At 36.5% G+C, this 225,426-nt stretch overlaps 6 protein-coding genes, 1 long non-coding RNA gene and 1 pseudogene across 21 annotated transcripts; 3 read left to right on the top strand and 5 right to left on the bottom strand.

Moving 5' to 3' along the window:
- Positions 1 to 3,900: 3,900 nt before the first annotated feature.
- Positions 3,901 to 5,659, bottom strand: PIGBOS1 (PIGB opposite strand 1). 2 transcript variants are annotated; one of them, XM_047861192.1, is made up of 2 exons: positions 5,557 to 5,659; positions 3,901 to 4,254 (listed from the first exon to the last, which is right to left on the bottom strand). In XM_047861192.1, exon 2 carries the CDS (start codon positions 4,171 to 4,173, stop codon positions 4,009 to 4,011), a length of 165 nt encoding a protein of 54 aa, XP_047717148.1. In that variant the 5' UTR covers positions 4,174 to 4,254; positions 5,557 to 5,659; the 3' UTR covers positions 3,901 to 4,008. The 2 variants fall into 2 exon arrangements, with proteins under 2 accessions (XP_047717148.1, XP_047717149.1); XM_047861193.1 differs by lacking the exon at positions 5,557 to 5,659 and adding an exon at positions 5,356 to 5,544.
- A 96-nt stretch (positions 5,660 to 5,755) lies between these two features.
- PIGB (phosphatidylinositol glycan anchor biosynthesis class B) lies at positions 5,756 to 46,641 on the top strand. 3 transcript variants are annotated; one of them, XM_047861188.1, is made up of 13 exons: positions 5,756 to 5,895; positions 7,948 to 8,083; positions 8,513 to 8,630; positions 13,763 to 13,867; positions 15,956 to 15,986; positions 16,157 to 16,175; positions 27,689 to 27,829; positions 34,905 to 34,956; positions 36,552 to 36,763; positions 37,366 to 37,430; positions 43,734 to 43,947; positions 45,577 to 45,757; positions 46,268 to 46,641. In XM_047861188.1, exons 1-13 carry the CDS (start codon positions 5,763 to 5,765, stop codon positions 46,403 to 46,405), a joined length of 1,545 nt encoding a protein of 514 aa, XP_047717144.1. In that variant the 5' UTR covers positions 5,756 to 5,762; the 3' UTR covers positions 46,406 to 46,641. The 3 variants fall into 3 exon arrangements, with proteins under 3 accessions (XP_047717144.1, XP_047717143.1, XP_047717145.1); XM_047861187.1 differs by lacking the exon at positions 15,956 to 15,986 and having other exon boundaries at positions 16,045 to 16,175; XM_047861189.1 differs by lacking the exons at positions 13,763 to 13,867; positions 15,956 to 15,986 and having other exon boundaries at positions 16,045 to 16,175.
- On the bottom strand, positions 8,034 to 17,437 carry LOC125167288 (uncharacterized). The gene is made up of 3 exons (XR_007152741.1): positions 15,935 to 17,437; positions 9,253 to 9,447; positions 8,034 to 8,104 (listed from the first exon to the last, which is right to left on the bottom strand). It is a non-coding gene; the product is annotated as an uncharacterized LOC125167288 (long non-coding RNA).
- On the top strand, positions 28,532 to 28,626 carry LOC125169194 (uncharacterized; annotated as a pseudogene).
- On the bottom strand, positions 46,221 to 88,714 carry CCPG1 (cell cycle progression 1). Of its 7 annotated transcripts, XR_007152739.1 has the most exons (12): positions 88,577 to 88,714; positions 67,846 to 67,914; positions 65,458 to 65,578; positions 63,744 to 63,820; positions 62,444 to 62,642; positions 60,140 to 60,235; positions 58,059 to 58,310; positions 54,291 to 54,412; positions 49,642 to 51,050; positions 47,300 to 47,397; positions 46,627 to 46,753; positions 46,221 to 46,365 (listed from the first exon to the last, which is right to left on the bottom strand). XR_007152739.1 is itself a non-coding variant. In XM_047861185.1 (11 exons), exons 2-11 carry the CDS (start codon positions 67,903 to 67,905, stop codon positions 46,737 to 46,739), a joined length of 2,451 nt encoding a protein of 816 aa, XP_047717141.1. In that variant the 5' UTR covers positions 67,906 to 67,914; positions 88,577 to 88,714; the 3' UTR covers positions 46,221 to 46,736. The 7 variants fall into 7 exon arrangements, 4 of the variants coding, with proteins under 4 accessions (XP_047717141.1, XP_047717139.1, XP_047717140.1 ...); XR_007152738.1 differs by having other exon boundaries at positions 46,627 to 47,397; XM_047861185.1 differs by having other exon boundaries at positions 46,221 to 46,753.
- Positions 88,715 to 88,844: 130 nt separating this feature from the next.
- On the top strand, positions 88,845 to 96,001 carry PIERCE2 (piercer of microtubule wall 2). Its single transcript, XM_047861191.1, has 2 exons — positions 88,845 to 89,156; positions 95,503 to 96,001. Exons 1-2 carry the CDS (start codon positions 89,139 to 89,141, stop codon positions 95,848 to 95,850), a joined length of 366 nt encoding a protein of 121 aa, XP_047717147.1. The 5' UTR covers positions 88,845 to 89,138; the 3' UTR covers positions 95,851 to 96,001.
- A 2,944-nt stretch (positions 96,002 to 98,945) lies between these two features.
- Positions 98,946 to 169,571, bottom strand: DNAAF4 (dynein axonemal assembly factor 4). Of its 5 annotated transcripts, none has more exons than XM_047864658.1 (10): positions 169,147 to 169,566; positions 168,653 to 168,800; positions 165,346 to 165,479; positions 141,894 to 142,125; positions 126,786 to 126,931; positions 124,981 to 125,090; positions 109,876 to 110,029; positions 108,732 to 108,837; positions 106,298 to 106,426; positions 98,946 to 99,110 (listed from the first exon to the last, which is right to left on the bottom strand). In XM_047864658.1, exons 1-9 carry the CDS (start codon positions 169,432 to 169,434, stop codon positions 106,317 to 106,319), a joined length of 1,428 nt encoding a protein of 475 aa, XP_047720614.1. In that variant the 5' UTR covers positions 169,435 to 169,566; the 3' UTR covers positions 98,946 to 99,110; positions 106,298 to 106,316. The 5 variants fall into 5 exon arrangements, with proteins under 5 accessions (XP_047720614.1, XP_047720613.1, XP_047720615.1 ...); XM_047864657.1 differs by lacking the exon at positions 98,946 to 99,110 and adding an exon at positions 100,699 to 100,736; XM_047864659.1 differs by lacking the exon at positions 98,946 to 99,110 and adding an exon at positions 103,344 to 103,575.
- Positions 169,572 to 193,729: 24,158 nt separating this feature from the next.
- On the bottom strand, positions 193,730 to 224,908 carry PYGO1 (pygopus family PHD finger 1). Of its 2 annotated transcripts, XR_007153284.1 has the most exons (4): positions 224,717 to 224,908; positions 202,827 to 202,912; positions 198,709 to 201,761; positions 193,730 to 197,206 (listed from the first exon to the last, which is right to left on the bottom strand). XR_007153284.1 is itself a non-coding variant. In XM_047864080.1 (3 exons), exons 1-3 carry the CDS (start codon positions 224,763 to 224,765, stop codon positions 200,637 to 200,639), a joined length of 1,260 nt encoding a protein of 419 aa, XP_047720036.1. In that variant the 5' UTR covers positions 224,766 to 224,908; the 3' UTR covers positions 193,730 to 200,636. The 2 variants fall into 2 exon arrangements, 1 of the variants encoding a protein (XP_047720036.1); XM_047864080.1 differs by having other exon boundaries at positions 193,730 to 201,761.
- Between the last annotated feature and the right edge of the window lie 518 nt (positions 224,909 to 225,426).

Here is a 225,426-nt window from a genome sequence, read left to right as displayed (position 1 = left end):
AAAATTTAAAAATCAATGAAACGACAAACCTTTAGCTAGACTTACCAAAAAGAGAAGGCTCAAGTTAGTAAAACTAGCAAGACAGGTTATAACTGGTACTAGAGAAATACAAAGGATCATAAGACACTTCTATGGACAATTATTTGCCAATGAACTGGACGACATAGAAGACATGGATACATTCTTAGAAACAGATAATCTTCCAAGACAGAATCAAGGAAGAAATAGAAAATTGGGATAGACAAATTACCAGTAAGGAGGTTGAATCAGTAATCAAAAACCTCTCAACAAACAAAAGCTCAGGACCAGATGCTTCACCAGTGAATTCTACAAAACATTCAAAGATTCGATACCTATCCTCAAACTTTTCCAAAAACACTTAAGAGGAGGGAATGCTTCTAAACTCATTTTACAAAGCTCTAATACCAAAACCAGGTAAGAATGCCACAAAAAAAGAAAATTACAGGCCAATATCCCTGATGAATATAGACACAAAAATTCTCAATTAAATATTAGCAAACTAAATTCAACAATACATTAAAAGGATCATACACTATAATCACTGACCTTATGGAACCCTGCCTTAGACTGTTGTAACAGGATACCATAATATGGGTGACTTAAACAACAAATATTTCCTACAGTTCTGAAAGCTGGGGAGTCCGAAATCAAGGTGCTCATGGATTCGGTGTCTGGTGAGAAGGCCCTTTTCCAGTTTGTACCTTCTTGCTATAATCCTAACATGGTGAAAAAATTGATCATCTCTCCTGTATCTCTTCTTATAAGGGCACTAATCCCATTCATGAGGGCTCCACCTGCACAATCTAATTACCTCCCAAAGGCCCCACCTCCAAATACCATTACCCTGGGGATTAGGGTTTCAACATATGAATTTTGCCAGGGGTGTCACATTCAGTCCCTACCAAATCCTTATTGTAGAAAGAACCAACTGAAAGCCTCTGAATATGCTTTCCCTGGCTAAAACAGTAAATGAGAAGCAATTTAAGCAAAGAACTGCAAACATTAATGCCATCTTTAAAGATTTTAAGGATGTGGGCAGAGTCTCTATATCCCCACTGAATTCACCTCTCTGGGCCTGGCAAAATTTAAATGGAAAGAGTTCTAGAGAAAAATGGATGGTGATGGTTACACAAAGTGTGAATGTACTTAATGCCACTGAATTGTACACATAAAACCTGTAAAAATAATGAATTTCATGCTATGTATTTTTTATTACACATAAAAAACAAACTAGATGGATTGTGGCAGAAAGAATGAACTATCTCAATTGCAGCTATAATGGATGCTGTATCCTTGTTCTTTCTTTTTTTTTTTTAAGACAGCTTTATTGAGATAGCATTATTATAAAGTTCACTATTTTATAGTGTACAATTTCGTGTCTTTAGTATATTGACAAAGTTGTCACTGATCACCACTATCTAGTTCCAACACATTTTCATCACTTTGAAAAGAAACCCCATATCCTGGCAGCCACTAATCTACTTTGTTTCTCTCCATTTGCCTGTTCTAGACATGTCATATAAATGGAATTACAATATAGGGTCTCTTGTGACCATCTTTCATGTTTTTCCAAGTTTATTCATGTTGTACCGTGTATCACTATTTCATTAATTATGGCTGAGTAATATTCTGTGTGGAAATATAATTTGTTATCCATCCATTGATAGACATTTGTGTAATTTCTACTTTTTTAGTTATTATAATATTGAAGCTATGAATATTCATGTATAAATTTTTGTGTGGACATGTTTTCACTTCTCTTGGATATATACCTAGAAGTAAAATTACTGGGTCATAAGGTAACACTGCTTAACTTTTTGAGGAATTGCCAAATTGTTCCACAGCAACTGAAGTTTTACATTCCCATCAGCAGTGGATCAGTGTTTCAATTTCTCCATATCCTTGCTAACACTTATTATTTTTCCATCTTTTTTGTTTGTATGTCAAGTGGGTATCTTATTGTGACCTTCATTTAAATAGCTGCAATATCTTTATTAGAAAAAAAAATTAACTCATTCTCTGCCGCTTGGTATGTAAATGCTAAACTGACAATGCCATCATTCTCAGGAATATCAAAAGCAGTTCAATTTAAGTTGATGCTACATATATGGGTTTATCATTCCTTGGATATAACAGGATCATATATTCTTGCTCATTGTCATATGACTTGACTCTGTACCCTGTATGAAGTCTGTGTCCCTGCCCTTGACTCTGGGGTTGACCACGTGATGTCCTTGCTATAAACCAAAAGAATACGACAAGGCTTGACATTTGCCACAACTGAGCAGAAGCTTACAATTCTAAGTTTCCTCTGTCTCTCAGTCCTATATTGTCATATCCCAGAAAGGGGATGCTCCTTGAGCCTGGGTTCCATGATGAGAAAACTCATGCAAAATAATCTATCTGTAGTCAAGCAAAGCTAAACCTATCACATGGTAAATACTTGGTAGATGAATTAAAATTTTCATGTGCATTTTTAAGTTAGCAAGAACACCATGGGGGAGGGGAAGGAAAAAAAAAAAAGTTAGGGAGGGAGCCAAACCATAAGTGACTCTTAAAAACAGAATAAACTGAGGGTTGATGGGGGGTGGGAGGGAGGGGAAAGTGGGTGATAGTATTGAGGAGGGCACCTCTTGGGATGAGCACTGGGTGCTGTATGGAAACCAATTTGACAATAAATTTCATATTAGAAAATAAATAAATAAAAAATAAAATAAAATTATCATGTGTATTTTTATGTGCATAGAGGAAAAACAGTCACAAAAATTCACACTAAACTGTTGGAGGGACAGATTAAATCAGTATATGCATCAATAATTTTCACTTTTCATTTTGTTCATTTCTGTATCGTTTGAATTTTTAATGAACATGTACTATTTTTGTAATTTTTTCTTCACTCTTTTTTAAAAAAATTACCCATGCTGGCCTCCATTCAACATAGATAGCTTAGATTAAGTTATAATAAATTTACTTTTAAAGAAAAAGAAACCAACAATAAAAGAGTTGCTTTAAATAAAGCATTTTGTACGTGTGATTACATTGATAGCTCTCATTGAAAATATAAGCTTAAGATTAGAATAAAAATTATTAGTTCTTAGTGATTTCAAAAAGTTCTTTACATAAATAATAGATTCATAACAAATTAATTCCACCTTTATCACCATTATTAATGTAAATTTGCTTAGGTTAAACAGATCCTGTGTCATATCTGCCATCTTATATAACACTATCTTCTCTAAAACCCCACCTTGCTCTGGGCTACCCCAATTCTCAATTTATTCCTCCATTCTGCCTGGGGCTGAAAGACTGCTCAAGTATATTAAACCAGGCTAATTGTAGGCTACTTGAGGGACATTCTGCCTAAGGTAGTTAACTTGATCCACTTCATCTATAAACAGTGCTATAAACATCATTCTCAGCTATTTTAAAAATATAAAGGATCTTCCCATGATTCTGTATATGCTGCATTCCCAGAAAAATTAACCTCAACTAGGAAACAAAATACTCCCTAAGACATTCATTTTAGTTTTTAAAAAAATTACTAGGGTCACCTGGGTAGCTCAGTTGGTTAAGTGTCTAACTCTTGGTTTTGGTTCAGGTCATGATCTTACAGTTAGTGAGTTTGAGCCCTATGTCAGGCTCTGTGCTGACAGCGCAGAGCCTGCTTGGGATTCTCTCTCTCTCTCTCTCTCTCTCTCTGTCTCTCTCTGTCTCTCTCTCTCTGTCCCTCCCCCACTCACACACACCATGCATGCTCTTTCTCTCAAAATAAATAAATATACTTAAGACAATACTAATCTGTCTTGGTTAAAAGACATAAGATGGCAAATAAAAGTAAACACTAAAATCGACAATGTTTGTTTTAAAATCATGGCCTATGATTTATTTATGTTTAAAATATATTTGAGAAGTTCTTACTACATTATTTATAGTCAGTGTATAATTTCAATAGAACTTTAAACAATTGCAGTTCAACTCCATGTAGTATTAACTTTTCTTCTCTTCTGATTCTTGTGTCAATTTCAACTTTTTTTTAAATTCCATCTTATCTCGGTAGTACTGTTCAAATATTGGTTGATAAATATACATTCCTCCAGCAATTCCAAGGATGCTAGCAAAAAGCAGTTGTGGAAGAGTCAATCTCCCAAACATTTTTCAACAAATGCATTCAGTGCTTCTGCCACACAGTGGTTTTGAAAAATTATAGTCCACATCCAGGAAAGATCTTCAGATCTGTGTACAAAAATAAATGGGAAGCAAAGCAATAACTTAGCACAGCATCCTTGAAAAGATTCTATGCAGAGTGAATAGTATTTTCATCATAATATGTACATATCACTTGATTTAACTAAAGCACGAATAGAAATATATAGGGAGTATGGCAAATGAGGGTTGGGGATGGTGTGAGACAAAGCTAAATCCTATTACAGCATATTCTCCATAGTTTTAAATGGATAATTTTTAAAATGGCAAAAGTGAGGGGGCGGAGAGAGACATATTGTTTACACCTTCACATACTACATGAAGCTAACTACTGTAACAAACAGCTCCCAGAAGTTGAAAGTGACTGTCAATCCAATCTGAAGTAGAAGAAAGAGAATTGTTACTTTTCATTATTGCCCCCCCCCCCCTTTAAACTATTTTATGGGTTTTGGCAGTATGTGTGATTAAAAACAATTTTTAAAAACAGGCTAAAAGATTTTGTGAGTTCCCTTTGATGCTTTAGAAGGTACAAGTAGACATCAAACAAATAATTTCCATCCACTTTTGATAAAAATATAAAGGAGATCTGGGTTTACTTTTAAAAGCTGAGGAGTTAAAACTCCACTATTTCTCAGAAAGTTATACTTGAGAACACTTTAGTGTCTGGAGAAAACATGTTTGTGAAAGAAGAAAGCAAAGTAAAAGATTTTCATGTTTTCTCATAGCAATCTTTCCCCGTCACCTAGACCAGCCCCCGAGGTTACAAAAATTAGTGGCAGAACCGGTACTAGAAACCAGGTTGTCCTTAACATCGCTAAAATGGAGAAGAAATCTAAATAAATGACAGCTTACGAAGCATGCTATGGTTAATCGCCTGCTGAATGTAACAGAAAAAAAAAAAAAAAGCAAGTCAGCTGTTTGTAAGATAAACCAAGACCAAATAGGGAGATTCCCTCTTTTGCCGCTAGCTTGCTAAGTGACCCTATCCAAGTCACTTAACCTTTCCTAACCTCATTTCCCACATCTGTACATCAGCTTAAATCATCCTACCCTACCCACTTGGTTCGACAGTTACTGAGCGACCACCCAAATAGTGAAATGTCACGCAAACAAGTTTACTATTATCTTTACCACCAAAACGTCCCGAACGCGTGGCCGTGGCTTCGCTGACCCCGCCTCCTGCCTGCCCCAGCGCAAGGGAGCTCCGGATCCTTCCAGCAGCTTCCGGAAGAGAAACCTGGGCTCAGAGACCTAGAAGCCAAGTCCGGGCAGCAATCTCAAGAGAAGGAGAAGCCAAAGGAAAAACGCAGGCGAGCTCACGACAAAGCTTACCCGCGCCAGACAAACGTGCAATATTCCGAAGCATTCGCAGGCCGGCGTGAGGAGGCTGCCTTTTCCCAGGTATCTCCGCGCCTGCGAGCTACGGCTGCTGCAGTGGCCAAACTTAATGAGCGGAAGAGCAACGCGCGTTACTTCAGGGTCCTTCCGAGGGACTGAGGTGTCAGGGGATCCTCAGTAGATATCGAAATAGGTGCAGGATGGAGCAAGAAGGTGGCAACGGCCGACTCTTTTTCCGCGGTCTGCAGAACCGCTCCCACGAGAAGATGAAGCTGCGAAAGAGAAAGTCAACTTTGTACCTCAGGCCCCCGAATAGCTCCGAGCGCAGCGGAGGTGAGTGATGCGGTGCGGGCGCGGAGCTCCGAGGCAGTGGCGGGAAGCCGCGGACCCTGAGCTAGGGCTGCATCTGCTGGGTAGGGTTGCCAAGAAATCGTGCGATCGAGACCGGATTCTCGATCCCTGCCTCTTGCAGAGTGCTTTTCTGCATCAGTTAATTCTGCCGCCGCCGGCCGTGTGGAGTGAATTTACATGACGTTGCCACCCCCATTTTAGAAAGGGGGTACCCAGTCCGGGAGTTACCTGAGGTTTCGTAGCCGCGGAGGGGTTGATTCCTGGATGGGGTGGGACCAGGTCTGACTCCTAACCCATTTATTTTTCCCACCGCCCCCTCTGTCTTCTCTTTGGTATGTCGTGATGATGTTGACAGGAGAAAAATCACCCCAGCAAGTGGGTTTTTGATATGTCGGAGGGGGGTTTTAATATAAAGATGGACTTCTCATTCATTCAGTAAATATTTGAGCGCATTATATATACCAAGAACGGTATAAGTGGCTGAAAAGAATGCCGCGTTTGTCTTCTGGAAACCTGAGACCAAGAAAGGGGAGAATCATTTTGCTAAATGAAGAAGGAGGGTTGTGACGGGGGGAAAGGGAGAGGCAGCTGGACAAATAGTTGAACTTTTAGGGATTCAAGATCATCTGTCCAAGGGCCAGTTCTGTGTACTGTTTATTCTCCCCAGTCCACAGAGTAAAAGGGTTTTTTCACAAGGTATGCTTTCAGCAGATATATTTCAGTCGGGAGGTTTCTTTAAGTGTTTCTGAAAGGTGAAAGTTGAGATGGGGCACGTATGTTGTGTTGAATGTACCAATTGTCTGGAAAATGTTTAAATGTGATTCCTGGAGAAGAAAGGAGGAGAGTAGCAGGAACCTAGAATGATAGCAAAAGACTCAAAATGGATTAGAGTGCAAACACAAATGCTCAGGAGGCCAGACAGGCACGTCTAAATAAGTTAAAGCACCTTATATTTCAGAACCAGCCAGTTGCTGCCAGTTGAGCTCTGCGTCAGTTCTTAGTTTTGAAATGCGACAATATAGATCTTAATATAAAATAGGATTTTAAAATGTTGGCAACTAGATTCACATTAAAAAACAACAAACAAAAACAAAAACAAAAACCTCTGTATTCAGCCTGCAGACTGTCCACTTGTGGTAAAGAGCAGGGCTTTGGATGCAGCAGACAGACCTGTGTTGAGTCCTGGTTAGTCATTTACAACCTTTTTGACTTTGGACGAGACAGTTTAACGTCTTAGTCTCAATTTCCTAGGTAAAATGGGACCAATATCTACCCTTTAGCCTAGTTTGGAGGGAGGAATAAACGAGGTAAGGCGTGTGAAGGAATGAACTCAGCACCTTGCATAAACATCAATAAAGGCTATTTAAAAACATACAAAGGACCATTTGATATGCCACTGTTTGACATATATAGAAGAGTTGCTCCTTAGTACTTTGTTAGCTGGTTTCTTTCATTAGCTACCCATATAGGATATTACCTCATTAGCCTCAGGCTTTAGTTAACCCAGTCTCTTTTTCGGTATTTATCTTACTATTCTCTTTATACAGTTAGTTCCAAGAAAGATGAAAGGAGTGGCAATTGCCCAATGGTGAGACTCTGGCCCTTGTATAACTTTCAGCCCAGTTCTGGTTTTTGTTTTTTTTTTTTTTTTTTTAATTTTTTTTTTTCAACGTTTATTTATTTTTAAGACAGAGAGAGACAGAGCATGAACCGGGGAGGGGCAGAGAGAGAGGGAGACACAGAATCGGAAACAGGCTCCAGGCTCTGAGCCATCAGCCCAGAGCCTGACGCGGGGCTCGAACTCACGGACCGCGAGATCGTGACCTGGCTGAAGTCGGACGCTTAACCGACTGCGCCACCCAGGCGCCCCCAGCCCAGTTCTGTTTTGACGGGAGAGGCCAGAGTGTAGAGAGGCCAGAGTTCTCTACAGTGACTTAACAGAATCTAAGCAAGGGGCGAACCAGAGCATTAGTTCTGCAAGTGGAACTTGCCTGACTTTTATGCCACAATTACCTGTTTTGTTTTGTTTTTCAGATCTTCTTGGTGAAAACATTTATCTGGTCTTGTTTACTATAGCATTACGAATATGTAACTGTTTTTTAGTCCAGACAAGTTTTGTTCCAGATGAATATTGGCAGTCTCTTGAAGTTGCACATCACATGGTTTTCAAATATCCTTTGTAGTTTCTTTCCTATATTACGAATGTATATTCATCTTAGAAATTGTGTTAGCTTCTATTATGTACTTTTAGTCGATTTTCCATATATTCTCTAAGTAATTTTAACTTATCAAAGTATACCATTATTTTACACTAATATTTCTTCTATATCTTTCTTTGATGTTAATATACTTGACTCAGCCTTGAACTAGCATGTATTCCCATAGTGCTCAGTACTGTGGAGGATGTAGATGAAGTAAAAAAGCACATTCCCATCTTGAAGAAGTTATGAGTTTAATTGGTCGATTCTATTTTTAGTTTGAAAAACCAGTATAAAATGCTGTGTTTTTAAGCTTCTTTGTCAAAAAAAGAGTTTTATGTATAGAAATGAAAATAGGTTTTGTTTCAGTGCTATTTAACATTAGTCCTTAATATTACTAATTATGGTTATTTGACCTGGGAATGGACAGAACGATTGAGAGGTTACACTTATCCCTTAATCTTTGCAAGCATTTACAAGATTCTACACCTTTTGGGGAAAGATAGTGTTCAGCTGCTGGTAAGTTTAAATAAAAGTAATGAAAATAGTTATTAAAAGTAGACTTACTCCATCCTTTTAAAAAGGCTAACAATCTATATTAACTAACTGATAGTAATTAAAAGTAGATTTATTCTACCCTTTTTAAAAGGCTAATGTATTTTAACCAAATGATAGTGGTATCAGAATATTTGTTTTTAGAAAGCTACTGCTAAACTCTGACCATATCTAGGAAGCCCACAGTTCCAAAGACGTACTGTGATGTGTAACTCTTCATTACATGCTAAAACACAAAACTGAGCATGGAAGTGTCCTCCTTCAAGGAATCGTGTTAAGATATGCAGACTTTGAGAATGACTACATTGTATATTCATTATTTGGACTTTAGAAGTATTCTTCCTTCATGAAAGAATCACATGACAGCCGTGTTGTAGCTAGTTTTTTTGTTTTTTTTTTTTAATTTGCCAGCAGAAGACCATGTTATAGGAGCTTATGAAGACTGAATACATATAAACCTACCCAGGATTTAGTGTTGAAATTAAAACCTAGGGAAAATTAATTTCACAAGAATTTAATGATATACACAATCATTGTGCTATGTATGTAGTAATTAGGCAGCAGTAGTAAGTTAGATTGTAATTACCAGATCATGAATTTCTGGGGTCATTTGCCAAGAGAGGGTACAAAAGAAGAACTAATGGTGCCAAAGATTCTCTAAACTCATTTTCCTTTAAGCTGTCATCAGGTTAGACTCAGAAGTTTGGGACTTCCCCATTTTCTGTTAGGGAAGTGGCCCAGAATTCCAAAGGTAATCCAAATCCTGAGGGAGTTTTGGAGCCTGGAAAGAAAGACACATGGAAGGATCATGGCGAAGGAGAATTTACAGCAGTTGCAGAGTTTCTCCCATTGATACATGCAGAAGTTAGGAGCTGTGAATTCTCTTCTCCTGTCAGGGCTTCTAGATTGTGTAGGATAACTATAAAGTCTGGAAACACAGGCATATATATATTAAGGATATCTTATATGCCAAGAAGTAGGTTATATTATGAATGAAGGATTCTTCAAGATAGAAAACTTCCTATTCCTTCAGAACCAATCCACTTTCCTCAACGTGTAGCTGACCCACCTGGCCATTTTGTGATTTAAAGTAAGCCTCCTATAGTCCCCATCCCCACCCTGCTGTGTTCCCCAAAACCTCTGTCCTATCTGGAAATTGACCAGGTGGAGAAACATTAAGATGCTATCAGTTGGTCACTCATACTGTCATAATTTATTATTTTAAACATAGATTACATAATTTTGAAACTAGAAGTGGTCAGAGAAGTAAGGTAAATAGACCAAGGTCACAGCATGTCAAAAGCAGAGCTAGGGGAGCTAGGGTTGCTCAGTCAGTTGAGCGTCCAACTTTGGCACAAGTCACGATCTTGTGGTTTGTGGGTTCGAGCCCCGTGTCAGGCTCTGTGCTGACAGATCAGAGCCTGGAGCCTGCTTCAGATTCTGTGTCTTGCTCTCTCTGCCCCTCTCCTGCTCATGCTCTTTCTCTCTCTCTCTCAAAAATAAACATTAAAAAAAATTTTTTTTAAAGCAGAGCTAAAACTAAATCCTAGGTCTACTTATTCACAGCCTATTGCTCTTACCAGATAGCTTCTCTCCAAACTGCATAAAGTGTGTATACAGAATTAGGAATGGCTTAGAATTGCGCTAATATGGTAGCCACTAGCCACGTGTGTCTATTAAACATTTGAAATGTGGCTAATCCAAATTGAGAAGTGCTGTTAGTGTAAAATACATACTGGATATCAAAAAATAAGTATAAAGTAAAAATGTAAAATATTTCTGCAACTCTTTTATTTTGATGAAATGATAATATTTTAGATATATTGGGTTAAAATAACTAAAATTAATTTTACCTGTTTGGGATTTTTTTTTTTTTTTTTACTTTTTAATTTGGCAACTATACACTTTTAAATTATGTGGCTCATGTTATATATAGTTCTGTTGGACAGCACTGGCTTAGCACATGTGAGAGGAAAGGGATATAGAAGGGAGACCTGAATAGGTTACCACACTGGGGACTTTCAATAGTCAGAAGATGCACAAGGGCATTTGGCCTCTGGAGTTTAATGGAGGAATCAGGAATTTAAAGAACAGGAGAATGGTAAGCTGCCAACACAGCATCACACTCAAGGTTTACCCCTTGCATGTTCCTTCATACACCCCAGCCCACTACTTTTTATTTTCAAGGGCCATATGCAACTATTATTTAATTCTTCCCAGGTCCTTACTATAACCTAGAAAATTATGGTATCTTAAAAGTCTGGAGAGGGGGTTCTCTGTCCTGACAGCATAGAGTCTGCCTGGGATTCTCTCTCTTCCTCTCTCTCTCTCTGCCCCTCCTCTGCTCTGTCTCTCAAAATAAGTAAACTTAAAAAAAGAAGAAAAATAAAATGTCTAAAAAAAAAAAGTCTGGAGAGACTTCTAATAACTGAGAGTTTACGTCTCCATTTATTTTTGTGTTGTACTAAAAATCAACCTTCTTTTAAATTCAAGATTCCTACATGACAGCCATTCAAAAAGTTTTATTTATCCAGGATAAACGTCTCCAGTTTTAAGTATCATAATCAGATAATGTGCTTTAGACATCCTGTAATTTGTTAATATCTGTCTTAAAATGTAGGTTTCCAAACTGAATACATTATTAAAAGCTAGAGTAGGAGCACCTGGGTGGCTCAGTCAGTTGAGCATCTGACTTCGACTCAAGTCATGATCTCACAGTTCGTGAGTTTGAGCCCCATGTCAGGCTCTGTGCTGACAGCTCACAGCCTGGAGCCTGCTTCAGATTCTGTGTCTCCCTCTTTCTCTGCCCCTCACCCACTCACTCTGTGTCTCTCTCTCTCTCTCTCAAAAATAAACATTAAGGGGCACCTGGGTGGCGCAGTCGGTTAAGCGTCCGACTTCAGCCAGGTCACGATCTCGCGGTCCGTGAGTTCGAGCCCCGCATCAGGCTCTGGGCTGATGGCTCGGAGCCTGGAGCCTGTTTCCGATTCTGTGTCTCCCTCTCTCTCTGCCCCTCCCCCGTTCATGCTCTGTCTCTCTCTGTCCCAAAAATAAAAATAAATAAATAAATAAATAAATAAATAAATAAACATTAAAAATTTTTTTTGAAAAAAATAGAAAGAAAGCTAGTGTAACTACTTCAGAATACAGTGTAACCATTAACTCCATAAATACTATACTTCTGTCAATGCACAAGGATTCTTTCAGTTTTAGTGACTTCCTCATATTGTTGGCTTATATTATTTGTAGCCAAATTGGCTTTTCACATGAACTACTTTCAGTCCTGAAAGATAAGACATAAGCATATAGATCTTTATGCAGAGTAAACAAGGTATGTACATAGATGTCTTTTGCTGTATTTTACAGGACACAGTTTAAGTGAAATTATGAAGTACAGCATACCTTTAAGACTTAAACATTAATTTACAGATTTTTTAATTTACAGATTATTGACAAAGAAAAGGAACATAAAGTATTAGAAGCCACTGATACCTGATAGTAAAGCCACTCTAACTATAAAGTTAATAAAGACTGATCTAACAGAAATACAAATTTACATATATTTTTAGAAACACATCTTTTGAACAAACTAAGTTTAAAAAACCTGTTTTTAGGGGCACCTGGGTGGCTCAGTCGGTTGAGTGTCTGACTTCGGCTCAGGTCATGATCTCGTGGTCTGTAAGTTCAACCCCCGCATCAGGTTCTGTGCTGACAGCTCAGAGCCTGGAGCCTGTTTCGGATTCTGTGTCTCCCTCTCTCTCTCTGCCCCTCCCCTGTTCATGCTCTGTCTCTGTCTCAAAAATAAATAAAACATTAAAAAAAATTTTTTTTAAAAACTGTTTTTACATTTATTTATTTTTCAGAGGCAGAGCACGAGTGGGGGAGGGGCAGAGAGAGAAGGAGACACAGAATCTGAAGCACGTTCCAGGCTCTGAGCAAGAGTTCAGCACAGAGCCTGACACAGGGCTTGAACCCACGAACAATGAGATCATGACCTAAGCTGAAGTTGGACACTTAACCAACGGAGCCACCCAGGCACCCTTGAACAAACTAAGTTTAAATTGTGTTCTATCAGTGTGTTATTTTGTTAATAATAACTGACATTGTTTTAAAACTCTCAAAGATGCCAATGTGTAGCATTAGAATTACTAACTGTAATTAAGTTATAGTACATTTATTCTTTAGTTTTACTCTTAAATTTACTTTTTTTTAAAGTGTTCATTTATTATGAGAGAGAGAGAGTGTGAGCAATGGAGGGCCAGAGAGAGAATCCCAAGCAGCCACTGGCTGTCAGCACGGAGCCTGATCCAGGGCTCGATCTCACGAACAGGGAGATCATAACCTGATCTGAAATCAAGAGTTAGATGCTTAACCCACTGAGCCACCCAGGCTCCCCTTAAATTACTTTTTAATGTCATCTGATTACTATGTTTCTATAACTGTGGAATACTTGTCCTTTTATGAAAAAAAAAGTAATTTTATCATCTTTATTGCAGGATGGGGAAGTAATGTAACTTAGTAGTTAAGAGCACAGGCTTTAGAATTAGGCAGACTTGGGTTTGAATTCTGGTTTCCACACTAACTAGCTGTGCAGCCTTGAGAAAATTATTTAACCTCTCTGTACCTCAGTTTCCTCACTTATAAAGTAGTACCTATCTCACAGGGATTGTTAGCAGGACTGAATGAGCTGATATATATAAAGTACTTAGTATGATACCTAGCACACATTACTGTATATAGTTCATAAAAATTTAACAAAAACCACTAAATGTCCTTGTAACATAGAACCTTAACACAATGAAATGTTTTGCTGGCTATCTAAATTAAAAGTAGTAGTGTTGGAATATATAAATTACAGAGCAAGAATGAGAATGATAAAACTACCTTGGGCATTTCTCTGAAAAATTAATGTAATTTTTGTAAAAAAAAAAAAAAACAACAAATCTATTTTTGCAGAAGAATACTATATTGTCTATTTTTGTACTAAGAATGGCCTTTAATTGATAGTTGGATCAGTTTGTTGATTTCTTATGATAATTCAACATGAACCATTAACATGTTTTTAATATCTTTTTTTTTTTTTTTAACTGTTGAAGATTTGGATTCCTAGACTTGCCCAAGCACTTCTGTCTGCTGTAGCAGACATCAGGCTTTATTCATTAATGAAGCAACTAGAAAATCAGCAAATGGCAAAATGGGTGGTAAGTCCTAAACACTTTAGAAACTATATGTCACTTACTTCATTCCTACAGGCATGAAACACATGGAAAAATATCAATTCTCAAAACAGCTTCAAAAGATAATTTGTACAACTTTTTTGAGGTACTTCCATAATGAAGAAAAACAAAATACAAGAGGTGCATGCCATATATTTCCTTCTGATTGCACCTTGGGTGACAGAAGCCACTGATGCCCTCAAAACCTGTGAGAGTCTGAACCCTAGGAACAGCCTGTTTAAGGACCTTCACTCATCAAACCTGTCAGAGTCCTTGCCTCACCTTCCATAAAATTCAGTAGGAATTGCTAGGGGCACCTGGGTGGCTTGGTTGGTTGAACGTCCAACTTTGGCTCAGATCATGATCTCACAGTTTGTGGGTTCGAGCCCAGTCTTGGGCTCTGTGCTAACAGCTCAGAGCCTGGAGCCTGCTTCAGGTTCTGTGTCTCCCTCTCTCTCTCCCCCTCCCCTGCATGCTCTCTCTCTCAAAAATAAATAAACATTAAAAAAAAAAAACTCTTAGAAAAAGAAAACTCAGTAGGAATTGCCTACCTCACAGATCACATCCACTGTTTACAGGCTTCGTTCACTACCTCTAGCTACCTGAGACTGAGCCTAAGAAGTACATTTTCACTGAAGCATTCCTTTACCTCTAGCTAGAATGTTTGAAATAGACTCTGTAAGGGAGAGAATGTAGTGTAGAAAACTGTCTTTTGTCAGACTTTTTATTTCACAGTAGGGAGATTCCTGATCTCACACTCAATCTTGAATTCAGCCATTCAGTGGTTCCCATTGAAAGCATATTCTGAAGGGGCGCCTGGGTGGCGCAGTCGGTTAAGCGTCCGACTTCAGCCAGGTCACGATCTCGCGGTCTGTGAGTTCGAGCCCCGCGTCGGGCTCTGGGCTGATGGCTCAGAGCCTGGAGCCTGTTTCTGATCCTGTGTCTCCCTCTCTCTCTGTCCCTCCCCCGTTCATGCTCTGTCTCTCTCTGTCCCAAAAATAAATAAACGTTGAAAAAAAAATTAAAAAAAAAAAAAAAAAAAAGAAAGCATATTCTGAAGAGTGATTGGATTCTTTAATATTGTGGTTAACCTCACTTGGCTCTTTCCTAAATTAAATAAACTTATATGAGCCAGCTTAGAAATCTTACTACCTTTTTAATCCTGTCTACTAGAAAATGTGTTCCAAGTTCCAAGTGACCAATTAATCAACACATTTCTGGAATATAATTTATTAAATATTTATTAATAAATATCAATAATTTAGTAATCATTAATAAGACATCTGCTGGTAGGGTGTTTGTTTGCCTTAAAAAGACAGATTGGAGTAGTGATTGACTCCTTCCTAATTTGATTCAAGGATAAAATCAGTCTCTATATACTGTACATTGCTGAAGGCTCAACCTAAAATGGCAAAAGCATAATGCCTTTGAAATCCTTACTCCAGAGTAGCAGTACTAGATTCTTCTGGTTTAGGAAAAGTCTTTAAATCCACAAACAATTGGAACATTTTTTAAAGGCTACATTTCAAGAGACAGGAAGCTAGTACTGCATGTTTAACATCCTTACACCAGCTAACAAGTGTCTTGGAAGACATTTGCTTTGTAGACTTGACGGTTCTGTTTGCATGTTCTCCCAAAAACTGGTTTATTATTTTAGTCAATTTCCAAATTAAAATTTAACGATACATCCTGATAGTCATGTTTTTATTCTCTCCTGTGCTGTCTTAATTTTTCATCAAAATATAAGGCAACATTCCCAACCAAAGTCAATAAAAAACCGTCAAAATACTTGTCAGTAATAAAAGGCAATTTTCAGGAATACTGACTGGAAGAATCTACTTATGAACTTCAGTCTTCTATAAACTCTATCAATCTGTTTTATGCCTTCTCTTAGTGGGAAGTGAGACTTCAATCAAATGCAATGCCATAAGAATTTACCTGAAAATATAAACTTAACTTTAACATATATATATGTGGAATCGTCACAGACCTGTGTGTAATATAACTTCTTAGAAACAATGTTTGGGCATGTCTGTTTTCAATATCATTTACCTTTTGATGTGATTTTTGCAGTATGTTGACTTGCTGTTTTCCATAGAAGAAGGTAATACCGAGCTTTTCCACTTCCCATTCAATATATGTTTGCTTATAATTGTTCTTAGTTTTTTTGCCAGTTATGCTCTTGGTTCACGTGGTATTGCTGTACCAGAACTCTTACAAACACCATGGAAACTGTTCTCACTATAATTGCTCTTTTCTACTATCCTTTGGAAGGTTCAAAGTCTATGAACAGGTGAGATATATTACTGTTAATAATCATGTACAAAACTTGGAAAATCTTAAATATCAACATATGTAATGTCTGGTGGACTCCCTAATGTTCAAGTTTATTAAAACCACACATTTTCAGTTGATATATTTATTATAGTAGGAAACAGATATATGCAAACTAGGTAATGAAGGGCAGTTTAATAAAAGGACTATGTACAAATGTTTAGTCAGTGTTTAGAAAAGTCAATAAGGAGATAATCAGAGTACCCCCGGGCTAGTCACAGGAGGAGATTTCTGTTACTCCTTGGTCCCCAAGGAGAGGAAATTGTTACAGGAATCCATACAGAACTGTAACTTTCAGAGAGGACCCCAATAGGAGACAGGCACAGCCAGCCTTTAGCCATAGCAAGGAGAAAGCTGGGCGGGGGGGGGGGGGGGGGTTGGGGTTAAAATACTCTGACTCAACTCTTCTGCCCTCCAGTTAACCAAAGCCAACCAGAAGCCAGAAAGCAAGTGGGCTCATTGATGTAGTCCAGACAGGTCAGCATCCCTCCACACAGAATAAGTTTAGAGTAAAGGAAAAGAGATATGGAAGGGCAGACAAAAAAATTTATGGATCCAGGAGATTAGGTCCAATATGGCAGCATAAGAAGATCCTGAACTCACCTCCTCCCTCAAACATACCAACTCTACAGGAACATATGGATTATTGCCTCCCAAAAAAGATCTAAAAATGAGATGAACTGCTGTCCACAACAAAGGGTAAAGATAGGTAAAAAAGGCAGAGACACAGTCTCACGACCCCCCCCCCCCACACACACACAGTATGGCAGCACCCAATAGGGAGGGTTCTCACCAGCTAGGCATTTGTTACAGAAGAGCAAGGGATTGGTGCTACACATCAGGCACTCCAGGCCCTGGGATCTGTACCAGAGAAACAAGCGCCCAGTACATCTGGCTTGGAAAATCGACAAGGTTGATGTCCGGGGTCCCCAAGTGCTATCGGAAACTGTGATTCCCCACTTGGAAGGCTCACATGTAGGCTTGCTTACCATTTAGACCCAGTGGAAAAACAGTAGTTTGAGAAGTATCCAATAGTGACCCACAGCAGGAGGGATATCACAGGTGTAGAGGTCTTCTCTGTGGAGAAAGGGGATCAACTCCACATCAGGAACACCCCCTTCTTGGGGATCTGCATCAGGAATATGGGTCCCTATGATGTCTGCTTTTGAAATCAGTAGGGTTTAACTCCAGAAGACCCGAGGCCCATAGGAAATCTAGACTCTGCTGTTTAAGGACCTACAGACAGTATCACTTGATCCAAGAACCAGCAAAGAGGCAGCAGTTTGAAAATCACCTGAGCCAGACATAAGATTTATTGACAAATTTTAGGGTGTGTACTGCAGAGGCTGGGCACTTTCTTCAGGAACAGAAGTGCCAGTAGACACCATTTTTCTTGTCCACCTTCAGCCCAGCTAGCCCAACACTGGCAAGCAATAATTTAGTACTTTCCATTTACCTCGCTAGCATAGCTCATCATTCTCCTGCAGACCTGCCCCACCCAACCCACCCACCCTGGCAGGTGCCGCTCCAAAGCAGCTCCCACCCAGGGGGCACCCTCTGTTGGGACTGGTACCCCTTCACAGTGACTCCAGCCCTGGGGTGGGGGTAGACAGCCCTGCCCACCAGCATACCACACTAGTTGTGGCTGGGTTTCGGAGCCAGCCACACTGAGGCCTAATGCCATCCATCAGCATGTCCACAGCAGCCACAGCCAGGCCTCTCAGCCAGCTGTGCCAGGGGCTAGCCTGCCCACCAGCACGCCCACAGCATTTGTGGCCTAATCACAAGAGGTCACACAGCCCATACAGAGGATACCCCTAGAATGCCTGGTTCTGGTGACCAGGGAGAATTGTACTTCTAGGCCCACGGGACACTACCTTTAACACAGGACACATAGCTAATCTACCTAAAACCAAGAAACAAACACGGAGAGATAAAACAAGATAGAGGAATATATTGTAAATGAGAATAAGACAAAACCTCAGTTAAAAAAAAAAAAAGAAAACCTAAACTAAATGGAGACAAGCAATCTACCTGATAAAGAATTCAAAGTAATAGTCATAAAGATGCTTACTGAACGTAGAAGAGTGGATGAACTCAGTGAAAACTTAAGGAGATAGAAAAAAAAAAAAAAAATATATATATATATATATATATATATATATATATATATATATATATACCAGTTCTTTACAATACAATAACTGAAATGAAATATATACTAGAGGGAATCAACAGCAAATTAGAGGATGCAGAAGAGCAATCTAGAAGACAGGGTAGTGGAAATCATCCAAACAGAAGAACTAAAGGAAAAGGAATTTTTTTAAATGAGGAAAGGTTAAGGGACACTAGGACAACATCAAGCAGACAAACATTTGCATTATATGGGTCCCAAAAGAAGAGAGAGAAAGGGGTAGAAAATTTATTTGAAGAGAAAATAGCTGAAAACTTCCCTGACCTGGGGAAGGAAACTGATATCCAGGTCCAGGAAGCACAGGGAGCCACAAAGAAGATGAACCTAAAGAGGTCCAAAACAAGACACATAATAAGGAAGATGCCAAAAAGTAAAGTTAGAGAATATTAAAAAACAGCAAGAGAAGAGCAACTACTTACATACAACAAAACACCCATACAACTACTAGCTGATTTTTTACCAAAACTTTGCAAGCCAGAGAGACTGGCATGATATATTCAAAGAGCTGAAATGAAAAAACCTATAATCAAGAATGTGCTACCCACTAAGAATTAAAGAGAGATTAAAAGTTTTCCAGACAGAAGTTTAAAGTTCATTACCACCATGCCAGTGTTACAAGAAATGTGGAAGGAAATCCTTTAAGCAGAAAAGTCCATAACTAGCAGGAAGAAAATTATGAAAGAAAAATTTCACTACAAAAGCAAAATACAGTAAAAGTAGTAGATCAATCACTTAAAGCTAGTATAAAAATTCAAAGACAATAATTATTTTTTATTGTCTTTTTACTTGTAAAAGTAAAAAGACAAAATTAGTAAAATCAACCACATCTATAATAGTTAAGGGATACAAAAATAAAAATATGTAAAATATGATCTCAAATACATAATCATGCAGAGAATAATGTACTGTGCTTTTAGAATGTGTTCAAATATAAGCAACTGTCAATTTAAACTGTTGTATACATAGTGTTATACATGAACCTCATGGCACTAATAAAAATCAATAACAGATACACAAAAAAATAGGAATCCAGGGGCACCTGGGTGGCTCAGTCGGTTAAGCGTCCGACTTCAGCTCAGGTCATGATCTCACGGTCTGTGAGTTCGAGCCCCGCATCGGGCTCTGTGCTGACCACTCAGAACCTGGAGCCTATTTCAAATTCTGACCCTCCCCCGTTTATGCTCTGTCTCTGTCTCAAAAATAAATAAACGTTAAAAAAAATTTTAAAAAAAATAGGAATCCAAGCAAAGCACTATGAAAGTCATCAAATCACAAGAGTAAAGAAAGAGAGCTACAAAAACAAACAATAAACAGTTAACAAAATGACAATAAGTACATATCTATCAATAATTATATTAAATGTAAAGGAACTAAATGCTCCAACCAAAAGATATAAAGTGACTGGATAGATTAAAAAAAAAAAGAAAGAAAGAAAGAAAAAAAGACCAGTCTATGTGCTGCATAGAAGAGACTCAATTCAGACCAAAAAATATGTACTGAAAGTGATAAATGCAGATATTCCATGCAAATGAAAGTGAAGAAAAAAGTGGTGGTAATATTTAGACAAAAATAGACTTTAACACGAAGACTATAATAGGAGACAAAGAAGCACATTACATAAGGATAAAGGGATCACTCCAACAAGAGGATATAACAATTGTAAATATCAATCCAACATAGCAGGACCTAAATATATAAAGCAAATATTAACAGACCTAAAAGGAGAAATACAGTAGTAGGAGGACATTTTAATGCCCCACTTACAACAATGAATAGATCGTCCAGACAGAAAACAGTAGCTCTACTGACACATTAAATCAGATGGGCTTAACAGACATAGAATAGTTCATCTTCAAACACCAGAATACGTTTGTTTTTTTTTTAAGTGCACATGGAATATCCTCCACAATAGATCACATATTAGGCTAAAAATAAGTCTCAATAAAGTTAGGAAGACTGAAATCTTACCAAGCATCTTTCCTGATCACAACAGTATAACACTAGAAATCAATTACAGTTTTTTAAAAAATGGGGGAAAAAAACGTGAAGGTCAAAAACATGCTACTAAACAAGCAATAGGTCAACAAAGAAATCAAAGAGGGAATCAAAAAATACTGAGACAAATAAAAATGGAAACACAACATTGCAAAATCCTTAGAATGCAACAGAAGCAGTTCTAGGAAGGAAGTTTATAGCAAAACAGGCCTACTTCAAGAAATAAGAAAAATCTCAAACAATCTAACCTTGTACCTAAATGAAGTAGAAAAAACAAAGAAAACCCAAGGTTAGTAGAAGAAAACAATAAAAAATCACAATGGAAATTTAAAAAAAGAAAATATCTGTGAAACTAACAACTGATTCTTTAAAAGGGGGTGCCTGGGTGGCTCAGTTGGTTAAGCATTTGACTCTTGATTTCAGCTCAGGTCATATCTCATAGTTTGTGAGTTCGAGCCCCACATCAGACTCCACGCTGACAGAGTGGAACCTGCTTGGAATTCTCTCTCTCCTTTCTTTCTGCCCCTGCCATGTGTGCATGCCCCCTCTCTCTTTCTAAAACAAATAAACTTAAAACAATTATAAAAAAATAAATAAAAAATAAAAAGATAAGATAAATAATGTTGATAAACCTTTAGCCAGACTCATCAAGAAAAAAAAGGACTTAAATCAGAAATGAAACAGAAGTTACAGTCAACACCATAGAAATATAAAGGATTATAAAAGTACTACAAAAAATTATATGCCAACAAATTTGACAACCTAGAAGAAATGGATAAATTTGGAAACATGTATTCTTTCAAGACAATTAGAAAGAAATAGAAAATCTGAACAGACTGATTTCTATTAATGAAATTGAATCAGCAATTAAAAACTCCTAACCACTAGAAGTCCAGGATCAGATGCCTTTACAAACAAATTCTATAAAACTTTTACAGAAAAGTTAGTACTTATCCTCAAACTGTACCCAAAAATTGAAGACAAAGGAACACTTCTAAGTTCATTCATTGTGAGGCCAGCATTACCCTGATAACAAAATTAGACAAAGACACTAAAAAAAGAGAAGGAGAAGAAGAATATTATGAGCCAATATTCCTAATGAATATAGATGCAAAAATACTCAACAAAATATTAGCAAACTGAATTCAACAATACATTAAAAGTTATCATTTACCACAGTCAAGTGGAATTTATACCAGAGTTGCAAGGATCAATATAAGCAAATCAACATGATATATATACCACATTAACAAAATGAAGGTTAAAAAGCATTTGACAAGGGGCATCTAGTGGCTTAGTCAGTTAAGCATCTGTCTCTTAGTTTCAGCTCAGGTAATGATCCCACGGTTTCATGGGTTTGAGCCCTGCATCAGACTCTATGCTGGCAGCACAGAGCCTGCTTGGGACTCCCTCTCTCTCCACCCCCCCCCCCCCCCGCCTCTCCTCCGTTCACACTGTCTCTCTCTCAAGATAAATAAACTTTAAAAAAAAATTAAGAAAAGCATTTGACAAAATTCAACATCCATTTAGGATAAAAACTCACAACAAAGTGGATACAGAGGGAACATACCTTAACCTAATAAAAGCCTTATATGACAAACCCACAGCTAAAAGCTTTCAGCTTTTCATCTAAGATCAGGAACAAGACAAGGCTGTCCACTCTCACCACTGTTATTCCACATAGTACTGGAGGTCCTAGCCACAGCAATCAGACAAGAAAAAGAAATTGGTATGGAAGAGGTAAAACTCACTACTGCAGTTAATATACTACATATCAAAACCCATAAAGTCTACACACACACACACACACACACACACAAACACAAACTATTAGGACTAATGAATTCAGTAAAGTTACAGGATACAGAATTAATATATAGAAATCTGTTGTGTTTCTATACAAACAAACTAGCAGAAAGAGAAATTAAGAAAACCATTCCATTTATAAATGCATTTTAAAAATACCTAGGAATAAATTTAACCAAGGAAGTGAAAGACCTGTACTCTTAAAACTATAAGACATTCATGAAAGAAACTGAAGATGACACAAGTAAATGGAAAGATATACCTTGTTCATGAATTGGAAAATTAATATTGTTGAAATGTCCATATTACCCAAAGCTATCTCATCAATGTGCCAATAGCATTTTTCTCAGAAATTAACCCTAAAATTTGTATGGAACCGCCAAAAAGCCCTGAGTAGCCAAAGCAATCTTGAGAAAGAACAAAGCAGTAAGTATCGCACTCCCAGATTTCAAACTATACTACAAAGTTACGGTAATCAAAAAAGTATGGTACTGGCACCAAAATAAAAACATAGATCGATGGATCAGAACAGAGAGCCCAGTGCCTAGGTGGCTCACTAGATTAAGCATCTGACTTGATTTCATCTCAGGTCATGATCTCACTGTCATGAAATTGAGCCCTGCATCAGGCTCTGCACTGGGCATGGAGCCTGCTTGAGATTTTCTCTCTCCCTCTCCCTTTGCCCCTCCCCCATTTTGTGTGCTCATGCTCTCTCAGAAAAAAAGAAAGAAAGAAAGAAAGAAAGAAAGAAAGAAAGAAAGAAAGAAAAGAGAAAAGAAAAGAAAAGAAAAGAAAAGAAAAGAAAGAGAAAGAATAGAGAGCCCAGAAATAAACCCTCACTTCTGTGGTCAATTAATCTATGACAAAGCTAGGCAGGAATATACAATGGGTAAAAGACAGTCTCTTCAAAAAGTAGTGTTGGGAAAGCTGGATGGTTACATGGAAAAGACTGAAACTCAACCATTTTTTTCAAACCATATACAAAAAAATAAAACAGATTAAAGACCTAAATGTAAGACCTTTAACCATAAAACTCCCAAAATAGGTCGTAAACTCTTGGATGTCAGTTTTAGCAATATATTTTTAGATCTGTCTCCCCAGGCAAGAGCAACAAAAGCAAAAATAAGCTATTGGGACTACCTGGAAATAAAAAGCTTTTTTGCACATCAAAAGAAACCAACAAAATGTAGAGGCAACCTACTGAATGGGAGAAGATATTTTCAATGATATATCTGGTAAGGGGTTAATATCCAAAATACATAAAGAATACTACAATTAAAAATCACATGAAAAAAATGGGCAGAAGACCTAAATAGACACTTTTCCAAAGAAGACCTATAGATGGCCAACAAACATGAAAATATGCTAAACATAACTAACCATCAGAGAAATGCAAATTAAAACTACAGTGAGATATCACCTCACACTTCTCAGAATGGCTATATCAAATAGACAAAAAAATAAGTGCTGGCTTGGATTGGAGAAAAGGGATCCCTTATGCGCTGTTGGCAGGAATGTAAATTGTTGCAGCCACTATGGAAAACAGTATGGAAGTTCCTCCAAAAATTAAAAATAGAAATACCATACATATAGTCCAGCAATTCCACATCTGGGTATTTATCCAAAGAAAATGAAAACATTAATACACACTTCTATGTTTACTGCAGCATTATTTACAATAGGCAACATACAGAGGCGACCTAAGTATCCATTGATAGATTAATGGATAAAGAAGGTTTGGCACGTGTGTGTGTGCGTGCACATGCGTGTACACACACACACACACACACACACACACACACACACACAGTGGAATATTACTTAGCCATAAAAAAGAATGAAATCTTGCCATTTACAACAACATGGATGGACCTAGAGGATATTAGTGAGGTAAGTCAGACAGGCAAAGATAATTACCATATTATTTCACTTAAAGTGGAATATAAAAAACAAAACAAATGAACAAACTTAACAAACAGACTCACAAATACAGGGAACAAACTGATGGTTGCCAGATGAGAGGAGGGGTGATTGGATGGGAAAAACATGTGAACGGGATTATGAGGTACAAAGTTCCATTTATAAAGTAAATAAGTCAGGAAGATATAAAGTATAGCATTGGGAATATAGTCAGTAATGTAATAACTTTGTATAGTAACAGATAATAACTATATTTATTGTGGTAAGCATTTTATAATGTACATGTCAGATCACTATATTGTACACTTGAAACTAATAATACTGTGTATCAACTATACTTCAATTTTAAAAAGTAAATTAAAATATATATATGGGCCTGATTTGGGCTTATATAACAGGGGAAGCAAATGCCAAGCAAAGGGAACAACAAGAGCAAAAACACAGGCTGTAAAAGGGTTTTATCTTATCGTGGACAGGTTGTCCATTCTGCCACACACTCTAGTGTTCTCAGTTCTGTAGTGAGAAGAGAAGAATAAGGGATGAGTCAGAAATGGGACTCTGCCCTTCTGCAGAATTTAGACTTTATTCTGTAGGTTGTAAGAAACTATTGAATATTGAAGACTTTTGAAAAGCATGACATAACCAAATATGATTTAGAAAGAATTCTCTTGCAGTACCAGTATTTAGGATATAGTGAAAGGGGGAAAGCCAGAATTTGATCTAATTAAAAAACTAGTATCCATTCTTCCTATATAAAAAGGTTGTTGGGAGAATCAAATCAAATAAAATCGTTTCTGCATTAGACTCCTGATTGCAAGAACAGGCATTCAGTTAAGCATACCTATATGATGAGAGCTTTACTGTAAGGTTAAAAATAAAAATAAGGAAGGGGCGCCTGGGTGGCTCAGTCGGTTGAGCATCTGACTTCGGCTCAGGTCATGATCTCATAGTCCGCGAGTTCGAGCCCTGCGTCAGGCTCTGTGCTGACAGCTCAGAGCCTGGAGCCTGTTTCAGATTCTGTGTCTCCCTCTCTCTCTGACCCTCCCCTGTTCATGCTGTCTCTCCCTGTCTCAAAAATGAAATAAACATTAAAAGAAATTTAAAAATAAATAAAAATAAGGAAAAGAGGCACCTTGTAGCCAGGCGCAGAAGAAAATTATAGAATATCTCAGCCACATAAATGAAATGAATGAATTTTATAGAATCCAAGGCAGTTTTGAGGAAAAGTCTGTTCTGTTGTGTCTTTATAGCCTCGTCTGTGAATCTGTTTTGGTTGTCTAATTTTAAGCTTAGAGCTAGTCTCCATTTCTGTCCTCACTACCAACTGTCCAACATTCTCTATACACGTTCAGTTTGAGAAAATCTGATTAGGTCTGTTAAATGCATTATCCCTATTTGGACATAGTTTCACACTAGCCTGTCTTAGATTGCCTGGGTTCAGATGCCCTCCCCTGATTCAGTCAAGCAGGGAAGGTCACGTAGCACAGACGACTACTGCATAAGCATTCTTCCCTGGATAAGCATGACAGGTACTATTCCTGGCCTTAGAATATATGACATTTTGCAAACTTCTTTAAAAATGCAGTTATTACAGGAGCGCCTGAGTGGCTCGGTCGGTTAATTGTCCGACTTCGGCTCAGGTCATGATCTCACAGTTGGGGAGTTCGAGCCCCGCATCAGGCTCCTCATTGACAGTGCGGAGCCTGCTTGGGATTCTCTCTCTCTCTCCCTCTCAAAATAAATTAACTTAAAAAAATTTTTTTAATAAAATAAAATGCAATTACTATAAATGAAAGATTTAATGATGGTGTGAGAATACCTAAGCATTGATTTCGGTAAAATGATAATAAAACGTCTCTCATTAGAATTCAGTGAGAATCTATATAAAACATATAGCACAGGGTCTCTTACAAAGTAAGTGCTCAGTAAGTGTTGCTGATGACAATGATGTTAATTAAGTAAAGGGATATTTGAGGGCAATACAAAGGAAGGAAGGAAGGAAGGAAGGAAAGCAAGGAAGGAAAGCTTGACGAAGGGGAGGAGGGGGGAGGAGAGGAGGAAAGGAAGGAGGGAGGGAGAGGGAAGAAGGAAGGAAGGAAGGAAAGAAAGAAAGAAAGAAAGAAAGAAAGAAAGAAAGAAAGAAAGAAAGACAGACATAGCAAATATAGAAAATATTCCTGACAAGTGACAGAACTTGATGTAAAATGATGGGAATGGGAAGGAAACAAAGTGGATGTGTGGGATGAGATGCTGCTATTTAAGGGACTCTAAAATTTTAAGACTGAGAAACTGAGTGATACTATTAAATATTAGACACTGAACAGTTTTCAGAGAAGGTTTGGAGCTTATTTCAGACACTTTGATTTTGAATGCCAGTATAGATCTGTGTAGAAATACTCAGAAAAAAAGTAAGAAATACAAGTGTGAAAGTTTGGAGTGAGGTTAGGACTACAAGTGCACATCCATCCGGGGATGCTGTTAGTAGTTTCACTACAGCAGAGGTTGCATTAGGATGTATGCAAAACAAACCAACCTATGAATATATTTTATTTCACCTGCACAGTGGCTTTTGTTTTGTTTTTTGAAGAAACTACTTGGAAACATTTTAAAATTGGGAGATCTTACATAAAATCTGAATTTCTGGTTTCTTTTGAAAAAATGAGAGGCCCAGCAACATTTTGGGCAAAGATTCCTTCGTGTATCAGAGCCTCCCCATGGTCTGCATCACTCATTTTTATTATTTATGTGGTCTCTGTAGGCACTTGAATTTGAAATCCCTGCTCTTATATCCTCACCAACATCACAAATTTCTCTATAGCTACTTATTAGTTAATAGATATATAATGGTACCATAAAGTTGTTTTGTTTTCCCTGATTTAAATTTTAAGCAGGGCTAAGTGTATTTCCATGTAATAATCTGTCTGTAGTCCTCATGATTAAATTATTAGTCTCCTTTAGCCAGTTATTGAGAGAAGTCCTAATAATAAAAATCCACATTTCTATCCATGCTCTTAGAGTTTGTATAGTAGGGTTTGTTTTTTTTAATCAATTATACATACATATTTTTCATTTGGATAAAATTAGCAGCTTACTTTCAAAAGAAAATCGTATGTACTCGGAAGCTCATCATTGCCTAAATAATCCTAATGTTTCCTTAAATGCATTTATTTTCTTTTTCTTAGAGAATGGTTTTGTGTGACTTTCTTTTATCTCCTTAAGAGAGACTTGATCATTTTTCCATCAGGAAAGCAATTGGCAGAGTTGTATAGCTAAAAATTAGTATACCTTTCAGCAAACAAGACCAACATTAAGACAATGAATAGCTTCTTAATTTAAAAGACTAGAATTGGGATATCAGAGCTGGAAAAAACCTTAGATATTACCTCTTTTAATGGATAAGAAAAATTAAGAGTCAGAAGTATAAGTAACTTACCCAAGATCACACAGCTATTTATACCAAAAGGAAAATGCTATTATTTTTTTAAATGTTATATTACAGCATAAATTGTAGATCACTTCTAAACTTGTTTCCTATAACACATTTTCCTTGCTTATAGTGTCAAGTACTCATCCCTGGTGGCACTTGCCTTCATAATTCGTCCCACAGCTCTCATTCCATGGATACCTTTGGTCTTCAGACATTTCTGGCAAGAACAGAAAAAGCTTGATCTTATTCTGTATCAGTTTTTACCTATAGGGTAAGTATGGCTACAATCCATCTATTAATTTTAATAACCTAAATAGATTATGAACAAGATTTTACATTTGTAGTCAATTATTATATCTTTTAATGTCAATGAGAATTGTCAGACTAAGGAAACAATATTTCCAAATTTATATTTTATATTTTTATATTTATGATTATGGTTAATAGTAATTAATTTGCTTCAGTGGGATTCTTTGCAATTTTTCTAATTTAGAACTTTTTATACTTCATTTCCTAAATGTTTCTTAAATACATTTTAGAAATACGTGATTCTTTTATATTTGTGTAAGGCTTTATAATTTATAATGTGTATTTAAGTATTATTTCATGATCACAATTCTTGGATCTAGACAATGTAGGTATTTTTAGTTTGTAGTAGAGGAAACAGACAAAATTAAAAACGAGTTAGCTAGAGTCATTGGTTGGTAGCTGTGATAGAACTGGGATTGAAACCCATGTCTTCTGTGCTCAGTTCACCAGCATATATACTAAAGTTAGGGGGGCACCTGGGTGGCTCAGTCAGTTAAGCATCCAACTTCGGCTCAGTGCATGATCTCACAGTCAGGCTCTGTGCTGCCAGCTCAGAGCCTGGAGCCTGCTTTGGATTCTCTGTCTCTGTCTCTGTCTGCCCCTCCCCCACTCGCACTCTGTCTCTCTCTCTCTCTCTCTCTCCCTCTCTCTTTCTCAAAAATAAACAGTAAAAACAAAAAAGTTTATACTAAAATTGGAACAATACAAAGAAGATTAGCATGGCCCCTGTGCAAAAAACAACCCGTTTCTTCTAATTTTGAGCTCCTAGGATCATACGTATCCCAAGTATCTAGTAGAGTATCCAAAACAATTATTTATTGAAAGGGCTGCATGCATTCTGACTCTTATAACAGTAATTTTTTTAATATACTAGTATTCACTCTGTCTGAGTATTTTTGGGTAGGAATCAAAAAGGGCTAAATCATCTGGAAGCCAAGTTGCCACTGCTGTCATTTCTCAGATTAACATTGTTTTTAATGTATTATATTCATTCAGTAAATATTTGTTTAATCCTAGTATGTGCCAGGTACTGTCCCAGGTGCCAGAGATATAGCAACTTAACAAAGTCCCTGCCTTTATGAAATTTATATTGTAGTGGGAGAAGACCATTAAAAACATGAGTAATATATATTTGTCAATTGATAATACATGCTATAGGGAAAAATAACAAGAGATAAGCATAGAATGCTAGTGTAGGAGGGAAGCAGTTATTTTTTATAGGGTAAATGGGGATAAGGTGACATTGGAGCCAAAACCTAAAGGAATTGAGATAATGAGATAAGGAAAGAATATTACAGGCAGAGACCAGCAAGTGCAAAGACCTTGACATAAGGGTGTATTAGGCATTTTTGAGGAACAGCAATGAGACTGAGCTAAAGGAAAGTGAGTTTGGAAGAACATGATAAATGAGGTCAGAGAGACAGCAGAGGCTCAGATCATGTAGGCTTTTACACAGGGAGATGAAAAGCCTTTTTTCTCTCATCAGCAATACGATGTATAGTTTATTCATTCAACAAGTATTGATGTTTTGTATCAAGCATTTGATGATTCAAAAGTGAGGAAGATGCAGTGTCTGCTCCCAAGGTCAAAATTGGTGGGGGGGAAAGAGATATAACAATAATTCTTGACCAGCAATATAAAGTGTTCTAAGTAGTTATATAACAAAAATGTTATAGGAAAAAAGATAATAAAAAGCCTAATTCTGCTTGAAGGGGAAACATTATATTGGGAAACATTTATAAAGTAGGGGAAGTTTTAAATAACATCAAACATGAACATGAGTTTGCCAGGTCTAGGGAATCAGCATGCTTCAAGTTGTAAAGGCCTGAAGGAGCCTATTCATATAGATCAAATACTTGTTTATTTTGAAGGGAAATATAGGAAAGAACAAATGAGATAATGTATATGAAAATACTTTGAAATTGTACAGTGCATGACAAATATGATTCACAGTCCTAATTAGTCTTACACTCTCAAGTATTGGTACATAGAGTTTGGCCCTAGCCAAAAGCCTTTTATGTATTAAGGACACTTTATTTTTTTTTAATGTTTTTTTAAGATTTATTTTAAGAGAGAGGGAGAGAGAGAGAATCCCAACCAGGCTCCACTCTGTCAGCGCAGAGCCTGACATGGGGCTCAAACTCACAAACTATGAGATTATGACCTAAGCCAATATCAAGAGTCAGACACTAAACCAACTGAGCCACCCAAGCGCCTCATGCATCCTTTCAAAACCAGTTGCAGCGTGCCTGGCTGGCTCTGTTGGTAGAGCATGAAATTTGATCTTAGGGTCATAGTTCAAGCCCCACATTGGGGGTAGAGTTCACTTTAAAAAAAAAAACAACAACACAAAATTCATCTAATCTAAACACTCCCACTTTGTAGATGAGGCAGTGGAGGTTCAGGGAAGAAAATGATACCTGCAAGCTCTTTTGGCTGATCAGGGTCAGAACTGGGACTAGAACCAAAAACCTCTACACCTTGGGCTTTTTATTTTGAAAAAAAGAAAAGAAAAAACAAGCAAACAAACAAAAAAACAGTTGCATATCCAGACAAGAATAGTATCTCTAAATATGGAGAAAAATCTCTTTAGTCTTAGGAAAATTTCTAATATGTATGGACCTACTTCTTTTTGCCTTTTACATGACCTTGAGAATTTGGGACATCATTTTGTCATTCATTCTGTAAAATCAAACATAATTCAGTTGTCTTTCAGCTGCCACATTCTCTCACCAACAATTAGCAAGACAAAAACATAGTATGGGACATCATTATAGATCATGTAGACATTAAGGAGATAAGAGGATAATATGAACAACTTTTTGCTAATAAATTTGACAACTTAAATAAAATAGATGAATTCCTAGGAAAATACAACTTACCAAAACTGGCAAAAGAGAAAATAGTAAATATGAATAGTACCATATATAATAAAGTGAATTTGCAATTAAGAACTTAAAGAAATGCCAGGCTCAGATGGCTTAACTGGTGAATGCTACCATATATTTAAGGAAGAAAAAACATTAATCCACACAAAATATTCCACAGAATAGAAGAAAAAAAAATTCCCAACTCCTTTAATGAAGATCCCATACCCTTGATCCCCAAATCTGACAAGGAACCTTGCAAGAAAAGTCAATTATAAATCAATCTCTCTCATGACTATGAATGCAAAAATCTAAACAAATCTTACCAAATTGAATCTACTGATATATTAAAAAGGAGAATGAATACATAACCAAGATTGGTTTTAGCCCAAGAATGTGAAGTAGGCTTAGTATTTGAAAATCAATCAGTATGAGTCATGACATTAACAGAATAAAGGAAAAAATATATCTATCTTAGTAGGCACAGAAAAGCCATATGATAAAATTAAAAGCCTATTCATGATGGGAGAGAAGGGAAGAACCATTAGAAAATGTGTAATAGAAGGGGTCTTCATTAACATGACAAAGATTTCTATAAAATGTTACAGCAAAATCACACTAAGTCTTGAAGCACTGAAATCCTTTTTTCCGGAGACTGGAGACAATACATGTATGCTCATTATTTCCATTGCTGTTTAACAGTATATGTACTAGCTAGTGCTGTAAGGCAAGAAAGACAAATATTTGGAAAAAAAGAAGTAAAACTATATGGCATGACTGTATGTAGGAAATCCAAAAGAATCTAAACAATTAGGATTAGTAAATAAATTCAGCATGCTCACTGGATACAAGGTCAATATATGAATACTGATTGCCATTTGTATACTAAAACTAGTGGGTAGTCTCAATGTATCTTGCTATAAAATATGTATTAATTACAAAAGATAATTTTACAGTAGAGAAACTTGACAGATACTTCCTTAATCAAGTGATCAAAGTTAAGGGGCCCAAGGCTGGCTCAATCGGTAGAGCATGCAATTCTTGATCGCAGGGTTGTGGGTTTGAGCCCCACATTGGGTGCAGAGATTACTTAAAAATAAAAAATCTTAAGTAAATAAATAAATAAATTTTTTGGAAGTGATCAAAGTTAACATTGCCAGTAATTGGAGAGGTCAGTATCATGAAACTCCTGATTAGAAGCAGAGAAAACACCTTGACCCTTCTGTGGTATTACTGCCATAATGCATAGCCTGAATCTAATCATGAGAAAGCATCAGGCAAACCCAAAGTGACATACATTTTAGAAAATAAACTGACTTGTATTCTTCAAATATGCCAGTCATGAAAGATAAGGAAAGATTAAGTAAATATTCTAGATTAAAGGAGACTACAGACATACAACAAGTGAATACAAAAAATAATCAGGGTTTTCTTTTTCTTTGTATAAAGGACACTATTGGGCCAATTGGCAGAACCTGAACAAAGTGTAAATTAGATAGCCATAAAAATTTAATATTAATTTCCTGGTTCTCATTATTTGTGGTTTATGTAAGAGAATTTTCTTATTTTTAGGAAATACCACTAAAAGTATAGAGATGAAGGCGAATGATGTCTGCAACTTATTAAACAGTTAAGGAAAAAATGCATATTTAAAGAGAGGAAAGAAAAAGATAAAGCAAATATGTAAAATGTTAATTTTTGGGGAATCTAGGTGAAGTATATATGGGAATTCTTTATACTATTCTTGCAACTTTTCTCACTCAGAATTATGTCAAAATAAAAAAAGGAAAACTATAATTTACAGTGGCATCAAAAAACATCAGATTTCTATGAATAAAATAATGAAAGGTGTACAAGAACTCTACACAGGAAGTTATAAAACTTGGGGAGAAACTAATGAAGACCTAAATAAATGGAAGAGTATATATATTATCTTCATGGACAGAAGACTCAATATTTTAAAGATATCAGTTCTCTCCAAATTGTGATCTATATATTAAGTGCAATTCCAACTAAAGCCCAGTATGGGGTGTGTATGTGTATGAAGAGATAAAGCTGATTTTAAATTTTTCAGTGGAATGCAAAATACCAATATTAGCTAAAAGAATCATAGAAAAAAAATGTTGGAAGACTTACACTAATAGATATTAAGACTTATTACAAAGTTACAGTAATTAAAATAACTTAGAATTATTGCAAGGTAAAACAAATAGACTGGTGGAACACAATAGTCCAGCAACAGGCCTAGACATATAGTCGCTCATTTATAACAACAGTGATAAGGCAGTAGAGAAAGGATAATTTTTTTCAATAAATATATAATTAGCTGGATATCCATTTGGGAAAAAATTAACTTTAACTCCTCTTCCCATAAGCAAATAAATGAATGAATAAATATCCAAAAGAATTATAGATCTTAACGTAAAGGTAAGAGAGTGGCACTTCTTCAGGATATGATAGAATATCTCCATGAACTTGAGGCAGGCAAAGATTTCCTAAATAGAATATAGTTAAGTATTAAATATAAAGGAGAAGATAAATACATTTGAATACATTAATATTTAAGACTTTTGTTCATCAGATTCACCGCTGAGAGTGAAAAAGCAAGCCACAGACCAGAAGATATATGCAATACAAAAAACATCACCAAGAAAAAAATTCCAATCAATTATATACAGAACTTGTAAAAATCTGCAAGGTAGCAATAGAAAATTGATTAAAAGACCTGAACTTCAAAAGATAAAATTTAAGTGGCCAAGAAGTATAAAGATACTCACCTCATTAGTCATCAAAGAAATGTAAATTAAAACCATCATGACATGCTAGTGTACATCTACCCAAATGGCCTAAAAAGATACAGAGCCCTTACATATTCCTGTGGGAATATAAATTGATACAACCACTTTGGAAAACTGTAAGAATTTATTAAGGCTGATTGCACCTAAACCCTAGGGTCCAGTAATTTCAATCCTAAGTATATACTCAGCAGAAATGTATATGGGAAACAAAAGTTGCATAAAAGAACATTCATAGCACTGTTAAAAAAGGGAAGCATAGTGTTCATCAACAGAATACATACATTGTGGTATGTTATTCGTATTCAGTGGAATACTATATAGTATTGTAAATGAATGAGCTACTGAAATATACAAAAAACTGTGGCTTAATCTCATAAACATAATGATCGAAGGAAACTGGACATAGTACATATAGTGTGATTTCATTTTTGTAAAACTCAATAAAAGGCAAAACATCTACACTATCAGAAGTCAGGATAGTAGTTACCCTTGGGAAGAGAGTGGAGATTGGTTGGAAAGATGAAGAAGCCTTTTGAAGTGCTTCTAATGCTCCATATCCTGTAATCTATATGACAGTTACACAACTGTGTTAACATAGTGATGATTCATGAAAGCTTATATTCATAGTGTACTTTTCTGTGTATATGTTTATGGTAGGCAGCCTCTGAGATGGCCCCCATTGATCCCATGCCCTTGATATTCATGTACTTGTGTAATTCCCTTCCTTTGAGCATGTGCTGGACATTTTGACTCCATTCTGACAAGTAGAAATGTGGCAGAAGGGATGACACTTCCAACATTGGGTTATAAAAGGACTGTGGCATCCAGGTTGGTGCCCACCTTACTCTGTCTTGGCTGGCTCACCCTGAGGTGCCGATCTCCATGTTAGGAGGTAGTCTTAAGAAAAAGGTCACATGTGGGAGACTGATCCCTGATCTCGACAGCCATGTGAGAGAGTGTGGAAGCAAATTTCCCCACCAGGACCAGTGAAGCTTTCAGATGAAACTGTAGCCCCAGCCAACATTTTGACAGTTCATGAAAGACTCTGACTCAGAGACACCAGCTAAGCTCCACTTGGATTCTTGACCCACAATACTGTAAGATAATAAATGTTCATAGTTTTAAGTTGCCAGGTTGTGGGCTAATTTTGTACAGCAATAGATAATACAGTGTTTATTAATTTAGAAACTTTCCTTAAATACAGCCACTGTCAGTGGAAGATCTTTCAACATGTGTAAATCCACATTCAGTTGGCAAAATTATAAAGCATTTTTAAAGTGACTTTTGATGCCAAGCATTTGCGAAGCCATATGCCAACATTGGATTTTCAGTAGGTTCAGAATATTAATCACTCTTCTGTTTTGTTTTTCAGATTTATCACTTTAAGTTTGTCCCTGATAATTGATCGGGTTTTTTTTGGTCAAGTAAGTAAAAACATATTAAACTAACAGCTATTTTTAATTTAACCATTTATTACACTAAAAACTCAACCTGACTTCTTAATCTGCGAATATTTGGGAACACAGGCAAATCACTTTTTTAAAATTTTATGGGATACATTAAAAAAAAGCTATTGGCATATACCTTTCATTCAATTTGCTGTGCTTTCTATAAAACATAATTTTGTATTCCTAGTTGAAGTTAAAAGGAGTCTATTTTATGACATTTTTGTCAAGTTTGTACAATTAAGTCAGGTTTGTTAACAATAAAGGTTAACTTTTTAAATGATTTTAATTGACCCCAAGTTAATCATTCAGAATTCCAAATTAATCCAAATACTCTCTATTCTTCAAGCATTTTGTTTGACATTTTTTTTTAAATTTTTTTTTTCAACATTTATTTATTTTTGGGACAGAGAGAGACAGAGCATGAACGGGGGAGGGGCAGAGAGAGAGGGAGACACAGAATCGGAAACAGGCTCCAGGCTCTGAGCCATCAGCCCAGAGCCTGACGTGGGGCTCGAACTCACGGACCGCGAGATCGTGACCTGGCTGAAGTCGGACGCTTAACCGACTGCGCCACCCAGGCGCCCCTTGTTTGACATTTTAATGTCATGACTGTTGGTAATGGCCTTTGGTTGTTTTAAGTTCCTTGATTTTAAGTCACTTAGGGGCTCTGGAATCAAACGGACACAGTTTGAAAGCTAGTGCCCTCATTATTACCTATGTGACCTTGGATAAGTTATGTACCTTTCTTGCCATATTATGTACCTTCCCTATCTGGAAATAACTGTGGTATCTGTCTCATAAGGCTGAAGAGTTAAATGAGATACTGCATGTAAAGGCTTACTTACTTACAACAGTGCCTGGGAGAAATGACCACTTACTGTTACCTGCTGTTGTTGATGTTACTATCTTCTTTGTGCTTTAATTCAAATGGTAATGTTTTCAAAGCTTTATCTTAATAATGTGTGATATCATAAGGTACTAAAGTTTTGAATATCAGTAACACACATACTCATATAAAAACTATTTTTGAGGATCTTTATCTATTATTGCATGTAAAACTTATATTATCAAAATACACATCAACATTTAATCATGCTTTCTTAAACTGCAGAAACTAGCTTATAAACCAAAAGAACATATTAAAACTTGGAATTTAAAAAAATGAATAAAGAATGATTTCATGGGGCACCTGGGTGGCGCAGTGGGTTGAGCGTCCGACTTCAGCCAGGTCATCATCTCGCGGTCCGTGAGTTCGAGCCCCGCGTCAGGCTCTGGGCTGATGGCTCAGAGCCTGGAGCCTGTTTCCGATTCTGTGTCTCCCTCTCTCTCTGCCCCTCCCCCGTTCATGCTCTGTCTCTCTCTGTCCCAAAAATAAATAAACGTTGAAAAAAAAAATTAAAAAAAAAAGAATGATTTCATGTGGTCATTAGTCAAAATTATTAGTATAAACTATCATCTTTTTTTTAACTTCATTCCTGATTTAATGCCAAGATTCTGCCAAATTCTCTAATGCCAAAGATTCATACCTGGCACTAATACAATTCTATTTCTTTTTCCATCAACTATCCCAGTGGACCCTGGTTCAATATAATTTTTTGAAATTTAACGTGCTACAGAATTTGGGAATGTTTTATGGTTCTCATCCATGGCATTGGTACTTCAGTCAAGGATTTCCAGCTGTTTTGGGTACTCACTTACCATTCTTTATTCATGGCTGCTTTCTGGCCCCAAAGAGGTACCGAATACTTTTGGTAACTATACTGTGGACACTGCTAGTTTACAGGTGAGATTCTATTTGTGCAAATAATTAGACTTTTTTAATGCTACCAAGAAATTAACTAAATTCTTCAAAAAGTAAACTGTCTTCTGGAGATGTGTTAACTCATGATTCGTTACTGATATTATTTAGCAGACAGAAAAGATAATAATTATGCTGATGCTCAGAATGAATACTTCTGATATCTTTAGTTCACTTGTCAAGGATTACAATCAATTTTTAAGAAGTTGAAAACATTTTATTTGCTTCTAAAAACTGAAACTACCAAAATTTTAAGTACTGAAGGACCAGAGAAATTATATTTTTCAATGAAAATGTATATATCTTTATTCCAAATTTGAGTAATAGGACTTAGTTGGATTGGTAATAGAAATCTTTTTTAGAATGTAATTGTACTTTAGAATTTCACAGTGACATCAAATGTTAGGATTACTTTTAACACATCATCTCATAACTAAAAAAGAGACTGCTTCCTGAGGCATGAAATTCAGTCTCAGTATTTAGAAAAACAGATGTTAACTATATTTCATTTTAAATATATTTATTTCTCAAACTGTCATGTAATATGAGAAAACACTATTTTCTCTTAATATCTGTTTTTATTATAGCATGTTGAGCCACAAAGAATTCAGGTTTATCTATCCAGTTTTACCATTTTGCATGGTGTTCTGTGGTAAGTATTTTTATTTAATATAGAAAAAGTTGTATTTATATAGAAATAGTTAAGACAATAAATTTTCCATAAAACACGAAAATAGTTTTTAACTAAGCTAAATGAGAAATTCCTAATTACAAATTATACTACTGCAGTATTCCTTTTGCAGCCTACTTTTTCCTGTGTCCTGTAATGTGAAATAAAAACAGGATTTAATATCCAAAGCCTTTGGGTGGTAATATTTCTGGCTGTTAGAAATCTTTCCCTATAAAGTAATGGAATAGGTCTATTTAGCATTTTAAGTTTATGATTAGACTATGAAATTCTTCATTCCATAAATAAAAAATATATTTATAGCTGTTGAAACTACTTTTTAATGTTTCTTTGTACACATCTACCCCTTTAAGACTCACTCTAATGCCTATGCAATTTTTAAAGTGATGCATACCTCTGATTTTATTTTTGACCTTTTCTCCATTTTTCCACTAGGTCTTTGCAGTAATTTTTTTTTTTACATATGACTTGTACAAAGTCTTCTATTCCTCAACTCTGGAAAATGTGAATTTTTACATTGGTTGGTTTGGAAAAACTGAAATTGAAACTACTAACTGCAAGTTTAATTCAGAATAAATGACTGTTGGCTTCTTTCAAATCACTAAAAAAAAAAAAAATCACTGAACTAGGGAGGGAAGAAGTAAGTAATCAACTGAGACTGGAGGCTGGGAAAAACTAGGTAGTCAATGGCATCAAACTTTTTACTTAAAAAACAAAACAAAACAAAACCAAAAAACAGCAAACCACCCAAGGTTAAGCAGCCACCTTTGACCAAGTATACATCATGTACAGATCTCAGATGTACTGTCTTCAGTTGATAGACACACACACACACACACACACACACACACACACACACACACAATCTAAATATTTGATACATCTGAAGTACTGAAACCAAAGGTCATTTGTGTCTCTATAGTCTTACGTCATATAAAAATGCAGGCACAAAAATATAGGCATCAAACAGAACAGCTATTTGGCAAGTCTTAAGAATACTGGGGCCATTCACCAGAGCAAATCTGTTTATGAACCACTATTCAGATTTAAATTTTTGCTTTACAATGATGTGAATTGGAGTTAAAGTTATAAATTGTTTGGTTTTTGCCCAGGTATATTGCCATACTGGAGGACAAATATTTGTGTGTGGTGTTGTTGTTTGGTTAATTTAGGAATTTGGTTTCATTCCATTTGTATAATTTGAGTTTTTCCAGCATTCCACTTCTGTGCCTTCTGTCTTTAGAGAATGTTTTAGAGAAAGACTGAGTTGTGTGAATCCTCATTCCCAGTCCAAAACAATGAATTGTTTAAATGGCAGGTTCCTCGTGACATTTCCAGTCCCAGAGATTGAGATAAAATGCTGATGAGGGCTGAAGAGATCCCCTTCTAATGAACGATAATCAGCCTTTGTGCCATCCTGTGTCCACTCAGAAGGATCCCTAAAGGACCAGGAACTAGCAAAACCCCTCATCTTCTCAGAGAAGTGATCTTTTCCTGTGGATACATGTATCTACAGTCCTTGAATTAGACCTAAAGATTCTAATTCCTAGGAGACGTCTTTTCCCACTAAGAGTCCATAGTGAACCAACAGACATTAATCTTTGGATGTTCAGGAACAGTAGCAGGCAGTAGTTCTCTTTGGAGTTGTTTTAAATGGTCCAGTCTGTGTCATGAAATTTTGAGTTTTATTATATCTCAAATCTCAGTTTTTGTTCTTTTGTGACCTCTTTTAACCTGATTTTTATATAAACACAACTCCATCAATTGCTATGTAACAGCCACCTTTTAGTGGCTTAAAACTTCACTTATTATGTCTGTAGTTGGCACACTGTCCATTCCACCACATTCTTTTGGTCAAAGCAAGTCGCAAATCCAGGCCAGATTCGAGAGGAGAGATAAACTTCAGGCTCAGGTAGGGACTGGACACATGAAGAGGAAAAACTGCAGCCATTTTTTCAATCTCCAATAATTTCTCTTGCCTAATTTGAATTTCCCTGAGTACTGTTCAAAATAGGACCTAACTCTGGAAAACATATCTTCTATATTTGGCTCTTATCCTTAGTGATCTAACCTTGTGCGTCAGTTTCCTCATCTGTTAAGACAGGTGCCATCGGCCTAGTAACATTGAAATTTTTAGTTGAACCTCTGTCATTTGTGCTGATGAGGTTCCTAACATCTGCTACTAATTCTACATTGAGTATCTGCTTAATTTGTTTCTACCAAAGTGGCCAATGCAAACTTGCTGATCTCTGATTAGGCCACTTTGTTTCTCCATATACTATTTTTGTCAAAATTGCACATGCCTGTTGTTTCAAAAGCCATTCCCTGAGTTTGTTTTAAAAAACAATGGTTCCCTTCCCACCCTCCCAGTTCCCCTTCTCAGAATTACTTAAACTCTTTTAGGTGGTTTGATATTCATCTCTTTAAATAAAATGCTCATAATGCCTTTAAACATCTTTGTTTTTGGCATTATTTAGGACTTCTCGCCATGAAGATGAAAATAGCTTTATTTCCTCAGCAAAGTAGGAAAACAAAATTCTTCCTGATACCATCCTCTGTGCCCAATATTCTTATTACTCTTATTCTTAATAAAGTCTCCTTTCAAATAAAAATAAAGCCTCTCTTTCCCAGGCCCATTCTCCTGTATGTTACATTACAGAATTAAACCACCCTTTTTCTCATGTAAACACTGAATTTAAGTTAACCTAACAGCTTTCCTAGAGTATTTCAAAATGAAAAGTTCAACACAGAGAAACACCTCTGGTTGGTAGAACCTGGTGGATCAGGAATATACAGCCCCTTACTTTCTCATCCTCTCCATTACAATGAACCTTACCTTGGGAAGAAGGAACTCATCAGTTACTGCTTAAGAATACAGATTGTAACATTAAGTATCCAAAACTTAAAAAGTAATTGTGTATATCAAGATAAATCATGTGATGATTAGAAGATACGTCTGAGTAAAAAAAGAACCAACTCATGCAGGGCCTTCTTTGCATATTCAAGTTTTTAGATTTTATCCTGGAGAGTGGTCAACTGGGACATAATGGTTTAACAATAGTCTGATAGTGATTGGATAAGAACCCAGTGTGTGTATTATAAAAATATACTCATGGTACAAAAAGACAAAACCCTATAGTTGTCACCCTCTGAATAATCTAGCCCCATTTCCCAGAGAGAATTTTCACTTTCTTATAAATTCTTACAAAAACTTCCTGTATACCCTTTTTTATGTACCTTTGTTGGCATAGGTAACAGAAGAAAATTAAATATTCTGGGATGTTATTTAGCACTGAGTTAGAATTTATGGTAGGCCTGCCCCTATTCATGGCTCACTTTCCACAATATCAGTTACCTGCAATAAACTGTGGTTCAGAAGTACATGATCTCCTTTCTGACCATCCTGAGGTCAGTAGTAGCCTAATGCTACGTCACAATGCCTGTGTCATTCACCAGACTTCATCTCATCACATAGGCATTTTATCATCTCACATCATCACAAAGAGGATGGCTACAGTACAATAAATTTTGAGACCACGTTCATACAACTTTTATTATAGCATACTGTTATAATTGTTTAGTATTAGTTATTGTTAACTTCTTACCATGCCTAATTTGTACGTTAAACATCATAGGTATGTAGGTATAGGAAGAGTATAGGGTTCTCAACTATCAGCAGTTTTAGGCATCCAGTGGGAGTCCTGGAATGTATCCCCCGCAGAGAAGGGAGGACTACTGTATGTGAAGTGAAGGAATCTGTATCCTGACAAGTAGTCACTGGGTTCTTACCACATCTTTATTCTCGTAGAAATTACATGATAGGCTGACAGATTTCTGTAAGTGGTTTATAGAACAGATAGAAAGCTCCCAGAATCTTCAGTAATTGGGAGAGAGGTCTCACATTTCAGGTTAGGTAATGCTTACTTACATTACATTGTGAGGATTATTCCTTTCAGAAGCTAGTTCACTTTAGGGTGGATCCTTTCAATGAGAGCCGCATCTCCATATTATTTGTACATACAATTATGTAAACTTACTGGGCAGCAGTTACTAGGATCTTGTTAATTGCCTCTTTAAAATGGTGAAGAAACCATAGTACTTCCCTGTAAGAAAACCATGGATCCTAAGCTTCTCCTGTGGCACAGACTAGCACTGTAGCTATACTATATTTCCAACTCTCCCTTTAACAACTCCAGTTTCAGAAATCCCCTTGGAAATGTTCAATGTCAGTTTGAAAACCCTCAGTATTCAAATTCAAGTCTGTTCAACGGTTCATTCTTTCCTTCTCTTCCCAGCATTTTCTATGTATTATTTCTACAAATAATATGGAGACTGAATTCTCTCTGAAAGAATCCATCCTAAAATCACCACAAAGAAATAGAAGCATTACCTAACTTAAGACTCCTCTCCTTACTGAAGAAGCTGGAAATACAAGCACATTTTCTTCCAGCATTCTACCTCAAATGCCATTTTTACAACATTCACCACCATGTACTCCAGTTTTGTATCAGTCACTCATAACATTGTCTCCCTAATGCCAGTTTCTGAAAAACTTTAAGGAACATTTAGTGAATGAACAAATTGTTAACTAGTGTACCACTTCCCAGATGCCCAAGTTATACTTTATTTGAATATTCCTGAGGGCAAGCTGTCTTCTAAAGTACCTTGCCAGGATAGACTTGATAGCTTTTTGTAATCTGAGGCACTAGGTGACAGGGATGTGTGATACTCCAACTGATGAACAGAATGAACTACAGCTAATGTTATCTAAAACATTTCCTTGAGGAACAAAATTGGGTATCTAAGATTTCCTGCACAAATTTGATTCAGCTATCAAGTAAGTGGCAGGTATCAAATGTCTTGGAATAGATGAAGTTATTTTCATTATTATTTTCAATAGCTGTATTTTCAATTATATTGTTTATATGCATTGTTATCTATAATCTTCAAAGCAACGAATACAGATAAAAGAAAAGCTATTAAGGCCCCGTATCTAATTAACATTTAAGTGTACAATGAAAGGCATCTTCAGTTTTTCCTAAACTGAATGTTAACAGTTTTCTTAATCTGCAACAATGGTAACTTGAAAGAATGAGTGTCTTCAGTTAGTGTCAAGTACTAGATGTGATTCAAGTGAAATGCAGATCTTAATTTACTCCTGTTTTTGAAACAATCCCTCCTAGGCCAACCTTATGTTAATGTCCTTATATGGGAATAGTTCAAAATTAATTTTATTCATGTTCAATTGTTTTTAGTGATTGAGCCAAGGTGAAACAGCTGATAACAGTCAATTAGGTGATAATCATGGAAAACAGTGCCTTGGCCCCAGTGGGAATTAGTGCTAAAATTTCAGGCAAGCCACAGACTAGATTCTGGGTACCCAAATTCCAAAAGAACAATGATCTAATTCCAGGAGACAGTACATGTGGATGGAGAATGAACAAAATGGCAAGAAAGCTTTTTCTTTCCCAGTGTAAAGGCCTGTTATTTTATGGTATTTTCATCAGATCCTAATGTGCTCATTATCAATGATTATTACTGGGGAGCAGGACTATAGGAGGAGGACAGGGGACTTCTACTTTTCATTTACTCTGTTCTGCTTGGGGTTTTTTGCCACATGCAAGAGTTATTTTACAAATGGAAAAAGTGTTCAGCATCTCCAAATTGCCCAACATTGTAGCAAAAGACATAGTTCTTTCAGAAAACGATATCCATCCATGCCACCAAACATATAGGAACTACTGAAAATCTCCCCAGTGGTTTATTTTTCTAAGAGGATACTCTGCTGGTCTTCGTCCAGAATTACTGAGACTATATGTATGCAATCCAATGCTAGTGCTTGGGAGATGAAAGAGAAGAGATAGGTAAACAAACTACTATGTACCATGACAAGCACAGGACATACATTTTTCTAATACTTGGAAAAGTTACTGTTATCCCATTTGCAGATGGGAAACCTAATGCTCAGCAAAGGAAAGCAATTTGTGCCAGAGTTAGAATTCAAATCTGGGTCTGTTGGACTCCCTAGCCATACTTTTTCCACTATCATTTTTTCTAGAAAAAGGTCAAGACCAGAGGGCAATGATAGTGAATGGTTTAGAGAAATTATAAAGATCACCTATTGCTTATTTCTTGTTTGTCTATGACAGCATTATAGTTTGTGCTACTTCCATTAAAGATTACAAACGTATCTGCAGTTAACATTTGCTTAGCTATCCTAAAACAAGAGTGCCAGTATTATGGTTCAACATGTCTATCTTCATACAGGGTACTCACTAAACCACCTCAAAACGTGGAAGAAACCAGCACTCAGTTTCCTGTTTTTATCAAATATGCTCCTCGCCTTCTATACTGGTTTAGTTCATCAACGAGGTACTCTTGATGTCATGACTCATATTCAAGAACTCTGTTACAATAATCCCAATATATCTTCAGCCTCAGTGTTTATAATGATGCCTTGCCACTCTACTCCTTATTATAGGTAATACAAATTGTTCCACTATATGCTATTAAGAAAATGAAACTGACTACTTAAATTCCTCAGATTCCTGAGTTTAAATTAACTGACCACTGATCAAGTGATCTCTTTTCCTATCAGTTGTCTCACCTATAAAAATTAGTTAATTCAGTTAGATGATATCCTAATGCTTGAATTAAGTGTTTCTGAGAAATATAACACTAAAATTGCCTTAATTTTGCAGGACAGTTTAAAAGATATCCATTTGGTCCTATGCTTCTGTTCTAAGCTGCATTCATTACCAAATGCCCAATAATGGTACAAGAGTAAACTGCTTTCTTTTAAAAAGTTATACACCTACTTAACCTGGCTTTAAACAATCTCAAGTTAATTTTCCATGTGCATAGTCAACTAAATATCAAAGTTGATATCATTTTAAGGTAACTTAACACTTTTGCAATACTCTGCTTAACTGAATCACCAATGCCGGATCATTGATACACAATTTGGAAAGTTGGGATTGGCTAGCAAAAGCCACCAGTTTGATTTAAGACCCCAAGTATCCCTTCAACTTGAGGCTCACCTACTATATAAAAAAGACCAGAGCTGAGAGTGGGACATTCACTATCTATCCATGCTCATGATAGCAGTAATGCTGCAGACAACAGGAATTCTAAAGGCACCAAGATGCTTTTCATACATGGTTGTAGCAGTTGATGTCTTAGGCTTTGAATAGTTCACCAAGTTCTTATCTTACATTTTTCAAACTGCACAATGGAGCAAAAAATGTCTAATGCCTACTTTGGAGTAGAAGGCTGGCAACTTTTTCTCAGGTGTTTCTATTTTCTCCCTGAAGCAAGATTTTCATCTCCTAAATTATAAAAGTCCATGAAGTGTTAGGTCTTGTGTAAATTTACTTGTATGCATTTCATAGATAACAAAAACCTCTATCACACAGTTATTTTTCCTGAGGCTAAGTTATAAACATGGCTTTTGCATGGTGCAAGCAACTGGCTTAAGTTGTCCTAATTCATCATTCCATCTTTTTTACATGCACTGTAGTCTTTCTATTCCACAATAAAACCATTACTTATTTGGATTTTAATCAGTGAACATATGTTGCTCGGTTACTAAAGCTTATTTAAATAAATCTAAAACAAACAAAAAACAAAAACCACACAGGAAAAAACTTATTTAAAGGATGTGATCCATCCCCTTTCAGAGCAGAAAGGGAAGAAAGCGAGAATCCTTTGTGGTTCATGAAATTTTCTACCTTGCCAATTAAGCCTATGGGGAATTACTCTTATTAACAAGTAACCTACCTGGTCCCAAAGGCCCCTTCCATTCTTGCAAGAGCATACTGTTACAGAAGATGGAGTCTCCCACACTACTTACTATCCCACCTTGAAGTGCCGTTTCATGCTTTAGTTTGGACTTGATGGTTATGCTGCTGCGGCAACAAGCAACATGGTGTAAGAATCATATTGTCCATCTCTGAGAAAACTACATTAAAGGCTTGCTTCTTCACCTCAATTGGAACCCATTTAAGATTCAGATTTCACATTTTATGTGAACATGATGGATTTTAAGAGTACTTGGAAAAAAAAAAAATTATTACTTCTTGTAACTTTTAACTTAACTTTCTCTTCACAGCCATGTCCACTACCCACTTCCAATGAGATTTCTCCAATGTCCCCCAGACCTGACTGGAAAAAGTCAGTATCTTGATGAAGCAGATATATTTTATCTAAATCCCTTAAACTGGCTTTATAGAGAGTTTCACAATGATTCAACACTGCCTACTCACTTGATCATCTTCAGCATTTTAGAGGAGGTAAGGAAACATGAAAAAAGGGGAAACTTACTATTTATATTTCACCTCAAGTTTAGCACTCAAGTAAATAGACAACATAACTTTTTTAAGGTCCCTTCCAACACCCATATATTTTTTTAAATGTTTTACTTATTTTTGAGAGAGCATGAGCAGAGGAGGGGCAAACAGAGGGGGACAAAGGATGTGAAGTGGGCTTTGCACTGACAGCAGCAAGCTGATGAGGGGCTCGAACTCAAACCGTGAGATCATGACACTCAATCAACTGAGCCATGCAGGCACCCCACCATCCCCCATAATTTGTAATTCGTCTTTTCCCTGGTGAAAATCCGTCCCAGTTCTATAACTATCAAGATACATATGTTACTTAACAAGTTAATTCTTTTATTAAGGAACTATATTGTTTTATTAAGAAAAAAGTGGTAGAGACGCAAATGAGGTCATTCTAAAATTCTTGAAACAGTGCTCAGCAAAATGTAGCCTTTATTTATTTAAACGTTTATTTACTTCTAGGAAATAAGTGCTTTCCTAATTTCAAGCAGCTACGAGAGAACTGCTGTGTTCTTCCACACTCACTTGCCAGAAGGTCGAACTGGAAGTCACATATATGTCTATGAACGGAAATTAAAAAGGAAACTCAACAGAAGCTGAAATTCTCAACTGTGTTTAAATCTTTTCTAGAGAAACAGACATTGCTGGGTAGAAATATTCAGATGCTGCGTAAATACTCCTGTAAATACTGGGTAAAATTTATGAACTAGCAAAACACCACTGAACTGATTTACCAAATATCACTACTGAGGCAATGTATGAAAAATATCACAAAGTATAAAATCATATATTAATACAAATGCCAGATTTTAAATAAAGACCTTTAGTTTTCCTCATGGTGTAGTTTTATTGTTTCTTCCACAATATTCAGATGTGCAAGAAATTTCACAAGAGAACAAGTCAGCAAGCTCATAAGAAGGCAGCAAATTCTTCACAAGTCAACGGGCTCTTGAACCCACAAAAAGACAAGAAGCAAGTGTAAGATTATAAAGTGTTAAAGATGAAATTCCATCACAAGGTACTTTTTCAAGCTCTACTGCAAATTTAACACAAATATCAGTGTTAATTACACTTTGTCATAGGATTTGAGCTTGCTTTAAGCTCATACACTGAAAGGAAGACTCATTTCATGCACAAAATCTGTTGCATGCCTGGCTTCCTTGAAACTACAGTTGAACATTTCCAGTGCCAAAAAAATTTCAGCAAAACTAAACTACAGGAAAATGCAAGTTAGTAAGCTTTTGCTTGATGCTTCTGAGTAATAATGTAAAGTCATCAAACTGATACTTAGAAATGATAGAAAGACATTATCTTGATAATTTCATTTTAGTTTCAATACCAAACATTGTAGATACCATCCATGTTTCTGTTACCATTTTCTAATTTAACTTAATCATGACAATCAATATTTAGGGTCAAAAGGTAACTGCCCCAATTCTATTTCAAGATTTGCCATGTGTCTTCCATTAGTGCGACCATATTTATGCCATTTACCTTCCCTTTTATAAGGTTGTGGCTGAGGGTGCTTCTGCTCTTGTTTTCGATGCCTGGAGTTTTCAATATTTACCATACGTTGCTTTTTATCTGGTCGACTGAAAGCAGTAAACACATTTTTCATCTATGTTAGAGTTAAATTTAAACAAGAAACAATTTTAATGTTTTTCTCCATTAATTATCTGAACACTGAAAAAGGATGTTAAATTAACCTGAAGTATAATCCTAATACAACCATACCAAAAAGATTCAGTATTATACTTTTATCCTACAGGCAGAAAAAATAGACAAACATAACTGTAGTGGCAACAAAGGGGAAATACTCAACAAATAAATAGAAATGTGACAATAAAATAATGAGATGTGTTTCCATTATTTTTCCTTTCCTGCAAAACCAATCCCTCCCCATTGGCTTCACCCCTCAGCAGGAATATTTATACATCTCTTACAAACAAAAGAAAGTCTTTTTTTTTTTTTCCTCTTTACAGCCGCAGCTAAGGTTCATAAACAAAGGTCTGTATTTACGGTTTTCCTCAAACTCCATAATCAGGCTTCTTCACTACCTCACTAAAACAGTCCGTAATGCCATTCATGGCCACCCAATTCCCCAACCAAGAAATCCAGTCTCTTTTGTTTAATGTTTAAAGCATTTGACACACGTCTGTATATTCCTTTCACTTGAGATGATCTTTCAATTTTCATGATGCTATTCTATGGTCTTCTTCTCAGCCTTCATTCTCCACAACCCCTTACGTGTTAGTGTTCCCCAAGATTCTGATAAACACCCCCAGCCTAGACTATCTATATGCACACAGAATTTGGACTAGAGTCATGTATCTAATGGCCAACTAATTTTTTCCATGTGACTGTCAATAGTTACCTCCAAGCCCAATTCTCAATTCCAATTCCCCTTACTCAAAATGCCCTCGCATCCCTTACCTTAGTGATGCCACTATCCAACTAGTGATCCAACCCAGAAATCTGGAAGAAATGTTATTTTCTACTTCTCTTTCACAAGAAATACCACCAATTTTTCTTCTTACATATTATTCATATCTCTCTCCCACTCATACTATTAACCTAGTTAATCATCAGCTCATGTCTGTACTTTTTCAAAGACTACCTACCAGCTTCACTCTTTCCAACTAATCTTCCAGGCTATTGCCAATGATCCAAAATACAACAAGTCTTTTAGCATAAAATGAAGTCCTTCTGATCTTCACAAAAGATCTGTATCTTTTCATACCCCAGCACTACCTTGCCTCCTTAAAAGGACATGTCTTCACATCTCCAAATGTGTGCAAATGAAGTTCTCTTTGAATAGAATGTCCTACTCTATCTGCTTGACAAATTCTCATTTCTCCTTCAAAACCCAGTTTAAAGAAGTTCAGTTCAAAGACCACCTCACTCATGAAGCCTCCCAAAACATCTCCAGGTTGAGGCCACCACATACAATATCTCCATTCCTCACTTCATTTCTTATATTTACCTAACTCTCCAAAAGCTTGTGAGCTCCTTGATGGCAAGAGTTTTTCATGTTTCATCAGGGCAGCCTCACACTGTTTTGCTCATTGAGGCACTAGATATTTAATGACTAAAGATACCAGAATCAGTCTCATTATTTTATAGACACATTACATTTATTCAGAAAGATAATATATAACTATCTTAAGGATAAAAAAATAAAGCTAACATTTGAAGATTAGGTGAGTTTCAGGTTACAGAATATAAAGCTAATAAGCAATGAATAGTTTTATTTAGAAATTATGCATATAAGCCACACATATTATAACCTGTAGCTTGCTAAGTTTGCCTCTACCTTTATCAAAGATAATTTTGTACTAACTATTAAGTATCATAATTTAGTTGGTAAGTGGAATTAGGTAAGTAAGTGGGTCAATGCAAACTGTTACACACGAGTTCTTCCAATTTCAGAGTGAAATCTGAATTTACTCACCCAAAGTGAGTAAAAAAATAAAAGATTAAAGGAAAATAATTTCACTTAATTACCTTTTCATATAAACTATAATGAAAAGAAACAAGATAGGCTAAAATAGGATCTTTTTTCCTTAACATATTTTTAAGGCAGAAATTAAACCATTTGCTCGAGTCAAAGTGATCATATGAAATTTTCAGTTTGTAATAGCTATTAAAATTTTATCTTTCCATTTAATTTATTCTAAATTCTCTAGCAATAAAGTACTTTTACAAATAACACTTTTTTTTCTTTATAAAAAGTACTTTATGGATAGTAACATTCCACGATGTTAAAATGATAAAAATGCTACCCAATCTATAAATGTTAAAAACTATTATAATAACATGGTGCTATGTAAACCGACCTGGGTCCATATGGAGGGGAAAGAGTGTGACCAAAGAAGTGTCTATATATATATCCATCCAACTTCTCAAACACTCCATCATTATCTACTTGATATTCCTTCATGTCTTTAAGATAATCTTTAACATCATTAACAAAGTCTGTGAAGAGCTTCTGATCATGTATAAAGACACCATTTAGGAAAAACTTATTGATGAACTGATCAAGTTCTTTCCAGTGATGAAAACTATCCAGTTTTTCTAATAAATACCTTTCAATTAACTGTCTAAATTCATCTATCCTTACAGGATTCAACACTTTCATATTAAAAAGGTTAATGGATTCCTGTTGAGCACATTCAAATACACCAGAACAAGACTTTCTGAAAGAATCAAAATTTGCACTACAGTCATGCTCAGAACTGCATTTCTGTGATTTTGTATTTTTTCTAAATTCTTCAAAGTGAATTGGCTTTTCTTTCCTTCCCTCTCTTTGCATAGTAGGGCCTCTATTATTCTGGTTTTGTGTACGTGACTTATACTGTGGGTGTAAATATTCACTAAAGACTGTCGGTTTTTTAGCTGCTTCTTCTTTTGTTGCACCAAATCTTTTATTGCCCTTTTCATCAAAGATATTCTTGGTGGTATCTTTGAAATGCCTGAAAGTGGATTTAACTGAATCTGAAAACTTTTTCAGATTTTCTTTCACAGCTTCTTTAGCTTGTTTAATTTTTTCTTTATGATGTCTCACAAACTCCTTGGTAGAATTCTTCATGGCATCAAATGTTTCCTTAACTGAACCCAAAAATGTTTCCTTTGACTTATTTTTAGCCCTGTGGTTTCCTCTGCTCCCTTTCTTTTTTCCATCAGTTTCTTGTTTTACATTTTGATCTTTTGCCTCAATATACAGCCTTTCCCACAAATCAGAACGCTGCTGTTCAAAGTTTAGCTTCTGCTCCAGCTCAGTGAGTCTTCCCCGTAAGATTTCTATTTCCTTTTTTTCAGTCAATACATTCGGAGAGTCTGGGTTGCCATATGATTCACTAGAGCTTAACTGCTGGAGTTCCACCTTTAAAGCCATGGTTATCAGTCGTTCTCTCTCCAGTTCCTTCCTTAGCATCTTTGCTTCTGCCAAAAGAGTCTCCCTTTGATTAAGGAAGCTGTGTGTCTTCAGCTTTTCTTCTTCCAGATGCTGCTTAAGTTTCTGATTTTCTGTAACTAATTCAGTACCTGTCCCTTTATCTTCCAATAGCCTAATCTGTTCTCTTAGTTTCCTTAACTCTTCCTGTAATGAAGATAAGGCTTCTTCTTCCTTCTCCAGAGATATTCTTAAATACTGATTTTCTGTATCAAGGTTCTTTTTCTGAGTTTCAAAGGCCACCTTCTCTTCTTCAGTAAGGGCCCAACATCTTGCAAGGTTTTCCTTCAATGACTAAATTTTTTGAAAGAGAAGAAAGAAAAATGTCAAATGCCTTATTTAAAAGCTCAATTTAAATCTGTAAGATGAAATCATATATAACCAATACTCATAAATTTTTAGTATCTATTTTTTTTAAGATTTTATTTTTAAGTAATCTCCACACCCAATGTGGGGCTCAAACTCACAACCAAGATCAAGATCCAAGAACCAAGATCACTCTACCGACTGAGCCAGCCAGGAGCCCCACGTGTCTATTTCTGCAGACTACCCTTTATGCAGTATATGTATTTGTAGTGTATATGTATGTATTTCAAGATGTAAAAATAAAAAGGTTCATATGGAAGAAAATGCACAGCACAGAGCTACATCAAAATAATAACATAGCTGGGGCCCCTGGGTGGTTCAGTATGCAAGTGACCAATCCTTGATCTCAGCTCAGGTCTTGATCTTGGAATCATGAGTTCAAGCTTCACACTGGGCTCCATGCTGGGGTGTAGAGCCTACTTTAAAAAAAATTTTTTTTAATGTTTATTTAGTTTTGAGACAGAGAGAGACAGAGCATGAATGGGGAAGGGTCAGAGAGAGCGGGAGACACAGAATCTGACACAGGCTCCAGGCTCCGAGCTGTCAGCAAAGAGCCCGACAGGGGGCTTGAACTCATGGACCATGAGATCATGACCTGAGCCGAAGTCAGAAGCTCAACTGACTGAGCCACCCAGGCGCCCCAGGGGTGTAGAGCCTACTTAAAAAATATATATAAAATGAAATGTTTCATTAAATATAAATAAACAGCAACAACAACAACACAGCATGTTGGAAGAATTTAAAGACCGGAAAAAAATTAGCTATAGCCTAGTTTATCCCTAGTAAGATTTCTAAAATAGAACTAGGAGTACTTCTGATTAGTGTTCATTAGTGATTACTATTTCCCATAATCATATTAAAGCCTTAATGGTTTCTAGGTCCACTTACAAGTTAGAAGAAAAGGAGACAGGTCTTCTATCTTTTGACTACAGGACTCTAATCTCTCCTGAGAAGTCTCCTAAAGAGAATTTAGGCAGGACTAGAGGCTTCTCGGACCCTTAAGTGAAGATAATTTTTTATAAAAATAAAATTATAGCTAGAAGTCAGCACCCTTGATAGAGAAAAAAAACTATGTTCAATTAGGTTTACAGAATTTTGCTGCATTTCAAAGTAGCCTTGAATGATCTTTCTTTCAAGATGTTATTAGTAATAAACGTTCACCAAAACAGCAAGAAACTAAACAATATGCTTAAACAAGTTAATTGTTATAGCATTATCTAATCAGTTAGAGTATCTTATGTATAAATCAGCAAATGACACTTAAATTTTACTTAATTTACCACAGACATTATGGTTATTCATTTGAATCAGACAAAAAAAAATCCGATATACAAAAACAAAAAAAAAAGTCCTTTAAGAGAATAACAGGGGGCACCTGGGTGGCTCAGTCGGTTGGGTGTCTGACTTCGGCTCAGGTCATGATCTCACAGCTTGTGAGTTCGAGCCCCACATTGGGCTCTGTGCTGACAGCTCAGAGCCTGGAGCCTGCTTCGGATTCTGTGTCTCCCTGTCTCTCTCTGCCCCTCCCCTGCTTGCACTCTCTCTCAAAAAAATAAACTTTAAAAAAATTTTTTTAAAAAGAGAGAGACAGAGAGAGATAGAGAATGACAATATTGGGGTGCCTGGGTGGCTCAGTCGGTTAAGCGTCCGACTTCAGCTCAGGTCATGATCTCACAGTCCATGGGTTTGAGCCCCGCATAGGACTCTGTGTTGATAGCTCAGAGCCTGGAGCCTGCTTCGAATTCTGTGTCTCCCTTATCTCTCTGTCCCACTCACACTCTGTCACTCTCTGTCTCTCAAAAATGAGTAAATGTTTAAAAAAAATTTTTTTTAATAAAAAAATTAAATAAAGAGAATGACAGTATTTCCACTTGAAAGATAACCATCTGAAATGGACAGTTCACTGTCTTCAGTCTTCGAAGAACAAATTAAAATTTAAAATTTCATTATCATCATTTTATCTGCTCTCCAAATGAGAGAGAAAACAAGTTTCATGTATGCAATGGAAGTGGACCACAGGGTAGTACAGGGTAATGTAGCATTATCTTTAAATGCAAAAGCATAAGGGGCCACAGAATGACTGCAGGGTATATTCTGTATTCAGTAAACTCCAGTCTTGAATTAAGTGCCTGATAAGCAAATCCAGGGTCAGGTCTCCCATGAAGATCTTCAAAGCCACATTTAACAGCTGGAGATAAGAGATCTGCAAGAACTGACTCAGTGAAGATCTATGCAGGGTCAGTCTCCTAAAAGTCAACATCATCCTATGGAACCAGAAACCACGATGGTAAAGAAGAAAATGGCTACTCTTTTTACAACATCCTTTGATCCAGGTAGGAAAAACTACACTATTAACAAATAACTTGAGTAATCCCTGCCTGAAAGAATTCAGATGTCAAGTGGGATTCTTTTAAGGAAATGTAATGTGACCCTATAAGGGATACACACATCAACTGAAGGAAATTTAAAGGAATGGAAGAAAAAAGCAACAGTTTACTTTTCTACCCTGAGTTCTGCAAGCCCTATGCCCTTCTTATGGATGAACCAGATAGGAGACCAGCTATCGCGCTGGTCCTCATACCCACACAGGTATTAAAAGAGCTGCTGGGTGGTAGGTAAGTTTTAGGTGGGAAGTAGAACATGCTCTCTCTTCCATCCGATCCAACAAGAAACCAAAGAAAAAAAAGGACTGGCTGATTACTTCATTTCCCTTGATGAAGGAAAGATCTTAGAGAGAGGCTACAAACTCCTCTTTCTCACTGATTGGAAATGTTTTGTTCAGTTCTATAAAAATAATGCTAATAATAACAATGTTTTCTATATATATCAATTAAAAATGTTAATTATAATAATCAGAAATAACATCTTTGGTGTCAGATAAATTCAGCTCTGCCTTGCTAGCCTTGGAAAAGTTAGCTTTTTTGAACCTCTTTCCCACTTTCCCATCTATGAAATGAAGTTAATACTTGCTTAACTCACAGAGGTGTGGAAAGCAATAAGAGTAATACTGTATGTGAGGTACTCACAGCAGTGACTAGGACACAGTAAGTAATCTACAATTATAATAGTATATTTACTCACTAATAATCTTCTTTGTACTTGTATCTGAACAGCACAATAATTATTGGCTAACAAGTCTTTTTTATAAAGTTTGTTAGTAGTACCTACCTTATAATCTATAAAAGATTCTTGTTCCTGTTGACATTGGGAAAGATAATCCTTCATATCATTCAATTCATCTTCATGTATCTTTCTGACTAACTGTTGACGCTTCTGAATCTGAATTGTGCCTGAAAAATGAATAAGTAAAATCTCATGATGTCATTCATCAAATAGTGGTAGATAAATGTTAATATAAATCAGGCCAAGTAGGTTAATGCATTTTTTTTTAATTTAGCACACATCCACAGATACTTAAGCAGTTCACTATCCTTTTGATTAAAACAAGCCAGTCTACCATAACAATGGCGCTCAAGTTTGTTGTTTTTGAGAGATGGCTGAGATATAAAAAAATGTTGTCTTCAACGGAAACAAACAAACCATGAAATCCATTCACAGGATATAAAAATAAAAGGAAATAAAATAAAAATAAAGGAAAAATAAAAATGTCTATTTTTTCTCACTACATTTTTGCCTAAATGATGTAACACAGCCCAAAAGGTATAGCAAGGAAAATAATTGGCTGTGATTACCTACCCTTCTCACAGCCAAATCTTTTAAAAATTCTGCATTAGTTAGGTCTGTGCTAGAGTGCCACCATCCCCATCCCAGCAGTGAAAAATCTTAAGCCAACTAGGAGTCTCTAAGTTTTCACCCTAAAAACCAAAATGTTAATTTGCCAAGACATGCTGTTCACATGCTGCTACATTCCTCATGCATGAGAGAGAAAAAAACAAAATAAAACACTAAGTCAAAAATAAGGCAAAAGGGGTGCCTGGGTGGCTCAGTCAGTTAAGCATCCAGCTCCTGATTTCAGCTCAGGTGATGATCTCACGGTTTATGGGACTGAGCCCCATGTCGGGCTCTGCGCTGACAGCGTGGAGCCTGTTGGGATTCTCTCTCCTCTCTCTGCCCCTCCCCAGCTCATGCGTGCAAGTGCGCGCGCTCTCTCTCAAAATAAAGTAAACATTAAAAAAAATAAGGCAAAAGGCATTTGGCAACCATGACATTAACATCTACAGTGGAATTCTATTATGTAAAGACATCACAGAATTTGGAATGAAAAGATGTAATGATAGTTTACTACTTCTTCCCCTACTGCTAAAAAAAAAAAGAACCTTTGATTTCTTCAATAATCTTGAGAAATAGTAAAGAGAAAACTTTTGCCAAATTATAAACAACTGTTACCAGCTCTGATATTCTTCTGTTAGGGTTCACTTCCTCTCTTTTAATTTTCCAATTTATAAAAGCATGGTAAATTTGTTTCAATATTACTCAAAAGAATTTCAGATTTTTTAAATGTTGAAAATTCATTTGTAGTTCCCCAAATAACCGAAAACCTCTTTGTTTTCAAACTGCTGACAGGATGAATTCCTTCACCCCCTTGGAAAATAACCTAAAACTATGTGTTGAGATCTGAATTTGCAGTACTATTACACAGTACGCGTTGGACATCTGTCTTAATGTAGCCTGATTTACCTCCTCTGCTATAGTCCAGCCAGTCTTCTCACTGCTCCCAAACCCAGCAAAGTTTACATTCAGATTATCATGTTCTCCGTTGCTGCAACAATCCACTTTCCTTCTACCTAGCATAAGCATAAGACCAGACCCGGCTCAAATCCTACCACCTCCAGGATGACTCAGTAAGTATAGCCTTTGAGCTATAATTCTTGTCTGTGCCACACAACTTAGTACTTAGTTATATTCTGTTACAATGTCTGAAGAGCAGGGTAGCCTATCAATACTTAAAGCAACTCCATGAGAAAGTCGAATCAACTGAACTCCACTGTTGATTTAGAATATGGATAGCCGACATGTATAAAGAGTAAGGAAGACAGGTGCTTCAAACACGAAAAATTTTTTTAACTTTTGTAAGCACCTTCAGACCCTAAAGCAGTACCACATTATCTGTAGTACATTGTTTTACTATCCTCACTCCTGCTAGTTTTCCTTTCCTTCTAGGAATGGTCTGATTCTCCAAGCTCATACAGAGCCAAGCTTGGTGAATGTTCGGAGTGATTCACTTAATGGGATGTTTTGTTACATAATTAGTAACCAAATGATAGATTATGGAATGCAATGACTAATTTCATGGTGCATGAGAAATTCAAACTGGCTCTGAAATCAACTCAAAAGAGCTCTTAAAGTGTTGAGATAAGTGCCAGAATTAAGAAAAAAATGTGATGTCCTTTAAATAGTGACCTTGAAAAACTGTCAGAGAAGTTTTTATATGTTCACCGAGCTAATCTCTTCACGATGCAGACCTATTTCATATTACCCAGGCCTTTCATATTCCAAAAAGATGCTTTTAAAAAGTATAAGAAAATGTTTTATTAAATATAATCATTAAAGTAAAATTTACAAGTAACCAAAATTTTAAACAGAGCAGTAGTTTCTTAATTTTGAAGGCACTCGTTTCTAAGTTATTCTTTCCACTAAATACTTAAAGGTCATGCAACTGGTGGGGTTTTAATGCAATTTGGATTAACATTAAATCACTGTCCAATTTTTTTAGTAAGAAAAAAAAGATTAAGAGAAGACCTTCTCCTTTGTTACCTCCATGTTTACCTGTGGGGAAAGAAATCATGCTCAAAAAAACATTCATACATTTGTTCCAGCTAGAAAATAACAAAATTAAGCATATATTTCAAGTCAAATCTCATTACAACAAACTTCAAGGGAGGATACAAATTACAGTATCTCAGTACTAAATTCAAGCAGATATCCACCAAGAGTCTAAATGTTAATTTTTTAATATAAAGTTAGACAAGAAGAAACACATTTTATTGACTCTGACTTTAAAGAAGTATTGACTGTCTTACTTATTCTAACATTACACTGTGCTGAATAATGTATCTTTTCCAAAAATTAACACATGGTGCATTTTGCATTAAGGTACACATTGTTGAAAGGAACTAGCACAACAGGAATATTCCAAAAGTTAAACTGTGGATCATATCAGCAAAACTCAGAAGTTCATGTAAGGCAAATTGAAATCTATAAAAGTGACAAGATCTAAAACATTTGCTTCATGTGTTTTTTTTCAAAATTCTAATACAGCAAAGAGTGTGAATGCTCAGTTCTCAAACAGTCTTATCTTTGTAGAAACAATCACATAACTAAGATTCAACAGTTAGGCTCCCAAATGAAAAATAACACCATATGGAATTCCCTCCTCTTTTCATCCAAAACACTTTTAAGGGCTTTGCATTAAAGATGATCAATATACATAAACACTAACAAGAACAACAATGAGAAAAGTATAATAATAAATTATAAAAAAATAAATTCTCAATTCATATGGATCATGGAAGCAGCAACAAATGTCACAAAATATAATGTTTGCATAAAACCTGAGGGGAAAAATAATGAGCACCAATTATTATGACATTTCAAATATAACCATTTCAACTGAGATTTAAATAATCTTCCAAATAAAGCCACAATTAAAGCTAGTTTGTGATTCTAAATTAAAATGATGTCCCTTGTGGTAAGCACTTCAGATTTTTAATCTTTTTCTTTAAAGAAAAAAAAAAAAACATGGATGCTACATTTCTTAAATAAATACCACCAAACTTCAGTGAAAAACAGCTTTGTGAGATAGGCAGCACTATCCCCATTTCCAAATGAGAAAACTGAGGCTCAAACAGATGGCAAGCTTTGCAAGGTTATATATTTAATGAGGACACTGAAAACAGATCCCAGAATTCCTCACTCTTAGTAAGGGTCCATACACTAGACCATGAATTTTTATATAACCAATTTTCAAATACTTACCATAGAAATGTCCAAATCCCATGCTGATTGCAATCACCAGAGCAAGTATAACACATTTATTGAGACCACTGCTGAACTGGCGTTTATGCAACTCCTTAGAGGGTTCGGTTTCTTGTTCGGGGAGTAGCCGTTCTTCAGAGTCAGAACTAGAAACAGTCTTCTTCCTAACACGGCGTCGTCTAAAGGCAGGACTAGGCTGATGACTGGTCTCATCGCTACTTGATTCGTCGTCGCTAGGCTGGGATGAAAATACTATTTAAAAAAGAAAAACGTAAATATTAAAAATTTTAGAATAGTTTTTCTAGTAAATATGATTTAGAATAATCAATGCCATCCCTACATGCCCTTTTACATAAGACAGCCAAAAACAAAAACAAAAGAACACAAACACTCAAGTTTTCAAGTTTATCAACATAAAGCCATAAACATCAAAGATTTCAACTGTGATACACAAGAATCAACCATAGTCTGTGCCTTTGAGGGTCTATCTGGTTTTATTTTTCAAACCTCTCTTAAAGTTTATACTGTTAGAACAATCATTCTCATAGTCTATTAAATTTCTTTGCTATTAGAACCATAAACAGATACTGTTTCTGGAAGGAAAAAAAAACTGTCAATCTCTTCTTTCAATTTCAAATAGAGGCAATTTAAGCTCAACTGTTGAAGGGACACAGGGAGGTATACAAACAGTTCCTGTGACTTACAAAGTACAACAACTACCTAAAGTTTTCTTGGGTGTATCTGGACCCTAGTTTCATTTCCATTCCTTGAGTCCTCAATCAAGGTTCAAAGCACTATAGTTTAACACAGGTATCCAGAAGTCAGATGAGCCCTTCCCTTCGACTGCCACTCTTACTAGAAGGTTATTAATTTTACCCTCTAGTAAATATGTCAGCATGAGGAAGTGACACAACAGCTATCTCCGATATTAAGGACTAGTCTGGTGCTGCTCCTTTATGAAAAGAATAGTAAAGAACAACAACAACAACAAAAAGCCACAAGAAATCTCAAGTCCTGGTATATCCACTAAAAAAATCACCTTTGGTTTTTTCAAATTTATAATTTGTTAACACCGCTCCATCAATCAATAAACTATATGTTAACACAGAAGGTTAGATAGCTTGGTAACAATTTCCACAGGCCAGTTAGAGGAATTAAAAAAAAAAAAAAAAAAGCACCAAAAGGATAAATGTGAACCTCAATGTTATACAAAGAGCTCCAAAATAACAAACATTCATGCTTCAAAAAAGTAAAATGGTTCTTCAGAAGACAGGATAACCATGCCACAGGAAAGTTGTTGACTTAGGTTAGGCAATACTTTTTAAAGATGGATCACAGAGGAATTCAGGTAACTTTCACACTGACAACAACAAACACAAAGACAAAAAGAACTACTGAATGAACGAATATTCCTAATATTTAGTGATACAGATGCCACTGAGAGATCTTTGGTCATGACCCTTATGCCCATCATGTTTATCTGGTTATTCTTGATCACTAGTTTTTCCCAGATGCCGTCGCCTCAGCTGTGAGGTTACATTTCTTGGACAAAGAGAAAGAAAGGAAGACTTAAACAAAGCATTACATAATACAAAGGCATTCAAGATCATGGCTGGAGCATTTAAGTCAGACTCTCTGGCAATATGTATTAAGATGGATAAATGCAAAAACAATTTGTCAAGATTCCTTTCAAATTTCATTTGAAATGTCACAAAATTAAATTTATTTAATTCTACATTAGCATATCACCATCATTATATATTCTAAGTAAACAAGGCAGCCTAATCTATATTAATAAATTCACCTCCTTATCTAATGCTTCCATCTTTTTTAACCCATACATAGGACAGCTAAAATATTTTGGTTTTAAATTTCTTCCAAAGCTTAATTTGGCCCACAGTCCAAGATGCAGGCAACGCAAAGGCATGCAGTAAGCTCAGCCAGCTTTATTACAAGACCAATTTGAACACCTGTTTAGAGTATCACAGATGACAACAGATATCTTTAAAGCACTAAGTAAATAGTAAATGTGACTAGGCACACTCAGCTCTGGAAAAGCTGATCAGATTTAGTCACACCACCTTGGAAAGCGAGTTGGCTAGGAACATGGTGTTTCAGCTGATCATCCCATCCCCTTATGCATTCAGGAATCTTCCACAGCTTCTCCCACCACCTTTCTTTTGTGAATAAACAGGAAAAAAAGATGTATAAAGCTTTGTTATAAAGACTAAAAAGGAAAAAGAGAATTGAAAATACTTATTTTAATTATCACTTAACATCGTTATTTGTGCTCCATCAAAATTTTACAATCAAGCCTTTTAAAAAAAACATATGCAATACAAACTTTTCTTTTTTTTTTTTCCAACATTTTTATTTATTTTTGGGACAAAGAGAGACAGAGCATGAATGGGGGAGGGGCAGAGAGAGAGGGAGACACAGAATCGGAAACAGGCTCCAGGCTCCGAGCCATCAGCCCAGAGCCTGACGCGGGGCTCGAACTCACGGACCGTGAGATCGTGACCTGGCTGAAGTCGGACGCTTAACCGACTGCGCCACCCAGGCGCCCCACAATACAAACTTTTCTACAGCTACCAACTTTGCTTTCCTGGGGGAGAATCCTCTGGCAGCAGTGGACAGTATTCTCAAATAAACAAAAAGTATATTGTCCCAAGAATCTAATTTAGAAGAAGAAAAAACCTGAAGATGAAATCCTACAGAGATGGAGAAGGGAAAGGAAAATCAAAATAACCAGGAAATAGGTAGTCAGGAATTAAACCAAGAAAAATAGGAGATAAGAGAGAGAAAACAAGACTCTTAGCAATGGATTTCTATATAGTATTTTCAACGTAATCCAAAATGTCCTTTTTTCTTATTACTTTGTAATACTTTATTGAAATAACTTACTCCTTTTGGAGATAGCAATGGATAAAAATACTCCTAATAAAATATTTCTCTTAACTGAAACTGTAAAATCCCCAAGAAGTCCAAGTTCAGAATGGAGATATAAACTAGAATAATGTGCTTTGAAGTGTCCAAATTCCTGAGAAAAATTGTTTATAGCATCAATTTCTTAGATGTCTGATTGGACTCTTCTGCTACTCCTGCTTCAATGTGACTACTTTTTCTGGCCCATGAATATTCTCAAATTAAACCAGCATCTACAGTTTTCCAAAAAAAAGGAAGGATGGAAAGAAAAAAGACTACTTGAATACAGCATGAATCCTGGATTTAAACAAAATAAAATCTGATGAACAAAAAAGGTTCTAAAATCATTTCATTAGTCCTTGTAATAAATGTACTACGTATACATTCTGGCAAAGGCTGACCACCACTAAGAATGCCAGTTGAGTATTTAAATATTTGAATGAAAAGCTCTTGTATACTAACTGAAAATAACTACCATTAAATGAGATAGCTAAAAATCTCTACTTGACATTTTTTTAGCTTAAAGTGGAATAAGAGAAATTCCATTTGTCTGATTCTGGCAAATGTTAAGTATTAAAGAATGGTAAATTCTAAGAAAATGATCCAAAATAGACACGTCCCTATTTTTCCATCAAATTAGGACATTTTGGAATCCCTTAGCAGTGCACCAACTTGTCTTTCCCACAACTCATCCTTGAGCTACTGCTCAAGTTATTGGTTAATAAGTGTGAGTTAATTCCAGGTCTGTTTATCTTCCAGTAACTTTGTGTCTAAATATTTATGTCCATGTGAAAAGACGTTATTATATACATCCCTCCAAATGAGCCAAAGAAATATAGAAAGGAATTAGCTCAGTAACTCACATTTTAACTTCCAAATCATTATCTGGACAGTAGGCATGAACTGCATTAATAATATGACTTAAAATAGGAACCTTTCATAACTCAATCTAAAATGAAAGATACAAAGGTCAGAGGCTTTGGGATGCTGCTGTGCTGCCAGCTCTTTGAACCCTGTTTAGCACATAGTAGCATCCAATAAATGTTTGTTAAATGATTAATAACTGAAAGGATCTAAAAGACTTCAATTAATAAGCTTATTTCTAGAATATAAAATTTGTACCACTGTAAGTAGAAACCTTAACTTTCTCCTGTTTTTAGTTACAATGGCACAATCTCCCACCCTTAAAGATCTAAAAAATGTATCAAATGCATTTGAGTGTTTCAGACAGTAACAAATCTCCTTGAAGATATTTTTTTCATCTTTCACTTAAAAGATGTTGTTATTTATTGTTATAGCAATTGTACTCTAAGTCCTACAATGTAAGAAAACACCAGATTTAATAGTAGGTTTTACAAAAAAAATCTCAAATATATTAAAAACTTGACCATTATATATATAAAAGGTGGTCACAGGAGAACTTAAGTCTGTCATCAGTGTATTCTTTATGCAGTTCTTACCAGTTTCTGGCTGACAGAATGTATACTGGCTGCTAGAAGAAGAGCCCATGTTAAAGTCTTCTGGACTCTGTGCTTCTTCAACAATTATAGCTTCCTGATTTCCCATTTCTTCTAACTTAGGTGGCTCAAGGGTAACAATATCAGAATCATCACTGACAGTTCCAAAATAGACATGGTCTTCCGACGACTTTTCTTCTCTCTGAAGAATAATTTTAAAAACAGTAAATTTAACAATTATTTAAGAGCCTTATGTTTTCTATGCAGTTCAAAGTGTACAACAGTTCTTAAGTGCTATGGTAATTTAGGCTTAAAATAAAAGATAGGAGTCCTGCCCAAAAGACAAAGATTACTCAGGAGTAGACTCATCTTTCAGATTGAAAACACCATCAACCCCCTTGACAATTATCTCTGTCAGAATTAGATCAAACTGCTGCCTAATTTTCATGGGCTACAGAAACTAAAAAGCTCACCTTTAAAACACAAGAACCATGGAAAAGAGGATTCATTTCTCACCAGTTCCATGGGTTTATTCGAGCATAATTCTATAGTCAGGAAGCCCGTAAAAGACTGATTACAAATTTCTCTGGTTGCATATGTAATAAATTTCAATAGCTATGCCATGTAAAAATCATATAAACTAGTTTTATCTAGAAGTCAAGTAAAACACCAAAAAACAAGATTTTGTTTGTTCTCAAATTTAAAAACTAATCTTCATTTTTAGAGATCAGTCCTAATAACTTAATTTCTCAGTATAATTCAAGAATGTAATCTACTTCAAAGTAAAATTATATTGGAGAGTAAATGAACAGATCTTTCACACATTTCCAAGAAACTACTTTTGTAAATTAAAAGGCATTTCACGGGGCGCCTGGGTGGCGTAGTCGGTTAAGTGTCCGACTTCAGCCAGGTCACGATCTCGCGGTCCGTGAGTTCGAGCCCCGTGTCGGGCTCTGGGCTGATGGCTCAGAGCCTGGAGCCTGTTTCCGATTCTGTGTCTCCCTCTCTCTCTCTGCCCCTCCCCCGTTCATGCTCTGTCTCTCTCTGTCCCAAAAATAAATAAACGTAGAAAAAAAAATAAAATAAAAAAAAAAAAATAAAAGGCATTTCACTTAAGAGTTGAAACAGAAGCTAACGCTAATCATAAAAGTGACCAATCTGTGGAATCTCAAAATTTTTAATAAATGTTGCATAATTCAAAGAGGAATAAAAGTATAACTAGAAAGGGAAACCTTAATTATTCCTTAATATTCCCTAAGGAATACTGCTTACCATATATCCACAGAGTAAAACATATGTTTACCTCAAGTGCCGACTTCGTTTCCTCCAAAGCTGGATAAGCAGTTTCTCCCATTAACACTGTGCCATTTTGGCTACTCTCTGATATAAAGCAAAGATCAATTCAATCAATTATACTTAACTGACTTTTTATAGGCCACATATATTATAATCTGAGTACATAAAATCTATTCCTAATTTTGTAAGTGGATTTAATGAAATGTCATATACAATCATAACATCACTCTACTGGTGCTAAAAAGATCTCTGTATTTCAAATATAATTATTTGAAATTGTCAGAGGATAATTTTAGATACTGAACTGAACTCATTTAAATTCTACTAAAAAAACAATACAATCTCTAAGTAAACAACATAATCTCTACTGTACAATACCAAAGTACTAAATTTAAGGTGTTTGTAAAAATCTGTTAATATGGGAAAACATTTTTCAGACATCTGATGGTACATTTCCTGAACTCTTAGTTTATTCAGAATTCCTAAAAGTAGCACTATTCTAATGACTGTCAATACCTGGTAACTCAACAAACAAAACTACAGCTTCAAATTATGAGTTCTTTGCCATGAAAAGGACTATAAAAAATAAGGATTCAAAAGAACACAGAAAAACAAAATGTCACTACAGGAGATATATTTTATAAGTAACTCCTCAAAGAAAAAAATGTACAAAAAAACCCCTAGAGTTCATACAATTCTATTTTTCATACAAAAGGCTATAAAATTTTCATAGAAGTTAAAAATATTAAAATAATACATGATAAACATAAATTTTATGCACAGCCAAGAACATATACCAAACGTTATATGCATTTGCATATTTTATTACATTAATTTAAGATTATTATTAATTTTATCAATTTTTATGTATAGCAGTTATCTCCAGATAAAAAGAATTAAGGGTGACTTAAAATTTGTTTTGTTCATCATTTTTTTCTGTCATTAATGTGTGTATTTCTCATAGAATTTAGTCCCTCCAAAAAAAACAGAGGAGGAAAAAAAAGAAAAACTTTGCCATCTGTATGTGTTACATAGCCCCTAATAGAGTATTAATCTGAAATTAAGTCTTTCAGCAAAGGTGGACTTAGGTCCAAGAACTCCCAAGGAAGTCTGGAAATACTTTTACATATGTGAGTATGTGTATTTCTTGGGAGAAAAATCTGACCTATCAAAGATGAGGATCACTGTTCAAATGAGAATAATCAATACACAGGCTGAAAACAAGATTAACAGGTATAAACCATCATTACTTCTAGACATGATGCATCCACTTTATTCTCCTGAGGAGAATATGTTCTATTTACATTTTAATACAATTTTTTAAAACTGTTTAAGAAGTCATTTAAAAATGAAGAGTAAAGCAGTTAAATGCCTTTTTTTATCACCTCTTACCAAAAGTAATTTGAAGTGTGATGCTAACTAGAAAAGAGTTTAGTAAATCTCTTGTATTTTGTACATCACTAGTCTTAAAATTAGTAGTGTTTAGTTACTGGTTACACTTGCATTATCAAAGAGTTTATACGGAGGCTGAAATACATACTACAGCTGCAAATAAACCACTGGTTGGTGTCACTACCCAATCCACACGAAAATTTTAGTCATTTAGTGACCGTATCTGATTAGCCAGAAAGGCTGCCTGACTAGAAAGAATGCAAGATTCACACTATTGTTCACACATCCTATTTGAAAAAAATAAAATCAGACTCCTTTTAACATCGTACCTCCTTCCTCTGATTGCAATACTTGTAGCTCCTCTTGCTCTAAAGATGTGCATTCTGGAGCGAGCTCACAGCTGTCACTGGCTGTGCCATGTTCAGAATTCACCATCTCTATATCAGACCCCTAGGGAAAAAATGATCATCAGTTATATGTCTATCAAATCAAGCTCAAAGCTGGGTTTCACTACATGGAGATGCTTCCATTGTTAAAAGTCCTGGATGCTGCCATACTTCAAAGGGAACAGTATCTAATCTGACTACCTTTTATTCAATTTAGTCCATAATGGCCTATGTCAGGGAAACAGCAGAATGGAATCACAGGGTTAGATTCTAAGAGAAGTCAGCCAAAAGTCAAATGCTGTACTCTATTTTATAAGCCCAAGCAATTAATTTGATCACAGAGGGTAGGTTTTTAAGCTTTGCTATTTCTATTAATTTACTTCTACTCAACATTTACGAAGGTACTATGCAAGGCACTTTGCCATGTGTTATGAGGTATAAAAACCTCAATTCCAAAATTCAAATTTGCAACCTATTCAGAGAAATTTCCACATGCAAATAACTATTTACTATGGCAATGCACAACTAAAAGTCTAAAGGCAAGGATTAAAATGTATCTATAGAACTGATGGAGTAAATTTTCTCTATAAAATTTTAGATTATTCTTTATTCTTCCAAGGTTGTCCTCCCTACTTTGATGTCAACTACCTTCTCTTTAAGAAAATAGTGGATCTTACAGTTTTTTCTCATATCTTAATTAGTAAAATAAAGTTAACCACTAAGTTGATTCTACCTATCCTCATGCCCCTCTCCCAATTTTTTGTGATTTACTGATCCATGAAACTGAAAGGTCTAAGTTCTCCTAATATACATAACTCAAAACAGCAAAAATTAAAAGAATTCATTAAAGGAGTAGGTTTTGAGTTTAGTCCTAAGGAGAATTCTGAATGTTAAGACTCTGGGAATGCCTAAAAGTGGTAGGGAAATGACAGAAACGGGGTAGGGCTGAATTGGGGACTGCAAGGGACACAGGTTCTGGCCTAAAACAGAATGGTAGCAATGGAAAAGGAAAGGAAACACATGTAAGAGACATTAGCAAGAAAGAGTAGAACTGGATAACTAGATACAGAGGGAAGAGGGATGAAAATACGAATCTGATTTACTCTGTGACAAGATTATCTCCAACAGAAGCACCCTAATGACACACTTTGCTAAGTGCATGAGAGGCTTCCTGCCTTGCTTCACAATGCAGAATCCTAAGACTCCCACAGCTTCCTTGTTCCTATAATGTTAATTATCCTTGAAGGAAAAGTTACTGCTATGGGAGCTGATCTAAGCTTTGTATAAAACAGGTTAAAAACAGAAAAGTCACTTATTTAAAAAAGAAACCACCCCAATCTCAATTGGTACAGCGGCTATTAAATTTTCCAACTATACTACAGAAAAAAAAAAAATCCTTCTTTGGTTAATAGTGATTTTTAGAAGACAGGAGTAACCAACTGTCTAAGCCTTAAATTATCAAAGTAATTATAAAAAATACCATCTAAAACTTTTATTAGTCAAGGAAAACAAGTCAAGCCTTAAGAGATCTTAAAAACAAATAGGAAAACTGTAGACAAATCCATTAAAACTTTAAATATAGATGACTTTTAACTTATTGCTTCTATTTATCAGTATTTTATGATTTTTCTACAATGAACATATATTACCAATGTGGAAAAGAAATTAATGGTTATTATATACTAGTCATATAACATCATACTTTTGTAAGAATATTCATTTTTTTAAAGAGTTCTGGCCATAGCCTTGTTTCTGTCAAGTTCTGCTAATAACATAACATAACATAACATAACATAACATAGCATACCAAAAGTAGAACATATGTTCTCCATGCTCCTTTCTGGTAGGTTTTAATGCAGCCAACATTTCCTAGTTATAAAATTTGGCCAAATTACTTAACCTCTCTAATCTCTAGTTTTCTCAACTATGAAATGAGAATGAAAACAATCTATACCACAGACGGTTGTTTACAATTCTATGAGAATGTAGGTAAGGTGCAGGCCCTACACAATAATAAACCTTCAATAAATATTTGCCTAATGTCTCAAAGCTGAGGAAAGCAATGTACTATAATGCAAAAGATACTGCTCGTTAAGAGTTTTCAGTAGTAAAGTTTAATATGGGTGCAAAAGTGTCCAAGCTATGGACAATGGAACCTTAGGCTTCAACATAAAAAAATAATGGCCTTCAAAAAGCCCAGCTTACACCACTAACACTGTAATATTACAAATTGCCTTATTTGTATTAAATAGCATTAAAAGTATTAATAGCATATTAAATATTAAGGTATTAAATAGCATACCTCATGTATTGAAGTATTAAATAGCATACCTCATGATTGATGACAGTCCAACCACAAGATGAATCACTGTCACTGGAATTTTCAGACATTTTTCAGGTCTACAAATATAAAAATATATTGACATGTGGGGTATATTTTTAAAAATTCTATAGGAAGCACTACATGTGATCTAGTATGAAAAGTGGCATGCTGCCTTCCAGGTGAAACTGAGACAACCCACCCACAGAATTATCATACAGGGCATATAACTGCATATTTCTATGAACAAATACAACCAAACTTTTAAGACAAGAGAACCTCCTCAGTTAGACTATACGGACAGTCATATTGTTGGAATAAAGAAATAAAGTCTGAAAGAAAATGTAGGATTTGGCCAGGCAGAACTGAAGGGAAAGGAGAAGCCAATTTGACTCTGTGAGTAAATCAAGGGTTGAGAGACCAAATAGCGGAAGAGCTCCCAGGCCAAGCAAAATGAAGTCTACTGTGTTGGCAACATGAAGCAATATAGATTTTTCAAGCAGGGAAAGAATACGATCAAACAGTTTTTATGAAAATAACTATGTTAGCAATACTCCACCTGAATTAAAATAAAGCAGGGGGAGGGGGGAGACCAAAAATGGGTTAGAAACTTGAGGTCATTGACAATAACCCAGACTCAAGTCCTAAAGCAGTATATATATTGGTCACTCTACCTGGTTTGTTCTCCCCTTTCTATCTGAAACTCCTATTTAAACTTCAAAACCAAGCTAACCAAATGATATTTTACTGACTTCGTTCAACATATTTAAGTCCTATAAATGCTCCTATTATTGTACATACACTGAGAACACATTAAATTCAAGTTGAATTAGCATTTCTAACAGAACGCTAATGCAGATAGTTCAATATGGAAACAGTGCTCATTTACAAACAGGCCAAAAAATATTGGTCTGAATCTTCTATTAGTGATTCTGGAAAAATTAACATTTTAAAATGAGAAAATATAAAGAGGTGCTTGGCCACTAATAATATAAAAATTAGCATGTATTCAAATTACTCAAAACCTAAAATGAGATACAAAGATGACTGTGTGACTTATACTGTCATGCTAGAGCATTTTCTAGTAAGTCACCTGATTATTTGATTTCCTACTTACAACTGATTAGGGCCCATGCAGTTTATAACTCCATAAATGTAAAGGTAAACTATTCCAGTAGAGACGATTACCCCAAAGGCTATAGCACTCCATATTAAGCTATTATACAATTCCCAATTCCTCATTGAACCAGTTTTTATGAGTTTAAAAAAAAAAAAAAACTTTGATACATTACTATTTGTACTTGAATTCTTTTATAACAATTTGAAAATTATGAGCTGACATATGAGACTACACAAAAACTGAGCAATTAACTTCACAGGAGGAAAGAGGAATGGTCAAAGTCTTTATGAGGTTACAATGTTTTTTAGACATGGGAGACAGCAAGTTTTAACTGAATTAGTTGCTAAAATTTAAAAGTTGAGAGATTTCACAAAAAAATAAAGTTGTTTCCCCTTTAGAGATGACACTGGATGTCCCAAAAGAACAGAAAAAGCATTACAGAGCAAAAACAAAGGCAGAAAACAACTAAATATGAAAGTTCTAAGCAAGGCAATTAATCTAGCATGAGTGGAATGTTAAAAGAAATCAGGTATGAATCTTTAAAAGTGCATATATTAAGATGAGGTAGCAAGCAATTAAAGAGCCCTAGACCTGGGAGATGCAAGCCATCAGAGCAATACTCCCTGGAGAAGATGAGTATACATTTAACCAGGATTCATGAACGGGAGGGAACAAAGAAAGGACAGGGTTAGGAAAGATTTGAAAAGACATCAAAGATTTTTGTTTTAAAGGATTTAATAACCAAATACAGAAGGGAGAGAGTGTTGGTAGGATAACTCCCAGGTTTCTGGTTTAAGTGACTGAGTAGTTGGAAAAACCATGGAACAAGAAGTAGGATAAAGAAAACTACCTGAAGCCTAAACATTCTTCCTTCCTGTGAAAGCTTCTAACCTCCTTTATAACCCACATTCTCAATACTGCTTCATCTCACCTCTGAGACTTACCAGTGCTTTACTTTCTTAATAATCTTCCAAAACTTGTGGGTTGATTACCAAACCCAGAGATATTTAGTGTGTACATATCTCCTACTTTTCTCTAGGTAATTTCCATTTAAACGGCTCTTTTAAACAGGTAGTTCCTAGCTTTCGTTTTCTAACAAAGTACTCTAGTAGCTCAGGTGTTCAAATTAACAAAGCCAACATTTCAAAATAAAGTTATATACATTGCTAAACTGGAACAACTTGAGCATATTTGAGATTTTCAAATCAAGGAACCCCATTAAATCAGGCCCCAGTTTAATTCTTAGTTTACTCATCTGGAAGGAAGGACAAATTTGACATCCAGTCCAAATGAGAAAAAAAGATTCCCTACTGGACATAACACCAGAGAAACAGTTTGGTTAAGTAGAATTCAGAGCCTTACTAAAGAACCCACTTAAGTCAGCAATTCTCAAAAAGTTGGGTGCACTGCAATTAAAGCAAAATTTTAAAAACTGAGCCCCACCCTAAATACACTGACTCTAAAAGGTGCCATTGTATATGAACCTCCTCATTCATCAGTGACCTTCCTAAGATGATAATTTTATTATATTATTCCTTTAACATGCTAAGATTTTCATACTGTCTTCAGGGTAATGCCCAAAGGTACTGAATATCTAATGTTTCATCTCTAGCATCTCATCCTCACTCCATTCATTCCCTCTTTGCTCAGACTTTGATACCCTAAAAGGCTTGACATTGCAGATATTCTGATCAGTTCCCTAGCCCCTTACCTCAACCCAAACTCCTGTGCCCGTCCTTCCTATCTCATCCCCAAAGACTAGTATTTTCCCTAATCTACCACTTAAGAGAATGCTGTGCTGTAATTGCTTATTTACTTGCCTATTATATAATCCCAACACACAAGCACAGTGCTTGACACATATTAGGTACTCAAAAAGAAGAAAGGCAGATTGCTGGATGATGATGCAGTTAGTAACACAAGTCTAAACTGTTCAAGGAAATCAAAATTCCGCAGGGACCCATGAAGTTCCTCTCCCATTATTTTGACCAAAGGTAAAGGCACAAACTCCTCCCATTTTAAGAGCATTACTAATAATTTAGAAATATGCAGTTTATGGGAAATTACAAAGGCATAAATAATCATACAAAGTTATAAAGTTAAGGTACTTTATATGAAGATGATAAACTTGAAGCACTTTTCTAGACCCAGGCTTCCTTTCAGTCTTAAGTAGTTTCTTTCTCATACATTTCCCATTGCTTAGGCTTCTTGGGCATTTCAAATATAACATCTACAAGACTTAAAATCATCTTCCTGCTGTTCTTCCTATTTTTGCTATCTCAGAGAACAGCATTAGCCAAAAACAATCTGGCTATAAGGAAAAGCCACAAAATATCAACCCCTAGATTTAGGATAGCTAAAACTTCACCTTGACCCCAAAATCTACTCTTACCCCAACTTCATCATTTCCCACTTCAGTTAAGGTAACAGCTCCCTCATGGATCTCTAACATGTGATCAATTCCCTTCCAGTCACTCCTTTACAAGGCTGCCCACACTAAGTTTATCCAAAAACATAAATCTAATCATTTGAACTACTCAAATCACTTAAAATTAGTCTCCACTGCCTTCCAGATAAAACCCAAAGTCTATAATAAGAGATTCCAGAATAGGAGACATCATTTAAATGGACTCTCACCTCGCAATATGTTAAGATTTTGTATGTAGAACTCTATTGAAGAGAATTTGACAGTAAGTATTACAAGCACATGGTATCACCAGAGAATACAGCACAAGCTGGTGATGATAGGATGTAAATTTACTCCATGGAGTCTCATCTCATTTATGAAGCTACTTACAGCAGAAAGACCAATTCTACATGGGTATAATTACACATTTTTCAGCAGACAGGAGGCCTAAGGTGATTACCATTTTAAATTCATTCCTTTACCCATCTGTTCAACATTTATCAAGTATCTAGGCACTTGCTAGGTATTGAAAATACCATACACCAAAGTACAAAACAGACAGGAGTCTTGCCTCCTGGGGCTTGAATTCTATTCATAGTTGAGTATTTTGAACTGCATCTGAGCCCTGTGATGGAGGAAAGCAAGGAACACTGAAAAATCTCCCAATCCTGTTTTGTCTTCTGACAAATGACTAAATGCAAAAGGGCCAACCTTCCCTCACAAATCCCAGGTTAAGAGTCACTTCCACCTCTCCTCGTGATTCCCTTGTTTACTTGCCCTTATAAAACCCCTTGGTTTCCTCTCTCTTTGAGATGTTTCTCATTAATGAACTTTCTCTATATTGCAATAGCCTGAATTAAAATCATCAATTATACTGTGCATTTCATCTTCCACAATGGAGACATTCAATAAACAATACATAAACAGCTAAAATACACAGTATATTTGATGCTATATTTCTAACTATGAAGATAAACAAGAGAGGAGTACAGAAAATCCAAAGTTGGAAGGGACTGATTTTTAAAAACATAGTCAGGAAAAGCTTCATTAAGAAAAGTATATTTGAGCAAATATTTGAATAGGTGAGGCTATCCTTATGTGGTTAACTGGGGAAAGAGCATTTCTGACCAAACTGCAGGTACAAAGTTGGAATGAACCCTGCCTCCATCTCTGAGGAACAGCAATGAGGCCTGTGTGGTAGAGAAGAGTGGCCTGAAAAGAAAGCAGGAAAAGATGAGGACAGAGGGCTAACAAGCACGTAGAGCCTTCTAGATCCTAAGACTTTATAGCTTTTTACTCGGAGTTAAACTAAGAGTCACAGAAAATTTTTGAGGAAAGAAAGAAAACACTCTGGTAGCCTTCTTTAGACAGCACTGTGGGGGAGAGCAAAGGCAGAAGCAGGAAGATCATTTACAAAGCTACAATATCCAGCTGAGAGATTATGGTGGTTTGGACCAGGGTGGTAGCCATAAAGACAATCAGAAGTGGACAGATAACACAAATATATTCTGAAGGTACAGCTAAGTAACGACACTTCCCAATATACTGAACATAGGGTGTGAGAGAGGAGTCCTGGCCTAAACAAATATAAAAACCAAATTGCCACTGAGACAGGAAAGACTTCAAAAGCAGTAGGTTATGAAAAGAAAACTGGTGAACTATTTTGGGGCATGTTAAATTTGAGACAGCGATTATCACATCCAAGTGGAAACATCAAACAGGAAGCTGGAGACTGAGTTTAGGGGAGTTATGGGCTAAAGACGTAAAACACTTCAGGTGGCAGTTGTCAAAAGTAATAACAGCAACGTTAATTTTATCTCAGAAAGTATAACTGGATTGAGTGTTACCTGATATGATGGTGCCCCTCATCCTTCCTGAGTAGCTACATTTTACTATGGAAAAGGGTAAGGTTTCCTATCACCATATCTTCTAGAATTAGACATGATGGAGAAGAATGGGAGCATTATTCTCCCACAGGTCTATAATTCCAATGTAAGCCAACCAATGGGCTGTCAGCAAAGGTCTCAAAAGTGCTGCTGTGCTGTAAGTGGGATCAAAGATAAGGCAGTCTAGATAGCTTTCAAGAATCTATTTCAAAAATGTTTTTCAGGGGCGCCTGGGTGGCTCAGTCGGTTGAGCGTCGACTTCAGCTCAGGTCACGATCTCACGGTTCGTGAGTTCGAGCCCCGTGTTGGGCTCTGGGCTGATGGCTTGGAGCCTGGAGCCTGCTTCCGATTCTGTGTCTCCCTCTCTCTCTGCCCCTCCCCCATTCATGCTCTGTCTCTGTCTCAAAAATAAATAAACATTAAAAAAAAATTTTTTTTAATGTTTTTCAAAGGCTCTGGAACTTTCACCTCCCCAAAAGGATATCAAAATGCCTGCTTTAAACCAGACTTCATCATGAGAAAGGGAAGAGGATCCAACATCCCAACTAATAAAAAATGTTTAAACACCCTTTATATTTAATTTTTTCTCCAATAACAACTCTTCAGAAATATTTTAAATGAGCCTATCTTGATCTGAAACATAAGTATTTCATTCATTGAGTCAGCATATACTTCTTGAGCAAGTACTATGTGCCATGCATGAATTATTCCAAGTGATGGGGATACAGCACAGCAGGGTGGCAAAACACCAGGACCTTCCCTGAAGAGTTCATATTCTAGGGCTACACACAAGCAGAATATATGGTAAGTCAGTTGGTGGCTAATAACTGTGGAGAAAAATAAAGCACGAAGGGGGAAAACTGAATGTAGGGATTGGAGGATAGGGATCAGAATAAGATTAGATAAGGTTAGGGAAAGTCTCCTACCAAAATATGAGGGCAACTATTTCTCCATAACCTCAAAAGGCTAACAACCATCATTAATGTCTGATCATCTCCTGAGCAAAAACTATCTTATTTTAATGCACATTCCCCAGATAACTTAGTGGGGTTGTATATCTTTCCCAATGTTTACTGACTATCCTTATTTCCTTTTCTGTAGATTATCTCATGTTCTTATGTTCACTTTCTTATTGGATTATCTTTATTGATCTGAAGTTCTTTAAATTGGGTCACAAAATAATTCACTATTACACCCATCACAAATATTTTCTTCTAAAATGCTTCAGTTTTTTAAAAATACCTTCTATCATAAATTTTATGCAGTCAAATACAGAGGATGGAGAACAGGGTGTTCTTTAGAACACCTATATTATATATCTTGCTTGCTCTTAAAAAGTCTTTCCTAATCCAAGGATGACAAAACTATTCTCCTATATTTTCTATTAGGACTTTCTCAGTTTGGGCTTTACATTTAACGGTTTAAATCTATACATCTGGATTTTTTTCCCTTTTGGTGTGAGAAAATATCCCGATTATGGAAATTTCATACTTTTTCTATGATTTGAAATGCCAGTTTTTATTATGTAAAGTTCTATAGGGACACTTGGGTGGCTCAGTCAGTTAAGTGTCTAACTTCAGCTCAGGTCATGATCTCATGGTTCGTGAGTTCAAGCCCTGTATCAGGCTCTGTGCTGACAGCTCAGAGCCTGGAGTCAGTTTCGGATTCTGTACCTCCCTTGCTCTCTGTCCCTCCCCCGCTGTCACTCTGTCTCTCTTTCAAAAATAGACATTAAAAAAAAATTTTTTTTAAGTTCTATACATTTATGAATCAATTTCTGTAGTCTCCATTCTGTTCCACTGATCTATATTCCTGTACCAATGCTGTTTTAATTATTATGGTACTTGTCACTTTCTCTAGTACCATTTTTCAACACTTTTCTTACTCCCTTCATAAACATATATAAACACCCAAAACAATTATATACAGGCAAAGATGAAACTGACGGCAGGTTACATACAATACTTACTCCAATCTGACCTTGAGAATAACTATTCTCTACAAACAGTCAAACCCTTTACAGAGAAATTCAGAAACTTTCACTATCTGGCAATCACTTAAGTCTCCCTCCTGAACTATCTCACCTGGTCAAAGTAATCTACTTACTATGTCTCCTGAATACAGAATGGACACTCATTCATCCATGTCTTCACTTACTCAAGTTACACTTCCTGGAATGCTTTCCTCCTCCTTTCTTCTCATTTCTATACTTAATGCTCAGCTCTCCTCCATGAAATTTTCCTAGATCAGTTTCTGACACAATGGTCTCTACTCCTGAGTCTTCAGCATTTACGTCTTACTTCTTAGCACAACTTGCCTAATGTAGTTTGTGTCACTTTTTTCCTTGAGTTACTCTGCTTGTTAGTATTATGTTCAAGGCTTTGTTTGATAAAGAGCTTCAACTTTAGCTCCACCCCTAAACTTGCCTGTGTTAAACTGAGCATAGTTATGAGTATTTTTTTAATGCTGTGTATTTTCAAAAGGGATTTAGAGCCACTAAAATCACTACCTACCACAGTGAAGAGGTCGAAACAGAAAAGCTTAAGAAATCCATTATCATCTACCAATTTCACCCACTCTTCAACTTCCAAATGAAGTCTCTAGCAGCAAGGAAAGAAAATTTGATGAAACCTAATGCCACATCACCCCAGTGGTCTGACCATGTTACTGTACTTCTCAATTCTAAAAAGACCTCTTACAAAAGCATAGCAAAAATCTATTGTAAAAAATGAAAGTCTCCAGCTGGAGCTGGCTTCTGTATCACTTCATCTTACTTTCAGCAGTCAGAGACAAAACTCTTGTATCTATCAGGAGACCAGCCTTCCTGGTGTAATACTGAGGATGCTCTCAATTCAGTCTTAAAGATAGTGAAGCCTAGTTCAGATCTACGCAAAGGCATTTTACTCTAACTCTGTAGCACAGACAGCCCTCATAAAAGTGCCACACCTTAACATTACCAACATCAACTTTGCTTTGTTGTGATGCCACTGATGTACATTAAGAGTCACTTTATTTTTTTTTCAGAAGTTTTTAAATATTTATTTATTTCTGGAAGACAGAGACAGAGTGCAAGTAAGGGAGGGGCAGAGAGACAGAGACACAGAATCCGAAGCAGGCTCCATGCTCCTAGCTGTCAGCACAGAGCCCAACACTGGGCTTGAACCCACGAAGTATGGGATCATTACCTGGAACAAAGCTGTACACTTAACCGAATGAGCCACCCAGGCACCCCAAGAGTTGCTTTAAAAAAGTCCTACTGAACTCATTATCTTGTTCCTTGAAATTGTTAGTAAGCACATACTTCACTACATTTTCAAGCATCTTCTTTACAAAAGAGATCAGTAGAAATTTCTGACTTTAGTGTTAGAAGAACTGAGCTTATCCTGAACAGGTGGCTTCAGTAACTGAAGAGTTTTCCCTCTTGATACCTAGCCTTGGTAAATAACATAGACCTCATAATGTATATTTTGAGTAGAGGAATATCTTCATCCCTGGTTCCATTTCATAATTCCTACCATTATGCTGTCTCATTTTTCTCTTCTACCTGTGTTACCTTCTTCTATTTTGTCTACCTCAGTAAGTTGCTTCAGCCCTCTGGCAACAAGATAAATTCATTCATTCACGTTCATTCAGCAAATATTTATTAAACATCAACTATATGACACTGTTCTAAATCCTTTTGTTTTAAATATTATCATTTAGGGGCTCGAAACAGGTTTTGATTAGGCAAAATGCAAGGTGAGTACAAACAGAAGCAAAACATGCAGATAAGATGGGGAGGGTATTTCAGGCAAAATGAAGAGCATGTACAAAGGCAATAAAAGGAACAGGCAAAGAAAATCTTCCTCAACAGTGGTGGTACATACAGTTTATATTTGCTGCAAATTTCATTTTTTAAGTTTTACTTTTAATTTATATCCAAGTTAGTTAGCATACAGTGCATTGATTTCAGAAGTACAATCCAGTGATTCATCCCCTAATGTAACACCAGTGTTCATCCCAACCAGTGTCCTTAATGCCCCTTGCCCATTTAGCCCATCCCCCTACCTATGCCCCCTCCGGCAACCCTCAGTTTGTTCTCTATATTTAAGAGTCTCTTGTGTTTTGTCTCCCTCCCTGTTTTTATATTATTTTTGCTTCCCTTCCCTTATGTTCACCTGTTTTGTATCTTAAATTCCACCATTCATGAGTGGAAGAGATTTTCTTTCTCTAATTTCACTTAGCATAATACACTCTGGTTCCATCCACATTGTTGCAAACAGCAGGATTTCATTCTTTTTGATTCCCACGTAATGCTTCATTGTATATATATTCCACATCTTATCCATTCATCCTTCAGTGGACATTTGGGCTCTTTCCATACTTAGGCTATTGTTGATAGTGCTGCTATAAATGTTGGGGTGTATGTGCTCCCTCAAAACAGCACACCTGTATCACTTGGATACTTACTGCAATTGCTGGATTGTAGGGTAGTTCTATTTTTAATTTTTTGAGGAAACTCCATACTGTGTTCTAGAGTGGTTGCACCAGTTTGCATTCCCACCAGTAGTGCAAAAGGGTTCCTTTCTCTGCATCCTCACCAGCATCTGACAGGTGTGAGGTGGTATCTCATTGTGTTTTTGATTTTTATTTCCCTGATGATGAGTGATGTCGAGCATCTTTTCATGTGTCTGTTAGCCACCTGGATGTCTTGGCTTTGGAAAAGTGTCTATTCATGTCTCTTTCTCATTTCTTCACTGGGTTGTTTTTTGAGTACTGAGTTTGATAAACTCTTTACAGATTTTGGATACTAACCCTTTATCTGATATGGCATTTGTAAGTATCTTCTCCCATTCCATCAGTTGCTTTTTAGTTTTGCTGATTGTTTCCTTTGCTGTGCAGAAGCTTTTTATCTTGATGAGGTCCCAATAGTTCATGTTTCTTTTGTTTCCCTTGCCTCTGGAGACGTGTGGAGCAAGAAGTTGCTGCAGCCAAGGTCAAAGAGGTTTTTGCCTGCTTTCTCAAGGATTTTGGTGGTTTCCTATCTTACGTTTAGGTCTTTCATCTGCTTTGAGTTTATTTTTGTATATGCTGTAAGAAAGTGATCCAGGTTCATTCTTCTGCATGTCACTATCCAGTTTTCCCAACACCATTTCCTAAAGAAACTGTCTTTATCCCATTGGATATTCTTTCCTGTTTTGTCAAAGATTAGTTGGCCATATGTTTATGGATCTATTTTTGGGTTCTCTATTCTGTTCCATTGATCTGTGTGTCTGTTTTTGTGCCAGTAATATACTGTCTTGATGATTACAGCTTTATAATACATCTTAAAGTCCAGAATTGTGATGTCTCCAGCTTAGGTTTTTTTTTGTTTGTTTTCAGGATTGCTTTGGCTATTCGGGGTCTTTTCTGGTTCCATACAAATTTTAGTATGGTTTGTTCCAGCTCTGTGAAGAATGCTGGTGTTATTTTGATAGGGATTGCAGTGAATATGTAGATTGCTTTGGGTAGTATCAACATTTTAATGTCTGTTCTTCCAATCCATGAGCATGGAATATTTTTCCATTTTTGTGTGTTCTTCAATTTCTTTCAAGAGCTTTCTATAGTTTTCAGTGTTGTTATCCATGGATAATATATACCCTACAGTAGTTTACACCGAAGTGAAATTGAGGCCCAAGAGAGAATCTTTGCTTTATTAATTTTCCAGCTTCTGGATCTCACTCTCCCAGCTTTTCTCATGCAACAATAAAGCAGACTAAAAGTAATTTCTCTCCCTGCTTTCAGTTTTCAGGATGCCCCACAAAAGATCGGGAAAGAACCCCCTCTCGTTAAAAATAATAATGGTATAATTATAAAATGGTATAATAATAATAAATGCTCAGCAAATAATGCAGTTAGGTTTCTCCCCCAATACTATAAACATGGAGGAGGTCAGAAAAAGGCGTTGAGGGTCTTCTGAAACTGATTTTTCCATCACCATTGCACAACTTCATTTAACAGACCACGGAGTTAAATCCTTTTGGAATGACGAAAAAAGAAAAAAAAAAAGATTTTTCACCTCTTTGGTTAGGTTTACTCCTAGGTATTTTATGGTTTTTTTTAATGGTTTTTGGTGCAATTATAAATGGGATCAATTCTTTGATTTCCCTTTCTGCCGATTCATTATTGGTGTATAGAAATGCCACTGATTTCTGTGCACTGATTTTATATCCTGTGACTTTGCTGAATTCATGGGTCAGTCCTAGCAGTTTTTTAGTGGAGTCTTTTGGGTTTTCCATATAGAGTATCACATCACCTGAGAAGAGTGAAAGTCTGACTTCCTCCTACCCGATTTGGATGCCTTTTATTCCTTTGTGTTGTCTGATTGCTGAGGCTAGGGCTTCCAATACTATGTTGAACAGCAGTGGCAAGAGTGGACATCCTGTCATGTTCCTGACCGTCTCTCAGTTTTTCCCCACTGAGGATGTTATTAGCCATAGGTCTTGAGGTATGATCCTCCTATCCCTACTTTCTTGAGGGTTTTATCAAGAAAGGATGCTGTATTTTGTCAAATGCTTTCTCTGCATCTACTAAGAGGATCATGTGGTTCTTATTCTTTCTTTTATCAATGTGATGTTATCACACTGACTGATTTACGGATATTGAACCAGACCTGCATCCCAGGTATAAATCCCACTTGATCATGGTGAATAATTCTTTTAATGTATCGTTGGATCCAGTTGGCTAGTATCTTGTTAAGAATTTTTGCATCCATGTTCATCAGGGAAATTGGTCTGTAGCTCTCCTTTTTAGTGGGGTCTTTGGTATTGGAATCAAGGTAATGCTGGCCTCAGAGAATGAGTTTGGAAGTTTTCCTCCATTTCTATTTTTTGGAATGCCTTCAAAAGAATAGGTGTTAACTCTTCTATAAATGTTTGGTAGAATTCCCCTGGAAAGCCATCCAGCCCTAGACTCTTGTTTTTTGGGAGATTTTTGATTACTAATTCGATTTCTTTACTGGTTATGGGTCTGTTCAAATTTTCTGTTTCTTCCTGTTTCAGTTTTGGTAGTTTATATGTTTCCAGGAATTTATCCATTTATTCCAGATTGCCCATTTTATTGGCATATAATTGCTCATAATATTCTCTTATTACTGTTTGTATTTGTGCAGTATTGGCTGTGATCTCTCCTCTTTCATTCTTGATTTTATTTATTTAGGTCCTTTCCTCTTTCTTTTTGATCAAACTTGCTAGGGGGTTATCAATTTTGTTAATTCTTTCAAAGAACCAGCTCCTGGTTTCACTGATCTGTTCTTTTGTTTTGGTTTTGATAGCATTGATTTCTGCTCTAATCTTTGTTATTTCCTGTCTTCTGCTGGTTTGGGGTTTTATTTGCTGTTCTTTTTCCAGCTCTTTAAAGTGTAAGGTTAGGTTGTATATGTGTGGCCTTTCTTCCTTCTTTAGGAAGGCGTGGATTGCTATATACTTCCCTCTTATGACCGCCTTTGCTGCATCCCAGAGCTTTTGGGCTGTGGTGTCATCGTTTTCATTGGCTTCCATGTACTTTTTATTTCCTCTTTAATTTCTTGGTTAACCCATTCATTCTTTAGTAGGATGTTCTTTAATCTCCAAGTATTCGTTGTCTTTCCAATTTTTTTCTTGTGGTTGATTCTGAGTTTCATAGTATTGTGGTCTGAAGATACCTGCAAATTGTAAATGTACCTGGGATATATCCTTCCAAACATTTTATATAAGCATTGGGGTCAAAAAGTATCCTGTTTAACAAACTTCTTAATGTTTAAAAATTATTCAAAAATGCCTTTAATGACTAAAAAATGTAGTGTTATATTTATCATAGTTTATTATCCTATTAATGGATGTTTAAGTTGTTGATGGGTTTTTTTTATCATCAATGAAAAAGAGTGATGCAAGAAAAAAGTCATCTAAGGCTTTTAGTGTCTAATAAAGATGGTTCTGTCACTATACTTTATGGTAATTTGGCAGATTCACATTTTAAAAAGTTACACTGACATAAGTATTTCTGTAGTTAGATGGTGAGAAATCTCTTTCAGGAACTAAGTAGTCTTCAATAGGTTCACTGTGGGAGGAATGAACTCTCCACTGTATTTGCTTTCTTTTTTCAAAGTAGTCTAACCTTAAGTGATGGGTCAGTTTACACTTTTACCATCTACAGTGTCGACCTCATTTTGGTCCCCAAATTCTAGCAATAAATAAACCTAGCTTAGGAGACCAGTTCAGCCAGTAAGCCTTTGTGCTATGGGAAGCAGAAGTACTACCCTAAGGGAAGTTGATTTCAAGGCTTACTGGCTAGAATGGTCAGGAAAACCTTTTATTTGAAAAAGACTTAGAAAAAAAAAAGAAAGAAAAGAAAAAGGAAAAGACTAAGTTTCTGTAGGACTTTTAAACTGTTACAGCCGATAAATCTTGCAACGTATTTTCAGCAAGCAAAGGCCAAAACTAAGTGGCTTTCCAAAAGCATCAAGGAACAAAAAATTTGACAGGCAATTCTGAATATGGAACTAAATGCTGGCTATCATTCTGGATGCCCACAACACAGCACAGAAGCTTCCCACTGTTGATGTAGAAGGTAGAGGATCAAAGAGACGCAGAAATACAGCCACTTTCATATAAAATATTTCCAAATTAAAAAAGAAAGCAAATTTCATTGTTCTCCCTATCCTGCATCCCAAAGGAAAAAACTCAGTTTTTGCCAAGTTGCATCATTCAGGAACACAACCTCCACGTTCATAAACATGATGTTACAAAAGACTTTCAATGTCATCTTTTGTTTCCCTTGTAAAAGATAAGCATTATTAATATACAGCTTCTTAAAACTTTTAAGACCACCTGGTAAAATAGGGCTAAATATTTAAATGTACAAAATGAAACAACAAAAAGAATCAAAGAAATTGGAAAACAGCTTTATAATCCAGAGGTAAAGATGATCTTTTTCTGGGGCACCTGGGTAGCTCAGTCGGTTAAGTATCCAACTCTTGATTTCAACTCAGCTCATGATCTCACAGTTCACACAAGTTTGGGCCCCGCATACAGCTCTGTGCTAACAGTGCAGAGCCTATTTGGGATTCTCTCTCTTCCTCTCTCTATGCCCATTCCCACTCAGGTTCCTCTCTGTCTCAAAATAAATAAATGTTAAAACAAAACAAAACAAAACAAAGATTATCTTTTTCTAAGCTTTACACAAAACCCAGAAATTGTAAAGGAAATTATATAAAAATATACACTTGTTTGCCAAAAGTAACTATATGTAAAAATGAATGATATACTGGGAAAATATCTGAGACATGTATGCAAGAGTTTTCAAAACACTTCAAGTGCACCAATAACCAATAAGAAAAAAGGTGAAAGCACTGAGTGGAAAATTTAGCAAGGAACATGCTCAAGGAATTTTTAAAACACATAAAGTAGTGTAAAAAGAGAAACAAGATTATTTTAATGCCTAACAAATTAACAAAGACTAAACAGGTTAGTAGGTTGGATAAGATATCGGGAAATAGGCATTGCACACAGGGGAAGTGTATACTGTTATCTTTCAGTGATGTTTTTAAAGTTTTAAAAGTAATCTCTACATCCCATGTGGGGCTTGAACTCATGATTCTGAGACCAAGAGCCGCATCTTCCAACTGAGCTAGCCAGGCGCCCCTCCTTTCACTGATAGGCAGAAAACCTGTGACCCACCAATTCCATCTCATTTCCTATTATTTCATTTCTAGGAACTTATCTGACAGAAATGCTAACATGAGTATGAAAATATATACACAAGGGGCATCTGGGTGGCTCAGTCAGTTAAGTCTCCAACTTTGGGTCAGGTCATAATCTCAGTTTGTGAGTTCCAGTTCCACATGGGGCTCTCTGCTGTCAGCACCAGGCTTGCTTTAGATCCTCTGTCCCCCTCTGTCTCTCTGCCTCTCACCCACTTGTGTGCGCACATACACACAAGCTCTCTCTCAAAAATAAACATTTACAAAATTGTTTAAAAATTAAAAAATATATATACACACGTGTAAGAATGGTTGACGGGGTAATTTTTACAATATAAAATTAGAAAGTAAAATGCCCACCAAGAATGAATTTATTAAAATTAAAATTTGTAGCATCTATAATTAACACAGCCATTAAAAAGATCAAGTAGATCAACATGCCTTGGCATGGAGAGGTATCATTAAAAAAAGCGAGACAGAATAATATGTATAACAAAATGCTATTTATATTAACCTATGTGCAACATTAAAATTTCAGAGTATCTTTCAAATCTAAAAAAATTAAAATTATATGTAATATATCTGCTAAATTTTCAATGACCATTATTACCTTTATAGTCAGCAGAAAATAAACACTTTTTTAAAATGAAAAGACAAACCCAATTTTAAGCATAGTATATGACTGATACAAATCCAATCATCTTCTGGATGACCAGTTTCTTCAAAACAAGTTAAAGGGCTTAAGGGAGTCATAGAAAAATGTTTACTATCTGAGGTATGAGAAGTTTACTGTGGAAAACTGACACTAGAGAAGACAGCATTACTCAGGGCTTTTGATGAGTCCACAGTGCAATAATTACACCATTAAGATGTGGGTCCTATGGCTGCCCTGACTCTTGGTTACTATATTCATCGTGTGAGTGGATGCAAAGATAAACATAACCAATCTTTGTAAGTAACCCTCTCCTAGTTCTAATGGAATGGAATTTCATTTAAAACACTGAAATCTATCACTAAAAATAGGTATCTGGGGAAAAATCTAGAACAGAGTAGTAATTTCACATTATCCACATCCAAAAAGAGGCACCAACACTGTTACATACAGCAGAGTACAGCAGATTAACCTTTGGATCTAGAAAATAAATTCTCTAAGAAGTGAATCAATACACAGTTTCTTCACAAATTTCCTTCTATGATGTAACATCCCTCAAACAGGGAAACAAAAGCAACTACTGCCATATTCAAAGATAAAAGTATTCTATTTTTGCCTCAATCTAAAAGAAGCCACACCTTTGATAAAAAGTTTGAAATGAGGTAAACATTATGAATTCAAACTTCAACACTATGATGAAATTAAGATGTCTGTTAGCATGTAAACATTCCCTTCACCAGTATTCTCATTCTAAGAAAAAAATCTGAGATTGTTATATCTTAATTCTGGAAGAGCCCAAAAGAGCCAATAAATACATAAACTTGACCAGGCTCCATACTCACTTGGGGACCATGAGCCTCTGGTGGCCCCTTTTTCCCTTTTATGAATAAATACATAAATAAAACTGTTGGGTTTTGTCTTTTTGTTCTCCTTTATTCTCAAATTTTTTAAAAAATAATTTATTTTTGCTTGTTAAAAAATAAATATTCATCATAAATCTATACTTTTTCTTTAATTTGTCCTAATTTTATGAAAAACAAAGGGACTTTACACTTTTCTTGTTTTCCATTTTAAAAAATATAGAATTAAATATACATCCATTGTTACTTTTTAGTAGTAATATTAGAAAATATTAGTAAAGATACTGAGTTATCAACTAATCATATAAACAGCTGTTACCAACCCAGGATACATAATGTATTTCTTTGCCTTTCACTTTCATATATATTTACTTACAGTCCTTAAAAAGTTTCTAAAAGACTTTTTTGCTTTAATATTCTATATGTCCATCTTACTGAAGTTAATCTCAAGGGTCAGATGCTATAATAGGCACTGCTGATTTCCCAAGAAGGTGTCTAAGCTGTAAACTATTTCTGAAAGACCAAGGCTTACACATGCAATGTATCTCTCAGAGGACCTACGATTTCATATACAGTGTAAGCTCACTGTTATGAGCCTGTTATGAAATCAACTTAAACCAACATTTTAGAACATTAAACACATTTAGAACATTAAAAACATCCACTTCCTACTGTTAGAAATTAGAATGATATGATGTGCAATTAAAAAAAAAAAATCAAAACCAAAATTAAAAGCCCAACCATAAAAGCACACTAAAGTTTCAGGACCTTTAATGCAGAAGAGTGCAAAGTCACAGTCAGGACAAGGGCCAGGTTTCCTTCAACCTAGAAAAAGCCAAAAGTTCTACCAAAATATCAAAGTAATACCCCATTTGACATTTTCCATCAAACTTCCCTGTCAAAAAATACATTGTCACATTATCATCACACTTCAAATGCATTATATATTTTTATGTAAATGTTACTTTATGTAGACCAATAATACTATGCATGCATAGATCACTGTGCCACTTACAAAGTAATGTCTTTTTCATATCTGATTTAATCTTCACAAATACCCTAAGAAGTAAGGCAACCAGCTATTATGTACAATGTACACAGGGAAACAAAAGAGACTCATAAATTATGTTTATGTGCTCAACATCATTAAACATCCCGACTCCCAATCCAATGCTCTTTTTACATGTCATCACATTGGTAACATGAACTAGAAGGTTTTAGGGTTGTGATTCACGGACAAACACTAAAGAAAAATTAGATATCTGATTTACTGTAATGAAGGAGGAAAATCTTTGACTCACTTTACTCATTTTTTAATACTTCCTTCAGAAAACCCTACTGGCCCTTCTTTAAACACACACCAGAAGCCCTTTTTTAAAAAAAGAAAATCCCTAAACTTACCAGTTAACTGCAATCCTTCTCACATTATAGGGCTAAGTTTCATCTTAGAACTCAAACTGTAAACTTCTTTCAAGTTTATCTGATGCAATACATTGGACATATCCTTTGAAACACATTCATATCTCTAAATTGTTTTAATCTAGTCAAAACTGTAAAACTGCCACAAGGAAGTTCTTGAAAATAGAAGTTATCACATACATTATGGCAACTTCCTCACCTAACCACACATAACATGCAAACAATCCAGCCTCTAGTAGTTCTGCATTGTTAGATGAGTCTGCATTTTCTGTTTTAAGATATCCTGGGCTTAACAGGCCTTGCTGCTGTGTCCATGTTCTTTACATGTCAGAAACTACTGCTCTAGGATCTTAGCAGTTCATACTCACCTAGCTTTTTTAAATGTTTATTTAACTTGGATAAGAATACAACTACACAGTCTAGACTACAGTACCGTGGAAGCAGTTAGTAACTCAAACATGTTAATCAATTATGTTTCTTATGTCCAGTACATGGACCCAAATATCTAGTAAGATATTGAGGCAACACAATACACAAAATATACAAAATTAAAAAGTACAAAACAGTGAAAAGGATTTGGAATTTGAGGAGGAAGCAAAGCTCCAAAGAACAACAATCTAAGGAAATAAAATATGACTACTATAGCTTGAAAAACAAAAAGCTTTAGAATGGAGCTTTTATTAACAGTTAATGGACACTTGGAGTTGAGGTTAAATCTCAATTTTTCAGGACTGATCATTGCAAACATAGATAGAATATTCCTATAGAAGACCAATGTGACCCTTTCCTTATGACAGAAAACCAAATGTGGGCTAAATAATGTGCTTCTTATCCATGCATAACAGACATATCCATAATAGAAAATAAAACAAAAGTAAGCATAATCCAAAATATCAGACATATTAAACATGGTACTCAAAGTGATTCAATGAAAACAAGCTTTAAAAGCCCACATTTTGTTACTGTTTAACTTCTTTATTTCCACTGGCAAATGCTTACAAATAATAAATTCAAATTTTCCCTATCTCCAGATCTTTTCAGATTAGTATGCCCATCTTTTGTCACCTGATAGATTTACAGGAATAATCAAGATTGTACTGCCTTAACACAAGACTAAGCACTTCTGTCGTTGATTTTATTGTAAAAAATGAAAACAGATTTTAAAAAAAAGATGACATGTATAAATAAGAAGAATTATTGTCATATGTGAGGGGTTTTTTTTCCTTTTAATCCACCTAACGCCCCTTCTGCACAAATAATTTACATTCAAATTGTTACTCATATAGTCTGTGGATGCAATAGCAGGAGCTCTGTGTATGTTTTTTGTTGTTGTTTATTTGCTTTTTAAAGTAATGTTTAAAAGGTTAACTGGAATTGCTGCTTAATTAATTTTTCCATAGAAAATTTGGAAAATACCAGAAAGTATAAAGAAAAAGTCATTTGTAGTTTCACCATCTACTCACTTTTACAACTATCCTTTGAGCTTATTTCTGATCACTTCTAGCTTTACAGTTTACACAATTAGAATTATACTATTTTCTAATCTGTTTTCATTTAAAAAGTAGTATTTCCCACATCCCTGGATATTATGAGTATGATTTTTTAATTGCTTCTTTAATTAGAATCCTATTCTTAGTGTAAAGGGTTAAAAATTATGCTTAAAATAATACCTTACTCCCGTCCTTCAACTTTACGATGAGAGCTCAGCAAAGAATAGTAAACCATTCACACTAGCGTTTAAGGTGGGATAAATTAGATCCCTCTGAGAAATGTGGGACCTAATAAGATTCAAACCTTAAACTATGAAGCACTAACAAGGATTTCAAGCGTTATCCAATGGATGTAACCTTAGCGGAGGAGGCAAATCTAAAATTCGCAGGACTCAAGTAGTTACCTTTCTTGATACAAGAGCCCCACGTCGTTTCTACATAAAGCAATTGTGAAGCAGTGCAAATTTCACCCACTCAACAAAGTACCCTAATTGACTGAGTTCATTAAAATTGGCGCTCCCAATGGCAGAGCTGGATTCATTAAATAGAGATAAATATGTAACGCACACAAGGAATTGTGTGGACAGCTGCTACAGGGGAGTTATCCATTAGGAAGACCATACTACAGTGGGTTGGTGGATGGGGAAGAGGGTAAGAAAGGATATCTGACCACTGTCAGCCTGGCGTATAAGCAGAAATCTCAGCCGCATTATTTAATATTTAATCTTTCTATTCCTGGCATCACGGGGCTCAAACGTCACCAAAAAAGATGGACCGAATGAAAAACCCGGCCGGGTGACGCACGTAACATCTTACCATATGGATGCTCAACAATGAAGACCGAGAAGCGCCCCAAGCCAGCCCGGTGAAGGAAGGAGTGTCCCCCGGGTTATAAACTACCCCACGCCCCGGACACGCCGTTCGGGTCTGCCAGCGGGCATCTGAGGCTGCAGGACCTCGCCACCCGACGCCTCAAAGGCCGGCTCAGGCCCGGGGGGCTGCGGACTCGCGTTCCGGGACCACGCGCGCGCCTGCACACACCAGGCTCCAGGAGTCGGCCCCCGCCGGAGCGGACCCCAGTCCGAGCAGCCCCAGCCTCACAGAAGACCCCGCCTCTGCCTCCGGCAGAAGAGGGTGCTGGTCAGAGGGTGCTGTGCCGGACCGGTGGCCGCTACTCCTCTCCTGGGGTCCCAATCCGCCCAGGGCCGTACCTGAACGAGCAGTGCCACCTCCGCCCGACTGCGCTGACTGTCGCGGTGGCGGCGGTCACAGCTCCGAGCACAGTGACGCCTCTCTTAAAAACAACAACCTGCTCGCAGGCGTCCGCAGCCGGGAGGTGGTGGCCGGCGGAGCGACGCAACGCATGCCGGGACTCGTAGTCCCGCCTGCTCCTCATGTCCGGCGCCGGATGAGGGAAGAACTACGACTCCCGAAGAGAAGTGCAGCCCGCCGCTGCCAGGCTGCAGGAAGCTAGGCGGGGCAGCAGCGATCCTCACAACATCCGGGCCCCGGCGCTGGAGAGGCGCCGCGGCCGGTTGCTAAGGAGACGGGCTGCTCTTACCACTCTAAAGGATTCGCGGTTTCACCCCGAGAGCTACTCCCTGGATTAGGCGGATTAGTCGGTACATATTGATTCAGCCAGCGGATCACGTTCTCTTCGCTGCTTTAACTGGATGTAGTAAAAGGCCGCGTCCCCTGGATGCTCGCTGGTCTTCTTACCATCCGCTGCGGGGAAAGACTACGTTTGCCGAAAAAATAAGGAAGATACCGAGAATGACCGAGTACGACTGGGTGGGTTTGGGCAGAGGGCTGAATGTTTTTGACGGCTGGTACTCCTTGCTGTAAATTTGAGCATCGCCCCCCCCCCCGCCCCCGCAAAAAAAAAAACACACCTTTTTAGGCAACCACTGGGCTATACAGATGTAATTGTGCATTGCATTGAGCCAGAATTGCCTCTGAAAATATAAAAATGATTGGGGATGGTATGCAACTCGTACCCCATTGCAAACTGTGCGGTGATGGCTGTAAATGAGAAAAATGTACCTTGTTAATTTTCATTCTTACACTGTGCCTTGTTCAAAAGGGATAGGACCAAAAAAAGGATATGTTGCCCTTGTGTTTACTGTTGGTGGAAGCAGTAGAAAGTTAAGGTTTAAGGTTAAAGTTAAGGTTTTGTCCCTCAATTGTGGCAAAAAAAAAAAAAAAAAAAAAAAAAGATTAACAAGGGAGATGATGGGCCTGGGCAGAAAGAAAAAGGTACCCCAAAATTTGACTTTTGGAGGGTTTTTATTCGTTTGCTTTTGATGTTGCTCTAGTTAACATCACTTGTGACACAACACCAAAAAAGAAAACACAAATTTTAATTTTACAATTACAGCTTCCATAAAGGGCATTTTCATTATCTCAATGACTTATTCTTATTTATCTTTTTTTAAATGTGCATGTGTTTATAATGAAGAACTTTGAAAAGTCACAGTGGCTTGACTTTCTGTAATTCCAGGGGAGACTGAAAAGTACATTAGTGAGAAAGCTAATATCTATCTATAGATTTTTATTCTTTTCAAGGCAATTTCACAGTATAATTTTAAGACAATTTTAGAAAAATCATTTACAATTTTAATTAACCTTTTTATCCTTAAGTAATATTTGCTGTGTAACCTGGCAGAGCATTTAAAATAATCCTTTTGTTATTCTTTGTATGAGGCTGTATGTTTTTAATTGTATCTAGTTTGAACTCTATATTTTAAGAATATCAGATTTGAAGAGGGTGAAACCCAAATAAGAAAACTACAGTGAGGCCATGAATAAAGTAAAAGCCATGAATGTTTTTTTTTTTAAGATTATTTATTTAGTTTTGAGAAAGAGACAGCAGGGAATGGGCAGAGAGAGAGAGAGAGAGGAAGAGAAAGAATCCCAAGCAGGCTCCACACTGTCAGCACAGAGCCTGACTTGGGGCTTGATCTCACAAATGTGATCATGACCTGAGCAGAGATCAAGAGTCAGTTGCTTAGACTGAATAAGAGTCAGAGGTCAAGAGTCAGACTGAGCCACCCAGGCACCCCTTGAGTATTTTGTTTCTAAGTCTATAAACATTTGTTAATTATCCTGGAAGTCTAAAAACATTTAGGTAGACACTTAACATTTCCAGATTGTGTGGTACAAATTATGCCAACAAAGTTTGTCTTCTAGTTTGACTGGATTTGGTTTTCTGTATTATATTTTGGGCCAATGATCAGAATTTAGTAGCAGGTGATTTGATGAAAGAGTACTCTGTGACTGAGGTTGCTATGGGCAACCTGACTGGGTGTCCATAAAGTATATTAGGGTTGCTACTGTTTTGTACAAGTTACAGGGCAGCCGCCTTCCAACTAAGAAGCTTTTCCTGTGCTCCAGAAACCTACACACTTTTTTAAAAAATGTTTTTAAATTCATTTACTTATTTTAAGAGAGAGCAAGCATGAGCAGAGGAAGGGAAGAGAGGAAGAGAGAGAGAATCCCAAGCAGGCTCCACACAGTCAGCATAGTGCTCGCCTTGGGGCTCGAACCCATTAACCAGGAGATCGTGACCTGAGCTGAAATCAAGAGTCAGAGGTTTAACCAAGTGAGCCACCCAGGCACCCCCAGAAACCTACACATTTTGAGAAAAGCTGACCTGTTGAGATACCATAGGATTCTGGTGACTTGCTATTATCCAGTCTACTGTGATATTTTTAAAAAACACTAATAGGCAGTGTCACAAAGAATAAGTAGCAAGATCTGATGAGGTCTACTTCTAGGTTTGCCAGCTTCCTGCAAGATTATGAATATACTGGGGCACCTGGGTGGCCTAGTCAGTTGAGCATCCGACTCTGACTCTTGATTTCAGCTCAGGTCATGATCTTATGGTTCATGAGATCGAGCCCCTCATGGGGCTCTGTGCTGACAGAGTAGAGCCTGCTTGGGATTCTCCCTCTCTCTGCCCCTCTCCTGGGATTCTCTCTCTCTCTCTCTCAAAAAAATTATGAATATGAAGTATTAGTAAACTGTACTATACAGTTTATATATACTATACAGAAATGCAGAATCTCTGCCCTACCCCAGACCTGATTCAGAATCTACTGTTTAACCAGATTCCTGTGTATTTCATATGTACATAAAAGTTAAGAGAAGGACTGTACAATGTAGTGTTATTAACCTGTAAACTTTAGAACTGAATTCTGGAACATCATCCATATGCACTGAGGTATATCTGAAAGAAATGATAAAAACTGATTCCATTTATATCACTTCAATTGTATTTCATTTTCTCTCCATAACCACAGGAACTATGGCAATTTTGTTTTGTTTTTTATTAATTTATAGATGATACATAAACAATCTCCTATTTAACACAACCTTTAAAAATCAGAGTACCCTGTCAACTACCATGAAGTTATTTAGATATAATAATGTAACTTCCTATCTGGAAGGATTTAGATCTTACATGTTCCAGAAGCTGCCAAATATTTTTATTTTTATATTTTTAAACTACCAAAATTTTTTGCCTATTTAGATACCACAGAACATACTTATTAACTTATTATAACTTATTAACTTGTCACAAATAAAGGGCCTTATCATGAGTAAATATGCATATCCCTTTATGCTTTTTGAATAACAAAATCACTTAGATCTGTTAAAAAGAAAACCTGGGGCCAAGGTGGAATCACTTGTCCCCAGGATAGCAAACCAAGACTTAATTGCAGTTTAAGCCACTCCATAAGAGGAATTTAAAACCAATCAATCTGGAATTTTATAGTAAGCACCAATCAGGTGATCTGTCACCTTGGCTCACCCTCTCCCTCCCCCAAAGGAAAATGAGGTAATCTGCATGATAAAACCCTCTGTCCTTTCCCCTAAAGGAAGGTGACCTTGCCTGAAACAATCTTTTCTTTTGCTAGTAACTTATCCTTCCTATGAAAACCTTCCATTTTGTACCACTCCTCAGAGCTACCCACCACTTACTTGATGGGATGCTACCTGATTCATGAATTGCTTAATAAAGCCAATTAGATCTTCAAATTTACTTTGTTGAATTTTGTTTTTTAACAGTTGCTATTGCTACATTTGGAGGGTCCTGATATCTGAGTCCTCAGATTAGAAAACAACCATCTAATCCAGCTCCTTCATTTTATATTTATAGACAAGGAACTTGAATCCTTGTAAAATAATTTCATCAGTCATCTAGCTATTAGTGCTAATATCAGAACACAGAACTGGTGACACCTAAGAGGTGCTCTTTACAACTCTTGAAGCAAAAGGTACACAAGTAGCAAGTTTCCCAACTAGTCTGTTGGGAAATAAGCCATGCAGATATGATTATGGCCCTCTCTCTACCCACACTCCTTTGCCTATCTCCCAGAGGCCTCTTTAACTCCTAACTATGGCTTAGCCACAACTTTCATAACATCATCTAGGGATCAGCAGCTTAAGCATCTCCTGGGACTTTGTTAGAAATGCAGAATCTTTGCCCTACCCCAGAGTCAGAATCTACTGTTTAACTAGATTCCTGTGTATTTCATATGTACATGAAAGTAAGAGAAGGACTGTACAAGAGAACACTACTATGGATAAAGAACTTCTAGTTTCAGATAACTTCTCCATGTTATTAGTAGGTAGTAAAGCACTACTAAGATTTTGTTCCTGATGAGACAAGTCAAGAAAGAAGCAGGCCTTAAAGGTGGCTGGGTCAGTAGTAGCTGGAGGTTCCAATGAGATAAATATTCATAAAATAACGGTCTAATTCCCAAGAACTGACCAATGAAGTTTTTCTGAGGCCAAATATTAAAGTCTTTCAGCTCAAGGTACCAAGACAATAGAACAATAACCAAACACTTCAGACCTTTGTCAATTACAGTATCAGTCTTTAAAAAAATGAATAGTTAACCTGGAGAACTTAAGAAAAAAAAAAAAAGACCAGCAATTTCATTTCTAACACCTATGTTTGCAACAGGGAAATTTACAGTAAGAAAAAGGCTTTTCCCTTTATTCAAATACAGCAGCAAAACAAGTGCTCTTGGATTGGATTTTCAGGAAGACCCAAGAGTTCTCAAAATTATTTAAAGAAGCTCTTCTGAAAAGTTACTTTGCTTATGAATGTCATTAAAACAGGCATAGCATGAGAACATAGTATACTAATTTGTGATACTACCTCATTTTATAAACTATAAATTTACAAACTTTTCAAGTTCTGTGGGATAAATGGAGTCATTAGATGATAATTAAAAGAACAAATAATCCAGGCTCTCTTATTTTACAAGCAGGAAACTGAAGCATAGAGAATCAGACTTACCCAGGTTCTCACGTTCCTGGCAAGTCCAGGAGGCCAGACCCAGCATTCCAGTGCTCTTTTCACTAAACTTGATTCAGATTTTTAAATCCCTTATTCACAGAAAAATACTTCCAAAAAGTTTATTAAGGGCTCTCTTCGAGTAGAACATTAATAGTTGACTGAAAAGTTGATTGAATATGATTTATAGTACTGGTTACATACAAAGGTAGCTTTTAAGGATGTTATTATGAGGAAAAGATTTTAACTCAGGTTAATTTCAACTTGTAGCGCCTTTTTATTTTTCAAGATTATAACCAGTCACAAGTACATCTATATTTTTAATGTTTATTTATTTTGACGATCACTTCACATAATTAAGATTATTTTTGTGGCAAGAACATTTAAAATCTCTCTTACCAATTTTCAAGTATATAATATAGTAATGTTAACTATACTCACCATTCTATAATTAGATCCCCTGAGCTTATCCCTCTTATAACTGGAAGTTTGTACTCTTTGACCAATATCTCTCCATTTTCCCCCATCACCCATCCCCTGGCAATCACTATTCTGTTTCAATCAGTTTGACCTTTTTATTTTTAAAAAAATTTTTAAGGTTTATTTTTGAGAGAGAGATAGCAAGCAGGGGAGGGGAGAGGAGGAGACAGAATCCCAAGCAGGCTTCATGTGGTCAGCACAGACTCCGATGTGGGGCTTGAACTCACGAACCGTGAGTTCACGACCTGAGCCCAAGTCAGCCCTCAACCGACTTAGCCACCCAGGCACCCCTCAATGAGTTTGACTTTTGTAAACTTTTAGATTAATATATATGTGACAATCTAGTATTCTTTATCTGACTTAGTTCATTTAGCATAATGGCTTCCACGTTGTCCGAAATGGCAGGATTCCAAATCCTTCCTTTTAACGGCTGATTAATATTCATGTGTGTATGTATACATGAGAGTATAGTATACTACATCTTTAGCCATTCATGCATTAATGGGACACTTAAGATTGTTCCCATTTCTTGGCTATTGTGAATAGTGCTGCAATGACCATGGGAGTGCAAATATCTCCTCAAGATAGTGCTTTCACTTCTTTTGGATATATAACCAGAACTGGGATTGCCGGATCGCATGTTAATTCAATTTTTAATTTTTTGAGGAACCTCCATACTATTTTCTATAGTGGCTACACCAATTTACATTCTTACCAATAGTGCACAAGGGTTCCCTATTCTTCACATCCTCTCCAATATTGTCCAATATTTTTGACACTAGCCATTCTAACAGTGAGGTGATATCTCATTGTGGTTTTAATTTGCATTTCTTTGATGATTAATGATGTTGAACACCTCTTCAAGTACCTGGTGGCCATCTGTGTGTTTTATGTGTGAAAAATGTCTATTCAGGTCATCTTCTCGTTTTTTAATCAGATTCTCTTTTGCTATTGAGTTGTATGAGTTCCTTGTATATTTTGGATATTAACCCCTTATCAATATGGTTTGCAAATATTTTCTCCAATTCCGTAGGTTGTCTGTTCATTCTGTTGCTTCTTTTGCTATGCAGAAGCTTCTTAGTTTGATGCATTGTCATTTGTTAGTTTTGCTTTTGTTGCTTATGCTTTTGACGTCATATCTAAAAACTCTGCCAAGACCTAAATCAGAGCTTTTCCCCTGTGTTCTTTTCTGGGAGCTTTATGGTTTTAAGTCTTACATTTAAGTCTTTCATTCATTTTGAGTTAATTTTTATGAGTGGTATAAGACACTATTGTGTTGTTTAATTTTGGTGGGTTTTTTTTCCCCCCAAATTTTATAATTGACAATAATTTCATATCTTTATATTTTAGGACAAGAAAAGTGCTTCAGCTTCAAATTCAGACACAGAAATGAAACCTGAACAACTTTCCCCTTGTGTGAACCCTGGAAATCCTGTGTTTTCATGTATGTTGGACCCAAAGACACTCCATACAGCTACCTCACTATCAAAACCTAAGATGATTATGTACAAAACCAGTTCAAGTAATTATGGTGAATTTTTACCTATGCCACAGTTTTTTCCCTGCAATTATAGTCCAAAGGAACAAGTATTTTCAAGCCATATCAGAGCTACTGGATTTTATCAAAATAATACTCTAAACACTGCACCTGACAGAACCAGAACCCTTGATTTTCCTAATTTTCAACACACTCTATGAAAATATATTCCTGTGTATATTTAAGAGAAAATATACTCAGGAAAAGTGAGTTCTAAATCTAAGGCTAGAATACCAAATTTGGACTAGAAAAGCATTTGTATTAGTTAAAAGAAAACTTTTAAGAAATAAAGCATTTGAACTGATAACTGAATGGCAGTGACTTCTTCTTAAATTAAAATGTGTTCAAAATAGAATAAAAGGTGGATGCGTTTTAGTACAAAATAGAATAAAAAGTAGACACATTTAGTACATTATTTAGTACATATTCTCCAAAAGTTTCAAAAGGCTTTAAGGATCTCACGTGTCCACTGAATATATTTAACAAGACAAAGGAACACAGGAGCACTAAGAAAAAAAATTGAATTAAGGAAGACTGACCAGTAATTTCCCAGTTTTCTGTTATTTCAACTAATGGCTTAGAACCTGGGGGAATGAATGTTAGTTTCCACTGCTCTGCGGGTAGAAGAAAGGACCTGCTATTCATTCATTCATTTGGCAGGTATTTATAGAACACTCGCTAATGACAGTCACTAATGCAAATGGAACACAGAAATAAGACAGTACCTTTATTGTTTCAATGAGTAATATTTTAGGGGAATGAGATTAGCAAATCAATAAAATGTGATAATTTATGTAAATTTTGCAAAAGGTCTTTCAGACACAAAGACAGAATTGCTCAAATTGAGACCAAGGACATCAGAAGAAGCATCCTGGAAAAGGTAAAACCAAATCAAAGGAAAGATCAGTAGAGGAAGAAGAAGCAATACATAGAAGTACAAAGATCTAAGAGACGCAGTACTTTTTTATAAACGCAAATAATTTGATATATCCTTAACACAGTGTAAGCAGTGGTGGATGACAGACTATTCTTTAAACTATGTAATTCCACTGTATACAGAGATTTATTTATTTCAGCTGCCATCTGTTGAAACCACACTTGAGTCTGAGTACCTTTAATGAAAAAAATCACGGCTCATATGTTTCCCTATTAGTGTCAGAGTCAGGATATTAACATCAATTAAAAAATAATTTTGAGTTGCTAGGAGATCAGAAATGTGTATCTTCTATTTATAAAAAAAAGGTTTGATGTGAGAAAATAGTTCAAACTCTGCCTCATAAGATTTTTCCAAACACCTGAAAACTTATTTGATAATGACATAAAAAGAAAAATTAGTTTTGTTCACCTCCTCTGAAACACCAAAAATCAGGGCATTGCACAAGATATTGAGGTGAATACTGCAAATTTAAAAAAAACTTGAGTTTAGTTGCCTTTTCTCCACAAAATCTATACAACCTATTTTCCCCCTTCACTGTAGGTACTCAATTTGTGGCAAGTGAAGTCAATTTTTTAAAATTTAGAATCTATATATTAACCTAAAGATTCTTACTATAGCAGGTGGTTAGGCCCTTTTTTGTTTGTTGCTAAAATTCTCAGGTAGGATGAGTATCTCAGAATCAAGCACATTGTCTGGAATAGCCACTATGTAGTCATTTAGTGCCTGTTAAAGTCCAGGGATTTTCTAGGCACTAAGAGCATGTCCTCATGGAGCTTAGATTCTGGTAAATTCCAGTAGGGAAAAAGAGACCAAAAAACATATGTGTCTGGGTGGCTCAGTAGGTTAAGTGGCCCACTCTTGATTTTGGCTCAGGTCATGATCTAACGGTTCATGAGTTTGAGCCCCATGTTGGGCTCTGTGTTGACAGTATGGAGCCTGCCTGGGAGTCGTTCTCTCTCTCTCTCTCAGAATAAGTAAATACTCTCAAAAAAAAGTATAGATATATATGTGTGTAAGTACATATATATATAGGCATATATTTACATTTACATACATGTATAAATGTACATATATAAATGATGTATACATAGTTACATGTAAATATTTATGTATGCCTATAAATATATATAAAATATGCCAAGTGATAAATGTTATGAGGAAAAAAATAAAATAGGGTTGGGGGAAAGGGAGTGCTTAAGCAAGGAGTTATTTTTGGTAGACTGGTCTGGGAAGGTCTCTGATAAGTTGATGTCTGACCAAACCCCTGAAGGAAGTGAAGAGAATCTCTGGGGAAAGTAGAGCTGTTGTGAGACAACTGAACATGTAGTCTGGAGTTTAAGGGATAAGCCCATGTTGAATATAATCAATTTGAACAACATCCACACGAAGATATTATTTAAAATCATGAGGCCAGATAAGACTATAAAGTATTCATAGAAAAGGGACCAAAGGACTAAACTCTAGGGAACTCCAACATTTAGAAATCATGGGAATGAATATAAATAAACAAATGAGATCAAGAAGTGATTAGTGAAGGAGGAAGAAATTAGCAAACTGATGCCCAAAAGCCAAGTAAAGAATCTGTTTCAAGAGGCCAGCTGTGTGAAATTATCTTGAGAGGTAACACATGGATTGAGATCTGAAGGTACAAATAGGCAATGCAGAGAACATTAGTCACCTCAAGGAGAAGTGTTTTAGTGACGTCACAGAAAGGAAAACTTTAATGGAAGAGGTTTAAGAAAAAATGGAAGTGGTACTTTTTAGTAGTTTTGCTGTACACTGAACAGAGAAATAGACTGGAAGCCGGAAGTAGACATATGGGGCCAAAGGTTATTTTTTAAAAGATAGGATAATATAGCCTATTTGTATTCTGATGGGATCACTTTTTGTGAACTACTGACCTGTACTAATCAGCTCTAAAGATAAAATGTAGTTGAAGACAACTACAGAGTAATGTTTCTTTAATATAGACTAAAAAAACTAAACTGTATAAAATCAAAAGCATGGATAGACAATATACAGAATTATTCACCAGCTTATAGTATATTTAGAATCTGGATACAAACAACTTAAAAGAAGCTTTAGAGTTTGGACTGTGAAATTCACCACTTTGTGAGATATACAACATAAAACAATACATTTTTGGAATATGCTAAAATGTAAGTAAGTAAACAAATACACAAATTTGTAACTTACTTTACAAATAAGTAAACAAACACAAACGAGTTTGTAATTTTTCCAAAAAGAAGGATTTCATTTCAGAAAACAGTTTGAACAAATCATTCTTGTAAAAAATATTTAAACATATTAGGTAAAAAATTCAGAGGGGCCCGTGTGTGGCTAAGTAGGTTAAGCATTGGGCTCTTGATTTTGGCTCCGGTCATGGTCTCGTGGTTGTGAGATGAACCCCACATCAGGCTCCATGCTGAGCAGGAAGCCTGCTTGGGATTCTCTCTCTCCCTCTCTCTCTGCCCCTCCCTGGGTCTGAAAAAACAAAAACAAAAACTCATATACTTTAGGCAAACTTTCCTACCTTTATATGATTATCAGAATTGTTGACATTTCACTTCCATTTCTTGACTCATCATTACTGCAAATACAGCATGAGCTCTCAGCTTCAAATAAAACGAAGTTTACCTTCCCAAAGTAATATTTTATCGGTGAGTTTAGGTCTGCCTCTCTTTTAGCTATAAACTAAAAGACTATCAGAAATCTAGTTTACCCAATCAAAAATCTAATAAATATATTTGAATAAGTTGATTGGTTTTTACCATGTATAATAGCTAAAAATTATTGAGTTTACTATTTCTATTATTGTACTGGTTTTTTTGTTTACTAAACAACAAACATGTTTATTAGGTCATAAAAAGGATAAAATGTCAAAAGTAGTTCCTTAAAGAGACTATTTTAAGATGGCCATAGGGTCATCATATGCCTTTAAAACATTTTAGAAAAAACAATAAATTAAAAAATAAAACATTTTGGAAAGGGGAATTACATTTCAAAAACTATGGGTAATGACAAAGAGAAGATGCTGGTAATGTGGTCATTATCTGAAGCATAAACCTGGTTTTATTGGAGAGTTAGTTACAGTGAGGTATGCCTTAGGGTTTATAAACAAACCTTATAGGAAAGAGGAAGCCTGCTGTGTACAATTGGATGCATGATGCCATGAAACATTCTATTCAAACTAATTCTCCTTGTTCTGATTCTATGTGTTAAAAAACAGAATTCAACTGAGTGAACTTGAAAAATTTAACCAGCTTTATTTAACAGTCAGGCAGGCAGCATCCCATCTAGTCAGCAGAAAAGTGCTCTGAGAGGCTAAACAAAATGGAAGATGTTTATAGGCAGAAACAGGGTGGGGCAAAGAAGCTATTAACAAAAAAAAAAAAAAAGGGGGAGGGGGAGGGGGAGAGGGGGAGAGAGGGAGAGAGGGAGAGTGGGAGGGAGAGGGAGAGGGATTGTTTCAGGTTTCAGGCAAGGTCACCTTCCTTTGGGGGAAGCATGGGGTTCTAGCAAGCAATTTACCTCACTAGTGCTGATCAGAAAATTCCAGATTGACTGGTTAAAGTTCAGATTCTTGCAATTATATCCTGATTTGCAGCAATGGGGGCAAGTGACTCCATTTTTATTTTACTTTTTTAATTTTTTTTAATCATTTTTAAAATTCCAGAATAATTAACATACACTGTTATATTAGTTTCAGGCATACAATACAGTGATTCAACAATTCTACACATTATTCAGTGCTCATCACAATAAGGGTACTCTTAATTCCCTTCACCTATTTCAACCATTCCCTCCCCTCTGGCAAACACCAGTTCTCTATATTTAAGAGACTTTTTTTTTGTCTCTTTTCCCTTTGTTCATTTGTTTTGTTTCTTAAATTCTACATAGGAATGAATTCATGTGGTATTTGTCTTTCTTATACTGACTTATTTCACTTAGCATTATACCCTCTAGAGCCATCCATGTTGTTGCAAATGGCAGAATTTCATTTGTTTTATGGATAACATTCCATTGTAGATACATACCATACCTTCTTTATCCATTCATCTATCAGTGCATACTTGGGTTGCTTCCACATTCCAGTTAATGTAAATAATGCTGCAATAAACATAGGGGTACATATATCCTTTCAAATTCTTATTTTCATTTTCTTTGGGTAAATAGTAGAATTACTGGGTCATATGGTAATTGTTTTTCATTTTTCAAGTAACCTCCACCCATTTTCCACAGTGGCTGCACCAGTTTGAATTCCCACCAACAGTGTCCAAGGGTTCCTTTTTCTCCAAGCCTCACCAACACTTGTTACTTCTTGTCTCTTTGATACTATCTATTCTGACAGGTGTAAGGTGATATCTCATTGTGATTTTGATTTGCATTTCCCTGACAATGAGTGATGTTAAGCATCTTTTCGTGTGTCTTTGGAGTAATGTCTGTTCATACCTTCTGCCTATTTTTAATCAGATTGGTTTTTTGTTTTGTTTTTTTGTGTGTGTGTTGTGTAAGTTCTTTATATACTTTGGGTATTAACCCCTTATTGAACATATTATTTGCAAACATCTTCTCCAATTTGGTGTCTTTTTGTTTTGTTGTTTCCTTTGCTATTCAAAGCTTTTTATTTTCATGTAGTCCCAATAGTTTATTTTTGCTTTTGCTTCCTTTGCCTTAGGAAACATATCTAGAAAAATGTCAGAGAAATTACTGCCTGTGCTCTCTTCTAGGACTTTAGGTGTCATATTTAGGTCTTTAGTCCATTTTGAGTTTATTATTGTCTATGGTGTAAGAAAATGGTCCAGTTTTTCCAAAACCATTTGTTAAACACCCTTTCTTTTTCCCACTGCATATTCTTGCCTCCCTGGCGTAGCTTTATTAACCATTTAAGTGTGTGTTTATTTCTAGGCTTTCTATTCTGTTCCATTGATCTACATGTCTGTTTTGGTGCCGGTACCATACTGTTTTGATTAATACAACTTTGTAGTATATCTTGAAATCTGGGATTGTGATACCTCCAGTTATGTTCTTCTTTTCCAGATTACTTTGGCTCTTCAGGATCTTTTGTGGTTCCATAAAAATTTTAGGATTTTTTATTCTAGTTCTGTGAAAAATGCTCTTGGTATTTGGGATTGCATTAAATCTGTAGATTGCTTTGGGTAGAATGGACATTCTAACAATATTTGTTCTTCCAATCCATGAGCATAGAATATCTTTCCATTTGTGTCATCTTCAATTTCTTTCATCAATGTTTTATAGTTTTCAGAGTACAAGTCTTTCCCCTCTTTGGTTAGGTTTATCCCTAGGTTTTATTATTTTTGGTGCAATTGTACATGGGATTTTCTTAATTTCTCTTTCTGCTACTTCATTATTAGTGTACAGAAATGCAACAGGTTTCTGTATATTGATTTTGTATCCTGCAGCTTTCCTGATTCATTTCTCAGTTCTGAAGTTTTTTGGTGGAGTCTTTAGGGTTTTCTATATATATATAGTATCATGTCATCTACAAGTAGTGAAAGTTTTACCTTTCCTTACCAATTCCAATGCCTTTCATTTCTTTTTCTTGTCTAATTGCTGTGGCTAAAACTTCCAGTACTATGTTCAATGAAAATGTTGAGAGTGGAAATCCTGTCTTGTTCCTGCCCTTGGGGGAAAAGCTCTGTTGTTCCTCATTGAGGATGATGTTAGCAGTGAGTTTTTCATAGATAGCCTTTATTATGTGGATGTCTACTCCCTCTAACCCTACTTTGTTGAGGGTTTTTATTATGAATGGATATTGTACCTTGTCCAATGTTTTTCTGCATCTATTAAAATAATATTTTTTTATCCTTTGTCTTATTTTTTAATGTTTATTTATTTTGAGAGAGTGTGCACACACATGAGCAGGAGAGGGACAGAGAGAGAGAGAGAGAGAGAGAGAGAGAGAGAGAGAGAGAGAGAATTCCATGCAGGCTCCCCACTCAGCATGGAGCCTGATATGGGGCTTGATCTCACAACCATGAGATCATGACCTGAGCCCAGATCAAGAGTCTTAAGCTTAACTGACTGAGCCACCCAGGCAACCCTATCCTTTTTCTTATTGATGTCATGTATCAAGTTGATTGATTTGTGAACATTCAGCCACCCTTATATCCCAAGAATAAATCCCACTTGATTGTGGTGAATGATTTTTTTTTAATGTATTGTTGGATTTGGTTTGCTAATAATTTGTTGAGGATATATGTATCTATGTTCATCAGAGATATTGGCCTATAGTTCTCTCTTTTTTTTGTAGTGACTCTATCTGGTTTTGGTGTCAGGGTAATGCTGGGCTCATAGAAAGCTTTCCTTCCTCTTCCATTTTTTGGAATAGTTTGAAAAGAATAGGTATTAACCCTTCTTTAAATGTTTGGTAGAATTCACTTATGAAGCCACAAGTGACTCCATTTTGGACCTGTTTCTTTTAACATGTTTACCAAGCAATTTTATGATGTGATTTACTATATACATCTGTTTATAAGGAAAGGTGAATTGTAATATAACCTATCATCCCCATGCAGATGCTCAATTTCTAATTATGAATTAATAAGTAGGCAGTCTGTTTTGCTGGGTTAATAATTAATAAGTAGGCAGTCTGTTTTGCCCAGGCAGTCTCCTGAGCTGGGTTAATGTGAATCTGATACTCAGAGATGGATCAGCTATTGATAGGTCTTTGAGAGTGAGACTGAGCCAGATCAGATCAATACGATAATGAAATACTCCTGTTGTCAGTCTTTTTGGGAGATCACCTACTAACCCTTTCCCCAGATGGTATGTGCAAAAATCCTTTGTCCTTATTTGCCACATGGATGAGTTCACTGGAAAGTACTTGGCTTGCTGGTGACAAGTGGTCTCTCCTTCACCAAACTCTAAACAGGTTCCTTTAGCCACTTTCCAACTGGGCCTCATCCTTGGGCCTTGTCAGGTTCAGCTGTTAGCAAGAATAATGCTAAGTTGGATTAGCCAGAATCCCCACCATTAATTTCAATCACTCTCAACATTTGACCAAATTCCTCATCCCTCATCATCCCTAGGTAATGCCCAATCAACCTGGCCTGCCTTCAGCAAGAATCCTGTTAGATTAACATAGCCAGAATCTCCCTACCCCTGATGTTTCCTCTTAGTGATTTTCTATCCACTGACAACTCCAACCCCCACCCCCAACTTGTTCCTTAGCTATTCATCACCACTTGTCCATTGCCCATGCTATATTATGAAAAGACCCCAATTCTACACTGAGATCTCTTTTCTTATCCTGTAATAGTTCCCAAGTGAAATCTGTTTTTACTGCTCTAACTACTGTCCAGCTCTGGTTTTCTTTGACTCTGGAAAACTGGACAGGATATGTTTATACAAACATATGTGTTTACTTTCTACTTAATTATTAGATAGCACCTATCTATTAGGAATAATATTTTTACTTCTGTCAGTAAAGAGCTAAAATGCATTAAAAAAATTATACCAAACCTGGTCTGGGACAAACCACTTTTGCTTAATGTAATTCACAAAACTCTTTCTGGGAAGAAAGAGATGAACTTTCCTCATAAAATGCTTAAGCACTTTAATGACATAAAAACAGGTTTAATCAAACTAGTTACCCATCCACCCTGACTCTCAAGTGACTATCAAAGGGCAAGTGAGTGGTATATTAAAATATTTTTTTAATTAAGTCTAACAATAACTATTTTCTATTCCTGTAAAGCATCCACTGCAAAAATGGGCTAAGTCTGATCTTTCCTTTGTAATCAATATTTTGATATAGTTTTGATATTTCTTCATAGCCAAATTTGTCAAAAAATCATCTTTAATTAACATGTATACTATGTATTTATGTGTATGGTAATCACATAGTAGTGGGGGATTAAAGATCCCTTCAGATGATTAAAGACCCCTTCAGTTTACATTTCTGTAACAGCCACATTTAGTTTGTTATCCATTTGGTATCTTGAAATTAATTTCAATTAAATAATTGACATTATGAAAAAAATCAAAGGACTACTATTAGAATTTTTTTATCTTTTATTCACAGGCCTTAATTAGCACTATTATTTGGGAGGTATGTTTTTATCATAAAAGAGATGGGCATGTTGTATCAATATTTCAACTCTGTCACTACTTCAATCTAAGACAAAAGTCCCTTGTAAACCATAGGAGATTGCTCAAAAGAGGTCAAGTATTTCGTAAATACAAATTCTACTGTTGCATTTAAACCAAGACTTTACTTAGAGGATAGGGTAAAAAATATTCACACACAACTAGTTAAGACTATCTCTTCTTCTATTCCTCCAAGGATAGATCTTTTGCCCTTAGGGCAGCTATTGGGCCCAGTCTTTTCGAGAGGGCAGGGGGAGAGGGGGAGAGGATGGTAATAGGAAGAGCCTGAAGCAGCACTAGTTTGGTTAAATATTTTGAACATCAAACTGGTATTTGACACACATGAAGACCCATCTTCATTTTGGTAACACTTATTTTTTAAAAATAAATTGACAAACCAGTGTTGATTATAAGCAAAAGCAATCCTTATTAGAAGCAAGTCTTATTAGAAGGTCTAATAACTGGACAAGGCTGCTATGTAAGTTATCAAAAGTTGCTTTATAAAAGTCTCAAGGTTGCTGAACTAACCTTATCTGTTCCCATTCAAAAAAAATATTGAGTTAAAAAAAAAAGAATGAAGCTGTCTTATGGTCCATTTGAATGATATCAGATGACCAAATGCTATAAAAACTTACTCCTAAAAAATTGTTTGATTTTTCTAAAAATCCTCTAAATATAAACAGACAATTGTGATAACTACTATGTGCAAAAGGGAAGCTATACTGTTTTTGCTTAATGCTTGCATCATGACAGTGATACAACACAAGTGGTGGTGCAATCAAATGCCAGTATCATACATAATATTCTGTGTTAACATTTCACCCTTTGCTGTCTTTTTTTTCTTTTTCCTATTGTACTTGAAGGTACTAGAAAACTTACCTTCATCAGATAGTATGAAATATGATCAAGGCTTTGGGGAACACTGCCTGTACCTGAAGTTGAAAACAAGGTTTCCCAAACAGTTGTTTTGCTAGATTGAACTGGTCTAACCTCCCACACAGGTGGTGGAGAAGTATGAAAGGGAAAAAAAAGGTTCTGTGCATTGAAAACTAAGTGAACATCAGTATTGATTATACCAAGGTCAATCATTCAGACAACTAAGTAGTATATATAATTAAAAAAAAATTTTTTTAAGGTGGTCTTTTGTTTTCAAATTTTACCTTGTCAAAAATGAATCCATGTCTTAATACTCATCACACCGACAAATATTTGGTTAGTTTTAAGGGTAAGTTGAATTCAGTAACAACAACAACAATATATATATACATATATACATATGTATGTATATGTAGGTACATATATATGTATAAGTATATATAATTAATCTGTGTATTGAAGAAGAATTAAATCATTCTTGTTTTGATTTACTTATTCAGAAACCATTCAAGTCACACATTTAATTTTCCATAGATTTGTAATATATAAATCTATAGATTTTGCCCTCTACAGAACTAGAGAACTAAAGAGAAAGTAATTCTGCACAATCAGCCATATTTACAAATATTCCTAATGTCTCCAGTTATTTTTTTAAAAACTTGAAACAATATCTAGTACAATACCTAGTTGCTTCAGCAGTCATTAAGATTTTAGTTCTGTTCCTTGAATTATATTCCGAATCTTCTCAGCATCATTTTGCACAATTTCATTGGACGGGTCAATCTTAAGTGCAGCTTCATAATCCTGTAAGCCTATATTTATATAGCAGTGATAGTCAATAAAATCAGTATTTTATACATACTTGTGTTATCTAGACAATTTTTTTTTTTTTTACTAAAAATAACCAATAAGAACATGGTTCAGGACAAGTACCAGGTTTTCAATTAGATTCTCATTTTCATATATGCATCTCTATGTAGTATTTCTAAAATACTGCAGAAATTTTTCAGTAATTTCAGAAGTAATTATACTCACTTCACTCAGGATTTTGTAAGAAGCAGTTTTTTTAGGGTTTTTAAAAATTCATTTAAGTAATCTCAACACCCAATGTGGGGCCAAGATCAAGAGTCACATGCTCTTCCAACTGAGCAAGCCAGGCACCTCAGAAACAGTTATTTTAAATTCAAGTACAAATAAGCTAACAGCTTAAACTCATTAAAGCATGAACAGACTCATTTTTGAAAAATGCCATCTTATTTAGAAATTCTAGATTAGGAGAGCCTGGGTGGCTCAGTCGGTAAAATGTCCAATTTCAGCTCAGGTTTTGTGAGTTCGAGCCCTGCGTTGGGCTCTGTGCTGAAAGCTCAGAGCCTCGAGCCTGTTTCAGATTCTGTGTCTCCCTCTCTTTCTGCACCTCCCCTGCTCCTGCTCAGTGTGTTTCTCTCTCAAAAATAAATAAACATTAAAAAAAATTTTTTTGATTCTAGATTAAAAAAATAATTTTGGTAGACTCAATCCATACTTTATATAATCCATAGATTATTGTTTATGTTTTTTTCTATAGCTATCATACCTACAGAATTCTTTTGAGGAAATTTGGCTTAAAAGGAAAGCATTGTGGGCTGGTTGTTACATATATACACAAATGAGTCTAAATCTTCACCAAAATAAGCAGTAGGAAAATTTCTTTGAGAATAAGGAAACTTGAGTTCTAAGTGCTACTGATTTGCCATGCCATTGAGGTAAAGCACTTAACTTCTCCAAGCCTCCATTTTCTCATCTTTAAAATGAAGAGTACTTTTAGCTCAGAAAGTCTATAGTGCTATCATTTCTAAAGAATGCTTTAAAATCTTTCATTTCCTGCATTCATAATTTTTATCTTCACAAAGCTGGATGAGACACTTAAAAAACAAAAACAAAAACAGGGCATATAAATCTCATATGGGTGCTTTGGTTGGAAAAATCTCTGGGGTACCTGGGTGGTTCAGTCAGTTGGACATAGGACTCTTGATTTCACCTTAAGTCATGAGATCGAGCCCTGCATCAGGCTCTGCAATGCACGTGGAGCTGCTTAGAATTCTCTCTTGTGCACACATGTGAGCTCTCTCTCAATAAATTAAAAAAAATTTTTTTAATTTAAAAAAACGAAAAAATTAGAAATCTAAAAATGTCAGAAACAAATTTAACAACAAAGTCAGAAATAATAAAACCATATAGACTAGCCCCTTCCCTGGTAAGGCATCATCATCAAGGAGTATACCTTTAGGCCTTGAATAAAGGAAAGCTGAATGGTCCTCTGGGTACAGAAGTATGGGAAGAAGAACATTAAGACACTGACTACTAAAAATTTTTGCCTTTGGAGCAAAATGAGTAACTGCAAACCAGTCCCCAAACACATTAAAAACGAAAAACAATAAAAAATCAGTGTTATGGCTTCTATCCACCAGGCTGAATTACAAACCTTAGCACAGTCCCACAAATATAAGCAATGATCATATACGGTAGTACATCAGTTATTTCTGAGCTTGTGTGTGTGTGTGTGTGTGTGTGTGTGTGTGTGTGTGTGTGTGACCAAAGCAGTTCATTTTAAATTTCCATCATATCTTAAATGACTCATTTAAAAAAAAATTTTTTTAATGTTTTTTTATTTTTGAGACAGGGAGAGACAAAGCATGAACAGGGGAGGGTCAGAGAGAGGGAGACACAGAATCTGAAACAGGCTCCAGGCTCTGAGCTGTCAGCACAGAGCCCGACGCGGGGCTCGAACTCACAGAACATGAGATCATGACCTGAGCCGAAATCGGCCGCTTAACCAACTGAGCCACCCAGGCACCCCTTAACTGACTCATTTATAACCTTTATCACACATCTTTCTATGTAAAAGTTGTCTGATGCTACAGCATTTTCTGAGACCTAAACCGGTTGTTCACTCCCTTCTACAACAATAAATTTTTTAAGTATTTCAAAATCATTTTTGTCAGATACATTGCAAAGAATACACTAAATGCTAAAAATATAAAACAGCGGAGTCCTAAAAAGTTATGATTTTAAATAATCCCATTGATACTTTTTTCAGAGTATAATTTGTAACTTAAAACATTTCTATCAATTTCTTACCTTCTACATACAATTCTAGTTGACAGAATGCTGTTCCACGTCGTATATGTGCCTTCATTCTTCCATTAGCATTGTCTGCAACAGGTGGTGTCAGTAATTCTAGTGCCTTACAGGATAAAATGAGGGAAAGACAATTTCCTAATTTAAACTTGAGCAAAAACATGGTACAAATATTAACTTTGAAACAAGCCTCATGTCTTCACCCACCAAAATTTTGGGCTTAACTGATATAGAAATGTATCAAATACTTATATTTGGGTTGAACAATTTAAAGAATTGTTCAATTGTTCCTATACAAGATTCATACCCTCTCTCCCAAAGTCATCTCTGGTTTATCATTTGAAACCTCTACATTTTTACCTTTATTAACAGGAATGATTAAAGAGTATTGGGCATTTCAGTTCATTCAATCATTCAATAAATATTTGTGGCCAGAATTGTGCTAATAAAAGGAAAACTGGATCCTAAGAATATTGCCAGATCTTTTAGTAGCTTAATAAGATCAAAGTATGAGGATCTGGTTATTTCTCCCATATTTTCAATCTCAAGGGGCAACCTAAGAGATTTTGCATGTGATTTTCCCTGTAGACAGGTTACTTGGATATGGAAAAAAAGAGAAAAAAACTAGTTTATTAGTAATGACATGATATTAGTAATGAAATTAGGATATACTAAGTTACTCTGAAAATCGGGAAATTACTAGGGAGCTATCCTACCGTGCAAGTGGTAGTGATAACAAGGGAATACCAAGTTTTCTTCCTTCAACCTTGCAGTAAGTCTGCAAAACTTTAATAAGAAAAAGGGTAAGCACAACTGACAAACATTTACTAATTTCCTTGTGAATTTCAAAGGATACATCAAGGAAATATAGGAGCAATTGATAGGGGATTTCTAATGAAACTTGAAATCTCAAAAAAAAAAACAGTTTCTTATCTACTCAAACACAGAAAAATCTTTTTTTCAGTAAAAAAAAAAAAAAAAAAAAAGCCCAACAAGATGACTCTTATAATCCTTGCATCTCAACTACATAAATTTAAAAGAAAACACATGAGGGGTATCATTTAAACCAATAAATAAGGATAACAATTTTAAACCAACATACACACACACACACACACACACACACACACACACACACACATACCTTAGAAGAATCTTCGATGGCCTTGTGTAAGTTTTTTAGTTTTAGGTGGCAAGCAGCCCGATTCAAATACAATAGTGGAATCTTGTTATTTAGTCTTATGGCTAAGTTATATGCATTAATAGCTGCCAAATAGTTTTCTGTTGCAAACAATTTGCTAATGAGACAAAAAAAAAAAAAAAAAAACAATATAACATTGAAATAGGAACACAGAAATACTATCTAGTAACATCTGGCCGAGGAGATGGTTTACCTCCTTTCCTATTCCCTATACAATGGTTTGTAGGCTACACTGCCCCCTACTTTCCTCCACATGTATCAACATATATTCTGAATGGGACTGACCTCACCCCCACCTCCAAAGGTAGCTATGGTAGTTTAATCCCTAAGCATATTTCTATCCTCTTGGCTACAATGACTGACTTGGGGATAAGCTTGTGACCTAAATTGGTCTATTCAGAATGAAGCCTGTGACTTTGTTTCCAATGTTGGAGAATGAAAAGTTGGGAAAACTCCTCTTGCTGGATACAAATGAAGACAGCATACAGCCCTAACTGTGGTGACCATTTTTTTTTAAATTTTTTTTTTCAACGTTTATTTATTTTTGGGACAGAGAGAGACAGAGCATGAACGGGGGAGGGGCAGAGAGAGAGGGAGACACAGAATTGGAAACAGGCTCCAGGCTCTGAGCCATCAGCCCAGAGCCTGACGCGGGGCTCCAATTCCCGGACCGCGAGATCGTGACCTGGCTGAAGTCGGATGCTTAACCGACTGCGCCACCCAGGCACCCCTGTGGTGACCATTTTTAACACGATGGAAAGAGCCAGCACTAGAATGAAGCTGATACCATAGGATTATGAAAAGAATAAAAAGGCAGACAGAAGCAGAGTCCTTAGTGATACAATTAAGCTGCTGCATCAAGCTTTACCTGAAATATAACATACCTTTAGCTTTTTAGTTACATAGCCAATAAATTCCTTTTAACAGAGTTTAAAATTGTTTAAAAAAATTTTTTTATTACTTGCAAACAAAAGCATCTAATAGTTTAAATCTTCCAAAATTCTCTTCAAACAGATGTACATAATTAAGGGTTTTATTTAAAATGTAAAGTGGTTTTTATTTTTCATGTACAATTCCTAGAATTTTGGAAAATGCACAAACAAGGGAAAAAATAAAATACCAAATATAAAACTGCTATATAAAGAACACTTTGTATTTATTTCCAGTTGACTGTACTGCATACTGTACCGTTCTAGAACTTGATGACATCAAAATAAAAGCACCCAGTAAACCATTAGTTAAAGGTAAAACAACACTACTGTGACATCTAACGTAATCCTGATTCAAGTTTAAAATAACTTGCACAAACTAGAAAAGCTAATTCTCTGGTAAAAGTTTATGTTTCTGAAATGCCTCATATCAGCTAGGATGTTTTGGAATGCAAGTAACAGGATCCCAACTCAAACTGGCTTAAACAAGGAAGTAAATGATCTCACATTTAAAAAGTCCAGAGAGGGAAGCCAGGTGGCTCAATCAGTTAAGCCTTAGACTTTTGATTTCAGCTCAGGGCATAATCTCACGGTTTGTGAATTCGAGCCCCACGTAGTTCTCTGTGCTCACACGGCAGAGCCTGCTTGGGATTCATTCTCTTCCCCCTTTCTCTCCCCACTTCCCTGCTTGTTCTCTCTCTATCAAAATAAATAAGTTTAAAAAATTAAAAAGAAAACAAACAAACAAAAAAACAAAACAGAAAAACAACTCCAGAGGGAAAGGCTCCATGCCCAATGAAATCAGCAACTTGAACATATTATCAAGGCCTAAGGTTCCTTACACTTCTCCATTATACTATACTCACAAGCTACTTCATCCTAGGGCTGGTTTTTCTCATAGTATAAGACGACTGCATAGCTTAAGGTGCCACATTCAAAGCACGATATTCATTAGAATAAAATGGGACGGTATCTTCTGGTATATGCTCCTTGAGAGCAAAAAAAAACTTTTCCAGAAATCTCCTGGTTCACCTCCTTTCCCATCTCATTAACCAAAAGTACCCACCTGAAAAAAATATTAAGCCTTGGGGTACCTGGGTGGCTCAGTTGGTTAAGTGTCTGACTCTTGGTTTCTGCTCAGGTCACCATGATCTCACAGTTCCGTATCAAGTCCTGTATCAGTTCCACACTGAAAGGGATCCTGCTTGGGATTCTCTCTCTTCTCTCTTCCTTTCCCTCCCCCACCTCAATCTCTTTCTCAAAATAAACTTTAAAAAATATATATTTTGTCTTAATAAAACCACCAGTCACTCCCTCTCTTCCTCAATCTATCTCCCCATCTGTCTCTCTGTCTCCCCACTTTTACACCTCAGTACTACATATTGCTGTTTGGGAGCATTTAAGAAAATTCAACAATATGATAATCTTTTCATATTAAGAAAATTGGAGATACACTATATTTAAAGATTTTTTTTTTTTAAGCAAAGTATTCTCTAATTTCTGCCAGGATTTCTGAAACCAGTCTCCTCCTAATGATGGACATTTAGGGTTTTTGTTTCCTAATACTCTGCTTTTATAAACATTATAATAAAACATAGATCTAAAAACAAAACAACAACACAAGCAAATAAACCCACCAGCAGTGCAGTGAAAACCCTGATTTGTTGAAGTCAATCAGAATTTATCTCAGGACTTAGTCACATGGGTAATACGGTCTACACTCCTAACCAAAATAAGGTCTCAGCCAATAAGGATAAAGAGAGGGCATACATTTTGGCTGGATAACCTATAGGGTCTACTACAAGCTCCCCCTCCCCTTTTTAATTATGGCACAATATACATAACATAAAATGTACCATTTTTAACCATTTTTAAATGTATAGTTTAGTGGCATTAAGTACATTCACATTGTTGTGCAATCATCATCAACGTCCAACTCTAGAAGTTTTTCATCTTCCAAAACTGAAACTCTGTACTCATTAAACATTAACACCCCATTACCTCCTACCTTTGACGACCACCGTTCTATTTTCTGTCCTATGAATTTGACTGCTGTAGGTACCTCATATAAGTGCAATTATACAGTCTTTTTCCTTTTGTAACTGGCTTGTTTTAATTAGCATAATGTCTTCAAGGTTCATCCATGTTGTGACGTGTAACAAGAGTTTCTTCCCTTTAAGGCTAATGAGAATACACCATTCACAAAAATAAACTCAAAATGGATAAAGGACCTGAATGTGAGACAGGAAACCATCAAAACCCTAGAGGAGAAAGAAGGAAAAAAACCTCTCTGACCTCAGCCATAGCTATTTCCTACTTGACACATCCCCAAAGGCAAGGGAATTAAAAGCAAAAATGAACTATCGGGACCTCATGAAGATAAAAAGCTTCTGCACTGCAAAGGAAACAATCAACAAAACTAAAAGGCAACCAACAGAATGGGAAACGATATTTGCAAATGACGTATCAGACAAAGGGCTAGTATCCAAAATCTATAAAGAGCTCACCAAACTCCACACCCGAAAAACAAATAATCCAGTGAAGAAATGTGCAGAAAACACAAATAGAACTTCTCTAAAGAAGACATCCAGATGTCCCACAGGCACATGAAAAGATGCTCAACGTCGCTCCTCATCAGGGAAATACAAATCAAAACCACACTCAGACACCACCTCATGCCAGTCAGAGTGGCTAAAATGAGCAAGTCAGGAGACTATGGATGCTGGTGAGGATGTGGAGAAACAGGAAACCTCTTGCACTGTTGGTGGGAATGCAAACTGGTGCAGCCGCTCTGGAAAACAGTGTGGAGGTTCCTCAGAAAATTAAAAATAGATCTACCCTATGACCCAGCAATAGAACTGCTAGGAATTTACCCAAGGGATACAGGAGTCCTGATGCATAGGGGCACTTGTACCCCAATGTTTATAGCAGCACTCTCAACAATAGCCAAATTATGGAAAGAGCCTAAATGTCCATCAACTGATGAATGGATAAAGAAGTTGTGGTTTATATATACAATGGAATACTACTTGGCAATGAGAAAAAATGAAATATGGCCTTTTGTAGCAATGTGGATGGAACTGGAGAGTGTTATGCTAAGTGAAATAAGTCATGCAGAGAAACAGAGATACCATGTTTTCACTCTTTTGTGGATCCTGAGAAACTAAACAGAAGACCATGGGGGAGGGGAAGGAAAAAAAAAAGGTTAGAGAGGGAGGGAGGCAAAACATAAGAGACTCTAAAAAACTGAGAACAAACTGAGGCTTGAGGGGGGGTGGGAGGGAGAGGAGGGTGGGTGATTGGCATTGAGGAGGGCACCTGTTGGGATGAGCACTGGGTGTTGTATGGAAACCAATTTGACAATAAATTTCATATTAAAAAAAAAGAATATTCTGTTGTATGGATATACCACATTTTGTTTACCAAAATATCCATCAATGGGCACTTGGGTTGCTTCTACCTTCTGGCTATTGTGAATAATGCTACTATGAACATGTGTACAAATATCTGTTTGTTTCCCTGCTTTCAATTCTTTTCTGTATATACCTTAAAGTGAAATTGCCGGATCATATGGTAATTCTATTTTTAATTTTTTGAGGAGGCTCCATACTGTGTACAATTTATATTCCCACCAACAATGTTCAAGGTTTCTGATTTCTCCACATCCTCACAAACACTTGTTATTTTCTGGGTTATTTTGTTATTTTGATAATACCCAGTGTAATCTATGTAAATTAGTATCCCACTGTGACTCTGATTTGCATTTTCTAAATAATTAGTGACATTCAGCATCTTTTCATGCACTTTTGTCTTTGGAAATCCTCTTTGGAGAAAAGTCTATTCAAGTTCTTTGCCTAATATATATATATATAGATATATAGATATATAGATAGATACATAGATAGATATCTATATAGATATATAGATACATAGATATATATAGATATAGATATATGATAAATATATAAATATTTATACATTTATCATTTATACATATATTTATTTTCTTTGCCTACTTTTTAAGATTGTTTCGTTTTTAAACTGTTGAGTTGCAGAAGTTCTTTAAATATATTCTGGATATTAACCCTTTATCAGATACATGATTTGCAAATATTGTCTCTATTCCATGGGCTGTCTTTCCATTCTGTTAATGGTGCCCGTCATGTACAAGTTTTTAATTTTGATGCATTTCCACTTACTTGTCTTTTGTTGTCTGTGCTTTTGATGTCACATCCAAGAAATATTGCCAAATCCAATGTCATAAAGTACTCTGTGTTTTAGTCAAGAAATTCATTGTTTTAGCTCTTCTGTTTAGATCTTTTATCTCTTTTGAGTTAATTTTTGTATAAGGTGTTAGGTAAGGGCCCAACTTCATTCTTTTGCATATGAATTTCCAATTTTCCCACCACCATGTGTTGAAAAGACTGTCCTTTCTCCACTGAATAACTATTGAAAATCATTTGATCATAGAGGGGAGAGCTATTTCTGGACTATCTATTCCATTGGTCTGTATAACTGTACAAATCTTATATTAACCTATACATTTGAAGAACAATTCCATTTTTCATCTTTAACATAAGTTTATAGTTTTATAATATAAAAGTTCTTTCAGAAAAATTTTTCCATGTCTGAAGGGAAAGGAGTTTAAAATGAAAATTATTTTTAAACTATTTTTAACATTTATTTTTGAGAGACAGAGAAAGAGCATGAGCAGGGGAGAGGAAGAGAGAGGGAGACACAGAATCTGAAGCATGCTCCAGGCTCTGAGCTGTCAGCACAGAGCCTGATGTGGGGCTTGAAACCACGAACCGTGAGATCATGACCTGAGCTGAAGTCGGATGCTTAACTGACAGAACCACCCCAGCACCCCTACAATGAGTGTTATTAAAAGAACCATTGTAGGAGGCATAATAGCAAGAAATATAAAGTATTAAAATATTTTTAAAGTTTACATATACATATTAAAATATAAATCCAAATGAACATTACTTTTTTTTAACTTTAATGTCACTACAAAAATCCAAAAATCTGCCGTATGGCTTTCAGAATGATTTTGAACTTGGAAACAGCCAAATTTCAAAAGGAAAGGGAAAAAATTAAACCTGTATCCAAAGGGCAGTAACCTTTGAACAATTTAAGCAGAGAAGTTAATAACCATGAAGTCTTCATTGATGCTCGAAATAAGGCAATGCCAGTGAAAAGAATTATGCAAAAGTACTCATTAATTCAACACATACCGAGTGCTTATTATACTGAATGTATAGTGAGAATAAAAGAGACATGAACAATTGCAAACAATCCTGTCATTTTTATTTTTTTATTATTATTATTTTAAAAAATTTTTTTAATGTTTTTATTTATTTTTGAGACAGAGAGAGACAGAGCAAGAGCAGGGGAGAGGCGGAGAAATAGAGGGAGACACAGAATCTGAAGCAGGCTCCAGGCTCCGAGCTGTCAGCATAGAGCCTGACACAGGGCTCGAACTCATGGAGTGTGAGATCATGACCTGAGCCGAAGTCAGATGCTCAACCGACTGAGCCACCCAGATGCCCCAAATTCTGTCATTTTTAATGTTTATTTATTTATTTATTTATTTTTTTTACGTTTTTTTTTTATTTATTTATTTTTGGGACAGAGAGAGACAGAGCATGAACGGGGGAGGGGCAGAGAGAGAGGGAGACACAGAATCGGAAACAGGCTCCAGGCTCTGAGCCATCAGCCCAGAGCCTGACGCGGGGCTCGAACTCACGGACCGCGAGATCGTGACCTGGCTGAAGTCGGACGCTTAACCGACTGCGCCACCCAGGCGCCCCAATGTTTATTTATTTTTGACAGACAGAGAGACAGAGTGAGGTGGGGAGGGGCAGAGAGAGAAGGAGACAGAATTTGAAGCAGGTTCCAGGTTCTGGGCTGTCAGCACAGAGCCCAACATGGGGCTTGAACCCATGAAGTGTGAGATCATGACCTAAGCCAAAGTTGATGCTTAACCGACTGAGCCACCCAGAAGCTCCAACAATCCTGTCATTTTTATGATGACTGACGGGTATGCCTTTGTAAAGAAAGAAACATTCTGATTAGCAATAGCCAAAAGGGCCCAAGATTTTGTACAAGACTGGGAGAAGCAACCAGAGGCAGGAATAATAAGAAAGAAGTGATGTAGAGAGAAGTAAAGAAAAGGGCAGAAGAGAGCTAGGAGAAATCAGTAGTGGGGCTTAGCAACAGCAATAGGGCCAGGAGCAACACATATTCCAACAGAAGACAGAACGGCTCTGTTTTGTGGGCAATAGGAACTGTAACAGCCACCTGCCCCTGAACAGACTTCAAAAATTGTTGTCTCTTTCAGCATCTTATCTTTCAGCATAGAAAACATTATTGGGTATCTCTAGAGCTTCTAAAGCTGAGTATCAGTATGCCTTTGTGAAGGCACATCAACCACTACAATTTAGCACTCAGGATGGAAACAGGAAAAAGAAACTACATACTAAACAAAATGACAAGTTAGGCCATAACAGGTAGTGTATTGCAATAGAATCTTACGGGCTATAAAATGCATACAAACAAGCAAATGAACAAAATGATAATTACATCAAAGAAGTCATCTTAGAATAAATATGGATTCTAAACTTCTATAAGTCAGGCAAAAGGTAGAAGTATAAGAAAACTGTCTTATCTCCAGAAACATAGTTTTTAAAATGCAGAAGAGGGGTGCCTGGGTGCCTCAGTTGGTTAAGCATCCAACTTCAGCTTAGGTCATGATCTCAGTTTGTGGGTTCAAGCACCTATGTTGGGTTCTGTGCTGACAGCTCAGAGCCTGGAGCCTGCTTCAGATTCTATGTCTCCCTCTTCCCAGCTCCCACTCTCTCTCTCTTTCAAAAATAAATAAACATTAAAAAAATTGTTTTAATAAATAAAACGCAGGAGAGCAAGGCATATTTGGCAGATCTGTCCTGAAAGAAGGCAGGTGCAAAGGACTGTTGGAAGATGACTCTTCATGGGAATTTTATGTTCATGCATATCTTATGTCAGATGCACAGACGGCTTTTATTTGGGACAATCTTTTCAAAGATGTGCATATAGAACATAGCCTTGGAAAATATAGTGTCTCCCTCTGGGGCAAAGAGCAGATTTATCTGCTGTTCAGTATGAAAAAAAGATAGTATCTCCTTGTGGGTCAAAGGCTGGACATATTTGCTTATAATCCTCTCATGAAAAATTATGTTCTTTAAGCATGGTGTTCTCAGCTGTGGTTCAAACCTAGGCCTGCCTATGCATTGGCCTTGTGGGACTTGAGGCGCAAAGGGAACCAATATGAAGGTCACACTGATTGCTGTGCCTTGAATAACATTCCTTTGTCTCTGACCCGAGTCTCATGTCTTCTCCTGGTATCCATGAAACTGTGGTAGGCTAAACCTTCACAGTTCTTGCTGGGGCATGGACCCAAACCTAAGTATGTGGAAGAAATTCAGTTTGGCAAGTAGAATTATATACTGTGTTGGGAGAAGATGGTCAATAATCAGCGTCAAAAAGTCCAACATGAAGTAAAAGACATCCAGCAAGGCAGATCGAATCCAGACACAGAACATACGCAAACAATAAGGATACGGAAATACAGACTGGCAGACTAGGTTAGTCTGTTAGCAGATAGTGGGCTCCTACAAACAAAGTTGGGGCTCAGAGTAGAATTAGCCCGGTGGCAAAAGGGAAAGCAAAAGCAAAGGACATCCTCAATCTTAAAAGGAATGGGGTACTAGGCAGGCGACAAAATCTGACATGACACTTAGGCCAAGAGAATAAAAAGAAAATTCAGACCCAAGAACCAGGGTAGACAATGATTTTATGTAATAATAGCAATACAATGCTGGATTGTAGCATAACATATCCTTGATTCCCTCCTATCTAACATTGGACTTGGCTGTAGAGAGTGAGGTATGCAGATGGGATTCAAGTGGCCCTAGCGTGGGGAAAGAAGGTATGTAAGCCTAAAGTTAAGACAGGGTCCAAAAGAACTTACACTAAAAGTCAAGCACAGAGTAATGTCCTTGAGACAGAACAATGGTCCATTTACAGTCCATTTACTTGTAGACATTTACAAGTGTCTAGAAGGACAGCTATTAAATTTATTTACAGATTCTGAGTCATGTAAGGCTGTTAAATAACATTATACATACCATGCATATACCTATATTAGAGCATCTAGACTCTGTTTTATGAGATGTTCTCAGTGAAAAGCTATCTGGTACATAATGTTAATTGGAAAAGGTAAAATGCTTTCATGAGCAAGTAAAATTACCTAAGCTTATGTATTTTCCCAAAAGGTAGAGATTTGGCATTTAAAACTAAGATACAGTAGTGGGAAGCTAGGCAAAAAACATGAAAATAATCTGTGGCTTTTTCTAAGAAAAAGCTATTGGTTTTTGAAAGGCTTGTCCACCTCTACCCTTTTGTGAAGCAAGTGTCCCATGAGTTTTAGCACAGTAAGAACAGTTTTGTCCTGTGTAAATATAGAAGGCTATCATGAAACAAAGCCTCTGGAGATGAAGGTATTTCATCCTTTGGCTTAAAGTCAACTAACCGCTTCTGAATCAGTTCTATTATGTCTGTTTCTATCTTTTGTATTGCATTACATTGCTAGTGAGGATATTCTTCTAACAAGTCTTACCTTTCCTTTTATCTATTTGTACTTGGCATTTTGATTAACTGTACTTTGTTTCTCTGGGTGTTATTAGCTACTAAGTTTTCTTCCATCTCTCCTCATTCTCGGCTCTCTTCCTCTCCTCTTGTTTTGCTTCTCTTTCTTTTCCTACCTAATTGGAGGTAGTAAGGCAAAGTGGCACAAAAACAAGAGACTAAAAGTAATTATAATCTACCAGTCATGCCCAAGTGCTGCAAAGTATACTTTTGCACTAGGTTGCTGCCAATTTGTTGCTTTTGCCAGCAATTTTATTTCAATATTTTACTTTTAAAAATTTTTATTTAATTTAAAAATTTTTTGAAACATTTTAATTTTATTTTTTGAGAGACAGAGAGAGAGAAGAGCACAAGCAGGGGATGGGCAGAGACAGAGGGAGACACAGCAGGTTCCAGGCTCTGACCTATCATGACAGAGCCTGACACGGGGCTCAAACCCAAAATGCAAGATCATGACCTGAGCCAAAGTTGGACGCTCAACCAACTGAGCCACCCAGGCACCCCTAATTTTTTATTTTAACTTAATTCACACACACACACACACACACACACACACACACACACACACACACACACACGTGTGTGTGTGTGCATCAGTCAAAATTCTAACCCTGGCTCAACGATCTCATCTGTCCTTTCTACTCTTAAACCCAAATCACATCTTAAGGGTATCAGAGGAAGACCAAACCAACACTCATAGGACCTTTAGCCAGTCACAGCATCACAACACCTATACCAAAGACCTGTCTCACTGTGTCAATCAACCCTGTTATCTTTGAGCACTGATGTAAAAGCACCCTTTTCCCCTGTCTTCGTGTTGCCGTTCTTTCCTACTCCCATCCCCCTCTACTCCTTTGCACTTTCTTTTTATTTTTAATTTTTTGTTCTAATGTTTATTTCTGAGAGAGAGAGAGAGAGAGAGAGAGAGTGTGTGTGTGTGCCTGAGCAGGGGACAGGCAGAGGGAAAGGGAGACACAGAATCCAAAGCAGGCCCCAGGCTCTGAGCTGTCAGCACAGAGCCAGATGCGGGGCTCAAACTCACAAACCGTGAGATCATGACCTGAGCCGAAGTAAGCCGTTTAGCCGACAGAGCCACCCAGGCACCCTTGCAATTTTGTTGTTGTTGTTGTTAAAGCAATCTCTACATTCAAAGTGGGGCTGGAACTCGAGACCCCAGATCACGAGTTACACGCTCTACCGAACAAGCCAGCCAGGTGCCCCTCCTTTGCACTTTCTTATTCCGGGTTTTGCCATAACTGACTCCACCTCTCATTCCTTTCCTATAACTTTAACTTTTCTTAAAAATCCCGTCTAAAATAAACTTGGCTCTGTCCTCAGGGCAATGCTAATCTCTACCACCCTCTCCACTGCGTCCCTTCCTGAGTCCCCACATCAGGGGTTAGGACTGTAGAAACTGGCATTCTTCAGACTCTCTTCTGCTAGATATAAGATCAAACTCTCTCTTTATACACAAGTCATTATCCTTTGAGATTCCTGACATCTTTCCCCCTACAGCCTTCTAGTCACTGTCATCTCCTGTCTTTTTAAAAGTCACTGTTCTCCTGGGACACCTGGCTGGCTCAGTTGTTAGAAGTGTTCAACTCTTGATCTCAAGGTCATGAGTTCGAATCCTATGTTGGGCGTGGAGCCTACTTTAAGAGAAAGACAGAGAGAAAAGTTAAAATCACTCTTCTCATATTCATTAAGGCCTTTGAAACTGGTTCCCAGCATCTGTCTCTATCCCGACTTCTGCCATGATTCCAGAAGATTCCAAAATCAAGAGTCAGATGCTTAACCAACTGAGCCACTGAGTTGCCTGGCATCTCTTCCTGTGTAACCCAACGTGGATTTTGTGGCTAAATACCTGAGTTATTTTTCTTTTTCTTTTTTTTAATTTTTTTTTTTTAACATTTATTCATTGTCTGAGAGACATAATATGAATGGGGAGGGGCAGAGAGAAGGAGACACAGAATCCGAAGCAAGCTCCAGGCTCTGAACTGACAGCACAGAGCCCAACAGGGGGCTTGAACTCACGAACTGTGAGATCATGACCTGGGCTGAAGTCGGATGCTTAACTGACTGAGCCACCCAAGTGCCCCAACTGAGCTATTTTTCTATGAGCAATCTGGTCCCTTGCACTACTAGTCTTTTACTGTACTTGTCAGTTAAAATTCCCACTCTGGCCCAAGATCTATTCTTAAATCCGAAAGAAGACTAAACCCTAAAGGAGATAAATCACACAGCTGTACTGACATCTCTATGAATTCATGTTCTCAACGTGGCAGAGCCAACAGTATTCACTAATCAATTTCCCTTATCTAGACATATACTTGTCTCCACTATTCTTCCCTCCAATCTCAGAAAATGAAGTATCTCTGTCTATTCCAAGTCAATCCATCAACATTTTCTAGAGCAAAGTAATCAATCCAACAGGACAGCCCACGCAGTTTTGCCCATTTTAGCATTCTCAGGCTGCAAGGAGGAACAATTCATAGCCAAACCAAACTCTGTCTTCACTAAGGCTAACCAACTGGATAAAAAGGACAAAATCAAGACAATCCATCCAATTCTTGGCTTTGACCCAATTTTCTCCACTCTGCTCAGGAGGATTTCAATCATCTCTTCTTTCTCTTGTCTCCAAATCTATTCAAATCTTTTATATTCTTAAACAAACAAAACAAAAACTGTTTCAACTTTCTGCTCCATTGGCTTCTGGGAATATTTTTGTGTACTCCTTCCTTTTGCCAGACCTTCAAATGTTGGTAGGTCACAGAGTGTTATCCTCAGGCCACTACTCTCCAGGTCTACACATTCTTTGTGGATATCTCAGACACTTTTATAAATTTAACTACAATATAAATGTTGATAAGCTCCAAATCTATTTCTACAGTACTGGCTTCTCCTGTGAGTTTCAAACTTGCCGGACAGTGTCACCCAGAATGGCCCAGAGACATCTCAAACTCAATATATTAAAAACTGAACTTACCTGCATTCTCTCCTGACGAGCCTCTCATCTAGTATTCCCTAATTTAGCTGGTGACAGCATGCAAACAATCATTCAAACTAGAAACTGAGAACTCCTCCTTCTTACTCCCTCCAAATCGATCAAGAGGTTCTGCCTATTTTATCTCATCATTATTTCTCAATTTGCCCTCCTCTTCACCCCTACAACACCACCTACCACAAGGCCAGTTCAAGGTCTTTGCTGTGTTTTCTGCAACACATTTTTTCCCTCTCCTTACAAAATAAAATCTAAAAAAAAATCTAAAAAAAAAACCACCTAGACTCTTAAGTATAGTGAACAGACTAGTAATTGCCAGATGGGAGGTGGATGGGGGGATGGGTAAAATAGATGAAGGGTATTAAGAGTAACTTATCATGATGAGCACTGAGTGATGTATAGAAATGCTGAATCATTATATTTTATACCTGAAACTAATATAACACCAAATGGTAATTATACTTGAATTAAAAAATAAATTTAAAAAAAGAATTTTAACCAAACATACAAGGCACCTGATGATTTTTCTAGGTTCATTTGTCATTACTCCTAGCCTCAAATTTTATGTTTTGGCAAAAAATAAACCACACATAGTTCCTGACCCATATATCACACCATTTCTTGTCTCTTGAGCTTTTGTTCATATTTTCTCCAATACTTGAAATGAATGCCTTTATTTCCCTTTCTCTTAAAACTTCTACTTATCACTAAGGATCTCAGGTGCTACATTTGCTATGAAGTTTTTCTGAACATACCTTCCTTCCTTTAGGGGTAAATGTCCCTCTTATGTACTCTCATTTTACTTTGTTCTTTTCTATGTATTGTACTTCTCACAAAGTATTATAAGTATTTGTATAAGTATGTCTCCTTCACTGATCTTTGTAGCTCAGAGGCTAGTTGGTAAATAGCAAACAATTAATAGATGTTTATTTAATGGTTGAATAAATGGAGAGGAAGGGAGGCAGGGAAGGGGAGAAAGAGGAGGAAGGATCATGTAAGACTTTAATGTTAGAAGTAAAAGAAACCAACTTGTCAGCCCCAGGCCTCTGACCTTCAGAAAAATTGTCACTTCAGTTCAACTCTACATATTAATCCCTGGTGGTGTAACAGGCAAAAAGACCAAGAAAAAATAAGAAAAGAAAAATACAGATGCAGACATTGTGGTAGACAGATAATGGAGACGACCCCACCAAAAGATGTCCATATCCTAATCCTCAGAATCTGTGACTGTGTCACCTAACATGGCAGGAAGGATTCCACAGACTGGCCTAAATTAAGGTCTTGAGGTGGGAGATAATTCAGGATTAAGCAAAGGATACTAATGTAATTACAAGGATCCTTAAAAAAGAAAGAGGGAAGCAGGAAAGTCAGAGTGAGAGAAGGAGATGGGATTATGGAAGCAGAGGTTGGAGTGATGCAATTGCTGGCTGGAGGCCACATGCCAAGGAATGTAGGCAACCTATAAACTGGGAAACGAAAGCAAATAGATTCTTCCCTATAGGCTCTAGAAGAAACACAGATGATACCTTGATTTTAGTCCAGTGAAACCCATTTTGAACTTCTGATTTCCAAAACTGTAAGATAATAAATTTGTGTTGTTTTAAGCCACTAAGTTCATGATAGTTTATTATGGCAACAATAAAAAAATAAAAGTCTATGTCATGAAATACAATAAGTAATATCTACAACTGCCTCAAAATATGAAATCAAATTGCCATTCATAATGTATCAGATTGTACTGTTTTTGATAACTGTATAAAAATATTCACACATAGGGGCGCCTCAGTGGTTCAGTCGGTTAAGCATCTGACTCTTGATTTCAGCTCAGGTCATGATCTCATGGTCATGAGATTAAGTCCCAAATTGGGCTCCATTCTGATCATGCAGAGTCTGCTTGGGATTCTCTCTCTCCCTCTCTCTCTGTCCCTCCCCCCACTTGTGCGCTCGCACGTGCTCTCTCTCTCTCTCTCAAAATAAATAAATAAACATTTTAAAAAATATTCACACACAGAGCAACATATAAATAAATAAAAGGATTTCATGGATATAAAATGAAAATTTATAAGATAAATTTGGTAATCTTTTAAAGATGGAGATGAATAATCAAAGAAGTTATAGTTTCTGAAAAACACATTTCTAGGAAGGGCTTATGTTAAATATAAGTGATTTTAAAAGGGATTTTAATAAGTGATATGTTTCATTTCTATGACATTTAAATGCAAAATCAAATAAAAATAAGAGCCTTATTTGTTATACAATCTGACTTTTTAAATATGGAGGCCCTGCCTATCTAATTGGCTTATTTGGATTATCTTTCCCCAACAACATACACACATAAGCACCTATGTCAAGATACCTAGAAAATGTAGTTAGTACTACGGTCTACCTAAATTTATTATAAATCTCATAGCCAGAGTCCAAACAACGTACTTTCCTTTGTCCTTCAGCCATTCTGGATTCTTTTCTTCTTCTTTTAAATCAGAAAGTTCAGGAATATCAGTATTCAATGCTCTCCGTGCTTCCGCTTGTTTGTGCAACCACTGAAATCAGAGAAGTCTAATGAAGGACACAAAAATTTTATTTTTATTAACAGCTACTTTGACATTTGCCAGCTTCTATATAAAATGGAAATACTATTTGTTATGGACTGAATATTTGTGACCCCCAAAATTCGTATGTTGAAGCCCTAATCCCCAGTGTGATGGTATTTGGAAGTAGGACTTTTGGAGGTAATCAAGTTTAGATGAGGTCATGAGAATGGGGCCCGCATGATGGGATTAGTGTCCTTATAAGAAGAGGAAGAGACCAGAACACAGCTCTCCTCCCACTACTCCCTGTACCCTGATCTTGGACTTTCCAGCCTCCAGAACTTTGAGAAATAAATGTCTGTTGTTTAAGACACTCAGTCTAGGGTATTTTGTTACAGCAGCCTGAGTAGACTACTATACTATTTGATAATACTGATTTTTTTTAAACTTTCAGTTTTTATCCTTTTTTGTTTAACATTACCAGATAGTTAAGACCAAACATACAAAAATTTCTAGTCCGAATTTCATACAAATGGGAGTTTGTGGGAGTTCGTGGGATTATTATTTTATTTTTCTTATCTATAACACATTTGTTTTTCTATATTGAAAAATACATAAATGACTTTTATTTTTTCTTTTTAAAAAAATTGTTTAATGTTTATTTTTGACAGAGAGAGAGACAGAGCATGAGTGGGGGAGGGGCAAAGAGAGAGGGAGGCACAGAATCTGAAACAGGCACCAGGCTCCGAGCTGTCAGCACAGAGTCCGACAGGGGGCTTGAACTCATGGACAGCGAGATTATGACCTGGGCCAAAGTCGGACGCTCAACCAGCTGAGCCACCCAGGCACCCCATAAATGACTTTTAAATAATTATACTTTTATAATTCTAGAAATAACTTTATAAATAATAAAATTTAGAATATATTGTTTAATAAGAAAATAGTTAATATTTATAAACTGTCATTATGTCTTAAGGATCTTCAATCATTTCCACAAGTTTTGAATTTGAGAGGCAACACTTAACACCTAGTAGTAAAAAATAATGCAGTTCTTAGAGTCTATATACCTAAAGATAAAACACTCAAAATGCCAGGGCCCAGGTATTTATAAATGAATGAGAGATATTCTAGAATGTCACATTAGAAATACCTAACGTTAATAATGAGTAATTGTTGTATTAACAATAAATGTCCAAATCCATTACCAAAACACAAGTTTACAAATCTAATATAGAAAGTGATGTATGGGGTGTATGGGTGGCTCAGTTGGTTAAGCTTCCAACTTCAGCTCAGGTCATGATCTTGTGGTCCGTCAGTTCAAGCCCCATGTTGGGCTCTGTGCTGACAGATCAGAGTCCGGAGCCTGCTTCAGATTCTGTGTCTCCCTCTCTCTGCCCCTCCCCTGCTCACGCTCTGTCTCTGTCTCTCAAAAATGAATAGATGTTTAAAAAATTTAAAGAAAATGATGTATTTGATAAAATAGATGGCAAGTGTTTATCTCCTGGAAAAAGCAATAATACTGCATACTGAACCTGGAGACAAAAAAATTCTGCAAAATACTTTTCCATAAGGAAATACTAAAATATATTCAAGAAGTAATATCTTTAGTCTAATGAATACTTAAATTCAGAACCAGTACTAGTTTTAAAAGATGAAATAAAAAATATTTTCATTGTGATCACTGTAACTCACAGCAAATATACTTACCTCCTCTTCTTCTGCTACTTGTGATTCCCGGAGAGCAGTTGGAAATACTCGAGGGGTAAAGTTGATTTTAATACTGCCAACAGAGCGAGGAGCAGGAATACTATTTTCCTTTAACTTCTCCAAAAATATATTTTCTGAATTTCTTCCTTCAAAAGCAGTATTAGCAAGTGAGTTCTCTCTCATTTTCTAGTTAACAATCAAACTGACTCTTCAACTAATTACACAGCAAAGCTACCTCTAAAATCCTATACAAATAAACTGAAGATAACTTCTGCTAGAAAGAATGTAAAACCCATCATCAAAAGTGTGGCAGCAAGTTATCTGTCCTTTAATCAATGACCCCAGCTACTTTTCTAGGGTTCTTTTTGTTAAAACACAGTGTCTAATTTACATTCAATCTAGGGAAGGGAGGGCACTCTAGGCAACTCTACAACCACTTTCCATTTTAGAAAGCCATCACTGGAAACACTACCTCTATTTTCCTTAAGCTCCTACAGCAATATCTTCTATAAGCTTCCTTATAAAAGTTATGGTATAAAAGTGATGGTATAAAAGTTTTTCAGCCATCAGAGATAGCTAATGAAAAGAGGCAAAAAAAAAAGTAATAATGAAAAGCTATACTTTTTTTTTTTTTATTTAAAAAAAATTTTTTTTTTTTCAACGTTTATTTATTTTTGGGACAGAGAGAGACAGAGCATGAATGGGGGAGGGGCAGAGAGAGAGGGAGACACAGAATCGGAAACAGGCTCCTGGCTCTGAGCCATCAGCCCAGAGCCTGACGCGGGGCTCGAACTCCCGGACCGAGGGATCGTGACCTGGCTGAAGTCGGACGCTTAACCGACTGCGCCACCCAGGCGCCCCGAAAAGCTATACGTTTTAATAAAGATAGTTACATGTAATAATGGTTCAACCAATATAAGAGGAGAAATTAATCTACGTGTTAGAATATAATTTTTTTTTATTAACGTTTTTATTTATTTTTGGGACAGAGAGAGACAGAGCATGAACGGGGGAGGGGCAGAGAGAGAGGGAGACACAGAATCGGAAACAGGCTCCAGGCTCTGAGCCATCAGCCCAGAGCCTGACGCGGGGCTCGAACTCACGGACCGCGAGATCGTGACCTGGCTGAAGTCGGACGCTTAACCGACTGCGCCACCCAGGCACCCCTACGTGTTAGAATATAAAGTATATGATTAAAAGGAAGGAAAATTAGGTTTAAAAACTGCAAAAGTACCAAAAGCATGATACACAGAAAAGGCAAATATCAAAAATTTAAAGAAAATCAGATTTTTCACAAATATGACAGTAATATCTTTGTTATAAAATACAAACAAATAAGAAAAAAAAAACCTTCTAAATTAAAAAATTGGAAAATGGCCTAAATTGACATTTCCAAGAGAGGGAGGAAGGGGGCAAGGAGGAAAAAAATAAGGACTCAAACAAACAAGAAAGCAACATTAACAAAAATTTGACTGCAAGTTTTCTATAGATGTCTGTAGTTGAGACAGCTATCTTCCAGTATCCTAGCCATTCTCTCCTCTTCCTTTTAGAAATAGAATTTGAGTTCTAGGCTAGGTACATGACTATGTCAGGCTAGAATCGATATAACCCAGCCTCCCTTAAGATTAGATGTGATTGGAGCTCCTGGTTTACTCAGTTGGTTAAGCCTCTGACTCTTGATTTCGGCTCAGGTCATGATCTCATGGTTGGGAAGTTCAAGCCCTGAGCCAGGCTCCACGCTGACAGTGCGAGGCCTGCTTGGGTTTCTCTCTCTCCTCCTCTCTTTACTACCCTCCCTTGTTCACATGTGAGCTCTTCCTCTCAAAATAATAAAGTTAAATAAAAATTATGTGTGACTATATGCCAAATCTGAGACAACAAAATCTGAATAGAAGTGATGTATACAACTTATGGATCGTCATCTTATAGGTACATGTGCTTGCTGTGGACTTCTCTTCCCATTTCCCACTGGCTAAAAAACAACGCCAACTGCAGCATCCAGAGATTGAAGACAAATGAGGTAATAACAGAGGCGGCCCCACCAGCCTGGATGGCCACATAGAACAAAGTCATCTATCAGGCCTACAAGGATCACTGTTACATAACAAGTATTAGATTATGGAGAACTATATTTCTGTCTTATTTGATCTGTAACTTGGATCTCCTTATTACAACAATTAGCTTTAACTATCTAATACAATGTCCCAAGAATTTTATATCCAAGTAAATTATTGTTTACTTATAAAAGCAAAAGATGTTCCTAGATATGTAGAACTAAGTGAATATATTACTTAGCCATCTTTTCCAAAGACAGTAAAATCTTGGTTTGTGAGCATAATTTGCTTATAATCCAAAGCACTTCTATATCAACACAAATTTCCCCCATAAAAAATAATGGAAACTCAGATGATTCATTCCACAACCCAAAAATACTCATATGAAAATGATTATAATACCATAATGTAATACAAAATAATAAATAAAATATACAATAAAAAGAAAAATAAATTAACCTGCACTTACTTTTGAAAACCTTCGTGGCTAGTATAAGGGAAACAAGAGAGAGGAGGGTTATTGTGTAAGACGACTTTCACTATCATTAACAGAAATCACTGCTATCTATTGGCTCAATGGAATCTTTTTCTGCATTGGGGCCATTGTATATACACATATGGATGTTGACTACAGTACAGCATCGACAAACTCTTGTCATGTACTGTATTTAATGTAACTGGCAATAAGGCAGCAGAGGAAAGGGTCTATATCTGCCAGCAGCCTGACTTAGAATAAAGCAAAACATTCCTAAGTTTACGGTTGTATGGAAAGCAAAGGACTGTCTGTAGGTGCTTTGAAGTGAAGAAAAATACACAAGTGCCAGTTGTGGGCACCTTGCAACATTCTGAAAAATCTGATTTCTGCCAAACACTACTGCATGAGATAGAGCATCTGAGCATGGTAGACAATCACCCACAATTCTGCAGCCAGAGAGGACCATTGGCTCAGTTGTGATCATGTGACATTCGGCATCATGTACAACTCATATTGCAAGACATCACTCATGTATCACGTTAAAATTTATTAGAAATGTTTGCCTGTCTTGCAGAACACTCACAGAATAAGTTATTCACAGTCTAAGGTTTTACTGTAATATATTCAAAGAAATGTTCCAGAACATGGAGAAATGAAATTAAGAACCCAAACATAGGGAACTTAATAGTAAAAATGGAAAGCATGGATTTTCTAAATAGTGGAGAAAACATTAAAAATTTATGAATAAGATTCTTAAATGTTAGTACAACAGAAGGAAAGCAGAATAAAAAGTTAAAATGAAGCATCTAACTTCAGTATAATACTACTAATGATTACTAGAATACTGAACATGAAGGAAATAAGCACTCTTTTCCATAATGAGAAATTAAAAAATATTTTCTTACTAATTTTGCTAAAATAAAATTTTTTTAATGTTTATGAAAAACATTAAAGTGACCACTAGTTACCTTTTTATTTTTTTTCCTGAGAGAGAAAGAGCTCCATGCACGGAAGCAGGGGGGAGGAGCAGAGACAGAGAATCTCAAGCAGGCTCAACACTCAGCATGAATGCAGAACACAACTCCACAACCCTGGGATCATAACCTGAGCCAAAAATCAAGAGTCATATGCTCCTCTGACTGAGACACCCAGGGGCCCCAACCACTAGTTAAATTAAAAATAGGGTATCCATTATAAAAATAGGGTATCTAGCCTCCAAAATCTTATGGTAAAATAAGACAAATAGTAAAACAACAAAATAAAAAGAAATTAGCTTTCTGTTTATAGAAGCATAAGTTAAAGGCTTTAGACACTTCTACAAACAATTTCCAGATAAAATGTTATATACACATAAAATCCTTGATAAAAGTATAACAAATAAACAAAGGTTCAAATATACAGTTCAGTTCAAAAAGTAAGCAAAGAAAAAATCTTATCAGAGATTTATAGTCAGGTAATTCAAAAGCTGACAAAAAGCTGTTTGGACCCCCTACGTTCAGGAATAAGAGAAGGATGTCCACTCTCATTATTACTATTTAACATAGTATGGGAAGTTTTAGCTTCAGCAATCAGACAACAAAAAGAAATAAAAGGCATCCAAACTGGCAAGGAAGAAGTCAAACTTTCACTATTTGCAGATGACATGATACCCTATGCAGAAAACCCGAAAGACTCCACCAAAAAATTGCTACGTGAATTCAGCAAAGACAACAGGATATAAAATCAATGTGCAGAAATTTGTTGCATTTCTATACACCAACAACAAAGCAGCAGAGGGGCACCTGGGTTGCTCTGTTGGTTAAGCGACCAACTTCGGCTCAGGTCATGATCTCATAGTTTGTGAGTTTGAGCCCCATGTCCGGCTCTGTGCTGACAGCTCAGAGCCTGGAGCCTACTTCAGATTCTGTGTCTCCCACTCTCTCTACCCCTCCCCTGTTCACGTTCGGTGTCTCTCTGAATAAATAAATGTTAGAGAAAAAAATGTTTACATACAATGGAATATTTTATTACTTACCATCAAAAAGAATGAAATCTTGCTATTTGCAATGACGTGGGTGGAGCTAGAATGTATTATGATAGGTGAAATAAGTCAATCAAAGAAAGACAAATACCTTATGATTTCATTCATATGTTGAATTTAAGAAACAAAATAGATGAATATATGGGAAGTGGGGGGAAGATGAGAGAAGGAAAGAAATCACAAGAGACTATTAATGATAGAGAACAAACTGAGAGTTGCTGGAGGGAGGGAGGTGGGTGGGAGATGGGCTAGATGCATGATGGGTATCAAGGAGGCCACTTGTTATGATGAGCACTGGATGTTGTATGTAAGTGATGAATTGGGCGCCTGGTTGGCTCAGTTGATTAAGCATCCAACTCTTGATTTTGGCTCAGGTCATGATCTCATGGTTTGTGAGTTTGAGTCTGGCATCAAGCTCTGTGCTGACAGAGCAGAGCCTGCTTGGGATTCTGTTTCCTTCTCTCTCTGCTGTTCCCCTGCTTGCTCTCTAGCTCTCTCTCAAAATAAATTAAAAAATAAACTTAAAACAAAAATAAGTGATAAATCACTGAATTCTACTCCTGAAGCCAATATTGCACTGTTAACTAAAATTTAAAAAAAAAAGTTGTTTAGAAATATATCTATATCTATATCCAAAATACATATATAAAGACTAAAAGCTGGAAATTTAATGCTGATATAGTTACAGAAGTAGGAAGCTGGAAATGAAACTAGAAGCTTAGAAGGGCTGCATTCTTAGTGTAAAGGATACTTATAGGGGCGCCTGGGTGGCTCAGTTGGTTGAGCATCTGACTTCGGCTCAGGTCATGATCTCACAGCTCGTGAGTTCGAGCCCTGCGTCAGGCTCAGAGCCTGGAGCCTGCTTCTACTTCTGTGTCTCCCTTTCTCTCTGACCTTAACCCACTTGCATTCTGTCTCTGTCTCTCTCAAAAATAAATAAAAATTAAAAAAAATTTTTTTTAAAAAGGATACTTATAAAATCTCCATCCACTGGTCTAGGAAAGCAAAGCCTGTTCTTCCTAGGGCTTTGGACAGGAGGAGAAAAAAAATGTCTCTTGTGAGAAATCAAAACTCCAGGTATTCCTGTGAACAACTCTTACTTCCACAAACCACAACACTTGAGTTTTTTTTTATATGCACCCATTGAACAAAAAATCCTTACTGAAGATGAACACATAAGTCACATAAGGAAACAATCCAGTATGAAGGACAGTTACCAGACACAACAAACAGGAGGAATGGCTTCCTAAGAATTTGAAAAAATAGAATAATCCGGAAGAGATTAAAATAATAATTTTAAACATGTTTATTTAAAGACCAAAAACAAGCTAAATCCATAATGAAAAACTAAGAAACTAATGACAAAAGCACAAACAAGAAACAAAAATGACAAAAGAATAAGCAAAACAAACAAAAAAAGGAACTTCTAAAATGAAAAATATTGTCACTGAAATTTAAAACATTTAGGACAAGTTTAGCGGCACATTAAGCACAGGTGAAGAAAATCTGCAAACTCAAAGAGATCTGAGGATAACAGAGCAATTAAGAAATATAAAGAAAACTGAGAAAGGTGATATTTGAAGACAATAACTTAGAATTTCCTAGAACTGACTGAAGACATACATTCTTTAATAAAAGTAAATTCCAAGTTCTGACATTATGAAACAAATATAAAACTGCACTGAGACTAATAAAATTGAACCACACCAAAGTGAAGAATTTTAAAGCAACCAGAAACAAAAGATGGATTACCTTATAAAGGATCAATAGCTAGATCAAGAGCAGACTTCTCAGCAACATTAGAAGGCAAAAGGTAATAGAAAAATATCTTTAAATTACTGATGGAAAATAACTACGATGTGGTATTCTACAACCAGCCAAACCATCCTTCAACAAGTAAAAATATAAAGATAATCAGTGCGCCTGGGTGACACAGTAAGTTAAGCATCCCACTCAGGATCTCGGCTCAGATTATGATCTTGCAGTTCATGAGTTCAAGCCACACATTGGGTTCTGCACTTACGGTGTGGAGCCTGCTTGGGATTCTGTCTTTCCTTCTCTCTGCCCCTCCCCTGTTTGTGTGCTTGCTCTCGCAAGCGCCCACGTGTGTTCTCTCTCTCTTTCCTCCAAAATAAACAAATTTAAAAACATTTTTTAAAATATAAAGACAATAATTGAACTTACACCTATAAATCTTCATTAAAGAACTACTAAAGGATTTACTTTCATATAAAGGTTTTTTTTCAATGTTTCATTTGTTTTTGAGAGAGAGCGCAAGTGAGGGAGGGGCAAAGAGCAGGGGACAGAAGATATGAAGTGGGCTCTGTGCAGACAGCAGTGAGCCCAATGTAGGGCTGGAACTCAGGAACCATGAGATCATGACCTGAGCCAAAGTCGGACACTCAACTAGCTGAGCCACCTAGGTGCCCCCAAGGATTTATTATCAAAGGGAAGGCAGTTTGACCCACAAAGAAGTGAAACACAAGAAGCAAAGACAAATAAAACATCAGTAAATATGCATCAATCTAAATAGTAATGACTATTAGTGGAGAAAAACCCACACTAACAGTAATGACTAAATTTAGGGATTTAAAAATATAGTGAAGTCAACTGATCCCCCTGCCTCTCAAAAAAGTGGACTAAAATATTTAGACAATAACATAGAAGATGTGTATAACTATAATTTGCATACTAAATTTCCTTGTAATATTTACAAGTATGGTAGAGATTAACCTTAAAACTTTGTTTAGTATGCATGTTAAAATATAGTAATTGGAATTATATCTATATGCCAAAACATATACAAAAAAATTAATATTAATCATTCAAAGAATGAAAATAGAATACGTACCTTTCAAATTAGGAGAAAGAAAAGAAAGTAATTAAGAACACTTTTTAAATCCAAGGCAGAAAAACAGAAAAAAAGAACGAAAAAGAAAGTCTGGTAAATATAAATCACGAAGATAGAAGAAAATCCTAAGACAAAAGTGTATTTTTATTTATAATAATAAATCTAAGTGTCCCATTGTTTATTAAAAGAAAGCCTCAGGATAAACAAAAATAGAGGTGCCTGGGTGGTCAGTCAGTTAAGAATCTGAATTCAGCTCAGGTCATGATCTTGCAGTTTGTGGGTTCAAGCCCCACATCAGACTCTGCTGACAGCTCAGAGCCTGGAGTCCATTTCAGATTCTGTGTCTCCTTCTCTCTCTGCCTCTCCCCTGCTCATGCTCTGTGTGTGTGTGCGTGTGTGTGTGTGCGTGTGTGTGTCTCTTTCAAAAATTAAAAATTAAAAAAAATTTTTTTAAACACCACAAATACATATCATAAACTATAATTTATAAACAATGATTCAGAAAATTTTACATATGAGAATTATAGTCACTTCCATTCTATACATTTGGAAACTAAAACCAAAACAAAACAAACAAAAACTCCCTTGTAACTCAAGGGCCAAAGGAAAAAACAATGATGAGTTACAAAATATTTGCAATTAAACAAGAACAAAAACACAAGATTCCAAGACTTGGTGACTTGGTATTAACATAGTATTTAAGAGGGAAAAAAATTTAACTTAACATGCATGTATTAAAATATTACAAAATTAATGGAAACAAGTTGGACAAAAAATAGAGAAAACTAAAGAAACTAAGAGAACACACAGGAGTTAATGGGATAGAGAACAAAGAAACTATAAAAAGGATCAACAAAACCAAAAATTGCTTTTTTGAATGGACTAATAAAGTTTACAAAATGTTACAACAGTAGATCAAGGAAAAATAAAATGGTGTTAGAAATAAATAGAGATAATTATGTTATAATTAGAGATAGAGATAAGTAAGAGAAACCTTATGCAAACAAATTTGAAAAGGCGATAAGCACAATTTCCTAGAAAAGAAATTATCAAAATTGACTTCAAAAAAATAGAAAATCTGGAAATCACTAACTATTATAGAAACTAAATGTACTTCTATGCCTAGACATATTAGGGGTAGTTTTACTAAACGTTTGAGCAGCAGATATTTGTTAGTGAAAGCAAACTATTTTGAAGAATAGAAAAAGAAAAAAGGTATAATTCCCAGTGTATAAATATTTTAAGAATTTACATGTCTGAAAAGTTTTTATTTTTGCCTCATGCCTGATTAATAAGCTGGGTATAGAATTTCATAGTGAAAATTATTTTCACTTAGAATTTTGAAGGCACTGATCCATGTTTCAGGATTCCAGTGCTGAGGTTGAGGACAGATGCCAACATTTCCAGTCCTTTGTGCATGATCTGCTCCTCTTCTCTGGAAGCTTGCAAATCTTTGTCTAAAGGGTGCTAAAGTTTCTGGTAATGTGTTCATCAGTGCTTTGGCATGAATATTACAAAATCTACCATGCTGGACCTGATAGACTCTTTCAACATGGCAATTCATTAAAGTTTTCAGAATTTTTGTAACATTAAAAAATTATTTCCTCTGTCTTTCCCTCTCTCTTCCTTATACCCCTATGATTTGAATGTTGAACATCTTGGAAGGACACTCTGATTGTTTTATCTTTTCTACTTTAAATCTGTCCTTTTGTTCTACTTTCTGAAAAAAATTATAAAGTATATTCCAACCACTTGATTACAATTAAAATTTTTATCACATTTTAAATTTCCAAACTGTTGTATTCTCTTAGTATTCTTCACTGTAGCCTCTTGTTCTTGTTTAATGATTAAAATTTGTTTTGGGGATGCCTGGGTGGTTGAGTCAGTTAAGCATCTGACTCTTGATTTTGGCTCAGATCATGATCTCACAGTTCATGTGTTCAAGCCCCATGTCAGGCTTTGTGCTGGCAGTGCAGAGCCTGATTAGGATTCTCTCTCTCCCCCTCTCTCTCTCTGCCCCTCCCCCCACTCTCTCTCTCAAAATAAATAAATAAACTTTAAAAAATATATGTTTTCATTTCTTTGAAGACATTATAGTGAAGTTTTCTTCTGTTCCCTGCATTACTTGGCTGTTCCAAGTTGCATTTTTCTTTGTCTTGGCTGTCACCATCAATTAGAGATAAAGTATAAAAATTCTGACTGGAAGGTCTGTATACATCTGTTGGCTAGTCAGCTTTAGCAGGGTGAACTAGCTGGGCCATTACAAATGGCGGGATTTTTTCATCCTACACTCACTAGCTTCCCTGTAGAGGAATTCTCCAATCTGCATCCCAGGTACACTAGGCTTGTGCATGCATATGTACATGTGCATGGGGATCCCTTGAATAAGTACTAAGATTTTCACAATGCAGGTTTTCACTCAATCTCTGCATTTTCAATGCAGAAGAATCTTAGTCTACAACTGTGCAGAAAGGAAACCCCCAATCTTCTGTCATGATGAGGAAGAGATCTGGTAGTGAAACTCTATTTACACACTTTCAACCAATCTTTTTTTTTTTTCCAGACTTACATTTGCCCTACCTTTCCAAGTTGAAAAGGGACAAATTAACCTGGCCTCAAGTCTCATCTCTCCCTCTACAACGCGTTTAGTAGCTTACCGAGCAAGTCAAAACTACATCAACAGAACAGGCTGATTCCAGTAACAGAACTCCTTCTAACAAGATAAGGAAGTCCCCATAGTTAATTAATTAGACGTTCAATGATTCCCTTTCCCAGTCTCCTATAAATACAATAGTATGAGGGCCAGGACCCTCAAATGGAGGCTTCACTATGTCTGGCCATAAGCATAACTGAGGAATAAGAAGAACTTGAGAAAATCATGTGCACTTTGATGTTTTTCTGCCTAGAAGTATTTCCAATATACTCTATTCAATTTTACTAAGAAATAATTTATGTACAGTAAACTGTACTAATTTTACAGTGTATTAATTCAATGAGTTGACAGATGTATGCACCCATGAAATCACAATCATAATCAAGACAGAAAGTTTCTATCACTTCCAAGAGTCCCCTATGGCCACTTGAAGTTCATCCCTTCCTTTTACCTCTGGCCCCAGATAACCACTGATGTGCTGTCAGTTATTATAGAATGGTTAATATTTCCTACAATTTCATGCAGTATGGACTGGTTTGGTCTCTCTTTTTTATTGCAGAGTAGTATTTCATTTTTATGAATGTATGAGAGTTTGTTTATTCACTCATCTGTTGATGAACATCACTTCCAGTTTCTTGCCACTGTGAATAAAGTTGCCATAAACATTTGAATACAAGTCTTTAGGTGTATACCTCTCTCTTGTGTAAAAACTGAAGACAAGGATGTCTGAGTTACATGATAGGTATGTACTTAACTTTTAAGGAAGGAGCCAAAAACTTGTCCAAAGTAGTCGTACCATTTTATAGTTCTACCATTGGTGTACAAGAGCTACAGTTGCAGCATACCCTCAATAACACTTGTGTTGATGGTCTTTAATTTTCTGTTTTAGTCATTTTAGTGGATATGTGCTGTGTACTGTATCTCACTGTGGCTTTAAAATTTACTTATTTTGAGAGGGGGAAAAAGACAGCAGGCACACATGCGCATGTGCATAAGCATAGAGAAGGGGCAGAGAGATTGACTCCCAGGTGGGCTCCAAGCCGTCAGTGAGGAGCCAGACATGGGGCTCTATCTCACAAACTGTGAGATCATGACCTGAGCCAAAATCAAGAGTCAGAGGCTTAACAAACCGAGCCACCCAGGTGTCCCTCTCATTGTGGTTTTAATTTGCATTTCCTTACTAACAAATAATTTGAATATCTTTTCATATGTCTATTGGCCATTCATATGTCTTCCTCTGTTAAAAGTTCATTCAAATCTTTCATCCAATTGTTTATTGGATTGTCTTCTTATGTATGTGTTATGTACACAGTGAGGTAAGAGTCTACCCTCATTTGTTTCCATAAAGATATTCATTTGTTCTAGACCTTCCTTTACCTATTGAATTATCTTGTTACCTTTGGTTAAAATAATTGAACTATACGTGTGTGGATCTATTTCTGGTCTCTGTATTCTGTTCTTTTGAACTTGTGTTTGTCTTTCACCAATTTCATCTTGTCTTGATTACTGTAGCTTGACGCTAAGTCTTCAAATCAGGTAGTGTGAGTCCTACATATTTGCTCTTATTTTTAAAAATTCATTTGGCTATTCTAGGTGATTTATATTCTCACATAAATATTAGAATCAGCTTGTCAATTTCTACAAAAAGATTACTGGGATTTCTACTGGAATTGCATTGAATCTATAGATGAGTTTAAGAACTGATAGGGGCGCCTGGGTGGCGCAGTCGGTTAAGCGTCCGACTTCAGCCAGGTCACGATCTCACGGTCTGTGAGTTTGAGCCCCGCGTCAGGCTCTGGGCGGATGGCTCGGAGCCTGGAGCCTGTTTCCGATTCTGTGTCTCCCTCTCTCTCTGCCCCTCCCCCGTTCATGCTCTGTCTCTCTCTGTCCCAAAAATAAAAACGTTGAAAAAAAAATTTAAAAAAAAAAAAAAAGAACTGACATCCGAACATTGAGTTTTCCAATTCAGGAACATGTTCTATCACTACATTTAGCTAGGACTTTTAAAATATCTCCCAGCAATCCTTCTGTAGTTTTCAGTGATGTGACCTTACACTTCTTTTGTTAAATTATTCCTACATATTTTCTCTTTTAATGTTATTATAAATAAATTAAAATGTAATTTCCCAGTTGTTTGCCTCTGGTAAATAAAATTTTAAGTGACTTATATCCTGAATTTATTAATTCACCTATTAGTTCTAGTCGTCATTTTTCATATTTCTTAGGGATTTCCACATATACAATTGTGTCATCTACAAATAAGTTTTACTTCTTTCTGTCTAATCTTCATGCCTCTCATTGCTTCTTCTTGTCGTAATGCAATGGTTAGGACCTCCAGTACAATGCTGAAAACAATCAGTGAAACTAGACATGCTTGCCTTGATCTTGGACCTACAGGGCAGGGCAAAGCATTCATTAATTCACCAATAAACATGAAGCTTACTATACATTTTTTTGTAAAAGGACTTCATTAAAGTAAAATAGTACCTTTCTACTCCTAATCTGCTGAGAAATTTTTTTCATAAATGGGTGTTGGATTTTATCAAATGCCTTTCTGCAATAGTGAAATGATCATATGTTTTTTCCTTTACTGTGTTAATATTCTTAATTACATTGAATAATTTTCAAATGCTAAACCAAATTTGCACATTATCCATTTCTATCAGTCAAAAGTTCTCTAAGCTGTGTGAAGAGAAAACACGACTACAGTTGATTAACCAAGAATGAGTTTTTGTTTTTGTTTTTCACTTAACAAGCTTGAAGGAAGGTAAGAAGGTAGTCCAGTGCAGAGGTACTGGCTTTCCAATGTCTTTAATGTTGCAAGCTCCTTCTTCTTCCCTATTCCATCATTCTTAGTGTATTTTGCCTCTTTGTGGTCTCAAGATAGCTAATGAACTTTCTGCAAAGACCTTCATCTTACGTAGGAAAAGGAAAGGAGAAGCAAGCAGAAAGGAGTAATACTTTTCTATAAATCTTTAGCAGATTTCTTTTTGCATATCATCAGCCAGAGCTTGTCACCTGGCTACATCGAGTTACAAGACAGGCGGGGGAAATGAGGTTTTTTTGTTTTACTAATTTAAAATTACTTTGTTTATAAAAATAATTCAATATGCTTTGTTCCTTATTTTTTTATAATAAAAAATTTCAAGCATATATAAAAGTAGGCAGAATAGAATAATTAACCATCATGCATTCATGACCTGACTTCAATTATCAACTCCTGGCCAATATCACTTCATCTTCTATCTAGTTTCACATATTATTTTGAAGCCAATCTCAGACATATTTTTTTTAACCATACATATTTCAGTAGGTATCTCTATGAGATAAGGGCTTTCTTTTTTTTTTTTTAATTTTTAAAAAATGTTTGTTTATTTTTGAGACAGAGTATGAGCAGGGGAGGGGCAGAGAGAGGGGGAGACACAGAATCCGAAACAGGCTCCAGGCTCTGAGATGTCAGCACAGAGCCCAAAGTGGGGCTCAAACTCACAAACCAGGAGATCATGACCTGAGCTCAAGTCAGATGTTTAACCAACTGAGCCACCCAGGTGCCTCTGGAAATTTTTTACTTCTATAATCACCTTAATATAAAATACTAAGTAGTTTTCAACAAAATGACATCACCCAATATTGAAGTTCTAGGTCCAAGAAGAGCATGGATCTCACACACACATTTAACTCCTATGCCCTGCAAAGTAACTGAATCACAGTATAGACTCCTAGATTCACATTAAGAGATAAAATTAGGGGGATGTGCTTTATAATATGGAACTGGTAATTAAAACCTCCAAGGTTTTGCTATTTCTTCATTAGTAATATTTTGGTCAAGCACAAACTGAGTCACTCTTCAAAGTTATTTTAAGGCTTTGGGATGCTAGGCAACAAACATTTAAAAGGTATTATTTTTTCAAACCAGTATTATACACTTTGAGTACTTCTTCCCTAACACATTTCTGATTGCAAATGTCTCCTTCATACAAACAAACCCTGCCAAAATATGTTATGAATCAAATAATGAACATGGCTAATCTGCCTGTTTTATCTGTGTAGCAATATAACACAACAATGGTCTTAACCCACTCTGGAGCCTGATCACCTGAGTCCAAATTCTGACTCTACCATTTATGAGCAGTGTTACCTTGGGCTAGTAATACTCTCTATGCCTTTTCTCACCTGGAAAATGGGAATAATCATGGTTCTTAAATCATAGGATCATTTAATGACTTTTCAACACACTCAACCTCACTTAAAGTGAGGTAAAGACATATAGCCTAGAAGAAAGAGTATAGAGCTCAAATCCCACAAGTTAACTTATTGGGTAGTTTATCATTTCTGAATATCTATTTCCTCTAATAAGAATAGCAGCACTTAGCCCAAAGTGTTGCTGTGAAGACTGAGTCACACAATCAATAAAAATCACCTGGCATAGAGAAATCACCCAATAATGGTTAATTATTGTTATTACATAAGTGATTTTGCTACAAAATGTTCCTTTTACAAAATATACGAAATATACCCAAAGCAAAGTTTAATATTCTAAAATCAGATAAAATCAAACTCTTAGCTTTCAATAAAGAAATATGTTCTTTTACCTATTTCTAAACACATCAGGATCGAAGGCCAGGAAAACCCTTGTTTGCTTACAACTAAATTTGTGTAAGGGTACTCATGTTCCTCAGTCATGTGACGAAAATGTATTTTAATGAGATTCCTAGTTTCTTATCTCTAAAGAAATAAATGAATGCTCCTGGTGCTGCTAGTCCACTCCAAGTCTTTTTGGACCTGAGTTAAACACGTATTTAACAACACTTGCATGTATTTCAAAATGAAGCACACAAGCAAAACCAACACTGAATCCTTGCTCATTGTATTTTGAAAATGTCACTACTTCCTAAAAGAAGAAATAGATCTTTCACCTTAGCCTTTATATTATAGTACTTATTCTCTATATACCAAAATAATGACCTAATAGTGTAAATAGATTATGAAAATAAAAAGTGACACATACACTTCACCAACAGGCCCCACTTTCCCAGAAAATATTAATCACTGTACCTTTAGTGGCAAGATTTCTAGATGCTGAAATTCTAGTATGGCTTTTATGTTTTAATTTTTTTCTCTCTTCTTCAATTTGCTTTTCTTGTTCACAGAATTTCTCTTCTCTATGAATTCTTTTTTGTTCTTCAGCTTTTCTTTGACATTCTTTCCAGGCTTCCAATTCTTTAGTTGCTTTCATTCGTTCATTTTCTTTCATATCTTCTATTTTTTTCCTCTCCTCTTCTTCAATCTGTAAAAATTACAATTACCAAAACTTTAAAACATGTAAAAAGCAACATTTTAAAAATAAAAACTGCATTATAATAGTCTTACCTCTAAATTCTTGTCATTGAATCTGCAGCAATTGTTAGTAGTGAATAAAAAATTAAAATGGGAATAGCAAATGATTTAGTATGTCAATGAACACAGGTTTTGGCTCCAGATTTACCATTAACTATTGATACCATCTTGAGCAATCATTTTCTCTAGCTTCAGTTTACTTATACGTAAAATGGGGGCAGGCATTCAATTAAATGATATCTAAGGGCTTGGTAAAAAAAAAATTGTTTTTTTCTAAAAAACAAGTCACTTGTTCCAAAATTTACACACACACACACACACACACACACACACACACACACACACACGCCTTTCTATGTATGCCAGCCTTACCTTGTCTTGGGACTGAAGTTGTGCCTACATTCACCTGAGAAATAAGGGAATAGTAAGAAAGGAAACAGGAAGGATGAACTAGGGAATTTGTCTCTGGTGGGTAGAAATCTTTGAACTTTGGATGCTGTTGCTGGCGAATATGTTTGCAGTAGCAGTTACTTGAAGCTTCCACAAGAAAAGCTAACTATCAGATGAATCTGAAAGCAGTGCATCATACAGGAGTGTGCTCTTTTTCCCTCTTATAAAATTCCTTCATATGGGCAAGAAAGAAAAAAAAAAAGCCTGTGAAAGCCTAACTGGTTGGTGTAAATGACTGACCATGTATCTCTGACTTTCCTATGGTTACAAAAATATCCTGACTCTATTGTCTAAAGAAGCAATATCTAACAGAACTTTTCTCAATGATGGTAATGTTCTGTGCTATTCAATACAGCGGCCACTAGCTGTATGTGGCTAATGAAGTACTTAAAATGTGGCTAATGTGGGGTGCCTGGGTGGCTCGGTTGGTTAGGTGACAGACTCTTGGTCTCAGCTCAGGTCATGATCTCACAGTTTTTGAGTCTGAGCCCTGAATCAGGCTTTGCAATAACGGTGCTGAGCTTACTTGGGATTCCCTCTTCTCTCTCTCTGCCCCATCCCCGACTGCATTCTCTCTCTCAATAAATACGTAAACTCAAAAAAAGGTTTTTTTATGTGGCTAATGTGACTGAAAAACTAAATTTTTATTTTATTTAAGTTTCATTAACGTAAATTTAAGTTAATTTACATTTCTTTTTTTAAATTTTTTTTTAACGTTTATTTTTGAGACAGAGAGAGACAGAGCATGAATGGGGGAGGGTCAGAGAGAGAGGGAGACTTAATTTACATTTAAATACTACATTTGGCACAGCTCTAGAATAACATGCTGAGATGGAGTTTCCTAGAAGCTGAATTATTTCAGAATACAGAATAAACATTCTAAGTATGAAACTGCACTGAAGAGGTATTCTGTAATATCTCCATGACCTAATACCTTCTTCTGGAAGACTGTTATTTTCCTACTGGATCGTGGAACACTGACTTCAAAATAAATTTCACGGAGTACTGAACAGGAGTTTCCTATAGTCCGAGAATTGCACATAAGGCCTAAACTAAGCACAAAAGATGGTAATTTTTGCATGTTCTAAGTTCAGAGAGCTGCCAAAAGGTTGGGCCAGGAAGGATCTTACGTGTGGCAACGAGCCAGCCTTTAAATGACCGACAACAGGGCATGATGACCAATCACTGTTAGCCAGAGACAGCCACAACCCAAAAGGAGAAGATGACAACTTCACCCAGTTAAATATTATGTTTGCCTTTTTTCCTCTCCTTCCTCTCTGCCCCAACACAAGGAAGAAGGGAAAAGTATGTGCAGTCAGAACGCCCTTAATCCCTCAGAATCTCTACAAGTGAAGTGAATTTTGAAAAGTTTTTAAAAACATGTAAGACTAAGCCTTAACTACCAAAAATGAGACTACCCTTATAACCAAAAGTAACAGGAAAATTATGGTATTATAGCAAAGATATAACTAAGAGAACTACATATGTATATACATATATATACATACATATAGAAATACACATACATACATATATACACATATACATTTATGATTTAATTTATAATACACTATACTTTTTAAAAAAGGCTAACTCTTCAGGGAGAAATGGGGAAGAGGAAGGGCCAAGAAAGGCTTTACAGAGCAGGTGACAGAAGGGACTAGAATGAAGAGAAAAACATGAAGAACACCACAAAGCTTACAATAAAAGGAAAAGAGAGACTAAATATATCAAAGAGAAAGACAAACAAATGTTAAACAATCCTTGAAGTTCCTTTGTTAAAAAAAATATGATATGGGAAACATACCTCTTAAAGAAAGGCTTTAATAATAAACTATAGTAAACAGAAAAACTCAGAAGGGGACTGAAGATGGGGACATCTACATTTCTTTTTTTTCCCCTAATGTGTATTTTATTTATTTATGTTTGAAAAAGAGAGAGAGAGAGACAGTGCATGTGAGCATGAGTGGGGGAGGGGCAGAGAGAGAGAGAGAGAGAGAGGAGAATCTGAAACAGGCTCCCTGCTGTCAGCACAGAGCTTAACTGAGCCACCCAAGCGCTCCCATCTACATTTCTTTTAATTTGGAATGAATGTCTGGTTTATTAAGGCATTGTTCTTTATAAACCAATCTCTATTATGAATTACATGCAAAAATCATAAAATTAGCAAACTGAATTGAGGAAAATATTAAAATTATAATGCATCTTGATCAAATACCATTATTTCTTATTTATCATACAAGGAAATGAAAAAAGAAAAAACAATTTAATTTCATTACATGCCAAAATATCCGTTGATACTAGGCATAAAAGAAAAATTTTACTTAAAAAGGACTCATATAACATCACACTTCATGGTAAAGCATTAGATATATTTCTAGCAAAGTCACTAAGCCAGCATGACTACTATTGTACTATTTTCCTAGAGATCGTAGCCTATACAATAGAATTTTAAAAACAAGAAATTTAAGTACAGATTATAAGGAAATAAAATTGTCATTATTTGCAAATAATTAGATTACCTGAAAGAACCAAAATAACAAACTGACAAACTATTAGAACTATAAGGAAAGTAAGTTCAGCAAGACAATTATACACAAGATCAACTAATACAAACTCATAAAAACTAACCTTCCTACAAACTGGCAGTAAACGATTAGAAAAATACATTGGAAAAAAACATTGCATTAGTAATTGGCAAAAAAACTTTAAAAATCCTAAGAATAAGCTTAACAAAGAAGCTATTTACTAACAAAGTATTTACTAACAAAGCTATTTACTAACAAAGTAAATCCTATATGTATGTTAAATAATTTTCCTGAGAGATAAGTCCAAATAAATGGAGATAAATGCCATGTTCCTAGAGAGAAATCTCAATGTAAATATGTTGATATTCTGAAAATTAACTTATAGAGTCAATGTAGATCTAATCAAAATACCACCAAAACTTCTTAGGGAGCTTTGTAAGTAATGTAAAAATTACCTGCAAAAAAAAAAAAAAAAAAAAAAAAAAAAAAATATATATATATATATATATATATATATACATACATACATACACACACACACACACATACAATTCCCATACACAAACATCAAGTATAAAGCTGGACAAATCTATCCAAAACAACCATTCTGGAGCACAGGAAACTAACCAAAGACAGCCTGCAAATTGAGAAGTGTTTGCTCTAGAATAAATGCTAAAGTTACAGGTAAGAACAGTGGGAGGCTAGACCTGTCTGCCTGAGGTTGCTCCAGACCACCCACTGCCAGCATGAATAATGAGACTGGCAGTTCTGCCAACATAAAGCTAGCAAAAAGAATGCAACAGCTTTGTTGGCAAAAAGGGTGGACTCATTTCAGGGTGGGGCAGCAAAAACCCATGGATTTGGTGGATAAAAGTGATGGACTTCATTGTGAATAAAGAGGGAAATTTTGAAGTTGGTAGAGGTCCTGGTTAGGATAAGTGCCTAACTAGTCAGAAAATTAATAGGAAGATCATGTAAATGAGAAAACCACAGAAGGTCTACGAAAAGCTTACAAGTCTGGCTAAATGGAAAGGTATGTATTTATTAGGAAGACCTGAGAAAGCCTGGCATAAAACAAAACCAAGGTGAGGTGCCTGGCTGACTCAGTTGGTACAGCAGGTGACTCTGGACCTCGGGGTCCTGAGTTTGAGCCTCACATTGGGTGTAGAGATTAAAAATAAAATTTAAAAAAAAAAGTGAAACCAACAAAGAGTTGAAAACTGGCTCCGACTTTGAATGTATTCTAAAACCTACCCACAGACCAATCAGCAAAGGGTGGTAGCCTTTACCACCTCTGCCCATATCATTAGCTAACAATTAAGCTATGCAGACACAGGAAAGACTTCTAAGGAAGCCAGCCTAAAGAATAAGAATTAAAAAACTTAGCAGAGACATCAGCAATTGTGTACTACAAAGGAGACCAGACTGATTTCACAGTTAAAGTACAGGCAAGTTACTAAAAAATAAACAGCCCTCAATAAATAAACTAACAAACAAACAAAAAAATACAACAGGACCCAGAATTTCTATAATCTATTAACTAAATGTAAAGGGGTTTTTTTTGTTGTTGTTTTTTGTTTTTTTGAGAGAGAGTATGCTCACCCACACGAGTGGGGGAGGGGCAGAGGGAGAGGGACATAGAGAATCTCAAGCAGGCTCCATGCCCAGAGCAGAGCTCAATGCAGGGCTCCATTCCACAACTGTGACACCATTACCTGTGCTGAAATCAAGAGTTGGATTCTCAACTGACTGAGCCACCATAAAATGTATACTTTTCAATCAATAATGTTTCAGAAAACAATTGATAAAAATTTCTCAAATTTGATGAAAACATGAATCCATAGCTCCAATAAGTTCAACAAACCAAAGTAAAATGAACACAGAGATATACCTGAATACAACTTAGTGAAACTGCTAAGTTAATACAAGAGCCAAACAAAGGAAAATCTTGAAAGCAGCAAGAATAAGACAGCTCATCACGTACAGGAAATGACAATACAAATAAGGCTAATTCCTCATTAGAAATGATGGAGGACATGGCACAAAAACAGACACATAGACCAATGGAATAGAATAGAAACCCCAGAACTAGACCCACAAACGTATGGCCAACTCATCTTTGACAAAGCAGGAAACAACATCCAATGGAAAAAAGACAGCCTCTTTAACAAATGGTGCTGGGAGAACTGGACAGCAACATGCAGAAGATTGAAACTAGACCACTTTCTCACACCATTCACAAAAATAAACTCAAAATGGATAAAGGACCTAAATGTGAGACAGGAAACCATCAAAACCTTAGAGGAGAAAGCAGGAAAAGACCTCTCTGACCTCAGCCGTAGCAATCTCTTACTCGACACATCCCCAAAGGCAAGGGAATTAAAAGCAAAAGTGAATTACTGGGACCTCATGAAGATAAAAAGCTTCTGCACAGCAAAGGAAACAACCAACAAAACTAAAAGGCAACCAACGGAATGGGAAAAGATATTCGCAAATGACATATCGGACAAAGGGCTAGTATCGAAAATCTATAAAGAGCTGACCAAACTCCACACCCAAAAAACAAATAACCCAGTGAAGAAATGGGCAGAAAACATGAATAGACACTTCTCTAAAGAAGACATCCAGATGGCCAACAGGCACATGAAAAGATGTTCAGCGTCGCTCCTTATCAGGGAAATACAAATCAAAACCACACTCAGGTATCACCTCACGCCAGTCAGAGTGGCCAAAATGAACAAATCAGGAGACTATAGATGCTGGAGAGGATGTGGAGAAACGGGAACCCTCTTGCACTGTTGGTGGGAATGCAAATTGGTGCAGCCGCTCTGGAAAGCAGTGTGGAGGTTCCTCAGAAAATTAAAAATAGACCTACCCTATGACCCAGCAATAGCACTGCTAGGAATTTATCCAAGGGATACAGGAGTACTGATGCATAGGGCCACTTGTACCCCAATGTTCATAGCAGCACTCTCAACAATAGCCAAATTATGGAAAGAGCCTAAATGTCCATCAACTGAGGAATGGATAAAGAAATTGTGGTTTATATACACAATGGAATATTACGTAGCAATGAGAAAAAATGAAATATGGCCTTTTGTAGCAACGTGGATGGAACTGGAGAGTGTGATGCTAAGTGAAATAAGCCATACAGAGAAAGACAGATACCATATGGTTTCACTCTTATGTGGATCCTGAGAAACTTAACAGGAACCCATGGGGGAGGGGAAGGAAAAAAGAAAAAAAAGAGGTTAGAATGGGAGAGAGCCAAAGCATAAGAGACTGTTAAAAACTGAGAACAAACTGAGGGTTGATGGGGGGTGGGAGGGAGGAGAGGGTGGGTGATGGGTATTGAGGAGGGCACCTTTTGGGATGAGCACTGGGGGTTGTATGGAAACCAATTTGTCAATAAATTTCTTAAAAAAAAAAAAAAAAGAAATGATGGAGGACAAAAAAAGTCAAACGCCATGTTCAAAGCACTGACAAAAAATATATAAACTATGAATTCCATGTCCAGCAAAACCACTCTTCATAAATGAAGATGAAATAAACACATTCCAAGATAAATAAAACTGACAAGATGTGTTGTTAGCAGACCTGCCCTACGAGATATGCTAAAAAAAGTTCTTCAGCCTAAAAGGAAATGGCACCCAACACTAACACAGATCCATAAGAAGGAATGAAGAATATGGGAAATGGTAAATATGTGCATAAATATAAAAAACAATACGAATGGATAAACAAAATGTGGTATATACATAACAGACCGTTATTAAGCTTTAAAATGGAAGAAAATTCTGACACATGCTATATGTGGATAAACCTGAAGACATTATGCTAAATGAAATAAGCCAGTCACAAAAGGACAAACATGGTATGATTTCAATGACATGAGGTACCTAAAGTAGTGAAATTCATAGAAACAGAAAGGAAAATGGGTATTGCCAGGATCTGAGGGAATGGGGGAATGTGGAGTTATTATTGTTTAATGGGCACAATGTTTCAATTTTGTAAGATTAACAAAGCTCTGGAGATGCATGGTGATGATGAGAGCACAATATTAATGTATTTAAAGCCACTGAGCTTTAAAATTAATGATTAAAATAAAAATTTTATGTTACATATATCACAACTTAAAATAAATTTAAAAAGATAATGCAATTCAACATCCATTTATGATCAAAATTCTCAAAGTGGGTACAGAGGTGACATACCTCAGCATAATAAATGCCATGTACATCAAGCTCACAGCTAACAAGATACTTGACGGTGAAAAGCTGAAAGCTTTTCTTCTACAGTCAGGAACAAGACAAGGATGCACACTTTCACCACTTTTATTCAACACAGTATTAAAAGTCCTAGTCAGAGCAAGAAATAAAAGGCACCCAAATCAGAAAGGAAGAAGTCAAATTGTCACTATTTGCAACAGACATGATATTATATATAGAAAATCCTCAAGACTCCACCAAAAAACTGTTAGAATAAACAAATTCAGTAAAGTTGCAGGATACAAAACCAATGTACAAAAATCTGTTGCATTTCTGTACACTAATAATGAGCTATCAGAAAGAGAAATTAAGAAAGCATGGGGTGCCTGGGTGGCTCAGTTGGTTAAACATCTGACTTCAGGTCATGATCTTATAGTTCATGGGTTCGAGCCCCATGTCGGGCTCTATGCTGACATCTTGGAGCCTGGAGCCTGCTTGAGATTCTGTGTCTCCCTCTCTCTCTGTTCCTTCCCCATTCACACTCTGTCTCATAAAAGCAAATAATACTTAAAAAAAAATTAAAGAAAGCAATCCCATTTATAATTATATCAAAAGAACAAGGAGGTAAAAGACTTGTACACTGAAAACCATTAAGACATTAATGAAAAGAAATTGGAGAAGACACAAATAAATGAACTAAATTAATTGAACCAAGGAGGTAAAAGAATTGTACACTGAAAACCATTAAGACATTAATGAAAAGAAACTGGAGAAGACACAAATAAATGGAATATTCCAGGCCTATGAATTAGAAGAATTAATATTGTTCCAGTGTCCAAACCATGCAAAGCAATCTACAGAGTCAATGAAATCTCTACGAAATTCCAATGTCCTTTTTCACAAAAATTGAAAACAACAATCCTAAAATTTGTATGGAACCAAAGAAAACCCTGAATGACCAAAACAATCTTGAGAAAGAACACAGCTGGGGCAGCAAGCCCACAGATTTCAAACTATATTACAAAGCTACAGTAATTAAAACTTACAAGTATGGTATTGGCATGGTGCCTAGGTGGCTCAGTCAGTTAAGCTATCCAACTGTTGGTCTCAGCTCAGGTCTTGATTTCAGGGTTGTGAGTTCAAGCTCCACACTGGGCTCCATGCTGGGCATGAAGCCTACTTTTTAAAAAATAAAAGTATGGTACTGGCATAAAAACAGACACACAGATCAATGATCTAGAACAGAGAGCCCAAAAATAAACCAATGCATATACGGCCAATTAATTTATGATAAAGGAACCAAAAATATATAATGGGGAGAGGACAGTCTCTTCAATAAATGATACTGGAAAAACTGGATATCCACCACATGCAAAAGAATAAAATTGAGCCATTACCTTACACCATACACAAAATTTAATTCAAAATGGATTAAAGACTTGGATGTAGGATCTGAAACCATAAAATTCATAGAAGAAAACACAGGTAGTAAATTTCTCAATAACTTGTCATAGTGATTTTTTGGATTTACACCAAAAGCAAAGGCAAGAAAAGCAAAAACAAACAAGCAGAATTACACCAAACTAAGAAGCTTCTGCACAGCAAAGGAAATCATCAACAAAATGAAAACAAAAATTTACTAAATGAAATATTTGCAAATTAAAATATCTTATAAGGGGCAACTCAACACCAAAAGTACAAACCATCCAATTAAAAAAAAAAAAAGAGGATCCGAATAGACATTTTACCAAAGAAGACATACAGGTGGCCAACAGGTACATTAAAAAATGTTGAATGTCACTAAATACTAGGGAAATGCAAACGGAAACCTCGGTGAGGTATCACCTCACAGCTGTTAGAATGGCTAGTATCAAAAAAGACAAGAAATAACAAGTGTTGGTGAGGATGTGGAGAAAAGGGAACCCTTGTACACTGTTAGGAGAAATGTAAATTGGTGCAACCATTATGGAAATCAGTATAGAGATTCCTCAAAAAATTAACAATAGAACTACCACATGATCCAGTAACTCTACTTCCAAAGAAAATGAAAACACATATTCAAAAAGATATACAATGCCCCTCCCCATCTTTACTGTAGCATTAATTACAACAGCCAAGGCATGGAAACAACCTAAGTGTCTACTGGTGGATAAATGGATAAAGAAAATATGAAATATATACACAACAAGGTATTGTTCAGCCACAAAAAGGAATAAAATTTTGCCATTTACAACAACATGGATGAAGCTTGAGGGCATTACGATAAGTGAAATAAATCAGAGAAAGACATACCATGTGATCTCACTTTTATGTGGAATCTAAAACAAACAAACAAACAAACAAAAAACCCTCAAGCTCATAGATACAGTGAACAAACTGGTGGTTACCAGTGATGGGATGCTGGGTTAGGCAAAATGCATGAAAGGGGTCAAAAGGTATAAATTTCCAGTTATAAAACAAACAAACCATGAGGGGAAAAAAGTACTGCTGATTTATTACATTACATTGTTTAATCAAGAAAAAAGACAATACAGACTTTTTTTGGCCTTTATTCTCTTGATTTATTTAAAACCCTAAGATTTTTTTTTTAAAGCATTAAGTTTTTATTTAATTTTTTTTCTTCCAAGTCTTTATTTAAATTCAAGTTAGTTAACATGTAGTGTAGTATTGGTTTCAGGAGAATTTAGTGATTCATCACTTACATACAATACCCAGTGCTCCTCAAAACAAGTGACCTCCTCAATGCCCATCATTCATCTAGCCCATCACCCACTAATCTCTACTCGGGCAACCCTCAGTTTGTTCTCTATAGTTAAAAATCTCTTTAAGATGGTTTGCCTCGCTGTTTTTATCTTATCCTATTTTTCCTTCCCTGCGTCTATGCTCATCTGTTTTGTTTCTTAAATTGCACATGAGTGAAATCATATGGTATTTGTCTTCTCTGACTCATTTTGTTTAGCATAATACACTCCAGTTCCATCTACATTGTTGCAAAAAGCAGGATTTCATTCTTTTTGATTGCCAAGTAATACTCCGTTGTGTGTGTGTGTGTGTGTGTGTGTGTGTGTGTGTGTGTATGTGTATATATATATATATATATATATATATATATATATATATTTTCTTTATCCATTCATCTGCCAATGGATATTGGGCTCTTTCCATACTTTGGCTATCGTTGACAGTGCTGCTATAAATATGGGGGTGCATGTGCCCCTTCAAAGAAGTATTTTTGTATTCTTTGGATAAATACCTAGTAGTGCAATTGCTGGGTCGTAGGGCAGTTCTATATTTAACAAAAAGCAATAATTTTTAAAGTACAGTAATATGTACTGTTCAGTTATAACAAATACATATACCTAAATGGCAAAGCAGACCAAAGAGAGGAGGAGATAACAGAGTTTTATTTGAACAAACTTGCTATATTTTACTGGAATAGAATCAGTGCTTACTTGAAGTAGATTGTTAGAAGTTAAAGGTGCATATAGAAACCACTGAAAAGTTTTACAACTATATATACATATACATATATACATATATATATACATATATATATATATATGTAATAAAGGAGCTCTAGTTCCAGTTTTGACATGCAGAAAGCTTAGAGGTTGTTACTCCAATCCTTACAACAACAAAAAAAAGATGGACAAAGTGAAAAACAACTAGTTTTCTTGGACTCATTAGAGAAGTGAGTTGCAGGGCAAACTGTTAGCCTGAAATCTGGACAGACAGGTGTATCCAAAACATACAAAGATGTAATTGCCTGTAGCAAAAATAACTAGGGCTATAAACTAGTAGGAACACTTAAATGGGTCATTTTGACAAAATACTAGAACTGAAGGGTGGACTAGCAGGACTACTGATAAAGTGTTTGAGGCCATAGTCTTGAGAAGTGCCTGTATATTTTTGTGGGCTTCACCTTCAGAAACCACATTAGGCTACATTGATGAAGCTCTGAATATTAACTTTGTGTCTCTGGCAGAGGGAGGGGAAGAATAATCATTGTGGATTACAGAAATACCCAGAGCACTCTCCTTAACAAAGATCTACTAGCCAGAGTCAAGGACCTTGCCAGAGCGGAAGTCCCTTATCTCTGCTGGGAAAGAAAATCCCTCCCACTTCAGTCTTCTCCAGCTTTCCTGTCCCATTTATGGGGAGAAGGAAATAGTCAGTAGTCAAGGATTCAAGAAAATAGACCAGGAACAGTGCAGTCAAGGAAGGGAATAGGAGGCAGTGGGAAAAAGCTGTCTCACTGGAGGAAAACTTGAAAGATCACAGCTCCAAGATACAGGCCCATGGAAAAAGTGATATTTAACTGAAAGTCTATGAATGCTTCTCTTCCCTTATAAATTTACTACCATACCTAGGGGGTTCCAGGATAATGAGAGTAGATTATATAAGAGAGAGTCTTATGATAAAAACTCTTACAGAAGAGGAATAGAAGCCCAAAGTCAAAGGGGAGTTCAAAAAAACAAAACAGACACCAGAGGCCTCTGATACCAACAGCTACAGCTAACATTAAACATAGCCTAAATCCCAGCCACATTAAAATAAATCAGCCTAATAATATATATATATTTAATGTTATGTGTGTTACAAAGTTCCCATTTGACTAGACTTCAAATTCACGGGAACAAAACTAAAAGAATTGATGAAGAAAAATTATTTCTCAAACCAGATTTGGACTAATGGAAATGAGTTAATATATTTTTATATCCTACCCTTTATGTTTTCCTTTCTGCTCAGTAATAATCTTGTTCATTTCTGATAACAGCTTTTACAAACAGTTTCCTTTTTAGAGATGCCTAAGTGCATTCTGCTACTTCCATCTCAAGACTTTGCTGTTGAAAAGAGTAAGTACCATCTAACCATTTCAGTTCTTTCCATTTTTCTCTCAACAAAAGTATTTTTGCTTCCACACACTCTTCTTTCCAAGGCTAACAAATATCCTAGTGGGTAGAATGAATGAATGAATGAATGAATGAATGAATGAATGAATTTTAACCACACATCTGGAAAAGATGAAAAAGTTTGAAGTAAACAAAAAAATGGACATGCATGATTGCTGAAAGTATACTTCTATACAGATGTTGTGAATCTGGGATACACTTACACAAAAAGGATGTAGGTCAGCACACCTGACAAAATGTACATATAAGAAAAGCAGTGTCAGAGATACTGTCTTTTCTGATGACTACCTTTTAATAGCTAAAGTTAATTTCTCATATGCTTAGAAATTTGGTAGATTTACACAGAAAATTAGTAAATTGTTATTACAGAAAAAAGAAATTAAAGGTAGAAACAGTAATCATCAGAAGGTAAGTGTTGCTCCTTTTTAAAAAAATGTTTTCTTATTATGAAAAATATGCATTTATTATGGTGAGAACACAGAAAATACAAAAGAAAAAAGAAAAAAGAAAAAAAATTACTAGTGATCTCACTATTTTCTATTCATTTTCTATTTTCTATTCATTTTTTAATTATAAAAATAAGATTTTATATAATGATCTTTTCAAACTGCCAAATAACACACAGATATGCTACAATAATAACTGAAATGAAAAAGCCAATCTTTAAATCAAATAGAATTGCAAAGGCCCCAGAATAGCCAAAATATCTTGAAAAAAAAAAAAAACTTGGGGGGCTCATACTTTCTGATGACTATAAACAACAAAATGAAAAATAACAAGTTTTGGCAAGGATGTAGAAAAATTGGAATCATCACATATTGCTGAAGAGAATGCCAAATGGTACAGTCATTATGGAAAATTGTTTGGTGGCTCCTCAAAAAGTTAAATGTCCCAGCAATTCTACTCTTAGGTATATACACAAAAGAATTGAAAACAGGTACTCAAAAAAATAATTATAAGTGAACGTTCATAGCAGTGCTATTTACAATAGCTAAAAGGTGAAAAGAACTTAAATTTCCACCAACTGATGAACAAAGAAACAAATTGCGGTATATCCATACAATGGAGTATCATTCAGCTATAAAAATGAATGAAGGTCTCACCTATTTTACAAAATGAAAGAGGGACACCTGGGTGGCTCAGTCGGTTGAGCATCCGACTTCAGCACAGGTCATGATCTCACAGTCTGTGAGTTCAAGCCCTGCATCAGGCTCTGTGCTGAAAGCTCAGAGCCTGGAGCCTGTTTCCGATTCTGTGTCTCCCTCTCTCTCTGCCCCCTGCCCTGCTCATGCTGTCTGTCTCAAAAAGTAAATAAACATTACAATAAATAAATAAATGATCTCAAAAACATTATGCTTAGTGAAAAAAGGCAGATACCAAAGGTCATATATTGTATGTGAAATGTCCGGAATAGACAAATCCATAGAGACAGAAGGTAGATAGGGACTACAGAGGAGGACAGAATAGTGAGTGACTGCTAATGGGTATGGGGTTCCTTTCTGAAGCGATGAAAATGTTCTGGAACCACATAGTCATGATGGTTGCATAACTTGTAATTAAGCTAAAAGCCATAGAATTGTATACTTTATTTTTTTTAATACTTTTATTTATTTATTTATTTATTTTAACTTTTTTTTTTTTTTACATTTATTTATTTTAGAGAGAGAGACAGAGCATGAGCAGGGGAGGGGCAGAGAGAGAGGGAGACACAGAATGTGAAGCACGCTCCAGGCTCTGAGCTGTCAGCACAGAGCCCTATGTGGGGCTCGAACTCACAAACCATGAGATCATGACCTGAACCGAAATCAGACACTTAACCGGCTGAGCCACCCAGGAGCCCCCAGAATTGTACACTTTAAGAGTGAACTGTACAGTGTATGAAGGAAATCTCAAAGCTGTTATTTTTAAAAAAGGAGTAAGTGTAGGGCAAATGATGGGATAAGAGAGGAAAAGACCAACCAAAAATAAAGGTTCTGCTTACCAACATCTGAAAGAATTAAAAATGGAGGAAAGGGGAATGGGTAGGTTTCAAAGATACATTTCAAATTAAAATGGCATTGAGGACCAAATCAAAACCACCATGAGATACCATCTCACACCCATTAGGATGGCTACTATCCAAGACAAAAAGTCATAAAAGAGTTAAAGAATATTCATTAGCTCAAGTATATTTTCTGACCACAATGGCATGAAAGTAGAAATCAGTATCAAGGAAAACAAAAATTAACCAGTATGTGGAGATTACACATTACTCCTGAACAACAAATGGGTCAGAGAAGATATCAAAAGGGAAATCAAAACATATATTGGAACAAATGAAAATGGAAACACAAAATACCAAAACTTATGGGATGAAGCAAAAACAATTTTAAAAGGAAGTTTATAGTAATAAACTCCTACCTTAAGAAAAAAGAAGGATCTCAAATAAACAACCTAACTTTACACCTTAAAGAGTTAGAAAAAGTAGAATAAATTAAACCCAAAGTTAGTAGAAGCAAAAAAATAATAAATATCAGAGCATAAAGAAATGCAGTAGGGCCTAGAATGATAACAGAAAAGATCAGTGAAACTAAGAGCTGGTTTTTTGAAAAGAAAAATAAAATTGAAAACTATTAAGCTAAACTAAGGTAAAAGGAGAGAAGACTCAAAAAATAAAATCAGAAATAAAAGAGGACACATCACAACTGACAACACAGAAATACTAAGGATCATAAAAAAGTAAAATGAATAATTATATGATAACAAAGTAGAAAACCTAAAAAAAAATGGATAAATTTATAGAAATGTACAACTTACAAGACTGAATCATGAAGACAAAATCTAACCAAACCAGTTATAGGAGAATGAATCAGTCATCAAAAACCTCCCAACAAAGAAAACTCCAGGATCAGATGCCTTCAGTAGTAAATTCCACCCAACATTTAGAAAAGGATACATACACATCATTTTTGAAAACCTTATAAAAAAGTGAAGGGGGGGAACACTCCCAGACTCATTTTATTAGGCCAGCACTACCCACATACCAGTCAAATAAGAACACTACATGAAAAGAATACCATAAGCCAATATCCCTGATGAATATAGATGCAAAAATTCTCCACAAAATATTAGCAAACCAAATTCCAGAGTACATTGAAAGGATTATACACCATGACCAAATGAGATTCATTCCTGGGATGCAGGATAGTTTAATATATGCAAATCAATCAATGTCATAAATCAGTTTAACAAAATCAAGGATTAAAATCATTTGGTCATCTCAATAGATGTAGAAAAGCATTTAGCAAAATTCAACATCCTTCCGTGATAAAAACTTTCAGCAAATTAGATCTATATGGAACATAGCTCAAAATGAGGGCCATATATGACAAACCCAAAGCTGACATCATACTCAATAGCGCAAAGTCAAAAGCTTTTCCTCTAAGATCAGGAACAAGACAAGAATGTCCATTATCACCACCTCTACTCAACATAGTACTGAAGTCCCAGCCAGAGCCATTAGGCAAAAAAAAAAAAAAAAAAAAAAAAAAAAAGTAAGAAAAGCCATCCAAATTGGAAAGGAAGACATAAAAGTGTCTAGATTTGCAGGTGACATACAGAGAAAACTCTAAGAACTCCAAAAAAGAAAAAAACAAAAAACAAAAAAACCCTGTTAGAACTAATAAATGAATCCAGTACAGCTGCAAGGCACAAAGTCCATACAAAAAAAAAAAAAAATCAGTTACATTCCTACACTAACAACAAACTATCAGAAAGAGAAAATAAGAAGAAATCTCATTTACAACAGCATAAAAAAGAATAAAATACTTAGGAACAAATTTAACCAAAGAGGTGTAATATCTATACAATGACAACTACAAAATGCTGCTGAAAGAAATTGAAGACACAAATAAATCTTCAAGGATTGGAAGAATATTGTTAAAATGGCCATGCTACCCAAAGTGATCTACAGATTCATTACTACCCCTATCATAATTCCAATAGCATTTTTCACATCAATAGAAAAAACAATCCTAACATTTGTATGGAACCAAAAAAGATTCTAATTAGTTAAAGCAATCTTCAGCAAGAAGAACAAAAGCTGGAGCGTCACACTTTCTAATTTTAAACTATATTACAAAGCTAGAGTAATCAAAACAGTATGGTATTATTAAAACAGACATATAGATCAATGAAACAAAATAGAGCGCTCAGAAACAAACCTATGCATGTATGATCACCTAATTTTTAACAAAAGCACTAAAAATGTACAAAGACGAAAAGATAGTCTGTTCAGTAAATGGTGCTAGAAAAAAATGGATATTCACATGCAAAAGAATGAAACTGGACCCCTACCTTACACCACACACAAAAACGAACTCAAAATGGATTAAAGACTTGAATGTAAGATCCAAAACCTAAAACTCCTAGAAGAAAATATAGGTGATAAGCTCCTTGACATTGGTTTGGAAATGGTTTTTTAGATTTGACACCAAAAGCAAAGGCAACAAAAGCAAAAATAAGGTGGGACTACATCTTAAGAGCTTTTGCACAGCAAAAGAGAACACCAACAATATAAAAAAGTAATGTACTGAATGGGAGAAATATATATAAACCACAGAACCAATAAGGGATTAATATGCAAAATATAGAAGACTCATAACTCAATAGCAAGAAAATAAATAAAAACTTTTAAATGTACCAAGGACCTGACTAGTCATTTTTCAAAAGAAGATATACAAATGACTGACAGGTATATATATTCAAAGGAAATGAAGTCACTATCTCCAGGAGATGTCTACACTACCACGTTTAGTGAGGCATTATTCAAGATAGCCAAGATATAGAAACAATCTTCAGAATCCATTGACGGATGAATGGATTGAAATGTGATATATGTATATATACACACATGCACATTCATTCTGTTCATTATACACACACACATTCATTCTGTTCATTATATACACACACATATATATACATACTATGCATGTTATATATAACATATATACTGCATGGTATCATTTATACATCAAATTAAAAAAAAAATTGAACTCACAGAAACAGAGTAGAAAGAATGGTGGTTGCCAGGGGCTAAGGGTCAGGGTAAATGGGGAGGAGTTCATTCATCAACTTTCATTCACTTTCAGCTATAAGTGCTGAGATCAAATGTAAGGATAACTGTATGAAGTGATATATGTGTTAATTAACTTCACTAAGGGATTCCTTTCACAATGTTTATGTATGGCTAATGTTCACATTATATACTTTAAATATATTAGAATTTTGTCAATTACACCTCAGTAAAATTAAAAAAAAAAAAGAAGCTTAAAAATAAAGCAAAGCCACCATGGTACACTTTGAAGGAGAAACAAACAAAACAAAGTGTATTTGGTCTGTAAAACTTGTCAATAAGAAATATCAAAGACAGGGGTGCCTGGGTGGCTGAGTCAGTTGAGCGTCCAACTTTGGCTCAGGTCATAATCTCTCAGTCTGTGAGTTCAAGCCCTACATAGAGCTCTGTGCTTACAGCTTGGAGCCTGGAGTCTCCCTGTCTCTCTGCCCCTCCCCTGCTCACACTCTCTCTTTCTCTCTCAAAATTAAATGAACATTTAAAAAATTTAGGAAAAAAAAAGAAATATCAAAGACAGAAAAGGTGAAAAATAAAATTCAAAAGGAATAGTGATACAAAGACTGGGTATATGAATAGCATAATTAAGTGTCTTATGATGGCAATAACTGTCAATAACAAATAAGGTAAGAGAATGAAGACTTCACATATAAAGAGTTGGTCAAAGGAGTTAGAACAGGAGTTACCAAAAGCACAGAGCCCTAAAGATGGGTTTATAGGGAAAATGCTAATTACCTAAAAGGAAGAAACAGGATTATGAGAAAATCAATAGGGCTAACAGGGTACTGACATATACTGAAAGGAAAGAAGATGCAGAAAAAGGAGGGGCTGGGGGATACAAAAAATGCTAGGAACATTAAAATTACTAATAAAAAATAGAATAAAAGTGGCCAAGTAGTTCCTTGTGGTATTTTTGTACATTGTACACTCTTCCAATAAATAGCATATGTGGTTCCACAGATAAGAATTTTTTTTAACATTATTTTAGATAGAGAGGCACAAGTGAGCAGGAGACAGGGATGGATGGAGGGATGGAGGGATGGAGGGATTGAGGGACAGAGGGAGAGGGAGAGGGAGAGGGAGAGGGAGAGGGAGAGGGAGAGGGAGAGGGAGAGGGAGAGGGAGAGAGAGAATATCCCAAGCAGATTCTGTGCTGTCAGCACGGAGCCCGACACAGGGCTCAATCCCCGGGCCCCAGGATCATTACCTGAGCTGAAATCAACCCCCACAGATAAGAACTTTTTAAGGCACTATAGTATAATCTAGACAACTCCAGAAAGCAACTCATACTTCATCTGCATGATTAGGCAACATTTGTTTCACAGGTTGAGATTTCTGGGTTTTATCTTTAAGAAAAAGAAGAAAGCACCTCAAAATTGATCTACCTAGGTTAAAAGTTCAGAGGACAAAAGTCAAGTAGTACTTACCCTGAAGTAGAAAACAAAAGGAAAACTCAAAAGAGAATAGGGCAATCTATAAAACAAAATAGTAAATAAAATAGGAAAACTAGGCAATAGCAGTCAACACTGTCCAATAGAGCATGTTTCAGATTAGTTTGGCATCTGTATTCCAAACTTTCATTAGTCACCTCAAAACCTATAACTCTGCCTCAATCTCTTTCCCTCTTGCCTCCTTCATCCTGAGGGAGGAAGGGGGGCAAAAAAAAGGGGGGGGGAAGGATTCTTTTAACTATCTGTGTACTTAAGAATTTTCCAAATACTTAGTTATTCCTTAGCCCTGCCCTCTAGTGTCAAAAGATAAAATATCCCGCAGGGCAACTGGGTAGAGCAGTCGGTTAAGCATCAGACTCTTGATTTTGGCTCAGATCTCATAGTTGATGACATCAAGCCCCAAGTTGGGGGTCTGTGCTGACAGTGTGGAGCCTACTTGGGATCCTCTCCCTGTCTCTCTGCCCCTTCCACTTCTCTCTCTCTCCTCCCCCCGACTCTTTGTCTCTCCAAAGTAAATAAATATTTAAAAAATATATCCTGCTATTACTTAAGAGTAATTTTTTCACTGGTTCACCTTCATCCCACCCATTCCATTATCATCAATTCCTTGCTTTGGTTGTATTATCAACCTTTCCTTTACTGGCCTCTTATTCAACATGTAAATATGTTCAAAGTCTTTCCATCTTAAAAATACAAAAGTTCTGCCTCCACACTACAAGCACTTCACACTCAATAGCCAGAATGAACTTTTCCAAAATACAGACCCTATTAATTTGATATTCTTGCTGAAAATTGCTAAAGAGTGCCCCATTACCTTCAGGAAAATTTTCAAAATATTAAGATTTTATTTCTGACCAACAAATGTTCCCTCACTGTGCCACTTTCTGTCATGTGCTTATTCAAGCTGTCTGTAATTTTTCCATTTATTCTCCAGGTACCTGTGACTCATTCTCCAGTATTGGGCACAAACAACACTGCCTCATATTTCCTGCCCATACTCTCAGACTGAGATACCAGTCTTTTGTCAGTGTTCTCTTTTTATCCTCCCATGACCTCTCATGCATCCTCTGGTGCAATCTGTTTTTCTCGCCTGTCACTTTCTCTGTACCATGAGTAAACTGAAAGTGAAGACTGACTTGTTCAACTCTGTAGCAACACCTTTCACAGTATTCAACAAATGACTATAAAGTGAACAAATGATAGATCAGCAGCAAAGATAGTGAAGAGCTGATCCTGTAAAATAAGTTTGAAGCAACAAAGACTTCATGATTCATGTGAACAGGTGTCAAACTGATTATCATTTCTAATATCACTTTATAACATCTAAAGCAATTGTTTTATGGGTTTACAAGGGAGCCAACAAAATAGCCTGTCTTCCACTGGGCCTTGTTATATGCCGATGTAGATCATCAGCCTAGGATAAAATAGACACAAAGAAAATGCAGTGCTAAAGATGATGCAGACAGATGGAATCAGAGCCTTGAATGAACTACACCTGATCACTGCTTTATCACTGAACTTGCAAAGTGGCCCCAAATTCCTCCCATCCCTATATGCATGCCCCTTTACAATGTGATTTAATCACTCTTTCCTAGAAGAGGTGTAGTCTTTCTCCAGCCCTTGAATCTGAGCTTGCGATATGACATATTTTGGCTAATGAAACATTAGTATATATGATACAGCAAAGCTTTAAAAGCGCTTATTCAAGCTTACCTTCCAGGCAAGGTTTCAGACACTTGAGCGAGGCCATTCTAGAGTATCCAGCCATAACAAATCCAGCCCCAAACCACAGAAAATGTCTCACCAACATACAGAATGTTGAGAAATAAGTATTTGTGCCTTTAAGTCGCTAAATTTTGGATAGTTTATTACACAGTGTTATTGACTGGGTGTTTCTGTGCCCCCAAATTAATCTGTGGAAGCCTTAATCCCCAGGGTAGCTATATTTGGAAAACAGGCCTTTGATGAAGTAATTAAGCTTAGATGAGGTCATAAGGGTGGGGCCGGATAGAAGAGAATTAGTGTCCTAGTAAGAGGAGACACCTGATTTCTTTCTTTGTCTCTCTGTCTCTGTCTCTCTGTCTCTGTCTCTGTCTCTCTCTCTCTCTCTCTCTCTCTCTCTCTCTCTCTGCCAACTGCAAACCAGAATAGACTCCTCACCCGAAACTGACTTTGCTGGACCTCAATCTGAGACTTCGAGACTCCATAACTGTTAGAACTGTCTGTTGTTTAAGCTTTCCAATCTGTGGTATTTTGTTATGGTAGCCCAAGCAGACTAATACAGTACAGTGAACTGACATTATAATGAGTCTTAGCACCAGCCCTGCTAATTATTTTTAAAAGATTACTACTAAAAACTGTTCTTTTTCGAGATGTAATTCAAATTTTAAGTTAATTTTTTGGTTTCAGCTAATAACATGTTGCCTTTTGTTGTTGTATCTCTTCATCTATTCTTACTGAACCATGAAAGTTCTTTTCTGAATGTCTAACATCAGACAGAGTAAAAATAAAAATCTGTGTCTATCCATCAAACTAGAATGTTGCTACTGTCACAGGGTATTAGAGCAAGGTATTCACATTAATTAATTCAAATTTTTGAGTGCCTACTATTTAACTTGGCAATGGCTATAATAAGGAAGAAAGAAAACATAATCCCAACTCTGAACTCCATTGAAGGAAAGAAACAAACAACATGGACAGTTTGGAGTAAAGACTATAGACTTACCATAGGTTCTATCCACTTTAACATTGTGGATGTGCTATACAGCTTCACATTTTATACACTAACACCCCTAAAACCATCTTTCCAAATACCAAAGTCAGGCTTTCAGATATCAGTATACTAATAACTTCGAGACATAACATGGTGGTACTGCTAGGTTTATTATTTTACCAATACAGCAGAATGCATACCATTATTTTAACTATTTTATTAGTTCAGTAAATATTTGTCCGTTACCACAAATTTTATATTATTTTGCTTTTATTTTTTAAAATTCAGGAAAATGATAAAATCAAAAGGCTGATAGCAGCAATAACACAATAAAGAAAAGATGGAACTCAAATATACTGAAAGCAGGAATCTTTGGTCAGCTGACCATGTGTTCAGTTTTCAAGTAAAAGACAAAGTATATAACCATAGGTGCATGCACACACGTGCTCTCTCTCTATATATATATGTATACACACACACACATATATATAAAGTCAAGTAGAAGTAATGAAAGAAGTGGAGAAACCTTTGGAATTATAAACTGTTCATTATGAATAAAATAGTAATCCAAATACAAAAGAAGAGACTTGGATCCACAGAGCTCTTCATGAAATGCTAGTTATAGATTCCTTAATAATTTCAAGATGTCAACATGAGAATAGAGATAAGAAATTACTTGTAAAGGGGTGCCTGGGTGGCTCAGTTGGTTGTGCATCAGACTTCGGCTCAGGTCATGATCTCACAGTTCATGGGTTCATGGGTTCGAGCCCCTTGTCAGGCTCTGTGCTGACAGCTTGTCAGAGCCTGGAGACTGCTTCAGATTCTGTGTCTCCTTTTATCTCTGCCCCTCCCCGTTCATGCTCTGTCTCTGTTTCTCAAAAATAAATGTAAAAAAATTTTTTTAATAAAAAAAATTACTTGTAAAAATTAGTCAGAATAGGTAAATCTATAAAGACAGAAAGTGGATTACTGGTTGCCTGGAGCTGGAGTGGATGGGAGGAATGGTGAGTGACTCCTAATGGGCACACGGTTTCTTTTTGAGGTGATAAAAATGTCCTAAAATTGATTGTGGTGATAGCTGCACATCTCTAAATATACAACAAACTAATAAATTATAAGCTTTACATGAGTCAATTGTATGGTATGTGAATTATATCTCAAAAAATATATTGATTAAAAGCTTTAACTTGAAAGCCTCAACAGTTAAAAAAAGATACTAATATGTCAATATTTAGTGTTTAACTGGGCTCTTTTTTAAAATTTTTTTAAGTTTATGTATTTATTTTGAGAGAGCAGTGGGGGAGGAGCGAGAGAGAGGAAAAGAGAGAGAATCCCAAGCAGGCTCCCCACTGACAGCACAGAGTCCAGAGCCTGATGCAAGGCTTGAACTCAGAAACTGTGCAATCATGACCTGAGCCAAAACCAACAGTCAGACCAAATAAGCCACTCAGGCACCTCAAGACTCTTCTTGTTTTAAATAATCATGTCCATTATTTCAAGATTTAAAAATAAGTAAAACACTTCTATCATACAACCTTACCATTTTTTTACTACCTTGGAAAAAGAAAATTCTTCCTGAAACAAGTAAATCTATTGTTCAATCTTTATATCCTCCATTTTCATATAGATTTTCAGGAACACATGTAAGTGTAGATAGCCTACATAACATCATAAGTCCTATAACCAAAGCATAAACAAAGACTTGAGGAAGTACAGTGATTGTAATAAATTATCCTTACACAGTTTACTATTATCTCTTTAATTAGAGGACTTTCCTATCAATCTGCAACTTACCTGCATCATAACATTTAGTGCATATTTTTGATCTTCTCGCCTTGCTGCAGCTTTTGCTTCTGTAGCTTCTTTTGCTCTTTCTTGTGCTTGTAAAATAGATTTTTCCCTTATTCTTTGCATCATCTCTTTGTCAACTAAAACATAAGAAATATCACTAAATTAGGATTATGATGAATGATTTATTTAGGAAAAAACTGTCTGACATACTGATCCAAGATGAGATTTTGGGAGGGACCCAACTTCACATGGAAAAATGAAAACATTTTTCAATATTAAACTGGCCAAGAAGCTAACATTAAAAGTCAAGCAAGCAACTGTAACAGCAATAAATTACTACAGAGGGAGATAATGATGGGGTGTGGGGGAGGAGGATGAGAGAAAGTAGGAACAACAGAAAAGGTGAATAAGATGGGAACGATGAGGATGGGGAGAGGGACATAAAAGGGAGAGAAAGGGTAATGAAATGAGAGAGGGAAAGAGGTGCAGAGAGGGGGAGGGGACAGGATGGAGGGAAATGTACATATTTATCCCCCTCCCTCTCTGTCAAGAAACCAGGACTATTTGCTTATAAACCTAATCACAATAAATATCACATGAGGTCTCCTACAAGAGGAGGGTTTTTTTTGTGATGTACTAACATGTGCTTCTTCATTAATGCATTAAATAATATATAACAACAAGTGTAATAAATACTATACTCTCAAAGTATTTTAATGAGTATAAAAGATAAAGGTACTTGTGATATAAATGTATTTGTGATATTTGTATTTTTGATACAACTGTTGTCTGTTGCCTACATTCATAGTTGAAGGGAATGCTAAATTTCAGTGGAGGTTCAATTGAATTAGGGGCAATCCTCTCTCTCTGCAAAGATAGCTTTGCTACTATTCTTCCTTTCTAATCTTATATTTTAATAAACTTTTGCCTGTTGTTCCAAAAAAAAAGTATGGAATTAAAAACAAATTTTAAGTCTACTTATTTACTGGGGGGATGGAGACACGGAGGGGGAGAAGGGGAGAGGGGGAGAAGGCGAGAGGGGAAGAGAGAGGGGGAGAGAGAAGGGGGGAGAGAAGGGGGGAGAGAAGGGGGGAGAGAAGGGGGGAGAGAAGGGGGAGAGAAGGGGGAGAGAAGGGGGGAGAGAAGGGGGGAGAGAAGGGGGGAGAGAAGGGGGAGAGAAGGGGGAGAGAAGGGGGGAGAGAAGGGGGGAGAGAAGGGGGAGAGAAGGGGGAGAGAAGGGGGGAGAGAAGGGGGGAGAGAAGGGGGGAGAGAAGGGGGGAGAGAGGCGGAGGGAGGGGGAGGGAGGGGGAGAGGAAGAATCCCAAGCAGGCTCCACACTATCAGTGCAGAGCCCAGCACGGGGCTCAAAACCATGAACTGTGAGATCATGACCTGAGCCAAAATGATGACAAATCAGATTTTTAACTGACTGAGCCACCCAGGCTCCCCTGGAATTTTAACTTTGAAAGAAACTGTCTTAAAAAGAAAAAGAAAAAAAGCATGGCATTTTTATTCATTCAAGATCTTGACTAGGGCTTAAGGACTAAAATTAAGTCTGAAGCCTCCCCCAACCCACTTCCTGTTTAATAACAGAGTGGAGACAGCTGGACCGGCTTTAAGGGCAAAAATAATTAAAAGAACCTACTTTCACTTCTAAAAAATGAAAAATATACCAAGAAAGAAGTCAGGAGGAAAAAATGGAGCAAATATGTTTTGAATAATGAGGCAGGCTTGACATATAGACTGCAGTTCCACATAATTTATGTGAAAACCAGTATTTTTAAAGAAATAATTTCACTGAATCACATGTGTAACTGAGTTTGATTTCTAAAGGAATCTCAAACCTTGTTTCTGAAGTAAAATCAGTGTTCATTACTTGTTATATAAGCTAGTTTTAAGACTGTTCTGATTAGTCTAAATCAGAGGTTGGGAAACTATGGCCAAATCTGACCTGCTGCCTATTTTCCTCTAGCACACAAGCTAAGAATAATTTTTATATTTTTAAATAGTTGAAAAATAAAAATAATATTTTGTGACATATAAACAAGATAAAATTCAAATTTCAGTGTCAATAAATATGAATGGTCTATTGGCTGCTTTTGAGACCATATGGCCCATAATATTCAAAATACTATCTGGTCCTATATAGAAAAATATTTAAACCTTGGTTTAAATGGTCAAAGTGTGGAATGGATGACCATCAGACCATGAAAAAGAAGAATCAAGTAAATGTGCAATGAAAGCAGATGTAAAAAACAAAGAGGAAGATCATGGTTAGGAAAGAAAAAAAAAAACTCTTCAGTTAGTCTGGCAATCACTAAAGAATTAAAGTAACCTCAGTATGGTAATCTACCTTAACCAGTATTTTCTGAGCTGAACACCAGACTTTAGAGAAAAATCTACCTGGTCCTGGGGATTACAAAATTAAATTCCACTGCAAAATACCAAGAAAAGAGTAATATCAAGAATGATATTCATCTCCCCATTCTCAGTAATTCCTACTCAAGGTTTAACGCCAGAGACCTAAGAGAAATTTCAGGCAACAGACATAAACCCCTAGAATATAAGACAACTACAACAGGGAGGAAGGAAATAGAGGTAAAGCAGTAGAGGGCAATTACTGACCCACAAAGCCAATCTTGGTAGAAGAACAGAGTACTTATTAAGGGAATAGAGAACAGGAATCTCAGCTTTGTACATTATAATCCCTGGGAAGTTTTTTTGAAACTACCGATACCTGTGTCGCACTCCCATAAACTGATTTGATTGAACTAGGCTGAGTTTCAGACATCTGTGTTATTTAAAAGTTTTGCAGATGAGTCAAAGAATCACTGCTCTAGAGTCAAACTGCTAGGGCTGCAGCTCCAGTCTGCCACTTACTTGTTGTGTGACCTGTGCCAATTATTCAACCCTTCCGTGCCTCGGTAGCCTAACCTTAAAAAACAAAACAAAACAAACAAACAAACAAAAAACTGGCAGGGCAGGGGATGGTAACCTAATAGGGTGTTCCTAGGATTACCAGATGTGTTAATGCCTACACAAAATAAGGTCATATCAAGAGACCTTAGCCTCTGAAGATACAAGTCCACATCTGCTTGAGAACTAATACAAATGTGCTCTAACTTTTGAATTATTCAATCTTTAAGTAATTTATATTAAGTGTCAGCTGAAGCACTATATCATTTAAACCATGTTCATGTTCCTATTTTTCTTCTACTAGAGAAACAAGTGTTTTGAAAGAGAATTTTTTTTAAAGGTATAAAATACAAAACACACAACCAGATGAACACCTTTGAATAAAAACACTTACCACCTGACAGTGAAAGGGTTTCCCACATGGCCACTTCTTTTTTATATAAGGTGAATATAATAGTGTCATTCCCAATCTTGGCTTTGCTGTTCTCATCATCTATGGGCGCACAGAGAAACACTTCAAATAAAAATGGAGGAAAGTTGACCTATTCAGAAGGGGGGGGGGAGGTAAACGGAGGTTAATTTAGTTACACAAAATAAAGACTAAGCCTTTAAGAAAAAAAAAAGGGGGGGATAGGGGCCAAAATCATTTTCTGACATGCCTGCTATAAATTTATTCGAGGTCCCATAAGATTAACAAGGCATATGAGGAAATCCTAGATAAGAATAAGATCTGATCTGATGACATCTGTCTAAAGATGAGTGTCACCTGATGGAATTCGGTTTGAAAAAAACAGAACTAAATTTTAGGACGCTTATTTGCAACAACGCGCCCATGGAGTCTTCGGATCACGTCCCCGAGGGCCCTTCAGGCACAGCTCGAGTTCCTACCTTCAGATAGTTTTCCGTGCAAAACACGTCCGCGTCTCTGACGGAGACGCCTCGGAGGGGCACAGAGATAAACACCGAAGTCTTCGTCTGCTGCCAGGTGTAATCGCTAACCTGCAGAGGCATCTCGGGAGGCGGTAGTAACCGAGGATTCGGCTGTTTAGGACAAGCACCTGCTCGGTTGCTAGGGAAGCCGGGGTTACCAAGCGCCAGCCCTTCCGGGTCAGGCCCGGCTGCGGCGCCCCGCGTTCCCAGCGTGCCCCGGGCGCGCCCCTTCCACCGCGTTGTCATCGCCCCGTGAGCTTCTCTTGTGACTGCCGGGGCATCTTGCCGCCGGTGATGCCACCTCTCTGGCTCTTATCCGGTACCTGGGGTCTGAGTGAATCACCAAAGAAATAGGCCTAAGTCTTAAGAAAAAAGCCTTGCGCCTGTGAATGGAAAAAAAGGGGGGGGGGGGGGGAGGAGGAGCCTGGGTGGCTCAGTCCCTTAAGCATCCCACTTCAGCTCAGATGATGATCTTAGGATTCATGGGGTTCGAGTCCCCGTGGGGATCTGTGCTGATAGCTAGAAGCCTGGAGCCTGCTTTGGATCTGTGTCTTCCCTTTTTCTGCTCCTGCTCTGTCTCAGTCTCAAAAATAAACATCAAAAAAATAATAAATAAATAAATAAATAAATAAATAAATAAATAAATAAATAAATAAAATTAAAAAAAAAAAGAAAGAAAAAGGAAAGAAAAAGATGTGCCCTTACTGGAAAGAGTGACCTGGGAGAAGCAGGTGTGAGCCCATGCGTCTTGCAGCACTGGCCTTTTGTTACTATGGAGGCTGTCAGAGCATCATTTGGTGTTCCTGTTTTGGAGATTTCCTGATCAGACTGATATCCTGGCCTGGGAGCTTGGCCTTACTCTTGTAGTGCTCCAAATCCTATCAACCTTAACGCCACCAAAAGAGCGTAGATCGGGTTCACTCCATGGTTTGAGACCTAGGGAGAAATAACTCTATGACTCATGTGACAAATGCTTGGCTGCAACTAAGCTGTAGGATAGCGTGGATTTGCATGGGTACATTTTACAATTGCTTAAGGAGACTTAGAACTTTAGCTCCGGAAGGAGATATGAAAGTGATGTAGTTCATCCTGCATATTTAAGGAATCTGAGGCCCACACACTTAACCCTCTGCCCACATACATGAGTGGCAGAATTGTGATTAAAATTATGATCTCTTAACTCCTATTCCAATTATTTTTCTCCAGGCTACTTTCTCTAAACTCAGTTTATAAGTTACTGGAATCTGATGATTAAAAAAGAAGAACACAATGAACTTACATGAAATTTAAGCACCTATGAACTACTTGCCACCTACAGATTTGGAGTTTAAAGTTTATTTATTTTGAGAGAGAGAGCAGGGGAGGGGCAGAGAGAGAGGGAGAGAGAGGATCCTAAGCAGGCTCCACACTGTCGGCACAGAGTCTGATGGGCTTGAACTCATGAACCATGAGATCATGACCTGAGCCATAACCAAAAGTCAGACGCTTAATTGACTGAGCCGTCCAGTCACCCTGGATTTGGATTTTTAACTTTTTACTTTTGCAGGCTTTTAACACAAATTTCAAGCCTCCTGAAAATTTCCCTGAGGAAAGTTTAGAAGCAGCAGACTTGAGAGAAAAAAAATATAATCTTGTCCCCCAAACAGGACACCCCTCAGTACCTTACCCAATTTTGTGAGGGGTTTATCATCTCAAGGTTCTCTAACTTTGAATACTGGTAGCCATTCTTAGATTTATTTTCCCTCGTCCTTACTTTTGGCATTCTCTCCCCTTTGGTTCTATTCTTACTCTTACCATTTTGTTTCAGACTTTCTATGCTCCAAAAGAGAGGATTTATGCATTTCTTTCATATAAAATTTTAAAGTCTAGATTCTCTGACTATGTAAAAATACAAGTGAGAAAATGTATGTATGGAAGATAGTAAAAGGGATACTTTGTGTTGTTTGGGGCTCTAAAAAAATCTGTTAGCAATCACTTTGTTAAGCACATACACACCTCTGCAGTTAAATTGTTCTCCAGCCTACCACAGTCTTACTAAACTTTCTGCACTGTGAATGAATTATCCTTTAAAAAAACTTGATAAGTTTATTACTGAATGATTGCATCAACAGATACCAATAAAACATTAACTTTTACACATTGTTTTATGTACTTATATAAACAGTATTTCACAAGCCTTGAAACATTCAATCTTAAAGTCTTAAACTATTTCTTATGACATTTTTTTTTAATTTTTTTTTTCAACGTTTATTTATTTTTGGGACAGAGAGAGACAGAGCATGAACGGGGGAGGGGCAGAGAGAGAGGGAGACACAGAATCGGAAACAGGTTCCAGGCTCTGAGCCATCAGCCCAGAGCCCGACGCGGGGCTCGAACTCACAGACCGCGAGATCGTGACCTGGCTGATGTCGGACGCTTAACCGACTGCGCCACCCAGGCGCCCCTCTTATGACATTTTAAAAACAGAAAAGCTCTAATTTAACCCATATATAAATAGAAGTTTGATATATGGCAGAGATGGCCCTGCATGCAAGTGGGGAAAAGCACAGAAAGGAATGCCTATTGAATACATTGCTGCTAGGAGAAATGGTTACCACATGGGAAAAAATGAGATTAGATTTCTACATGCATATGGCGTCATACATACAAATGAATTTCAGATTAACTCAAGACAAAAGTTTGAATATTAAAAATATATATCCATATGATCTTAGAGTAAGACGGGAATTCTTTTTTTTTTTTTTTAATGTTTATTTCTGAGACAGAGAGAGACAGAACATGAGCAGGGGAGGGGCAGAGAGAGAGAGAGAGACACAGAATCCGAAGCAGGCTCCAGGCTCAGAGCTGTCAGCACAGAGCCAACGCGGGGCCCGAACTCACAAATCGTGAGACCATGACCTGAGCCAAAGTTGGTCACTCAACCGACTGAGCCACCCAGGCGCCCCAACAGGAATTCTTAAATATGACATAAAAGCACCAACTATAAAGGGAAAACATTGAAAACTTGAACTAAAATTAAGAACTGGTATTCACCAAAAGGCACAACAAGGAATGTTAAGATATTTTATATATAACCCTTCAGCCAAAGACCACAGAGGCCCATGTACTTGAACAAGCTGAGTTCATTACTTACTTAGCAAGGTAGAAGACACACCATTGGTGTCTCAGGAAGAGGATGTTAGAATTTAGGGAAAGGTCTAAGGGAGGGAGAGTTCCCTCTAGACTGAGTCCTTTCAAAAAGCAAGGTTAATTCTATGATTAAAGAAGCAGCTTTCATAGCAATTTCCTAGCAAAAACCTGAGAACAAGCCAAATGTCGTCCATCAGTAGTTATATTCACACAATGATATCACAGAACAGTGAAAATGAATTAATTATATCTATACACTGGATGGATGAGTGAAAAGAATAAATCATGAGACCCTTAATAAATAATGCCATTTTTATAAAACTTTTATAAAACTAAATCTATTGGTTAAGGATTCCTACATATATGATAAAACTATAAAACCAAGTAGAGGAGAATAAAGGACAATGATTAACTCCTAGGTGAAGCTTGTGCCAATGGGATCCTTTGTGGTAGACAACAGAGCTGATTTCCACATAGACACAGTGCATGATTTAAGATAGAGGTTCTCAGAGTGTGGTCACCTAACCATAATAACAGTATTATGTGGGAACTTGCTAGAAATGCAAATTCCCAGACCCCATTGCAGGTCTACTGACCCAGAAATTCTGGTAGTGGGACACAGCAATCTGTGTTTTAAGAAGCCCATTAGGTAAATCTGGCCCACACCAAAGTTAGAACCACAAGGCTAGGGCGCCTGGGTGGATCAGTTGGTTAAGCATCTCACTTCAGCTCAGGTCATGATCTCATGGTTCTTGAGTTCAAGCTCCATGTGGGGCTCTGTGCTGACAGCGCGGAGCCTGGCGCCTGCTTGCGATTCTGTGTCTCCCTCTCTCTCTGCCCCTCCACCACTCATGTTCTCTCTCTTTCTCAAAAATAACATTAAAAAATAATAATAATTAAAAAAGAACCACTAGGTTAAAGGTTAAGTTTTATTGGTGAAAAAGGAAGCCTACTTACAAAACTAAGGAGAAAAACACAATTTCCCCCATTCTGCCATTATCTCAAGGAGAAGTATGTTGGGGCCAGAGCAATGTGTTGGATCTTCAGTGTGGATTTGCATTATAGGAGAGGAATTCCATCCCCCTGTGGCTCTCCCTTCTTACAGGGCAAACTTAAAAGGAATCTTGTCAGTAGGGAAATCACTGGGGCACTAGTCTTGGTTTAGGTGCAACTGTAAGACCTGTCCAAGAAAGTCAACTACCCAGTATCTGGGGACTTGATACTTTGGACTTGACTCATATGTGACTTGACTCACATGGGAAACTTTAGTTGGAAGAAAGTAATAGTACCATGGCCACCTGAGTTCATATGCAGTCCTTCTTATGGGGAGAGAAGAGATCTAGACCATATTGTCTGGTTCCCCAAGAAGATACAGGGAGAACACCCAAGATCATTTTTGTTTGATTCTGTTCATTACGTCAGAGAAAGCCATTGGAGAGTACCAAAGAAATTGCCAAGTTATATCTTTCTTTCTCTGTCTCTCTCTAATTTTGGGTGATGGATGTACTATTTATGTTATGATTCATAATGTACATATACAAATATATGCATTATTTGGACATGACAAATATATAAAATTAAAGTAAAAAATGTAAAAACTAGCTCTGTGGTAGAGGAGGGTCCCTATTTTCTCCTAACATATTGTGAAGTTCTTAGGGATTGAAAATGTACATTATGAACAATTAAATCTGATTTTTTATTCCTAACCTAAAATTAAGCAACTATAATTTGTTAATTTTTGATGGTCAAATTGTCATATTTTGCTATTGGGAAAGGTTGATTATGATTTTTAACACCATCCAGAATTTTACAAGCCTTTTAAAAATCCTTTATTCTTAGAACAAGATGATTTAGACCCACCTTGAAATTCTTTCTGTTTTTTTTTTTAATCTCTAGGAAATGGAATCAGTTATTCTCCAAGAACTCTTAGTGCTTTTTAATGGAGAATACCATTTCAGACCAAAATATAGGCACTAGGTTTTAAATGTATTTGTTATTTTACTATTTTAAATTTGGGCTTTAGGAAAAGACAATGTGGTTGACAATTAGACAAGAATATATAGGTAGAGCTCATGTAGAAATTATACAGTGACTATTCCTTTCTTTTTGTTTATGGTCCATATATTTCAGATTTACACTTATAGAGTAGAGATCTTGATGATTTTTCCTATTAGCACAATATCAGTTTTAGCACAATATCAGTTATTTAATTTTTTTAAAGTCTGATCTAATATATAAAGAGCTTGGAAGTTACCACTCCATCCTATGTAAAAAGCTGAACAAAGTAAAAATTCAACAATTCTTCTTAGATCCATAAAAAACTGAGGTCACAGAGAAAATCACTGCCCTCCCCCCAAAAAAATTGGGATCACAACCAATCAGAAAAGTAACCTCCATGGGAGCCAGTGCCAAGGTAGAAAAACAGGAACGGTAGTTGACAAATTGCCAGAGCTCACCATGGGTAAGCCTCAGACATAAAAACTCCAGGAGGAGCCAGTCATCAGGGAGCCCCTACACTTCTGTGAAATTTTACTTCCTGAAGCTGTACCAGGTTTTCACAGTCAATATCAGAGAAAAATCCCCTTATGCTCCCAATAGGGGGAGGAGAAAAGGCACCATTTTGAAACAGGCCAAAACATTCTGTTCTTCTTATCAAAGTATGCCCTCAGATGAAACTATTTAACCAGATTCTAACTTGCTGGGGTTTTATCAAAGTTTAACTGACTAGAGGGAAATTTACAGCAGTTAATGCATATGTTAGAGGAGAGAAAGATATAAAATCATTCATGTAAGCTTCTACTTTAGGCAACCAGAAAAACAGGAGTAAAATCTAAGCAGGAAAAAAAAAAAAAGAATACAAATTGGAGCAAAAAATCAATGAAATTGAAAACAGGAGCTCAATAGAGAAGATCAATAAAACAAAGTTGGTTATTTGAAGAGTAATAAAATTGACAAACCTCAAGCCAGGCTAACTAAGAAAAAACAAGACAGGACACAAATTACTAATATCAGAAATAAAAGAGAGGATATAATTACAGATCCCATGAATATTAAAAAGATAATAAAGGAATACTATCAACAACTCTATGCCTATAACTTTGATAACCTCAATGAAATGGACCAATTCTCTAAGATATAAAACTTACTAGGCCTATATCTATTAAATAAATTGAATCAATAATCCATAATTTTCCCAAACAGAAAGCACCATGTCTAGATGGGATCACTCGTTAATTCTACTAAACATGTAAGGAAGAAATTATACCAATTTTCTACAATCTCTTTTATTTTTTAAAGTTTATTTCTTTATTTTGGGAGGGAGAGAGAATGTGAGCAAGGGAGAGGAAGAGAGAGAAGGAAAGAGGCGATCCCAGGCAGGCTCTGCTCTGTCAACACAGAGCCTGACATGAAGCTCAATCTCGTGAAGCGTGAGATCAGAATCAGAATCAAGAATCAGTCACTTGACTAAGCCACCCAGCACCCCTCTACAATCTCTTTTAGAAGATAGAGGCAGAGGGTGTACTTAGCTCATTTTGTGAGGCCAGACATACCAGCTTCCTAGAAATCTCCAAAGAGCCACAGCCAGCCTTGTACCACGTCTTGAAGTTGGATATTGTTCAACTTTGTTCTTTTCCTTCAGTATTGTCTTGGCTAATTTTGGGTGTTTTACTTCTCCATATAAATGTAGAATCAGTTTGTCAATATTCATAAAATAACTTGCTAATATTCTGATTGGGATTACATTGAATCTATAGATCAATTTGGGAAGAAAATAATCAATGCAGTGTAGTCAAAGAAAAATAGTCACAGAAATCAGTGGAACAGAATAGAGAGCCCCGAAATATACCCACATGAATATAGTCAACTGATTTTTGACAAAGGAGCAAAGGTAATATAATGGAGAAAAGAGTCTTTCCAACAAATGGTCCTGAAACAACTAGACATGCACATGCAAAACAGTGAATCTAGATATAACTATTACACCTTTCACAAAACTGAACTCAAAATGGATCACAGATTTAAATATAAAATGAAAAACTATAAAACCCTTAGAAAATAACATAGGAGAAAATCTAGATTGCCTTGAGTTTGATGATGACTATTTAGATACACCAAAGGCATAATCCATGAAAGAGAATTGATAGGCTGGGCATAATTAAAAATTAAAAATATCTGCAAAGCGCCTAGGTGGCCAGTTGGTTAGGCGTCTGACTTTGACTCAGATCATAATCTCATGGGTTCATGAATTCAAGCCCCGCGTTGGACTCTGTGCTGACAGCTCAGAGCCTGGACGCCGCTTCAGATTCTGTGTCTCCCTCTCTCTGCCTCTCCCCCACTCATGCTCTGTCTCTCTGTGTCTTCAAAAATGAGTAAATGTTAAAAAAATTTTTTTTAAACTTGGAAGACCAAGTTTACATTTGAAATTCTTAGTCTCCTTGGAATTTTCTGCAGGAATATTGCATAATGAAAGCTTTTCCTTGAGGAAAGGGATATACACACAAGAAGTACAGGCCAACCAATGCAATCTTGAGAAAGAAGAACAAAGCTGAAACCATCACACTCCCTAATTTCAAACTACACTGCAAAACTATAGTAATCAAAACAGTATAGTACCGGCATAAACAGACACATAGATCAATGGAACAGAATAGACAGCCCAGAAATAAAACCATACATATATGGTCAATTAATTTATGATCAAGAATATACAATGGGGAAAGGACAATCTCTTCAATAACTAGTGTTGGGAAAATTGAACAGCCACACATTAGAATGATATTAGATATCACAAAAGAATATTAGACCACTACCTTACACCATAAACAAAAATTAACTCAAAATGGGTTGAATACTTGAATATAAGACCTGAAACTGTAAAACTCCTACAAGAAAACACAGGTGGTAAGTTTCTTGACACTGATATTAACATTGAATTTTTGTATTTTATTCCACAAGCCAAGGCAACAAAAGCAAAAATAAATGAGTGGGACTACATCAAACTAAAAAGCTTCTGCACAGCAAAGGAAACCATCAGTAAGATGAAAGGCAAATCACATATCCACATCCAAAATATGTAAATAACTCAGAAACTAATAAAATGAACAATCCAATTAAAAAATGGACAGAATTTATAAACAGACATTTTCCCAAAGAAGTCATACAAATGAACAACAGGCACATAAGAAGATCTTCAATATCACTAATCACCAGGGAGATGCAAGTCAAAACCACAATGTGATATCACCTCACACCTCTTAGAATGACTGTTATGAAAAGAAAAAAACAACACAAGAAATAACAAGTGTTGGAGAGGATGTGGAGGAAAAGGAACTTTCATACACTGTTGATGGGAATGCAAACTGGTGCAGCTACTATGGAAAATAATATGCAGGTTCCTAAAAAAATTAAAGATACAATTACCATATGATCCAGCTATTTCACTTCTGGGTATTTATCTGAAAAAGAAGAAAATACTAATTTAAAAAATATATATCACTTTGATGTTTATTACAACCCTATTTATATTAGCTAAGATATGGAAAGAACTTAAATGTCCATTGATGGATGAATTGAAAAAGAAGACATGGTATATGTACAGTGGAATACTATTCAGCCATAAAAAAAGGAAATTCTTCCATTTGCAACACCACGTGTGGACCTTGACCTTGAGGGTATTATGCTAAGTAAAATAAGTCAGAGAAAGACAAATATTGTATGATTTCATTTATATGAAATGAACACACACACACACGTGTGCGTGTCTCAAACAAAACAAAACACATAGATACAGAGAACTGTTTGGTGGTTATCAGAAGGGAAGGGAGTGGAAGGTAGGCAAAATGGGTGAAGGGGGTAATTATATGATAACACATGAACTGGAGTTATTGTGGTGATTACTTTGTAGTGTATACAAAGATCAAATTATTATATTGTATACTTGAAGCTAATAATGTTATTTATCAATTTTAGCTCTATTAAAAAATAAAGCAGCAGCAGCACGGGCTACCCTTAGCAGGCTTGCCAGAGAAAAGACTCATGATGTTCCTAAAGCATCCGAGGGCTACTGGACAAGGATTACAGATTTGGGGAAGCCCAAACATGGTCTAGAAGAGGGAGCATGGGTGCCAGATGGCACATCCTTCCAACCAACATCTTATTTGCCCTTTGGAGAAAATGCAGATAGAAGAATTTCAGAGAAGGACTATCAAAAACAGGGGATTCAGGATCTAAGGTCATGCATTTGGGCAAAAATCACTTATCAATTATTTATTAATTGTTTTAAATCAGGCTAATTGTGTTAGAACCCCAACTCTACTTTTATTAACTGTATGAACTTGAGCAAGTTTCTCACCCCCCTGAATCTTAGTTACCTCAATCTGTAAAATAGAGGCAATAATATCTATTTGTAGGGTGTTAAGAGGATTAAATAGGATTTTGTGTAAAGTGCTCAATATTGTATTTATTTAGACATTTGAAAAGATCCAGGGCTTTTCTCCTGGACTTCGCCATAAGCATTTTTTTTCTGATGCACATCCTGGCATACATGAAATAGCTGTCTACTTGAATAGGAATAATAGTGAAGCTGTTAATATTCCTGAACTGAATGCTGTTGACTTTGACAACTATACCTTTGAAAGAGAGTACAAATCCAATCAATCTCCAAGTCTTAAGTATTTCTCAGATCCATCCGTGTTTCACTGCTCATTGTCTTCATTTCTTGAGCTATCGGTAGTTACCTAGAAGAGTAACTATATAAGCAACCAAGTACCTTGAAAAGTACCTAATAGAATCTTTTCTTCAAGACTCAAAGATTCTCTACCTTGACCGAAGACCCAGTTTTTAAAAATTTAATTAATTAATTATTTAGAGATCTAGAGAGAGTGAGAGAGGCAGAGAGAGACAGAGAATCCCAAGCAGGCTCTGTGCTGTTAGCGCAGAGCCCAATGCAGGGCTCAAACTCATGAACTGTGAGATCATGACCTGAGCTAAAATCAAGACTCAGACACTTAACCCAGGTTCCCTTGAAGACCCCATTTCTAACCTGTGGCTTACAGCAGAGACTTCAGGCAAGCATGAGAGAAAAACAGAAATACCCTCTTATGATGAGACTGATTGGTTGATGCTAAATGAGAATGAGGAGAGTAAACTTCTCTAAGAGGATGCAATACATAACTATTTAATAAGCATTTAATCAATGTTTCCCCCAAGGGGGAAAAACATACTGTGGATAGTGAGGACACTGACAAATTATGTTAAGTTCATAATGTCTCAAATATGTTTATATAAGTAGTATTTACCTAAAGGTTGACCTAGAAAAGATTGAATTTTTCTTTTGACAACTCTTTCCATGTGGTTCTTACAATAATGTTGAAACAATTAAGAAATATGAAACATATCTGGCAATCCAAAATATTTGGACCTTTTATTTATTTTTTGTAAGATAAAAGAATGAATCCTTGTGACTTCCCAGGGACCTCTTGGAAAAAGATATTTTACATCTAAAAGATGTTTTATTTTATCTTCTTAAATGTTTATTTTATTTCATTGAGAGATAGAGAGAGGCAGAGAGAGAGAGAGAATCCCAAGCAGGCTTGGCTCAAATCTCACAAACTTCCAGATCATGACCTGAGCTGAAACCAAGAGTCAGGTGCTTTTAAACATCTAAGCCACCCAGGTGCCCCTATCTTAAATTTTTTAAAATCATCTTATGATAAAAACTAAGCAAGACTTGGGGTGCCTGGGTGGCTCAGTTGGTTAAGCATCCAACTCTTGGTTTCGGCTCAGGTCATGACCTCATGGTTCATGGGTTCTCTGTGCTGACAGCGTGGAGCCTCCTTGAGATTCTCTGTCTCCTTCTCTCTCTGTACCTACCCTCCTCACTCCCTTTCTCAAAAATAAATAAACACACACACACACACACAAAAAACTAAGTAAAATTTGCCAAAATTTTTAACATATTTCATTGCTCCTTTTTAGACTTCTTACCTGTGCATATTATGAACCAAGGCAAATAAAGTTAACTTTCTGCATCCATTCATGTTTTTATCCTCTATAACATTCTGCATCAAATACTTTAGAATAAAACTACTCTCTTCATGATTTCTTGCCAGGATTGCACCTAGGATAGTCTTTATCATTCATATTCACAGAACACAACTTACACTTCACAGAAACTACTGGGAAGAGGCCACTGAGAATTACCTGCCTGTCACATGCAACAAGAATTTAGTGGACCAGTACAGCTCAGAAGTACACATAATATGGTCACACAGTCATCTCTTTCATGCTTGTGAATTTCACAATAACAGGACCCAAAGACAGAACCACTCTATAACCAAGATAATGCAATCCAAAACTGTATGTATGAAAATTATGCAGAGTTATATTCTAAATTACTTAGAAATTATCAGAGCATCCAAAGATTATTAATTAATTAATTCAATTTAATATAGTTCAAGGTCTTAAAGTTCACATTTAAACTAACACACTTTTAGAACATAATATATTCTTGATATTAAAAATGTTGTTAGAATTATAAAGCAATTTGATTAAACAAAATTTTTCATTGTTCCTTATCCTAAATATGTAGGAGTCATGATAGTATATTTAATCAACTCTATACAGAAAATGGTAGGAATTTCAGATTAATTATTCTCTTCAAGAGAAAACAAATCCACATCTTTAAAAGAATAAAATGTACATTTGTATTTTACTTCACACTAATATAATCAGGAAGAAGGTATAGCCGGTTTTTAAACCTAAATTATCAAATAAGTCTGATTTGATTGCATGAACTTGATTTCTTATTTTTTTAAAATGGCTCTGAGTTAGCAGCTTTTGTGAGAATAATTTTTTTCTTTAAAAGATTACCACACTTAAAGTATTAGTTGTTTAGTTTCTTTATTTTGGGAAAATTTTGAAATTATTAGATTTATATTAATGCTTTTTAGTCTCTATAATAAGTTTTCTCACCATTGCCACTTATTGACATGTAGGGCAGACGATTCTTGGTTATGCAGGGCTACCCAGGACCTTGTAAGGTGTTTGGCAGCACACCAAGCCTCTACTCACCGGATGCCAGAAACACCTCCAAGTTGTGACAACCAGAAATATCTCTAGACGTTGTCAAATGTCCTCAAGGGGGGAGAAGGGGACAATTGCTCCAAACCAGTCAGAATAGTGCTCCTTTATTTTAATAGCTTTATAATTTATCAGTACATTCTAGAGGTAGAATTATATCTCACTCACACAAGCAGAGGTAAAGGTGTTTTTCACTTGTAGATGCACCCAAACACAAGAATATTCCAGCTTCAGCTTGGCAGATTAGTGGTGGGTGTATCTTTAATCTTACAAGAAACTGCCAAACGATTTCAAAAGTACAAATGTTCTGTTTCTACCAGCAGTGTATGAAAGTTTTGGTTACTTTGCATATTTGCCAACCCTTAATAATATTAGCACTATTAAATAAATTTTAGCAAATCTAATAGTTGGTATCTTTCATGCTTTTGAGTTGCATTTCCCTAGTGACTAAAGATGTTAAGCATCTTTCCATGTGCTTTTTTGCATTTCACTCTTTTCTAAATTGTCTGTTAATGTCTTTTAATATTTTTTTTTAAAAAATAGTCTATGTTCCTATTGAATTGGGAGCATGTTTTATATATTTGGATACAAGTCCTTTGTCAGATATGTTTTTCAAATATTTCCTCACATTCTGTGGTTTGGATAAAGCTTAGTTTATCAATTTTTAAGATATTTGAACTTTTTAAAATTTTTTTAATTTTTAATTTTTTTAATATGAAATTTATTTTCAAATTGGTTGCCATACAACACCCAGTTCTCATCCCAACAGGTGCCCTCCTCAATGTCCATCACCCACCCTCCCCTCCCTCCCACCTCCCATCGACCCTCAGTTTGTTCTCAGTTTTTGAGAGTCTCTTATGTTTGCCTCCCTCCCTCTCTAACCTTTTTTTCCCCCTTCTCCTCCCTCATGGTCTTCTGTTAAGTTTCTCAGGATCCACATAAGAGTGAAAACATATGGTATCTGTCTTTCTCTGTATGACTTATTTCACTTAGCATAACACTCTCCATTTCCATCCACATAGCTAAAAAGACCATATTTCATTCTTTCTCACTGCCACATAGTATTCCATCGTGTATATAAACTACAATTTCTTTATCCATTCATCAGTTGTTGGACATTTAGGCTCTTTCCATAATTTGGCTATTGTTGAGAGTGCTGCTATAAACATTGGGGTACAAGTGCTCCTATGCATCAGCATTCCTGTATCCCTTGGGTAAATTCCTAGCAGTGCTACTGCTGGGTCATAGGGTAGATCTATTTTTAATTTTTTGAGGAACCTCCACACTGTTTTCCACAGTGGCAGCACCAGTTTGCATTCCCACCAACAGTGCAAGAGGGTTCCCATTTCTCCACATCCTCTCCAGCATCTATTATCTCCTGATTTGTTCATTTCGGCCACTCTGACTGGCGTGAGGTGATATCTGAGTGTGGTTTTGATTTGTATTTCCCTGATGAGGAGCGACGTTGAGCATCTTTTCACGAGCCTGTTGGCCATCTGGATGTCTTCTTTAGAGAAGTGTCTATACATGTTTTCTGCCCATTTCTTCACTGGATTATTTGTTTTTCCGGTGTGGAGTTTGGTGAGCTCGTTATAGATTTTGGATACTAGCCCTTTGTCTGATATGTCATTTGCAAATATCTTTTCCCATTCTGTTGGTTGCCTTTTAGTTTTGTTGACTGTTTCCTTTGCAGTGCAGAAGCTTTTTCTCTTCATGAGGTCCCAATAGTTCATTTTTGCTTTCAATTCCCTTGCCTTTGGGGATGTGTCAAGTAAGAAATTGCTGCGGCTGAGGTCAGAGAGGTCTTTTCCTGCTTTCTCCTGTAGTGTTTTGATGGTTTCCTGTCTCACATTCAGGTCCTTTATCCATTTTGAGTTAATTTTTGTGAATGGTGTAAGAAAGTGGTCTAGTTTCATTCTTCTGCATGTTGCTGTCCAGTTCTCCCAGCACCATTTGTTAAAGAGACTTTTTTCCATTGGATATTCTTTCCTGCTTTGTCAAAGATTAGTTGGCCATACTTTTATGAGTCTAGTTCTGGGGTTTCTATTCTATTCCATTGGTCTATGTGTCTGTTTTTGTGCCAATACCATGCTGTCTTGATGATTACAGCTTTGAGGTAGAGGCTAAAGTCTGGGATTGTGATGCCTCCTGCTTTGGTCTTCCTCTTCAAAATTACTTTGGCTATTCGGGGTCTTTTGTGGTTCCATATGAATTTTAGGATTGTTTGTTCTAGCTTCGAGAAGAATGCTGGTGCAATTTTGATTGGGATTGCATTGAATGTGTAGGTAGCTTTGGGTAGTATTGACATTTTAACAATATTTATTCTTCCAACCCATGAGCACGGAATGTTTTTCCATCTTTATATCTTCTTCAATTTCCTTCATAAGCTTTCTATAGTTTCAGCATACAGATCTTTTACATCTTTGGTTAGGTTTATTCCTAGGTATTTTATGCTTCTTGGTGCAATTGTGAATGGGATCAGTTTCTTTATTTGTCTTTCTCTTGCTTCATTATTAGTGTATAAGAATGCAACTGATTTCTGTACATTGATTTTGTATCTTGCAACTTTGCTGAATTCCTGTATCAGTTCTAGCAGACTTTTGGTGGAGTCTATCGGATTTTCCATGTATAATATCATGTCATCTGCAAAAAGTGAAAGCTTGACTTCATCTTTGCCAATTTTGATGCCTTTGATTTCCTTTTGTTGACTGATTGCTGATGCTAGCACTTCCAACACTATGTTAAACAACAGTGGTGAGAGTGGACATCCCTGTCGTGTTCCTGATCTCAGGGGGAAAGCTCTCAGTTTTTCCCCATTGAGGATGATATTAGCTGTGGGCTTTTCATAAATGGCTTTTATGATGTTTAAGTATGTTCCTTCTATCCTGACTTTCTTGAGGGTTTTTATTAAGAAAGGATGCTGAATTTTGTCAAAGGCCTTTTCTGCATCGATTGACAGGATCATATGGTTCTTTTCTTTTATTAATGTGATGTATCACGTTGATTGAGTTGCGAATGTTGAACCAGCCCTGCATCCTAGGAATGAATCCTACTTGATCATGGTGAATAATTCTTTTTATATGCTGTTGAATTCGATTTGCTAGTATCTTGTTGAGAATTTTTGCATCCATATTCATCAGGGATATTGGCCTGTAGTTCTCTTTTTTTTACTGGGTCTCTGTCTAGTTGAGGAATCAAAGTAATGCTGGCTTCATAGAATGAGTCTGGAAGTTTTCCTTCCCTTTCTATTTTTTGGAACAGCTTGAGAAGGATAGGTATTATCTCTGCTTTAAATGTCTGGTAGAATTCCCCAAGGAAGCCATCTGGTCCTGGACTCTTATTTGTTGGGAGATTTTTGATAACTGCTTCAATTTCTTTGCTGGTTATGGGTCTGTTCAAGCTTTCTATTTCTTCCTGTTAGAGTTTTGGAAGTGTGTGGGTGCTTAGGAATTTGTCCATTTCTTCCAGGTTGTCCAGTTTGTTGGCATGTAATTTTTCATAGTATTCCCTGATAATTGCTTGTATTTCTGAGGGATTGGTTGTAATAATTCCATTTTCATTCATGACTTTATCTATTTGGGTCATCTTCCTCTTCTTTTTGAGAAGCCTGGCTAGAGGTTTATCATTTTTTTTTCCAACAAACCAACTCTTGGTTTCATTGATCTGCTCGCCAGTTTTTTTAGATTCTGTATTACTTATTTCTGCTCTGATCTTTATTATTTCTCTTCTTCTGCTGGGTTTGGGGTGTCTTTGCTGTTCTGCTTCTATTTCCTGTAGGTGTGCTGTTAGATTTTGTATTTGGAATTTTTCTTGTTTCTTTAGATAGGCCTGGATTGCAATGTATTTTCCTTTTAGATCTGCTTTTGCTGCATCCCAAAGCGTTTGGATTGTTGTATTTTCATTTGTTTCCATATATTTTTAAATTTCTTCCTAATTGCCTTGTTGACCCATTCATTCTTTAGTAGGGTGTTCTTTAACCTCCATGCTTTTAGAGGTTTTCCAGACTTTTTTCTGTGGTTGATTTCAAACTTCATAGCATTGTGGTCTGAAAGTATGCATGGTATGATCTCAATTCTTGTATACTTAGGAAGGGCTGTTTTGTGACCCAGTATGTGATCTATCTTGGAGAAGATTCCATGTGCACTCGAGAAGAAAGTATATTCTGTTGCTTTGGGATGCAGAGTTCTAAATATATCTGTCAAGTCCATCTGATCCAATATATCATTCAGGGCTCTTGTTTCTTTATTGATCCTGTGTCTAGATGATCTATCCATTGTTGTAAGTGGAGTATTAAAGTCCCCTGCAATTACCACATTCTTATCAATAAGGTTGCTTATGTTTGTGAGTAATTGTTATATATATTTGGGGCTTCCGTATTCGGCGCATAGACATTTATAATTGTTAGCTCTTCCTGATGGATAGACCCTGTAATTATATAATGCGCTTCTTCATCTCTTGTTACAGCCTTTAATTTAAAGTCTAGTTTGTCTGATATAAGTATGGCTACTCCAGCTTTCTTTTGACTTCGAGTAGCATGATAGATAGTTCTCCATTCCCTCACTCTCAATCTGAAGGTGTCCTCAGGTCTAAAATGAGTCTCTTGTAGACAGCAAATAGATAGGTCTTGTTTTTTTTTTATCCATCCTGATACCCTATGTCTTTTGGTTGGAGCATTTAGTCCATTTACATTCAGTGTTATTATTGAAAGATATGGGTTTAGAGTCATCGTGATGTCTGCAGGTTTCATGCTTATAGTGATGTCTCTGGTACTTTGTCTCACAGGGTCCCCCTTAGGATCTCTTGTAGGGCTGGTTTAGTGTTGATGAATTCCTTCAGTTTTTGTTTGGGAAGACCTTTATCTCTCCTTCTATTCTGAATGACAGACTTGATGGATAAAGGATTCTCAGCTGCATATTTTTTCTGTTCATCACATTGAAGATTTCCTGCCATTCCTTTCTGGCCTGCCAAGTTTCAGTAGATAGATCTGCCGCTAGTCTTATTGGTCTCCCTTTATATGTTAGAGCATGTTTCTCCCCAGCTGCTTTCAGAATTTTCTCTTTATCCTTATATTTTGCCATTTTCACTATGATATGTTGTGCAGAAGATCGATTCAAGTTACATCTGAAGGGAGTTCTCTGTGCCTCTTGGATTTCAGTGCCTTTTTCCTTCCCCAGATCAGGGAAGTTCTCAGCTATGATTTGTTCAAATACACCCTCAGCCCCTTTCTCTCTCTCTTCCCCTTCCAGAATCCCTATTATACGGATATTGTTCTGTTTGATTGCATCACTTAGTTCTCTAATTCTCCCCTCATACTCCTGGATTTTTTTATCTCTCTTTTTCTCAGCATCCTCTTTTTCCATAATTTTATCTTCTTTTTTTTTTTAATTTTTTTTTTCAACGTTTATTTATTTTTGGGACAGAGAGAGACAGAGCATGAATGGGGGAGGGGCAGAGAGAGAGGGAGACACAGAATCGGAAACAGGCTCCAGGCTCTGAGCCACCAGCCCAGAGCCTGACGCGGGGCTCCAACTCCCGGACCGCGAGATCGTGACCTGGCTGAAGTCGGACGCTTAACCGACTGCGCCACCCAGGCGCCCCCATAATTTTATCTTCTAATTCACCTATTCTCTCCTCTGCCTCTTCAATCCGAGCTATGGCCACCTCCATTTTATTTTACACCTCATTTATACCATTTTTTAGCTCCTCATGACTGTTTCTTAGTTCCCTGATCTCTGTAGCAATGGATTCTCTGCTGTCCTCTATACTTTTTTCAAGCCCAGCAATTAATTTTATGACTATTATTCTAAATTCTTGTTCCGTTATATTGCTTAAATCATTTTTGATCAATTTGTTAGCTGTCGCTACTTCCTGGAGTTTCTTTTGAGGAGAATTCTTCCGTTTTGTCATTTTGGATAGTCCCTGGAGTGGCGTGGAGCTGCAGGGCACTTCTGTGCTGTCTGGAGTAACTTGTGTTGGCCACCCCTGGGGCCACAGTCAGACTGGTGTGTACCTTATCTTCCCCTCTCCCAGTGGTAGGGCTCACTGTGGACTGGTATGGCCCCTGTCTGGGCTACTTGCACATTGCCAGGCTTGTGGTGCTGCTTTGATGGGATCTGGCATATTAGCCAGGGTGGATCTGCAAGGTGCACAGGGGTGGGAGGGGCAGGCTTAGCTCACTGTGTTTTTGGTGGTCCCCTGCAGAAGGGGCCCTGCAGCACTGGGAGGGAAGCAGGCAGACTCGTTGGAGGGATGGATCCACAGAAGCACAGCATTGGGTTTTTGCGGGGTGCAAGCAAGTTGGGTGAAGGGAACTGGTTCCCTTTGGGATTTCGGCTGGGGGATGGGAGATGGAGATGGCGCTGGCCAGTACCTTTGTTCCCTGCCGAGCTGAGCTGTCTTCCAGGCTCAACACCTCTCCCTCCTGGTGTCCTCTTACCGTCCCTCTCTCCAAGCAGAGCTGTTGACTTATAACATTCCAGATGTTATGTCCCGCTGGCTGTCAGAACTCACACAGTCCGGCCCCTCTGCTTTTGCCAGCCAGACTTTGGGGGCTCTGTCTTGCTGGGCGGGCTGCCCCTCCACCGCCCCCACCTCCCTCCCACCAGTCTGTGTAGCGCGCACCGCCTCGCCGCCCTTCCTACCCTTCTCCATGGGCCTCTCGTCTGCGCTTGGCTCCAGAAAGTCCGTTCTGCTAGTCTTCTGGCGGTTTTCTGGGTTATTTAGCCAGATGTGGGTGGAATCTAAGTGACCAGCAGGACGTGGTGAGCCCAGTGTCCTCCTACACCGCCAACTTCTCCAGAATGGATCTTCCTCTTTGATAAACATAGAGCAACATAAGCCTCCTTTCCTGCTTGCTTTGGATGTTATTCTGTGAGGAGATGATATATAGAACAATGATAACCATCTTGCAACCATGAAAGGAAAGCCAAGAGAACCACAGAGAAATCTACATGGTTTCCTGATACTGAGCTGATGAATATACCAGTCCTGGAACCATCTATCTTTAAACTTCATTTTATGTGAAATAACAACATGCTATTGTTTTTGCCACATTTGGTTTAATATTCAAAATGGATCTTGATACATGTTTGTTATTTAACATATAACATATACTTGAGCTATCACTTTTGATACAAATTTCTTTAAAAATCTCACACAATTGCTACTTTTTTCTTCTTGTAGTTGTGTTTTGTTTTATCTATGTTGAAACTCTGTGGTAAGCATATGTATTCATGATTGTTTGATCATTTTGGTGGGTCGTTCCTTTTATAATTACAAAACGTTCTCCTTCCTATTAATATTTTTGTCCTTACATATATTTTTAAAATGTGTAACCAGAAGTAGTTTTCCCAATTTTATTGAGATATGACTGACATATGGCATGGGGTACAACCTGGTGATTTGATATATGTATTGTGAAATGATCACCACAATAAGTTTAGTTAACATCCATCACCTCACATAGTTACAATTTTTTTCTTATGGTGAGAACTTCTAAGATCTATCCTCTTAGCAACTTTCAAATATATGATACTAGTATTGTTAACTTTACTCACCATGCTATATATTACATCACCAGAATTTATCTTATAACTGAAGTTTATACCTTTTGACCCCCTTACCCATTTTGACCCCCACCCTTCTACCTCTGGCAACTGCTAATCCAATTTCTGTATCTGTGATGTCAGTTTTTTAGCTTCCACATGAAAATGATATCATGTGGTATTTGTCCTTCTCTGACTTATTTCACTTAGTCTAATACCCTCAAGTCCACCGATGTTGGTGCAAATGGCAGAATTTCCTTCTCTTTTATGGATGAATAATATTATATTATATTCACATTGTTTGTTTGTTTTTTACCATCCATCCATTGATGGGATACTTAAGTTGTTTCCTTGCCTTGGCTATTATAAATAATGCTGCAATGAACATGGGGTTGCAATTGTCCCCTTGACATAGTCATTTCACTTCCTTTGGATAGATACCCAGAATTGGGATTGCTGGATCATATGTTAGTTCTATTTGTAATTTTTTGAGGAAACTGTAGTGGCTGGACCAGTTGGCATTCCCACCAACAGTGCAAAAGGATTCCCTCTTTCCCACATCCTCACCAACATTTGTTATCTCCTATCTTTTTGATAATAGCCTTACATTATGTTTTGTCTGATACTAACATTGTTATAGTGGCTTCCTTTGATTAGCATTTTCCTGTTATACCTTTTGCTATCGGTTTACTCTTTTCTTTTTAAACTATGTTTTCTGATGACCAAAGGAATATGTATTTATTGTTGACAATACTGAGGAGAAAAATCCAGGAAAAAAAAATCCAGGATTATTCCATTTAATCCAGGAATAAACACAGTAACATTTTATAATATTCCAGACAATTATCTCCAGGTGGGTATACATAGACATATAAAATGTTTATTTTAAAAACTAATTGTGATCATTTTGTATGTAACTTTTTAAACTTTTTTTTTACCTAACAATTGTCATCATTTCTTCCATTTTTTTAATACAACATGAAGTTTTTTAATTCTTCATAATTTTCATTATAGAAAAGGTCTTACTTTAAAGTATACTTACTTTAAAGTATACAATTATTTAGAATTTGGCTTTTCTACTTCTTAATAAATATCACTGTACATAAATCATTCCTTTGCTTTTGAAATTTCTATGTGTATCTCTTGTAAAAGTCATTTGGACAAAAAAAAATTCATTGGTCTTATCTGAGAGTGTCATATAGGTGAAATGAATCCATTTACATTTGGTTTTAGGTACATTTTTCTTACTGTTTCTTTTTAGCTGCTTTTCTATCTTCTAGTGGCTTGATAAAATTTTCTGTATTCTGCTTTGCCCTCTGCTGGTTTAGAAGCTATATTGTACTTATATTCTTTTAATTGTGACTTTTAAATTTACTTAGAAGTTATGACTTTTTAAATACAGAATTCATGGGGTACCTGGGTGTCTCAGTTGGTTGAGTCCAACTCAATTTCTGCTCAGGTCATGATCTCATGGTTGAGAGATTTGAGCCCCTTTTAGGGCTCCACAGTGAGCATGAAGCCTGCTTAAGATCCTCTCCCTCCCTCTCTCTCTGCCTTTCCTGTTTGCTTGCATGCATGCATGCACGCTCCTAAACAAACAAATACATAATCCACTATTTTTTCTTAAAAAATCTGAAATTATCCAGTATCTTTACATGTCTTGAATGAGATAAGGAACTAACATGCCTTAACTACCACTTGAACATCCTCCTGTATGTGATAACTGGGCCACATTTGAAAATCATATTAAGTCTTATATGTCCTTACTGATTTTTTTGGCTCCTTTTCTTCCTGATGGACTTTTTTTTTTTTTTTTTTTTTTTTTTTGAGAGAGAGAGAAAGTGAGTCGGGAAGAGGAGCAGAGGTAGAGAGGGAGGTAGGGTGGCAGGGAGGGGAGAGAGAGAGAGAGAGAGAGAGAGAGAGAGAGAATCTTAAGCAGGCCTCATGCTCAGTGCAGCAGAGCCTGACAAGGGGCTAGATCCTGTGACTGTGAAATAATGACCTGAGCCGAAATCAGGGGTCAGACGCTTGACCACTGAGCCACCCAGATGCCCCTCCCCTCTGGACTATTTTTAAGCCAGGTGAAGAATCATAAGCATTTCAGTATTCATCTTTTTAAAAATAGGTGTTTTATTAAATAAACACAATGTCCTTATTATAACAACTAAAATAATCACCAATGTCATATAATCCAATTTCATAGTCACTTTTCCCCAGCTGTGTGTTTTGTTTTGTTTTTTAATCAAGACCAAACAAGATCCACATTTTACTCCTTCCACTGCTATCTCTGTCGTTATAATCACATCATCTCTCACAGGAATTCATTATAATAGCTTCCTAACTGGTCTTCTTCCTTCAACTCCCTACCTCTTGAATCTATTTTTCAACACAGCACTCAGAATGATCCTTCTCTCCTGAAAACTCTCCAATAAAAGCCAAAAGCTGTACAATGAACTACAAAGTTCCATATAATCTGGGTTTCTGTTAATTTTTCAACCCCATCTCCTGTCACTTTTCCTCCTGTTCACTCCATTCCAGACACACTGGCCTCCTTGAAATATATGAAATGTGCCGAGCATGCTTTCCACAGGGTCATTGTACCTGCTGTTACCTGTGTCTGGAATTCTCTTCCCCAGTTATCTGTGTGATGGTCCCCCTTACTTCTTCAGGTCATTACTTAAGTGTCTTTTAACTGAGCTATTAAAAATTAAGAACTTCCATCTCTTACCCTACCACCCTGAGCATTCCCTATCATTCTTTTTTATTTGTGCATAGCACTTGTTCTCTAACCTACTTTATAGCTTATTTTCTTGTTAGAATAAAAACCTCCTAACAATGGTGATTTTTATGTTTCATGTACTGCTATATTTTTAGCATCTAGAACAGTGCCTGACATAAAAAACACTCAACAAATGTTGAGTAAATGAATGAATGTCTACTTACCACGTTTCATAACTTTAATTTTTATTCTTTAGTTTGCCTTTCAGGTTCCTGTAACATACTTATCTTAAAGTCCTTTTCAGGCTGTTCTAATATCTTCATCTTGAGTGGATTGAAATTTCAAAAAGTATTGGCTGGCTGCTTATCATCCAGTTTCTTCATGCATTTTGAAACTTTGATTTACAGTGGGCATATTCTTTAATTTTTTCTTTCTTTCCTCTGGGTTCATCCTTTCTAGAAGTTTTAAGTTGCCTCCGAATTGTGTCCTAGAGACCTCAATTTAGCCAAGTGTTATATACTAATTCACTGTCTCAATTCTTTGATTTTCTATCACCAATTCTTTGGTGATAACTAGTGTCTTTGATGACACCAGTTACTAACTGAGCAAACCTTGGGCCCACATCTTCCTATGAGCTGGAGCCCCACGTATCACCTGGAGGTAGGTTTTGCTGTTTAGCCTCCTTTCATAAGTGGTGGCTGCAGCAACAGAGAGGAATACCAGCTTGGCCTTTACGTAGTGCTCTTTTTGTCCCCTTTTTCATTCTTGTTATTTTTGCCATAAAAAAAAAAAAAGAGTTTCACTAGAGGATCATCAATTTTATTCAACTTTTTAAAACTAACCTGCTTGTGGCTTTATTATTCCTATCCTGTTTTTTAGTTCCTATTTTTTTTTTACTATTTTCTTTCTTCTACTTTCCTTACATTTTTAATTTTCTTATCTTCTTGAGATCAACACTTAGTTCATTATATTTGGGGCTTAAAAATTATCTAAAGGTATACATTTCTTTTAAAAAGTACTGTTATTGCATCTTGCAAGCTTTGAAATGTAGTTGCACTTTTAGATCTCATTACCCTGTCAGATTAGAACTTCTGGCTGCAAATTTCTACTCTGGACCTAGAGTCAGGCAGGCTGCTGCTTCAGCATGGTTCAAGGTTTCTTCCTATTATTTTTTGCCCTTGGATATGTTTTTTGGTCTTGAACCCAATTTTCTTTTTATATTTATCATACTATGCTTCAAACACAGGGGGTGCTTTAGAGCATCCACTCATGATGTTATTTTATAGGAAGTCTCTGTACATCTTTCTTCTACAGCACGTAAGATAAACACATTTTTTATTTTTTCCTTCCACTTATTTAAAACTTTTTTAAGTTCTTATTTACTTAAGTAATCTCTACACACAATGTGGGGCTTGAACTCACAACTCTAAGATCAAGAGCCCTACACTCTTCCAATTGAGCTGGCCAGGTGCCCCATCATCCCATAAATTTAAATAGAACTTTCATGCATTCAAATATTATCTTGATATAATTTTATCTTATTGTCATTCCTATTACCTCGAATATCAAGTTGCATCAACTGACAGATCCACTTGCATCTTTCCATGTAAGTCTAGACACGTAATGGATGTTTCCAGCAAACTTTGGAGGTCTTTTGTAAACTTAATCTTATATTCAGACAAGTTTCTTCTTAATACTGCTACAGGGGTGTTTCTGTTTCAGGGATTGTTAAGCTGTGAGGTTGTAGAGCTCCTCTCCAATTAATTTTTTATTAACAGAACTTAAGTCCTAATTTGTTAAAATCAAAATAGAGATAGATTATGCTCAGACTTTCTAAGGACACTCAGGGCTCAGTGTTATGTATCAACTTTACAGGGGAAAAAATGCATGTAACAAGACCTATCCAAAAATATTGGTTTGGTCCTCAGTATAAAATTAAATTCCTGGTAAATTATAGGCTGTTGTCCTGGTAAGTGTTTCCTGGAACATTTCCTACCCAAAGCGAAGACTTTCATACCTATAACCTAAAATTGTCCTGTTGAAAGTCAAGCACTTAAAAAAACAGTTGTTTTTCTCTTTGAAAACTAGCTTTATTTAAAAGAATCTGAAGCATAACACTATAGGAACAAACTTACAATACATATTGTTCAAGAAAGCCTGCCATACATAATTTTTACCAATAGTAGGTCTAAATACTGATAAATAACATTATTTATACAATGCACAAATGACATTTAGTATGAACCCTGAAAAGAATGGCCAACAATAACATGGAGTGTTTTGAAAGTGGAACTTCTACTTGTCTTACTAATTATCTGCAGAATAAAAAAACTAAAATGTGGACGATAAACTCCTCTTAAATTCTAGCATGGTGCTTAAGGAAGAAAGAAAGGGATCAAAAGCAAGAAATTAAAAGAATCAAAAGAAAAAGATAAATTGGCTTACCACTATTAATAGTAATTATTAAAAATAACTCAGAATTGAGAATTTTTGGTTTAGTACTTGGAAGCCCTTAGACAAACTATCCATTATCTACTATATTCAATCAGTTACCAGCCAATTTTGCTTCTCTGAAAACTGTAACCTGTACAAAACCATATAAAGAAAATAAACAATTTGGGGGTAACCTAGTCATTTCATACTTGAAATTTTTCCACAAAGCAATTCCTGAATTAATTAATACTAATACTTCTTAAAACCTCCATGATTTAAATAGAAGCAGATCCATTTCTAAGAGATTGCATGTGAAGGTACCAGGAAAAAATAAATTTCTAACATGTAATTCTAAATTTTTAACCCTCAAAATAGACCCATGAAAACATTAGGGATTCAAATAAAATATAATGGAATTATGCCACAGTACAGTATATGGTATTTTTTTAAATATTAAGAACTGAATCAGATTTATTGCTATGTCAATCCTATCAATAATTGACAACCAAGTGTACAAAATACACCACACAACAACCAAGCCAAAAATGATGCTGTATAGAGATACCATTAACATAACACAGGTAAACATTTATCTTATAATATACATCACTAATACAGCAAAGCCTTATTCAGGATAGTTTGAATTGATAAAAGTCTAAAAATTTGAATATTTAAAAAGATATGCAGTTTAAGCACTCATGAGCATTCTTTTTTTTTTCTTTCAAGTATATAATTTCAAAAATACAAATTTGCACTGGCCAAGCATTATCAATTACAAATCTTCTGTGTACTTGTTTTAATGGCAAAAGAATGCTTTTGTATTCTCAAACAAATACTTTATAAAGCTATGTAGTATTCTTAAATGCTTTATAAAGCTTCACATTTTTCTAAGATTAAACATTTTTCCTTAAAACCTTATGACTTTTATTAACAAATCTTTTCATCAGATAGTACAAAGTAAACACCATTCAAGTCTTTGTATCAATGGTTACAAATTCTAAGTAAATTAGAGGAGTTTTATGGTATTATAATAGTTTCTTAAAAAATGAAGATTAGCATTTCTACTTATTTTGGTTATGAAGAAGTGAATGATATCTTTTGTTGGAAGATATCAGACTAGGTTCAAAGTCTAGAATGTAATTTTAATGATATGGGCTAAAAAAAAAAAGTCCTAATATGTACCACCAATTAAGATAATAATTCCTTAATAAGTTATAACTGTAAGAGGAAAACCAAAATTTTCAGAAGTATTTATTGTATTATGAGTGTTATGAATTGCTAACACCAAATTTTACCGCTCTCTCCCATTTCAAAACATCAGGCCATCTACTAATCCACAAATATTGATGTTTCACATACTTCATAGAGTAGCTTAAACATACCAGCGTAAGAAATAATTAGTATTACATAGTAATTTCCTTTGCCATAGGAATAAATGTTGGACAAAGTCTGGAAACATTTTATTTTCCAATTTGAATTACAGTAATTTTGCCACAGACCACAGCACTAGTGCATGTGTTACTTTAGACATGCTCTAAGAACAAAACAAAAAATTACTGCAAAAATACATGTCACCAATGTGGAACACACTCAGATTTGTATAAAAGTACTGAACTAATATCCCAAAAAGAGGTATATGTAAACAGTACATAAGGAAGAAATAGTTTTAATATGAAACAGTCATTTAAGTCACATACATCATGATAAGAAGCAGGACTTTCTTTTATAAAAGATATTTTAACTAACAAGCAACATCATCTATATCATCTACAGAACAAGAAAAGTACAGGTATTTAGAATAAGTTTTAATATAATTGCAAGTAATGTATTTTGACAAACTGACAAAGATGAAGCTTATCTCGGGTTTTCATTAAAAATTTTCAATGAAATACAGGCAGCCTCTGACGTATTCATGTCTGGCTTATTGACAGCCATTTTTCATTTCCCCTAGACCATATGTCTTAGGAGATGTTAATGCCAGCCTTAGCCTCCTTACTCCAGGAGTACCTCTAGACTTCCACTACTGTACCAAAAGTTGGAAAAATGCAGATGTGACTTCTATACTGCTCTACTGGATAAAGAGAATACAGAAAAGGGGGAAGTTACTAAAATGTGGAAATGAGAAGAAACCTCTGAGTTCAAAAGTTGAGGAAACTATGAAAATATCCAAAAACCTAAAGGAAATTGGGAAGTACTCTCAAGACAGCATCCATCAATTTGATAAAAATACTGCTTCCTACAGTACTTGAAATGTGGTCATATTGTCTGAAATCTTAGATATTAGATAAAACTTCATTCTGAATAAGCAGTCTTAAAAAAAATGTTTAATCCCACTTTCTTCACTATCTTCATTTGCATCTCGGTGGAAAACACTTTTTCCTTAAAATCTAGCCAGCCATAACCACAGAAAGAAATGGGAATTTTGATTGGAGGAAAAATATGGAATTTTGGAGCACAGGGCATCCAGTAAGGGAAGAGGAAAGCTGGCTTATATAGCATTCCACCGGAGGGTTTAGGATGTAACAGGGCAACTAGGAAACACTAACACCAAGAAACTAAACTTACCTGAATCACATCAGGAAAAAGGAAGACCTCTGTTTCTTTCTACCTCCTACACTGATTGGTTCCCTAAAGAAAACTGAGTGTTCAGCATGATACTATCGCTTAACTACATTATGGTTTAAATAAGCCTTTATGAGCTTTCCTAACAGTCTAATCATCTTATATAATGTTCCAAACCACTATTTACAAATGAACTTTGGGAGCCTGGATGCTCTTAACTGAACTTTTTAATTAAAAAACGTCTAAAATAGCACAAATGTTCATGCATATGAAACCTCTATACACTATAAAAAAGAAAGAAACTCAAAAATTCTTTAGAGCTCCCTTAGAAAAACCATTACTTACATATATATATATTTTTTTACTATTAAATACAATTACTATAGTATGGACAGTAAGTACTAGCACTCTTAATATGTTCAAGACAAACAAGTTTGAAAGAATACTAGATGAAGACTCCTGATACTTATTTGGATGATTAAAGTTAGCAGAATTCATGGTGACCCACACTATTGAGGTTTTTTCCCTACCAGTAGGCAGAGATGGGAGTCTAAAAAAAAAAAAAAAAAAAAAAAGATTGGATTTTTTTTATATTGTTACTCTAAGAAGAATAAGCACTATCACAAGAAAATCTTGCTTTATGTACATAATCTAATTTGGATTAACAAGAATCATAATAGCAGTACTCTAAAAGTATTTCACACCAAAGGAAAAAAACACTGATCACAAATCTAATTCTAAGCACTCTATCTGAAGCATAAATTTTCTTTTACAAGCTAAGCCGTTTCAGCATTAGTGAGTCCAGTAGCATCTAGAAGCAGTGAAATGAATAAAAAGTGAGTTCTGAGAAAGGAACTGATGCATTAAAACTATCATGACTAGCTGTCGTGAGAAAGCCTAGTTGCTGAGGGTCAGTCAGGTTAAACTAGACAAAACTTGAGAATGTAAGAGAAACTATGATTTCCTGTTCAATTGTGTGGGTGTGTATGTGGGTGTGTATCTGTGTATATGTGTGCATGCAAGATGAGGCCTTTCAGTGAAAGAAAAGGATTACATAAAAAAATGTGCAATGCTACTGGAAGGCTATTCGACCTATGTACATTTCTTCCTATCAATGAATATTTAAAAATGTTTAGGGAAGCTCATCACTTGTCCTAACAAAGCCATAACAATTTGTTTAATAGCCTTATTTGGGTCAAATTGGACAAATTGGTACCTGGCCAGTCTTATAGTTCATCATTTTTCCTATCAAAAACTGTCTAGATAATTTTTGACTTAGTGTCATATGGAGACAAATGTGGAACTAGTAAAGAAAAGTACTTCAAAGACATGAAAACATTCATGAACTATGATTTTATAGTTTTTCAGTGATTCACTGTCACTCAACCATGAGTTTTCTTTTGAATATTTACAGATTCTTATTTAAATAAGGTGCTCTGAAGACCTAAATACTTGAATAAAAATTCAACTGTAAGTTTTTAAAAACAACTACTTGGAAATGGAAAAGAATCTCAATATGAATCAAGTATCTTTATACTAGCTTGGGAGAGGTTACTTCACTTTCACCCAACTACTGAAAGTGTAAGCAACAGATGGCTTAAGAAACCACAAAATCAATTTTAACAATAAGTACAACTCAAGTCCTACCATGAAAAATGTTAACTCCTGAGGACACTGTAAGGTTCTACTCAATATCTAACTGTATTATCATAAAAAATCATGACCCGATGCTAGGAATAAGCATTTAGCATGCAGTGCATCATTTCTTAAAAATCAGCACTTACTAGGATTTCAAGAACATGACTAGAGCCTTAAACATTTAAAAAATTGTGTATCTCTAATAAAAACTATAATGTAAGCAAAATGGGATTTTCAAGTATGCTACTGAACACATCAAATGTCAGAGTCAGCCAAAAATACTGCCTTTAACCTGCTTCAACTGGTAAAGATGTCACACAGAGGAGTACCTAGTATTAGAATTTATATCATTTCATTTTCTAAAACTGTAAAGATATACATTTTACAACTATATTGAAAATATTTTGTACTCACCTCTAACTAGTCACAGGTAAATGGAGAAAACCTTCTACTACTTTGTACCATATGAAATTGCTGTTTCTGTAGGTCAAAATTAAAACACTGTATTTAAAAAAATAAGTTTTATTCAATCAAAATATGTATGTGTATTAATAACTTTCTAATAAGATATTAAATATTTCATTTTAAAAAAATTGGTCATTTTTTCAGATATATAAATTGTTCAGATCCTCCAATTACTACTTCTTAATTGGAGAACATGTTGTTTCTTAAAAAAAAAGCTTCAAATGATGAAAACGAAGGTAGTTCATTGGATAAAGGTCTGGTGACTACAATGGACATGACAACATTGAATATCCCAAATGAATTAACTTTGCTTTCGTGGCTTGTGACGTGTAAGGTCAAGTGCTGTCATGTAAAAGTGTGGGCTCATGTTTATTAACCAAAGGACCTTTCTTGATCAAAATTTTCATGCATAATTTTACTTCCTCAGCAATATGCTGCTGCTGTCGTTTCACCAGGGTTTAAGCAATAGTAATTATTCTTTTGCAGATCACCATATGGCCTTCAGAACATTTTTGGTCACAACGATGATGGTGCAAGTTTGGGAGCTTCAAAAATATCCAAATATTGTATAAATTGCTATCAATTGTCATATATAGTATCTTTTTTTTTTTTTTTTTTTTTTTGGTCACAGTTCATGATCCACTCGAAAAATATGTTTCTGCTTTTTTGAATCTTAATGAGTACACCTCCAACTGTCTTCATTCTTGATCCTCTCCCAGGAGGATGTTCTTGGATTCATCTTTTCACTTTTCCCAGTCACAGCAGAAGCTCCTGTCTGCTTCAAGGCCTTGAATTGTTGTTTGTGAGTTAGCTCTCACCCTGGCTCTTAATTGGTCTTTAAGATGGATTCTGATCTCCCCTGAGGCTCATTTTTGAATCCAGATTCCCCAGAACAAGATTTTTCAAACCACCACTGAGTGGTGTTCTTTCCCCAGCGGAGCCTTGTAGGCCCAACTTGATATTTACACCTATCTCATTTGCAGTATTGTCCTGGCTTGAAATCATATCAAAAGAAGTATCCATAATTCTTCTGAGGATACTATATTATTTATTTGTCTGGAAAACAATAAGAAAAAACTCAATAATCAAAGGAAATTGAAGAGTGAAGGGCATAACACTGTTACAATTCTAAATAGCACAACTAGAAACATACTTCACTTCAACTCTACTAATTGCAGTCAATTTTCAACTGATCTAGTATTAGCAATTTCATGTGGTACAATCCACAAGTCAATCAACAAATACTTACTGAGCATCTACTATATGCTAACATCTGTCTCCTATCTGTACAAACAGATATCTTGGAAAGACTGACTTGAAAATAGGAAAGTCATTAATTTCAAGGACCCTAGTGGGGAGAAATCTGGTGTCATACTCTATTATTTTTTAAAACATCCATTAAAATGTATGCTTTCTTCCATGTTACAGCTACATATGCTTTTTTGAAAACATATGTCAAATAGATCCTTGAAAAATTTTTTGAACTGTTTAATGTAATATTGCCAAAGTTCAGCTCTGCAATGTACATTTTTCAATGATTCTAACTTTTAAAAGTCAAAACTTGCCTACATTTGCTATATATTATTTTGAAGCTTCAAGAGGCTTTTATGTTTATGATTAACAACAACAACAACAACTAACATTTATTTGTATAGTACTTTCTAAAGCACCCCCATATACATTATTCTCATTTAAGATAGCAAACAAAGACAATACAAAATTTGCACTGGTAATGAAGTAGAATATTAACAAAAACTGAAAGGTAAATAATCTTTTTGTATGTGCATTTAAAAAAATAATGTAAAACATTAAAATCCTGTGTCACTGAGCCTCTGAAATACACAGGAAAAAAAAATCACTTTAACTAATGCCTGTGATTAAGCATCACTGCCCACTGCAGGCGGACCAAAAGTTTCTCGAGTACGCATTAACTGGACATCTTTGTCAGCCATACAGGTATCACAGCCCCATACTGCTGATGCTTCTGCAGTTAGGAGGCCATAAGCTGTTTCAGTCATTCCAGTGCAGATCCGATGAAACCATTTCTGACAAGAGGCTTCACATAAGATGGCATCCTGATCATCATTCACTTCATTTGTACAAATTCCACAAGGATACACTGGGTCAGAAGAAGAATGGCCATGACGGCTTGGGTGGAGAGAGGATTTATTGCTTTTTTCAGTGGTGCATGCATCTGGGGCACCTCTAGGTTGTCGCGGCTTATTCTGTGTCCCATTTGCATGGCTGTTATTTGTAGCTTCTGTGGTACTGGAACGGCTATTCTCTTGATTTACTGCACTGTTTCGATTAACATTTTTTAATTCAATATTACTCTGATTCACTGTGTCATCCATATTTAAGTGAGGTGGATGAGCAGAGGAATTTTGATTAGTGTTTTTGGTTGCTCCTTGACTAAAGTCTTGTTTTTGGGGTGGTGCTTTTGCTTGACCAAAAGTGTTTGGGGGAGGAATAAAAGAATGATTAGATTCTAATGGAGAAGTAAAATTTGAATTATTTCCAGGGACAAAGTTAGATGCCAAGTCAGGGTTAGATACTTGGTTAGTATTCTGTGGAGGAATCTGATTGAAGTTTTCAGCAGGATTTTGTCTAAAATGTTGATTAGGCATGTTAACATTCTGACTTAGTGCATTATTATAAGATGGATTTCCAAAGCTTGAATTATCATGTGGCCCAAAGTTAAAAGCATGAGGTCTATTAAAACCCATGCCCAAAGGATTCTGAGGAAATGGGTGTGGCTGATTCCTGAGTGAGTAAGGACCACAGTATGGGGAAGACATTCTTGGAGGAACGTGAGGTGGCATTCTGAATGTGCTATAGCCTCCAAAGCCAGGATAACCAGGGCCAAGATATGGATTTGATGAAGGTAGTGGTTTATAGGAAATAGTATTATAGTTGTCATCAAATGGATTAGCAGCCACTAGATGGTCAGAGTTTGGATTCGGTGGTGGAGCATACTCAGACAATGGAGGAAAAGAAGGCCCCTGAAATGAGAATGTAGAGTAAAATACATGTTTTGAGCAAAGAAGTCATTAAAATTGTTATCTTAACATGTAAGAACCTAGTTTTAATCAAATTTTTCTTGCTATGTCTTATGAAAATTTAATTCATCTGACTTTTCAATTCCAAATAAGTTTTATATTTAATTATATTTAATGATTAAAATGTATAGATTTCTTCCATTTAGGAAAGAAAATAAGGCATGCTTTTCTGAGCTCAAATTCATTGTTACCTCAAATTTCAAAGGTATTTATTAACCTTCAAAAGAAGCTTAATTACATAATTTGCATTTAATATGCTTAACTTTAGTTCTAGAATTTTTCACTTAAAATTCTAACTAAAAGTACCTGTTACACCCCCCAAAAAACCATAAAATTAAGTAACAATAAACAGGCTCTAAGTTTTTTTACTGGCTTAACTTCAGGGAGTAGCTATTAAAGTATTCCCCAAGCACTATGCTCTCGGCCTCAGAATGGAAAAATAAACTTCCAGTTTTAGTCACACTGTAATTTTAAGAGGTGGTGGCCAAAATGGAAAAAAATAATCCTTACACACAAAATACTTACTTGCAGTCTTTAGAATAAAAAGAGTGCTTCAAATTTACAGAAGATAAAGCCACAAAAGCCTGTTTTGATAACTATTTATTCAACCACATGTTGTACACAAAAGATGCCTCCCCCATGACTGCTCAATGATACGTACATACTACTAAATTATTATAACAGCTAAATATTGCTTCATGCTAACCCTATGTTCATATATTTTAAATCTTTTACTAAAACTACAGGCATCTGTGCTGTTTAAGTTAGTTTTAAGAATAAACATTTTAATTTGTCTGCCTACACTTCCCTCTTGCAATATCCACTCTAGGCCTATAGGCCAACAATAGCCACTAGTTACAGAATTAAAAAAAAAAAAATCACTGCAGAATTCACTATTAGGTTACAAATGAGCAGGGGAAAAAAAATCCATGACCAAATTTAAATTTACCTCATTAGCCTGATCGTATCAGTGAACAAAAATGGTTATCAAAGAAAATGTCAATTTACCTGCGTATTTGTCTTGCGTTTTTTCTTATCTGGGCTTCCTAGTTGTACACCTGGTCCTCCTAACCCATCCAGTCCACTATCACCACCTAAAAGCAAATAAAATCCAGATAACATTTCCACTTGTAACTGAAATCATTTTATATCTCTCACAGCAATATCTATCATAATTACCTGTTAATATGAGTTCTGTTTTTGTTAGATAAAAACGATACTAAGTTTTTAAAAAATATCTTTGCTTTTCAAAAAGTCTTCCCCATAATTTCAGTCAGAAACAGTCATTCATCTCTACTCCCATGGTATTTTTTTACTACTCTTTCATTGAGAAAGAAAGTCTCCATGCCACCCTTGAATCTTTAGTCATCTGGTTTCCTATCCCTGAAAGCAGCCACTAGTTACTGCTGTATCTTTCAAAACACAATCTAGATAAAATTCCAAAACAGAACCTTTTGTGGGGTGTACACACACGATGGCAAACGCTCTATACACAATGCCACTGTACATTTTCTTTCTACTTGGAAATCATTCCATATCATTACATACTGAACAGCTCCATCCCCTAATAACTCAGTAGTATTTCATAGAATGATTATAATCCAATTCATTGAACTACCCTCTCCCCATTGATGGATATTTAGGTTGCTCCAAACCTTTGCTGTCTGCAATGAAAATCCATGTATAAATGTCTTAAAATACATGTACAAATCATTCCTAGAACTGGAATTAAGGCATTAAAGGAATGTGGCTTTTTAATTCTTAAAGGTATTGCTGAAGTACAATGCACATGAGTATTATTTTCTCAACAGTGTATGATCAAGCAAAAGCAAAAGCTTGACTGAATTCAAGAAGTTAAAGTTTATCAACAGATTTTTTTTCCATTAGAAAAACATTTTTTATTATGGAGGATTCTGGGTCATTTAAAAAGTAGACAGAAGAATAAAGTTATGTACATACATATATAGATACACATTTGTAATAGGTTAATAAATAAGTTCAGTGAGGTGACAGACAATTAGAGGAGACCTGCTCACATATGTGGGTTCTGAGAAAGGGGTATTTAAACAGGGACCTAGGGGCGCCTGGGTGGCACAGTCGGTTAAGCGTCCGACTTCAGCCAGGTCACGATCTCGCGGTCCGGGAGTTCGAGCCCCGCGTCGGGCTCTGGGCTGATGGCTCAGAGCCTGGAGCCTGTTTCCGATTCTGTGTCTCCCTCTCTCTCTCTGCCCCTCCCCCGTTCATGCTGTCTCTCTCTGTCCCAAAAATAAATAAAAAACGTTGAAAAAAACATTTTTTAAACGGGGACCTAAAGGAGGAAAACAAATCTCTGAGTAAAGAGCCTAAGGAAGAGCCTCTAGGCAGAGAACAGCATGTGTCAAGATTCTTAAGTAAAAAGAAGCTTGATGTGTTTGGGAAATTTAAAAGAGGCCAGCGTGTTAAGGGACTCTGGAGAGTGCCACTAGAAAAGGTTAGAGACAGGCAGGGTCCAGATCATTTTAGAGCAGAGTAGACTGTGTTCCACTAAAATTCTTATTTTGAAGCCCTAATGCACAATATGATGATGTTTAGACATAGGGCCGTTGGAAGGTAATGAAGGTTACATCCAGTCATGAGGATCAGGCCCTTATGATGGGATTACTGGCCTTAGGAGAAAGAAGAGTGTGCTTGCAGACCCCCTATGAAGTACAAATACAGGAAAGACCATGTAAGGATATGGGCAAGACAGTGGGCATCTGCAAATGAGAAAGAGAGCACTCATCAGGAAGTGAACTGGCTAGCACCTTGATCTTGGACTTCCCAGCCGCCAAACTGTGAGAAAATTAATTTCTGTTGTTTAAGCCACCCAGTCTATGATTTTTGTTCTTGTAGACCATGCAGACTAAGACACAGAGCCTTGTAGCTTATGCTAAGGAACCTGAATTTTATCTGAAGAACAGTGGATGATCATTTAAAGGTTTTGAGTAGGAAAGTGATATGATTTAAGTTTTAAAAATATTATATTAGCAATTGTGTTCAGAATGAATTAGAGATGGGACAGGGGAAAAAGCAGGGAGACCACTATTTTACAATAATAGTTCAGGAAAAGAAATGGTACTTAGCAATAAAGAGAAATCAGTATGTTGGACATAGTCCAACCACCTAAACAAAATGCAAAGCAGATTTCTGTAAGAGCTATTTAGAGAAGTTTAAATACTGTGAAGGTGGAAAACTGACAAACAACAAAATTCAGTAAGGATTCTGGATGTTAAATTAATATTTAGTATTAAAAAGCTTTCTTACGTACAAACTAAAACCAGTCAAAAGATACAGCAGAAGAAATGCTTCATTTATAGGAACAAAACTAAACCAAAATGGGTAGCAATAAATTCTAAAAATGTACAAGATCAGTACGAATAAAAACTTTCAAAAGTCCTACACTGAGAGACATAGAGGAAGATTTCTAAAAAGTGGGGAGAGTATTCCCTATTCTGGCTAGCCACCTGGAACAAAATAACATTTTTTTTTTACCTCACTTATTATCCCAAACAGCCCTGTTGTGCCCTCTTCAGAGACATCAGCACCAGGTATTTGAGTCTTAGGCCCACAGGGTCCACATTCCAAGTCCAGAGGCATTAACTAGCCTAAGTAGTACCCCCATTCTCAGATATCTGAGTTTAACCTCCACAGGACCTCTCCTGTGAATTTATATATCCTAATAATTTCAACTTCTTTCCTTTGTCCCACAGCCTTAGGAATGGTAGCTGTTTCCCATAGTTGATATCTCTGTGAAAACTTTAGTAGCCTATTTTTGCCACTTCAGTTTAATGTCTATTAACAATACCTTTTTACTAAATTCTTTCTGTTAAAAACAACTGATATGGCCTGGCTAGACTCTGACTGATACATACACATCTCAAGTCCCACCAGTCAGAAACTGTCATTACTACTAAGTTAACATTATTCCAGACATCTAGCTTATTATCTACCTACCTACTTTTCCTTCTGTGTATACAGAGCAATAGTAATACCTTTAGAAAGATAGGATACTGTTTTTTAAATAAAAGCATTAAATTTTAAGTTAATTAGAATTTAACAAAGGAAAAAAGAAGTGAAACTAAAGAGTACATTAAATGTTTCTTTACCATAAGAGAAGTTAAAAACAATTTTTTTTAATGTTTATTTACTTTTGGGGGGGGTGGGGTGAGCATGCACAAGTAAGGGAGGGACAGAGAAAGAGGGAGACAGAGGATCCCAAGCAGGCTCCATGATGACAGCCCAAAGTGGGGTTCGAACCCATGAACCCCAAGGTCATGGCCTGAGCTGAAGTGAGATGCTTAACCAATTGAGCCACACAGGCGCTCACACAGTAAGTTGTTGTTTTTTTTTTAATGTTCATTTTATTTTTGAGACAGAGAGAGAGGGAGGGATCCCTGGGAGCAAAGAGACAGAGGAGAAACAGAAACTGAAGTAGGCTCCAGGTTATGAGCTGCCTGCATAGAGCCTGATGTAGGGCTCGAACTCATGAACCATGAGATCAAAACCTGAGCCTACGTTGAACAAACGCTTAACCAATTGAGACACCAGGGTGCCCCTGCAATTCACCTTTAATCTGTTGAATTATCATCCTGTCTTTGAGCTCTCATTTTTTTCATTTTTTGTTTTTATTAAGGTCTAGCACTTGAAGTACATGTATTTCCTTCTGTCTTTTAGGTTATAGGTCTTCATCTTCTACATGCTATTTTTTTTTGTTAGTTCATTAGTTTGCTATAGTATGTTTGCACAGTTATGCTTTTTTTTTTTTTTACGCTTATTATTTTGAGAGAGAGAGAGAAAGAGAGAAAGCATACACGCGCATATGTAAGTGGGGGACAGGCAGAGAGAGAATCCTAAGCAGATTCTGCATTGTTGGTGTAGGAGCTCAGTGCAGGGCTCAAACTCATGAACTGTGAGATAATGACCTGAGCTGAAATTGGACGCTTAACCGACTGAGCCACCCAGGTGCCTCTGCTTTTATTTTTATCTTACAATCCTGCTTAGATCTTTTACTTGCTCTGATTTAACATAGGTGACTTTCTGACTTTCTTCTATTGGTTATATGCTATATCTATTGAGATAATCGTGTGATTTTTTTCCCTTTAAATTATTTATTTTAGTGTTCAACTCAAGAACGACATTCCTGAAATAAAGCTACCTTACTCACTTTTATATGTTATCATTTTTATATGACTGAACATACTAATATCTTTTTAGAATGCTTGCCTATATTAGTAAGATTAACCTGTTGTGTTTCCTTGGAACATCCAGGTTCTTAATTCTGACTTTTTGTTAAGTGCACATCTACCTAGTTGGGGGGTAGAGTAACCCATTCACATGGGATGGTTTCCCTGTGTTCTCTGATACAGTGTATTCCTGGAGACTTGTACCAGAGATTAGTCCTTTTTAAAAAAAAAAAAAAAATTTTTTTTGTTTTACTCATTTTTTCCTTACTGAAAAGAATGAAAAGATAAGAGTACTCATTGAATTTGCTTCTCCCCAGACTTGGGGTTATTAGTAAGAATTCTCAAAATTTTGTAAATCATCAGTAGCTTCCAAGGGCAGACAGTGCATTCTAGGCTGTTTCTACTTTTTGGTTACTAAGAATAATGCTGCTGAATATTTATGTACAAGTTTGTTTTTTTTTTTTATATATGAACATGTTTTCAATTATCTGGGGTATATAGCTAGTAATTGAATCACTGGGCTATATGTTATCTCCAAGTCTAATGTTTTGAGAACTGCCCAACTGTTTTCCATAGTGGCTGCAATATTATATATTCCCAGATAAGTCTGAGGGTTCCAATTTCTTCACATCCTCCCCAACACTTATTTCCTGTTTTTTAAGTACTGTCATTCTAGTGAGCATAAACTAGTATCTCATTGTGGTTTTAATTTGCATTTTCATAATTACTAATGAAGTTGAGCATCTTTTCATGTATTTATTGATCATTTATATATATATATCTTTTCTTAAAAAAAATTTTTTTTTACATTTATTTATTTTTGAGAGACAGACACAGAGCATGAGCAGGGGAGGAGCAGAGAGAGAGGGGGACACAGAAATCTGAAGCACACTCCAGGCTCCGAGCTGTCAGCACAGAGCCCGACGTGGGGCTTGAACTCACAAATTGCAAGATCATGACCTAGGAAGAAGTCGGACGCTTAACCGACTGAGCCATCCAGGCACCCCTATATATCTTTTCTTTGAAGAAATGACTAGTCCAGTCATTTGTCTATTTTTTAGTTAGGTTATTTATGTTTTTTGTTGTTAAGTTGTAAGAATTTTTTATATACTCTGGATACTAGACTCTTATCAGTTATAAGATTTGTAAAAATATTTTCTTCCAATCTGTGGGTTGTCTTTTCACTTCGATAGTGTCCTTTGACACACATATGTTTTTAATTTGATGAACTCTAATTTATTTATTTTTCTTTTGATTGTTTAGATAAAACTAGATTTATATACTTCTAAGGTACTAGTTTGCCTCCCTAAAATCTTATACACATACTGTCTTACTCAGCAGAACACAAAAGACAAAAAGAAAACTTGTGGTTCAAACGAAAGGAACTCCTATTTTTAAATTCTTTGATGTGGTAGTAATCCCATTTCATTAGATGGTATGTAAAGAACTAATAGTGAGATCCAGTCTACCCCTCAAAGTCATTGATTCAAAATCTGATGGTTCAGGAATGACTGAATCTATTACTAATTTATAACTTATTCAGTAACCTATATAAAATGAACTGATGATTACATATTAACAAACTGTATTCACTTTTCTTTAACAGTATATACTGACATGCTGAGCAGGGAAATGTGTTCTCAAATCTGAATACCTAGAAATTTTGATGAGTTTGGTAGGGGAAAAGAATTAGCAATGATTTTAGAGGCCAAATAATAAAGTGTTATATAAATAAACAAAGGTTCCAAACATCAAAGTCCTATACCTCCTAATATCTGTCATGGTTATTTCATTATAACAAAAATATAAATAGAAAAATGTAATTCCTAAAAATAAAAACAATTACTAATAAATTAATCTCTAATCTCCAATCTAGAATATAAATTAGCACTCACAGCATTAATACTAAATAATTATAATTTTAAAATTAAAATGCTGTAATTTAAAGATGGGAAAAATGTACTCTTAATGGTATCTACCATCTTTGTTCACTTTCCAAAAATTTAGTAATAATTGCTTATGTTCACTGTAAGGAAAGGCTCTGACATTGGCAGTCATTTAAATAAACTTACTATTTTCAATTAATCTGTGAGTAAAATGAACTAAAATTCTTTTTAGAAACTGACTTTTTCTAACATTTCCCTCCATAAAGCAAATCTTCAAGTTCCCATTGGTGTCTGTTGCTCCATTTATTATTCATCTAAAGAGTTAACTACATAACACTTTCAATGGTTCTGACTCTTGGCATTACCCAGGTCCTTCTTGCTGCTACCTGTAATACTGATGGTTCTTCTCTAGGAGTAATCATTATGTTAGATCAGATTCATAGTCATCAGGGCTAATTAGAATACAAGCTACCAAGAACTTCCATGATTCTCTTTAAAAATAAAGTGACAGGTTAGAATCCAGGTTACAGGAAAGTGGTGGTTATTAAGCTAGTCACTTACGTTACCCTGAGAACTTTTGGTACCACAACTTTTCTCTAGATGCTCTACATATTTGCTGCTGCTAATTCTGCAAGGTAAACCATGACTATTCAGTCAGGAGCTGAGAACTGTGGGGTAGAGAACCAAGAAAATGGGAACTGCCAAAGCATATTATTAACACCAGCTACTGTGATACTTTTAATTTGTTAATACCTGAATTTCTTTATCTCATCTCTTAACTCCTACCTGCCCAGTAAACTCTGAATGCACAAGGGGAACAGACTGTGGGAGGATGATGACGAAAATAGAACAAGAAGCCTCTCTAATTTTAAGAAAGCTAAGGAATTTTCTCTCTCTAGGTATTATTACATTATGCCACTTAATCTCAAGCAGAATAATTCTCTTACCTCTTTTTACCCTTTAACCTTTTTTTTTAGAGCTGGAAGTTGAAGTTATATGTCCTTTCATAGTCTTACAGGAGAGTCTAATCTGTTAAACAAGGAACTTTTTTCCCCATCTAAAGATTTTACAAATTAAAGATTTTTTTTATATGAAATCCATTTGTAACTGGAGATAAGCAATATGCCTCATAAAGAGTTCAAAGTAATGTTCATAAAAATGCTTACTGGACTGGAGAGAAGAGTGGAAGAACTCAGTGAGGGCTTCAACAGAGACAGAAAATACAAAAAAAAAAAAATCAGAGTTGAAGACTACAAAAACTAGAGGGAATAAACAGTAGAGGATGCAGAAGAATGGATCAGTAATCTAGAAGACAGGTTAATGGAAAGCACCTAAGATGAATAGCAAAAAGAAAAAACAAACAAACAAAAAATGAAGATAGGTTAAAGGATCTCTTGGGCAACATCAAGTGAACAAACATTTGCATTATAGGGGTCCCCAAAGGAGAAGAGAGAGAAAAAGGGCAGAAAGCTTATTTGAAGAAATAAGAGTTGAAAACTTCCCTAAACTAGGGAAGGAAACAGGCATCCAGGTTCAGGAATCATACAGAATGCTTAACAAGATAAACCCAAGGAGATCCACACAATGACATATAATAATTAAAATGTCAAAGGTTAAAGATAGAGAATTTTAAAAGCAGCAATAGAAGTGAAAATGGTTACACACAAAGGAAATACCACAAGCTATCAGCTGATTTTTCAGCAGAAATTTTGCATGCTAGAAGAGAGTGGCATGATATATTCAAAGTACTGAAAGGAAAAAAAACCTACAACCAAGAATACTCTAGCCAGCAAGACTATCATTCAGAATTGAAGGAGAGACAAACAAAAGTTAAAGGAGTTGATCACCACTAAACTAGCCTTCTAAAAGATGTTAAAGTAGTAAAATCAATAGCATCTTAATTAGTTAAGAGGACTCACAGAATAAAAAGATGTAAAATATAAAAACATATACGTAAAATGGGGACGGGGGAATAAAAATGAAGTTCTTTTATAAAATGTGTTTGTATTCAAGGCGTCTGGGTGGCTCAGTTGGTTGGGCGTCTGACTTTGGCTCAGGTCCTGATCTCATGGTCCATGAGTTCGAGCCCTGCGTCGGGCTCTGTGCTGACAGCTCGGAGCCTGGAGCCTGTTTCGGATTCTGTGTGTGTGTCTCTCTCTCTGACCCTCACCCGTTCATGCTGTCTCTCTCTGTCTCAAAAATAAATAAACGTTAAAAAAAAAATTAAAAAAATTTAAAAAATGTGTTTGTATTTAACTGACCATGAAATTATTATAGACTACTATATTCTTAGGATGTTATTTATGGACCTCATGGTAACCACAAACCAAAAACCTATAATAGATAAACCAAAAATAAAGAGAAAGAAAGCCAAGTATGACACTGAAGAAAGTCCTCATCACAAGGAAAGAGCAAGAGAAAAAGGAATAAAAAAAACTACAAAAACAACCAGAAAACAATTAACAAAATGGTAGTAAGTATATACTTACAAAACTGTATGTAAATGGTCTAAATACTCCAACAAAAAGACACAGGATAATGGAGTGGATTTAAAAAACAAGACCCTTCTATACGCTGCCTACAAAAGACTCATTTCAGACCTAAAGATACATACAGATTGAAAGTGAAGGGATAGAAAATTAATATTCCAAGCAAATGAAAGCAAAACAAATAAACAAAAAACAGACTTTAAAACAAAGACTGTAACAAAGAACAAAGAGGGGCATTACATAATGACAAAGGACTAATGACAAATTGCATAATGATAAATGATAACTGCAAATATCTATGCGCCCAATATTAGAGCACCTAAATAAGACAAATATTAAAAGGGATAAACTGACAGTAATATAATAATAGTAGGGGACTTTAATACCCCACTTGTATCAATGTATAGATCATCAAGGCAGAAAATTAATAAGGAAACAGTGTCTTTGAACAATACATTAGACCAGATGGACTTAAAGATATATACAAAACATTCCATCCAAAATAACAGAACACACATTCTTTTCAGGGTACAGGGAACATTCACGAGAATAGGTCACATATTAGGCCACAAAACAAGTCTCAATAAATTTAAGAAGACTGAAATCATATCAAGTATCATTTTCAACGACAGTATGAAACTAGTTATCAACTACAAGGAAAAAAAAAACTGGAAAAAGCACAAACATGTGGCAGCTAAACAACATGCTACTAAACAACTAATGGGTCAATGAAGAAATCAAAGAGGAAATAAAAAATACATGGAGCCCAATGGAAATGAAAACATAATGATCCAAAATCCTGGGGACACAGCAAGAGCAGTTCTAAGAAAAGAAATTTATATGGATACAGGCCTACCTCAAGAAATAAGGAAAATCTCAAATAAACAATCTAACCTTATAACCAAAGAGACTGAAAAGAGAAGAACAAACAAATCCCAAACTTAGTACAAGGAATGAAGTAATAAAGATCAGAATGGAAATAAAAATGAAATGGAGGCCAAAAGGAAAGATCAATGAAACCTAGAGCTGGTTCTCTGAAAACATAAAGCTTACAAAACTTTAGCTAGACTCATCAAAAACAAAACTAAAAAAACAAAACAAAAAAAACCCAAAAAACAAACAAAAAAGAGAACATCCAAATAAACAAAATCAGAAATGAAAGACGAGAAGTAACAACCAATACCACAGAAATATAAGGAATTATAAGAGACTACTACAAAAAATTATATGCCAACAAGCTGGACAACCTAGAAGAAATAGATGTTTCCAGAAACTTCCAATCTTCCAAAACTGAATCAAAAGAAACAGAAAATCTGAACACATACCAATTATTAACAATGAAATTGAACTGGTAATCAAAAAACTCCCAAAACACAAAGACCAGGACCAGATGAATTCACAGATGAATTCTACCACATACTTACAGAAGAGTTAACACCTATTCTCCTCACACTATTCCAAAAAATAGAAGAAGGATAGTTTCCAAATACATTCTAAAAGTCCAGCATCATCCTGACACCAACACCAAATACAGTACTAAAGAAACCAAGAAACAACTGCAGACCAATATCACCAATGAACACAGATGCAAAATATTAGTAAACTGCATTCAAACACATTGAAAGGATCACTTACCACCATCAACTGGGATTTGTTCTGGGGATGCAAAGATGGTTCAACATCTGCAAAGCAATCAACATGATACACCACACTAACAAAATGAAGGGTCAAAACCACATGATCATCTCAACAGATGCAGAAACAACATTTGACAAAATTCAACATTTGTTCATGATAAAAACCTTCAACAAAGTGGGTTTAGAGGGAACATAACTCAAAATAATAAAGACCACACATAACAAACCCAAAGCTAACATCATACTCAAAGGTGAAAAACTGAGAGCTTTTCCTCTAAGATCAGGAAAAAGACAGGGAGGTCCATGCTCAGTGCTTTTATTCACCATTGTACTGGACGTCCCAGCCATAGCAGCCAGACAAGAAAAAGACATAAAAGGCATCCAAACTGGTAAGGAAGAAGTTACACCATCACTATTTGCAGAAAACATGTGATACTATACATAGAAAACCTTGAAAGACTCCACCAAAAAACTATTCGAAGTAATAGATGAATTCAGTAAAGTTGCAAGATACAAAATTAACACTCAGAAATCAGTTGTGTTCCTATAAACTAGTAACAATTTAGCAGAAAGAGAAATGAAGAAAACAATTCCATTTATAATTATACCAAAAAGAGTAAAACACCAGGAGTAGATCCAATCAAGGAGGTGAAAGACCTTTACTCTGCAAACTATGAAAACACACTGTTGAAAAAAATTGAAGATGACACAAACAATTGGAAAGATATTCCATGCTCATGGAATGAAGGCTTAACATTGTTACAATGTCCATATTGCCCAAAGCCATCAACAGATTCAATGCAATCCCTATCAAATGCCAATAGCATTCATTTTTCAGAGAACTAGAATAATTCCAAAGTTTGTATGGAATCACAAAAGACCCCAAAGAGCTGAGCAATCTTGAGTAACAACAAAGCTGGAGGTATCATAATCCCAGATTTCAAGCTAAACCACAATAGCTGTAGTAATAAAAACAATATGGTACTAGCATCAAAATAGACACATAGATCAAAAGAACAAAATAGAAAGCCTAGAAATAAACCCATGCTAATATGGCCAATTAATCTACACAGGACATAAGAATACATAATGGCAAAACGATAGGCTCTTCAATAAACAGGGCTGGGAAAACTGCACAGCTACATGAAAAATAATGAAATGGGACCACTTTCTCACACTATACACGAAAACTAACTTAAAATGGATTAAAGACCTAAATGTGAGACCTAAACCTACAAAACTCCTAAAAGAAAATAGGCAGCAATTTCTCTGTAGCCACAGCAACATCTTTCTAGATATGTCTCCTAAAGCAAGGGAAACAAAAGCAAGAATAAACTATTGGGACTTAACACACAAAAAAGCTTTTGCACAGTGCAGGAAACCATCAACAAAAGGAAAAGAAAACCTGCTGAATGGGAGAAGATATATATAATGATTTATTCCATAAGGGTTCAATATCTAAAATACATAAAACACTTATACAACTCAACACTATTAAACCAAATAACCCAATTAAAAAATGGGCAGAATACAAAAATGTTTTTTCAGAGGAGACATACAGACAGCCAACAGACCATGAAAAGATGCTCTACATCACTAATAATCAGAAAACTGCAAATCAAAACCACAATGAGATATCACCTTACACTTGTCAGAATGGTTAATATCAAAGAGACAAGAAATAGTAAGTGCCAGTGAGGATGTGGAGAAAAAAAGAACTCTTGGGCCCTGCTACTGGCTGTGCAAATTGGTGCAGCCACTGTGGAAAACACTATGGAGGTTTCTCAAATATTTAAAAATAGAAATACCACAGGATCCAGTAATTCCACTACTGAATGTTTACTCAAAGAAAACAAACACTAATTCTAAAAGACATATGCACCCCTAGGTTTATTGCACCATTATTTACCAAGATATGGGAGCAACTTAAGTGTCTAATGCTGGAGGAACGGATAAAGAAGATGGGATACAAACACACATGTGCACACACAGTGGAATATTACTCAGCAATAAAAAAGAATGAGAGCTTGCCATTTAGGACAGCACATATGGACCTAGAGGGCTTTATGCTAAATGAAATAAGCCAGACAGAAAAAGGCAAATAACCACATTATTTCAATGGACCTAGAGGGCTTTATGCTAAGTGACATAAGCCTGACAGAAAAAGGCAAATACCACGTGATTTCATTTGTATGTGGAATTTAAGAAAACAAACAAACAATAAAAGCAGAAACAGACCCACAAATACAGAGAACTAGTGGTTGGCAGAGGGGAGGGGGATGGGGGGAAAGGAAAAGTGGATGAATGGGAGTGGGAGATACAGGCTTCTAGTTATGGAATGAATAAGGGGGATGAAGTTACAGCATAGGGAATACAAGAAAAAATATCGTAATAGCATTGTATGGTGACAGAAGGTAGCTATACTTGTGGTGAACACAGTATAATGTATACAGCTGTCAAATTACTATGCTGTACACCTGAAACTAATCTAACACTGTTGCCAACTATACTTCAAAAATGTTTTTTACGTATTTTATAATTTTCTCCTTCAAAAACAGATATGCTTCAAGAGTAGTTCAAATAAGAATGCATTCTAATATATGTGTATATTGGTTTAAGTACATATACTATGCTGATTAAATGACACAAACCAAGTCTGTCCTTCCCAAAATTTACATGTTGAAATCCTAATCCCCACTTTGATGGTACTTGGTGGTGGGGCCTTTGGAAGGTGATTAGGTCATGAGGGCAGAACCTCTGCCCTCTAGGATGAATGGAATTAATGTCCTTATGAAATAGACCTCAAAGAGCTCCTTTGGTCCTTACATGTTATAACACAATGAGAAGACTGCCAAGGAAATAGGCCCTCACCAGATACAGAATCTGCTGGCACGTTGATCTTGGACTTTCTAGCCTCCAGAATTGTGCCAAATAAATTGCTATTGTTTATAAGCCACTCAGTCTATGGTATTCTGTTACAGCAGCTTGAACTAAGGCAGTGTTTAACATAATGCCTGGCACATGGGGACCCTCAAATACTAGTTTTCATTTTGCTTTCCTTTATTTTTTTAAGTTTATTTATTTTTGAGAGAGAGAGAGAGCAGGGGAGGGTCAGGGAAAAAAAGAGAGAGAGAATCCCAAGCAGGCTCCAGAACATCAACATGGAGCCTGATTAGGGGCTTGAACCCATGAACCATGAGATCATGATCTGAAGAGAAACCAAGAGTCAGACACTTAACCGACTGAGCCACCGAGGTGCCCCCATTTTGCTTTCCTTTAGACTAAACTATACCATAAGCTCACTTCACTTCAATTTCTACAGTATTTAATAACCTATCAAAATATCTAATATCCAGCATTATCAACACATTCAGTGGACAATATCAGTTTTTCATAACAGCAAAGAAGTCTGGGATGTAATGTCAGTTTATTCTATCATTTACTATGGATGTGAACATCTCAGCTAACAGCTTTACCTTCACCTGCAACATGTACTTCTGTAATACTAGTCTCTACCATGGAATGACAATATTAGGAATTAAGATGTGAAAATAGTATTATAAGACTTTCTCATGCATTTGGTGAAATAGCCTTATATGACTGGAATGAAAGTACCATTATACCCTTTGTGATGCCCAGATCCTGGCATCTTAACCTGAGCATGTAATAAATATTAAATTCTGAAAACCCTCAACATCTGTGATTTAAGATTTTACATATTGTGGTTCTTGTACCAACTGTTCTCCCCAAACTAACGATCTTTTTATTGCTGAGGTGCATGAGTTCTAAAGTTGCTAACAAATGTAAAGCTTAGGAGGGTGGGTAAATGGCATTTGTGTACAAAGCTGACTCTATACAATAATGCCGCTAATAATAAACTTATTTTATTAACAAAGTGAACCAAATTTTTAAATTAAAAAATTCAGGAAAAATGGTGAACAAAAATGCAAATATTCATAAAAAATCATGTAATAAACAGTTTGTATATGTCCTTTTTGGCAAAATTATAAAATCTGAAGGGTTTCTGCTTTTTTAATTTTTCTTTTGGTTCAGTCTTCCCTGTAAAGGGGGAGAACCTTCATTTCTGTTGAGTTCATACCCACTCCCAATCAAAACAAGAAAAGATATGCTGTCAGTCTTTTACTTATTGATTAAATATACCTAAAAGTGAGTGCTGATCACATTACTTATATTTTAGAATGTATATTTTAGAATGTATATTCTAGTTCTGATTTTAAAAGTAAACAGATAAAAGTGAACCAGGCAAGGTTTAAAGTGCTTTATGTATATTAACACATTTAATCCTTTAAACAACTCTGTATTTAAATCCTTTAAATAACTCTGTAACCAGTGTTATCCTCATTTTACAGGAAACTGATGCACAGAGTTTAAATAACTTGCCAAGGACCACACAGTTAGTAAACAGGAGAAATGGGATAAGAAACCCAGCAGTCAGAGACAAATGCTGTACTAATTCTCAATATTGCTATTAGCATGTCTATGGAGACTGGGAATAGGAAAGGAGACCCAAAATCACTCTTGACCATGCATTAGGGATACCTTGAAGGTAAAGATGACTTAGACCCCTTGAGTTGCCTGGAATAAGAGTGTTAAAGAGAGAATTATTCATCTTCCCAAGAGGTAACTCCTCCACACCTCTGGGGCAAGCAAACTAGGAAGACTAAATTACCTGAATTTACTGAAACCTCTTTGTTAACATTCATCAAATTAGATTTCAGAAACATCTGTTTATTTAAGTGTAGAAATAAAAACAGCAATTGCTCTCTATAAGGATCCCATAATCTAGAAGAAACAATTTTTCTTCCTTTTTTTGAAACTAAATGTAATGAGATAAATACTATGATGCAGATGAGCACAGGATGTTGAAGGAACATAAGGAAGTCCCATCTAATAATGACTGAAGGAGGAGTATCAGGAAAGACAACCTGGGAATTTTTTTTTTAATTTTTTATATGTTTTTTTAAATTTATTTTTGAGACAGAGAGAGACAGAGCATGAGCAGGGAAGGGGCAGAGAGAGAGGGAGACACAGAATCTGAAGCAGGCTCCAGGCTCTAAGCTGTCAGCACAGAGCCTGACCCAGGGCTCGAACTCACAGACTGTGAGATCATGACCTGAGCTGAAGTCGGATGCTTAACCAACTGAGCCACCCAGGCGCCCCCATCCGGGAGTTTTCAACAGAGCTGATGCCTTGAGGATGAGTATTCTATGAAAGGTGGGAAAAAGAGTGGGCAAGCCTAGCAGAAGGAACAGAATGTGCAAAGAAAGTTTTAAAGGCAAAAGAAACCATTACAACATCTACAGACCTGGAGCACAGGAGAGCATTTCATGGAATATGAAGGTTGGAGAATTAAGGGGTAGGCCTGGACCAAATTAAAAAGGGTCAATACAAGAAGGCTGGATTTTTATCCAGAGACAATGGGGAACCACTAAAGAATTTTACAGGAGCGCCTGCGTGGCTCAGTCGGTTGAGTCTAACATCTTGTGGTTTGTGGGTTTGAGCCCCACGTTGGGCTCTGTGCTGACAGCTAAGAGCCTGGAGCCTGTTTCAGATTCTGTGTCTCCCTATCTCTTTGCCCCTCCCCTACTCACACTCTGTCTCTGTCTCAAAAATAAATAAACATTAAAAAAAATTAATAATTTTACAAAAAGAGTAACATGAATTGTGTTTTGGAGCACTATGGCAATGGAACACAGTGGGTAAGACTTTTAGCCCTAGAGGTCAGCTCTAGTTTTGCCACTTACTAGCTGGGTAAATTTGAATGTGTTACTTAATCACATTCAAATTTACTTAACCTCTCTGAGCATCAGTTCCTCAACTATGAATGATGATAACATCTAACTCAAAGGGTTATTGAGAGGATTAAGTAAGATGATCCATTTAAACCAGTTAACAAACTGCTTGGTAAGTACTCAATAGATAGTAGTTATTTATCACCAGTGGTGATGTGGAAAATGGATTTAGAGGGACAAAACAGGAGGCCAGGAAACCAGTGAGAGCTGCTATGATAGTAATCAAAGAGATAAAATCTGAACTAAAGGAGTGGTTGTGGAAAGGTCAAAGAGATGGTGGATTCAAAACACCATAAGGACACAGATATTCTAGGACTTTGGGACAGTGCTGGGTGGGAGTGGAAGATGGGTTACTGAATAAATGATGTTCACCAAGATAGGGAATGCAGGAGAAAGAGCATACTGGACATCTCGCAGATAGATACCTTTCAATCAACATGTTAAAAACAAAATTCATTTATCTTCCTCTCATAAATCCACTCCTTTTATATTATCTTTATGGTTTTTCTCTTCTACCTCTCAGGCTACTCCTTCACATTCTGCTTTTCAGGGTCATTTTTCCCTTTTGTCTCCTAAATATTAGCATTCCCCAAGTTGCTTTCCTCAGTGCTTTTCTCTTCTCTCTTTTTACTCTGTCGGGTGAGCTATCTATTCCCAAGGCATCAATTAGTATTCACTTGTTTACTGATAACTTCCAGATCTCAATTTCTGGCTCAGACCACTTCCCTCAGTTCCAAACCATGTATATCCACTGTGTACACTGAAACATCCCGAGGGCATACTCACTTTCCTGATAATCTGCCTGGCCCTTATATGTACCAATTAAAAAAACAAAACAACAAAATCCCCCCAAAATCTTTCTTTTAGACTTTCATTGGCTCTTCCCTTCCATTTTGTGAGTACATAAGTTATGTTTCTTCTCCAATCATAACCCAAACCCTCCATATATTCACTCAACATTTTTTTAGTAAAGTCTACTTTTGTACTTTCATGACATTTCTGTGCTATTATCCCAGCCTAAAACACATTCTAACCTCTCCAATGTCACTGCTAACTCAGGTTAAAAACATTTTATCTGGAATGAATGCCTTAACTTCCTTCTTCATCTCTAGATTTGTCTTTCTTCATTCTTTTTTTTTTTCTGTAAGACTATTTCGAATCCTGATGTTATTCCCCTTCTCTCACCTGCAGAGACCTGACTTATGAGAAGGAAGTCTTGTCTGTCTCATCCCCAGCTTCCCACATTGAGTGCCTAGCACATGATACATATTTAAAAACATGTACTGAATGCTTTATTAATGAATTGCCCTCTCTTCTGCTGCCTTTCAGCTTCTTCTCTCTCCCTTTACATTGGGTTCCTCTTTAAGTATACAAATATGCTTAAGCCTTTTTTCAAGGGAAATAAAAAGACACTTTCTCTTGACTTTCTCTCTCTCTAAGCTATTGGCTATGTCTTTCTGTTTACCACCTTCCTTAAGTCACATCTTTATCACTTAATTTTTACTACTTTAACATGTGGTTTTCTCTCAAAAGTGCCTTCTTAAAACCACTGCTGATTTCTTGGACCTTTTTCTAATCACCCATCTACTTTGCTGCTCTTTCTACATAACTTCCACAAGGGAATATTCACTGTTTCTTAAAACTCTTCTCCAGGAGGCATTCCTTGATTTCCTTAAAAAGGGTAGGTTATATGTTCCCTTATTTCCTGTAGATGATCACAGTACTTAAGTTATTCGTAACTGACTACTACTTGTCAGTATCCTGGTCTAAAGATTTCCTGAAGACAGTGTTATGCCTTCTTTTAAAAAAAATTTTTTTTTCAACGTTTGTTTATTTTTGGGACAGAGAGAGACAGAGCATGAACGGGGGAGGGGCAGAGAGAGAGGGAGACACAGAGTCGGAAACAGGCTCCAGGCTCTGAGCCATCAGCCCAGAGCCCGACGCGGGGCTCGAACTCACGGACCGCGAGATCGTGACCTGGCTGAAGTTGGACGCTTAACCGACTGCGCCACCCAGGCACCCCTATGCCTTCTTAATATTCCCACTGTCTGGCACTATGACTGCTCTATAAATATTTGCTGAATACATGAATGGATGTTGTGATCAGATCCACACCCAAGAGTTCTAAGAACACTGCATAATGGGAATGTTGGTTAAAAGTAACATTCTAAGAAAAAAAGGCAGTAAAGTATTATGAGGAGCTATAGACAATCAGAAAGCATAAAGATATGAGTTACTTCATGTATTCACTCATTCATTTATTTGGTATTTACTACAGGGAAAGCAATGAAGGGAGAAACAGAAAGATAACCAAGATATTGTACCTATTTTCATGGATCTTTTTTTCTTTATGTTTGAGAGAGAAAGAGAGAGTGAGAGAGCACGAGCAGGGGAGGGACAGAGAGAGAGGGAGACACAGAATCTGAAGCAGGCTCCAGGCTTTGAGCTATCAGCACAGAGCCTGATGTAGGGCTCGAACCCACAAGCTGTGAGATCATGACCTGAGCCTAAGTTGGACGCTTAACCAACTGAGCCACCCAGGTGCCCCTCTTTTTTTTTTTTTCTTAAAGTTTGTTTATTTTTTGAGAGAGAGCCAGCAGCATGAGCAGGGGAGGGGCAGAGAGAGAGAGAGAGAGAGAGGGAAAGAGAGAAGCCCAAGCAGGACTTGGGGCTCGAACCCAGGAACCTAATCCCATCAACAATTGTGAGATGACTTGAGCCAAAATCAAGACTCTTAACCAACTGAGCCACCTAGGCGTCTCTCTTCGGGGATCTTTCTTAGAATCAAGGGTTGAGGGCTGGGGGAAGGAAAGAACTGGTAAAAAAATAGGAGTAAGACACTTTGCCACTAAATAGCAATTCTGAATCTAATATTAAAATATCAGGACAAGTTTGAAGACCACAAATCAGCTTCCTCGGGTCCATTCACCTTTTCAACCTACGTCTAACAGCAGCAATTCTCAAACCTTAGTGGGCCTAAGGAACACCAGGGGATCTTGTTAAAGATACAGAAAAATTTCCCTGAAATCCTGATTCTGTGGAGCCAAAAACTTACACTTTTTTTATTAAAATTTTTAAATGTTCATTTATTTTTGAGAGAGAGACAGAGTGTGAGCAGGGGAGGTGCAGAGAGAGAAGGAGACACAGAATCCAAAGCAGGCTCCAGGCTCCGAGCTGTCAGCACAGAGCCCGATGCAGGGCTTGAACTCATGGACCACTGAGATCATGACCTGAGCTGAAGTTGGATGCTCAACTGACTGAGCCACCCAGGCGCCCCCTAAAACTCACATTTTTAATAAGCATCCCAGGGGATATGATACTTTTGGTCTAAAGAATATAATACTGTAAAGTCCTTAGTCATTTATGTTGTCATAATTTTGCCACATCTGAGTTCCATCTATCATATTATTTTCTTAATAATTTCTTCAAACTGAAACTCTGGTGTATGTATCTTAGCCTTACCCTAAATGAGAAGTTCTATATCTTGTATTTTTTATAATACCCATGAAATAAATACGTAACTATTTAAAAGTCTGTCTGTATACATGAGTGGATGGGAAACAGTTTAAGAAGCATTGCTCACAGTTTATGTTCTGCAAAGTCCACATCCTGCATGTAGTCTTAGGATATAAATTACAACAAAAAGTTTCAGGGCAGTGAAGTTCAGCAGAACTGGGCTTCAAAAGAGCTCACATAGAAATTCTGGTACCTTTTATAAACTAATCCAAAAATGTTTTTAAAATGAATGTTATAGTCACTACAAAGTGACTTATTATAAAAATCCCTCCTCATATTGACTTTTTATTTTAAAAAGTGCTTTGTCTTTTATTCTGGTACTTAACTCGCAGCATATTCTTGAGCTGACACCTGAGCCAACTCCCAACAGCTAAGGCACCAAACTTAAAACCAGTAGCTGGAACAAAATAAAGATGGATCTGTGTTCTTGACCCACAATAAAATACTCATCCATTTTATTTAAAATTACATTTGATTAAGACTGATAATTGAGTTCAAAGGTATAAACTTGAGAGCCCTCTTTCTTTTCCTTCAACCCCAAAGTCATTTATAATAAAAGGCAAAATAATATGGTAAAAATATCAGAGGAATAATTGTATCTCAGAAAGGTCTATTCCTTAAAGTGTTTGGCCACTCAAAACCACAAACAGAAAAGAAAGCTGAAATAGAAAACCTTCACTCAATGAAAGATTGTGTTTATTAGGCCTTAAAAACAATAATCTGCTTTAAATTACATTTTTGCTTAAATGGCTAAGAAAATCAATCTCTACCTAAATATTCGAGTGATGTATTTTGGATACCACATTGGCACTGTGTCACAATCCAGTTCTAGATGTTTAATCTCTAGTCGCATGGAACAAAAACACAGATGAATGACTGTGGTTCTTGATCTCTACATCACTTAAGTCAACTGCAAAATTTACCTTACTACTTTATAAAGCAGTGATTTATAAAGCACTGTTTGGATGAAAGGACTATTACAATAGCCTCCTAACTAGCTTCCCTGCTTCAGCCCTTGTTCTCTACAGTCTATTCTCCACAGAGCAGCCAGAGAAACCTGTTGAAAACAGAAGTCAGATCACTCTTATCACCCTTTCTGCTCAGCTCATACTATTCACCCTTTGCTCACTCTCTGCCAGTTACCATAACTTCTTTGCAGTTGCTTGAATACACCAGGCAAATTCCAGACCCAGGGCCTTTGCACTTGCTGTTCTTTTTGCTGAGACTGCTCTCGCCACACATATCCATATGGCTCTGGTTTATCACTTCCTTTGGGTCCTGGTTCAAACATCACCTTCCACGTGAGTCCTCTTACACATAATTGAAAACTCTCCATCCTCATATGGATTTTCTAACCACTTTACCTGCTTTGTTTTTCTCCAGAGCACTTACTATGTGGTATTCTATATCTCTATCTTTTGTTTATCATCTGTTTACCCCACAAGTGTGTGAACCCCGGCTGGGTGAAGACTCTTTTTGCTTTGTTCACTGTTGCACCCCAGTGCCAAGAACAGAGCGTAGCTCACAGTATGTGTTCAATAAATATTTGCTTAATGAACAAACAGGGCTATTTCAACTTTGGGTCTTTCAGCCTTAACCCCATTTTGAGCTGGAAATCAGAGCTGCAGGATATCCCCCAAATTTCCCTCCGGCATTTGGCATCTGTGAACTTACACGCATTATCTTTTGTCTGGTACAGCGTTCCCTCCGATTTCTCTCAGATAGTAAGGCAGCACAAAATTTCCTAACTAGGGTGCAAGGAAGAAGCAAACCAATCACGTATAAAATTGATTTTAGGTGATTCGATTCTTACCCATAAGCCAATAAAGAAAATGCCTTTTGAATTTATATAGTGTCTCCTCTTAAACCCAAGAAAAATAAGCTGTATATTTGTTGCCTGTGAGGGTGGGAAGGGGGGCTGGGAGAGACGCGAAGGCCCGGTACACCTTCCTCAAAGCGTCAACTCTTGAGCAGTCTAACTTACTTTTTGGGGGGTGGGCATCGTCCGTGGTCTCTGCCAGGGGGTGGTTTCTTTCTCACCCTTCGAGGTGCCTATTGTGCTGTCTTGCGAATGAGCTGAGGTAGGAGAGCGGGGTACGGAGGGATGCTGAGTGCGGCTTCAACTGCCGCCTAACACAAAGTCGAGGAGGCGAGGGCTCCGCGCGGGTGTCTAGGGGCGAGCGGGCGCGGGGGCTGAGCGCCCGGAACCGCAGCCTCGGCCCCGGGGCGCAGGCGGGACGCGGGCGGCGCGGAGTTAGGCCCGGACAGAGCCCCGTGGCCTCCCAGCGGCCCGGCACGCGGCCCCCGCGCACCGCACTCACCCCGGTCCCCCCAATCCCGCGCCCTTCCCGGTTACCTCGAACTCTCTTCAGCGAAATGGGATCCTTCTCCTGTTCTGCTGACATTACAGACCGCAAAGCATGACTCCCCCCCAGGCCGCGGGAATTCGGTCTCTTTGATGCTGCGGCGGCGGCTCCTCCTCCTCCTCGCGGGGCCGCTGCGGCTGAGAGGCGAGCCTCCGAGCCGAGGCGCGGCCGAGGGCGGCGGGGACGCTGGCCGACTTTGCAAAGTTTGGGAGGAAGACGAGGCCTCCGGGCGGCCGGGCGGCGTGCGGGGGCTGGCGGGGCTCAGCGGCGGCGGCCGGGAGCGCGGCCTGGGGGCGGCCCCCCGCCCGGGGCCGGCATGTGCGGAGGACGAGTGCGCCGCCGCCGCCTCCTCCCACTCCTTCTTCTTCGCCGCCGCCGCCGCCTCGGGAGCCGCTGACAGGGGAGGCAGGAGGCGGGCGGCCGGGCCCTGGCGGCTCACTCACAGCGCCCTCTGAGGAGGAGGTCTGCGCTCTCGCCGCTCCCGAGTCGCAGACACAAAAGCCCCCAGCCTGGAGACGCCTGCAAAACCCGCTCTGGGGCGGGCGAGGGACGTGGCGCGGCCCCGCGGCTTCCCCGCCCTGAGCTCCCCAGCCCCGCGCGGGGACGGACTTCGGGGGGCGGGGGCCGCTGCCTGGTCCCGCGGCGCCTGCCGCCACCGCCGTCTCGCGCTCCGCCTCGGCCCAGCCCCCACGGCCCGCGC

This window comes from Prionailurus viverrinus, chromosome B3 (genome assembly GCF_022837055.1).
Source record: "Prionailurus viverrinus isolate Anna chromosome B3, UM_Priviv_1.0, whole genome shotgun sequence".
Classification (NCBI taxonomy): Eukaryota; Metazoa; Chordata; class Mammalia; order Carnivora; family Felidae; genus Prionailurus; species Prionailurus viverrinus.
The sequence above is the reverse complement of the archived record's forward strand: the minus strand, read 5'-3'. Positions and strand labels throughout refer to the sequence as shown.

Coding starts and splice junctions, on each gene's coding strand:
- PIGBOS1 (XM_047861192.1), bottom strand. CDS start 4,173: ATGTTTGGGAGATTGACTCTTCCACAACTGCTTTTTGCTAGCATCCTT.
- CCPG1 (XM_047861183.1), bottom strand. CDS start 67,905: ATGTCTGAAAATTCCAGTGACAGTGATTCATCTTGTGGTTGGACTGTC. Junction 63,821..65,457: donor ATTGCAATCAGAGGAAGGAG/GTACGATGTTAA, acceptor GCTTTATATCAG/AGAGTAGCCAAAATGGCACA. Junction 47,398..49,641: donor TCCCCTCCATATGGACCCAG/GTCGGTTTACAT, acceptor TACTGCTTTCAG/TCGACCAGATAAAAAGCAAC.
- PIGB (XM_047861187.1), top strand. CDS start 5,763: ATGGAGCAAGAAGGTGGCAACGGCCGACTCTTTTTCCGCGGTCTGCAG. Junction 43,948..45,576: donor CACTCTACTCCTTATTATAG/GTAATACAAATT, acceptor TTCTCTTCACAG/CCATGTCCACTACCCACTTC. Junction 45,758..46,267: donor TCTTCAGCATTTTAGAGGAG/GTAAGGAAACAT, acceptor ATTTACTTCTAG/GAAATAAGTGCTTTCCTAAT.
- PYGO1 (XM_047864080.1), bottom strand. CDS start 224,765: ATGTCAGCAGAACAGGAGAAGGATCCCATTTCGCTGAAGAGAGTTCGA. Junction 202,913..224,716: donor TTCGCTGAAGAGAGTTCGAG/GTAACCGGGAAG, acceptor ATTTGCTTTTAG/GTGGTGATAGTGGACTGGAT. Junction 201,762..202,826: donor AACGCAAGACAAATACGCAG/GTAAATTGACAT, acceptor TTCTCATTTCAG/GGGCCTTCTTTTCCTCCATT.
- DNAAF4 (XM_047864658.1), bottom strand. CDS start 169,434: ATGACAACGCGGTGGAAGGGGCGCGCCCGGGGCACGCTGGGAACGCGG. Junction 165,480..168,652: donor AACCCTTTCACTGTCAGGTG/GTAAGTGTTTTT, acceptor CTTATGTTTTAG/TTGACAAAGAGATGATGCAA. Junction 125,091..126,785: donor AAGTAGCAGAAGAAGAGGAG/GTAAGTATATTT, acceptor CTCTGATTTCAG/TGGTTGCACAAACAAGCGGA.